The 288,358-nt window shown below is 35.6% G+C and overlaps 1 protein-coding gene, 1 non-coding gene and 3 pseudogenes across 2 annotated transcripts; 2 read left to right on the top strand and 3 right to left on the bottom strand.

Annotated features, from left to right (window-relative positions):
- Positions 1-67,177: 67,177 nt before the first annotated feature.
- Positions 67,178-68,139, bottom strand: LOC143433695 (rho GTPase-activating protein 7 pseudogene; annotated as a pseudogene).
- A 24-nt stretch (positions 68,140-68,163) lies between these two features.
- Positions 68,164-246,849, bottom strand: LOC117694932 (rho GTPase-activating protein 7 pseudogene; annotated as a pseudogene).
- Positions 178,137-178,243, top strand: LOC117695694 (U6 spliceosomal RNA). The gene has a single exon (XR_004604718.1). It is a non-coding gene; the product is annotated as a U6 spliceosomal RNA (small nuclear RNA).
- Positions 246,850-247,283: 434 nt separating the features above from the next.
- On the bottom strand, positions 247,284-248,261 carry LOC117694590 (vesicle-associated membrane protein-associated protein B pseudogene; annotated as a pseudogene).
- Positions 248,262-274,214: 25,953 nt separating this feature from the next.
- LOC117695531 (protein PPP4R3C1-like) lies at positions 274,215-276,791 on the top strand. The gene is given in 2 exon segments (XM_076918824.1): positions 274,215-276,246; positions 276,457-276,791. Coding segments are annotated over 2 exon segments (2,367 nt in total).
- Positions 276,792-288,358: the final 11,567 nt, after the last annotated feature.

Here is a 288,358-nt window from a genome sequence, read left to right as displayed (position 1 = left end):
CAGTAAGTGGTGCCTAACTTAGGGATCAAACCCACAACCCTGAGAATAAGAGTCCCATGTTCTACTGACTGAGCTTGGGGACCCTGGTGGGGGAGCTGGCAGGACTGGAGGAGTGGAGGGGCATTGCAACCCCATAGGAAGAACCATGTCCACCCAGTGCTCCCAGGGAATAGACAACCAACCAAGGAGTGTACAGGGAGGGATCCATGACTCCAGATACATATGTAGCAGAGGATGGCCTTGTCTGACATCAATGCGAAGGGTGGCATTTGGTCCTGCGGAGGTTTGATGCCCCAGCATAGACGGATGCTGGAGTAAAGGCTGAAGAAGGTGGGTGGGTGGGGGAGTACCCTCATAGAGGCAAAGGGGAGGGAGGAGAGGGCAGATGTGGGATGAGGTTGTATGGAGGGGTAACTTAGAAGTGAGATATCATTTTAGATGTAAATGAATGGAATGATTAAAAAATAAAAGGAAGTGTACTAGAGACTGCCCTACCAACGGATCCATCCCATCTGCAGACACAAAACCCAGACACTGTTGCCGATGCCAAGAAGCACTTACTGACAAGAGCCTACTATGGCTGTCCCCTGAGAGGACCTGCCAGCACCTGACCAATACAAATGTAGATACCAATACAGATGCAGCCAACCATAGGACTGAGCCAGGGGACCCCAATGGAAAAGCTAGGAGAAGGACTAAAGGAGTTGAAAGGGATTACAACCCCATAGGAAGAACAATATCAACTAACTGGCCTACCCACAGCACCTTGGGACTAAATTACCAACCAAAGAGTATACATGGAGGCATCTATGGATCCGGGTACATATGTAGCAGAGGATGGCCTTATCTGGCATCAATGGGAATGGAGGCCCTTGGTTCTGTGGAGGATTGATGCCTCAGCATAGTGGGATGCTAGAGCAGTGAGGATGGAGTGGGTGAGTAGATGATGGAGGAGCACCCTCATAGAGGCAAAGGAGACTGGAGGTTGTGGAACAGAATCTGGGAAGGGGGTATCATTTGAAATTTAAATGAATGAAATAATTAATAAAAAAGAAATGTACTAGAGTACCTTGAAAAAGAAATGAAATGAAATGAAAAGAATCTAAGATTCAGACCTTTGCGGCCTGCTCCTTCCACCTGGGCAGATCAGCAGCTTGTCTGCCGCTCTGAAGACCCCACAGTCCAAAGGCCTCCCATTAAACCTGCTGCATGCCAGCAACAGGTAAAGGACCTTCCTAAATAACCACAGCACCTGGATACCTAAAGGAGCCTAGCAGACACAGGACCTATCCACTCACTGTAGCTCCACATTTTTTCTGGCCTGGACCTTCTGTAGGAGCAGATCAGCATCTTGTCTGCTCCTCCGAAGACCCCAAAGTCTGAAGCCCTCCCTGGAGATCAACTAGAGCTAGGGCCACAGGTCTCCAGGAGACTTGCAGCAACCCAAGGACACAGGAATGAGGCTCTGGACAGAGAACCCCAGATCAGCTAACATCAGAGATAACAAGATGGAGAGGGTCAAGGAAATACTATATGAGACAGAAGCCAATATACTTTGACACCATCAGAACCTAGTTTTTCCAACACAACAAGCTTTAGATACACCAGGATGCTGACTCAAACTCAGGGAAGAAATCAACAAAATGGAAACAAAGAGAATGATACAAAGAAACCAAAAGCTTGTTCTTTGAGAAAATCGCCAAGATAGATAAACCCCTAGCCAAACTAACTAGAGAGCAATGAGACAGTATCCAAATTTAGAAAATCAGTAATAAAAAGGGAGACATAACACCAGAAACTGAGGAAATTCAAAACATCATCAGATCCTACTACAAAACCTATATTCAACAAAACTGGAAAATTTGAATAAAATGGATGATTTTCAAGACAGATACCATGTACCAAAGTTAAATCAAGAGCAGAAAAACTATCTAAATAGGCCCATACCCATATCCCCTAATGAAACAGAAGATAGAAGTTATTAAAAACCTCCATACCTCCATAAAAAAAAAAAAAAAAAAAAAAAGCCCAGGGACAGATGGCTTTAGTGAAGAATACTATAAGACCTTCAAAATAAAGGTAATTCCAATATTCCCCAGACTATTCCATAAAATAGAAACAGAAGAAACACTACCTAACTCATTCTATGAAGCCACAATTACTTTGATACCTAAACCACACAAAGATCCATCGACAAAAAGAACTTCAAAATAATTCTTGAAAACTAAATCCAAGAACACATCAAAAACATCATCCACCATCATCAAATAGGCTTCATCCCAGGGATGCAAGGCTGGTTATATATATGAAAATCCTTTAATGTAATCCAGTATATAAACAAACTCAAAGAAAAAAATCACATTATCATCTCATTAAATGCAGAAAACTTATTTGGCAAAATACAACACCTTTTCATGTTAAAAGTATTGGAGATATCAGAAATTCAAGGCCCATAACTAAATATAATAAAAGGAATATACATCAAACCAATAACCAATATCAAATTAAATGGAAAGAAACTCAAAGCAATCCCATTAAAATCAGGGACTAGACATAGATGTCTACTCTCCCCATATCAATTCAATATAATACTCAAATTTCTACCTAGATCAATAAGACAACGGAAAGACATCAAGGGGATACAAATTAGCTGAGAAGAAGCCAATGTATCACTGTTTACAGATGATAAGATAGTATATATAAGGAACCACAAACATTCAACCAGGGAACTTCTACAGCTGATAAACAACTTCAGCAAAGTGGCTGGATATAAAATTAACTCAAATAAATCAGTAGCCTTTCTTTATACAAATGATAAATGTGCTGAGAAAAATATTAAACAACTTTCATAATAGTCGCAAATAATATGAAATATCTTGGGCTAACTCTAGCCAAACAAGTGAAAGATCTGTATAACAAGAGATTCAAGTCTCTCAACAAAGAAATCGAACAAGACCTCCGAAAATGAACAAATTTTCCATGCTCATGGATTGGTAGAATTGACATAGTAAAAATGGTCATTCTACCAAAAGCAATCTACAGATTCAATGCAATCCCCATCAAAATCCAAACACATGGAAAGAGCAATTCTCAATTTCATATGTAAAAACAAAAAATCCAGGATAGTGAAAACAATTCTTAAGAATAAAAGAACTGCTGGAGGAATCATAATCCCTAAACTCAAGCTGTACTACAAAGCAATAGTGATAAAAACTGCATGGTATTGGCAGAGAGATAGACATCTCGATCAACTGAATAGAACTGAAGATCAGAAATAAAACCATACATACACTTATGGACAATTGATCTTTGACAAAGAAGTCAAAAATATATAATAGAAAAAAGAAAGCATCAGTGATAAATGGTGCTGGTCTAACGGGCAGTCAGTATGTAGGAAAGTGAAAATAGATCAGTATTTGTCACCTAGCACAAAGCTCAAGTCCAAGTGGTTCAAGGACCTTACCATAACATAGAGAATCTGATAGAAGAGAAAGTGGGAAACATTCTTGAACTTCTTGTCACAGGGGAAATTTCCTAAACAGAACTCTTCATTAACCCCATATCCAATAGAGGATTAATACCCAAAATATTTATATACCTCCTTGAAGCTCACCTCCAAAAAACTGATCAACCCAATTTAAAAATTGGGATATAGAGCTAAACAGAGAATTCACAGTATAGTAATCTCAAATGGCCTAAAAGCACTTAAGGAATTGTTTAAAGTCCTCAGTGATCAGTGAAATGCAAATCAAAAGGACACTGAGATTCCACCTTAGAACAATCAGAATGGCAAAGATCAAAAACTCAGGTGACAGCATGGAGCAGTATTTTCACTTAATCAATTGATTGGATAATAAAGACAAGAAGCTAATCACTAGGCAAAGAAGAAGCGGGCCTTCTGAGTCCAAGAAAGAGAGGATGCAGGAGGAAGGAATGGCCTTTTTGGTACAGCTAAGAAAAATATGTAGACCAGGAATAGTTGCCACCAGATTCCCAACCTGAACAGTTGATGAGTCCAGGATGATAGATTCTGCACACAGTGGTTGTGTTATCTGTTGACTCTAAACTAATATTGTCTGGTGTTTTACATTCTGGGTGACTCAGGTGGGCTGGAGGAAAATAATTTAGCCAGGGCAGAATTTGGCCAGGCTTTGAAATGGGAAGATTGTGCAAGGACCTATATCCAGGGGAGAGGAAAATGCAGTGGAGGAGAGGAATCTCTTGAGCTACCTACTGGGCTGGGAACAGACCAAGACTGCTCTTTCTAGCTGGCATTAGCATGGATTGCTTTTTAATAATTTCACATTACAATGGCACATATTGGCAAAAAAGTAGAGAAAGAAGAACACTCCTCCATTTCTGGGAGGGGGTGGGGTGGGGAATGCAAACTGGTACAATGACTATGGAAATCAATCTGAAGGTTCCTCAGAAAATTGGAAATAGATGTACCTTAAGACCTGGCTTGGCTTATATATCCAAAAGTTGCCCCACCATACCACTGGAGAACATGCTCCACTGTTTGTAGAGGCCTTATTTGTGATAGCCAGAAGCTGGAAACAACCCAGATGTCCCAGAAAGGAAGAATGGATACAGAAAATGTGTTTCATTCACACAATAGAATACTATTTAGCTATTAAGACCAAGGACATCAAGAGTTTTGCAGGTAAATGGATGGAACTAGAAAATATTCTGAGTGAGGTATTCAGACTCCAAAGACATGCATAGTATGTACTCACTGATATTAGCCAAAAAATGTACTCAATACCCATGGTACATTTCAGAGAACTCACCAAGTTTAACAAACTAAAAGGCCCATGTAAGGATGCTTCCTTCCCACTTGGGATGCATAAGAAATCAGTTGTGGAGCAGAGAGAGGGTAGGGGAAGAGAAAAGGAGAAATATGATCATGAATTAAGGGGGTTGGAACAGTAGAAAGAATGAAAACAGGCAACCTCAGGTGGTAGGAGGTGAGAGAACCCTCTAGAATCTATGGGAAACCTAGAAGGTGAGAGACTCTCAGGACTCAAAGGAAGTGACCTTAGATAAAATGCCCACTAGTGGAGAGAGGGAACTTGTAGAGTCAACCTCCAGTAGAAAGACATTGCATCAAGTGGATGTCATCCCACAGTCAAAAACTCTGACCCAGAATTGTTCCTGACTAAAAGAATGGTAGTGGCAAAAATGGAGAAGAGACTTAGGGAAAGGAGGCCCAGTGACCAGCCCAAATTTTGACCCATCTCAAGGGGAGATGAGCAGTCTGAAACAACCTGGACCCCTGAGATCTCTCAGACACTGAACATACACTAGGCAGCATATGAGAGCTAGTCCAAGGTCCAGGACACATATACAACAGAGGACTTCCTGGATTTTCCTCAGTGAGAGAAGATGCACCTGACCCTGGAGAGACTTGAGGCCCCAAGGAGTAGGGATGCCTGGTGAGGGTGGGAGTGGGAACATCCTCTTGGAGACAGGGAGGAAGATGGAATGGGCATGAGGAACTGTGTGAGAACAGACCAGGAGAAGGGTAATGACTGGACTGTAAAAAATAAAAGTAATAATAATAAATAATAATAAAAGTAAGGATCAGTAAAAGTGACATTTACAAACCTATACATGGCTATATTTTAAAAGTCACCTTCCTACACTTCAACTCTAGTTAACTTTGTCAATATATACAAAGTATGCATTTAAAATATTCATAGTCATTGGATTATTTTGACTTATTTAAAGTGTGACATATAAATATCTATGGAACATACATCCCAAGGGCTCATCATTTTGGTTTGGAAGACCCTTCCCTTTTTCTAGCTTTCCCTATCCATCTCTCTTTCTCTCTTTCTTCCAAACTTCCTATTTCATTATCCATGTCTGTTTCCTTTTATTTTTCCAATTCCTGGGTTATAAAGACATCAAACATATTCTCCAAACCTTCTTGCCATTTCTCTATTTTAAGCCCCTCCAGCACCACCACACCTATTATATATATATATATATATATATATATATATATATATATATATATTATATATATATATAGTATCACCACATCTGGCTCATCTGGTTTTTCTCAGTTGCATCTTATTCCACACATACATACAAATGCTTCCATATTTTTTACACCATATTTGTTATATTTGTGTATGTTTCTAATAATAGGCGCAACTTATTCATGAATAGAATTATATTGTAAAATAATATACAGCTTGTTATTATCTTTCAACAGTTTATGTTTAATATCCATATGATTGAGTTAAGCCATTCTAACTTCTGGGTAGCATTCTGTGATATGATGAGAGCTTACTTACATATTCTATTCATTGAACTTTAATCTTTTTTTTCAACCAATATAATTTTTTGATTATTTAGTGTGTTGCGTAGTTTTTGTCAATTTGAGTCACATGGGAAAGGGAAAACTCAATTGAAGAAATGCCTCCATTAAATTAGGCTGTAGTAAATACAGTGTGTTGGTGTATTTTCTTCATGAATGATTGGTGTCCAGGGGCCAGGCCACTGAGGGCAGTGACACCCTGAGACATGTTGTCCTGAGTTCTGTAAAAAGGCAGGTTCACATGCAATATTGTGGAGGTGAGAAATTACATGCAGGATTAAATACTCTCATTTGAACTTGTATGTCCTGAGGATTGAATTAAGGATGGAACTATTTTTTAAAATTATCCTGTGTGAAGTGGTCAAAATCAGAAAGACATCAAACAGAGAAAGAGAGGTAAGAATGGGTGAAGGAGGAAATATGTAGAGGGACAGCTAAAACTAAGGGGTAGGGAGAGGTTGTATGGGAACCTAATACAGTAGAAAGTGATATAATTGATATTGCCAAATAATAGGGGGGACAAAGTCTCACCTGGACATCTGTCATGATCAAATGAAACTTCTGTGGATTACATATAATCTAGTTGTTGGCCAAAGGAGTCCCACTCATACCCTCAAGCAACCCAAACTGTTGACAAGAATGGTGGTGTCTCTCCACAAACTGAAGGACAGGTCTTATTGCTAAAGGTAATACAACTCATTGAACACAGGGAAGTAAACATGGTATCTACCTAGAACCTTCACTCTTTTGACTAGTATTCCTGGCATTGGAAAGTACTGTGTACACTCCCAATGGAGAAAGGTAAACAGCCTAGCTACAAACCCCTTGATTTACAAGAGTGACATGACTGCAAGATATGCTGGTTCAGTAGTAGCACAAAGCTTGTTGGAGTAACCAACCAATATGTGATTTGACTTACAGACCACTTCATGGGATGAAACCCACACCCAATACTACTTGAGTGGCCAAGAACCTGGGACTAGATAGATCATGCACCTAGAGGAAAAACAAATACTATTTTCTGCTAAAGGAACACAGCAAAAATGACTTCTAATGATATTCTGCTATACTCATAAAATAGTGACTTGGTCAGCCATCTTCTGAGAAGCTTCCTTGTGCAGGAGATGAGAATACAGAGATCCACAGACAGACAATGTGCAGAGACTAAGAGTCCTTGAAACACTCAGCCCTAAATGGGATGTCTCCAACAAATCCTTCTACTCAGGGCTCAAGAAACCTTATAAAAGGAGGCATGAAGAATGTACACCCAGGAAGAATGGAGGACACCCCGGAGTCAAGGACTGGCACACTTAAAAAATTACAGAGACTGTAACAGCATGCACAAGGCCTGAAGGGTCTCCACCAGGTTTGGGTCATAGAGCTGAGAAGAGTATTAGCTACAGTCTCTCATCCCTAACACAGAAGCTATATCCAATTGATAACTACTTGCAATTGAAAAATTAGTTTTTACCAAGGGAGTCTTATTGGAGAAACAACCCACTATTAAGTGTAGGCCCCATTCCCTTCAGTAGATGAACATCAGAAAATGAATTGAATGGCATCTTTGGAGGTTATTTGTTTCATAATATTAAGCCAGGGCTTTGTTTTATTGTTGTTTGTTTGTTGCTGTTTTCAACCTTACAAATACTTTGTGTATATATTATAACTTCTGTCTCTGGGTGTTAGCATTCTGTCTAAGATCTGTCCCACAGTTACCTGGCAACAGCCAGGTAGGCCTGACCTACTATAAAATGGTCTGCTTGACCCTCCTCACCCTCTTGTTTTCTCTGTTACCCTTCCCCTCTCTCTCCCTATTTACTTCCTTCCTCTCTCTCTCCAAGTGCTCATAGCCATACTCTACTTTTCTTCTCGGTCTCTCTCTCTGTCTCTCTCTCTGTGTCTCTCTCTGTGTCTCTCTCTCTGTCTCTCTCGCTCCCATTCCCTCTCCTACTCTTCCCCCTCTCTCTTTCTCTCTCTTTCTCTCTCTTTCTCTCCCTCTACTACCCTCTTAACTCTCCTCTCCATGCCCTGAATAAACTCTGTTCTATACTATACCATCATGTGGCTGGTACCTCAGGGGGAAGGAATACCTTAGCATAGGCCCACTGAGGCACCCCACCTCCTCCATACCTCAACAAACATCCATAGAACATATTCCCAGCTCTCTCTCTTTATCTTTTTACAAACACATCATTGGTTCTGAGACTCGGATTTAGAAACTCTGAAGGTTTGCATACCCCCTGTTACCACAGGGAGATTCACACTAGCTAGCCTAAACTTTGGTGAACCGGTAAGCCCCTCCCCCATCTGGTCAGAATAAATGTCTGCATGGTCCCAGGGGAGAGTTCTTGAACTCAGAGCTACCTCTGTGCTGCCCTTGAGGATGAGAGACATTCAGTCTTTTCACTGACCCTTATTCTAGGACTTTTTCCCTTGGGTGAGATTTTCCTGTCTTCCTTGGAAACAGTTTCTTTCTCACTGCTGAGAAATTCCCTGGCCCTAGTAAACTGCTCTCTGGCTCAGGAGCATCAGCTCTGAGTGTATCCCCAGGCCCCCACATGAAAACTTGCCTGTCTGGCTTGTGCTAGAATCCCTCTGGTTGTTAATGATGTCCTCAGGACGCTGACATGGGCAATTAATAACTCTTTTCTCTCACCCATGGGTTGGTATTCATCCACCTTGTCCCTATTTACTGGGATGTCTTGGTCTAATTCACAGTAAGCAGAAAGCAATATCTCTACATGGCCACTAAACTGGCACTTTCTCGCTAGCGATCTGTAGCACAGGCTTCCCCCTTCCCCCTCCCTCATTTGCTCCCACTGTGGCTGCTGCAGCTTCTGATTTCCCTGGTTCACCACCTGAAAAGTGGGTCTTGCCCTGCCCCTTGCCAGGGCCTCTGCTTACTTCCCTCTCCAGTCTCAAGTTCACTTGTTAGCTCTGCTCACATTTGAGTGAATGTGTGTGTCTCCATATCAGTATTCATTTTTAGTGGTTTTTTTCTTTGTCTCTTTTGGTTGCTTGGTTGTTTTTGTCATATTCTGATTTGCTTCATTTTGATTTACCTCATTTATTGTATTTTATTATTTTTCCTTAGACACTTGTTTGTTTTCTAAAGAGATACAGAAAGGGTATGGTAGGTGATGAATGGAGGAGTTGGAGGAGAGCAAACAATAATCAGACTATATTATATGAAAAAGTCCATTTTCAATAAAAGAAAAAAGTTTTGTTAATATTATTTTATATCATACAATTCAATATAAACTCTTATGTCTATTTAGGATTATTATGTGTATTTTATAAGTTTTTATATTTACTATTCATATGAACTCGACAAATGGAATTCTATTTTCTTGCATATTGCTTTATCACCATCTCTTTGTTTACTTTGTCAGATACATACTACCTTATAACCCAGCTCATTTAAATATCACATGCTATTTAGGACAATGTTTTTTGTAAGACTTACACATCTTATTTTCAAGCATTTAATTATTTTTAAATGCATTCTATCCTTGTGTATGTGGGGTGTGGTGTGGGGTGTGTGTGTATATACATGAATACAGGTTCCCACAAAGGCTAGAAATGAGGAGTAGATTCCTAGTTCTGCAGTTATGGGTAGCTGTGAACTATCCAGTATGTGAACTTGGAACCAAGTCCTCTGTGAGGCCAGCCAGCAAGTGTTGTTAAGTACTAAGCAATCATCTCTCTAGATTATTTTTGGAACATATTACAAGAATGGAGTTGTTGAAAATTGCGAGCACGTGTGAGAATACTTCACAAAAACTAGACAAGTGTCTTGTGACCTCAGTTTTTTCAAAACCTGGAATTGTCCTTGGAGTGTTTTCATGTTCCTCACCTGTATAGGAAATAGGAGTGAACTTACTTCAGCTATTGTTATTCATGTACCTCTATGGAAAAACAATCTTTTGCCATGTGTGTTTTGTCCTCCTGGTTGAGCACCTTACTCATGTGATTCTTCTTAACCCTCAGAATTGAGTATAAATTGCCTAATGCTCCGAATGAAGTTTGCTATTGCAGGAGACTTGAACACACCACATTTTTAGGCTCTGTTCTCCCAGGTGCATGCCTCCAACTAGAGTAGTAAAAAGCCCATCTTATTGCTTTAATAGCTACTAATCAATGAATTTAATCTGTTAATGTTGCTGTGGTAGTTTGAACAAGAGTGTCTCCAGTAGGCTCATTTATTTGAATAATACTGGATTACTTATTCATGGGGACAATTTGGAAAGTATTAGGAGGAGTGTACCTGCTAGTGGAGGTGTGTCATTAGGGAGGTTTGAAGCTTTGGAGTTTCAAAAGACTCCTGAAATCCTCTCTCTCTCTCTCTCTCTCTCTCTCTCTCTCTCTCTCTCTCTCTCCCCCTCCCTCCCTCCCTCCCTCCCTGCTTCATGACTGTGAATTAAAATGTGAGCTCTCACCTGTTCTTCATTTTACTATCATGGACTCTAAACCTCTGAAACTTTAAGCCAAATTAAATATTTTCACATATAAGTACCTGCCAAAGACCAGCCTTGCTTTGGAGAAGGCTTCTGAGACAAGTGCTCTCTGGGAATGGTGAAAAGAAATGACTCAACATCAAATCTTGTCCAAGCTGACAACCTGTGTTCTGCTTGATATGGCTTTTGCAATCTGCTTCTATGTTCTGCTTTCTCTCTGAAGAATTATGTCTATATTCTTCTTGCTATTCTAAGATATGTCTTTGTCCTTGTTCTGCCTGGTATTCTAAGTAATCTCTCTGTCCACGTGCTGCTTGCTTCTGTGCATGTACCTTCTCCAAGCAGTTCTCTCTTTTTACCCTAAAATAATTCTCAGGATAGCTTGCCCCCTGCAGAGCACAGGTATAGTCTTTTATTTTACATATCAATTCAATCATTTAGTCTAGGGTATTCTTTTGATTATCTTATTAATAAGCATCCTTTGACCCCAGCCCTTCAATTCTTAGAAGACGGCAAGCATATATATTTTTCTTTTTTAAAATTTTATTTTATATTTTATTTACATTTCAGATGCCATCCCCTTTCCCCATTTCCCCTCCCTAGAAAACCCCTGTCCCATGCCCCCCTTTCCTTTTTGCTTTTATACAATCTTTTTAAATGTTAATCAAAGGATTTATAAGTTTGGTAATGCTCAATCATAAGCGTAACCCAATACCCAACCTAGATATAAAAACTATCTTTGACTGGTGGAGACATGTGAACATCTGCCTTCATATATATTTTTTTAACATTGCAAGAGAATTATTAAATCAGTTTTCCTTTGTTAAGCATAGACAGTAAGCTAGTTGGGTAGAATCTTGCCCTGAAATTACCATTTCCCCAACACCTGAGCCTAAAGATGCTCTGAACTAGGCTGATCTTGAACTCAGGAATCTATCTGCTTTTATAAGCATAAACAAACAATCAAAATCTTAGCTCTTGTGATCACCACTCCCTAAATCTCTTCATCTCCTTTCTTAGTAATTTTCTGACAAGTTGGCTCACAGTACAGCTGCTTTTGTTCCTTTAGATTCATGAGCCCCTCATATAATTCATATTGCCTTATTTTTTGCGTAGTTGAGAAATTATATATTTTCAAATTCATGTATTTAGAGCTCTTTCCCACAGCCTTAAGGGCTGTCCTGAAGGTCCCAGTGTTTACCATTTTGCTGAGACATAGCAATACCCTTGACTTCTGGATTCCCTAAATATGGAGTCATTAATGTTAACAGGGAGGACATTCCTTAGAAGGAAAGAGTCCTCCATTGCCAGTGGGTCCAGAAAATATGTACATTATTGTAGGAGGAGCTAAGGTGGGAGGAGTAAAGAGAGGAAGAGGAGGAGAAAGGAGAGAAAGAGGAAAAGGAAGAGGAGGAGCTAAGAGGGGAGATGAAGAAGGAAAGAAGTGGACATGGAGGCTGATGTTCACTTGTTTGTAGCAGTCAAAGATAGTTGGTATATCTAGGTTGGGTATTGGGTTACACCTCTAATTGTAAGGGTATCTTGTTATTGATCATTACTAAATATATAAGCATTTGGATAATCTTAGTATTAGAGTCTCATCTGTACGGAGCCTGTGTATTTGGTGGGATGGTCTGGGCACTGCACAGCCTTGCAGAGACAGTGTGAAAGATTGGCAGAGCCATATCCCATGCTTGCGTCTTGTGGGTGGCAGGGCTGGTGTTTCTACCTGGCCATTTCTAGCTTCGGTGCCCTCGTGGCCTCAAGGCCTCCTAAGATGGTGTCTTATCTAGGCAGAGACGCTGCAGCCCAGGCAGTTGGCTTCTCCTGAGGCATTTTTAAATAATTACTATAACACATTATTAAACAAATAAGTCTTATGCCCACAGCAGCCATTGACCCTCATGTAGGCTCACACTGGGACCCTGTCCCAGGGCAGGAACCATTTAACTCTTTCCCCACCAAGGCCACACCAAGCTCAGCAAGTACCTTCATCACGATGTTATATCACAGCAAAATAAAAAAAAAGGAACTAAGACAATTATTCATTCTATTAAATGTGTATATAGAGATTGCTGTATTATAAATTGTCATATTTTGTTTTGTATATTTGTGTTTTGTCATGCATTTCATTATTCTACTTTAAATAAGACTGTTAATTTTGCGGTCCTCTCCACTCCACACTTGGTGGCCACTGTTTCCCGGCCCAAGCTGCTGCTCTGGTCTGCGGGTCAGGGTCTAGCGAGAGAGATAGTGGGGATAAAGGGGAAGAGACACGAAGAATGGAGACAAGACAGAGGTTCTGATCAAGTCTCTCTTATTGAAGGGGAATCTGGGGTATTTATAGGCTTTTGCCACGTGCCTTGTAGGTGTGGATATGACGTAAGCCTTACAGGCGTCTATAGCGTGGATAGCACGTGCACCATACACCTTGCAGGCGATACCACGTGCTCCTTGCAGCTGGGGGCAGTAAACAGCAAAACGAAATATGTGGGATACCAGAGTATGCTTCATCTGTTGTAGGCTGTTGTAAAACAAGTCTCCTGTCAGGGTATATGGCTCAAGATGGCTGCAAAGCTGATAGCCGCTTTCTGCTAAAAGTCGGCTCCCAACATGTTAATATATAATATCCATATTTAATTCTAAGATTAACTTGAAAGTTTTAAGTTAAAACATATTTTATTCCTTATACTTTATAAAGTAAATCTTTTTTATATATGGATCATGGATTATTTGTGAGTTTTAAAGACACGTATTAATAAATAATGCTACTTTAAATAAAAATTATAAAAATGCTTTAAGAATCTTTTATTCATCATTCTTCTATTATCTCTGAGTCATTTCATTAAACTTTATGCATAAATATTTGCAATTTTCACTATACTTTTCAAGACTTTTTTTTTATTTTTAATTAGGTGTTTATGTGGGTGGTACAAGTATCAGTGTATTCTTGCACTGGCATGAAAAGGATGCCATTTCCCATGGGGCTGGATTTGCAAATTTTTGTGGCCACTGGAAACCAAAAATCAAGTCTTCTGAAAGAGGAACATACATTCTTCTTCACTGCTGGGTGATCCTTCCTGCCTTACAACACATTTAGATTTAATCATATTCCCTTATATTAAAGCTGCTTTTATCCAACTTATCATTTTATTTACTTCCTCTTTGTATATGTCCTTTAGTGATGATTTCAAGAAAAATTGTAAAACATTATCTTTCCTATTGCTTTAAATACAATTTTTATTTGTTTCTATTTTTCTTTTATTATTCTTTGTCATTGCTTAGCTTTTGTAATATTTCAGATAAATACAAAGTTTGAAAATAATTATTGTTTGTAAAAATAAATGAATATATTATGGTATTATTTGAGCTGAAAAAAATTAGAGGCAGATTTTTTAATAAAGAGATTTTTATTATATTAGATTATAAGCACATGGGATTTTTTATAATAAGTTTGGTAATATAATAGCTTGAAATATTACTTTTGTTTTTAAGTGGTTGCTAAAACTATTTAAAAGCATTGTATCAAAAGCTAATAAAATTGCCTTTTACTTCCTATAAGCAAATTTTTATGATTTGTGAATAAAAGGTAACAGTGAATCTGTAGAGCTAAATGTTTTATAGTGCCTGGAAAATGTGGAGATAATGCTGCATATTTATAAAATACTTACTCTCAGATTTATTTTCTTATGACAATTTATGGGTTTTCATTTCATGTTAATATTTTCTTTCTATGCAGAAACTATTAAAGATATGTCATTATATATATTCACAGTCCTGGAAATGTATGTTAACTTCTATACATGATTGCTGAATTAAAATTTTCCCAAACTCTTAGAAGAAATATTTGTGCTACAAATACTATTTTTGAAGACATAAATTGTTCAGTAACTTTAAAATGTATAGCAATGTCCTGGATTGATTTTCTACCCACTGGAATTACCCAGCCAAACACAGACAAGAGTGTAAACCCGGCTATTTTATGTTGTAAGTAATAGAAATTCTGCAAAACTTCAATAATAATAAAAAATGAAAATATTTCATCTTTATTTCTATGAACCAGAAACTACTAACTGCAAGACAGTTCCCTGTATCAATTCATTTGAGTAATCTAGGGGATAGATCTGTCTTAACCCCAGAGAGCATGAGGACTACTGGAATATGTACATTACTGTAAGTTTGAGCAATGTGCACTATAATTTTCACAATGCAAAGAAAATGCTCTGATGTCTCTTTCATGTTGAGTTTGAAGTGTTCAATTTTATGAATAACATATATGTACCTTTACATATTCAGAATCCCTCTATCAGTAAAGATTTCAACTGGATCTTTATTGAATAAAATGGTCAAGTCAGGCTCCACCTTGTCAATTAGCTCAAACTCTCATTAACTCAGACATGTGCTCCTTCTAAATGAATGCTTATGAGTGAGAGGAGTATTGACGTCAATATATTATATTATAATTATATTATGCTATGTTATGTTATATATGCTAAAATTGCTTAGGAATGTTAAGTAGGATCAAAGAACATGACAATTTATTGATTATGTAAATTCTCTAATGTTTAAAACAAACCAATTATTAAAAACATTTTTTAATTCTTTTGTAAAGGGCCAGGTTGTTACATTTTAGCCTTTACTGACCACATAATGTGTAACAACTAGTTTAATCTAGTAAAGAAAGAGAAAAGCAATCATAGAGATGTAAAACAATGATTGTGGATGTGCTCCAACTTTTGAAGTTGGTGCTGAAGGGACTGAGGTATCAGAATAAGCTCCATTTTTGTTTTTAAGATTGCATGGCCCCCACATTTGACGTCTGAGAAAATCATAAAATGTCCATAGCAGTTGCAAAATAGATGCAGAAATTTCAGGTAGCTGATAACAACAGAGCAGTTTAAGAAAACATGTCATTCCCACGTCAATATTCTCCTTTTTTTGTATGCTCCCTCCTTAGGGTTTAACAGGGTGCTGTAAAGGTCAACATTCCTTTACCCTCTCTTGTAATACCAAAGCTTCAAAACCCCAGCTTTTAATTCTTTTCCCTTATAAACTGCCTGCCCCTAGGTTTCAGGGTTACTCTCTTATCCTGTTGCATCAGGACAGTTTATGGCACAAACTCGAGCTTGAATAAAGACTCTCGTGCTTGCATCGGAGTTGTGGTTCCTGGTGGCCTCTTTGGGGTTTTTGAGATCTGGGCACTACAGTGCACTGCAGCAAGTGATTCATTGCAGTTTGTTGATCTCTGAATGGGCATCATAAAAATATGTTTTTAATACATGTACACACATACAAACATATATGCTTTCATTTTAAAATAAGTTTCAATGTGTCATTCAGAAAAGGTTTGGACAAAAATTCATATGGTACATAGCCATGCATGGTATTACACACTTTAAGTACAAGAAATTTGGAGGCATAAGCAGGCAATTCTGTGAGGTTGAGAACAGCCTGATCTATGTAGTGAGTTCCAGGATATCCAGAGCTATATAATAGCAAATTTTTGTCTCTTTGCCTCAAAAAGACAAAAAAAAATCCCGTTTGTCCAGCCAAATAAGGGGAAAGATCAGGATTAGCCAAAGATACAAATTTTTTCATCAAAGACAGGGAATTATAGAAATAAAATGAAAAGATTAGATTTATCAGATAAGTTACTTCAGCTGACATTATACTGTCAATGAGGGATTGAAATTTCCTCGATTCAGATAACTCATATTTAAATTCTATTTTTATTTTAGGTTGTACTAAAGATATTAGAATCACTAGTTTTGTTATGATTTAACAACTATTTGTTATTCCTTAAGCTGAACTAAACTAACATGTGTCAAATGAGAAAATCTGGGTTTCATAGTAAATTCCAGGTCAGTATAGGCTACAGAGTGAAATCATAGTTCAAAAAATGAATAAATAAAATGGTTATGTCTTACAAGTTTTCAGGGTGATCCCATAGTGAGCCCAGAGAGGTTAAGCACTGAATAGACCAAACTGCTGCTACTCTGTCTCACCAGGCAAAGGTAATTTAACAGCATTCTTTGTAAGTATAGTTACTAAAAATATATGTTCATATTTAATGCTGTATTCATTATTAGAGATATTAGTTATTTTTATGCATATTATATCAACCTTACTATTCTTCCTAACACTTTTCTACATCTTTATAATACACAATTTGCAGACCAAAATTAAAAAGTATTAATAAACTACACATAAGTTTTCTTAATAAATATAAATATATTTGCTCCTAAATTTTTTAGATTATTTATTCATTTTATTTTATTTTATTTTAAGTGCATGAGTGTTTCGCATGAGTCTATTTAGGTGCATCACATATATGCAGTATCCATGTAGGCAAGAAGAGAGCATCAGATCCCCTGAAACTAGAATTATAGATGGCTGTAAACCACCTCATGATTGCTGGGAATGAAACTTAGGTCCTCTGCAAAAACACCAAGTTTTTAGCCACTGAATCATCTCTCCATCCCTCTGCCTAGCTATTTAGATGGAAAAAGTAAACCCAGGTATGTTGAGTGAGGAGATGACATGATTATTATTATAAGTATGGTAAAAGCTAGAGAGGAGGTACCTTAGTTTAGACTGTTCTAATAAAATGTCCTACACCATGTAGCTTAAACACAGACATATTTGTCATACTTCTGGAAGCTAGGAGTCTAATATCTAATTATCCCCAGGTTTCATGTCTATCTTTTCAGTGTCCTCTTCCTAGTTTACAGGCTTCTATCTTTTATATACTACCACAAGGCTGAAAACTGTGATTTCTTCATATTCTTACAATTGTGTTAATCCCATCATGACAAAATTACCTTCATAAACTTGTGTAAAAATAATTACCTACCAAGTCTCCTATTTTGAAATTTTTTCATGGTGGGAATTTGCTCTTCAATGAACTAATGGATAACGGCACAAATATATAAGTCCATAGCAAGAAAGGATGAAAAAGAAAAAGGGAAGTTATAAGAGGAAAGTTTAATGAGATATTGTATTAATATTCTAGAAATGATAAAAAATGATTGTTTTATATTACACCTAATGTCTATTTCTTGACTACCTCTTAGTTCTCATCCACTTTTTTGCTTGCTTGCTTACAAATCACTGTATTTTAGCTACTGTTTGAAGATGTCAAATACTTCCTCTTAATATGAACTTCATTTTCAGTCCTAGTATCTGTCTCAGGAGTATATAGAGATACATCTCTCACTTCAGTCATATCTAATTATGTTCAATAACCAGCTTTTTGACTATTTTTATCAAAATTAGTAATGATATCTTTCTTTATCATCTTTTTTGCTATATTTAATTGAGACTGCTTATTACATCCTCTACTTATATTCATTGAGCTATAGATGGTGCTTTGAACTTAACATGCATGCTGGTATATTTATCAGTGATTTATCTAAGTGAATTTATAGTGTTTCTGTGACAGGAATTTCCCTGCTCAATCTATTTTAAATATTAGTGCAGCAGGAAGCCTATAATTAGACAGGGGAAAAGGAGGAGGAACTAAGAGTGGCAAAGAGGGAGGGACACAAGAAGAGAGAGAAGAAAGATGGAAGACAAACAGGATGATTTGGGGCAACCTTGGCTTTAAGTAGCCACAGGTGGTTATGATATTAAGGTTAGAATAATTGAGATAACTTGTCTAAATTATATGGGCACCTTGTATCCTCAATTGGCCTTGAAATTATTGTGTGAGCATCTTGACATTTGAGTATTTGCTGATATATAAATTTGATTGGTTAACTATAAGCTTTAAGAGATTTTATTTTACCAGGTTACTGGATATTGTGATAACTAACCATGAAGTTGGTGGCGGGCAGAGGCAGAAACCACTCCAATGTCTCAGGGGGCCCTGGGCAGGTGGAACTGAAATTACCAGCCAGTGCAGGGCTTAGAGTGAGAACTTGGTTGGTAGCAGAGCCAGAAAGCCTGCTGGTCACCTTTTTTAATACCTCCCACTACATGTTTACTTTTTAGAATGCAAATTTGGGAAAGATATATAATTTCAAGTTTTGTCCTTTACTATATTATTTATTCAAAGGCCACCTGATACATACATGGTATTGAGTACATTTACATAAAATAAGGAATAGAAGTATTCTTTTTTTATTTTTTAAAGGTTTTTATTTATTTATTACATGTAAGTACACAGTAGCTGTCTTCAGACATCTCATTACAGATGGTTGTGAACCACCATGTGGTTGCTGGGATTTAAACTCAGGACCTCTGGAAGAACAATCAGTGCTCTTAACTGCTGAGCCATCTCACCAGCCTGAATAGAAGTATTCTTATGTAAGCAATAATGAAAAGAAATGAGTTTGTAAAGGTAAAGTTACATAAGATTGTCTATGGTTTCAAAGTAATTACCTGTTAAGAAAGTCCATTTGAAAACTAACTTATGAGAAAGAGAATGTCTGATGGAAATGGACCAAACAGAAAAGACATGCTTTCAGAAATCAGAGCTAAAGAGCTCTCAGGTTTGAGAAAAATATCTATATTTTGTAACAGTGATAAACTCAAATTCTCTCACATTATAATCCCTATTCATGTTTAACTTTAAAGATTCTATTTTGGATGTCTATGAGTAGTACTGAAAACACAGAATAAAGAGAAATGAAATAGAAAATTATGAATTACTACCTTTTCTCAGTGTCTAAAAAAAGAAAATTAAGCTGAACAAACTAATCAGCACAAAACAAAACTGGTACAGAAAAATTGAGCTTTTCTTTGCTCTTGGTGAGGTAGCTTCATTCATCCCTTATTCTTCATCCACGATCAATTCAAAGAATTTTCAACTTTGTATTTATGGATGGAGCTTTTCCAAAATAATCTTAGACTGAGAAGAAGGAATATTCTGGATTTGGAGATTGTCTCAAGGGAATACGGGGTATAGCAAAAAAGGAAGACACCAGACTCATACTCTTGCCTAGACACACCCCCCCACACACACACAAATGTGCACACATGCATACACCACACAGAAAATACAAAAGTATCACATACAGAGAGAAAGAAAGAGAGACAGAGAAACAGAGATGCAGAGACAGAGAGAAAGACAGAGACAGGTAAATCAGACAATGGAACATTGCCAAGACTTGGTAATTTGCACAGTCATGATCTTGAAACCCAAATTTGCCTACTTTAGAATGCTATAACTTTACAACACAGACTTATAATCTTATTCTGTGACCAGAGCCTTTAACCAAGAATTATTTTGGTCAACCCAGCCTGCCATTACTTCTAAGGCCCTCATTTACATGAGACAGACCCATAACTAGAAATTAGGTGTACCGTGCTAACCTCCTAGAAATGTATGCAAGGCAATCTATAACATCCTGGTCTATATGATATGAATAACTTCCAGGAAACTATAATTAAAGAAAAGCACATTAAACTAAAAAGTCTCCAAAATGGTGACATCTTCACCCTCCTTCAGTGAATTGCTCTACTCTATAGGTAATAATACATTACAGCTTAGCCACTAAAATGTACTCTATAAACCATTCATCATCCTTGTCTAAGGTGTGAATGTTTCCTCCCAAAAGTTCAAGGCCAGTTAATGAAATGGTATGAAAATGAGCTGGAATTATGACATCAGTGATGAATGTTTTGTGTGGTCATGTGACACTTGTATATCCCTGACTTTTTTATAAATTTCTGTTGGGATTGATAATTCTTGTTTAAATCTGTGATCTCTCAATATCATTATTTGTGACTTTTCACAACCAAATTCTGGATGGTTGTTATTCTCATTTCTTCCTGACAAATACAGCTCTGTAAGAAATTATATCCTAACTAAAATTGCCAATCCTTACCCTTAGCTGACACTGGAATACTTAACTCAAATTTCTTTTCAACTCTAACTTGTCCAATTATGTGGCCTCCAGAGCCTTCCCTTAAGATATTTTCCACAGATAATGCCAAAAGTTATTTGCAAATATTCAAAACATTGCAAAAGCTCTAAAAATGTTTAAATTATCTTGATTAAGAAACAAAATAACATCGAAATTTGTCACATATTACCTTCTTTAAAATTTTTTTACTTTATTTTTAAAGATTTATTTTATTTAGAAACTAATTGTTCCAGTCCCACAACACCAGAGGAAGCTCGACTCCCAGGTGCTCTGGAATGCCCATGATTACAGTAACACAGTATCATAGGATCAGAGAGGAAGCTCGATTCCCAGGAGATCAGACACACTCAAGAGCACTGGAACTCTGACACACTCAAGATCACAGCTGAGGCTACAACATCTTTCCCAACATTCAGCATAACTGGGACCCCCATAGGAACCAGGAAACACAAATCCCTGCTCAGCTAGAAGCAAGTGTTCTTTCCAGCAGGCACAACAAACAGAACAAACCCAGGCCTCTGGCTCCCCATCCACCCCTGCAACACCCAGAGAAAGTTTGACTCCCAATAGCTCTGACACAACAGGATCTCAGGAGCTTGGTCACACCAGGATTTTAGGATTCCAGAGGAAACTTGACTCCCAGGAGCTCTAACCTACCCAGGATCTCAGGATCACAAAATTCCAGAATCACAGGATCAAAGAGACAGCAGGTCTCTGAGGAGTTTGGACACAAAGAGGATCACAGAGAGACAGGCTACAGTTAGAGACAGCAAGGGAAGGTAGCATTAGAGATAACTAGATGTCAAGAAGCAAGTACAAGAACATAAACAACAGAAACCAAGGCTACTTGGCATCATCAAAACCCAGTTCTCCCAAAACAGCAAGTCCTGGATACACCATCACACCAGAAAAGCAAGATTAGTATTTAAAATTCCATCTCATGATGATTATAGAGGAAATTAGCTAGGACACAAATAGCTCCCTTAAGCTACCTTAAGGAGAACTCAGGTAAACAGATAGAAGCCATTAAAGGGGGAACACAAAAATCCCTTGAAGAATTACAAGAAAACACAACCAAACAGAAGAAGGAATTGAACAAAACCATTCAGGATCTAAAAATGGAAATAGAAACAATAAAGAAATCACAAAGGGAGACTACCGTAGAGATAGAAAACCTAGAAAAGAGATGAGGAGTCAGATGCAAGCATCATAAACAGAATACAAGAGATAGAAGAGAGAATCTCATATGCAGAAGATACCATGGAAAACATTGACACAACAGTGAAAGAAAATATAAAATGCAAAAAAGCTCCCAACCCAAAACATCCAGTAAATCCAGGACACAAGGAGAAGACCTAACCTATGGATAATAGGTATAGAAGACAGTGAAGATTCCCAAATTAAAGGGCTAGTAAACATCTTCAACAAAACTATAGAAGAAAACTTCCCTAACGTAAAGAAAGAAATGCCCATGAACATACAAGAAGCCTACACAACTCCCAATAGACTAGACTGGAATTCTTTCATCACATAATAATCAAAACACTGAATGCATAAAACAAAGACAGAATATTAAAATCAGTAAGGGAAAAAGGTCAAGTAACATATAAAGGCAAAACTATCAGAATTACACCAGAATTCTCACCAGAGACTATAAAAGCCAGAAGATCCCGGGCAGATGTCATACAGACCCTAAAAGAACACAAATGCCAGCCCAGAAAAATTCTCAAGTAACATAGATGGAGAAACCAAGATATCCTATGTCAAAACCAAATTTACACAATATTTTTTTTAACAAATCCAGCCTTACAAAAGATAATAGATGGAAAACTCAAACACAAGTAGGGAAACTACACCCTAGAAAAAGTAAGAAAGTAATCTTTCAACAAACTCAGAAGAAGGTAGCCACACAAACATAATTTTAACCTCTAACAACAAAAATAACAGGTAAAGCCAATCAATTTTCCTTAATTTTGCTTAACATCAATGTACTCAATTCCCCAATAAAAATACATAGACAAACAGAGGGGATACGTAAATAGGACCAAACATTTTGCTGCATATAGAAAAGTCATTTCAGTGACAAAGACAAATACTACCTCAGAGTAAAAGCCTGGAAAATTTTTTTCCAAGCAAATGATCCCATGAAACAAGCTGAGTAGTCATTCTAATATGGAATAAAATCACCTTTCAACCAAATTAACCAAAAAGATAAGGAAGGACACTTCATACGCATCAAAGGAAAAATCTACCAAGATGAACTCTCAATTTTAAACATCTAAGCTTGAAATGCAAGGGCAACCACATTCATAAAAGAAACTTTACTAAACTTCAAAGCACACATTGGACCTCAAACAATAATAGTGGGAGAATTCAACACCCTACTCTCAGCAATGTACTGATCATGGAAACTGGAATTAAACAGAGATGCAGTAAAACTAACAGAAGTTATGAGCCAAATGGTTTTAACAGATATCTATTGAAAATTTCATCCTAAAACAAAAGAATATATTTTCTTCTCAGCACCTCATGCTACCTTCTAAAAAATTTACCACATAATTGGTTACAAAACCCGCCTCAACAGATACAAGAAGATTGAAATAATTCCATACATGCTATTAGATCACCATGGACAAAGGCTAGTCTTCAATAACAACATAAACAATGGAAAGCCCACATACATGTGGCAACTGAACAATACTCTACTCAATAATAAATTGGTCAAGAAAGAAATAAAGAAGTTAAAGACTTTTTAGAACTTAATGAAAGTAAAGTTATAAGATACACAAACTTATGGAACACAATGAAATCAGTGCTAAGAGAAAAACACATAGCTCTAAGTGGCTCAAAAAAGAAACTGAAGAGAGCATACACTAGCAGCTTGACAGCACACCTGAAAGCTCTAGAACAAAAAGAAGCAAATGCATCCAAGAGAAGAAATAAACTTGGGGCTAAAATCAACCAACTAGAAACAAAAAGAACTATACAAAGAAACAATAAAACCAAGAGCTAGTTCTTTGAGAAAATTAACAAGGTAGATAAACCCTTAGACACACTAACCAGAGGGCACAGAGAGACAGTATCCAAATTAACAAAATCAAAAATAAAAATGGAGACATAACAACAGAAACTGAGGAAATTTTTTTTAAAAATCAGATCATAATACAAAAGTCTATACTTAACAAAACTGGAAAATCTGGATGAAATGGACAATTTTCTAGACAGTTACCAAGTACCAAAGTTAAATTAGGATCAGATAAACCATCTATACAGTAATATAACTGCAAAAGAAATAGAAGCAGTCATTCAAAGTCTCCCAACCAAAAAAGGCCAGGACCAGATGGGTTTACTACAGAATTCTAACAGATCTTCAAAGAAGATCTAATACCAATACTCTTCAAACTATTCCACAAAATAGAAACAGAAAGAACACTACCCAATTTAGTCTATGAAACCACAATTATGCTCTACCTAAAAAACACAAAGATCCAACAAAAAAGAGACCTTCAGACCAATTTCCCTTATGAATATATATGAAAAATACTCAATAAAATTCTCGCAAACAGAATCCAAAAACACATCAAAACAATCATCCATCATGATCAAGTAGGCTTTATTCCAGGAATGCAGGGATGGTTCAATATATGGAAATCCATCAATGTAATCCACTGCATAAATAAACTCAAAGAAAATAATTCGTACGATCATTTTGCTAGATGCTGAGAAAGCATTTGATAAAATCCAATACCCCTTCATGGTAAAAGTCTTCAAAAGATCAGAAATTCAAGGCCCATACCTAAACATAGTAAAAGCAATATTCAGCAAACCAGAAGCTAACTTCAAACTAAATGGAGACAAATATGAAGCAATCACACTAAAATCAGGAACTAGACAGGGCTTCACACTCTCTCCCTACCTATTCATTATAGTACTTGAAGTCTTAGCCAGAGCATTTAGACAACAAAAGGAGTTCAAAGGGATATGAATTGGAAAGAAGAAGAAAAAGTATCACTACTTGCAGATAATATGATAGTATATGTAAGTGACCCTAACACCTCCTCTAGAGAACTTCTAAACCTGATAAACAACTTTTTCAGAGTGGTTGGATATAAAAGTAACTCAAACATAGCAGTAGCCTTCCTCTATTGAAAGGATAAACAGTCTGAGAAAGAAATTAAGGAAACAACACTCCTCACAATAGTCACAAATAATATAAAATATCTTGGTGTGAATATAACTAAGCAAGGCAAAAAATCTATATAACAAGAATTTCAAGTCTCTAAAGAAAGAAATCCAGAAGACCTCAGAAAATGGAAAGATCTCTCTCTCATGCTCATGGATTGGTAGAATTGATATAGTAAAAATGGTCATCCTACCAAAAGCAATCTACAGATTCAATGCAATTCCCATTAAAAATCCAAACCCAATTCTTCAAAGACATGGAAAGAGAAATTTCAATTTCTTATTGAAAAACAAAAAACCCAGGATAGCAATTTTTTTTCTGAACAATAAAAGAATTTCTAGGGGGAAATCACCATACCTGATTTCAAGCTGTATTACAAAGCAATAGTGAAAAAAAAAAAAAAAAAAACCTTCACGGTATTGGTACAGAGACAGGCAGGAAGATCAATAGAATTGACTTGAAGACCCAGAAATGAACCCACACATCTATGGTCACTTGATCTATGACAGAGGAGCTAAAACTGTCCAGTGGGAAAAGGACAGCATTTTCAACAAATGGTGCTGGTTCAATTGGAGGTCAGCATGTAGAAGAATGCAAATTGACCCATTCTTGTCTCCTTGTAGAAAGCTCAAGTCCAGGTAGATCAAGAACCTCCACATAAACCAGATACACTAATAGAAACTAATAGAAGAGAAAGTGAGGAAGAGCCTTGAACACATAGGCACAGGGAAAATATTCCTGAACAGAACATGTTGTTTGAAATATGCTGAGAATTCTACTTATGGATCCATAGGCTATAGGAAAATAGAAAGCCTCTGGGCCTGGCTTGGGCATTTGAAAACTTGTAGCTCACCCCTGGAGTCATACTTCCTCCAACAAAGCCACAATTATTTCAAGAAGTCCACACCCTAAGTGAGCCTATTCAGGTCAGTCTTATTCAAAACACTACAATACATGTAAATATTTAAGAGGGAAATGATTATCATTAGAGAAAGATCACATAAATGAAATCTCTATAGAGGTAAACATTTGGCTCATCTAAAGCAGCAGGATTGTGAAGAGTCTTGGTGTGGTCTTTGAGTCTCACTCTGTCTATTATAGGTGAATATTGAGACATACATTTACTTCTTCAGTGGTTAAACTGATCAGCCATTAAGAAAGATGCTCCATCATCAGAGAATTTTCTCCTGTGGAAAGTCTGAACAGAGATTCTTAACTGGACAATGTGCAGAGAGTGAGATACCTCAGAATACTCAGTCCTAAATCAAATCTTTTCCTTCAGAGCTCATGGAACTCTGCAGAAGATGAGATGGGAGGATTATAAGAGCTAGTATGAATGGAAGACACCAAAGAAACAAGGCCTTCAAGACACCATAGGACAGATGTACGTACGAACTGACAGAGACTGTGACAGTATACACAGGGCCTTCATAGATCTAAACAAGATGGGGTCTCAGTACTGAAATAGTGTAGTAGACACAAACTTTCATTGTCAAGCAGGAAACTTTTTTCAATTGACAACTACTCATGTAGGAAAAGTTAAGTTTCTCCAAGGAAGTCTCACTGGGTCTGAGAATCACATTTCAGGGCATGCACAGTGCCCAGCAACAGGTGATGGCCAACACAAAAGTAACTCAAGGGTATAATCGGATATTTTTTGTTTTATTTTTTTCTAATTGTATTGTTGGGCTTCTTTTTTATTCTTATATCTTTTGGTTATATATTATGGTTTCTAATTTTTTAAATGCTTGTACATTATGGTTCTCGGTTTTTATGGTTATGTGTATATCTATGTCTCTGTGTGTTTATGCATGCAGTTCTCATGCTTAGTATCTTATCTTGTTTGTTACTTTATTCATTTTGTTTTATATGTTTGTTTGTCTTTTGTATTTGCCTGTTTGTTTTCTTAAGAGAGAGGGAGAAGGAAGGTGTGCAGTTGGAAGGATGGAGAAGTGGGGAGGATGTGAGAAAAGATGAAAGAAGAAAACTGATCAGAATGAATTGTATGAACATAATGATGTTTATATTGCAATTCATTTTTACTGCAGTGTTACAATAGCCAAATTATGGATTCAATCTACCTGCAAACATATGAATTGATAATATATCAAAAGAATTTTATTCAGCCATAAAGAATTTAATTTAATTCCATCATCTACAGAAAAATGGATACAACTAAACTTCATCATGTTAAGTAAAACAATTCAAACCTAGAAAGACAAATATCATATTTTTCTCTCAATTGTGAATCCTTGATTTACATAGACATTGAATATCATATATACCTATACCTATACCTATGTGTGTATATAAATCATACATACATATATGATGTGAATATGGAAGTGAGATTTGGGTACTAGTTGGAAGACAGTTAAGAGAAAGGTATGGGTAGGAGAATATCATTGAAATACATGATATATTTGAATAAGAATATTTTTAAAAGATGCTACTCAATTACAAATAGAAATTCGATTAACAACATAAGTTTAAAATATAATAAGCTATTTGCCAGTGCCATGTTGCTAATGGTAGCTGCTTAGGGTCACTGAGATTGGAATGTTGACAGGTTAAGACAAGGCTACACAAAAAGGAGGTATATCAAATGTGTGATAAATGCTTTTAACAAAAATAAAAAGTAGATATTATAAATTTTTATTTATTTTATTAATATGCAGATATCAAAAACTAAAGATTTATCTGAAAGCTTGCAGAAGAAAGCACAAAATTAAAAATAACAATTAATATAAGGGTAAAGAAAGTTATGTATCAGCTATACATGAAAAGCATGCTATATAAGGAAAAGTAAGAAACAGAAATTGAAAATTAAAAACTACATAGCTGAAATAAATAATTCCATTTGACTACAAAACAGTCACTCCTTAAGTTCCAGTAGTTTTAGAGAATGAAAGGATACCAATAGCACTTTGTGTAATTATATGTGGAAAATACAAGAAAAAAGAAAGTAAAAATTGCAATATGTTTAATGATTAATATTATTAACTTATTGAATAAGAAATAGAGGAAAGGGGCATACATAGAAAAGGGAATGATAAATACACACATACACAAAACAGAGAGGTGGTTCAAAGGTGTGGGGTACAATTTGACACCAGACTGCTTAGATGTAAATGTCCTTCATCCACTATTTAAACTCAGATCTCTCTTCGGTAGTACAGGACTAATTTGGATTTCTTTATTCCTCTTTCCAATGAAGGCATGTTAAATAATTCACCATTTTTCTGTTTTCTGATTTTATTATTTTTGATTATTTTTATTTAATGCATGTGGGTGTATTGCTTGCATGTATGTCTGTGTACCATGTGAATGCCTAGTGCCCACAGAGGCTACAATAGGATATTGGACACCCTGGAACAGGAGTTAAAGTCAGTTGTGATTTGTCATGTGGGTTGTGGGGATCAAACTTAGGTTCTCTGGAAGGGCAGCTATTCTTCTTAACCTTTGAGACATCTTTTCAGCCTCTGCTTTCTACTTTTTAAAACTGAACATTGTAGAATGTTATAATTCTTTTTTCAATGAAAATAGATTATTTTCCATACATATATTCTGATTATGGTTATCACTCTCCCAACTTCTCTGAAATCCTTCTCACCTCCCACCCATATGATTCCATACCTTTTCTGTCTCACATTAGTGAACAAAGGCACCTAAGGAACAACAATAAAATAAGATAAAAATAAACAAATCAGAATAGGACAAAACAAAGGGAAAAAAGAGTCAAAGTAAAAGCACATGAAATACATTGCCTTATTGAGGATAGTTGGCTAGAAAATTTGTGACACCCAAGTTTCATGAGAAACTGAGGTGTACTGAAAAGTCTTAACAAACTAACTCAAAATGGGCAAATTCTAATGTAAAACAACTGGTAATATTATAGTGGGGTCACTCATCCTCAATAAGCTAATAAAAGGAGCCAAACTAATGGTAGAAAGCAGAAAAACGAAATTTATTCAGTGGTTCATGGTTCAAAGAGGGCCAGAGAGGTCCATCTACACTGCCAAGTCCATAGGGATTCTGAAGGGGGAGTTATAATTTAAATAAAGAGCCAATACCATAAATATCTAAGCAGTTCCAATCAAGGTGTGTTCCTGCCACATTGTCTAAGTTTCAGTCTCATCCTGCAAGATAGTATTACAAGTTGTTAGAACTATATGAAATCTCTTTGTGTGACATTTTGTTCATGTGGCACAGGGCGGTTTGATGTTTTATAGGGCAGAAAGGGAGAATTTGGGGATGGGAGATTCCATTTGCAGATCAGTTAATTGCCCTGTAGTCTTGAAGTGGTAGATAGCAAAAGAGGTTGGTATGCTAATCCTGGGTCCTAACAGACCACACAGTGTTATCAGCTAAGTCAACTCTACTTTCAGGAGTTTCTCACCCCACCTGAGGCTTTTAGGTAATTAAGCCTTCAAAGTTCAATAAAAGACAAAACTACCAAAGAAAATACAAAGGAAAATGATATCAGAAATGAGAAAAATCAATGAGCTAAGTAAAAATTTCAGCAAAAAGCTTCATTCAATAAAATCAAGCCATGAAAGGACAGAATATCCTTAAGGATAATGTAAAAAGAATTAGATCATTTAATTATAGTCAATGATATTTTTTTAAGTATATGAATGAAACAGAAATAATTTGTGCAGCTTTATGAAAATACCAGATGTGTAAATTGTGAGCAAAGAAGAAGAATCCTAGGCCAGATGTTACAAGAAGCAGCCCACAAGGGAATACCACTCAGATATAGATTATAACCAATTGAAAGTCTTATTTTACCTAGTTCCAACTCAGATGTTTGGGACCCAAATATAGCACTGAGTGTTCCGAGGAAGGAACTTTTAAAGGCAAAAACCACATCCTGTTATCTCACAAGCTGCAGGGTACGCTTTTTAGAAATCGAACAGTTTAACAGAAGCTAAGGAGTTAGCTGGAGGGAGAGGTTTTGCACAAGCAGATAGTTTAACAGAAGCAAAGATAAATTAACTGGGGCATCTTGACCTCAGGTTCCTAGATTAGAGCTGAGTAATTTTCCACAGGGCTTTTTATCAAGGAGATCAAATTCTAGTCAAACCTAAAAAGGCCTCAAGTAAAAGTACAAGATGGAGGAACCTTTGAGCTCTCTTGCCCTGTCTCACAAAGGCATAGATAATATTTTCAATAAAGTCATAGAAGATAATTTCTCAAATATAGAGAAAGGGATACCCATTTCAGTACAGCAAGCCTACAGAACACAAAATAAATAGGAACAGAAAGGAAACATTCTGTATTATATTATGACTAAAACATTATATATACATAACTAATAAAGGGTATTAAAAGAAAAGCTGGAAGGGGGAAGACACAAGTCACATACAAAGTCAAGCTGATCAGAATAATTCTCAGTAGAAATTTTAAAGATATTAAAGCTGGAGTGATATTCTTCCTGTTAACTTTATTCAAAGTAAAACAAAATGTCATGAAGGAACAGAAAACTTACTTAGTCTTTAATGTTTGCAGGTCCTAATAATGTGTTGTGCAAGATAATCACAAGTCACAAGTCAGGTGTTTCTTTATGGAAACTAGTCTGTAGACAGCCTTTAAGAAGGTATAATTTTAATTGTCTTTGGAGAAAGAAATGTCCCTTACTTTGATCAATTAATGAAGGTGGTTTAATAATTATCATCCTAACTGACATTTACTTCAAAAGGTGATTAGCAGTAGTGAGAAGGTGATTTCAAAGTCCTTTCTCCTTAGCCAGACAACAGTAATTTGTAACAAAGCAAAAGCTTTCACTGTCTGAAAACAAAATTACGTTCCTGTTTCCTGTGACTTTAACAATAAAATAGAAACACATTGATTTTGAGTGTTTTTGAAGTAATACAAGTCTAAAAAGGTATTACTAGCATAATGTTCTTCTTTTGTTTAACATTTAATAAATTTATTTATAGACCAGAAGAAGCTAGAAACAGTGATCCATTATAGATTTATGCATCCATGTACCCAAAGAAGGAGGAAAAATTTCATAAGGTAAAGTCAGTAATTGAGCAAGTTGTGTGGTGATAGTGATGGTGGTGTGTATACGATAAATGATTGAGTTCAAGTGTCTTTATAGGAAAACTGCCTTTATAGTAAGCTCTATTGGAGCTTATGGAGACCAAAAATAGATATCAGGTAGCTTCCTGTATTTCTCTCTATCTTATATTTTAAGACAGTATTTCTATGTCATTACTTCTCAGATTTGGGGACACACATCCATGTTCTCAGCACTCATGAGTTTGAATCATAGGGACTTCTACATGTAAGAGGTCAGCTTCACACATTGCAAGTTCCAGACAGGAAGGGCTAGAATGAGACACTAACACACACACACACACACACACATATGCTACCCACATAGTGGCTGCAGTTCCAAGGAATTCTGCAGTCACATGTGTGGTATGCATAAAGGCATGCAGACAAACACATTATTATAATAATACAAAAACACACATATATGTGTGATATATATATATATGTGTGTGTGTGTATGCATGTGTATATATATATGTTACATATATATACATGTACATATATAACATATGATATATAATGTATGATATGTATATAATATAGTATACAGTGTACAATATACAGTATACAAAATACAATATACAATATTAATATATTTTGATAATATTTTATGCGTTATAAAACTATTAAAAATAATTAAGCAAAAGGAGATGACTGTAATCACAGCACAAATGACTCAGAGGCAAGAGTTGAAAGTTGTATTCCACTACATAATGATTTCAAGGCCAGTCTAGGGTATATGATATTCTGTCTCAAAAAGCAAAGAAAATGAAAGGAAAAAAATATTAGTAATCCTTCATATTTTTAAAGGCACATTCAGAATAAATTAGGTAAGTGAATAATAGATGTAAACCAATATTTACTTGAAGGACCTATGCTATGTCTATTTAAATGTATTCAACGTATGTATAATATTCAGTGTATATATAATTCTGATAATTTTTCAGGTAAATGTTTATAGAGTATTTCAATAGTTTCAGCAAATTATAAAGATTGTACAGGCTTTCCATATCTCCTATCTCCTCTTTTATCTATTAACACCTTACACTACTATAGTACATTTGTAACAATAAATCAAACAATATTTTAAACTATTTCTCTCCATGTAGCAATCTCTATATTAATTAAACTAAACACAAATTTGTATAAATGGCTCTTAATTTTTTCCCATTACCATATTCTAGTAACGATAATTTTTCCACTGTAAATGCTGGTTTGTGAATCTTTTTTAACCAGAGACAGAAAGTTACTTTCAACAATAATCATTTATTTACTTAATTTTTCAATTCTAGTACATATAGGTAATAGTACCATAATTATTAATCTAATACTCAATATGTCAACTAGAATAAATTGTTTATGTATTGTGCCATTGCTTTTAGTTTTATACACCTTTCTGATTTCTAAAGTTATCAACTTTCATAATTTATAGCATATCCAAGCATATCCAAGGAGTTTATCAAAACTGGGGGCATAACATGGGCTAGAGGTCAAAGACATAGTGCTTGCCTAGCAAGTCGTAAAGAATACTTACCACTGTTGCAAAGGATACAGTTTGGTTCCTAGAACCCACATGGTGGCTGCAGTTCCAAGGAATTCTACAGTCACATGTGTGGTATGCATAAAGGCATGCAGGCAAACACATTATTATACATAAAACAAAATAAATCTAAAAACATATTGTTAATTCTTGTGTACTCTTAATAAGGATGAAATCACTATTATGATACCTTGCTTTTGTAGAGTGAAAAATTATAAAAAACATTTTGTGAAAAATATGCAGGCTTTTTCTTTGCCCTTAGACCCGAGCAGAAAGAGCCCAAGTTCCAGGACACAGAACTGAAAATAAGATTTCAGGCCTTCACTGCCCCAGGACACATTCCAGGTGGAGGACATTATCCCTGAATCAGAAGACACTTGCTAGATTAACATTCCTCAAGCCTCAGGGAAGAAAAATAGTTAATCTGAAATAGTTGGTAAATGACAGGGTGGGGCACAGTGACATGGGAAAGCTACATTCTTGAGAGGAATGAGTGTGCAGAGTGATTTTCACATGACTCTGGATCGTTTGGGCTGGATTCCTCTGGAATGTTCCACTGTTCTTGGTTACCCCTCCCTCCCTTGGTCTTCCCAGTGTTATGTTCAAAATTTGTAAAACAACCAAACATGTGTAACGTCAGGAAAATGCCTTCCTTTCCCCACCCCATGCTATTAAAAAAACCCTCAGCTTGCGGGCCTTTTGTCAAAATTCTGTTTCTGTGTGGACGAGCAGTTTTGACCGTTGACTAGCCAACTCTCCCCAATAAACCTCTGCTGATTGCATCCAGGTATGGTTTCTTGTGATTTTTGGGTGTTTTGTGATTTCCTGAGACTTGAGGAAGGGTCTCCTGAGTCTGGGGGTCTTCAATTTAATTTCATTTTTATTTGACACAATACCATTTGTGAATCCACATGACTAGAATCTTTCGTTTTTGCTCTTCTAAAGTTTAGTATGACATCTAGGTGTAGTTTCATTTTTAGAGGCAGGACTTTAAGTTTATGCTGCTTACTTACCTGAATATGTGTTTAATGTGCCATTAATTTTGCAATGTTCTGATTTATGATTTCATATAGTCATTCTATTCTGCTCATTTTTCTACACCCAATAATACAACTATGTATGTTGTTTCTTTTGAAACAGCTCCATACTTCTTGTATATTTTTTCAGCTCTCTCTTGTCAATCTTTTTGCTCTGCATGTTTTAGTTTAAACGTTTCTATTTATATATTTTCAAGTTCATTGACTCTTGAATTGATGCTTGGTCATGTCCACCCTGTTATCATGTCTATGATAGTGTATTTTGATTTGTCACAGTTCCTTTTGATTCTATGTTCGTGTTTACATTGCATTTTCTGTGTACCACTCACATGCTGCAACTTTTTACATGGCTCCCTCTTTTTCAATTTTTCTCTCAAATTCATATTACTTTAAATGTCTTCTTTTATTATTCCAAGGGCAGTGTTACATACAAGCCTGATTCTGAGCACTACCCTATCATTTTATACTGTATTTTATATTTGTTGAAACCCAGGCATGATAATGTTAGGTAAAATGACCTGACATAAATAGGCTTGGTGGGATGTTTTGTACTAACCAGTCTAAGAGTTGGAGTGCTTCTAATGTTCTTTATACCTGCATCTGCTAAATGCTTTGAATTCTTCTTATGTCACCTTTTGTATTGGCCCTCCTTAGATTACCACAAGTGCTATTCAGAGGGAATCTGCATCTTCAAGCTCCTTCAGTTGCAATCCATTGTTATTATATTGAAGTCCTGCTGGCAGGATGCAAAGAGAGGAAGTGTTTTATAATCTTATCACAACTCAGAGACTTTTAACAAGCCTTTGTCCCTGGGCTATTCAAAAATGTTTTTAGTTATCTCCACTTAGGCAGGCTAGAGGGAACTGTATGAGAGTCTGGAATGTACTTCTTCCAGCTAGGGTAAGGCTCTGATAAAGTACTTTTTCCTGCTGAGTGGAACTTTATTACAGTGAACACTCTGGACACATTTCTCAATATTAATCTTTCTCTGTCCCTAGGAAAGGAAAAAAGGCACAGCAGGATCTTTCTTGACACTTCAGCATGAGAAATTGTGGAGTTCCAAAAGGTAAAATGCATTAAAATATTGAACCAGGGGAGTTTCACATTTCTTTGCTACTCTATAGTATTATTTACCAAAATCATCATTACTTTGTTCATATCAGTTTTCTCTGTGATCTTAGTTCTATAAAAGATTATAAAAAAGTCCTTGATTTGATAGTTTGGTCAGCTTTTCTACAAGATAGGACTGTTGATCTTCATGCACTTTGTGCCATGATAGTAATTCTCTATCTCAGTCTTTGTGGAGGTTTTCAGATTATTTAAAAATTTTAATTTTGTATAATATGTTACAATCAATTCTAAATATATTTATTTTTTATTGGATATTTTATTTATATTTACATTTTATTTACTCTTTTTAAAGGAATGTTCAAATTACTTGAGGCTCAACAGAAAATATTCTGCTTCCTGAAGAAAAATCTAAACAAAATTTGATTTTATCTTAATCAAGTAAGCACAATAAAGTGCTGTTTATTCAAAAGCCATAATCATGTATAACAAAATAAAATAAAGTAGGCTGGATGAATGCTACCTTCTCTTTGTCAAGCTCAGGATAAGCAATTGATTTAGGAATGAGTTATTGATCTATGTACTATTGAAACCTGAAATTAGGGAAGTATAAGGCCTTGAGTGGTAGATAGTATGAAGAACTGAAATATGGAGATAGGGTCCTTTACAGGAAAGGTCATAGCAAATGTATGTAGAACAATGGAGCAGTTAGAATTTGCTTCTTTAGGTGATGAAGAATATCTGGGGAGATGATTATAGCAAGTCAGAACATATCTAAATTAGAAATTCAGGCAAATGTTCATGAATGTAAACATCTTTTTCAATTGTCTTAGGGTTACCATTTCTGTAAAGAGATAAGATGACAGAGGAAACTTTGATAAAAGACAACATTTAATTGGGGCTGACTTACAGGTTCTGAGGTTCAGTCTATTATCATCATGGCATGACAGCATCCAAGGCAGGCATGGTGCAAGAGGAGCTGAGAGTTCTTCCTCTTATTCAAGAGGCAAGCAGGAGAAGACTATCTTCCAGGCAGTTAGGAGGAGGGTCTCAAGGCCCACCCAGAAAGTGACATGCTTCCTCCACCAAGGCCACATTTTTTAATAATGCTACTCCCTGGGCCAAGCATACTCTTTGAGTTTGTTTATGCAGTAGATTATATTATGGATTTTTGTATATAGAACCATCCTTATATCCCTGAGATAAAGACTACTTGATTTTGGTGAATGATGTGTTTGATGTGTTCGGTTTGTGAGAATTGTATTGACTATTTTTCCATCAATATTCATAAGAGAAATAGGTCTGAAGTACTACTCCTTCATCAGATCTTTCTGTGGTTTAGGTATCAGAGTAACTGTAGCTTCATAGAATGAATTAAGTAGTGCTCCTTCTGTTTTTATTTTGTGGACTAATCTGACAAGTACTGGTATTAGCTCTTCTTTGAAGGTCTGGTAGAATTCTGCACTAAAATCAACTGACCCTGAGATTTTTTTGGTTGAGAGATTTTTAATAACTTCTATTTCCTCACAGATTATGGAACTGTTTATCTAGTTTACCAGATATTGACTTAATTTTGGTACATGGTAACTGTCTAGAAAATTATGCATTTCATCCAGATTTGCCAGTTTTGTTTAGAGTAGGCTTTTGTAGTAAGATCAGTTGATATTTTTAATCTCCTCAGTTTCTGTTGTTATGTTGTTTTTCATTTCTGATTTTGTTAATTTAGATACTGTCTCTGGCCATTTAGTTAGTTTGCCTAAGGGTTTATCTATCTTGTTGATTCTTCTCAAAGAACCAGCTCTTATTTTTGTTGATTCTTTGTATTGTTCTATTTATAATTGGTTGATTTGATCCTTAGTTTAACTATTTCCTCCTCTCTACTTCTCTTGGGTATGTTTACATTTTTGTTTTAGAGCTTTCAGATATGCTGTTAAGTTGCAAATATAGAATCTCTCTGATTTCTTTATGAAGGCACTTAGTGCTATGAACTTTCATTTTAACATGCTTTGGTTGTGTTTCATAAATTTGAGTATGCTGTGCCTTCATTTTCATTGAATTCTAGAAAGTCTTTAATTTCTTTTTGTTTTCCTGACCAAGTTGTCATTCAGTAGAGAGTTATTCAGTTTCTGAGTACTTTCTATTGTTTTCTGTTGTTTTTGAAGTCCAGCCTTAGTCTGTGGTGATCTGCTAGGATGCATGGGATTATTTCAATCTTCTTGTGTCTGTTGTTACTTGTTTTGTGTATGATTAGTTTTGAAGAAGGTTCCATGAGAACCTTCTAACAAGGTATACTCTTTTGTTTGGGAGTGAAATATTCTGCATATATCTATTAAATCCATTTGGTTTACAACTTTTGTTAGTTTCACTATGTCTCTGTTTAGTTTCTGTCTCAATGACCTGTCCATTTGTGAGTGTGGGGTGCTGAAGTTTCCCACTATTGTTGTGTGAGGTTCATTGTATATTTTGAGTTTTAGTAACATTTCTTTTATGACTGTGGGTGCCTTTGCAATTAAGGCATAGATACTCATAACTGATACTTCCACTTGGTGAATTTTTCCTTTGATATGTATGAAGTACCTTCCCTATCTCTTTTGGTTTCTTTTGTATGAAAGCCTATTTTATTGATTATTAGAATGGCTACTCAAGCTTGTTTCTTGGGACAGTTTGCTTGGAAAAGTTTTTTTCCAGCTGTTTCCTCTAAGGTAGTTTCTGTGCTTGCTACCGAGGTGCAATTTGTGTATGTAGCAAAATGGGGGATCCTGTTTGTGTATTAATTATGGTAGGCTTGTATATTTTTATTGGAAAATTGAGTCCACTGATGTTGATAGATGTTAGAGACCAATGATTGATAGTTCCAGTTATTGTTGTTGAGGGTGGTATTGTGTGTGTGCTTCTCTTTTTTTTGGTTTGATATGAGATAATTAATATCTTTTGTTTTCTTGGGTATAGTTACCCTTGTATTGGAGTTTTTCTTCTAGTACCTTTCATAGGTCTGGATTAGTAGAAAGATATTGTTTAATTTAGTTTTGTAATTGAATAACTTGGTTTCTTCATCTATAGTGATTGAGAGTTTTGCTGGGTATAGTAGCCTGGCCTGCCATCTGTAGACTCTTATGGTCTGCATGACACCTGTCCAGGATCTTCTGGCTTTTAGGATTCCTGTTGAGAAGTCTGGTGTAATTCTGGTAGTTCTGCCTTTTTGTGCTAATTGACATTTATCCCTTACAGCTTTTAATATTCTTTCTTTGTTCTGTAAACTTTGTTCTTTGATTACTATGTTGCAGAAAGATTTCCTTTTCTGGTCTAATCTATTTTAGTATTCTGTACACTTCTTATACATTTAAGACCATCTCTTTCTTTAGGTTAGGGAAGTTTTCTTCTATGATTTTGTTGAAGATAGTTTCTGGCCCTTTCAACTGGGAATTTTCTCCCTTCTCTATTCCTATTATTTTTAGCTTTGATCTTTTCATTATGTCCCAAATTTCCTGAATGTTTTGAATTAGGAACTTGTTACACATTGCATTTTTTTTGACTAATGTTTCAGTATCTTCTATTGTATCTTCTAATTCTGAGATTCTCTCTACTATGTCTTATATTCTGTTGTGTTGCTTGCATCTGTAGTTCCTGAACTCTTCCCTAGATTTTCCATCTTTAGGGTTGCCTCTATTTGTGCTTTCTTTATATTTGTCTATTTCTGTTTTCCACATCTTGGACTGTTGTGTTCAATTCTTTCATCTGTTTGTATTTTCCTGTATTTCTTTAAGGGACTTTTTTGTTTCTTTTTAAGGGCTTTTACCTGATTGCCTGTGTTTTCCTGTTATTTATATCCTCCTTAATATCACCTTTATGAAATAGGAGTTTAGGTCATAATCTTGCTTTTCGGGTAGGTTAGGGTACCCAGAACTTGTTGTAGAAAAAAACAAAACAAAACAAAATAGGGTGTCAAATTTTATTGGCTTCTGTTGCTTATGTTCTTGTGTTTGCCTTTTGCCATCTGATAATCTCTGGTATTAATTGGCCTAGGTACCTTGGATTGCATCAGGCCTCTGTGGAGGCAGGTAGAGCTATGTGACCTTGGTTAGAGCAGGCCTCCTGGGAGGCAAGCAGTGCTCTCTGCCTCTGGTTAGATCAGTCCTCCTGTGTCCCTGGTGAGGACAGAATTCCTGGGAGACAAGCCAGCTGTGGGTGGGGGTTGGGGAGGGCAGGCATTCTGATCTGCTGTGGGGGTTAGTGGAGGTACAGACTGATAGGGCAATGGGGCTCAGACAGAGCAGGAAAAATTCCACATTTGCTGGACAATGGGGGGGGGGGGCGGGCAGCTGTTATGTATATTGGGGCAAGGATGTCACCTTTGTCCTTGATTAGGGAAGACCTCCTGGGAGACAGGCAGGCTGTGGGGTCTGGGAGGAGAGCAGGTGCACCAATTTATCAGGGGTGCAGGTGGAGGTGCAGACAGGTACAGTGATAAGGACAAATATATTCAAACCACCACACCAATTCACAACAGATTTGAAGATGAATGCTCAAAAATGGCTTAAAGATTTTTTCAGAGGACTTGGATTCAATTTCTAGCACCCACACAGCAGTTTACTATGGGCTGTAACTCTAGTTCCAGGGCTATCTGACACCCTTTTGTAACCTATACAATCATTGTGCATGCATGTGGTTCATAGATGTACATGTGGACAAAATAACCATAAACAGAAAACAATGTAATTAAAAAAAATTAAAGATCCAAAGAACTCAGAGATAAACAGAAGGCTTACTGAGTTCAAGAAACAAGGAAACTATTAGGTGCTATTTAGACTGCTGGCACCTAGTGAATAGATAAATATGCAAAAGTTACCTTTAGAAAAGAACACTAAAAATAATATGTAAAAAGTTCCTTTTGGGTTCTTGTCCAGTACTTAAATTAAACAGATACACCATAAGTTTTTGAGAGGCTAAGCAAATAAATATATGAAGAAAGTTGAAACACAGAGATGCCATAGGTGATATAATTGTGAGTATATAAGAAAGTTTGAGTTCTATGTGAAAAACATTGAGAAATAAGCCAGATTTGCAGTTGACACACGAAAAAAGCCAAGCCCTAGGCATACTATAGTAAGGCTTAAATCTACTATTTCATAGAACTGAGGTAACCACTCCCTAAGAGAAAAACCTCATAAGAAAAAAGCCCCTAAAACCCTCCCATCTTATCCAAAATTCTATTAAAAATGACTAAACATGTAAAGAAAAAGGAAAAAAAAACAGGTAAAAGGTATGTGGCATAGATGTGGTTTCTATTTTTGTGAAGAGACACCATGAACATGGCCAGACCACCTAATACTACCACTTTCTATGGGCTAAGTATTCTCACACATGAATCTATGTTAGCCAAACCTATTCAAACCACCACAGTATGGATAGAATACACTGCAAATAGGGATGTGGACAATGAAAACTTCAGAGTAACTACAACTAATATGTTATCTTTTAGTCAATGATGTAGAAACGATTAAGTAAAATTATATACAAATAAACGTATAATGCTAAGGTGTTTTCTGTGGTATTATGTGTTTTAATAAGTACACTTCAACCTTGAGTCATCAACAACAAAGCTTTTATGTAGTATAAAATACTAATCTCAGAAATAATTATCCAAAACTGGCAACTAAGACAAATATAGTTTTAATCCATTTGAATTCTTCTACAAATGTGTCATCCTGTCCTATGAATATAACATGGGTGCTTTGATTATTTGGAATTCAAACTTAATTTTCAGTATAGTATGATATACTAAGACTATGTTCTGCGAAAGACATTTAATTTTAATTATAATAAATCAATTCTATTCATTAACTTTTCATGAAATTTGCACACTTATACACATGAGTTCCAGTTAGCTTCCACTTTATAATTAAAATGCTAGACACTGAGAGGACCTTATTGTAGATCACCTCATTTTTAAGCTGAAAGTTCAATATTTCTTATGAATTATAAACCATAGACTAGTTCAAACTTAAAAAATAGAACATTACAAGTGGTAAAATAAAGCAAGCATTAAAAACAACATATGTGCTGAGACAAAATAAGGAGAATGTTATTATATAAGAAATTCCTGTAATGATCATCATCATCAAAAAGCACTTAAGGGCCCACCTGCATCAGGAAAGCCTTCGAAATTTAACAAAGCAAATTAGATGATATGCCTCATTCTGTATAAAAAAATGTATGTTTGTATATTTTGTAAATAAATAATTTAGAATTTACATTTAGAATATTAAAAAATAAGTATTCATACTATCTGAGTTTTTAATGTACCACATAGTCATTACACAGACTTCTGTACTTTGGAAGTTTCAGCAATAACACAGAAGGATAACAGAAGTTTAAACATTAATACAAAAACAGTAATTTAATACATTTTATTTTGGAATAAAGATTTATTATAATCCACTAAAACTGTCATTCTCAACACTTTTTACAGGGTTCTCAGTTTTAGTTAAAAGGTACAAAAGCTCATGATTTGATAAGATATTTTTCTTATTAAAGTAGATTCATAATCACTTAATATTTAACATATTCATATATAGTGTCTTTACTAACTTATTCATTACTCATTTACACATAAATTTCATAATGTTCCAATTACTTGCTTAACATCTATCTATCAGTAAAGCATGAATTTAGAAAATGTGAATAAATATAACAATCATGGATACTGTATTCTAACTGGAGGAGGAACATATTAAGTTATAAAGTAAACACATAAATTTTAGACATGAAAAATTGAGGCTCAAAATTGCAGACTTCTAGTTAAAGTGACCTAACTATTTGTGAGTTTCAGGAAAAGACCAGTACTCCAGGGACCAAAATGATTAAGTAAAGCATTTAGATTTAGAAAAAAAAAATGTTGTCCAAATAGAGAATTGCAGGTAAAAATGTTTAAGAAACTTGCAATTGTCCAATGAGTTAGAGCTTAAAGAATAAGTCAAAAATGAAAATATATTAAGTAATAAACATAAGGACTAAAGATTTAATTGAAAATATAGTTAGAGATTTTTGTAAGCCAGGCCTGGCTTACATCTTTAATCTCAGTAGTTAGGAAAGATATCTGTGATTTGGAGGCTAGCTTGATCTGTATAGTGAAGTCAAGGCCAGCCAGGGTTACATAGTAAGACTCTGCCTTAGAAAACAATAACAAAAACTAGTCATAAGAGAATTTATAAGCAATAGGATGTAATTTTTACCATGTAAACATTTTATGTTTTATAAATCAATATTTACATATGTGTACACATGCCATTTTTTTAAAAAAAAAAAAAAAACCTATGATTTCAAAAATAAATACATCTTAGCAACAAAGGGATCATATGTAAGATACTGCCAACATCCCTGGAAACTACCATACCTCTTGAAAGAAGCTACATTTGTGACTTCTATCACTCTGGCTCTGATTTGTCTGTTTTGGAAAAAAATCAGATTCAGTCTCCCAGTCTTACCATGTAGTGGGCAAGCATCAACCATGTTATCTTCTTTTGCCCATCTCCAGATTGCTAAAGTTATAAGGACACAGTGTAATATAAGGTTCCTTTTTTAAACTTTATTAAATGGAATACTATAATTTGTTTAACTTCTTGCTCAACAGTAATAATGTTCTTGAAAATATTAGTCTATTCACAACTTATGTTTTTATTGTATCAACTCATGAATAAACTGCATTCACTAGAACAATATTACACATTAGACATATAAATATTCTTAGACATATTCACAGATAAACAGAGAGGTTATAATACAGTCCTGGCTTCACCAATATTCTGGGATTTTCAATGCTACATAAGATTCACCTTCACAACTTCATGAAGTGGCTTATTTCAGGCACTCTGCCCCTGCCACATATTGCCTGGCCTCGGCAGTTTTGTGGAACTATTATAAAAGACTGCATGCCCCCATCAATCTTGCATCATCCACAACTCTAAGACCAGTACCACAGAAACAGTGTTATCAAGTTTTGCTAATACTTTAGTTTGGAGAATTGTCCCCTTGAATTACAGTTGCAGAAACCACTGTATACTGACCTTATAGGGAGAGTACTCCAGGAAGTGGCTTTTCAGAAGCTGGAAAATCTATGAAGCATTCTCAGTTTAGATTCTCTCCTTTCAAAGTATTTGCATTTTCACAACTTATTACCTTTAATAGATGGGTTCTTGACTCCAGGGCATCTTTCTTATTCTTTTAATGTAGATGGGGGATTTCTTTTTAACATTATGAACAGATTTTCCACTCATACCTTGCTTGTGACTTTAAATTCTCTTGAGCACTTCTTTTTCATGAAAAACTCTATTTGAATTATTCTTCTTGCCCTCTTTTGCTCTTTTTCACATAGACCTGGACAAGAGTGATGAGAAATAACCATATTACATCTTGAATTATCTCCTACCTTGAAATTTCTTCTACCAATCATATTAAACCATTATGTTTAAAATTAGCATTTTTGTGCTCTCAAGATCAAGAGCAGAATGAAGTTAGGTTTGTGGACAAAATATGAAGAAATGGCATGAAGCATGATTCCCAATAGAAACCTTATTTCCTTCTAAAACATTATGAGCTGGATCTTCAGACTCCATATTTCTTTTGGTATTCTTGTCTTTCAAACACTCATCTGAATGTCCTATTGAACTCTGCTGACAGTGTTTTCTAACTTGAATTTTGATGCATGTCTATATTCTTCCTACAAAACAGTTTCAAAGGCCCAAGAACCACATGGTCAGCTTTATTACAGCAATCCTTCACTCTCTGTAACAATTTTCTATAGTAGTTAATTTTCTCATTGCTGGAAGCAGCAACTAAAGAAAAAGAGGAATATTTTGGCTCACAGTTTGAAAATATAGGCCAACACAGATAGAAAGATAAAGGCCACAAGGGAATGAGGCAGCTAATCTCATTGCATCTAAGTTAAAACAAATGTATTAATAAAAGTGTTCAAGTCACTTTCGTATTCAGTCCATGACTCTTGCTCATGCAATGGTGCCACATATAATTATGGGGGGTCTTTTTTATAGCAACGAGAAAGGTAACTAATACAAAACCCAAGAAGTTTATGAGAAACATTTTATATTAATTATTTGTACATGTGTACAAAGTTCTGTAGTAAATCTCTAATTTCATGAACTAAGACCAAGACTTAACCAAAATTTTCTTAGAAGAAAAGTAAATGTTCATTTATGTGCTAAATAATCAATGTAAATTAAATATTCCTGTTAGTGAATTAAGATCCCAGAACTCTATTTATACTATAAGGTTTATTACCTATCAAATTTTATTTGAAATAGTACATGCTAATACAAAAATCTGCTTTAATGTAGAATACTGTTCAAGTTAAAAAAGCATAACAATATAAAAATAGTTGACTACTCATTGAGATATAATTTATACACAATTACCCTACATATTAAATGTGTTCAACTTGGTGAATTCAGACATAGGTAAACAGTTGGTTTTTATCATCATTATGAATGTGGCAGACACAATCGATACCTTGTATTATTTATTCATGAGATTTGTTTAGTAAGTGACACATTTATGCAGCCTCTGTACATTTCAATTTGGTTTTATCTGGCTTGACTTAATTTTTACCAATAAGTAAGGGCTTAAACAAAGCTCCTAGGTAACAAATACCATAAATCATGGAAAAGGACCTTTGGGATAGATGACCAGATTAATGTAAACTATGTATTTAAGCATACTGAAACAAAGAATTTTATTTAAGTAGATGTATAGATATTAGTTAACAATACAAACCAGTAAAAAACAAGTAATAAGAAATTCTGAATGTGCAGCTGATGAAGGAGTATTCTATAGACAGACAAAATGTATCTATGTGAATGAATACATGTAATTTTTGAGAAGCTGCACAGCAACATATTTTCAGAATGCAATGGGATAAAATAGTATATTGTGTATAAAAATTGATAAAAAGTAGATTAAATTTTTAACTCTTATTACATAACTCATGGGTTTTATAACTTAATGTCATAAAATGAATGACATATTTTAAGCAAGAATGATCTACTATAAGAAACATATGCAAAAGTACATAAGGGACATAGCATGACAAATTTATTTCAACTAAACAAGGATACTTTACCTTCATTTGATATTTCAGAAACTATACTCTTTCTGTCTTGAAGCTTTTTGTTTCATAGTATTTCATTGATAATCAATTATACAACAAAAGTAGCAGACAGTGGATAAACCATAACCAGTTTGTTCTTGAACCTGGGGTCACAACCTTTGCCGCAAGTTAGATCTGGCCACCTGTCCCCATAAGCCAATTAAAAGAGCTAAATTTAAAAGGACAGAATAAAGTGATTTATCCAATTTTGCCATACTGGGAATGGGGACAAAGAGATTCAGAAAATCCTTCTGAGTTTTTTCTTTGGCCTGAAGTGAGATTAAAGTGCACATCTAGGCACCCCTAGTCACAGTGTTTGTCACGCTATTGTCTGGGCTTCAGTATCACACTATAAGGTGGTGTAATGAGTTTTTAAACTCTATGAACTATAGAAACAAGGTTCCCCTCCTGTTGAGATATTTTCCTATTCCCAGCATAGGATTTATAGGGAGACTCCCATTTTGTTGGGGTGCATTGTTTTAATAGTCTGATAGCCAAATTGATAAACACAAATATCTTTAGACTATCTTTATTTCTTCCAGGCAGTTTATAACTTTAGAAACTGTGATTCAAAAATACCTCACATCCTTTTGCTAGGACTCAGTCCTGTGGCCAGAAATAGCTCCAAGGGATTCTGGAAAATATATTTTAATTTGTACACTGTAATTAAGGCAGAAGGTTGTTTTTTGAAGTTGGGAGTTTTTAATCAAAGGTATCTTTTCTTGTTATCTATTACTTAGATAGGTTTTTATATCTTTACACTTAAGAAAGATTAAGATTTAATTTACATATGACATCTGTCCCTATGCTAGTTAGGGATATTAATACTGTGATGAAGCATGATGACTAAAACCAACTTGGGGAGGAAAGGGTTTATTTGGCTTAATCTTCTACACCACTTTTCATCACTGTAGGAAGTCATGGCAGGACCTCAAGTAGAGCAGGAGGCTGAAGTCAGGAACTAATGAATAGGCTTTGGGGAGTGTTGCTTACTGCCTTGCTTCCCATGCCTTGCTTGACTTGCTTTCTTATAAAATCTAGGACTGATAGCCCATGAATGGCATCAGCAAAACAAGGGAACAGGTCCTCCACCATCAATCTCTATTTGAGAAAATGCCATATATCTGGTTCTTATGGAGGCATTTTCTCAGTTGAGGTTCCGTCCTTTCAGATGACTCAATCTTTTGTCAAACTGACATAAAACTAGTCAGTATAACTTCTATTCCAAAGCCCAGAAATCAGAGATGAATTATCTCTGTTAAATTGGGATTGATAGAGGCAACATGAAAATAAAAGAAAGAATATATGTGTGTCTCTTGCAGAAATCCTATAGACATGTTAGATTTGAGATGTAAGGAACTGATTGTTTCCTATTGTGTGCATTCACCCTATATGAAACAGATAGCAAATTCATGGGCAAATCTGAACAGAATTATGTGCCAATACTGGAAAGATTTGGTAACAACAACATTGTTACAATAGTGAAAATGGTGAAAAGAGGGAGCTAGGGACATACAACAAAGAACTAAAGATATTATGTGGGATCACATTCCGACCTGCCACTGGGCATGGTCACTGGGGGAGGTAAAATGTGGGAAGCTTGACTGCACTTATCCCAAGTCATTAGCGTCGGGTGCTGGACTTCAGGAAAGTGTCAAACCCCACTCCAGGAATAGGAAAATGCAGTAATAGGAAAATGTGAGGATGAAGTTGGGGTTAACTGACTTCCAGGCTTCCAGTAGCCACTGGAGAATGGCAAATAGAAGTCAAGAATAAAGTGTTGGAAATCAACGGGTCTGCAAAAAGACCAGGAACATTGGGGACCTATGGGCTGAGGTCCATATCTAGTCCAAGGCCAGGGCTGAGAACTCTGGCTTAGCTCATAGGCAATTATCTAGAAGCACAGAGAGGCCTTCTACAGGAGACTTAGAGAGCAGCTCTGTAGGGGAAGTCCTTCTACATTCTCCCCAAGGTGGTTTTGATGCAAGAGCTAGTCTTTAGTTGTAAACTGTTAATTTGTTGTTCATTGTGGAAAATAGATGCACCCCAACTTCTCAGAGTGGAACAGAGATTAAATACCTTTTGCAGGGAGGAATACCTGGGAAAGAAAATTTTATTGGCTTAAACTCTTAGGGCCTCTACTCTACATAACTCATTAGCATGGAGAACTCTGTTCTGAGCCTACATGATCACAGGTCATACTTCCTTATGTAGGAAGTGTGGCACAGGTTCCAGGCTGGGAATCTGGCAGGGAACAGGGAGCTGCCTAACATTTGAGGTGTGTATGTGAGTTTTCAGAGACTCAGACCTACTCTACCTTACTAAGTTTCCTGGCAAGGTCCACTGTTCCGTTGCTAAGTGAAGGTCAATATGCTGAGTTACAAAGGCAACTTGAATTTGATGATCACAACTTGGAGCTATGTAGTTTATCAACTTTCAATGCCAGGATAAGGTTGAAGAATCAGGAAAGAGATCTGAGCTTTTGTTTAAAATTATATGAGGTGCAAAAGAAGCCTTCAATGATGATTTGTAAAGAATGATTTCATCTTTAACAGAATAATATCATATTCAGAAGTCAGAAAATACTAATTGAATCTTTGGCTTTTGAAAATGCTAATTCAGATTGCAAAGAAGCTGATGAGACCTTTACAGGAAAGACCAAAACCAATATATTAGAAATATGGCTGATATAGAAATTCATGTTTATGATGATATACTGATTGAAGAAGTATTTTCTAAGAAAAATCAAAATGGCAAATGTTTGATTGTGGTAAGCAAGGTCATTAGAAAATGGATTGTTGTCATAGTGTTTCTAGAAAAAATAGTTCTTTCTAGAAATAATCCAAAAGCAAGGCTGCAGCCTTCTGTTATATACAGAAATTAAGGCAAAGGCTGGAATTGGACTAATGAACTCAGATCAACAAAGGATAGGCAAGGTAAACATTTGCCATCAGGAAATGTTCTAGGAGTCCTCCTGCAGGCCCCAATGTCAAATTCAATCATTCCCTGTCAACAATGAAGACACTTATCTAGAGAGGGATTAAAAGATTTAATGTCTGTTGTTTAAAACAACACTGCAAGGGCACAGGAACAACAGAGCAGCTAGGGACAGAAGCCTTCTCATCTCTATCTGCATCCTGGAGCTAAGGTTATCCCACAGTCCTCCACACCCAAATCCTTTCCAGAGAGAGCTGGTCTCCCAGGAGTGCTCTCACTCCTAATCCCAGAGGTTAGATCACCACTTTTACTTCAATAATTGTCCAAAGCAGGACCTGCCAGGAGGGCACAGGGCACAGGAAAAGCAGTGCAGCTGGGGTCAGGATCCTTCTGATCTCCATCTGTGACCCAGGGCTAAGGTTAAGGCTGTCCCACAGCTCTTCCCACCTAAATCACACCCAAAAGAGAGCTGGTCTCCTCAGGAGGGATGGCACACCAAATATCACAGCTCATAGGCCCCACATGTCCTTCAACAGAGGAATGGATACAAAAAATGTAGTACACTTACACAATGGAGTACTACTCAGCTATTAAAAACAATAACTTCATGAAATTTTTAGGTAAATGGATGGAGTTAGCAAATATCATCCTGAGTGAGGTAACCCAATTACAAAAGAATACACATGGTATGCACTCACCGATAAGTTTGTATTAGCTCCAAAGCTCAGAATACCCAAGATATAATTCACAGACCACATGAAGCTCAAGAAGAAGGAAGACCAAAGTATGGATGCTTCAGTCCTTCTTGGAAGGCGGGGGGTGGGGGGTGGGGGGGGGAAGGGGGAGGGCATGGACAAAAAACAAAACATTCAAGGGAAGAAATATGAAGACAAAGTGTGAAGCAGAGACTGAAGGAAAGGCCATCCAAAGACTACCCCACCTAGGGATTTACTCCATATAGACACCAAACCCAGACACTATTGCTGATGCCAAGAAGTGCTTGCTGACAGGAGTCTGATATAGCTGTCTCATGACAGGATTTTCCAAAGCCTGACCAATACAGAGGGAGATGCTAGCAGCCCACCATTTGAGTAAGCTTAGGATCCCCAAAGGAAGAGTTAGAGAAAGAACTGAAAGAGCTGAAGGGGTTTGCAACCCATAGGAATAGCAACAATGTCAACCAGCCAGACCCCCCCCCCCCCAGAGATCTCAGGGACTAAACCACCAAGCAAAGAGTACACATGGAGGGACTCATGGCTCCAGAGGCATATGTAGCAGAGGGTGGCCTTATTGGGCATCAATAGGAAAAGAGGCCCTTTGTCCTGGGAAGACTAGATGTCTCAGTGTAGGGGATTTCCAGGACAGGGAGATAGGAATGGGTATGTGGTTGGGTGAGCACCCTCATAGAAGCAGGGGGAGGGAGGATGAGATAGGGGATTTCCAGATTGGAAACCTGGAAATGGGATAATATTTGAAATGTAAACAAATAAAATATCCTATATAAAACAGCAACAACAACACTGCTCTGGATATAATCAAGGACAAAAGAACACCTACTGTAGATAAAACAAAAAATTCAAGAGGGATCAGAAAACAAGTATTTTTCCAAACTTCTATAAATTATCAGAGACCAAACTTAAAAATACAAATAAATGTCATTGTAGTAAAACGATTAGTAGACACAGAAGCAGTTGCAAGAAAAATCTTATCACAATCTTGTCATCAAGATTGGCTGCTTCAGAAGATAAATATTCAGCTTCTAGTGATTGGAATTTAATCTCAGGTAAAAATAAAGTGCAATGTGAATTCAGGGTATAGGGCCAGAAGAACAAATAGTAAAATTTAATTTATATGTGCCTAATATAACCACAGATTTATGGAGACATGTTTTTTTATAGCACTAGAAAATATATATTAGCATTCTCCAATCTCTGGAATAAAGCATAAAATAAGGTAAGCTTCTGATAAAATGTTAAAAGGTATTATCAAGAATAATAATGGATCATTCAGGTTGTGCATAAGAACAACAGCTGCTGAGAGACATTGAATAGTAGAAAAAAACTGGTGAATTAAATCACCCTGCATATTATAAAGTGAGAGGAGAAGTTGTGAATACCATCAAAATTTATAAAAATTAGATTTGAATAGGAGAGTCTTCCTGAATAAGGAGAGGTGATAGTTCGTCAGATTGCTTGATCATTCAGTCCAAACTAACTTGTAAAAACTATCAAATGCCTTTCATTTGATCAGGCATGAAAAAATTAAAAACTAAAAAAATAATTATAATTTTGAATGATAATTTACCAAAAAAAAATTTGTCTTATTAGTATGAAAGGGAAGATGAGGTTTCTTAAACCACATGTTGCATTTCCATGTTAGAATGTTAAACTGAAGATTGCCACATGGTCCATACCATCTTGGACATAAACTTTTGAGTTTCTTCTTAAATAAAAAGAACAGTTTTGTTGTTTGGTATTAAAAAAAACACAGCTAGAAAATTTTAAATACTTTAAGTAAATTAAAAGGGTTACTACAGTTCAAATTTGTTTTCTAAATCTCTAAAAGTTAGAGTGATTTGGAGCTAAGGTAAAATATTTGAGCAGGATAATTGTAGCCCATGACTTTAAGTCCAGCAGAGACAGGCAGATCTCTACAAACTAGTTATTTTCTAAACTCTAGAGTTACAGTGAACAAAGTAGTAGTGTTGCATACCTTTATATTCTACCACCTGGAACAAAACTCAAAGACAGCTTTTAAGTGGAATGTTTATACACTAGAGAAATCACATAGCATATTTAAGGAATCCATATCTGGCTAGTGATTTTTCATACCTTTCTTCCCTGCACTTGGGAGGCAGAGGCAGGAACAAAAGAACTACAATGATTTACATTTACCAGTCACTTGCAAAAGGCAGGTTTAAATTCAAAGTGAATGTCCTTTGTCATCCAAAAATAAGTGCTTAAACCTTGAATTTGTGTGTAAAGAGAAAGGGGACTATAGGTATATTTATCCATTAAGGTTTATTTAGTTTCAATTTTCAGATTTTTTAAATTTTGATTAATAGATAATACTTTTCTTGGTTGCCAAAGCACATTTTGCCCTAGGAACAGTATAACTTGCCAAAAAAGGACCCCCACCCCCAGAGCTAGGTTTGGGGCAGGGTTTTGTTTTTATCATTCCAAGAGAATTAAAACATCCAACAAAGAAATCTGTAGACAATTGGACAAGTGAAATGTTTGAAGAAAAAGAATGGATCATCAAAAGGATATATTCCAAGAAAAATTACAAATTGACTAAATGTAGCCATTGAAGTCTCCAAGAAGATGATGAGGCCCTGCGGTGACAAATCCACCTAGATTGTGGTAATGCTGCCACTGGAAAAAAAAACTGCCCCATACCTCTTATGCTGCAAGGTTCTATGCAAACAGTGGACACCTTTGGGTTGATTACTGTGTTCTACCTAAACAGGATTGCTACTAAGCCTACAAATACCACTGAAATATCAGCTTCAGACTACAAACTACTCAGGACATTCAAATTGCTGAGTTCATAGGAGAATAACACAAATATTTTACAAAAATACTTAATCCAATGACTCCCAAATACAACCAAGCTGGATATTGTAGAAATCTTGGAAGAAGTAGCTTCATTGTAAATAGTTTTACTGTGTTAGAGTTAAAAAAAACTTTCCTGTTTATTAGAAAAAAGAGTAGAATATAGGAATAATAGAAACAAAGTGTAGATTATTAAATCTACTCTTAAACTACAGAGCTATTACTAACCAAAAATCTTACATTGGTATAGTTATTTGATTACTGATAAAAGAAATTGATGTTATACTGTCTTACAATGGTACAGTTCTTTGTGTATTGATGTAAAATTGGGTTTTGTTTGTTTTCAACATACTATGTATTAACTTTTTAAAAGATATTGTACCTATGTAATTCTCAAAAACTTAATGTTAAGTTGTAATCTTTTTGAAAGCTGCTATTATAAACTGTTTAGTAAAATTAAGCCATGAAAGTTAAAGTTAATAGAAGCAGTCCTTCATATTTCCTGCCTCACAAAAATGTCTATCAGATATTTTGGGACACAGGGATGAAGATGATACTCCTATAGCTCAGAGAAATTTTAGTGGGACTGTCCAGGTAGCCAGATTTCTTTCTTATTTCTGTAGTTTTGGAAGCTATTTGCCTGCACTTCCTGCATAGTCAGGTAATATTTATTCTTTCTCAAGCTTCTGATGGGGTTGGGGACTAGATAGTTATAGTCTTACAATTAAGCTTAAGTTGTTTAGGATTTAAAAAAACACCTTTAGGTATACAAATATGTTTTTAGGTTGATAAATTCAAGTTATGATAGTGGTTTAGGTACAGAACTTTAGACTTACTAAGATAGGATAGACAGTAAAGTACTTTTTTCAAGTTTGCCAAATACAAGTGGACTAGACATTGTAAACAAAATTCTTAGGGTATAGTATATAATGTATTCATGTTATAAAAAGAGTCTTTTATTTACACAAGAGTGTTGCAGGATATTTGGTCATAATTTGAACCCTGAGATTGTGTACTGGAAAACCCTATCTCCAGTTGTGGTATGACTCAGGTCTAGCACATACTATTTATACAAGAGTGTTCTGTTTGCCATAAACAAGAAAAAATAAACCCAACAGTCAACCATATGTCATGAGGCAGAGCAAGTGACCAGTTGTGGTGGAGTGAACATAGGAAAAATAAAACATAGAGAGTGAGAAGTCAAGAAGACAAATAGAGAAATGCACAGGAAGTTAAAAAGTGATATATTCCATTGAAAGGGTTTTTAATATAGTGTGGAGAAGAACTGGCTTTTTCCTTCTGGGATATTGGTTGAAGAGGAAGGTCAACTGGGTGCTTTCTCTGCCTCTCTGAGCTAGTAGACTTTCACATCAGCATCTGGTTCCTGAATCTTCAGTTGCTAAAGTCAAACAATTGGAATTTTGATTAAAAAAAAAAAAACAACACATCTTCAGAAGCAGAACAATGTCTTTAAACAGTACAACGAAGGATGCCAGTCACTACAGAGGAGATGTTTAGGTTCTATAGGGAAAATTGGGAAATGTGGAGGGTGGAAGATTCCATATTCATTTCAGTTCCCCAAGAGTCTCAAATGGGTAGACACCAGAAAGAGGTTGGTTTGCTGATCCTCCTTTACAAAATGTCCTGGATCCTAACAGCTGACAAATGTTATCGGTCAAGTCAACTCTCCTGTTAGGAATTTTTTAGCCCAACTGATGCTTGTAGGTCATTAACCCATCAGTGTTGTCTTTAAGATATAATTATCACTTATTTTGGTCTTTAAATAAAGGAAATCCAGAGATAAACTGTTTTTCATGTTTTTCAAGGACACATTAAAATGGCCGGCAATAAGAAGAAAAAGCATAATAAATTCATACATTAGAAACATAGATGAGAGTGAAATATATAGACTGTAAAGTGAAGTACCAGCATGAAAATAAGGCAAATACTATGAAAAATCTATTCAGTAAAAATCTTGGGTCAGATTTCAAATGTGTACTGCACAGGAAACTTCAACTAGCATTAGATTCTATGTCCATAACATAAGAGCACACTGTGCAGCAAGCTTTGCAATCCACCTCAGCACATAGCAAGTTTGTAGTATAAAGATTAATGATTTTGGAAATTATTGTTTGCCTAAAAAGTTAATTTTTTTATTTGACACAAACAATAAAATTCTAAGTTTTTAAAAATTTTTTGTTTTGTTTTTCATCTCTATGCCTTGAAAATCCCTTTCTGCCTTCCTGTCTGGGCCAGAGCACTGAGCAGATCTTGGGTGGCAGCTCTGCCCCCAACCTCCAAGAACCCAGAGGAAGCAGGGATCCCAGGGGCTCTAACTCAGGCAGTATCTTAGGTAAGCAGACAGCAGGGCCGCCCTAAACAGGGAGTAACTGGGACCCACAAGGACCCAGGAAGTCACTCCCGGCCCGGAACACTGGTTCCTTCCAGTCTGGGCCAGAGCACTGAGCAGCTCTTGGGTGGCAGCTCTGTCCCCAACCTCCAAGAACCCAGAGGAAGCAGCGATCCCAGGCACTCTAACTTGGACAGTGTCTTAGAAACTACTTCTCAGATCTGAGGCCTGGATCAGACCTCTGCCAGGTCTGCTGTTGTGTGGACCCTGGATTCCACCTGAGACATACTGGAAGGTCCACTCAACCCAGAGCCACAGAGGAACAACTGAACTCAGAGCATCAGACAACATATCCTGAGATATTCTAGAGGAGACACTGCACCCAGAACAGCAGACACCTAGCTGGACACCTTGGAGGCACCATATCCTGAGGCATCCTAGAGGTACCACTATAATCAGTGCAGCTGGAAAAGATCACAGAGACATCTGGACCCCTAGGAGATTAGATACAAGCTAGATAACTGGAAAGACAGGCTTCAGTCAGAGACAGCAAGTACAGGCAGCACTAGAGTTAACCAGATGGCAAAAGGCAAGAGTAAGAACTTAAGCAACAGAAACGAAAGTTACATGGCATCATCAGAAACCAGCTCCCCCATCAGAGCAAACCCTGAACACCCCATCACACCAGAAAAAGCAGGAATCAGAATTAAAATCACTTCTCGTGATGATGATAGAGGGCTTTAAGAAAGACATAAATAACACTCTCAAAGAACTTAAGGAGAGCACTGGTAGACAGATAGAAACCCTTAAAGAGGAAACACAAAAATCCCTTAAGGAATTGCAAGAAAATGCAACCAAACGGGAAAAGGAATTAAACAGAGCCATGCAGGACCTAAAAATGGAAGTAGAAACAATAAAGAAATCACAAAGGGACAATACCCTATAGATAGAAAACATAAAAATGATCAGGAGTCATAGACACAAGTATCACCAACAGAATACAAGAGATGGAAGAGAGAATCTCATGTGCAGAAGATACCATGGAAAACATTGACACACTGTCAAAGAAAATGCAAAATACAAAAAGCTACCAACCCAAAATATACAAGAAATCCAAGACACAATGAGAAGGCCAAACCTAAGGATAATAGGTATAGATGAGGGGGAAGACACCCAACTTAAAGGACCAGTAAATATCCTCAACAAAATTATAGAGGAAAACTTCCCTAACCTAAAGAAAGAGATGTCCATAAATATACAAGAAGCCTACAGAACTCCAAATAGTTTAGACCAGAAAAGAAATACTTCCCGCCATATAATAGTCAAAACATCAAATGTACAAAACAAAGAAAAAATACTAAAAGCAGTAAGGGAAAAAGGCAAAGTAACATACAAAGGCAGACCCATAAGAATTACACCAGACTTCTCACCAGAGACCATAAAAGCCAGAAGATCCTGGACCGATATCATACAGACCCTAAGAGAACACAAATGCCAGCCCAGACTACTATACCCAGCAAAACTCTCAATCATTATTGATGGAGAAACCAAAATATTCCATGACAAATCCAAATTTACACAGTATCTCAACACAAATCCAGCACTTCAAAGAATAATTGGTGGAAAACTCCAACACAAGGAGGGAAACTACAACCTAGAAAAAGCAAGAAAGTAATCTTCCAAAAACCCAAAAGAAGATAGTTACACAAACATATCTCTACGAATGTTAGCCCAAAAGCTTGGATTAGCGAAGACTCAACCCACAGACCACATGAAGCTCATGAAGAAGGAAGACCAAGAGGGGATGCCTCAGTTCTACTTAGAACGAGAAACAAAAATGCTCAAGGGAGCAAATAGGGAAACAAAACATGGAACAGAAACTGAAGGAGGGCCCATCAGGAGACCATTCCACCTGGGTATTCACCCCATGTACAGCCACCTAATCTAAACACTGTTGTGGATGGCTGGAAGTGCATAATGTGAGGAACATGATATAGCTGTCTCCTTAGAGGTCTGCCAAAGACTAACACACTCAGAGGATGATGCTCACAGTTAAACACTGATATGATCAGGGGTTTCCCAATGGAGAACTTAGTGAGAGGACTGAAGGAGCAGAAAGGGTTAGTGACCCCAGGTGGAAAGCAACAATACCAAACAACCAGAGCCCCCCAGGGTCTAAACCACCAGCCTGGGAACACATAGGGAGGGACCCAAGACTCCAGAGGTATATGTAGGGGAGGATGGCCTTGTTGGACATAGGTGGGAGAGGAGTTTCTTGGTCCCATAAAAAAAATGAACACACAGTGGGGGGGGAGATGTGAGGGCGGGGAGGGGATAGTGAGGGGGGGTAGGTTCGGTCACTGCCTCATAGAAGCATGAGGAGGGGGATGGGATAGGAGTTTTCTGGGTGGTGGGAGGAAGTAGGGTAAGGGGATAAAATCTGAAACTTAAATACTACAACCAATTTTAACAAGCGGAAAAAAAAAAGTCGTCAGAACCAACATCTTTAAAAAAAAATGTCAGCCCCCTGGGTGTGGGAATTTTTTTTTCGTGATACTAAAACTTGTTCTGAGAATTGTATATTGCAGAATACACAGCCTTGGTGTATCTACTCAAGCTTGGTGTATCAAGCATACTGAGGAGACCTGTCCAAACCTCCGATGTCCTAGAATTCCATCTAGATTCAGTGAAGACACAGCATCAGAGGCTTATCAATTTACTCTTCCCCCCCACCCCTCTTCTAAAATCTCAACGCCCTTAATCAGCTTGAAGAAGTTAAAGAAGAGTCAGCACCCCTATTCCCTGAGCTTGGGGACTAATGTGGTTAATAATGGTCTGTCTTTCTAGGGAAAAGTAGTGGTTTTGTTGCAACAGGGGGGATTAGCTAGGACTTCTTGCATAGCCATAACCTCTTGGTAGAAATCTGTATAATTATTATCAAGATGAAGTTATAATTTCTTAAATGGTACAAAATTTACTTTGATTTCAAATTTAAGGTTTTCATTGCTATGAGCCTCTTATTAATATAAAAATGAGATAAATATTGATACTCTCATGGGCATTGTGCCTGTATAACACATTTAGGAATACAATGCCTAGACCCAGCCCTCTTTTAACTTCTTTAAGTGATTTGGGACAGTTAACCTATGAGTTAAGGGACTATAGCAAATTCATGGTTTTGAGTTTATTGTTTGGGTATTTTCCATATTTTATTTAGAAATAGCTGAGAGGAGTGAACAGACAACAGTCCAGGTTACCTTACATGGATAGTTGGTTTTCAAAACATCAGAAGTCCATAGAACTGATGCTACAAATATTTATATATTAATGTTCATATTGATTAGAGACCTGTCTGCTCCTGACAGCTTCCTGTCATGGATTCTAAGAAGAAATTGAGCATCCTTGGCGTTACTCCAGTTGTGTGGTAACAGCCACTAGGCAAGAATTGCCTCTCTCCATCTACAGACAAATTACTGTCCAGAAAAGGACACACATGCAGAATAGTCGACTGATTATATCTGCCTAGACAGAGTAATCAGTCCTTAATTATCCTGCATCACCAAGGTCTGTCAGATGATTCTGGGCCAGAAGGCTGAAGATTTGATGCTCCAACGTTCGGTAGTATAGGGGCTTTTCAGGTGTTCAGTGGTCTCTATAAATTGGCTAAGTTTTAGAAGCTATGCTTAGTGATTCCCATAACTTCAGTTAACTCAGTCATTCTGGATTTCTGATGGGGTTGAAGACCTATAGTCTCATAACCAATCCTGGCTATTTACTTTGAGAGAAAAGATCTGAGTGGATGGTTTTCAGCTTACATTCATTCTAATGCCAAAAAGCCAGGATCAAAAGTAAGTGTTTTAGTTAGAAGAGATGACAGAGGTTCTGGTTAGTCAACAGAATGATGGACTGGGTATTAGGACTATCTTGTACCTCACTGGTACAATTAGGAATAAGTATGCTCTAATTGTATTTAGAGAGAAAATTTCTACTTTAACAGGAAGAGTGATACGTAGGAGGAGCTAAGTGGGAAGGAGTACTGAGAGGAAGAGATAGAACAAGGAGAGAAGATGAAGAAGAGGAGAAGCTAGGTGATGAGAGAGAGAAAAAGAGAGGGGGCCTGGAGGCAGATGTTCACATGTCTCCACCAGTCAAAGATAGTTTTTATATCTAGGTTGGGTATTAGGTTACAATTCTGATTGAGCATTACAAAACTTATAAATCCTTTGATTAACATTTTTAAAAAATCGTATAAAAGCAAAAAGGAAAGGGGGGGCATGGGACGGGGTGTTCTAGGGAGGGGAAATGTAGAAAGGGGATGGCATCTTAAATGTAAATAAAATATAAAATAAATAAATAAATAAATAAATAAATAAAAGAAAATCCCTTTCTGCAACATTTCCTACAGCTGATGAACTGTAATAATAAAAACAACTTAGGTCCATTCCTGTTTCCTCTTTATGACTAAAACTCTGTTTCTCAATTATTGGTCTATACCTCACCTCTAATATTATTATTATTATTTTGCTTTTATACCATTTTTATTATATGCAAGTATTAAGGTCAGTTCTAGGTTGAGGAACTAATGATACAATAGATGCAAATAGTCAAAGAACAAGCAAGACAATAAACATAAATAAACAAGGATAAGCAAGCCAATAAACAAGGTGCTGTGATCACTGTTTGTTAATGGCTTATCAGTATGACCAAAATATCTCAGCCTACTTTTCTATCCTAGCCCAAATTCATTTTCATGCCTGAAGCCTACATCTTTGTTCTAGCCTAAGATTTAGGTTCCTGCCTGAGATTATTTCTTTGTTCTACCCTAATGTCAGACTCCTGCCTGAAGCCCATTTTCTTGTCCTTTGCCAATATCAGATTTCTGCCAAGCAACCCATTTTCTTATCCTTGGCCCATGTCAGGTTTCTGCCAAGCAGCCCCCAAAGCTCTTCACATATTGCCCGTTTTTATTTCATTAACAAAACTGAGACTGTCTTAGGTCATTCTGGCCTTCTTTACCTGTCATGGAATATGCATTATCAAAAGCAATGTACTTATGTCTTAGGTTAGTAAGGCTCTATGCAGAATGTTACCTGTCCTTGGCTTGTAAGCCTGTTAAATTAATAACTATCTGGGAGTCCATTTTCAGCTTCAAGCCATGTACTTTGGCAGCCACCATGTTGATGTTGTTAAAGAGAAGCTTTCACATGATGGTCAGGAATAAAAGTATTCCAAGAACAAGAAGGGCTAGCAGCATGATCAAGCTACATTCACTAGTCTTGAGGCCTGACCAAAAAAGAAATACTGACCTCAGGCCATGGATAAATTTATCATCAGTATCTGAAGCATCAAATCTCAGCAGAACAGCATTCTTTAAATTCATAAGCTCACTATGCAAAGTTAAAACATCCACAGAGGTTTTAGAAGTAGGCCAAATAATCCTGCAGGTATATTTAAACTTTTTACTAATTATAATGACTATCATTGTAAATTTTAGAAGTAACACAACTCCATTGGTATTTGGCATGATACTTGAGATGGCTCCTTACTTTTAAACTCTGAACCTCCTTCCAATAATTTGAATAGGTAAAGAGTATTAATCTGTTGTTGCAAATGCCTATCTAAATCTTCTTGTATACTCAACACATTAGTACTATTTTTTTGCTAAATGATTAACAAAGTCTTAAGTTCTGTGTCAAAGTAATTGCACAAGCAGTGGTGTTAGCTATTAATGTAATTAATGCTGTCATACCAGCAATAATCAAGCCCACTGCACTCTTGTTTCTGCTTAAAGCCTGACTCACTTCTTCGAGTACTTGTAAGCTTTTTTTTTTTTTCCAGAATACCAAGGTCCTGTAATACTCAAGGCAATAAAACAAAAGCTGGTTGATAGACCATCATAAGAGACATGTAAGGTTTCAACACACGAACACAATTAGAAAGTGTACAATTAATACAACTTACATTAAATTATGTAGAAGAAACAAAAGCAAGTTATTTAACATGACATTTAAAAAAGCCTTAACACATGCACAAACACTTGTTTGAAATTCAGATCCTGTCCCAACTTTATCTCTTGCTAACATAACATCATAGAGAACTGCAGCTAACTTCCAAATATATATCTGAAAATGTCCAGAACCAACATTCCAAATAAAGACTGTTATTTCCAGTATTGGATTGATTTCTAGACCAGTCCATGATTGAGTCCAAATAATTGGTCACATTTAAGAAAAATACAAAAGTCATTATAATCTTGATTCTCTGTCCACAAAGTCTGAAAATTTGAGGAAAGGCAGCTTGTCCCATCTGGGATATAGGCAAGCAAATGTGGTTCAGGTACATATTTCCAAAAACAGCTTTCCAGTCACCATTGTCAGGGCACTCAACAAGCTCACAGTTCAGCATTGTTCTTTGCCCCAGCATCAGCATGTCTCATCAGTTTCTCTGGCAGCCACCATGCTCTTTCAGCATCCTTCAGAAAAATCACATACATGCCCTCTTTCCCATATTAAACCCTGATTGGGATCATGCCATATGCCAGTAAATGGTTCTTTCTGTTTCACCTAGGTATAAGTATGCCTAGTTGTAGGGTACCATAGACACTTAGCAGAGAGTTCCTTGGCATCCTAATTTTTTAATCTTAACTTCAAATGGTTCCATAATGAATGTTCTATGAAACAGCTACCATGCCATTATTTTAAAAGGTTATTATGTCTTCCTTTTTATGATCAACTAGCAGTCATGTCTTTGATTCAGGAAGTTGTATGAGTCAAGACAGAAATTAAGAAAGAAATAAAAAACTATTGAGAATTGAATAAAATAAAACCACAAGATATCTAAGCATATGGGACACAATAAAATTGGTTATAAGAGGCACGTTCATACTACTAAATGCATACATTAAAAAATAATTGGAGAGATACCATATTAGTGACATAATGAAACACTTGAGAGCTCTAGAATAAAAGAGGAAAACTATATTTTTTTATAGGTGTAGCCTTGGAAGTGGCACTATTATGAGGTGTGGCCTTGTTAGAGTAGGTGTGTCATTGTGGATATGGGCTTAAGACCCTCATCATAGCTGCCTGGAAGTCAGTCTTCCATTGGCAGCCTTCAGATAATGTTGTAAAACTCTGTCTATTTCACATCTGCCTAGATGCTACCCTATTTTCACCTTGATGTTAATGGATTGAACCTCTGAACCTTTTAGCCAGCCCAATTAAATGTTGTCCTTTACAAGAGTTGCATTGGTCATGGTGTCCGTTCACAGCATTAAATCACTATGACAGAAACATATCACCAAAAATGTGTAAACGTCAAGAAGCAATCAAGCTTAAGGATGAAATCAATAAAATAGAAACAAATAGCAAAAACTATGAATCAGTGAAGGAAAAAGGTTTTTTTTTTTAAATCAATAGGATCGATTAACCATTAGACTTACTAACTAAAAAGAAAACAGAGAAGATCCAAATTAACAAAATTAGAGATGGAAAGGGGCACAGAAGAACAAATACAGAAGAAATCCAGAGAATCATGAAGATACTTTAAAAATTCATACTCCACCAAATTGGAAAACTAAAAGAAATGGATAATTAAATCCAAATGGCAAAGGACATCATTCCGACAAAGCATCAGTAAGAGAAAAGATTTTTGCTAACTATTCTTAAAATAGAGAGCTAATATCTAAAATATATAAAGAACTAAAAAACTGAACATCAAGAAAACAATTTACCCAATTAAAAATGAAACAATTTACCCAATTAAAAACGTGTACAGATCTAAAGAGAATATTCTCAAGGAAAAAAAATGACTGAAAGGCACTTAAAGAAATGTTGAACATCCTTAGTTATCACAGAAATGCAAATCAAAACTACTATGAGATGTCATCTTATTCTTATCAGATAATAAAAAAATGAAAAAAAGAAATGTTGAACATCCTTAGTTATCACAGAAATGCAAATCAAAACTACTTTGAGATGTCATCTTATTCTTATCAGAACAGTGAAGATCAATAAATGGAAGCTCATGCTGATATGTAAAGTAAATACTTATCCATTGCTGACGTGTGTGAAAACTTTTATAACCATTATGAAAATCAATGTGGAGTTTCCTTGGGAAGATGGGAATTGATCTACCTCAGGATCCAGCTATAGTCATCCAGATATACCCAAATGATACTTCATACTACCACAGAGACATGTGGTCAACCATGTTCATTGTAGCTTTATTCATAATAGACAGAAATTGTAAACAATCTAGATGTCCATCAATGGATGGAGCTAGAAAATCATCCTGAATAAGGTAACCCAAATGAAAAAGACAATTATGGTATGCATTTTTTGCATGTGGATATTGGCTGTTAAGTCTTGATGAACAGGCTAGAATCTAAGTAACCTCAGAGAGTGGGTATATAGTAAGTGATTTAGGGGATCGTTACTTAATTGTATCACTTTAGGAAGAAAAATAGAATTGGTAGTTATGGATGGATGTAGTAAATAGATCAAACAAAGAGGGAGAGCAAAAAGGTGTGGGATGAAGGGATTATGTGGATTATGTGGAGGAACAGCTAAAACTAAGGTCCATTTGAGAGTTTTCATGGAAACCTCATACAGTAGAAACTTCCTATAATATATACATTTATGAAGGTGACATAAATGTTATCACCAAATAATGGGTGAGCTAGATCCTCTACTGGACATCTCTGGTAACTAAATGAAACTTCTAGTGCAGTGAATGAATTACATATAACAGAGTTGTTGGCTAAAGAAGGAGTCCCAAGGGAACCATCAGACAACTCAAGCTGTTGTCAAAGTTATTGGTGACTCTTCACAAACTGACAGTAAGACCCTATTGCAGAAGATAACACCTATAGAATCCATTCAATGTAGAGAAGTCAAGCTGGTGCCTACATAGTGCCTTCACCCATGTGGGCTAGTTTTTATGTTTCCAGAAGGTAATCTGAGCACAATGAAAGGAAAAAAAGTTAAACACCAACACAGATACGATCGTTTTAGTCTGCAATGGTGACCTGTATGTAAAATGTGTGAATGCAATAGTGGCACAAAGCTCAAGGGAGTAAGTAACCAATATCTGATTTTAGGTAAGGCATACTCTATGAGATAAAACTCACCCCTGGCCAGGCAGTGGTGGCACACATCTTTAATCTCAGCACTTGGGAGGCAGAGACAGGGGGATTTCTGAGTTCGAGGCTAGCCAGGTCTACAGAGTTAGTTCCAGGACAGTCAGGACTACACAGAGAAACCCTGTCTCAAAAAAAAAAAAAAAAAAGAAACAAAAAAAAAACCCCACCCCTGACACTATTCAGGTGGTTAAGAATATGAGACTGCATAGGACAGAGATCTGTGGAAAAAACTAAATACTACTGTTCTGCTAAAAGAAAAAGTGACTCCTGATGACATTCTGGTAAACACATATAGATCAGTGTCTTGCACCACCATCATCAGAGAAGCTTCCTCCTTCAGCAGATGGGAAGAAATACAGAGACCCACATCCAGACAATGTACAGAGAGTGAAATACCTTAGAACACTCCATTCTAAAGGATTCTCCCTCAATTCCCTCCACTGAATGCTCGGGCATCCCTGTGGGAAAGAAGTCAGATTTTAAGACACAGAAAGGATGAAGAACACTAAAGAAATTAGGCCTTTTAAGCACAGTAGGATTGATGCATGTATGAATTCACAGAAACTGTGGCAACATGCACAGGGTCTGTACATATGTGGGCCTGATGGGGTCCTGGGGCTGATGCTAGAAGGACACAAGCCCCCAGTACTATCCTAGAAGCTATCTCCAATTTATAACCACTGGCAAATGAAAACTTAGGTTTCTTGAAAAGAACCTCACTGGGGAAACAAACCATGCTTAAGCCCTATGACCAGAATAAATGGCTAGCACAAAAGGGATTCACTGGTATATTTTTATTTAGGAATGATAAATGTATTAGATGTCTACATGTCCAAAGAAGTGATAGCTGCTGTGGAGGACTATAAAGATGTGCAGGAGATGAGCCTGCTCTTGAAGAACTCACAATCTTAACCAGGTATCATAGAAAAATGTGGGGATGTTACAAGATGTTAACCTGAGTTCTTGGAAAGTCCAGTTCTCTGAAGTCTTCTCTAGCCAGACTTAAACAGGAAAGCTAAACATGAGAAAAAGACCTTGACCTTGAAATGACCAAGGTAACTCAATTCTGTCCCAAACTCCTCCATGCCCTCTGCCCTACTTAGCTCATAAACAATTTGTCTCGGGGCTGGTGAGATGGCTCAGAGGTTAAGAGCTCTGATTGCCCTTCTGGAGGTCATGAGTTCAAATCCCAGGAACCACATGGTGTCTCACAACTAACCATAATGAGATCTGATGTCCTCATATGGGTGTCTGAAGACAAGTACAGTGTACTTACATATAAATATAAATATAAATATAAATAAATAAATAAATAAATAAATAAAAAATCAGGGACAAACCCCATACCCTTCCTAGGTAAAATACAAGAGCTAGCTGGGGCCAATCAGTTCTTTTTTGACACAGACACAGCCAATCCCCATAAAGAACAAGTTGCCTCCCCCCACTTTTTTTTTTTTTTTTACTTAAAAGCACCTGGTGTACCTTTGGCTCCAGATTGTGGCCACATCCCTAATCAATTAACCTTAGAAATCCATGGTAAATAAACTGTTCCTGTTTGACTTATATTACATGGTCCTCATCATTTCTGTGACTCTAGACCCAATAACCTTTACTTTTCTTGTAAGCATCATTGCAATGCTGTTGTTCCACTCTTGCAAATTCTCAGCATCATTTCTGTCCTTTGTATGGAGAGAATCTCAAGGATTCCTTAACCTATGCTTTCCTGTTTGTGAATGAGTGGCTCAGTTGCAACTTGGCTTTAGAATGATTTATCATTTAACTTTTCTTTCAGACAATGTATCATGATGTATCTTTGGACTTTAGTTGGCATCGGGCCCCTACACCTTGTAATCTCCACTTCTAAGGAAAGAATAGGTGCAATACAGAGACCAGGCTATACTCTCCCCTATACACACTTAATAGTGCACTTACTGAATATACTCTGTACAGATATGAGAAAAATTATAAACTCCTTCTTTTATTTATTATTTTCCCACTAAAACTGTATTTATAAAAAGTGTATTTACAATGTGGGGAGGGGAGCCTTGAGTTACAACCCCAAAAATATCTGAGGCATAAATACAAATATATCTTAAATAATAATCTTTACCATGATTTATCTATGTCTGAAAGCATAGTAGACAGCTTTGTGCACATGTTTCTCAATAGAATGCTATATACAGCATACAATTTAACAGATCAGGAAACTATAAAAGTCGAATCACACACAAACATCTTCACAAGCATCACTGATAATTCAAAATACTAAAAATTTAAAACTCTACTCCTACACCCCCTCAATTCTTAAAAGAACCTTTGAAATAATACTGACAATGTAACTAAGTTATAATAAAATAAAGGTTTTTCTTCGACTCTCATTCATACATCATCCACTTTTTGGTCCATACAAAATTTTACTTGAACTGTCTTGAGGCAATCTTTATTACATTAAAACTTGTATAAAGACCACCCTTCCAAAAACCTTCACAGTTTGTTTTTCACTGACATTACTGTTCCCCATTATTACTAAAATACAGTTCAATTACTGGCCAAAAGAAAAAAAATGAAATGTATGAAAAAAAAAAACCAAATAGTCAGAAAACCTACTTGTGCATGAGGACAAATCCAATTAAAGTACACACATGGCTGTCAGGAACACCAATAGCACCATCAACCATCAAAAGCCCTTTATGTTTGGGTTAACTAAACCTACTGGAAACATAGTTCCCTCTGTTTCCTTGTGTATCTTACAGTTTATGTCAAATGCAGAAATATACCATGAGTTATAATAGGTAAAATGTTTTGATGAGTTGAGCCTCTTATCCTAGCTATTAGACAAACTTAGAAAGGAACCTGGGGTATATAGTAAGTCACTTGTTCAAGACCAGCCTGGCAACATGGTGAGGCTATGCCTCAAAATAAGAAGTGAAAACAGAGCTGGAGATAGACTTCAGTCTAGAGTGTGTTTCCTTGGTACATAGGGTTCAACACCCATTACTGAAAATCAAAATGTTTTGATGCTTTGCTTATGGGTCTGTGTTAGTGCACAGATGAAGGGATGAGATGCAGAGTCTGGTAAACTGAGATGCTCGGCAAACAATGTTGATATACCTGGTTTAGCTAAACTTGAAATAGCTGACTACCCAGGGATCTACCCAGAAGGGAAACCCAGCTCTCTTTTCCATTTATCAAGCATATTTTTTTCTTTTCTATAATACTTGACTTCCCATAAACTGTTATGGGAACAGTTTGCCATAAACTGTAATTTCTCCATGACTGTAGGAATTTAACCAGTAAAACTAGTTCAGCAATAAGCATCAGTTTCACTGCTTTGACTGGGTCCACAGAAAGGCTTCTATGTAAGTGAGATGAAAATGCTGACATTTACCCTCTTCTATGCAAACCATTCTCTGCTCATCTCAGTAAGAAAACCTGTCCATGAGTACCAACTTATCTTTTCCAGTGGGTATATCAGGCCCTCAACACACTGCAAAAGATATAAATACATATATGCTGATGTCACAAAAAGAATAACAATTTTTTGTTGTTGTAGCCCGAGCTGCCCCATGCTTGGGGGCCAGAAATGTTGAGAACTGCACTACCCCACGTTTGGGGGCCAAAATGTCTCAGACCTTTCTGTCAATGTTGGAACTGCCAAAAGCCTTGGGGGCTAAATTGTTAGAGCCTGCACTGCCCGAAGCTGCTCAGGTTTGTGGATCAGGGTTCAGCAAGAGAGAGAGTGAGGACAGACTCGAAGAATGGAGACGAGACAGAGTGTGATTTAATCCCGTTTATTCTTCAGTCTCTCTTCTCCCCAAGTCCCTAGTTCCAAGTCCAAGTTCCAAGTCTCGAGTTCCTAGTCCCCAGTTCCTAGTCCCTAGTGCCTCCAAGTTCCAAGCTTCTTTCCAAGCTCCCTTCCAAGTGCCTAATACCTAATAATCCTTTTTTCTTCTGTCTGCCTCTAGACTTTTATATTTCACTTCTAAGCCACGCCTTTAAGTCACACCTTTAAGTAATACCCTTAGGCCTTGTCTTTAAATCTGATCTCTAAGTCACGCCCTTAAGTCACACACCTTTAATTCTCGCACACCCAGGGGGAAATCCTGGGTATCTAAAGCAAGATATTATCAGAGCTGTTGTAGGCTATTGTAATCAAGACTCTTGTCAGGGTATATGGCTCAAGATGGCTGCAAGGATGATAGCCACCTTCTGTCGGCTCCCCACACTTTGTTATCTTCCTTTAGGTGCTGAAAGAGTTCTTGCTTCTTAGAAGCAATCTGAATAAAACAAGTACCCAGTGCAAGTAATATATATTCCAGTCAAGGTCTACAGTATAGACCAAAGAAAAACAGGAGGCAGCTTTAAAAATGTGTCAAATCTCTACAGTCAATCAGATCCAGATGAACTCTTCCAAAGACTGGCAAGGCTCTAGCAACAATTACCCAGGTAGTGGATTCAGGTCTACCTCCTCAATAGTTTCACCTCTGTAATCACTTAGATTTGGTATCCTTGCTTTCAGTGTCCTGATTACTGAAGGAATCTTAGATCTTTACCATTTCAGCTGCACACAAATGTTCAAATGTTTTGTGGCTGCCGACATAACTGTAGGAATTGAGTCTCTGCCATTTGGCTCCTTAAATCAACTCTGCACATGTAGGTGAGCTTGGATTTTCCTGACCCACAGAGTTTAATCAAATATCTGAACAGGAGTACATTATCCCTCCTCCTAACCATAGGTGCCAGTCATGTTCCACAGAGGTGAGTGAGTAAGAGGGCTCAGGCTCCCCTGGGTAAGTTAGTCCTCCAGGTCCTCAATAATGTCCCTAGCAAGTTGGAACACCATGCTGTTTTGGACATAATGGTAGATTTCAGTCTAACTGTTCAGGATTTCAATCACCTTTTAGTCTAGTAGGTTCGTATCCTAAAAGTGGTGCTCTTTCAGAGAGAGCTTTATGATCTTCTTGGGCATAGCAGGGACTTCAATGGTTGATTTCCAAAGCCTTAAAGGAGGTCCTTCACTTACCATTTTATAGGTCAGCTCACCTTGTTCAGAGGTGGGGTAGCTGACCCAGCCTTTGAACATCTGTTTTACACCCTAAAACAGGCCATCCACACAGACACATCCTGGAAGAGTGTCTGTAGCCAGCAGGTTAATCAGTGTAAGAGGCTTCAGCTCTTTTTCATTGTAAAGAGTTGTGAGATCAACTCCTTTCCTCAGATACCTGGAAGAGCTTCTTGCATTCATGTGGGACAAGCAATCATGTGGGAAGAGCAATCATGTGAGACAGTCCTTGAGTAATGGCTAGATTTTCATTCAGATCTTTCTGGTCTGTTTGCTCAAACTCTCTTTTCATTGCATTATTCTTAGAGAATTCTCTTGCTTCAGGGTGTAGAGGTGGAAGAGAGAAGGAGCTAAGCACACAGCCAGGTTGGTGGAGAATCATCTGGATTTCTTTCACAGCCACTGTAACGTTGTTCAGTCCTTGTAGTATGAAACCTTGATCCCTTTCGTGAACTTGGACACAGCCTAGCTAAAACCATGCTTGTTGGAAGGTGTGTATATTTCCAGCAGGGCGGTCAACTTCAGGAGTATTTTTGCAGTAGGTTCATCTGGGCCACAGACTAAGAGTCTGCAGAGATACAGAATTCAGAGTGAGGGCTCTGAAAGCTGTGCCACCTTACCCTGTACCTATCACACCTGGTCAGGGAAGACCTTACTCTACAGTTCCTTCTTTAGGGGATATCAATGGGCTCTTCAAGGTTATTGCAGGAGTTGCTTATGCTATTCAGGTCACTGAGTGTCCTTCAGTTATGGGCCACATATGTATCCCCAGATACATCTGTTCTGGGGATGATAAACAAGGAAACACAAAGTTCAGGTCTGAGTTCAAGTCTCTCTCATCTGAATACTTTTTGGTTGACTCTTCTCCACATCTGCTTCACATTTTAAAGAATGTCCTGCAGCTCAAGGAAGATGTCTTCATTCTTCAGGTTGGTTAGGTCTCCCAAGCTGGAGTAGAGAATAGAGCCTGGTACTTTATCAAAGATGTTTAGGTGGGTACTCACATAGCTGGAGGAATTGCATCTCTTCAGCTCCTTAGGACTACCAATGTGGTTTTCTTTCATAGTCTGAGATGTCCAGAGTCATGGAAACTTCCTGGCCTCCATTTCACAGAAATTTCTCCCAAGGGACAGAAATTGGCACTGGAGGGATACCTAGGGAAGGTGCCAGGCTTGTGATCATTTAAAATATAGAACACTATGTTCTTTTGCTGTCATTTTTTTTTACAGTTCTGATCTATTACATTATTAAAGGTAGACAGATAGTAAAGGTTGAAGCTCTCTAGATATATGCCCACCCACTTGTTACAGGTGCTCAGGCTCCATGTCCTGTTGACTGGGTAGGGTACGTGTTGAAAGCACTGCTGTTTTCTGACTGGCTGTTGCTACTGCAGGTCTATATATAGTTCAACATACTCATTTTTTATTCCATGGACACATTGATTTCATTGCCATTGAGGGCTGAGATCTTTAAGCAGTTGAGCTGCTTCAGCTTCTCATCCATTCCTTCCTGCAGTATGAGAACACAGATTGTCAACCCCGGCTTGGAAGTTGGTTTGTGCTTGCTGTGGTGGGAACCCTTGAGCTTCAAGCTCTCCATTCATTTCAGCAGTTGCTGTGTCTTAGACTTGGTGTTCCTCTTATGGACTTTCAGACTAAAGCTAACACTGGACAGTACCTTGAGAGAATGCAGGCTGGAGAAAGTCATCTTTGCTTACAATGAGGCTAGAGGAGCAGACACGGGTGACAGAATTAGTTTGGGGTATCACAGCATCCTCACTTTGGGTCCAGTGAATGTGGACACTGCTGCTGGTGCTACTGAGGCTTCTGAGAGAGGACACCACCTGGTGCTTGGTGAGACCTGTCCACATGCATTCATGCCTTGTTGGCCCTCTGCCAATGGGAGTGCTCTGAGAACCCAGGTATTGGAACTTGTTTTGTGGGAAAGACATGAACTCTTCAAGCCAGATTTGCTATCCCTCTGGAAAACACAGATTTGCTGTCCTGAAAAGTTCACTTGCTGCTTGTTGCATAAGACTTGTTGCACAGGTTTATCTTCATCTAAACCCTCACTTTGATTCTGGTGATCTCCAGCTTCATCACTGCACACTAGTTTTTACTAAGTATTTTCTCACCTGCAGAAGAGCCTCAGTGTCATCTCTGTCCAAGAAACCATGTCCTCTCTTGAACAGAGAAATATCAAGAGGGTACAGGAGATTTTAATAAAACTGTGTATACTTGGGGAAACCAGTTACCCTCAGTCAATCACAGCCTTCCTTGGGTTCAATTTTTAGGGATTTCTACATGTGCCAGTATGTTTCTAGCACTATGTGTATTTCTATGTAGGTTTTGATAGAGTGCTTACACAGCATGTATTAAACCCATGGCTTAATTCCTAGTCCCACAGGAGTCTTTAGTTTTAGTTTTTCATTCTGTTCCTACAAAATGCTTATTTAATAATGGATTTATTTAAATGTCATTTTGTGTTATTACTTTGAATTACTGACCAAATTTCTGTGGAATAAGAAAAAAATTATGTACTTAAATCAAATAGCATTTTTGGGATTTTTATAGATTCATTCAATTGATAAATGCCATTAAATAAGTGAAATTTCAGTTTGAGATATATTATTTTTACTTCTAATACAAAGTTTGAAAACCATGAGTTTTTGCTTAGATATACTGATTTTGATAAGCTAGTGATTTATTTTGTTATGTGAAAGGTCATATATGTATACACATATATATGAATTGTAAATATATTCAATTCACATCTTATAGATCCAGTTTAAGCCATCTTTGAATTATTTTAGTTTATATAGCTAATGTATTGATAGAATGTCAGAACCATTGTTCTCCCTCTTCCCTATCATTTGTGGTTTTTACAATTATAATTACATTGGACATGAAAACATTGTATTAGTTTAAAATTGATTCTTATATATTGTTTGTGCATGTCATATTTATTTAGCAGAAATATCCAGTAAAGGCTTTTTTTGTTTTGCTGTTTTGTTCATGTCTCAAATTTATACTTTCATGATTTTGCATTTGAAAAACAGAATGATGCATTTGTTCTAATTGAAACCTCCAAATGAATCCACATTGATTTGTTGATATTTTTATTAAACTAAATCTTACTAATACTAAATATGTAATCACCTTAGTATTAAAGAAAGAATCTCATGGTGTTTAAAAGTTTTTAAAATCATATCTTCGAAACAATCTGCTATTTAATTACTGTAATAGATAATTTTATTCACCCATTAAACATTTAAACAGCAATGTAAAAAATACTGAGAGCAATTCATTGGAAAATTAAGATCAGAAGCAATTAGTTTGTGCCACTCGTGCAAAACATTTCTTTCCTATCTATAACTCAAGTCCCAAAGAGGAGATATTTATAGTAAGATACTCCAAAATGAGGTTTTTTTTCTACCTGACTGAATAAAGAAGATTCTTGTCAAACACTTTGTGGAAGACAGGTTTTTAGATATTTTTAGGAATCATAGATCACATACTACAAGCTCCAGAAGTGACATTTCTAAACCTTTGTACTATATAAGCAGGTTAACCAACTAAACAACCATGAATCTAAATATGTCATTGGACATGTTAATATAGCCTATAATTTCAGAATTTAGAAGGCTGAGGAAAGAAAATTACGAGTTCAAAGACAGTCTGTGCTTCATGGTGTGAGCATGTCTCCATAAGCCAAAACAAATAAAGGGGGTCATAGAGAGAGGCAAGTGAATAAAACTATTTTGCCTTTAAACAACAATTATAATCAAAATCTGAGATAATATATTCTCAGGTGAAATATTGACAATACCAAATGAACTTGATAACTGAATACATACATGTATTTGTATATTAGGTAGATGTGATTTATGTTCAATTTTATGATATAAGAAATAATTTAGAAATTCATGTTAAAATGTTAATCATTTAATTACATAATTAACATGTAAAAATTATCACTGTTTTCTATGGAGATAAAATTAATGATTATTTTGTGTGGTTGAGTTTAATTTATTAAGGATATTTCCAATATATTTGTTATATATTTTTATCGACTAGACAACCATTTAAAAGAACATTTAAATTTGAATGATTTTTAAAATGTTTATTGCATGTTCTTTGCCTATGAAAACAAGAATGTATTTGTAGAGGATAGTACTTGCTGAACTAGTAAAGAATAAATGTCATGAAAAATATAGGCAGGGCCTAGAGCAATTATTGCTTGGAGAGTAAGAACACTGGCTGCTCTTATCCAGGTTAAGTTCAGGACACTCATAGTATGAATCACAACTATCCGTAACCCAGGGGATCCTACACCCTCTTCTGACCATTCAGAACACCAGGCGCACATGTAGTGCACAGACACACATTTAAACAAAACACTCATATATTTTGAATACAAACAACAATAAGTATTTTTTTTAAAAAAATATAGGCAAGCTACCAATCAAAAATAGAAAATAGATATTAGAACAAAATTAGATAGCTTTACAGAGCTAAAGGATAAAACTAGAAAAAAATAGATATGAATAAGATAGAAAAACTGATACCTATGAGTAAGACTGGCAGTTGTGGCTTCAACAAGCAGAAGTTTGGTTAGGTTAGGACACAGTTGCATCCATACAAAATTGTTTCTCAACTTTCCTTGGAATTTTTGTTATGCAATCAAGTTTGAGACCATCATGTCAAGATACTCTAATTGGCAAACCTATATTATAGCTCAACTAATGGCTTCTTCAAGAATGTTGAGGAACTATTGTCCATAATGACACTCATAATATAAAACAATACTCTCTGTTTATCATGAAATTTACTCACTTGTGAACTTTGACACCCACTCTAAAACCAACCAACCAACCAACCAATCAAAAAATAAGGCAGTACAGATGTTACACAAAAAATAACAGTATTTTCCTCTATACACTCCCTAATATGTCTATTCATTTTTTACTTCAGTGTTCAAAAACAATTGGATACATTTAGCTATTTAAGCAGAAGCAAATTGCAATATTTAACTGATATCTCAGTATTAGATACTGATTATTTTTATAAGAGTTTCAAGTAGCCCGCTGTTATGTGTCTTACTGATAGCAAAAGTATAAGAAATAATAACGTAAAATTACTTAAAATATCTTTCTATATGTAGTACAGTAAATTGGGTAGGGGAATGAATAATTCTTTTCTAGATTAGAAGGCTTTACAGTGTCATTTTCTAGTTTTGATTGAGATAGGGTCTCATCAAGTAAAGTGGAAATTTCTGATTTCTTTGACGACTCAGGTTATAATGATGTTTTGCTGGGGCAGACAGGTAAAAGGATGTTTTGCTATAGTAAACATGTAAAAGAATGCATGATACTTAAATAGAATATAAATATGACTCTATAGAAAGTGGGAGCTCAAGAATTGGTTCACTTTGCTCTGCCCCACTTGTCTTTACTGAAGACATGCATGTATTGGTTTGCTTTACATTGCATTCCGGAGCTTCACTTGTGGTGACTTCATAGTCAGAAACTCACCAAAGAACTTCTCTTGAGATTCCTGTGGATTCTTGCTGTTTCTGCAAACTCTGATGGATTGGTGTACTTCTGAATTGAAGTGTGTAGTATCTGCCAAATGGACTGGACTGCACCTGCTGATTCATGTTTGGTGTTTGCTAGTGAACTGGACTAAGAGTAATGAAGTTTAGAATTGCCCCCAAAGAACCATTTCTAAGTAGGTAGGTACACTTACTTCCCTTGTGTCCTAATATACTTTCTTTTTTAATTACCTTGGATGGGTGTTAGGCTAGGGGAGGTTGAATCCTTATTAAAACAAGTGTGAAAAATAAATGCATACAAGCAAGTATCCTTGTTTGGCCTGGAATTCAATAGACAGACCAGAATGACCTCAAACTTATAGAGATAGACCTGTTCCGCTTCCAAGTGTGAGCATTAAAGACTTGTGTTAACACACCTAGATTACAGTGTCTTTCTTTATCTATTATATGTACCGATTTATTCTAGCCAATTCCTGAGCCAATTTATAGTCTCCCAAGTAATTTGTATTTATTTTTGAGTGGCCTGAGATCCCAATGGTTTTGTTCATAAAATTGCAGTACTGTGTCATTGCCATTTACCTGCAGATAACATACTGAATAAAATTTGAGTATCATAAATAAGACTTTTTGACTTTTTATGCACAGGTAATGTTATTTTTTTCTGCCAGTAATTCAAATTAATTATTTCAATCAACACTGTACCTTCTCTCTTTTTTTGCTACCATTTGCCTGTTTTCTTTGTTTATCTAATGTCATTAACAAAATAAAATTACATGTGTCAGTCACATATAACTCAAGACAAATATATTCCACAGTGGTAACACATATTTTAGAATTCTCAGCTGAGTGCTTAGATGTGTGGAAATCTGAAGTAAAATAGCCTAAAATAGTTGTAATTACAAAAGTTACCATCATCATAACCTCCTGTTTATTACTTATGTCATCACTATGATTAGGGCACCATAAAAATTTATGTTTTAAAGTGATATTCTCATGTACTTCAGGATTCTTTTCTTTCCTCTGTCTGTCTGTCTGTCTGTCTGTCTGTCTGTCTTTCTGTCTGTCTTTTCCTGCTTTCTTGGTTTCTTATTTTATTGTTTTCTGTTTTATTTGATACAGGGTTAATATATGTATCCTGGATGTCCAGGAACTCACTATATAAACCATCTTGGCATCAAACTAACAGGTATTCTTCCACCTGCCTTTGCCTATTGAGTGTTGGGATTAAATATGTGTGCCACCAGGCCCAGCTATGGGCCATCTTTCCTTACAGAAAGATAAAGTATTAAATGCTTGCCCATTGAGACGATTTTACCTTGCTTTGGTGTCCTTTGAGACCATATCTATCAAATGTAACTTTAGTAAGCAACTGTTGTGATGTCAGTATATAATGGATAATTATCTGTAATTAAACTTCAAGCCACTAAGTATAGGAAATTCCCCAAGAATCAGGCATAGTAATGTGTTTCTATAATCTTACTACTGGGCTATCAGAGTTCAGTTTGTCAGCCTAAACAAAATATTGAGCCCCTGTGTGAAAATATTGACAAAATAAACTCCTCCTTAAACCATATGTACACGTGAAGGAAAGCTAGTAATGTATCAGGAATGAGCATGGCCAGTTCTTTAAATCATCCTGTTCATAACTCTATACATTTTAGTGTTCCTGAACACATCTTATCACATAGCTGATTTTGCTGGATCTGAAACATACTATATGTTTTGAGCAGATAAATATAAATGATCATTTGCTATTTCATTGAACTCATATAGAAACCATGAATGTTCACACAGAGAGAGGCCACCATGTTTTATGATTTTATTGTACATATTCATATCATTAACCATGACAAATGTGTGAAATTTCTAGAAAATCTTACATTTTATTTAGAAAGCTTTGTTCTCTCCCCACATATCTTATTTATTTAAGGTAACAGTCTATTTAGATAATTTCCTCAAATGAAAGATTTACTGCTAATGTATCCTGAGTTACATGTTCAGCATTTTCTGGCATTAGATACATGTCCTTTCCATATTTAGTCAAGTTTGACTAGAAGCCACAAACACTGCTAAATTCAAAATAAAAGTCATTTTCTTAATTGTGGCATTATCTTTTAAAATTAGCAGTTAGAATGTGATTTGTTTTGTAAAGAATATTTCATCTAACTTCAGAAAACTTGCATGAATAAGAGTATTACGATGTGCTTGTATTGAGTTCCCCACATTTCTCTGTTTGTGTGTGTGTGTGTGTGTGTGTGTGTGTGTGTGTGTGTGCTTGTGTGTGTGCGTGTCTCATTTTGTTTACCATAGAAAAGCAAGGTTTATGCTCAGTCTGGGTTTTATTAATGAAATAACAATTACTTCAACTGTATAATACTAAACTGTTCAAAATTCAGTTTTGTTTTAAAACCCACGGCAATGAGCAAAACAGATAGATGGTGGCAAACAGCATCTATTTATTTCCCTAGCTTATTGTCAATGTTGTCTATTTGTTTTCAGGTTGATAGTTGTGACCAGATGTAAAGAATAGCACAATTGATCTTTGCAAGACAATTCCATGTGGAGCAGTCACTTACTGAGTGCATTTATGATAACCTATTTTTATTCTCTGAGAAATATCCATTTATTTTGTGATGTGGTCTGAGTTCTTAAATGGAAATATGACATCTGTCTCCATTCTCATTTTTCAATTCTTCAAACTAGTCTTTGTTGTTTTCCAAAGATACTGGATTGCTTTCTGTTTATTGTTCAAGCTCAGGAAATGATTTGTGACATATTCACTTGTTTCCATGCAATAAAAATGCCAATATTCTTCAAGTCAGAAAGCCACAGCAGGAATTGCCATTTTCTGAGAACATTTATAAACCATACAATCAGATAGCAATGAAAGTAGATTACCATGGTTCTATTCTGAGGTGCACTGGAAAATAGCTGAAATTAAATAAGACCTTTACAAGCTTCTGTTTTGATTTAAAGACTGAATGATGTTCTAAGGTAGTATTAGCTTAAAGTTAGATCAAAGAAGGACCTCAAATATCCTGGACATTTTCTTTCACAAATTTAAATTTGTTTCAATAAAGGCCATAGGTCCTAAAGTGGAAGACCAGGAAAACTGACAAAATGTGTTTCATGTTATCATGGGGTTCTCCATCAAGACTTTCTCTTATTAGTAGCAAACCCAGTGACAACTAATGTACCGTATCTGCAAAACAACAATGAGAGAATAATGAAATATGTATCACATAAAAGCACAAAGGGAACAATTTTGAGAAGTTAAGGAGGGCAATGGAGGAGAATTAATAAGAACAAAATATAATTACATATGTATGAAAGTGCCACAAGGAAACCCAATATGTTGTATGCTAAAAACAAAGTAATTTTATAAGAAACTGATAAGACATATTATCAGGAGAGCTTCCAAAAGAAATGGAGGCATTATGAGAAAAAAATATAAATAAACTGAATAAATATGTACATTGGGGGTAATATAAGTTTACTCCAATATATATTCTTTGAATAGTAAATTATATCTCAAAATATCACTACAGATGATAGAGCAGGAGTTTTATATTTTCCTTACTAGTCATAAATAACATACTTCTACTTCTTACATGCTCAGGATAGTTCAACTAGTACAAATTTAGTTCTCAAAATAAAAAAGAAAATTATGCCACCCAGACATAGTCATATACACCTTCAATCCCAGCATTTGTTATTCTGAGGGAAGAGCATTTCCACTTGCCAGAAAGGCTAGGCTACTAGTTGATTTCCCCAGTTGGCTTGAGCTACAGAAAGGGAAGTGAGGGGGAAACACAAAATGTACAAGGAATTTCTATGGAAACTATAAGGTGTGGTCTAAGGGACTAAAAGCAGCCACATGAAAGATCTATGATAGATACTAATGTACTTTTCAATTCAAGGACCATCAGAATACTGAGAGAAGCTACAAAGACTGAAATTCAGAGCCTACTGATAATGACTGTAGTCGGTGTTCTAAATTTAGAGAAATGAAACAAGACTTTAGTCATCAACCTTTATTAGTCTGGATTCTATAAAGAAACTGATCTGATAGAATGACTATGTATTAAAATGAAATTTATTAGATTGGTTTATAGGATGCATTACAGATAGTCCAACAATGGCATTGTTTCATATATGAAGAGACTAAATGAAAGATGGTGTGGTCTCCTGAACTTAAGAATCCCCCTCCTCATTGAGAAAAATACATTTGTCCTTCCAGATAAAGAAGTCCATCCAAAGTTAAACTTTATGATCTCAAATAGCCACAGATATCCAAACCACCCATTCTCAGAAAAAGCACAAAAATCAATTGCACCAATGCCCACTCATCTTCTACAAAATCCTGGCTTCCCCATCCCCACAATACAAGACCTTCAATTCTTCAGGAAGGTTGCTTGCCCCTTTTAGTGATAAAAGTGTTATTTATTTTTCTTGAGGTCAATTTCTGTCTCCTTTATTTTCATGTGAATTCAATGTCTGTCTAACACTGATAACCTGGTTCAGTCCACGAGGATGTATGTCTCAGCAGTCCCTCTACAAAAGAAAATCTTGGCTCAATATTTGATATGATAAGTTTATGTAAGCTAATATTAGTAATAAGTAACAAAATAATTAAAAATTGAACTTGCAGAAAAAATAATTGTATTTTAAAAATAATGTGATGTTGTTTGTTAAGTCAGCTATTTTAGTTAATTAGTAAAGAGCAAACAGTAAATCAAGATTAGTGATATGGGCTGGGGAGATTGCTCAGTGATTAAGAGAATATACTGCTTTTGTAGAGGACATGTGTTTGATTCCACCACCCAAAGGGATGGTTCATAATTGCACATAACTCCATCTCCACAGAATCCAACACTGTATTCTCATTTGCCATGGAAAGCCATAGAGATATGTCAAATCATAAAAATCATACAAACAGGATATTGGATATGGGGCTAGAGAGATGGCTCAGTAGTTAAAAATACAGGCTGCTCTTCCAGAGATCCGGTCTTCAGTTCCCAGAATTCACATGGCAGCTCATAAACATATATTGCTTTTGTTCCAAGGATCAGCCACATCCTTCTGGCCTCTGCAGGAACCAGATATGTATATAGTACAAATGCAAGCATTACTGGCAAGCAAAAAGTACCCATACACATAAAATAATAAACAGTAAAAATATTAAATATGTATATTACTTTCTTTCTGTCTGTTTTGTTGTTCTTGTTGTTGTTTTTCTGAGATAAAGGTCTCATAGTGTCACCTTGGCTGGCCTGGAACTTTGTACCAGGCTGGCCTTGAACTCCTAAGGTGTGTGCTACCATATCTAGTGCATGATTCTTTGATAAACCACTTGATGCCATTACTACTGAATGAAAGTCTTATTTGCTAATCATGCCAGAATAGAAGAAAGCAGTAAGTATAAAAGTATTTAAAGTAAAACTATATAGGAAGGATTAAAGGGCCAGAAGGGGAAAGGAACTCCATAAGAAGACCAAGAGAGTCAATTAACCTAGACCTTTTGGAGCTCTCAGAGACTTGAGCTACCGACCAAAGAGCATACACAGGCTGGAATGAGGCCTTGGCACATATGTGCAGATATTTGCAATTTTGAAGACAGAATTCCTTCTGTGAGCAGAGTGTTTTGTTAATAAAAACAAAATAAAATGGATGTGACTATATAGCAATAATAGCATTTTTGGATAGATTTTCAATGTTTATTCAAGTAAAAATAAACCCTTATATACAACCACAATAATTGTAGTACCAGCAAATTTTAAAATTTATGCGAACACATTTCATAATTTATTAGAATTTTATATTCATATTGTGAAAGAAAATTATGCTTTTATTTATTCAGTTTCATATCTATAGCTATTACACTTCGAATTTTTCCTTTTAAAATGTTTGAGTGGGGAGGAGGTGTGGTATGTGGAAGAGTCGGAGGGTGGACCAGGAGGATAATAAAGACTGGACTGTAAAAAATTATTAAATAACAAAAATTAGTTTTTCTTCATGTATTTTTTTAATTAATGAAATTATTTATTTACATCCCAGACAGGGCTTTCACTCACAATTCCTCCCTCACAGAATCCCTTCCCTCTTCTCCCTCCATTCTCCTCTGAGAGGGTGGCCCCTAGCCCTCGGAGAATCTGGCCACCCTGACACATCAAGTCTCTGCCAGATTAGGTGAATCCTCTTTCATGGAGGCCAGACAAGACTGCCAAAAGGACTGAGCTCCGTGTTTACAACATATGTGTGGGGAGGCCTAGGTCCAACTTGAGTATGTTCTTTAGTTGGTGGCTCAGTCTCTGGACCCTCCAAGGGTCCAGGTTAGTTGACTCTGTTGATCTTCCTGTGAAGGTCCTAACCCCTTCAGGGCCCTCAATCTTTCCCCTACATCTTCTATAAGTTTCCTTACTTCAGTCTAATGTTTGGCTGTGGGTATCTGCATCTGTCTCAAGTCAGTTGCTGGGTACTGCCTCTCAGAAGACAGTTATACTAGAATCCTGTCTGTAAGGATAACAGAGTATTATTAATAATGTCAGGGATTAGTGTTTGCCCATTGGAGGGGTAACAAGTTGGATCAGTCATTGGTTAACCTTTCTTTCATTCTCTTCTCCAGCTCTGTATTTTCTTTAGACAGGAATAATTTTGGATCAAAAGGTTTTTGGGTGGGTTGGTGTCCTTATCCCTGCACTGAGGGTCCTGCCTGGGTACAGGAGGTGGTCTCTTCAGGTTCCATGTCCCCACTGTTAGGCATCTTGGCTAAGGTCAGCCACACTGACTCCTGGGAGCCTCCCCTATCCCAGGTTCTGTGACTTCCTAGAGATCTCCCTTCTGCTATGACAACTGCAGAATTTTATTTATTCCCCTGGCCTTCTGGGCCTCTCTCCTGTCACTCTCCACACAAAATCCTTCCTCCCCATTCTCCTTCCTCTCCTCTCTCCCACCTAGTTCCCTCCCTCCCTCAGCCTCCTATGACTATTTTCCCCCTTCCAGGTGTTATTCAACCATCCTTGCTTTGGCTTACCTTCTTGGTAACTTCTTTGGGTCTGAGGGGTATATCATGGGTATTTTTTTACTTTATGGTTAATATCTCCTTATCAATGAGTACATACCATGTTTGTCTTTTGGGGTCTGGAATATCTCACTCAGCACTATGTTTTCCAGTTCCATCCATTTGCCTGTGAAATTCATGATGTTTTTTGTTTTTAATAGCTGAATAAATAGTATTTTACTGTGTAAATGAACCACACTTTCTGTGTCCACTATTCAGTTGAGAGAGATCAGGATTGTTTGCAGTTTCTGGATATTATGAATAAAGCTGCTTATGAACAAAATGGAGCATGTATCCTTGTTCTTGTGTTATGTTGGAGCATCTTTTGGGTGTATGGTCAAGAGTGTTATAGCTGTCTTCAGGTAGAACTATTTTCAATGTTCTGAGAAATCACCAGACTGATTTCCAGAGTGGTTGTACAAGTTTGCAATTCCATCACAATGGTGGACTGTAGGCTTCGATTTTTCAAAACTTTAATAAGGCTTCTTAAATGCTTCAACCTCCCTTCTAGCCTACAGTCCACCAGAGGAAGAGAAAAGAAAAGGTTATTAAGATACATAAAGGGGGAACCCTTAGTCCTGTGGAGGCTCCCAGGATATGGGAATGCTAGGGCACTGAAGCAGGAATGGGTGGGCAGGTGGGGGAGAACACTCATAGAGGCAGGGGGAGGGAAAAGGAGGTTTGTGGAGGGAAAACTGGGAAGGGAGATAACATTTGAAATGGAGAAAGGGGATAACATCTGAAAGGTAGATATAAAAAACCCAATAATTAAAAAAAAGAAAAAGAAAAACAATCAGATAATGGAACTGGCTATTGCAGTCAAACATTTAAGACTCTTTAGCAGCAATTTAACATTACCCATATTACGGGATACATTATAATTGTCAAGCACAAGAGATTGTGGCATGGGCCCATGGAACTTTAAAATAATATCTTCATAAAATAAAATATGGGGAGATAATCACTGTATACCAAATAAATTTAAAAATGATTTAAATTTATTTAAATCATATTCTTTTTATTTTTAATTTTAACGTTTTTTTTTTTTTTAAATTTGGATGCCAAGGAACTTTCTGCTGAGTGTCTATGGTGCTCTGCAACTAGGCATAGTTATCCATAGGTGAAAGGGAAGAATCCACTTATTGGCATAAGGTATGATCCCAATCAGGTATTAAATATGGGGAAGAGGGCATGTTAATATCTTTTCTTCAGGATGCTGATGGAGCATGGTGGCCGCCAGAGTGATGAGTGAGACATGCTGATGCCAGGACAAAGAATGATGCTGACCTGTGACCTTGCTGAGTGCCCTGACAATTGTGACTGGGAAGCTTTATTGGATATAAGTTGCCGATACACCATTGCTTACATATACTCCTGATGGGAAAAGCTGCCTTGCCTCAAGTTCTTAGAATGTGTGGACAGTGAATCAAAAAGAGAAGTTATAATGCCCCTTGTATTGTTATTAAATGTGACCAATTATTCAGACGCAATCACGAACTGGGTCTAGAAGTCAATCCAATACTGGAAATAACAGTCTTCATTTGGAAGTCTGGTTCTGGACACTTTCAGAGACATATATGAAAATTAGCTGCAGTTCTCTATGATGTTACATTAGCAAGAGATAAAGTTAGGTCAGGATCTGGATTTCAAACAGGTGTTAGCGCATGTGTTAAAGGCTCTTTTAATTGTCAAATTAAAAATACTTTTGTTTCTTCTACATAATTTAATGTAAGTTGCATTGATTGTACACCTTCTAATTATGTTTGTGTTTTGGAACCTGACATGTCAGTTATGGAGGTCTATCAAGTAGCTTTTGTTTTAGTGCCCTGAGTATTAAAGAACCTTGGTATTCTAAAAATATCTTGCAAGTACTGGAGGAAATGAGTCAGGCTTTAAGCAGAAGCAAGAGGGTAGTGGTCTTGATTATAGCTGGTATAACAGCTTTAATTACATTAATTGCTAGCACCACCACTTGTGCAATTGCTGTGACACAAGAAGTTAAGACAGCTACTTTTATTAATCATTTAGCAAAAAATATTACTAATGTGTTGAATATACCAGAGAATTAGATAGGCATTTAGAAGAAAGAATTGATGCTCTTTATCCCATTCAAATTACTGGAAGAAGGTTCAGAATTTAAGGGTAAGGAGCCATCATGAGTGTCATGCAAAACCCATTGGATTCATGTTAGTTCTACAATTTACAGTGGTAGTCATAATTAGGAAGAAGTTTAATGACAAGTGCAATATATTTGGCATAATTTTAACACCTCTCAGAATGTTTTAACAATACATAGGGGGCTTATGAATTTCAAGAATGCTGCTCTCCTGAGAGCTGATGTGGTAGATACTGCAGATAAAATTTCCCATGGCCAGAGGTGAGTATTTCTTTTTTGGTCAAGCTTCAAGAATGGTACCTATATCTAGATTATGCTAGCCCTTTTTGTCCTGGGAATACTTTTATTCCTGCCCATTGTGTTAAAGCTTTTCTTCAACAACATCAACATGTTGGTAGCCACGTACATGGCTTGAAACTAAAAATGGACCGCCAGACAGAGTTATTAATTCAACAGGCTGGCAAGCCAAGGATGGGTAAGATTCTGCACAGAGCCTTACCAACCTAAGACAGAAGTACATTGTTTTTGATAATGCATATTCCATGATGAGTAAGGAAAGCATTCTTGTCAGAATGACCTAAGATAGGCTCAGTCTTGTTAATGAAATAAAAAAGAGGGAGAGGTGGAGAGCCTTTGGGGCTGATTGGCAAGAATCTGACATGTGCCAAGGACAAGGAAATTGGTTGCTTAGAAGGAATATGGCATTGGCCAAGGACAAAGAAGTGAGCTTCAGGCAGGAATCTGACATTAGGGTAGAACAAAGAAGTAATTTCAGGTAGAAATCTAAACCTTAGGCTAGAGCAAAGAAGTAATCTCAGGCAGGAACCCAAATATTGGGCTAGAACAAAAACGTAATTTCAGGTAGAAATCTAAATCTTATGATAGAACAATGAAGTAGGCTTCAGACATGAAAATTACCTTGAACTAGGACAGGGAAGTAGGCTCAGATACTTTGGTCATTCTGATAAGTCCTTAGAAACAGTGATCATGGAAGTGTTCCCATAATTGGGTTTAATGCTTTGATTTTTCTTTGACTATTTGAGTTTATTGTATTGCTTCTTCCTTGACTATTTGCATCTATTGTATTGCTAGACCCTCAACCTAGAACTGGTTTTGATGCATGCATGTAATCAAAATTATATAAAAGCAAAAAGGAGGCGGGGGCATGGGATGGGGGTTCTAGGGAAGGGAAGTGGGGAAAAGGGATGACATGTGTATTGTAAATAAATAAAACATTCAATAAAAATGTAAATAAATAAAATATTCAATAAAACATAAATAAATACAGCAACCAATAAAAAAATGAAGAAATAAAAGATACAGGGGAAGGGCATCTGTTTATAGATAGTTTTCTTTGGGGGGGGTGGTGATTCCAATCTTCATTGTCAGGATATCAGCAGTTCAGTGTATTAGCAAACCACCAAACGGGAATCACCAGTTGTAGTCCGGTCCACTCACTAGAAGCCATGTACATGAATCAGCAGAGGCAACTCAATCCAGAATAAACTGTGAGGCTCCTCCTGATTGGCAAGAGTACATGAAAGGGACAAGAAGCCACATGAATATCAACAAAAGTTCTTTGATAAGGCACTCTCTACAAGTCATGACAAGGGAAGGTAAACAATGCTGTTGAAGGACAACCACAGCCAAAGCAGTCAGCAGGGACTAAATAAGTGGTGTAAGAAAAACTAATTCAGGTGCCTTGGCTCACTGTCTGTGGCTATATTTATGTTTTGTCTAAACATCATGTGTACTTTAATGTGTCTGCTTCAGTTAAACATCCTCTTACCTGTGTCTGCTTCAGCAAAACATTCTTTCACCTGTCTGCCCTAGCAAAAACATCATTATGACCTGAGTTTCTAAACAAACCAGGAATTTCCAGTTCAGAGGAATGTTCCCCTTTCTCCCCATCCTTGCCAACATGTGCTGTCCCTTTAGTTTTTGATCTTAGTCATTTTGATTACTGTAATGTGCAATCTGAGGTCGTTGTGATTTCTATTTCCCTGATGACTAAGGGTGTTGAACATTTCTTTAAGTACTTCTTAGTCATTTGAGATTCCTCTGTTGAGAATTATGTTTAGCTCTGTACCACATTTTTAACTGAGTTATCTGGAGAATTGTTCCTTGACTATTTGCATCTATTGTATTGCTAGACCCTCAACCTAGAACTGACCTTAATACATGCATGCAATAAAAATGGTATAAAAGCATAAAGGAAAAGACAGTATAGGATAGAGGGTTCTAGGGAGGGGAAATGGGGAAAGGGGATGACATCTGTATTGTAAATAAATAAAATATCCAATATATATTACATACTAACTATATTTTAAACAGCCTAAATACAGCCAAAACAAAAATGAGCTAGAAATCACAGAAATGGATGGTGATGGAAAAATGGAAAGCTTTTAAGATGGTTTTGACTCTCTTTACTTTTTTTTCTTTTTCCTTTTATTAAATTCAACTTTATAATGTAGTAAGTAAGTAAATTATTTAAACATGGAATATTGTTTATGCCTTACCTTGTAGTTCATGAGAACTGAATAGTTAATTACATGAAACAGTATTTGGTTAAATTTTAGAAAACTATGCTACAGATCTGACAATTTGGGGAACATAAATATGAAGTATTACAGAAAATAACATTATCACACAGTGAAAAAAAGAAAGAGCAATTCTCAACATCATATGGGAAAAAAAACAGAATTGACACAACAGTCCTGAACAATAAGGTACCTCTAGAGGAATCATTGTCCCTGACTTCAAGCTATCCTCCAGAGCAATATTGATAAAAACTGCATGGTATTGGTATAGAAACCCACAGGTTGATCAATAGAATAGAATCAAAGACCCCAAAATAAACTCACACATCTATGGAAACTTGATATTCAACAAAGAAGCCAAAAAATAAAAAAATAGAGCATCTTCAAAAAATGGTGCTGGCTTAACTGGATGTCTTTATGAAGAATAATGCAAATAGATCCATATCTATCACCCTGCATAAAATTCAAGTCCACGTGGAGCCAGGAGTTCAATATAATACTGAATACACTAAATCTAATAGAAGGGAAAGTGGGAAATAGCCTTAAATTCATTGGTACTGGAGACAATTTCCTGAAGAGAACACCAATAGCTCAGGTCCTAATATCAACAGTTGATAAATGGGGCCTCATGAAACTGAAAATCTTCTTAATATCCAGAATATATAAAGAACTCAAAAAGCTAAACTGCTACACATCATTTTTATTTATTTCAGACAATAAATTGCTATTTTACTAAACAGAAACAGTAGACTCAATATAATTTTTATGTATCTGTTCTAGTCGCTTTTCTTTTTGCTGCCCTAAATACTTGATAAAGGGGTAATAAATTCTACAGTTAAACATCTAAATCTTTAACAAGGATGGCGTCATTTTGACTTACACATTTAGAATATAGTCCTTAATAGTCAGGAAGGCATTGAGATTGGAGCATAAGGCAGCTAGTCACACTGCATCCAAAAACAGACATCAGAGAGCAGTGAATGCTGAGGGTTCAGTTGCTTTCTCCTTTAGTCCACAGAAAGGCACCAAATATGTTTGTGATGAGTCTTCCTATGTCAGTTAGCCAAATCTGGAAACACCTTTCCAGATATATCCACAGCTTTATCTCCTAAGTGATTCTAGATCCTGTGAAGTTAATAATTATATTATTAATTATATTATATTATAATTAATCATAATATCCCTGTCACTGGAACAGGGCAGGCTTAGTTTAGAAACCAACACAAGTGTGAGAACCACGTTCTCATCCACTAAATTCATTAGAATCCCAGTCTTGGCATTTCCATGCAATTAGAGGTACTATTTTCTATGCTCTTCTCTTCTTCCAGAGGGCATTATTTTTCTCAAGCCATATTAGTGGTAGCATTTAGAAATATCTGCAAATATAGCAAGAGAGCATGACTTTGTCTGTGCTTCATTCTTCTGGCCTAAACTATTCTGAATGTAATTTTATAAACTAATCTGACTTATTTCACTGGAACTATCAGATATATTGCTGTGGCCAGTTTTTACCTCAGTATGAGGCTGTACATAGGTTTTCAGCACTGGATACAGTTACCGAGGATCTTTGATTTCAGCCACCTAAAGGAAGCAGATCTCTGTGAATGGCTTATGATTTCCCATCTTCTTATTCATAGCTAATTTAGAGGCCACTTTCATTGCTCTTCATCAATTTTACTCCCTATTTTGCCTGCCATTTTAAAATGAAGAGCTCATATCCTGTTAAGTCAGAAAATTTTATATTAATCTTAGAATTTTCATGTATATATATATATAATTTAAATACTTGAAGGCTGTAGTTTTCCCAAAGAGAATTGTATGGTCATGAAAATAAACAGTTGTCAAAAATCCTGTCTAGGCAGAACAATTTTGTAAAGGGGTGGAATTTGGTGGTTTAAACAGGAAAGGCCCCATAGGCTCATAGAAATGAATGCTTGTTGGCCAGAGAATGGCACTATTTGGTAGCATTAGAAAGTATGGCCTTGTTGGAAGAAATGTGTCACTTGGGGATGTGGTTTAGAGGTTTCAAAAGGCCATGACAAGTCCACAGTCTCTGTCAATCAAGATATCAGGATGTAACTCTTAGTTATTTCTCTAGGACCATTGCTACCTGTATGCAGCCATGCTTCCTGACATAATGATAATGAACTAAACTTCTAAAACTGTAAGCAACTACTCAATTATGTTTACTTTTATAAATGTCATGGTGTATCTTCACAGCAATAGAACACTAAGACAGTCTTCTAATGACACTTTATCCAGCACGCCTGTACCTCCTAAAGGTTCCATAACTTCCTCACACTGCACCACCAACTAGGGACCAAATGTTCCAATATATAAGCTAATTGATTATATTATTCATTGAGAGATTATAGTGCTTTTTCTATAGGTTATTTTGTGTATTGATACTAATTGCAAAATGAGAGCATCGATAAGTAAGGAACACAAAATAAATGAAAAGAATAAAAGGTAAGGAGAAACAAAAATAAGTAAAAAAAATTAATTTTTCAACATATTCTTTGCTAATGTACTATATAAAGTAAAATCCAATAGTTTATAAGCAAAACATCTAACAATGGGAGAAATGGCACAGTATGATTTTTTATAAATGTTATCTCTGTTTTTAAAATATAAATTTATTTTGATGCTCTATATACTGGGATGTTCTAATCAGCCAAAATACGTATTTTCAATATCTGGACATTTTTCCACTTTATTATTGTATTATGGTCATCTGAAAAATTTGAAGTTTTAGCCCACTTTGTAGTCATTAAACAGTATAAGACAGTTAAATACTATAGTCCAAGTGTAGCTTATTTTATGTATCTAACCCTATAGAATGTGATCAATTCTAAAGTTTAAAAATTAAGATTAACTATTGGCTTCTTATACAATTTCAATTAGTTTTTTAGCTATTGACTGTACCTTCCAAATTGTTATTTTTTTCTCACAAGTGTTCTATTGGGAACACTTAAACTGTGGGTTCCAAACAGAGTAACATCTGACAAAGGTCACAACTAATTTATATTTCAAAAGAGAATTTGAACGGGGTCTTACTATATCTCCCAGGCTGACTTTGAACTTGAGATTATCCTGCCTCTGCCTTATAAGTGCTAGGACTTTGGGCTTAGACTAATAGAGCAGGCTAAAGGTACTCTTGAACTTTTTTCACCTCACTAATTGTATCTGTGTTCTTTTAGAATAAATTAACCAGTGACTCAAGGACAAGGAATCTGATTCCAGCAAGGAATCAGAAACTTGCTAATGCCTAAGATTATTATCCTTAGGTGGAATTTAAAGATAACCACTGAAAATGTAAAGACTCTCTGGCTTCATTTATTTACCACAGGAGGGAAGTCACTGCAAAAACCTATAGAGTGCATGTCTCTACTCCTCAGCATCAACTCAATGTGAGTCCTGTCAAAGTAGCATAAAATAGCCTTTTTAGAGATTCACACAACAGTTGTGAGAGAAAAAAATGTATTATGAAACTGATTTATTAAAAACGTCCAAGAATATGTTAAATTTTCCCTCTCATGAATGTGACAATTCATAAACATTAGACTTAATAGAGATAAATCATAGATCTGTTTCAGAACACACTTCATAGTATAAGGAAATGGCAATGTGATGGGTAGATTCTGTTATCTAAAATCTCCTAAAATGCGACTAGGCAAAATAGAGTAGTAGGAGAAATAGCATAAGCATATGGAGCACTTTAGTGAAAATTTATTTAGAAATCTGTATTTCAAATGAACTGATTAAAAAGAGGACACAAAGTTGGGAAGAAGAACATCAGGGGAAGATGGAGGGAGGTATATCTGAATGAATATAAACAAAATACAATGTATGAATATAAGAAAATCTAAGAATAGATAAAAATATTATTTTAAAAATTGTTATTCACAACAGTATATCTATCCACTCATTCCTTAGTGGAGATACAGTTGATACAGCAGGAAACAAAGAAAGGCCAAAGGGAAAGAGGAAAAGGTAATATCTTCTTTTATGCATAATGCTTTATTTCTTATTATTTACAAATGAGAAAATCTATCAGAAATAAACTGCACATGGTATCTGCCTTATAGGTCTGAGAATTTTGTCTAAATTAATATAAAGAGAACACTCAATATCTTGTTGTTTTTCCTCAAGACTATATTTTCCTAATCTAATGTACAAAGATTAATAAATTTGTTTCTCCTCCAACAAGTTAAATCTCTTCTTTATTTGGTCCCATATGTATGTTATCTTTAGTACTTATAGATTCATGTAGTATGTGCTTTATAGTAAGCATGGGATCAAACTCTTAATGTACTCAAACAAATATGCCCTTTAATATTATTTTTGTCACTCTCCAATTCATAGACCACAAAAAAGAAACACACTGAAAAGACAAAATAAGATATAATAAATGGCTGTATGTTGGCAGTGTTTTTATTATCTTGGCCCACATTAGACATTTGACATTTAATCTTAACTCTACTATTTATTAGACCAAAGAATCAATATATTTGCTGTGTTAAATGATGTTTAACAAATCCTTGAGGGAATCACATTTTACAAAACTGCTTCTTGAAATGATGTACCACTATGCTGAACACAATTATGTAAGCTTTGGGTTTTGTGTAGTCACAAATGATATGTCTCATATTTAAGTTTTCAACATTTTTTGAATCAGTTTTTTAATCATGTGGATTCAATGAAAGTGTTTAATAAGGCTTGTTGTATTCTTTAACATGTTTTAAGTGAAATATGACATTTGTTGCTATGTTTTCTACAGTGAATTTTCTTGAATTTCTCTTCTGTTTACACAGGTTTCTTGGTTTGTTTGGCTTTTTTTAAATCTCAACTTGGAGGATGGAACGTTGGCTTGTTTTCAAACCTGACAATTTGAGTTTGTTCTTAAGAATTTATATTTGGCAAGAATTGTGAGTCCCAAATTTGTCCTCTGACCTACACCCACTGATGGTGGTATATTCGTGTGTATGTGTGTGTGTGTATAATACTTTACTTTCGCAGATCTCTAGAAACTCAAGAAATGGAATTCTGAGATTATGTAGTTGTTCAGGCAAGTTATTAAATCTTTGTCATTTTTTTTTCTGTCTTTTCATTATACTGGTCAAGTTATTGTGCAATGCATACAGATAAAGAAATGAGCAGGATAGTCAGGAAGTAGAAAAAAGTGGAGCTTTTCACTCATTTGGTCAAAACCTGCCCCCTTTCTTAAGTTTCCAAGCTTTTGTAAAAAGGCAATTGAGCCTCTTTGTCCATATAAGGAAATGTGAAGAGATCATAGAATTCTTGGAATTCTCTTAAAATTTAATTTCCTTTTTTTCTTGATTTCTACATTTCTGTTGCCCTTTATCGCCTTCATTCTTCTGATTTGATTTGACAGTAGCTACTTTCATGGCTTCTATGCTTTGGCTTTGATTGTGTTTCAGACCTTTTGATTTATTTCTTTCATTATGACTAGTTGGCAATAGTAATGACATCAGTTTGTCATTGCCATCCTTTACCAATGCTTTGGATATACTTTCTAAGAATGGTGACTGCCATAGTTGTTTGCTTTCTGTTGCTGTGATAAAAAACAGTCTCAAAAACTATCTAGGGCTAGAACATGTTTGTTTAGCTCACAAATTACAGTCCATCATTTGGAAGTCAGGGCATGAACTCAAACAGGAATAAATGCAGGAAGGGACCATGCGGAAAAAAACAGTTCTCATTGGCTTGCTTCCTTTGCATTATTCAGCTAACTTTTTTTTATATACAGTCAGGGCCTAGCTGTCTGAATGTACTACTTGCAATGGGTTGGAGCCTCCTACATCAATTAGCAATCAAGAAAATGCCCTCACATGTAGGAAAAAAACTGGCTGGGGAACTGCAGGGTTCCTCACGCCACACTCTGGGTTCCTCCAGCTGGAAGTTAGGCCTGGCTGCTCATTAAAGGCTTTTCCACAGTCCTCAAGAGGAAGTCCTTGAATTTCCAAAACCGGTTTATTGGCATGGTGGATGGTGGATGGATCTGGATGTGTGTGCTCTCCCCCTAAAACCCAGGGGGCACCTGAGTTAAATAGGTAGGGGAAGTGGGGGGAGGAGCTGGGGAGGAATGCTTAATTGGCTCCACCCTCTGGCCTTCAGGTATCTCATTAGTATGTAAATCTCTCTAGGGTCTGGGGCCTGTTCATCATGCCCTCCACCTCTGCACATGACTGAAGGGCACAGGTTGAATGGAGATTAGACCTTGTGACAGGAGCCTGGGTTCTGGGTGCATGGCTGAACCCACAACCCAAGAACCAGGATACCCTTCCATGGCCCAACACTCACAGACATGTCCAGAGACATGTTTGATTGACACACTTACTCAGTTAAGACTCCCTTTTACAAAGATATGTCAAGTTGATATCTGAAGCCAACTATGATAGTGAACTAGCCTGTTAGTGTTTTAGTTTGGCTTTAGACTTTCTGAGAAGTTGAGAAATTGATTGTTTAATTGCAAAGTAAAACTGTAACCAGACAGACAAAGAGTGAGTAAAGTACATAATAGAAAAATAATTGATATTTTGGGTTTTGTTGTATTCAGTAATTTTAAGTTCCAATTCAGTGGCTTTGTTTCAAGTGATTTGGCATCTTGCAAATATTAGGCTTTAATGATCATACCTTCTTGAAATTCCATCCATTACTAACTCTTAAAGCCATTAGATTCTCCTGATTTTATTAATTGCCTTTCCATCTGTAGATTTTTGTTTGGTTTTCTCTTTGTGTTTAGAAAAATAATAATATAAAGCTATTCTGGGACTCTGGTTTTCCTTTCTCAGTATCTCCATGGGATATTGTAATTCTTTTCAGGCTGGCTCAGTACTTGTCAGTGTCGTGTGTGTGTGTGTGTGTGCGTGTGTGTGTGTGTGTGTGTACTTCTCTGAGTTTCTCACCACTTACAGACAGCATCTGTAGAAACTCTAGCATTAAGAAGAGTTCTGGGACATATTGGATCCTAAAGCTCATGGTCCCTAAAGCAATCCGTGTAGAAAGGGCATTGAATTAAGTGGTTGGAAACTCCCATTTGTTTGAAGTGTTCTCCAGAGATTAAGTTAAAAATTACAGCTTGGAAATGGGATTTGGCAGGTAGCTTTTGAGCAACAAGGCCAGTTATCAGCTATGCATAAGCGAAAACTTCTACAAAACTTTTATAAATTATTCCTCCTAGTACTAGTACATAATGTAGTTATCATAAGAACAGAATCTATACTCCAAAAATAGTATTAGCTAGTTAGATCAGCCTGCCTTCACAAGTTACATTTTTATGTTGGAAAAAATACCTCTGTAAAATATTTAGTTTAATTTTTAATTATGTTTATGAGTTTGTGTTTCTGTGTGGGTAAGTGCCCATAAGTAAATTACCAAAAGAGACACTGACACAGAAGAGGGCATTGGATCTTATAGAGCTGAAGTTACCAGTGATTGTGAAAAACCTGGCATAGCACTGGGAAATAGCCTCTGCAACAACAGTGTGGACCTTTGTAATTTAATTTAATTTTGTTTTGTTTTACTTATTCACTTCACATTCCTCTCACTGACTGTCTCCTAGTCATCCAATCCCACAATCCTTCTCCCATCCCTCCCTTCTCCTCTGAGCTGGTAGCAGTCTCTCTAGTATCCTCCTACCCTGACACTTTAAGTTTCTGTGAGACTAGGTGCTTCTTCTCCCATTAAGGCCAGACAAGGCAGCCCAGCAAGAAAAATCCCATGGACAGGCAACAGCTTTTGGGATAGCCCCGACTCTAGTTGTTCAGGACCCACATGAAGACCAAGCCACACATCTGCTACATAGGGAGGCCTAGATCCACCCTGTGTATGTTCTTTGTTTGGTGGTTCAGTTTTTGGGATCCCCAAGAGTCCAGGTTAGCTGACTGTTGGTCTTCCTGTGCAGTTCTTAAACACACAGATCTATGGACACTTGATTTTAAACGAAGCCAAAACCATACTGTATACACTTTTAAACATAGAGTGATATCACTATTCCTTTAAGTACCCAATTGCTTATGTATTCATTCCTTGTACAAAGTATTTGAGTACTGTGTGTTGAAATGAACCGTAAGATAACAACATGAAAATATAGGTTCAGTGGTTCAATATAATTGAATCATTTGAATTATACAGAAATATAGGTGATTGAGGACATGAAATCAATTGATCTTTTTATAATGCCACAGAAAATAGTTTTTTATTTTCAACCTCATAGTGCATTTTAAATGCATACGTATGAGAGTGATTCTAGGTTATAATCATAAATATTACATAACTGAGTATTCTGTCAAACTTTTGATATGTATTTCCACCAATCTGAAACCCAAGTGCCTTTATATGAAATCAGTAGTTTTTCATCCATATAAGAACTAAAAGATAATAATTTGGGGGTCAATGTGTTTTATTTCCTAAGATCCACAAATACTTTTGTTTCATTAGTAATGCTTTGATAGGATCATAACCACTGGCCATACACTATGTTTTTACAGATTTTCTAAAAGCAATGTTTATCATAAAATTGTATAACGTTTACATGACCAATAACAAATAGACAATCCGAAAAGAAAAAGGCAATAGTTTGTCAGAGTTGTTTATAAATCATAGGAACCTACCTTGCTTTTTTTTTTTTTTGTCTCTTTTTAGCTAGCAAGATTCATTTTAGTGCTACATCCTGAGCTGACAAGCTCTAAAGATTACATGCTCCACAGCAAACCAAAGAAGTAACATCCATTGATACTTTAACATAGGAATTGTTTTATTGTTAACTTTTGAAAGGAGATAGCTAGAATGCATAGGATTAAGAGTTTCTAATTATAGTTATTAATTTTATAGTAGCTGCTTATATATTAATATTGGTATGTACTTTTTCCTTTGGGATATTAAGTATAGATACTGTTGAGTAATATTTTGAGTTTTTTAAGAATTTGATTTCTTTTCTTTTTTTGGGGGGGGGGGGATAGTTGATCCTATTACAAGAGAAGGAAATGAAGAAGACAATCTTGGAACCTGTTGTAGCACCAGAAGTACTGTAAGAAAGTGTTTACACATAATCATTCCTATGAAAAGGCTATAGGACTTTTTTTTAATGAACTCAATTAATTGAAGCTGAACATTTTTGAGAAATCTCCTGTTTCTTCAATTGCAAGCCACTTTGCTATGCATGCTATTTCTTGCCATGATGAACTATATCCACAAAACATGAGCCAAAGCAAACTTCCCCTATTTCATCATGTTGTTGTTTTTTTTTTCAGACATGTGATCACATTGAGCAGAAAAGTAACTAATATTAATGTAAAGAGGAAGCAGAAAATGGCTACTCAATGTAGAGGCAGGGACTCTGAATTAAATTATTTCAGAATATCCTTGGTTCTGTTCTCAGGAAAGACAAAATACAGCTGTGATTTTTTATTTTTCTCTAAATAAGTGCTGTAGAGTACTGAAAATTCAGTGGAAACACTTCTTGCTAGTTGAAGCTTTATAATTTGATTCTAGATTTTCAAAGAGAAAACAAACTATTCCTATTCTCCAATTTTAACCCATTACATAAATTGTTTTAGGGATATCTTTTTAGCATGTATAATATTACAGTAGCTACAACTAGGACTATGTTGAATCATCTTAGGGTAAACTTACTTTCTCCTGGTCAAAACAGCTCTATCTCTTAAATCCATTTAGTTCAGAACTTCTGTTAGTTTCAGTGTGTCTCTGCTTTGTTTGTGTTTTCATGATCTGCCCATTGATGAGAGTGAGGTGTTAGGTCTCCCACTACTATTGTATGAGGTTCATTGTGTGCTTTGAGCTTTAATAAAGTTTCTTTTATGAATATGGGTGCCCTTGCATTTGCAGCATAGATATTCTGAATTGAGAGTTTATCTTGTCAGATTTTTTTTTTTTTTTTTTTGGTGAGTATAAAGTGTCCTTCCTTATGCCTTTTGATAACTTTTGGTTGAAAATCAATTTTATTCAGTATTAGAATGGCTATTCCAGCTTGTTTCTTGGAACCATTTGCTTGGAAAATTGTTTTCCAGCTTTTATTCTGAGGTAGTGTCTGCCTTTGACACTGAGGTACATTTCCTGTATGCAGCAAAATGCTGATTCCTATTTGCATATCCAGTGTGTTAGTCTATAATTTTTATTGGGGAATTGAATCCATTGATTTTAAGAGATATTGAGGAATACTGATTGTTGTTTCCTGTTATTTTTATGTTATTTTTATGTTTGTGTAGCTATATTCTGTTGGGTTTGTGGAACGATTATTTTCTTGCTTTTTCTAGGGTGTAGTTTCCTTTCTTATGTTGGAGTTTTCCATCTATTATCCTTTGTAGGCTGGATTTGTGGAAAGATATTCTGTAAATTTGCTTTTGTCATGAAATATCTTGGCTTCTTCATGTATGGTAATTGAGAGGTTTGCTGGGTATAGTACCCTAGGCTGGCATTTGTATTCTCTTAGGTTCTGTATGACATCTGCCCAGGATCTTCTAGCTTTCATAATCTCTGGTGAGAAGTCTGGTGTAATTCTGGTAGGTCTGCCTATCATAGGTTATTTGATGATTTTCCCTTACTGCTTTTAATATTTTTTCTTTGTTTTGTGCATTTGGTGTTTTGGTTATTATGTGACAGGACTTATTTCTTTTCTGGTCTAGTCTATTTTGTGTTCTGTAGGCTTCTTGTATGATTATGGCCATTTCTTTCTTTAGGTTGGAGAAGTTTTCTGCTCTAATTTTGTGGAAGATATTTACTGGCCCTGTAAGTTAGGAATTTTCACTCTCTTCTATACCTATTATCCTTAGGTTTGTTCTTCTCCTTGTATCCTGGATTTCCTGGATGTTTTGGGTTAGGAGCTTTTGGCATTTTGCATTTTCTTTGACAGTTGTGTCAATGTTTTCCATGGTATCTTCTACACCTGAGATTCTCTCTTCTATCTTTTGTATTCTGTTGGTGATGCTTGTATCTATGACTCCTGATCTCTATCCTAGGTTTTCTATCTCCAGGGTAGTCTCCTTTTGTGATTTCTTTATTGTTTCTACTTCCATTTTTAGATCTTGTATGGGTTTGTTTAATTCCTTCACCTGTTTGGTTGTGTTTTCTTGTAATTCTTTAAGGAATTTTTGTTTTTCCTCTTTAAGAGATTCTACCTGTTTACATGTGTTCTCCTGTATTTATTTACGGGACTTATTTATGTCCTTCTTAAAGTCCTCTATCATCATCATGAAAACTGATTTTAGATCTGAATCCTGTTTTTCCAGTGTGATGTGGTATCCAGGACTTGCTATGCTGGGAGAACTGGGTTCTGATGATGCCAAGTAGCCTTGGTTTCTGTTGCTTATGTTCTTGTGCTTCCCCATCTGGTTATCTGTAGTGCTACCTGCACTTACTGTCTCTGCCTGGAGCCTGTCTCTCCTGTTATCTTGGTTGTATCTGAACTCCTCAGTGTCCATCGATCTCTGCAATCTTGTGATCCTGACATCCTGTTGATCTGAGTGCAGTGGATCTTCTAGGATGGGTCAGGATATGGTGTCTTCTCAGGAGCAGGCCAGCTAGGAGTCTGCCCCAGCAAAAAGAACCATGTGGAAGGGGCAGAAGCAGAGGAAGGGGAATGGTATTTGGGAGAGTAGGATTTTGGTGTGTGCTGGGTCCTGAGTGTGCTGGGCTCCCAGCTGCAGCTCTGGGGCTTTGGGTTGTGGGGGAGGGTTCTTACCTGCTGCTCTGAGTGCAAGGTATCCTCTAGGATGGGACAGCATATGGTGTCTTCTTGGGAGCAGCTATTTATGTCTTTCTTAAAGTCTGTCTTAGTCAGGGTTTCTATTCCTGCACCAACATCATGATCAAGAAGCAAGTTGGGGAGAAAAAGGTTTATTCAGCTTACACTTTCCACACTGCTGTTGATCACCAAAGGAAGTCAGGACAGGAACTCAAGCTGGTCAGGAAGCAGGAGCTGATGCAGAGGCCAGGGAGGGGTGCTGCTTACTGGCTTGCTTAACATGCTTTTCATATAGAACCCAAGACTACCAGTGTAGGGATGGCATCATCCACAAGGAGCCCTTCCCCCTTGATTACTAATTGAGAAAATGCCTTACAGCTAGATCTCATGGAGGCATTTCCTCAACTGAAGCTCCTTTCTCTGTGATAACTCCAGCTTGTGTCAAGTTGACACAAAACCAGCCAGTACAATTGACTCCTTGTCAACTTGACACAAAAACACATCACTATTAAGCCTAAACCCTTACTTTCTTATTCATCCTCAAGATCTCAATAACTTTAAAAGTCCCACAGTTTTTGCAAATTTTTACATATTAAAATATCAACCAGCTTAAAATATCCAATCTTTTTAAAATTTAAAGTGTTTTTTTTTTTCTAAAATACTTTCTTCTTTCAAGAGGGAAAAATATCAGGGGTCAGTCACAATTAAAAGCAAAATCAAACTCCAACCGTCCAATGTCTGGGATCCAACTCATGATCTTCTGGGCTCCTCAAGGGCTTGGGTCAATTCTCCAGCCCTCCCCTTTATAGCACACACCTTGTTTTCTAGGCTCTAGCTGCCTGTAGTCTACTGTTGCTGTTGTTCGTAATGGTCATCTCATGGTACTAACATCTCCAAAACACTGCTATCTTCTGCTGTAACTAGGTGTCACCAATAGCCTCTCATATGCTCTCTTCATGGTGCCAAGCCTCAATTCTTTTGCATGACCCCCTCAGTCCTGAACCATCAATTGCAACTGAGGCCACACCTTTACCAATGGCCTTCCATGGCCTCTCACAATGCCAAGCCTCAGCTGCTCTTCATGACCCCTTCATGCATTCAAAACCAGTACCACCTGGGTGACTCTTACACATTACTGTAACCAGACCGGAAGGTACAACCTCGGCTATCTCTGGAACATAGTCTCTGTGCTCTCAGAAAACACTTCCCAAAAGATTTCACCTCAGTGATGCTGGTCTCTTCTTAATCCCCACTAATTTCTTAGCTCCAGCTAACCAGCATCAATAGTCCCAGTAATACAAAGGATTCGCTTTAATAGTTCTGGTATTTTGTTAATCACAGCAGATTCTTCAGCCCCAGCTAACCAAACCAAAGTATTCTCCACACTCAAAACAGCAATGGCCTTGATAAGTGTCTTTAATCTTCCCTCTGAAATTTCACAAGCCAGGCCTCCATTGTCTGCACTGTTCTCAACATTATCTTCTAAGCTTCTACAGAACATTCCACAGAGCTCTTAACATCCTAATGGCTCTTCTAGCTCAAAGTTCCAAAGTCCTTCCATAGTCCTCCCGAAAATATGGTCAGGTTGTCACAGGATTACCCCACTATGCTGGTACCAATCTATTTTAGTCAGGGTTTCTATTCCTGTACCAAAATCATGATCAAGAAGCAAGCTGGGGAGAAAATGATTTATTCAGCTTACACTTTCCACATTGCTATTGTTCACCAAAGGAAGTCAAGACTGGAACTCAAGCAGCTCAGGAAGCAGGAACTGATGCAGAGGCCAGGGAGGGGTGCTGCTTACTGGCTTGCTTCCCCTGCCTTGCTCTCCTTTGCTTTGTATAGAACCCAAGACTATAAGCCCAGGGATTGTACCACCCACAAGTGACCCTCCCCCCATGATCACTAATTGAGAAATTGCCTTACAGCTAGATCTCACAGAGGCATTTTCTCAACTGAAGCCCCTTTCTCTGTGATAACTCCAGCTTGTGTCAAGTTGACACAAAACCAGCCAGTACAAAGTCCTCTTTCATTATCAGGATTTGTGATTTTAAATTATAGTCTTGCTTTTCTGGTATATTAGGGTATCTAGAGCTCACTATGGTGGGAGTACTGGATTCTGATGCTGCCAAGTAGCCTTGGTTTCTGCTGCATAAGTTCTTACCCTTGCCTCATGCCATCTAGTTATCTCTGGTGTTAGCTGGTCTTGTTGTCTCTGACTTTGGATTGTCCCTCCTGCAAGCCTGTGTGTCAGCACTCCTAGGAGACCAATTCTCTCTGGGAGAAAACTGGATATGGAGAGCTGTGGCACAGGGTTAGTTCCAGGTACAGACAGAAACCAGAAGGATCCTGTCCCTGGCTGTTCCTTGGTTCCTGTGTCCTGATGGCTCTGGGCAGATCCCTCTTGGGCTAGGAATTTGAGCAGAAGTGGTGGTCTTATCTGTGCTCATAGGTGTGTAAAAACTCCTGAGAGACCAGCTCTCTCCTTGCAGTATTTGGGTATGTAGTACTGTGGCACAGGATCAGCTCAGGGTGCAGATCTACCTTGCTTTTTCTTAATTAAAGCCAAACCTAACTTAGTCCTAATTTTGGATCCTAAACCACCATGGAAGACTATAAGAAGAATCGTGGGCAGAAACTGAGGAATAATAAGATAATGTAAACTCTAAACCCCAAAATTGTTCTATTAAGGATATGGTACTAGATACTATTGATACTACTACTCAAACTGCCATTATCATCTTTTTACATCTCTATTATAATTTTGATACAGGGAAAATTGGGAGACTGTCAAGCCATATGACTTGTGCTATTGCCTTGAGCCCTAGTAAACTACTGTACTAGGGGTAGAGATTCTTAGATAGGGAGATAGATAATGTTTACCACCATGATTTTTTAAAACGTTTTTGCTTCTTGCTTCATAAAACTACTTATTAAAGTTACTAGTAAGTGAGATGGTGCAGTTAGCATTATGGTAGGGTACATTACTATTAAGGTAGGGTTAGTTAGCATTATGAGCTCATAGAATGTTACACATGTCATCATCTCATCAGCATTCCTAGCATCATCATCAAAGGCTTTGTGATAGAAAGACTTTCTGCTTGGACAGAGAGATAGCAAGAAGATCACTGACTATCCTAAAGCTCTCAAGTTGCTCACAAAAGTCAGGAAGTTACTGTCATAAGATGGACCTTAATAAGGACCAATCTCATGTGACACTCTACCAGACAACTGCTACTGACTCAGAAAAGACCTATGAACCATATGTCATTGGATCTTGGCATTTACGAAATAGAGAACAACTCAAAAAAAGAAAATATGAAGCACAAAAGAAGCAAATGTTACAATGGCAACTTGAAGAACAGAAGACTCACAAGAGGCAGAGATCAGGGAATGTAAAGAAAAAAAGGTTTAAAGAAGCAACAAAGTACAAAACCAAAGGCTGAGCCACCATTACAAGTACAAAAAATACTCAGGAGGCACCCACCCAGAATGAAACTCAGCACTCTGAAACAGAAGTCCTTTCATATTTAGCCTCATCTCCAAAAGACCTGCCTGTAGAATATTGTTTTGAAATACACCAGGAAAGCTTTATAAGTGGGGAAAATTCTTCTAGGTACCAAGATATAGCAGTATGGAACCATTTTTCTGGAACAGATCAATATTTGAATGGACCTGAAGACCTCTATCCTAAACTTTGCCAAGAAATATCTGTACCTGAAGAGCATTCTTCACAAACATGCAGAGATATGGCTGAACCTGAAGCCTTTTCTTCTAAAACATGTGAAGACACAGTGTTTCCTAAAACTCTACCCTATACAATATCTGAAGATACAACTGACAAGCACAAATGTTCAGGATCTCCTAAATCAGATGTGCCTGAAGACTGTCTTCTCAACATATGCCCAAAACCACCTGGATCTGAGAAATTCACTTTTGAGCCACAGCTATGCCTGAAGACTTCTTCTTCTATCTGCAATTAATAGCTATACCTAAAGATGCTTTTCCCCAAACACAAGAAGCAGTTGAACCTGAAGATGAAGAAATCACTGCACCCACAGCTTTTTACAAAATAATAGAAGAAACACCTAAACCTGAAGTAAATTTACTTGAAGCATGTCAAGAAATATGTGAAGATAAGAAATGTTCACCTGAAGCTTACCAGGAAATGCCTGGGATTGAAGACCTTTCTAATAAAAGACACCAGAATATTGATGAGTCTTATGACTGCTTCCTAGAACAAATTCAAGAAACTGATGCATCTGAAGACCAGGATACTAGTACACACCAGAAAGTTAATACTTAGACTTTCAGGAAATGAAGGAAAAAGCAAAAATAGAACCAAAAGTATCAGGAATTCCATTTCTTTCTCAAGGGGTTTTGTCCCTAAAATAAAATAATATCTAGAGTTATTCTTTGCTTTTATAATATTCAATCATAAAATTATATTTCAGCAAATACCTTAATATTTTCATACGTACGATTTTCTCAAGCTTTTGTAGCAATATCTACAATTTGCATTGCATTTTCACTTATTGTTTTTGCCATTTATTGAACTTGTCTGAGATAATTATATTTTAAGTTCCTAATACAGACAATAGTTTTAGTGTTTGTCCATGCATGTGTATATGCTATGCTGTACTCAATTTTGTATATGTGTATATGGTAGAGATGGCAGAGTATTATCTTGAAAAGAGGCAAATAAAACAAGAGAAAATGCTTTATAATTGATTTTTCCCTCTAAGAACTTACATTTATTTGGTTAAGTCCTCTTCTTTTTTTTTCAAAAGCAAAGTGTATTTTATTCTACAGAAGTCCAGCATGTTGGGATCTACAATTTACCAAGATGGAGGCACCCAGGTGAGTTCACAGGCCCAATTTAAGCACAATTTAAGCACATTAGTGGAGTTCCAGGGAGGAGTAGGTGACCATTATCCTAAATGGCTGGATTTCTATGTATGGACATTCCAGAACCATTGCTGGGGTTGTGATGGGGGTGGAAACTGTTGCTAGGGTAGCCTGGAAACTGTTCCTGATGCATTGCCTTTGCCTCAGGCCAGGTAGCAGGGCAATTTCTGATGGTAGGGTAGTTTCTGAATGGCTGCCTGAGGCCTGGGGTTTTTCCAGTAACTGACTTCCCTGGACTTTCCCAGTTCTTGGAAATAAAGATCTAGGCATAATTTCCTGAACTGCCAATTTGAAGCCTGTCATAGATTCAGCCTGTATCAGTCCTCCTATCCCCCCTTTGAGAAATTAGTCATTTTGAATCCTTGAGCTGTTTCTATGGGCTGGTATTGTTTGAGAATTATAACTAAAGCATTGATTATAGAGGGACTGAATATCCTTATCAGTAGGATAAGAGAACTGGTCAGGGCAGAGACAAGGGTGGTTAGCCAAGGAGACCACTTGAAGAGGAACTCATACAAACCCTAAGACTGTTCTTTCTATTTTTCTGTCTTGTAGTCTTTTTCTGACTAAGGCCACATATTCTTTGATCACCCCTGAATGGTTAACATAGCAACAACATTCCTCACCTAAGGCTATACAGAATCCTTCCTGCTGGAGGAACAACAAGTCTAGGCCTCTTCTGATCTGTAAGACTATTTCTGCCAGAGAGGATAGGGAATCCTACAAGGCTGTGATGGACTTTTCCAAATCCTGTCTATCAGCATCTACAGCCATTCATAGGGTCTTGCAATTTTTATATTGAGACAGGAGTATTGGTGCTGAGGCCCCTACACTAGCAGCTCTGGCCAGCCAAGGAAGGAACCTAGTAATACAGGGGAAATGGCCACAATTTTTACCTGAATGTTTGGAGGTACTAGCTGATTGATGACATTATCCCAAGAGTAATAAATCACTCTGGCTACAAGCTGGTATTAGAACACATCGAGAGGAAGCCATAATGCCTCCAACAATGAAAGTATTTCTTCCTTATTTTTGATGTTTTTTTCCTTCAGCAGTCAAAAATCTCCTCTCTTCGCATATAGACCCATGTACATGAGCAGTAGCAAAGGCATATCTGCTGTCAATGTAAATGTTAGCTATGGCTCATTTTTTTTTTCAGTTTTAAACCCTGTGCTAGAGTCCTTAGTTCGGATTTCTGAGCTGAAGTTCCCAGAGGCAAAGCAGTTTCTCAAGTAACAGAGTCTATGCCCACTACTCCTGGCCCTGCATACCCAATTACATTCTGGATGAAGCTGCTTCCACCCATAAAGTAGATACATTCTACATCTTGCCAGGGTATGACAATCAAGTCCAGCTTGATGTTCTGGATATGCCCCAGAACTATAGAACAATCATATTGCACATCTGAGGATTGGTCAGGTAATAGGGTGGCGGGGTTTAGAGCAGATGATGGGTTGTATCTTATCCAACGGGACTCAAAAGTAGAGCCCAAAAGTGCACCAATCTGGCATTGAATAGCCACCAGAATGGAATTCTTGAGGGTTCCCTCAGTAACATAGAAAGTGGTGATAACAAGTTCCTAACCCATGGTACTTTTGTCAACATCCTTGACTAGCAGGGCAGTGGCAGCTATGATGTGGAGGCAGGCCAGGCATCTTTGGGCCACCAAGTCCAGTTCTTTAGATAAATAAGCCACAGGTCTTTTCCATGGTCCCAAAGTTTGAGTGGGCACTCCCTTTGCTATGCCCTTTTTCTCATCCACATATAGGTAAAAAAGTTTGTGAATGTCTGGGAGGGACAGGGATAATACCTTTAATAGGTTTTTATTTAAAAGCCTTTAAAGTCATATCCATCTCAGGGGTTCATTCTATTTTATCTTCTTGGCCCTTGGTAACTCCATGTAATGGTGTGGCTATCTCACTGAACCTCATGTACTCAGTCTATAAAATTTGGAAGATCCCAGAAATTCCTTGTATTTGCCTTTGGGTTTTTGGAACTGGGTTGCTAAGATTAGTTTGCTTCTGGGGACTGGAAAGCACATGTTGTCCAAGCCTTTCATGAATGTTTACCCCAGATAGGTAACATCATGTTGACAAATCTGGGCCTTCTTAGAAGACACTTGGTAGCCAAGTTGACTTTGCTCCTATAGCAGGTTTTTCTGTGGCCTCCTGGTATGTCTCCAAGTCAGGAACTGCAATCAGGATGTCATTTACATACTGGAGCAAAGTTATTTGGGGGTGGGCCTGCCAATACTCACCCAAGTCCTCATGCAGTGCCTCATCAAGTTGGTAGATGAGTTCCTGAATCCTTAATACAGGTAGGTCTAAGTCAGGTTTCTATTGAAGCCTCTCTCTCCAAGTCTTGCTATTCAAAGGCAAATAGAGGCTGGCTTTTGAGTCCCAGAGTCAGGCTTTACCCTTTCCTTAGGCAAGGTTCTTCAGTTCTTTCTATCAGGTCTATCACAGCTCACAGCAGGAAGTAGCCAGTCCTCTGGGTTGTTGATTGTCCTCTTGGAGTCTCTTGATTGTTGAAAACCCCAGTTATGGCTACTAACACAGTCAGTTGCTTACCCATAAAGTTGTCCATGCACTGAATGTCAGGGGCGCTTGGTTTAAAAAAAGTCATGTTTAAAGCTTACTGGTGCTCTCTGGATTCTAAACCAAAAGGATTTTAGATCCTATAGGTTTCAAAAAGTCTTTCTAGATATTCCCTGGGGCTCTCATTCTTTCCCTACATTACCTGGCTCACCTTACATAACCTTCTGGGCTGTGTGGCAGCATATTGGAGGGCCCCATCAGAATCGGATGGTAGACCTGGATGCTCTCCCTGCCTTTAGTAGTGTTAAAATCCCAGTCAGGTTGAGACAAAGGAAAGGGTACATCAATATCAGTCTGGATATGGGTGGGCAGCCCATTTGCTTGTAAAGCCAATTTCCTGACAGCTTCCACAATCTTCTCTCTCTCTCCTCTGTCATGAAAAGGACTTAGAACAATTCCTGGCAGTCATCCCAGATGGGCAGATGAGTCAGGATGATTGAATCTAGAAGAATGTTAGAGCTGATGGTCTTTCTGAAAATTGGGGGTAGCATGCAACTTCCAATTTTAAAAGTCATTACTGGCAAACAGCACATATGTCATAAACTGTCTCCCCTGATCATCTGAGGATCCAGAGGGTTAAGGCCATAGTAGAGTTCACCCTCTGGCCAGTACTGGCCCAAGTGTGAGGTGGACACCAAGTGGAGTCAGGAGAGTCAGTAGCTGCTCCTCGCTCTACCTCTGCTGGCTGGGCAAGGACAGCAGTGTCAGGAGCAAGAACATGAAGGGGCAGAGATCCTTCTTGGGAGCAGAACGGTGAAGCAAGGCAGGAGACTGAGGACAACTCTCCTTTAGGGTAAGAAAGGAATGGAGCAGCAAGGCTGGTAACCAAAAAGGTCTCATCAAAACAGGGGGCTTCTCAACCAGGCATTGCCACATGGTGCAATATAGTACTTTGGGTGACCTCTGGCTTCATAAATTACAGCCTTCACCTCCTCAGACCATCCTACATTATAAGTGGCCCATTATTTCCTAGAAATATGTTTCATTTGCAGGGATGAAAAACAGCTTTTTTGTGACTTGGTGAAAGTCCTTAAAATGGTTCAGGACCAAGCCAAGTGGGGTGCTCTGTGTCTGTCCCATCCTTTGACTCAAAGAAATATTTTTATGAGAGGACAAAAATTACAAATAGAACACACACAGAGACAGAAGGATGTTTCTGAGAAAATGAAAACAAAACTCAAAGGCTGTCTCAGATGGTTTTTATCCCTGTGCATGGGAGGTCCACAAACCCACAGTCAGTTAAGAATCCAGATGAGAACTAGCAAGTTCTCCTGCTTCTGGTAAGAGGTTGTGTTGCTCCTGGCTGGGTGACAAAATATGAGTCTACTTTGTCCCTCTCAGCCTCCAGATTAAACCCAAACAGCAACACAGAGATGGACAAGAGAGATGGCAAATGAACATCTGGACTTACCAAACAGAAAAACACTCCACTATTTGGGTCAATGGGTCAACAACAAATCCCAGATAAGCTCTCAAATATAAGTGTTCATGATTAGCCAAAGAATGGTACCCCATACTCATATAGTATGCAAATGCGAAGAGCATCTTATTCTGCAGAAGTCTAGCATGCTGGGGTCTACCATTTACCAAGATGGAAACTATTTGGTTAATTCTTAAAATAAAATAAATCATTTAATGTGAATACTTAAAAATAATTTAATGTGAATACTTAAAACTTTGAGAGTATACATTAATTCAATTACTCATGTTGTGGTAACATCAGAACTTTATGTAAACTGCATGTGTCTCTTTGAGTTAATTTCAATTCATTATCTAGGACTCTCTGAAAGATATTTTAGAATTGTTAAATGAAGTTCGTCTTTGTGCTTGAATTTCAACTTTCTATTTTACAATATTTTTTATGAAAATTGTACATTAAATAATTGTGACATGCTTTAAATGTTATGGCATATAACCATGAAACAATTCTGTATTGCTTACCCTAAAGTAGCAGGAAATAGCCATTTATTTTTAAATAACTTTACATTTGCCCAAATAATTTTGTGCAATATTATAAAATAAAACAGGATATAGTTGAAACTGTAACTCAGCTCTATCTACAAATATATTATAAATATTTATTAAATGGAAAAAGGGTTGCAGTGTCTTAAAGTTTCAATTGCTATGAAGAGACATCATCACCATTACATCATGGAAACTTTTATAAAGGAAAGCATTTATTTGGGGATTATAGAGGAATTTAATCCAGCAACATTGCGGCTCTAGAAAGTGATCACATCCAAAGGTATAAACACCCTGAAAAGCAGGCATGCCCCAGATTACTGTATGATTCGGCAGGAATAGAAACATACCCTTAGTACACACCTTTAATCCCTAACAATGAAGATAAGGTTAGTTTGTAGAGGGAAGCAGCCAGGTTTGAAAATGATGTCTAATTGAGGGACAAAGTGATGAGTTAGAGTAAGATTTGACAGAATGAATCCGGTATAGGATATGCCCAACTCTCAGAAGAACAGACAAGCAAAGAGAGGCTACTTAAGAGTGGTGTGAGGTAGAGAGAATTGAGTTAATGGTGTTCAATACAATGCAGTTCAGCTGAGAGCACAGCAGTTCATGGATTTCAGAGGTAGTCTTTCTAAGCAGAGCAATTTAATGATAATCTGAGAGATGCCAATTTGAATCAGGCAGCTAGGACAGGAGTTTCAGCCAGAATAAGTGAGTTGAACTAGACAGCTAGAGCTCAGAAAGAGCTAAAGAGAGTGAGTTCAATCATTCATAAGTCTCAGAGCCTGAAAAATTCTAGGCCTAGGTTAGCAGATGGCGGCTGGATGCTGAAGGTTTCAAGGTCCCAGCTTGCAGAAGATTATATTGTAAGGATGATAGAAGCTTCCAGGCCTAGACCTAGGGATAATTAGCTAGAAATGCTCTGGGATCAACCCAAGCCTTGTATTCATAAAGCTTGGGTGTAGTTCTCATCTCATCCCTCCATCTAAGGAAATGAATGGGATGTTTGCGTTTATAGAGGCTGGCTTAAACTTCAAGTTTCTATTTTATACTTTAGATTATCATCATTGTGGGAAGCATAGTGGCACACAGGCAGGCATAGTTCTAGAGAGATAGCTAATAGTTTTATATCTAGATTGGCAGGCAGCAAGAAGACAGAGTGACACTAGGCCCAGTTTGAGCATTTGAAATTTCAAAGCTCACCCCAAACACTCCACCACTGACACAAGTACTTCAAAAAGCCATATCTACTCTAACAAGGTCACACCTCCTTATAGTGTCACTCCCTACGAGCCTACGGAAGCCATTTTCATTCAAACCACCACCACACACACAGCATTTTCCATAAATCACAGCCACAGCATTGACAGTACCACCTTGTTTTAGTTAGTGGAAAATAGAAAGGGAACAAATAAGGAGTATTATATTTTCCTGAAGTGACAATAAAGAGCATATTAAGTATATTTAGTACTTATCTAACTATATATCACCTTCCATATCTGAACCCTATGGTTTCATAAAGGAAATCTACAACACACTTTATTCCTGAGAATATTGACTAAGATGCTAAAATGTACACTGGAAAAGACAGACCACTCATAAAACACACATAATTAACCATTTTCTCACACTGGCCATTCTTTACTCATATTCTACCTTTCAGTGAATCAATCACACCCACAGTTACAGCAAAGATCTCTGTGACTTGCTTTGGACAATTGGTAAAAATGATCCCTTGACATTTGAATCATGGTAATTAGAGGTTAATTGTTTGAAAATGAAAGTGCAAATGCATAAAATAGCCATGAACTAATTGATAAGATATTCAAATTATTGTTGGGAGACTCTCAGCCTGGAGAGAGTAGTGGCAAGGGCACAGAGTAGGACACTGGTGATGACTTCAAAGTCTGGGGGTCTCAGGGCTTTCTAGCTCTCTAAACTGTACTAAAATGCTGATGGTAACTTCTAAAAAGTCCTAATAACTTTCTTGCTCTTTCTGTGGGTAAAAGACTGTTGACTTAGGTGAGTAACACAACAGAGGATTAACAGAGGATTAAGCAATGTGGCCCTTGTTCTATCTCAGCAGGAACTACACAGAAACTCTAACTTCCAGACTGCTTGCTAGTCTGAAATCCAGGAAGAAAAGGAGACACTTAGAGAAGTGGTTATAGAGTTTACTACTAAGTTCTAAAAAGTTTCCTATGAAAGCTATCTAAGGGGAAAATCAGAAATATCCTAAGCAGGGAAAGGGAAAAATTCTAGTAAAAAAAAAATTCTTCTCTACTTAATCTGCCTATCATCTTTGTCCTCAGTACTTAAACATCTTTCAGAATGCGTGATCACAAATAAAAAAAAGTTTATCACAGGTTCACACAATAATCAAATCATAAATTGAAATAGAAGTTTACAGCAGAGAATGTTTACATGCATATACATTAGGAGTAATTATCTGGCTAAACATCCATCACCTGTCTCAGCTTCACAGGTTCACTGAAGGTTTAAAACCATAACTAAGCTATTAGTGAAGTTATGTATAGATAAACTGAGTCAATATTTTATTTTCTGTCCTAGCACCTATAATAAATTGTTAGTTACGTCTTTACGACCTCTGGTTAATTGTTTTGCAACCTCTTGGAATGTGCTCTGAGTAGGAAAAAGTCTGGTTACTATCTAAGAGCAGTTAACTGGTGACAGCTGGGAGACTGGCAGAGTTCTCATTGTAGTTTTGACTACCAGAAAAGAGCCTAATAGCAGTCCTACTATAAAAGAGCTTAATAACCACTGATATAATTTTAAAAATTCCTATAGGATCATCATTTAGACTTAAGAAGTCATTTATTTGACTATATATACAAGACAGTACATCTTCGTGGATCTGCAGAGATCTGCTTCAAAGGAGTTTGATATTACTTAGTAGTTGTTCTATATGTTTAATAATAACAGGAAAAGCATATTAATAACAGTAATCTTTCCTAAAAAGAATCCCTTACAGCCTTGCTTTATAAAAAGAACCTGTCTCAGATTATATAATAATTTGAAGCAGGCCATCTCAGGATGATCACTTGCTAGTTATTAGCTTGTCCTATTATTGCTCCTGACAAATTATATTTTGTAGGACATTTTGCTTAATTTCAAAAGCAACTGCTCTATAAAAATTTAAATGGTATATTCCATTGTTAGTTGAATCTACAAGCAAAAGTCATTGACTGTAGCAGGATCCATCTTAGAACTGAGAACTCTATTTTTAAATATGTCTGCATTGGTGAATGTTTTTAAAAGCTACCTCTAGAGAATATTTTGTTTGCTTATTTTTAAAAAATTTCTCTCACTATGTACATTTCACACTCATTAATAAATGCTAATGTGTATAAAACTCTAAAGATCCATTATCCCCACAAATTATACATAGGTGAAGTTTATATACAGTTTTCTAACATATATTTCAAAAGTACAGTAATCAGTTTATAATTTCATTATTTATCAAAACACTGAAATGAGTATACTTTAAAAGCAAATATAAATCCTTTGCCAGACACTATTGTGCACTGTTGCGTTATGCACATTAAAGTAATACTGTTTTATTTTTTCAATGTGTCATAAGAGTGAATAAATAATTAAAATTTTCTTATATTTTTGTATGGGTTTCTTAGTTCATCTTTTCTTGCTAATAAAAGTACCACAGAGTGGTAAGCTATTTTTAAATACAATTTATTTTGCCACACTATTATCCACTCTAGAGAGGCCCACCCATTTTGAGAGACAAGAGAATGCATGAGAGCATTGAGATTTTCCTCCTTCTCTTATAAAAGCACCAAATAGTAAATCATGTGAATCATACCTTGAATGTTTTATTTAATTCTCATCACCTCCCAGAAACAACTTACTTCACTGAAGAAAAATAACATTTTTACAAAGTATATTCTGATCATGTTTTTTCTGTCTCCCAATTTCTCCTATATTGTCCTTCCACCCATCCAACACCATGTGCTGTCTCACTTTTTTTAAAGCAAACACACAAAAATAAAAACAAACAAGGACAAACACACACCCTTCCCTTGAACCATAGAAGAAAAATATATAAGATATATAAGCAAAATACCAATGAGACCAACAAACAAACAAGCAAATAAAAAACAACAAAACAAAAAACCCCAAACAACACGAAATGAAACCCAAAAATCTACCAAATTATTATTGAGTTTATTTTATGTTGGCTAAGTACTCATTTTGTGTTGGTTAAGGGCATAAGGCCTACACTGACATGTGGTTTGTATACCCTGTAAGATTCCATTACCAAAGGATATCAATTATGAAAGGCTTCATATTTAAGTGTGGGAGGCCATGATACCTTTTCCCCCTCAGTGCTAGGATCTGGTCTGGCTTGAACCTGTACAGTCACTATGTGTAATGCCAGCTCAGAAAAACTGATACACTGATGGAAATCTTATATGATCTGAGGAACAATTATTCCCTTAATAAAATAATGAAGCTATGCACCCCAGGATACCCTCCCTTGATGCAATTGTTTGCAGTTCTTATTGTTAAGCCTGCCTGCTTTTCTGTGCTTTAAAAGTTTCTTCTTTTTCCTCTTTTTTATCTCTTCTTTGGATAACAGTGGAAATACTGAAATTCTGGTCATTCTCAATCTTTCTGAAGACACCTCACCTCCTGAAATATACCTAGACAATTCAGCTGTGTACTGACTGCTATGACTGAGCCTGCCTGCTATCTTGGATGTTAATTCAAAAGGCATGACTTTCCCCACTGTGTGATTCATCTCTTCTCTCTGAGTACCTTCCAAAATTTACAGCTTCTTTGTCCTGTTGTGTTTTCTGTCATAAAATGGTCCTTGAGCATCCTTCTAAGTTCATTTTAAAATTATTTTATCAACAAGACTGAGAACACAAAAGACAGAATCCAGATTCTGGAGTAACAATCATGGGTCCTTTTTTTCATTTTTTTATTGGATATTTTATTTATACTTCAGATGCCATCCCCTTTCCCCATTCCCCCCTTAGAAAACCCCTATTCCAAGCCCCCTTTGCCTTTTTGCACTTATACATTTTTTTAAAATGTTAATCAAAGGCTTTATAAGTTTGGTAATGCTCAATCAGAGGTGTAACCCACTACCCAACCTAGATATATCAACTATCTTTGACTGGTGGACATACGTGAACATCTGCCTCACTGTCTTCCCCCTCTTTCTCTCTCTCATCACCTAGCTTCTCCTAGTTGACTGATTATATTTGCCTAGACAGAGTAATCAGCCCTTAATAATTCTGCAGCACTAAGGTCTGTCAGATGATCCTGGGCCAGAAGACGGAAGAACAGATGCTCCAACATTTTGTAGTACAAGGAGTGTTCAGGTGTTCAGAGGTCTCTATAAATTGGCTAAGGTTTAGAAGCTATGCTTTGTGCTCCCCACAATTTCAGTTAACTTAGTCATTCTGGATTTCTGACGGGGTTGAAAACTTATAGTCTCATAGCCAATCCTGCCTATTTACCTTGAGAGAAAAGATTTGAGTGGATTGTTTTCAGCTGACATTCATTCTAAAGCCAAGAAAAAAGCCAGGTTCAGAACTAAGTGTTTTAGTTAGGATAGATGACAGAGGTTCTGGTTAGTCAACAAAATGATGGACTGGGTATTAGGACTATCTTGTACCCCACTGATACAAATTGGCATAATTATGCTATAATTGTATTTTGAGAGAAAAGTTTTATTTTAACAGGAAGGGTGATATGTAGGAGGAGCTAAGGTAGGAGGAGTACTGAGAGGAAGAGAAGGAGTAAGGAGAGGAGGAGAAAAAGGAGAGGAGAAACTAGGTGTTGATTTATAGGAATTTTAACTAGCAGGAACCAAATTATAGTTTGTAAATTATACAAACATTCGTGTTTTTTTACGTAGTCTTTATATCAAATCAATTTCATAGAAGGTGTATTTATCTATAGTCATATGATATTAAACCTTGTATATCTACTTCTTTCTCTATTTCATTCAATTCCTTCTCTTTTTTTCTCTCTGAAGAAATCGGTATGATATCATCTAAGTCCAGAACTCTAAGATCATTAATTATTTTTTAAAACTACAAATTAGAAATATCTGACTTTAAATATGCAAAGTTAAATTGAATAGAAATCTCTTAATTTTTCTTTGCCCTTCACTTTATTCCCTTGAATTGTAATTTCCATTTATAACCTGTTCCAGTATTGCATTCTTTTCATAGACACCTGTTGGTTTTTAAATATACTTTCAAAGTTGTTTATACAAACCTATTTGCCCCCAAACACAAGCAGAGTTCTGTATATACCTTCATACTTAAATGTATTTCCTCTAAATTCCACATTCTTTGATATTAAGCTAAATTTGTTAACATTTAATAATAGAAAACTAATTGTTCTACATGGCTACCACCTATACTCTGGAGAGCCACACTTTTATAGCACAGTAGGTTGGTAATGAAAATCATTTCCGGTGACTTTTTAAATGCTTCCCTAAATCAGGCTCTTTTATTTGAAAAATAAAACAGTTTTGTTATATAAGGAGCTCAGATATGTGACATTATTTCGTTACAGAGGGGCTTATTTTTTTTTAACAGTGCAGCAATTACATCCTAAAATAACTATTATTCAATCCATTTTGCCAGCTTTGGAAGACTAAGCAGATGTCAGATATTCTAAAATATCTGACTTTAGGTGAGCTTGGAATGTTACTGTGAAAGAAACATTTCAGATCTGTTTTAGAGAAGGATGCCAGTAAATTGTGTACTTATGTAATGATCACAACAGCTCTCAGAAGGTCTCATTGGAAGCACAATTGTTGGGTCTTGAAATAATTCTATTTCACAGCTAAAAGAAGAAAATTTAGAATGTATCACTCTATTTTATTTTTCAGTAGTTGAGGAATCAAAATTATCCAAATAACTAGAAACTTTTAAATCATATGCCTAATTAAGTGTGTACCACAGGAAGACCTCTGGACTTGAAATTAACATTCTATTTCTAAGTATATACATTTGCTTTCTCTCTTTCCCTCTCTCTACACTCTGCCTCCCATATAAACTATAAACTCTATTCAAAGAATTCAGGGGAAATGCATACAGGTAATGTAGAAAAATAGATGGACGTTGCAATAAGGTAAAGTAGAAAAACTATCAAGAATGAGAATAGATATTGACTAACGTGTCCATTGCAGAGAAAAAGCCTGAAGGAGTGATGCAGGATGGTCTCCAAAAGGTATTGTGCCAATATATATTTTGAGGTAGGCATTATACTGTATCTTAAGGTATCTAGAAAATGGTGTATCCTGAGGGGCCATTTTATTTTCCAGGTAATTGATATGTTGGGCAAACTCTTAGGAAAGGGAACAATGGCACTATATATATATTTTTTACTATAAAACCTGTAGCTATGTAGTGATTTCATACCATCCCAACTCAGAAACAAAGATAAATTTCAGTTGTATTTCTGTGAACAAAAACTTGCAGCTTTAGTTCCTCATTATACAAGATACTGATTATAAAAGAAAGGCTATCTTCAGTGGCCTTCAAGCCTGAAATTGTCTATTTACTAATTCCAGTAAATTGATCTTCTTGTATATCTTCCCAATACTATTCCATAGTTACTGCTTTGAAAATGAGAATCTTCACTATTTATTTAAAAAGATGGATTGTCACATGTAAGGAACCTGAATTTGAACATTGCCTAAGCCAAATTTGTCATTAAACACTGTGTATCTTCTGGAATAATTATATTAATTCTTCATCTTCTTTCACACTTGGCTCAAAGATTTTAACCTATTTTTTCACATTTTACTCCAGAGCTATTCCTGTTTCTCTGTACCAAGCATCTGAAGACAATGTTCTAATCCCAACAATCTAGCTCTTTCTTTAAGAATTTTCATCTGTGGTTTAATCCAGAGCAATCGCCTCTTAACTAGTATCTATTATCTACAGCCCACTAAATACAGTTTATCTATAACATTCAGCCAGAATGAAGCTTCTATATATAAAGCTGAATTGTGTCACACTTCTGATTACAACCTTCCAGTGGTTTCATATCTTTACTCCAATTGCAAATACTGGTACCTTCAACACCTTACTGAAATGTGGTTCATTATATCTCCTATCTCATTACTCTTATCCTCACTCCTTACATGACAAAAAATAAACTGAATATAGCTGTAGAATTTCTATTATAAGAACAGAAAAACTCAATGAAGCTGCATGTACTGAACTTTACATTACTGTATGGAGTAAAACCAACTAAGTCACAATTTCAACTGAAGTTGTATAGTTCTCAACCTATGTATATTAGATACCTATAAATGGGAGGGTAGAAATAAAAGCTGACAAATTGATAAAATATGTCACTCTGCGATGCATGTTAATGAGAAACATAGACAGGAAGAGACATAAAATGGGAAACAGAAATTTAAATATGATGGTCCTCCATTCAAAAAGTGATATGTAAATAACTAGAGGGGTTGAGAGAATGAGCCTTGTAGATAACCAGGACAGTGCAGTCAGATGAAGGAATGCCTTCTTAGAGGAAGTATATCTGAGAGTAAAATATCTTTTAAATGTTCTCAACAAAAGGAAAGAAAATATCGAAAAATAGAGGTGGGATAGCTAGATATGTCAGTAAAGAGAATACTTTCTAGAAAATGAGGTAACAGACACAAAGAAAGATATTATAGGATGCTCTGTAAGTAATTTAGATTTACTCTGAACAAGAAGGTAATTAGACATGACAATAATACAAAATACAACTGAAGTTTTAAAAGATCCCTTGGCTCAACCATGTTCATTGCTGCTGTATTCTGATAGTCAGAAACTGGAAACCACTGAGATGTGCTCAATAGAATGGATAAAGAAAATGTAGTGCATCCACACAATGGTAAAGAAAATGAAATCATGAAATTCACAGGCAAAATTATGGAACTAGAAAACAATCATTCTGAGTGAGGTAACTCAGATAAAGAAAGAAAACTATGGTATGTATTCACTTACATGTGGATATTAGCTGTTAAGTTAATGATAACCAAGCTACAGTCCATAGAACTACTCAGAGGTTAGGTTTAGAATAAAAGTATAGACAGAAATGGATCTCCCTAGGAAAAGAAAGTAGACTAGATAGTTATGAATGGGTCAGGGTGGGACTGGAATTGGTGAATCAAATGTAGAGGATGTAGACAAGAGAGGAAATATGGGAAGAGACAGCTAAAGTAATAGCTATTTGAAGGATAGTATGAAAACCTAACAGAGTAGATTCTTTCTAAAATACATACATATATTAAGGTGCTCTAAATGGAATTGCCAAATAATGGGGAAGACAGAAAGCCCAAACTGGACATCCATTGTCACCAAACAAATTTTCTAGTTTATGGATTGGGTTACATCTAATTGAGTTGTTGACCACAGGGGCCCCATAGAAAACTACAAACAACCCAGGCTGTTGCCAAGGCTATAAGTTGCTCTTCACAAACTGACAGCAAGGCACGATTACTGAAGACAACACCTACACAATTAATTGAACACAGACAAGTGAAGCCTTCATCCTTGGAACACCTAGCCCTAAACATGATGTTTCCACTAAATTCCTCCCTTCAAGGCTCTGGAAGACCTCAGAAAATGAGGAAGAAAGAGGATAAGGGGATGGGGAACACCAAACAAACAAGGTGCTCTAAATCAAAATGATCAACACACAAATGAAATCACAAAGACTGAGACAAGAAGCAGAGGGCCTATACAGTTCTGCACCATATAGGAACCTAGAACTTAATGGAGGTGTGGCTATAGACCCCAACCCCAACCCAGAACATAGTTCCAGTTGATAACCACTAGAAAATGAAATTTTAGTTTTCTCCTAGGGAGTCTCACTGGGAGAACATGCTCTCAAGTTGCCTAAATGACAATGACAGCAGTATATGAAAAAAAAAAACAAAAAAAAAAAACAAAAAAAAAAAAAACTAAGTCAGTTGCATCTTTGGAGGATCGTTTTGTTTTATAATGTCATCTATGGACTTCTTATTTTTAAAAATTTTATCTCATTACATTTTATTTATATGTTGTTTTTCTTTACTCTTTTTACCTTTCATGTTATTTGCATGTATATTATGGATTCAAGTTTAATGTTGTTGTAGGATTCTGAGTGTGCAAACAAGTGGATCAGTTTTGTATGCTTTCCCTGGGGCTCTTTCCTTTGCTTTGTTCAATTCCTTTGATTTATCTTATCTTATTATATTATTTTTATTATTATCCATTATAAGCCTACTGTTTTCTAATGAGAGACAGAAATGAAGTGGATCTGAAGGGAGAATATGTTGCGAGGAACTGGAAGGAATAGTGGGAAGAGAAACCATAATAAAGATATATTATCTGAGAAAAAAAAATCTATTTTCAATAAAGGAAAAATTAAATTAATTAATTAAAAGATTTCCTTGGCACATCAATGAGAAGAATAAAACACATTCTTCACATTGATGGGTGGCTGTTGATACCAGGAAATAAAGTCATAATCATAATTTATACAGACTAGAGTGCTAGCATTCAAATAGAGTGAAATGGAAATTGGATTGTTTTAGGTTTACATTTTATCATAATTTTAGGCTAAACATAGGATTCAGTTAGTGTATATGTTATATTTTCTACTGCCATGTAAAAACATAAAATTGTACATTCTAATAGGGTACTGTGTAGGTTTTAAAATGTTTATAATGATATTATTTTAAAATAAAATATTTTATAATGTTAAGCCAGAATAAATATTTATTTCTTTGAATGATGATCACCTTTTTATCTTTTATTTTTAGTTATTTATTTGGTTTTTGAAAAAAATTTCTCTGTCTAGTTCTGGCTATCCTGCAACTCATTAGGTAAAGCATGCTGGCCTTAGACTCATCAAGATACATCTATCTCTATCTCTCAAGTGCTGGGATTAAAGACTTGAGCCACCATACCCAGTTTGATCACTTCATTTTTTATAAGTACATAAACTTCTTTATTGGAATCTTTTTTCTCACATATATAGTAGTCGATAGTTGTTTTTGGGTATATATAGAGTGTATGTAAAAGTCAAAGAAAAACTTTCTGGAGTTCATTGTCTCTTTCCACCTTCATATATGGGTTCCAGGTATTGAACTCAGATAACCATGCTGCATATAGGTAGCGGTGTACATGAATAACAAGTTGTTCAACTTATTGTGTCTGTGGGGAGAGATCTTTGCTGGATTGTACCTACCACCTACCTCACTTTACTACTCTGGAGCTTGCTTGATATTGCTAAACTAAATTATAAGAGCTGTTGAACATTTCAGCAAATATTCATACTATTACTTGTATAGTTCTAGCATTTAGGAGCCTGATAGAAAATAATTGCAACTGCACTAACATAGTATCACTGTATCTGAAAGAAGAAAAAAGCCAACATAGAAACTTGTATGTTTTGCAAATGCAGTTAACCATATATATATATATATATATATATATATATATATATATATATTATAACTTATATACATACCTTTGTGTGGGAGGACTTGTTTCAAGGCAAGATCTTACTGTGTAGCTCTGGCATTCCTAGAATTCATGATATAGACTAGACTGACCGCAAACATACAGAGATTCACCTGCCTTGGCATTAAAAGTAGACTATTTAAAGCAATAACTTTTTAATTCAGAAGTATATATCATGTCTATGCTCTATTTCTGATAAAAGGAGTAGTTTTTTAGGTTGAAATGGGTCCATTTCTACCTAAGAAATTTAAAAGTCGCTGTTAATCTTTTTTCTCAGCAACTTTTATCCAACAAATTAGACATATTTAATGAATTTATTTCTGACTTTGATCTGTTTCTCAGAATTATATTAACACTGTTTTCGAGTTGGAAATTGAATTCCTATCCTTCCATCAATTAGTTTGTGAATAATAATTTTTTTCTTAGATATGTCTACATTTATTTTGGGAATTTTTTGGAAATCCATACATTCCAAGGTTTAATTGGTAATTTTCTATTTGTTATTATTGTTTCTTTAAAGTGAATTTTTCAGAGTTAATTTGATAACTGTAATTAATTTAAAACCTCTCTATATTACTCTTTTCTAAACTTACAAGTTCTTTCAAATTTTAGGCCAGTTTTAAGAAATTTAATATGTAGGCAATGTAAAGGAGTGTTGGGTCCCTACCTGCTTCTCTCTCCTGCTGCAGGGCAGGATCTCATTTTTTATTTCCATCTGGCTTGGATGTTACTACACAGACTCACAGAGTTCAGTCTGCCTTCACCTATAATTCTGGGGTTAAAGGTGTGCTCCACCCACTACACGTGGCCTTGGCTGCTTATTGTTAATCAGATTTTTTAATAAAGATTTCATATACATTTCTTGAAGTAGTATCTTAATATTTTCATTATTTTTTTACATTATAGTTTTCATATGTAGCTTAGTACTTGTAGTTAAAATATGTAAATTCATTCTCTATTTTCTTTCAGTCCTTTATTAATGTAATTATTATAGAGAAAAGGTCCTACGTGAGTTTATGTTATAAATATTAGTTCATTTTGTGGATGATCATATAGTTTGTACTAAAATATTTTTTTCATGGCTTTTGTTTCTGTTTGCATTTTTTTGAGACACGGTCTCTCTACATAGACCTGGTAAAAGGTGCAGTATTGAGTGGCACATATACCTTGGCTGTAACCAACAGCTCTTGAACTGTACCATATTTAAATATTCTCTGAACAACCATATATATATATATATATATATATATATATATATATATATACACCTTCCTTGGATACAATTTATATGAATAGGATTGTTAATTATCTAAAATACAATTTTTATTTTAAGTTATTTTTATTTATTCTTGATTTATAAGAGGGAAAATATTTGGGAGATCATGCATAAATATATCTCTCTTCAATATTTTTAGAGAACATTTTATTTAATGGTTTTTATTAATGAGAAACATCAATATATATTATTATAATAACACATAAATATGGGTCACATTATTTGGCAACATTTGTTTATAGTTATATCATTGACTTATTTTTAATTTAAATTCTACTTTGTCTTATTATATCTGTCCTTTTAATTTTTTCAATGCCTACTTTTAAGGATGGTTCTTAAATGTTTTAACCTCCCTTCTAGTCTACCACCCACCAGAGTTAGTGGGAACAAAAGGATTTATACTCCCTCCAAACTTCTTGTGTCATCCATAGGTCTTACCTCACCAGCTGCCTTGCCTCAGCCCATGAGTTTGTCTCAATAAAACTCCATGTGAGTCTTCCTCAGCTGACATCACTCTGCCAATTGGCCAGAGTCTGTGGAAGTGGCAAAAAAGCCACACAACACCACGAGAATTTTTTTGGTGTGTTTCTTTCTATGGAGTGTAATCAAATGGAGCTTAATTACACAGTGAAATAAAGACACAGCAATACATGTATGTTGTTAGGGAAGACTCCTTTATCATGTGTCCTTTCAAGTGCTTGCTTCAGCAGAACAGGCTTTTGCCTGTCTCTGTTCAGTGAAACATTCCTTCCCAAGTCTACCTTTGCCTTTCACCTATGCCCTCTTCAGCAAAATGTTCCTTCAGGAGTCTGCTTTAGCAAAATGTCCTTTAACTTGTGTCCCATTCAGGAAACCATTCCATCATGTGTTTGCCCCAGCCAAATACCACACAACACAATTAACTTTCAAAAAAACCAAAACTAACAACAAAACATAAAACAAACAACTACAAAAAACCTTAAATTTCCTATCCATATGCCACTGATAACCTCATTATGCTGTTACTCATTTATTCCTAGAATGACTTTTTCCCTTTTCTTTGTGCCTTACAGTGATATTCAATGAATTTTCATCTTTTTAAGAATGGCAGCAAGGTTCCAAGTTTTGATTTAGTTGAATATTAACCACCACAGTTTATTTTTATGATTTATATGATTACACTCTTCTTTTGCCCTTATTTTCTACTTGCTACTTTTTATTGAAATATTTTTTGTTAGTATATTTTGGATTTTTAAAAACTGATAGTTTCCTGGAATTTATAGACTCACTTTTCTTATTTGATGTTTCAAGTTTTTGTTCTTATAGTATTGTTTGCTTCAAAGTAAATTTTACTATATAGGCTGAGCTAACAAGTAATTGAAAATCATTCTGCCTCAGCATTTAGGTGTCACCACCTCTAGCTATATTCTTTCATCTTATGAAATAAAAATGGTATTATTGTTCTTACCTAACATTTTTGGTTCTATCAATCACTATTTCGATAACTTCTAGACAAGAGAATAATTGTTCTCAAGTACCTCGCCACTATTTATTTTTAAACTCAGTATATTTGAAAAAAAAACTAGGCAAATTACTCTACATATATAAATCCTGTAGGCTCTCAGTCAAACATTCAATTAAGAATGATAAAATGCAAGAATATTAAAATAATGGTTATTAGGTTAGACAATGTGAAGTTATTAAGTTTATTGATTTTTGACCTGGGAAATTGGTAACCTCAGAAGTTATATGTAATAACAAGCCAGAATTTAAAGTAAGTGACATCACAGAAGCTTCATCCAGCAATTTATAGGAGCAGATGCAGAGACCAACAAGCAAATATTTGGCAAAACTTGGGCAATCCTGTGGAATAGACAGAGGAATGATTGTAGGAGTCAAAGGCATCAGGGACACCACAAGAATAAGGCTAGTAGAATTAACTAATTAAGGCCCATGGGAGTCACAGATTCTGAAACAACTAGGAAACATGTATAAGTCTTACCCAGGTCCTCTGCTTATATGTTATGGTTGTGTAGCATGCTGTGCTTGTGGGACTTCTAAGAGTGGGAGCAGCAGCTATTTCTAACTCTTGTGGCAGCTTTTGGGTTGCCTCATCCAGCCTTGATGTTAGGGGAGGTGCTAAATTTTACTGTGACTAGTTATGCTATGTTTGATTGATACCTATAGGAGGCCTGCCCTTTTATGAAGGGAAAAGAGATTGAGTGGATCTTGGGAAAAGGGATGGTGTGAGGAAGGGACAAGGAGGATAGGAGAGAGGGAAAACTGCACTCAGGATGTAACATGAGAGAATAATAAAGATAAAATAGAAGAAAAAAGTATTGTAATCTCATTTGAACATTAACAAAGGGAGAGTTACCATAGGATTCTGGCAAAGGGACAAAGGAAATTACAAAATATTTATGGGACAATGGGTGGATTTCTTAAAAATATAAACTGTTGGTATTATTTTATATATGTAACAATTTATTTTATTTATATGTGTGTTTGTGTACTTATGTGCCAGTTGAGTTCCTTGGAACCCAGGAAAGGATTTTGGATGCCTTGAAGCCAAAGTTATAAGAAACAGTGAGTTAACTGACATGGGTGCTGGTAACTAAACTCCAGTCTTATGGAAGAGAAACAAACATTTTTAAGTGCTAAACTATTCATCCAGTTCTGATTATATATATATGTTTCAGGGTTTGTTATAGTTAAGTAACATGAAAACATGAACACAAATTATTTAAAGTTTACTTTTGTGATTTCATTTTAATTGCTTTTTCCATTTTCTGTATTTCATGTCATAAAATTAGAAGTTAAATTTTTCATATATTAAGATATATATGAATCTCATTAAGGTAGATTGCACACCTTATAAAATACCATAACTTTCTTAAATAGTTATGCGTGTAATTCAATAATCCATTATTTCAATAACAGAACTCTATTTTATTTTTGTAATATGCTCTTTATGAACAATTTTATTCATTCATTATAATTTTGCTTTACCTGAAAAGATTTTACATATTTTAGTTTTGGTCTTTGAGTTTTGACTTTATCCAAGAATTCTGTTTTACATGTTAATTTTTACATTATATCCTTTATCATACTTGTTTCCTATTAGCCCACATTATCGTGATTGTTTCCAATATGTTTTTTTCATATTTTTAAGAAATATAATTCTATTTTTTATATACATAAAATTCTGATTATGAGTTTCTGTCCTGTTTGTTTTATATATCATATAACACTTTAGATTATTAAAATCATTCTCAGTAATAACAGTGGTAAATCAGATAAATTTGCAACATTTCCTTAATGACTATTCTTGGTTGTCAGCTTGAATATATCTGGAATGAGCTACAATCCCGAAATGGTGGGCAAAATCATGAGAGAGTATTTTTGCTTGGTTTGAAATGGGTGAATCCACTTCTAGCTCAGATCTTTGAAGTATAAACACATACACGTTTGATCTGGATCTTGAGGCTAGAAGATACATTTTTAATCTGTGCCACACCTACTCTGGAAGTCTATATAAGGACATGGAAGAAAGAAACTTTTGCTAGTTGCCTTGCTAGCATATCCATTTCTTCACTGGCATTACAGCCTAAATCTCTGGAGTATACACATACATATATGTATATGTATATGTATATGTATATGTATATGTGTGTCAGGGAGAGATTCATTCTACAAGCTCTGTTGCTTTAGAGAACACTGACTAATACAATTCCTGATGATTAAATTCCTAAAGGTTTATAATGGTTGGTTAGAAGCATATTTGATCAGCCTGTAGGCTTCTTATTTATTTGAAACTTTAAATGAATACATAATCACAAGCTTTTTAATGAGATGGAGGAGGTTAAAATGTGAAGAAAAGGATGGATATTGATGATTCTGAGTTAAAGGTATAATTATATATGTGATAATGAGGTAGTCTAAAATTTTCAACATTATAATGAATGATAATATGTAACTAACAAAGCTTTTAATGATCTCTCTGTCAGAACAAATATGGATAATAGCAGGACAATTCTTTTTATTTTTCCTTCCCGATAATTATTTTTGTTTTGTGTTTAATATAAGTTTTATGATACATTCTCTAAAAGTAATAATAATTTAGTTACAGTCTTTAAGACTTTATGCTTGACAGAAAATGGTATGGTTGCTATATTCATGTTTTTTTATGTCCCTTACTTTCTTTTCTTTTTTTAATGTATTCCTTTCTCATATATTACATCCTGACTGAAGTTTATCCTCTTTCCTCTTCTCTTAGTTTCTTCCTCTCACTGTCCCTCTTCCCAGATTCCTTTCTTCTTTTTCCTTCAGAAAAGGGCAAGCCTCTTGTGGGTATCAATCAGGCATGGCATAAAAGTTACAATAAGACTTGGCACATCTTCTCATATCAAGTCCAGATTAGGCAACCCAGTTGAGGGGAAAGTGTCCCAAAAGTAGGCAAAAGAGTCAGAGACAACTGTTGCTCAGACTGTTAGGAGATTCATAAGCATACCAAGTTATACAACTATAACATATATGCAGAGAACCTAGGTCAGACCTATACAGACTCCCTTATTGTTGGTTCAGTCTCTGGGAGCCTCTATAAGCCTAGTTAGCTGATTCTGTGGGCTGTGTTCTTGTGGTGTCCTTGACCCAACCCTCTGGCTCCTGCAATCTTTGCTCTCTCTCTTCCACAGGATTCTCCAAGCTCTGCCTAATATTTGGCTGTAAGTCTCTGAATCTGCTCCTATCAGTTGCTGGATGAAGCCTCACTGATGACAATTACTCTAGGATCTGGTCTATAAGTATAACAGATATCATTAGGCACCACTTCATTGCTTTTATTTTACCTTTGGTTTTTGGTTCTCCTCCAAGTGTCTGGGCTATGTTGCCTCTGGTTCCTGACACTTTAGTCAATGTTAGGCATAGACTGCCTCTGGTTGTGTGGCTCTCAATTTGGACCAGAAATTGGTCGGCCTTCTCACAAGTTTTGTGTCACCTTTACTCCAGCACATCCTGCAGGCAGGATATGTGGATAATTAATTTGAGAGGTTTTTTTTCCCTCATCATCAAAGAACAAGATTATATTTCCTTTTTCCAAATTCCAGTACTTATTAATGTGTGTACTTATTGAAAACTGCTTTTAATTTTGCCAGTTTTAGTATTTACTTCTTGCTTCAATGCCTAGATTATGGGCTTTTAAGAGCAAATATTTGGACTATTAAAGTCCCTATAGTAAAGAGCATTTTATATTAACTTACCCATTAAGGAAGTTCAAATTATGTTTTGTTTGATTAATAATATTAGCTCTTTTTACTTCATATTTTTAGAAATTACTTCTCTATAACATAAAAAGTATAAAATTAAACACACTGTATATTTTACTTTGGTTTTATTGTCCAATTTCAAGCATGGTTAAGAAACTCAAACCACAGAAGTTTACATTCATTATTAAAAATAGAAAAGCTTGCACCCAAACTAAACAAAATAAAAACTTGCTAGTTTTAAGAAAAAAACATCATTGACATGTAAGTTTTTATGTATCAAATCACAATATATATGAATTTTTATTTAGTCCTTATAATACATAACTATTGCTGTACTCATCTTGAAGATAAGAGAGTGTCATATGCACATTAAGGAACTTATGCAAGAAAATGGGTAATAAACAATGGAGAACATTACATCAATATTAGCTTCTTCCTAAAAATACAGCCATACACTGACAAACTCAGAATGACACTTAAATTTGTGAATTTAGAAACTAAAACACAGGGTCAATATCATGTTGAGGTCAGATAGATACTAAGTAAAGGATAAAGAAGATAAGCAAGATGAAAATAGGAAGGAAGTTGGTCTTGCATCTGCAAGCCTATAGACAAGTAGGCAGAGGCTAGCATTAATGAGAAGAAACTAATTAAATTTGCTGTAGATCTCTAAATTAGTACAACAATGTTTTTATAGTTCTTTAATGTAAAAGAGAAAAGCTCATTTTACACATATGGACAAATATAAAAGCAAGCTGCTATATTATTTTAAACTGAAAAAGTATTCAATGCAAGGTAAAATGATCTATCTATCTATCTATCTATTTCCTATATGCGCTAAAGCTGTGTGTTTGTTTGTGTTTGTGTGTGTGTGTGTGTGTGTGTGAGTGTGTGTGTATTAAAGTTAAATAGTTATGTTTCTGAAAAGGAATACTGTATTGTTCTAAATACATTGCTTTGTGTCAGGGAATATATCTTCACTTTCCTCATTAACTCCCTGCTTTCTATGTTAGAAACTCATTTGGTATTTATAGGTATTCATAAAAGAATTCAAGCTACTTCCCACTCATACCTGTTCTGATATAACCAAAAACCATTTGGTGACATTATCAACTCATTAAAGTGAGAGATGTAACAGAAAGAACACATGCAATGAGGAATAAATATAAAAGTGTTAACAACTGAAAAGGAAAAAAAAATCCATCTGGAAGATTTCTCATGGTAAAATGAGTTAAATTTCCAGTATGACAGCATATTAATCTCAAAAATAGATAGAAACATTGATTTAATTAATGCCAATATTGATTGAGCATGTACTACATATAACACATATGTTTAACTTGAGAAAAATGTATTCAAGAATAAAAGTTAGTCATTACACTTAAGCATTACACTATGCTTATCTTCTAAAATGAACTGAATAGAATGACTGGAATTAAGCAAACCTCTATGCCAAAAAAAGTCAATATAAATTAGTAACTTCTGAATTTTGGATTTAAAATTAGTTTTATTTCATTGAAGACTCAAAAGGGTTTTCAGAAGAAAACTCTTTTGGGTTTGAAAGAACCAGCCAAATATTTAGTGTATTATTTTGTATCATTATGTTTTTTTTATTACTTACATTTTTTATAGTCCAGTCATTACCCACTGCCTAGTCTGCCCTCCCACAGTTCCACATCATGTTCCTCCTACCTCCTGTTTCCAAGAGGATGCCTCCTGCAACTCCCACCCCAACCAAGCACCCTCACTTCCTGGGGTCTCAAGTCTCTCTAAGGTCAGGTGCATCTTTTCCTTCTGAGGCCAGATCATACAGTCTTCTGCTGTATGTGTCAGGGTCCTCAAAGCAGCTAGTGTATGCTGCCTGGGTGGTGGCTCAGTGACTGAGAGATCTCGGGGGTCCAGGTTAGTTGAGACTGTTGGTCTTCCTATGGGGTCACCCTCCTCCTCAGCTTCTACTAGCCTTTTCATAATTTAACCATAGGTATCCCTGACTTCAGTTGGGATGTAAGTATCTGCATCTGCCTCAGTCAACTACTTGTGGGAATCTCTGAGGACAACAATGTTAAGTTCCTGTCTGTAAACACACCATAGCATTAGCAATAGTGTCAGCCCTTGGAGATACCCCTTGAGTTAGATCCCAAGTTAGGCTGGTCACTGGTCCTTCTTTCTCTCAGTCTCTTCTCCATTTTTGTCCCTGAACTTCTCATAGACAGGAACAAGTCTGGGTCAGTGTTTTTGACTGTGGGATGGCAACCCCCATCCCTCCACTTGATGTCTTGCATCTCTATTGGAGGCAGACTCTACAAATTTTCTCTGTTCAGTGTTAAGCATTTCATCTATGGTCCCTCCATTTGAGTCTTAAGATTCTCTCACCTCCTAGGTCTCTGGTACTTTCTAGAGGGCCCACCACCTCCCACTCGCCAAGATTACATATTTCCATTCATTCTGCTGGCCTTTGGGGGCTTCTCTCCTGTGTCTACCACCAGAAATCTGATAATAATCCCCTTTTCCATTCCCTGTCCTCTCTCCCAATGACATCCCTCCATCCCTCTGTCTCCCATGATTGCTTTCTTCTCCCTCCCAAGTGGAATTGAAGCATCCTCACTTGGACCCTTCTGCTTATTAACCTTCTTGAATTCTATGGTTTGTATTCTAGGTATTCTGGACTTTTTTGGCTAGTATGCATTTATTAGTAAGTATATACCATGCATGTCCTTTTTTGTCTGAGATACCTCAATCAGAATGATATTTCCTATTTCCATCCATTTGCCTGCAAAATCCAATACCTTCATTCTTAATAGCTGAATAGTATTCCATTGTGTAAATGAACCACATTTTCTGTATCCATTATTCACTTGTGGGACATCTGAAAACTAGGATGCTGGCATAAAATCCTATCACATGACAAGAATAGAGCCTTTTATGGAGAATATAAATAACTCACTAAAAGAAATACTGGAAAACACAGGTAAACAAGTAGAAGACTAAAGAGGAAACAAATAAATCTCTTAAAGAAATACAGGAAAACACAATCAACTGCTGAAGCAATTGAACAAAGTGGTCCAAGACCAAAAAAATATACTCAGAAACAATAAAGAAAACACCAATGGTGGTCACCCTGAAAATGGATACCCTAGGAAATAAAGCAGGAGCTACAGATGCAAGCATCAACAACAGAATACAAGAGATAGAAGAGAGAATCTCACACATAGAAGATACCTTAGAAGATATTGACACAATGGTCAAAGAAAATACAAAACATAAAAAATTCCCAACCCAAAACATCCAGAAAATCTAGGACACAATAAAAAGACCAAACCTAAAAATAATAGGAACAAAAGAGAGTGAAGATTCCCAGTTCAAAGGACAAGAAAATGTCTTCGACAAAATCATAAAAGAAAACTTCCCCAACCTAATGAAAGAGAAGGTCATAAATGTACAAGAAGCCTATAGAACATCAAACAAATTAGATAAGAAAAGAAAATACTCTCATCACATAATAATCAAAACACTAAATGCACAGAACAAAGGAAGAATAATAAAAGCTGCAAGGAGAAAAGGCTAAGTAACATATAAAGGCAGACCTATCAGAATTACACCAGACTTCTCAACAGAGACACTAAAAGTCAGAAGAGCCTGGACAGAGGTCATGCAGACCATAGGAGAACACAAATGCCAGCCCAGCCTACTGTATCCTGCAAAACTCTCAATCATCACAGAAAGAGAAAACAAAATATTCCATGACAAATCCAAATTTAAAAAATTTCTATCTACCAATCCATCTAGCTCTACAGAGGAATCTAGAAGAAAAACTCTAACATAAGGAGAATAGCTACAACAAAGGGTGGGCAAGAAATTATTCATTGTGCCGCGCCAACCCTGACCAGCAGGAATTAAGACACTGAACAACCAGTTCCTTCTCACAGCAGTTTACTCAGGATACTTAGCAGTTGGTAGTCAAGATGGCGAGCCCCAGATCCCTTCCCGGGCGCAGCTTATAAACCCTGCCAGGAGCCCATGAACTCATGCCACGTGCACCATACAGCTGAGGTCACGAAACAGCTAAACAAGCTATGTGGGATAAACAATATATTTATCAGAGTGTGCTTCAGCTGTTATAGGCTTTTGAAAACCAAGTCTTTCATCAGGGTATATGGTTCCAGATGGCTGCAAAGTTGATCTAGCCGCTAATATAACAGGAACTAACAATCATCTGTCTTTAATATCTCCTCAATACTCCAAGGAATGGACATAAGGTAACAAATTGGATATGCAAACAGGATCCAGAATTTTACTGCATACAAGAAACATACCTCAGTGATGAAGACAGACACTACCTCAGTGTCAAAGGCTGGAAAAAATTCTTCCAAGCAAATGGTCCCAAGAAAAAATCAGGAGTGACCATTCTAATATCCAATAAAATAGACTTTCAAACAAAAGTTATCAAACTAGATGGAGAATGACACTTCATATTCATCAAAAGAAAAATCTACCAAGAGAAAGTCTCAATTCCAAATATCTATGCCCCAAATGCAAGGGCACCATCATTCATAAAAGAAGCATTACTAAAGCTCCAAGACACATTGATATCCCCCCCCACACACATAATAATAGTGGGAGATTTCAACACCCCACTCTCACCAATAGAGAGGTCATTGAAACAGAATCTAGAGACACAGTGACGCTAATGGAGGTTATGAACCAAATGGCTTTAATAGATATCTACAGAACATTTCAACAAATGTTCAAAACAAAGACTGCATCTTCTCAGCACCTCATGGGACCTTCTTGAAAATTGACCATATAATCAGTCACAAAATGAGCCTCTACAGATACAAGGAAATTGACATAATCCCGTGTATACAATCAGATCACCATGGACTAAGGCTGGTCTTCAACAAAAACAAAAATAACAAAAAACCCACATACCCATGGTAACCAAAAACTCTCTACTCAATGATAGCTTGGTTAGGGAATAAAAAAAGAAAGAAATTAAAGACTTCTTGGAAATCATTTAAAATGATGACACTGCATACCCAAACTTATGGGACACAATGAAAGCAGTGCTAAGACAAAACTTCATAGTACTTAATGCCCTGGTAAAGAAATTGGAGAGATCCTATTAGCAACTTAACAGCACACCCGAGAGCTCTAGAACTAAAAGAAGCAAACACACCTAAGAGGAGTAGATGGCAAGAAATAGTCAAACTCAGGGCCATCAGGAAAAGGATACAAAGAATCAGCAAAACCAAAAGCTGGTTCTTTGAGAAAACCATTATATTTTTTTTCTTAATCATTTTCTTTGGTCTTTAAATGTTTTATGTGGATGTGTTTTTTTCCTGCTTATATGCCTGTGTACTATGTTTGCATAGTAACCACATAGGTCAGAAGAGGGAATTAAATAACCTGGAACTGAAATTAGAGACTGTTGTGAACCACCATATGGCTACTGGAACTAGAACACAGATCCTCTGAAACAGCAGTCAGCACTCTTATCTGTTTTTCCATCTCTCCTACCCCATCAGTGTTTTGAACTTACATATTACATATTTTCACTGCACATTAAAAATGAATTTAATTTATATGCATAAAATTTGGTTGTGATTACAAAATTATTACATGAAATGGATGACTATAATTAATTAGTATTGAAAGTCAACAATCAAAGATTAATGGAGGACTATTTCAAAGTTTGATAGTCTTTCTAAGTAGTCAATACTAAAACATCTTATTAATACCTTTATTAATCAAGGATGAGGCAATTATTTCATACCATGCATAACACTACATTTGGCTTAACATGTAAAATAGTAACATTTTTAACCTTCTGATAAGGAATTCTAAGACTACTTGATAGATTTTAACTAAATTTTGATACTTGATGGCTTAGAAATTTGAATTTCTTCTGAGTATTCTAAATTTTTAGATATTGATACAGTCAATAGTATATATCCCATATTATTTATCATAATTTCTAAGGTATCTATATTTTTTCCCTAAGGAATTACAAGAAGCATTGAGGCATTCTATTATTTAAAGGACCACTAACTGAAAAAAAAATTATGTAGCATTTTGGAAATTTTATTACATTATATTCAATCAATTTAGGCAAAAGGTTTTTTTGACAGTAATTGCTAACTTATATGTATGTAGGTATATGTGTGCATATGCATGTTTGTGTTTATTTGTGTGTGCCTCTTTGTATGTATTTGCCACATTTGTGCATGTGCCCATGGAGGTGAGTGGAGAGTGCTGGATTTCCTGGAGCTAGAGTTATTGACAGTTTGAACTGTTCAACATTGCTGCTGGTGTACAATATCAGATCTGCTGGACTAACTACATGCTCTTAATCACTGAGCCATCTCTCCACATTGGCCAAATTAATTTCATAAATACATTAGTATTACATGCTACCAATAATTTATTCTTATAGAGAGACAGTTCATCTTTAGTAAAAATTTTTGAGGAATATAGGTCTATATTTAAACAAATTCTACAATTTCCCATAATGAGTCATTTGACAATTTGTTCTCAATTTTAAGGTTCTTATCTCCTGTAAATTGAGATCAAAAGGTTTGCTATTATATTCAGAATGAGTATTCAAGTGTCACTATTGCATTTTTAAAGCAGAATCAAACTCCCAATAATAACTGTCCATTTCACAAAGAAACCCATGGAAAGTGATAAAGGCAGGATAATTTACTGAATGAAATGTAGCACGAATTATTCACATTTCTCCTGGGTACCATACACAGTAATGGGAAGGACTTTAACAAGAGATTAAATTATTAAAACAGTTTGTTTTTATTTTCAGAAAGAAAAATGCAACATTTTAATAAACATTTTAGTCATTTTGTTCCATTAATGTAGTAAAAAATGACAAAAATTATTCCATTTGTTTTATATTCATAATAATTATAACATTTCTGTAAGCAAATCAGGAAAGATAGACATCTAGATTCTTATAATTGTCTGATTAGTATTAGCTAGGCAATTATTCAACAATCCTATTGTTTTTATTAATTTGCTCAGCGCAAAATTAATTCCAGACTATCTGAAGCAAAAAGGCAAACAAATCAAAATTAATAATACTGTTTCTAAGCCACTGTCTCTGTCTTGAAAAAGTCACAATGAAGTCACTGCCAAAAAGTCAAAGTGTGGGTCACATAAAAAGAGAAAAGATGATTTGTTTAAATGGAGACTGTCTGGGACCGCTCTGCCAACTGTTGGAACCCGCACTGCCCCAAACTTTGGGTGCTAAATTGTCCTGGATCGTACTGCTGTTCTTGTCCGCAGGTCAGGGTTCAGCAAGAGAGAGAGTGAGGGCAGATGCAAAGAATGGAGACCAGACAGTGTGATTCAGTCCCGTTTAGTCTCAAGTCTCTTTTCTTTTCTTTTTCCAAGTTCCTTATTCCTAGTCCAAGTCCTAAATCTCGAGTTCCTAGTCCCTAATCCCTAGTGCCTCCAAGTTCCAAGTTTCCAGCTCCTTTTTCTGTCTGCCTCTCCCTTTTATAAGTCTGACTTCTCAAGTCACACCTTTAAGTCACACACACCCAAGGGAAAATCCTGGGTATATAAAACAAGATGTTATCAGAGTGTGCTCAGCTGTTGTAGGCTGTTGAAAACAAGTCTCTTGTCATGGTATATGGCTCAACATGGCTGCAAGGATGATAGCCACCTTCTGTTGGCTCCCCACAGAGACTTTGAGTATCCTAATATATCATAATTTTGTAAAGTAAATAAAACTGGTATTTAGGAATATTCTTATGAAAAACACCTCTTTTAATAACACACACACACACACACACACACACACACACACACACACATATATATATATATATATATATATATATATATATATATATGCCCCTGAAGACATGACATTGGATGCAATTATTGAAATGAAATGAAGGTTGTATTACATTATATTATTACTCCTTATAACTATGACTAGACCTCATATGACTTGATATTTCCAAATATGAGATTTCATATTAATATGAAAGTGTGAATAAGATAGTTAGTTGTCCTAGAGTTACTATTGCTGGGATGAAACACTGTGACCAAAGCAACTTGTGGAGGAAAGGATTTATTTACATTACATTTTTATATTACTGGTCACCTTTAAATGAAGTCAGGACAACAGCTCAACTGGGTAGACTTGGTAGGAACCTGAGGCAGGAGTTGATACAGAGGCCATGGAAGGGTGCTGCTTACTGGCTTGCTCATCAAGGTTTGCTCTGCCTGCTACGTTATAGAACCCAGAGCCACCAGCCCAGGATGACACTACTCACAATAGGCTCATATCAATCACAAATGCTCTACAGACTTGTCTACAGCCCATCTAATCTAGGCATTTTCTCAGTTGAGGTTCCCTTCTCTCTAATGACTCGAGTGTGGTGGAACTTTCCCCTAATGAATAAAGATTGCAAGGGACCAATCACTGGGCAAGTAGGCAGGACTTCTGGGTCAAGAAAAGGAAGAGGGAAGGCAGGAGAAAGGAATGGCCCTTTTGTACAACTGGAGGAAGGGAGGCAGAGAGAATGTAGAAAGCTAGAGGCAGTTGGTTCGTGTGGCAGATCCACCACTGGAGGATTTCTAACATAGAATAGTTTGTAAAATTAGGATGCTAGGTTCTGCGCCCAGCAAATGTGTTACCTCTTGATTCTAAACTGAGATTGTGCGGGGGCCTCAACTGGGTTTCAGAGAAAGGCACAGTGGCAGAGCTTGGTGTGCAAATTTCTCCCAGCCAGCGGCAGAAATTTGGGAGCACAGGGCAGCCATGGCAGTGGCCAGCCATGGGAACTTAAAGAGCTGAGAGAAGAGAGCAATTTCAGAGCTCTGAAGAGGCAGAGCCAGCATGGGTAAGACAGGCCCTGGCTAAAAGGAAAGAATGCGGTTTCGGCCTGTCCTCAGGGCTGGAGACATATCGAGGCAGCAGGCCTCACTTCATATGAGGTCTAATAACAGTCATAAGGAGTAATAATACAAGGTAATACAACTTTCATTTCATTTCATCAATTGCATCCCATATCATGTCTTCAGGGGGCATAAGTTTAATATTGTTAAAGGAAGGGTTTTTTTTAAATAAGAATATTCTTAAATACCACTTTTTATTTACTGTACAAAATTATGATATATTAGGACACCTCATTTAACCCTAGCTGATGTTAGTGTGGGTTGCTTCTTAATATTTCATGCAACACTAGCTTCAGTGAGTTGACATAAAACTAGCTAGCACAATATTTGCATACACAAAAGAAGGTAGTATTCCATTTTGGTGTTCTATCTCATTTAGATCAGTATCTTCTTTTCTCTATTTAATATATGAATATTTGAAAAGGTAAAACTGTAAACAATTTTCCTGCTTAATAAAATAGCCCAAATTAGCTACTGAGCACTAGAAATGTGTCTAGTCTGAATTCAGCTGTTATATAATTGTAAAATACCCACTGGATTTCAGAAAAGTAATAAAAAATAAAGTATCTCTTCAATTTTTATGCTAAAAGTATGCTGATATGATAACATTTTAGTTATATTGAGTTAAATATATTATCAAATGTTTTGCTTTTAATTTTAATATACCTACTATACAAATTTAGTGACATGGAATTACCTTGTTTATATGACCCATGTCTTATTTCAACTGACATTTTTAATTTGATGATCATAGGAGAGGTAGTTTTAGAATATTCTCCAATAGAGAGATATTGTTGGCCTCTGCTTCCTAGGTGTCAGAAGCATATTTATTCCTTAAGTACAGACACTATTTGCTGATCCTTAATTTATGCACTAAGAGAAAATTGTTTTCCAGTTTGAAAATCGATAATTTACAGTATCCAAAGTAGCCCCTTATAATCTTAAGGATATTTAAAATGCTGTCTAGTAACTGAGTCAAAGGCATAAAGGTTTTCCATTTGATAGGATTATCAGAATTATTGTTTCTAATATGTTACCTACTAAAGACATATGATTGTTTCATAGTGGGAGAAGAAACTGCATATGAGCATAAGACTGAATCTAAGTACATAGAGCTATGGATTCAAACACATATATCCTTAACTTAAAAATTGGTTCATAACAATACAAATTTTCATTTTAATGTGTAATATTTGTTTTAAAGCTTATGTTATTACCGAGATTTGGTGTCACTTCCATAATGACAAGTCTATGTGTTGAGTAAAAGTCAAATTACTTGTTTTACTAGACATCTATGTAACAACATAAAAATAGCTCACATTCCTAAACATGTATCTAATACTGATTGAATACATTGTTAAATGAATATCTAGAATGCATAGCATAGTCAATAGTCTACAGCAATTTTTATCACAGTCCTGCTGCAGGATTTATTTTTGTAAATGATCATATTTTCTTTAATGTGTGGTATCCCACAAATCAGTAACTGACTGAATTAGAGCTTGTGTATAATATTAATGACTGTGTTAATGCTCAGTGTCGTTTTTAACTGTGAAAGAGCAACAGGAGATCTCATGCCTCATTTGTGTTCTACTTAGAGCAAAGGCAATAATCACATCTTTTTAGCAAGAAAGTAAAATAAAGTTGGATAATAAAACATACCATTTTCTTGTTTCTCATTTTAAGTTAAGAAAATGTGAAACTGAATGCACCATAACTGCTCCCAAGTCACAATGAGTTAATCATGTCAAGTGATTCTTAGAGGTCCTTTAAAAAATGGGGAAGAGGAAAAAAGAGCTGTTTAGTTAATATGGAATCCTAAAGACACAACTAAGTATGGTTGACAGTGTTCATAAGTTGAATTTTTTACTGGGAATACAAAGAACAGAATTTACTAGGATACTGTATACTAGCATGTTGTTATCAAACACAATCAAACATATTGTCCCCTAAGATTAGAAAATACCTACTTTATTTCTCTTCTTTCTTCTTCAGTTTACCTTTATCTTAAGGAGCACTCTGTGCATTTGGTACATTGGTAGACAATGTTGTTATCCTGGGTCATGTAGTAAATGGAAATGAACAGTAAATATGAGATCCAAGGAGATCCAAGGCTATATGTGCAAATAAATCAATAAAATATTACTTTTCTAAGAGTATGGTCTTCCATTTCATGAGATTATACATTCCTATAAATATAACTTGAATATTTAACAATTATGGGATGACTGGATTATTTAATTAATACAGATAGTTGTATCAATCTTTAGATAAAAATTTAATGCCAAATAAGCTAGCTGCTTATTATCTTCTGGTTCAATATTTTTGTTACAAGGTGAGGTAGATTGCCTCATAGTTTGGATTAGTTACTAGTCACACACTTTCAAGGGTCCATGGCATTCTATGATAGTTTGATATATTATGTATGTGTTGATGAGGAAGTTTGTGTCAGCAGCAACTCTGGCAAAGTATTCTACTGAAGAAACTCCTTAAATATCAGTCATAGATAATATGGGATAGGATGAGCCAAAAGAGAAGCACACAGACCCAGAATAGGAAATTTTCATTTCAATTCACTGATTAGAGGTTTCTAAAGCAATGAACAATTAGTAATAAACATAGTTCCTTCTCCTGTCTAATCTCCTTTTCTTTTCCTTCTATTCTTTCTTCTTTTTGCTACTCTGCTTTTATTTTGTTCCTTCTATTATTCCTTTTTTCTATCCTTTTGTCCTCTATTCTCCCCTTCCCTTTTTTCCCTCCCTCTCTTCCTTACTTTTTACATTCATTCTTTCTTGTCCTTGACCCTTGTCAGATTGTGGCCAAGCAGCCCCAAAAGCTCTACACATCTCCCTCATTTTTATTTCATAAGCAAGACTGAGCCTGTCTTAGGTCTTTCTGACAAGAATGTCTTCCTTACCCATCATAAAATATGCATTATCAAAGACGATGCACTTATGTCTTAGGTTGGTAAGGCTCTGTGCAAAATCTTACCCATCCTTGGCTCAGCCTGTTAATTTAATCATTCTGTCTGGGGGTCCATTTTTAGTTTCAAGCTATGTACTTTGGCTGCCAACATGTAGATGTTGTTAAAGACAAGCTTTAACATGATGGGCAGAAATAAAATATTCCCAGGACAAAAAGGACTAGCATGATTCAGCTATATATGTGATTCTTGAAGCTTAACCAAAATAAAAATACTGAGCTCAGGCCATGGATAATTATACACGTAATATCAGCCACATCAATGCTCAGCAGAGCAGCATTCTTGAAATTCATAAACCCACTATTCCATGTTAAAACATCCAGAGAGGTGTTAGAATTATACCATTTGGCATAATATATTTATATTTATAATTATAATATATTTATATTATATATTTATATTGCAACTGTCTTTAAATTTTTTCCTTATTATAATTACTACCACTGTAAATTATAGAACTAACATGAATCCAATGGTATTTGACATGGCACTCGAGATGGCTCCTTACTCTTAAACTCTGAACCTCCTTTTAATAATATGAATAGGATAAAGAGCATCAATCCATTGTTCCAAATGCCTACCTAAATCATCTTGTATATTCAACACATTAGCAATATTTTTTGCTAAATGATTAACAAAAAGTAGCTGTCTTAACTTCTTGTGTCAAAGCAATTGCAGAATCAGTGGTGCTAGCAATTAATGTAATTAAAGCTGTTACACCAGCAATAATCAATCACACTACCCTCTTATTTCTGCTTAAAGCCTGACTTACTTCTTTCAGTACTTGGAAACTTTTTTTCAGATTATCAAGGTTCTGTGATACTCAGGGCAATAAAACATAAACTGGTTGACAGTCCTGCATAACTGACATGCCAGGTTTCACCACACCAACAGAATTAGAAGGTTTACAATAAACACAACTTACATTAAATATTAAAGGAAAAACAAAAGTAGTTTTAATTAGACAATTAAAAGAGCCTTAACACATATACTGATACTTGTTTGAAATCGAGGTCCTGCCCCAGGTTTATCTCTTGATAACATGTCATTTCTCTAATTTCTTTCTCAGCCTGTTTATCCTTCAAGTAGAGGAAGGCTGCTGATTTGTTTGAGTTGATTTTATATCCAACCACTTTGCTGAAGTTGTTTATCAGATTTAGGAGTTCTCTGGTGAAAGTTTTAGGGTCACTTAAGTATACTATCATATCATCTGCAAATAGCGATATTTTGACTTCTCCCTTTTCTATTTTATCACTTTTACTTTTTTTCTTGTCTAATTGCTCTGGCTAAAACTTCCACTACTATACTGAATGGGTAGGGTGAGAGTGGGCAGCCTTTCCTGGTCCCTGATTTTAGTGGAATTGTTTCAAGTTTCTCTCCATTTAGTTTGATGTTGGCTACTGGCTTGCTGTATATTGCTTTTACTATGTTTAGGTATGGGCCTTGAATTCCTGATCTTTCCAAGTGTTTTACCATGAAGGGATGTTGAATTTTGTCAAATGCTTTCTCAGCATCTAGTCAGATGATCATGTGGGTTTTTTTTCTTGAGTTTGTTTATATAGTGGATTGCATTTATGAATTTCCATATAAATGAACCATTCCTGCATTCCCGGGGGATAAAGCCTACCTAATCATGTTGCATTATTGTTTGATGTGTTCTTCAATTTGGTTTGTGAGAATTTTATTGAGTGTTTTTGCATCGATATTGATAAGGGAGATTGATGTGAAGTTTTCTTTGTTGTGTCTTTGTGTGGTTTAGGTATGAGTGTAATTGTGGCTTCATAGAACAAATTGGTTACTGTTCCTTCTGTTTCTATTTTGTGGAATAGTTTGAAGAGAATTGGTATTAGGTCTTCCTTGAAAGTCTGATAGAATTCTGTACTAAAACCATCTGGTCCTGAGCTTTTATTGATGGGGAAACTTTTAATGACTGCTGCTATTTATTTAGGTGTTATAGGACTATTTAGAATGTATATCTACTCCTGATTTAACTTTGGTGCCTGGTGTGTAGAAAATTGTCCATTTCATCCAGATTTTCCAATTTTGTTGAGTAAAGGCTTTTGTAGTAGAATCTGACGATTTTTTAAAATGTCCTCAGTTTCTTTTGTTATGTCTCCCTTCCTACTTTATATTACTTCAACATACTAAATAAACTTAGAGATCTGGTATCTTATAATTCTGGGAATGATATATTCATATTAGCTTGTAAGCATCTGTCATAATAGCCAACAATATTGCCTAGCTGCTTTTCCTATAAAAATTCATTTATTCAGTTAATTTAATGGTGAAAGAAATTATTTTAACTTTACTATTGTTAATTTGAGTTTTGTTAGAACTTCAGTTTTTATGTCTGGCTTATTAGTATTCATCAAATCCTCCTACTGTGTTTTGTTCTTTCAACATCCACAGCTATTGTTTTCTCAGTCTTCTTCCTTTTGACCCTAGACAGTTATAATTCTCATAATCTCATGCCCTTCACACCTTCAAACAAATGCCAGTTTTTCAACGAAGACTTATCTGGGAAACCTATTTCAAAATAGAATCATGCAATCAGCTCCTCTCCAGAAACACCATTCTTATCCTCTTTTTCTGCTTTGATTGAATCTCTTTTATAGTCATCTAAAACATAATACATTTTTATCATTTCATCATATCTATTTTCTGGTTTGTAGTGTAAAGGTCACATTTGAGAGCAGATGTATTTTGCTTAGTATTTTCAAACACTGTATGTGACAGTAGAAGTTTATTTTTTTGCCAAATGGTTCATGTATTGTCTGCAATAAAACAACCATTGTGTGCTTGTGTCTTTCCTATTAAAATCATCACTTAGTTGGCCATGGAAAGAAAATAATGGAAGTTCTTATGTATCTTATGCATCTAATAATTAGAAGTCTAACGAAAAAATAATGGATAATTACAAGTTCCACCAATTAAAAAAAGATGAAATACTGTAGAAATTTAAATTTGATTGACTACTGAAGACACATGTTTTAGATTAACTCTCTGGCATTATTTTGAACTATTGAATTTCATTCTCACTGATGTGAATCCTTAACAGACCTTGGTAAAGAATACTTTTTTTTCTCATTTTGCAGGACCTTGAGGTATGCATTTTGCCACTTTTTGTATTGGCTCCTCATGGGCAATTTGGGTAGTGCTAATGAAGTTTACCCTGTGCTTTTATTCCTCTAAATATTTAGAGCTCCTCCTGAGTATGCATGTTTATTATGGCCCTATTTCTCATAGAACACTAGAAAGAGGTAATTTCTTTCTCTAGTCTCCAAAGTCTGGAAAAGGTTTGTGGGTCTCCCCCATTTCTATCTAGGTCACCTAAAATTCTGTTTTTGGTACTTTCAATATATATATATACACATATATACATATATATATGTATATATATTAGTAAATATATATTTTATATGTATATAAAATATATTTATATATAATAATAAATATATTTTATATTTATATAAAATACATTTATGTATATATAATATATATATATTAAATAAAGGTGATACTGAGCAAATATGCCTCTCACCACTGGGAATTCAGAAATAAATAATACTTTTTTCATAAGAGGGCTTTGCAGAAACTTTAAAAATGAAGGATATATATATATATATATGTGTGTGTTTGTGTAATATATTAATATATGTATGTATATATTATATATGTATGTATGTATGTATATGAATAATATTTGTATATATAATATATACATGGCTTTCTACTCTATGAGGTGATTCTAAAATAAATCTATATGATCAGAGGTAACTAAAATTGTTCTACAGTTTGTGAGAGAATACTGTTCTACTGAAATAGAAGTAATTTTTTTTAAAAATTACACTCTTTTAAACTCAAGTAAATCATATTCAGAATGTGGTTTGCAGTTGAGATGTATCCTGTGTGGGAAAAACATTTGATTTATCCAGTTCGACCTACTCTACATATATTGGGGGAAAGGCATGGTAAGTCCTTGCTGAATTTTATTGATCTAATACTTAAAACAAAATTTCATCTGGAGAAAGTATTAAGAGGAATTAACGTATAGTTATGATATCAGTGAATATATCATTTATTTGTGTAAGAAGTTATAACTGTTATAGATGAAAAGGATTATTAGTACATACTACTTGTATATCTAACAAAGGAGATTTACTTGACTCCTTAATATTATGAGTGTACTTGAGAGAATAGTAGGATAGAGTAATCACTTTAATCCTTAGATAATTAAAAAGAAAAACCTGTTTGCCAGACATCCATTGTTTTATTTGTACCAAAACAAACAACCTCTGCAAATGAAATCTGGCATTAATTTTAATTCATTTAAGTTGAGTTATTCTCTTAGATGTTAATAAAGGAAATTTAATGAAATATGCCACTTAAATTTGAAAAAAAATTTTCATTTTTGCTGTTTTGTGAATATTATAAGCAGAGTAAAGGAGGCTCCTATTTTTCCCCATTTCTGAAATAGATTAAGAGTAAGCTCACTATTAGATCAGTAGTAATTCAAGGCTCAGTGAGGCTAAGAACTTGAACAAGTACCATATTTGCGTTTTTATTCTTCTCTAATATTTTTACAGTGTATTCATTCGTTTGATTACAACGGTGCTACTGAGCAAATATGCCTATTACCACCAGGAATTCATAAATAACAAATAATCCTTTGCTCATAAGAGACCTCTGCAGAAACATTAAAAGTGAAGGCTATCCACATACAGATAAATTTACCAACTTCAAGAAAGCAAGTAAAATGGGGATTTTTCAAAGATTAAATAAGGATTCAACTAAGCCCTCAATGACTTGTTGGATTTAGACATATGAAAAAGAAAGGGATAGAATCATATGAGCATTTTTTAAGAAAATTATTTCAGGCAAATACAAAGGACACATTTGGTTAACTTAACCATTCAGTGTAGTAAAGAAATTCTCAACAGAGTCACTATTGATATATTAGGTCAGATAATTCTTTGCTGCAAGGACATGCATTCCTGCAGATTAAACAATATCAAAAGTTTCTTGGACTGTGCCTTCTCATAACTAGTAGCATCTTGCAGATAATTTAAGATAATTGAAAACATCTTCAAACATTTAAAATGTTTGTTGAGGAGCAAACTACTCCCAGTTAAAATCATTGTTTTGAAAAAATATAATCAACAGTAGACAAATATGTTTTATTTAACTGCATAGTCACCAACTGCACGGCTTGCAAAGTGAAGAATAAAATTTCTTAGTCCTCTTTTTGTCTTGGCACATAGCAGTTTGAACTTAGGTTAGAAAGAAAGAACAGAAGGACAGATGGTTTTCTAGTCTTGAGATAATCCTTATTCAGAGTTGGCCAGTGTCTACTACAGTGCATTAGGCTTTGCCTGTTCAATATATACTCTTTCGTTCAACATTAAGTGCTTTTGTAAGTCATGGAATTCATGATAGAAAAAGTCCCAAATAGATCCAGTACTCTGTTGGGGTCCACACTAGCCCCATGTTGGGGTGGCCAAAAAATGTCGCAGCCCAAGCGAAATGTTGAGGTCCGGACCAACCCACGTTTGGGCGGCCACTGTATCCCGGCCCAAGCTGCCGCTCGGTCCGCGGGTCAGGGTTCAGCAGGAGCAAGAGTGAGGACGGACTCGAAGAATGCAGACCAGACAGAGTGTAATTCAATCCCATTTATTCTTCAATCTAAGTCCTAAGTCTTGAGTTCCTAGTGCCTAGTCCCTAGCTCCTAGTCCCTCCAAGTTCCAAGTTACTTCTTCCAAGTTCTCTTCCAAGTGCCCTGCTACATGTCTTCTCTCTGCTGTGTTTGTCTGTTCTGTTCTGTCTCTGCCTTTTATATGTCTCACTTCTAAGCCATGCCTTTTGGTCACACCTTTAATCATGCTCTTAGGTCTTGTCTCTAAATCTTATCTCTAAATTACACTCTTAAGTCACACACCTTTAATCTCACACACCTTTAATCTCACACACCTTTAATCTCACACACCCAAGGTATCTAAACCAAGATTATCGTAGTGTGCTCAGCTGTTGTAGGCTATTGTAATCCAAGTCACATGTCAGGGTATATGGCTCAAGATGGCTGCAAAGCTGATAGCTGCTTTCTGCTAAAAGTCGGCCCCCAACAGTACTCTTCAGATGATGCAACCTTATCACCTCTCAACATCCTAAAATGTTCACACAAAATCAGAAAAAATAAGCTGAATACTTAAAAGTACTTGATAAAACAGCCTGCCTCTATTTTAGGCTTGAAAAGCATCTTAAAGTAAAGACAAACGAGGCTCATTCCTGTGGATGATTAAACCTCTGCTTCTCAAGGATTGGATTGAGGCCCACCTGTAACCTTAACTACAAATTGTTCTGTATGGCCTGTTCCAAGAAGTAGCAACCATGACTTTATTTCAAAAAGTTATTATAAATATCTTGCAACCCTACCTTTGTTTAAAAAGGTTATCATAGCCACCTGTTGTTATGACAACTTTGTTATGTTCTGCTTCTGTTACCCCATGTATTTGCCTGCCAACTTACCTATTTGTAAACCTCCTACCCCTGACCTATAAAAACCCTATCCCCCCTCTTCCCAGGGGTGACCTCTTGAATGGTGCCTTAGGTGTAAGCAGCCTGTGTACACAATAAAAAAGGGTTTCCTTAATTAATTTGGCCATGGTGATTTTGGTCAGTGGTCTTTCTCCCACTATCTTGGGGATTACTATACCCAAACTTTTCAAAGAAGATTTTAAAAATTTTAGCTGAAATACATTTAGCCAATAGACATGATAACCATTTTAAATAAGAAATAAATAAATTTGGCCTTAGGTAACAGAATCACAAATAAAACATAAATGTATTTATGCATACACACACACACACACACACACACACACACACACACATTTATAGATCTACCCCATGTCTGCAGTTTTCCCAGTGAAAGGCCCTTCCTCTTGACTTTTGCAACATCCTTTGAGCTTTATTACAACTTAGGCCTTATCTTGACACGCTTTATTCATTGTTCACATACATCTCCAGAAGCCCTCTGAAACCATGGAGAAAGATGCTATGACTGTTGGAGCTTGTATTTTCCATACATGCAAAACCAGTACCACATAAGCAGTACTGTCCACTTCTACTGTCAGTGCAGGATAGAAAATAGCTCTATTGGACCATAATTGTATCAGACTTTGCTGAACAAAAGATACACTTCTCTGGGTAACCAATTTTGAAGATCAGGAGCAACCTTCTAGGTATTTGAGTAAATTTGCATTTCCACAAGTTCAAGTCTCTAGTGGGTATGGTTTCACCCTCAGGGAACATGTTCTATTGTCTCAGAGCAGCACCAGAGGACGTCTCTCTTTACAGAATTAATCCCTTTAACATTATGAAAGCTTTCTCATCTGCTCTCTCCTTATTCACAACCTAAGCTTCCTCACACTCCTTTTCTTGTCAAACTTTATTAATTTTCATTTCTTTTTGCTTCATATACAAGAAACTTCATCGGACCTATTCTATAAGAAAGGCTAAAGAAAATTCTTTAACCTAAAAGAAAGAGATATTAATGAGCAAGAAAGAGACATAGAAAAGGTAAACCATACTGGTAAACAATTTGGAATGGTCTATTACATTGCTTTGTTCTGTTTTTGACTAAGCAATCACCCAGTGAGGCAGTACCTGGTAGTTCTTACTGCTGGACAAGTAATGGCACAGTATTTATCATGCTACATATCCTTGTATAACCAAAAGAATATTTTTTTTCCTGGAAATATACGTAATACTTGAAAAGCTGGATTATAAATTACAAATAATTTATAATATCTATCTTTTCTCCAGATTGATTATACAAGATGAAAAGAATATATTGTCAAATTATTCAGGCTTTTATTATGCATATATATGCATATATATACATTATATATATATATGTGTGTGTGTGTGTGTGTGTGTGTGTGTGTGTGTGTGCTTAAACGTGCAGGTTTCTGATCTGAGCAGGTCAGAGGCATTGGATCATCTGGAACAAAAGTTAAAAGTGGTTGTGAGCCACTGAAAATACTTGCAGGAAACTGAACAAGGGTCCCCTTGGAGTATAGCCTGCTCTTTTAACTGCTAAGCTATCTCTCCAGCCCACCAATCTGGCAAAATAAGTCATGAGGTAAGGGATTTCATACACATATTAGTGTAATTTATTTTTTTTATTTCTAAGAAGTTCTGTGCTTTCACTTCTGTGGTTCTTCATTTTATTTTAATATTTTATTTACTTTTTGAAAATTTCATACATTATATTTTGATCATATACTTTCTTAAAACAAAACAACAAAGTAATAATAATTTTGATAGTGTTTACTGACTACTCATTACCATTGGCCTTGGAGTGTAGTTGATACTGTCATTCTATTTTGGAAAAAAAACCCTGGTTTCCATATCCTAGCAGCTATCAGTTAAAAATAATTCCTCATTCATAGGTGGGATTTTGTGATTGAATGAAAAATAAGACATAAAAAAGTAAAAACATGACTCTTCCTAGGTATTGTGAAGGATACAGTTTATAATAGATATGTGGAGAACACAGCTGGAAAAGATGTTTTGGGTAGGGGTTGGGGTATGGGAGCTATAGGGACTTGGTAACTCATAGGGGCTGAGGGTACAGGAAGTACCTGGTGCCAAGTGTTCACGTTAAGCACCTCAGCCATGTTTCTCATGTTTGAAACCTAAGAGTAACCAAATTTCTTTCTCCATGATGGGATTTTTTTCTAGCTTGAACTCTATGCTGGTGCTGTGCAAGATATACCAGTCTCTGTGACTTCTTATGTACATCTGTCCTGTTGTGTCTAGACAACCCTGTTTCTTTGAAGGCATCACCACCTTTCTTCTGTCTTGTCTGTCCTCATAAATTTCTGAGCATTGAGAGGACAGGTATGATATAGATATACCATTTAGGGATTAGCATTACAAAATTTCTTATTCTCTATGTAACCACTCAGCTAAATGGACCAACAAATTGGGAAGATGATAAGGAAACTTGCTGCTAAACTTAACAGTCTATGTCTTACAGACACAGATACACACACACACACACACACACACACACACACACAGACACACACACACATTCATGCACACATGCACAATTTAATAAACTAATACTGACTTATGGAAGGTTTTAATAAACGTCAATATGTATAACTTTAAAGTAGCTCTATAAATGATATATTCTATTTTATTTTCAAATGTCCTACTTCACAAACTGCTCATTTATTTATTAATTTTTTTCTTATTGATTTCTAGCAGTTACTCATATAAATTAGATATAATTTGCTTACAGAACTATACCTTAGAAACTGTGAATATCATCTGTTCACTTCTCAAAAACTATGTTCATATTTGCTATCACCAAACAGTAAACTTTACCAATGATAAAAGAAAAATTATTTAGAAAGTATTGGTTTTTGCATGTTCTTCAGTAAATGAAATAGCTACCCATTAAATGTTAATCTGTAGAGCAGAGATTAAGTCACTTACTTCCCTTTATTTGGAGGTTATTAGTTTACTAGGGGCAATCACAATTTTAATGAAAGTGAGAATTTACCTTAAGAAATGTCAAAGCATTGAAGAATGTGGGGATTCAAGAAAAATCTGTATTAATGAAGATCCACTTGCTTTGTTGAATTCCTATGTTTAGAGAAAAACAAGCCTTCACTTCTTGTGAAAAGTGGCATCTGCCTTTCACCTTTTATCAACTATGCCCTTGAATTATCTAAGTGTATTCTAGTGGAAATGTCAGCTTCTTAATCTTTATTAATAAGTGCATTTATTGAGACAGACATTGTCTTAGAAGCTAGAGATGTGAATATGACTGAGAAACACATCCTGCCATGAGAAGGTTATAGCACAAACACACAGAAAATCTAGATGTCCTTTCTTTTACATATGGATAGGGTGGGCTTGAGGCTTCTCTTTTACAAACTGTTTCACTCTGAAATTCAGGACTGTATTATGCTTATTATTATAGCATTACTACTTCAGACATTAGCAATTGTTCATTGAAAATCTACTTATATTAAGAGTGACATTTAATATAGTCAAACATCATAGAAAAAATTGTGAATATACTTAGTTGAGATTAGGCAGATAATAAAAACAATAGTGAATTGGATGAGTCTGTAGAGAATTTAAAGTAAAGAATTAATATATTTTAATTTTAAGGTAATTATTTATTTACACCAGGGGATAGGAAACAATATTTATTTTATTGTTGGGGTATTATAGGAGATCAATGTAAGAAAATAGACATGAATATATTTTACTGTTGCAAAAGTGGTAAAGGAGGCTTCACTGTAGCAGTATCCATAAGATGAAACAGCATTAGTTCAAAGACTAGTGATTAGAACAATTCACAGACATTTAAAACACTTACAAGCAATCTGTCTGAAATTAGTACAAAATACCACTGATGACTTGAAATTTCTGGCTTTATCAGCCAGAAATTATTATTTGATATGATAAATTATTATTTATCAGCCAGAAATTATTATTTGATATGATAAAGCCAGTATTATTTCATAAATGTGTGTCATCTGCCCTAAGGGTGAAGTGGAACCAGAACAGATGTTTTCCACAGGTCTCGTATAGGTCAAGGAAAGCCAGAAGTGTAACAGTTCTTAGAACAGAAGTGAATAGGTTTGGGCAGCATGCACAGGGCAGGTAGCCTAGGACATTCTACCATGGTAGAGCCAGCACCAGCAGCTGGGGAAGCAGATGTGTGAGCCTGGCCTGACAAGCAGGTCCTAGGTCCAGTGATAAATGCCTCTGGAGAGAGAATTTTTTCCCCAGTAAAACAGCCACTCTCAGATGATTCTTGGTGAAATAACTTGTGCCCATTATATGAACAAGGACTATATAAACATTGAGGAGTAGAGTGGAATTTAGAGATAGGTGTTTCCTATTGGCTCAGTTTGAGATTTTAGTGATGCTCTGTTTGCAAGGGAAAGGACTCCGGGTGTTTTTCTTTTGTGACTGATTGTCATGGTCCTCTTAGTGGGGTATGATGGTTACTTGTTCCAGAACAGATATAAAAATGGATAGAGAGCTGCTTGACTTCTGTCAAACTCATATCTTTGAGACTTCTGGTCTCACTCAACCTTACCAGTGTTTCTGTCTGGTGACAAGGTCCACCTGCCCCACATATAGGTGTGCTCAGCCCTGCCAGTATTAAACAATATTTATTGATGCATTTCACAGTAGTTGACATTGGAAATCCAAGCTCATGGTAGCAAAAAGGTTGGTTGCTCAAGAGGCCAATCTTTGTTTTGTTTGCCACATCATTGTGTCCTCATGTGAGTTTTTATATGTGTACACTGAAGTAAAAGGAAGGAAGATCACTGGTCTTTTCCTTTTAGAAGAACAGCAATTCTGGGTGATTAAAGCACAATACTTGAGGACTCCTTTAATTTTAATTGCTTCTTTAAATCTTATTTCAAACTGTGTTCACATTGAAGATTAATACTTCAACCAAAGAAACAGGGGTAGTGAACAACATTCAAGCTACAACACACAAGGTATAACCAGTTATTTGCATGAATAATAAAAACCAAGTTCAACTGTGGGAAGATGTGGAGAACTAGCAATGAGCAGAAGGAAAACATATGGTAATGGGTATGCACATAATTAAACTACATGTACATATAAAAACAGCACAACAAAACTTATTATTTCATACAATTAGTATGTGCAATTTTGCAAAAATCTCAATAATGTAAAGGATATTGTAAACATTGTCTTCTAGTCTTTTCACTTTTTTTTTCCTTACAGATTCTATGTAGCCCCTGGCTGACCTTGAAATCACTTTGTAGACCATAATACCTTGAATTCAGCAATTTATCTGCCTCCCTCTGTCAAATACTAGGATTAAAAATGTGCACCATCACACCTAGATTTTTTTCCATGTTCTTGATGGGAGTCTTTAAAACAAGTGATTTTAATTTAATCAATTTCAATTCACTTATTTTGTTTTCTCATTTGCACACACACAAAACAGAAGTTACTAACAATATGCTCCAATTGAGTGAGGGAAAACTTTATGACTGATGGAAATAACTCTTACTGGTATTAAGGTAGTATAAAGGCAGTAACAGGAGACCATAATAGAAGAAAAGATAGATTATAAAGGACATTCAGCATCATTTATAGAAAGAGGATTCTAATTTTGGCTAGACTGTTTTATGAAGCAACAGTAGAACAAGTAATAGGGCTCACTTTACTAAAACAAACATGTTTTTAGGAATTCCTACTGTGAGAATTAAATACTATGCATGAGATACCAATGGAGCTAATAAAATTTCCACAAGTCAGGATGAACCAAAGGATTGAATTGCTGAAAGAAAGTAAGTTATCACACTTTGGAGACATATTTGTACTATATTAATAGGGTCATGACTCTAAATTTGAGAAAAATATAAGACTGATGTAACAATGAATGCAGCTTCAGTGAATTCATCTGACATTTGAATATGGCACCCATTTTGATCTGTTTACTTAATATAGCAACAGTAAAACTGGGAAAGGAATTATCTTCACATAAAGCTCCCCAATTAAGGCTGCAGGAAACATAATTCTCAAAAACAAAATGCTTGACAAATTAACAAACAAGGGGAGAGATACTGAGCAGTTAAAGCTAATGTGTCCACTAGAGTCCATGTTTAACTCTGTTTACTAAAAACCAAAGTGCTGAAATTGAATTTAAAAAGTGAGTAATTAACTGAAAAGCCAGCTTTCAAGAGCTCCCATTGCCAAATTATATCATAAAATCAATGACCAAACAGAAAAACATCACAAAATGGTCAAAAAAGTTAATATTCAATATTGGTTTCTGAAAATGAAAAATGTTTTCTAAATATTAAGTGTATTCTAGAAGAAAATTTCAACAAAATACACACACACACACACACACACACACACATATATATAGGCTTTGTTTTTTTCAAACAATGTTTCATAGAATTTAAAAAAATACATTAGACTTTCAATATATTATCTTTAATTACATTATTTTTAAGTATTTTATAAATTTATATATATCTATATACATACATAGAGACAGACAGACAGACAGACAGACAGATGGAGAGACAAAGTAAGAGACAGAGACAGATTTTCAGGATCTAAACAACTTTCACAATATCCTATGCAGTTTCACTTCTTTAATATAGATATATTAAATATATATATATAGTATATAATCACACACATATAAGTTATATATACCTAATATAAATATATATGTACATATAGACACATACATATATGTATACACACACACACACACACACATATATATATATATATATATATATATATATATATTTCAAGCCATATAAAAAAAGTCTAATTCAGTGAAAAGGATTCAAAGTGATGACCTATTTGAACACAAATTGGGAAGTTTGCTGCTCTTCTGGCATTTCTGAAACAAAAAACTAGTATTATTTCAGGAATATAAAAGAGTTCAATTTAAATATGTGGATTAACTCTCATACAATTGTGTGTTAAATGGCAGCCCTAGATGTTCATTTGGTGGCTCTGGGTATGGCTCTCAAGCCAGCAGGGCAAATATTATTTATTCTCTACTTAGAAATGCAGAATCTTCAGGCTAATCCATAAGATACTGAATCAGATATTCTAGAAATGTAGCAGGCTTCAAGAAATCTATATTTTCATAATTCTTCCAGGTTGCCATAATGCATGCTAGAATTTTAGAACCACCAAAATTTCATAGTGGGCAGTGCTTTTACCATGGAGTTTTATGTAATAGGATTTTATTTTGACCACTGACTGGTCTATAAGGCTCCAAAGAAGCTAACATGGCTTCAGAAACAATCACATATACAACTTTCTCCAGTTCCCCCTATATGTGTGATGTGGTTAAGAAGAAATAAACTCTTAATAACAGTAATCACCATAGATATCCTGAAATATCAGAAGCAGGCTATTCTTGGAATGTTTGCGTTATGTTCGAGTTTCATGTCTGTGTGTGTAAAGATTTGCTGTCAGGCTACCTTTGACAGAAGAAACCACTGTATACCTCTGTACTAAACCTGATATAAAGAAAAATGATCTATCCATTATATGATAACTCTCAAAACAGACTTCCCTTCATTTGTTACTTAATCAGTCTTCCTATTTTTTTTAAGAGCCCAGTATACCTTTGTAGATGTGTCAGGAAGTGCCCTGCTAGGGTCTGTGGTTTGTGTTTAGGGGCTGAGGACCTGGCAGGTATGTTTTCACCTTTTAGTGTTTCTGACTTTTCATGAATTCAAAAGTGCATTGTCATTCATAGACAGTTCTGAACCACAGCACATGCACCCACACACTACTAACTAAAAGGCATTATGAAGGTATATTGCCTTTTTTCCTGGGAGGAAGGAGAGTGATCTGAAATAACAACCAGAAATTAATATCTATATAATGTTGTGGTCTGAGGTTCCTGCACAAGAAGACTAAGTCAGATATAAATAAACAAGATTGGCTCTTATATATGACTTACATACTCCAACTCATTTTGCTTAAGGCTATAGGTTTTGGGGTATGAAATCTGTCCTATCTTCAATGTGAGATTTTAGAAATAATTTTATTCTTATCACTATCTTTTCACATGGGGTTAAACATTTGAAAAATTTTTTCCATGAAGTAAAGCTAAAAGGAGAAGGGAAATGCAAACACTCAACATACCTCTACATAAAGATCATAGTTAGTTCTCACTATTAGTTACAATAAGTAAAGTTCAGACACATGCTGAAATGTTCAAAGGACAAAAAGTAGACTAAAGCACTGATTCTCAATGTGGTATCTTCTGGAACTTGCAGTGATATTGGCTTTATGCCTCGTGGAAATGCAAACCCAGAAATTAAATCCACTGCCTGCTAATCCAGAGACATTAACAAAGTCTCAGTAAACTTAAAAAAATCTATTATTAACAAATAACATTAACCTAAAGTATTTTGTGGTTATTTCTAGTCACAATCCAAGTGAGATTCTCTATGGCATACTCAGATCATTCAATAAAGTACATGTTCCCAGTGGTTGTTCCTGATCATCACCTTAGCATTTGTTAGTCATGCAGACATGAAAATTCTTATTCTCAGTGTTCCTACCTATTTGAGCCAACAATTGGTGACAGTGTAAAACCAGCTGGTCAAAATGTGACAAGTTTCTGACAGTACTCAGTGCTCCCAACAATGAGAATGATAATTCTCTTGGAGAAACTGTTCTGCTGATCCTTATAAAACAAAATTGAAATCAATTTCACTCATCAGATTCTGTAAATTTGGCTGTCAATGGAATAGCATATATTTCCAAGATACTTTAGCAGGTCTAGTGTCCCATTTAAGAAATATTTTCTCTGCTCAGTCTGCCCAACAATATCAAATGTACTGGGGAAAGAAATGTTAGCAAAATCAAGTGTCACCTTAAATCTAATCAGTTTCCTCTAGAGAAAACTGATGAATGGAACACATAAGGACTGGTGATAATTGAGGAAGTTTCCTATAATAAAATTTAGTTTAAATATTTTCCCCTAAAACAATAAATTTGGTTTTGAAACTCAGACTGTGAAATAGTGTTCAGAACAACAAAAAGTACAATTAATTAATAATATTTATATGTAAATTATATATATGTTATATACATACTATATAATTATAATATAAATGATACATTTTATGTATTATATATAAATGTTATATATAATTTTTATATGTAATATTTATAAATAATATATAAAACAGAAGATATATAATTTAATATGATTATATACATTTAATATTTATAAATTCATATTATTTTATAACTCATTAAATTAATTACATTAATGTAATTAAATGTGTGATTAATAAACTTACTAATTGTACAGACCATTAATAAATTATTGGGGAAGATTTGTGCTGGCATGTGTCTTACCTTGTTACTATACTATCAGTTGATTGTACATAATTATTATACATTCACTCGTCCTCATAACTGCATTCCTTTTTCATCTTTTGATGGAAGAAAGTGATAAGACTTTTGAAGAAAAAGTACATATTTACATTGCATAAAATTTCCACTCTTTTTCCTGAATTATACATAAGATATTGTGTTGTGCATGCTATATTTTTCATAAAATGTTCTTATATGTATAAATGGGCCAAATATTTTTTTGCATGAAAAAATATTATGACACTGACTTTTTAATTAATTCAAGTAAATTCTTGTAGATACATTCAGATATAATTCATTATAAATGTAGAAAATAATCAATATAATTCTTCAAGTAAATAAAAATATATGTATTTGAAAATAATATATGGAACATGGACTTATTAAATAATTTTTAAAGTCTATGAGGTGACTAATTTACAAACTACTTACAGTGCATTTCTTAAAATATATGATGTGGTTAATATATATTAAAATAAAAGTTTTGAAGCTGTTTTATAAGAACTTCCAATTCAGTAAACCAGGGCTGTTTAAAGGCTGCACCTTTCCATGACTGAAGATTGTCCCTAGGTCCACTCTTGTGGTAAGACAGAATATTGATTTTTATTAGGATGTCTTTGTATACCTGATGTTTGATAGCAATAGACATTTCCTAAACACAATGAGATTTATTATGTCAGTTTTAAACAGGACAATGATCAGTCTGTGTAAATATGACAGCTAGATAGGCTGAAGTATAATCAAAATAAAATCAATCATGTTGGTATTTCATGGTTACACAATAAAAGCTTGTGGTGAGTGGATCATACTTTTCTCAGAGAGCTATGTGTTCACATTTTTTGGAAATATTTTGTCTTCAAAGAGACTAAAATTTTTGAAAGACCTTGCAAACAAGTTAATGATATCCCTTAAGATCATTTAAGAATAGGTATTCCACCTGCTGTTCTACTGTGTACTCTATATTTAACCTAACATTAAAAGAAACATATAACCAATGGTGGTAGTGTATATGAGAATGACCCTGAGTGGCTCACACGTTTGAATATTTTTTCCTAGTTGGTGAAACTGTTTGAGAAATATTAGGAGGTATGTGACCTTTGTGGAGAAGTCTTACAGGGATGAAGGCTTTGAGGTTTCAAAAGATTTATGTCATCCCCACTGTCTCTGCCTCTAGGTTATATATCAAGTTATAAGTTCTCAGCTTCTACTTTAGCATCAGATTGTGTGATGTTATGTTCCCTTTCATGATGGCTATGGATGCTAACCCTCTGAAAATATAATCCCATGTAAGTTCTTTCTTATAGTTGCCTTGGTCATGGTGTTTTATCACAGCGATTGAATAGTAACTAAGACAATAACCTTACCATGTCTTGGATGTCCCTTTTATAACCTAAGCTAAATGCACAACTTTAATCTTAAACTCTGTATTCTGTGCCCTGACAGAATAATTTGTTTGTGTATGTGTGCTGTGGGAATCATTTTTTGAAAACAGCCAACAGGTTAAAAACAACATTAAACAAAAACAAATATTCACCATAAATGTTGGAAGCAACATATGAATACAGGTTGAAAAAATCTGTCTATAGTTTTGAGTACTAGTCTGGGTCAGTTAGAGTCAGTAACTTGCTCCCTTGTAAAGCTCTAATCAAGACGTATGTTCTATGCTGCTCAACATTACAGAGCAAAGCCCTCTGTTAGGGACAGGTATCAGGGATAGATACAGATCAGTCAGGTACAATGAACATGGAATGCAGACAGGTAGAACAAGCAGGGACATCAGACAATAGACAGACTACAAATAGGCCAGTAACCACAAACTAGAGATAGAAACAAGACACAGGGATAAAAGTGGATAATTCAAATTTGGGATCACTTTTAATCAAATTACTCCAAGAAGTTTCCTTGTTTATACTTTAATGCAACATCAACACATTTTGGTGCCCCCGCCCAAGGTTTCTTTAATGGATATTTGATGCAGTCATACATTTGTACTGGGAGAATAAGCCAAGTGGAGTAATCTCAATAAAAAAAGTTACTTGCTAGCTTGATTCTTGTCTTTTTTCAAGATTCCAATGTTCCTTTTCTATGGCTTTATTCACATATGTGTCCTTTTATTGTGATGTATATGTATATGATTTATATGTATTGCAATCATTAGTACAAAAATGTTATGAGTTTTATAGAAGTCCTATATGGCATCAAATAGTGACATATGTTGGTAATATTAACAGTTGGGAAATTAGGAATGGGTATCGTGAGCTGCTGATCAACTTGGATTACATAGTCAGTTCCAGGCTATCATGAGCTATAAAGCAAGATTGTCTTTCAAAAAAATAATTCTCCCCTCAGCCCCTATACACATACCATATACAAAAAACAAGTGTTGCAACAACAAAACTCAGAGGATTACTTTACATTCTGAAAGGAATCTACCATGAAATTCTCGAGTTCATGGTTCTTTTCTTTCTTTCTTTTTTTTTTTTGGATTTAACTTTTTGATTAGACAGTATCCCTTAATTTCCATAGTAAGATAATTTTTTTTTAATTTTTTATTTTTTTATTACATATTTTATTTACACTTCAGATGCCATCCCCTTTCCCCATTCCCCCCCTTAGAAAACCCCTATCCCATGCCCCCTTTTCCTTTTTGCATTTATACATTGTTTTAAAATAATGTTAATCATAAGCGTTATAAGTTTGGAATTGTTCAATCAGAAGTGTAACCCACTGACCAACCTAGATATAACAACTATCTTTGACTGGTGGAGATACATGAATATCTGCCTTCCTGTCTCCCCCCTCTTTCTCTCTTTCATCACCTAGCTTCTCCTCTCCTTCTTCTTCTCCTCCTCTTACTCCTTTTCTTCCTCTCAGTACTCCTCCTACCTTAGCTCCTCCTACACATCACCCTTCCTGTTAAAATGAAACTTTTCTCTCAAAATACAATGAGAGCATAATTATGCCAATTTGTACCAGTGAGGTACAGGATAGTCCTAATACCCAGTCCATCCTTTTGTTGACTAACTAGCACCTCTGTCATCTATCCTAACTAAAACATTTAGTTCTGAACCTGGCTTTAGGATGAATGTCAGCTGATGACCATCCACTCAAATCTTTTCTCTTATGGTAAATAGCTATAAGTTTTCAACCCTGTCAGAAATCCAGAATGACTGAGTTAACTATAATTGTGGGAAGCACAAAGCATAGCTTCTAAAACTTAGCCAATTTATAGAGACCTCTGAACACCTGAAAAGTCCCTATACTACCGAACGTTGGAGCATCAAATCTTCAGCCTTCTGGCCCAGAATCATCTGACAGACCTTGGTGATGCAGGATAATTAAGGACTGATTACTCTGTCTAGGCAGATATAATCAGTCGACTATTCTGCATGTGTGTCCTTTTCTGGACAGTAATTTGTCTGTAGATGGAGAGAGGCAATTCTTGCCTAGTGGCTGTCTCACCACAACTGGAGTAACTCCAAGGATGCTCAATTTCTTCTTAGAATCCACGACAGGAAGCTGTCAGGAGCAGACAGGTCTCTAATCAATATGAACATTAATATATAAATATTTGTAGCGTCAGTTCTATGGACTTCTGATGTTTTGAAAACCAACTATCCATGTAAGGTAACCAGGACTGTTGTCTGTTCACTCCTCTCAGCTATTTCTAAATAAAATATGGGAAACCTCCTAACAATAAACTCAAAGCCATGAATTTGCTATAGTCCCTTAACTCATAGGTTAACCATCCCAAATCAGTTAAAAAAGTTAAAAAAGGGCTGGGTCTAGGCATTGTATTCCTAAATGTTTTATACAGGCACAATGCCCGTAAGCGTATCAATATTCATCTCATTTTTATGTTAATAAGAGGCTCATACCAATGAAAACCTTAAATTTGAGATCAAAGTAAATTTTGTACCATTTAAGAAATTATAACTTCATCTTGATAATAATTATACAGATTTCTACCAATAGGTTATGGCTATGCAAGAAGTCCTAGCTAATCCCCCCTGTTCCAACAAAACCACTACTTGTCCCTAGAAAGACAGACCATTGTTAACCACATTAGTCCCCAAGCTCAGGGAATAGAGGCGCTGACTCTTCTTTAACTTCTTCAAGCTGATTAAGGGCATTGAGATTTTAGAAGAGGGGTTGGGGGAAGAGTAAGTTGATAAGCCTCTGATGCTGTGTCTTCACCGAATCCAGATGGAATTCCAGGGCATCAGAGGTTTGGGCAGGTCTGCTCAGTATGCTTGATGAGTAGATACACCAAGGCTGTGTATTCTGCAATATACAATTCTCAGAAAAATTTTTCCCACCCCCAGGGGGCTGACATTTTTTTTAAAGATGTTGGTTCTGAAGACTTTTTTTCCCACTTGTTAAAATTGGTTGTAGTATTTACATTTCAGATTTTATCCCCTTAGCCTACTTCCTCCCACCACCCAGAAACCTCCTATCCCATCCCCCTCCTCATGCTTCTATGAGGCAGTGACCGCACCTACCCCCCTCACTATCCCCTCCCCGCCCTCACATTCCCCCCCCCCCCTGTGTGTTCATTTTTTTTTATGGGACCAAGAAACTCCTCTCTCACCTATGTCCGACAAGGCCATCCTCGCCTACATATACCTCTGGAGTCTTGGGTCCCTCCCTATGTGTTCCCAGGCTGGTGGTTTAGACCCTGGGGGGGCTCTGGTTGTTTGGTATTGTTGCTTTCCACCTGGGGTCACTAACCCTTTCTGCTCCTTCAGTCCTCTCACTAAGTTCTCCATTGAGAAACCCCTGATCATATCAGTGGTTAATTGTGAACATTGTCCTCTGAGTGTGTGAGTCTTTGGCTGACCTCTAAGGAGACAGCTATATCATGTTCCTCACATTATGCACTTCCAGCCATCCACAACAGTGTTTAGATTAGGTGGCTGTACATGGGATGTACAGGTGGAATGGTCTCCTGATGGGCCCTCCTTCAGTTTCTGTTCCATGTTTTGTTTCCCTATTTGCTCCCTTGAGCATTTTTGTTTCTCGTTCTAAGTAGAACTGAGGCATCCCCTCTTGGTCTTCCTTCTTCATGAGCTTCATGTGGTCTGTGGGTTGAGTCTTCGCTAATCCAAGCTTTTGGGCTAACATCTGTGGAGATATGTTTGTGTAACTATCTTCTTTTGGGGTTTTTGGAAGATTACTTTCTTGCTTTTTCTAGGTTTTAGTTTCCCTCCTTGTGTTGGAGTTTTCCACCAATTATTCTTTGAAGTGCTGGACTTGTGTTGAGATACTGTGTAAATTTGGATTTGTCATGGAATATTTTGGTTTCTCCATCAATAATGATTGACAGTTTTGCTGGGTATAGTAGTCTGGGCTGGCATTTGTGTTCTCTTAGGGTCTGTATGATATTGGTCCAGGATCCTCTGGCTTTTATGGTCTCTGGTGAGAAGTCTGGTGTAATTCTTATAGGTCTGCCTTTATATGTTACTTTGCCTTTTTCCCTTACTGCTTTTAGTATGTTTTCTTTGTTTTGTACATTTGATGTTTTGACTATTATATGGCGGGAAGTATTTCTTTTCTGGTCTAAACTATTTGGAGTTCTGTAAGCTTCTTGTATATTTATAGACATCTTTCTTTAGGTTAGGGAAGTTTTCCTCTATAATTTTGTTGAGGATATTTACTGGTCCTTTTAGTTGGGAGTCTTCCCCCTCATCTATACCTATTATCCTTAGGTTTGGCCTTCTCATTGTGTCTTGGATTTCTTGTATATTTTGGGTTAGTAGCTTTTTGTATTTTGCATTTTCTTTGACAGTGTGTCAATGTTTTCCATGGTATCTTCTGCACATGAGATTCTCTCTTCCATCTCTTGTATTCTGTTGGTGATACTTGTGTCTATGACTCCTGATCTTTTTAGGTTTTCTATCTCCAGGGTATTGTCCCTTTGTGATTTCTTTATTGTTTCTACTTCCATTTTTAGATCCTGCATGGTTCTGTTTAATTCCTTTTCCCGTTTGGTTGCATTTTCTTGCAATCCCTTAAGGGATTTTTGTGTTTCCTCTTTAAGGGTTTCTATCTGTCTACCAGTGCTCTCCTTAAGTTCTTTGAGAGTGTTATTTATGTCTTTCTTAAAGCCCTCTATCATCATCATGAGAAGTGATTTTAATTATGTTTCCTGCTTTTTCTGATGTGATGGGTTGTTCAGGGCTTGCTCTGATGGGGGAGCTGGGTTCTGATGATGCCATGTAATTTTGGTTTCTGTTGCTTACGTTCTTGCTCTTGCCTTTTGCCATCTGGTTAACTCTAGTGCTGCCTGTACTTGCTGTCTCTGACTGAGGCCTGCCTTTCTAGTTATCTAGCTTGTGTCTGATCTCCTAGGGGTCCAGATGTCTCTGTGATCTTTTCCAGCTGCACTGATTATAGTGGTACCTCTAGGATGCCTCAGGATATGGTGCCTCCAAGGTAGTAGTCCAGCTAGGTGTCTGCTGTTCTGGGTGCAGTGTCTCCTCTAGAATATCTCAGGATATGTTGTCTGAAGCTCTGAGTTCATTTTTTCTTCTGTGGCTCTGGATTGAGTGGACCCTCCAGTATGTCTCAGGTGGAATCCGGGGTCCACACAACAGCAGACCTGGCAGAGGTCTGATCCAGGCCTCAGATCTGAGAACTAGTTTCTAAGACACTGTCCAAGTTAGAGCACCTGGGATCCCTGCTTCCTCTGGGTTCTTGGAGGTTGGGGACAGAGCTGTCACCCAAGATCTGCTCAGTGCTCTGGCCCAGACGGGAAGGAACCAGTGTTCCAGGCCAGGAGTGACTTCCTGGGTCCTTTTGGTTCCCAGTTACTCCCTGTTTAGGGCGGGCCCTGCTGTCTGCTTACCTAAGATACTGCCTGAGTTAGAGCGCCTGGGATCCCTGCTTCCTCTGGGTTCTTGGATGTTGGGGACAGAGCTGCCACCCAACATCTGCTCAGTGCTCTGGCCCAGACCGGAAGGCCATGGTTCTTTTCAAATATGCCATTTTACAGCGAAGTACAAACTTTTAGTCTCTATGGAGAAAGCATTCTTGCTTTAGGAAGAAAACGAGACAAGCATATTTTCAAGAGACATTTCTAATATATCAAAAGGTGGATAGATCTTTTAAAAACACAAAATACAACAAATAATATTAATCAGTCTGGGCTTGAGTTGGGCATTTTAATATTTTTTGTTTTATTTGTTGTTTGGTTGGTTTTGGACAGGAGAAGAAGTCTACCTGATATAAATTACCATGGTTCCACATAAACATCAGCAAGGTGTTCATGTATTCAGAAGTCATGAACAGATATCTTTTTCTCACACTCATCCTACTCAACCAGATAGGTTTGTTTTTTTGTTTGTTTGTTTGGTTGGTTTTGGTTTTTGGTTTTTGGTTTTTCAATACAGGGTTTCTCTATGTAGTCCTGGTTGTCTTGGAACTCACTCTGTAGACCTGGCTGGCCTTGAACTCAGAAATCTGCCTGCCTCTGCCTCCCAAGTGAACCAGATAGGTTTTAATTTGACTTTTCTGAGTCTCAGTCTGAACTGTCCTCTGCAACTCTATTTCATTCTGATCACCTTTCCCCCCACAGACAAGACATATACTATTAAGTTCCTCTATGCAATGTAACTGAAAATTAGATGGCAGATGTGAAATGAGGACAAATCTTTGCTTCTCAATGTTACTTTAACCATTAGTCTACTACTACAGTATACATGAGTCAGAATTACACCACGTCTCAAAATGTCCTCATGCAGCAGCAATTCTTTTCTCACTCTGCCATGAGAGGAAATGGTCTGCTTCAATTAAAATGTTATTGATAAAGTATATGGAGAAATAACTGCAAATGGACAATAAGAAATTTGTGGACTAGTATGTATAGAAAGTGAACCATATGTATTAAACTATTCAGTTGTTGGGAAAATATTTTGTTTCAAGTTTTCATAATATTCTCTAGTTTGTCTCTTTTCTGTTGGTAATGTCAAGGACTACCAAAGTCTCTCTAATGGTTCTGTTTGTGAAATCAATGCTTTCATTTTCTTAGAAATTGCCTCTTATTTTAGGTTAATTATAAATACATACATGGGAGTTGCCATTATTTTATAATATCTTAAAATGAAAGAATGTTTTATTCTGGCTTAAATACATTTTTAATTAATATAAAAGATTATTTTGGATGCTGGCTGTCAGTTTAAGTGCAAAAGTATGGAACTTGAGCTTCAGCTTTTAATAGCAGTGTTATCACATTAAGTACCCAAAGCATTTTCCAGTACTTGAAGTCAATTTTAGTACACTGTGGTGGTTTGAAAGGCTTCCATAGGCTTATGTATTTGAATACTTAGTCACCAGGGTGTGAAACTGCTTGAGATATACAATAAGTATTACAAGGTGTTGCCTTCTTGGAGGAAATAAGTTACTGGGGATGGGCTCTGAGGTTTCAAAAACCCATGCTAGGCTTACTGTAGGTCCCTCTGGATCAAGATGTAAAGCTCTCAGCTGCTTCTCCAGCACCATGCCTATCTGCCCACTGCCATACTCTCCACATTATGATAATGACTTTATAATCTGATACTGTCAGCAAAATCACAAGTAAATGCTCTCTTTTGTGTGAAGTTTGTTTGTCTGTAGTGGTTCTTCACAGCAATAAAAGACTAACTAAACATATACAATAAAAATATCACAAAATAGTCAAATGTAACCTTTACAGATGGAATGACTATGAATACAGTTCTAAAGCAAAGACTGGAAATGGGTATTCTTTAATGTTAATCCAAGTATTTTATTTATCTAAGTTAAATATGCATATGCATTTTACTCATTATATATACAGTATGTGTGTGTGTGTGTATGTATGTGTGTGTGTGTAACAAAATTCACAAACCATGTGTTCAAGGATTCTAACTTGGCAGGTTAGAGCTTCTCAAAGTTGGCAGTCCTCAATTGAGGACAAGCCCTCAATCATCACCCAGTGAGGTAAAATCACGTCAATATTTCTTTCTGAGAATAATTTTTTGTACACCTGGAACTTTATTTCATATAAGATAATTCATGTGGCAGTTGTGTTGCATATTTATTTAGTCTCAAAGGCAGGCAGATTCTTGAGTTCAAGCTCATCCTGGGACAAAGAAAATTTAGGCCCAGGTGTAGTGGGATTGGTAATTTCAGGACAGGATCCCATAGAGTTCACTTATTGTATCTGCTTACAAAGGCATGCAAATATCTGAACTTAATTGGCATGTTAAAATGTATTTGCTGTCTTTTCTAAGAATCAAGGAACTAAGGTCATAAAGTGCTGATTAATGAAGATATTCAAAAAGGAACCTGGGGTGGACAATTGAACTGATATGTAAATACAAGACTGGGCTTTGGTCTGTGAGCTGAGTTATCTTAAAGAGCTATCTGGAGAGCCAGCAGGAGCAGAACACAGAGCTGTCAGCTTGCACCTCTTGATTGACTTCCAGTAATTTTTTTCACAGTTCCCAAACACTCTTTCCTCAGAACCCCTTTTCAAGGTGAGGGTGGTTCTGGGCACAAGATCATCCAACATTCCTTACAATATCTAGAAAAAACATTCCTTACAATATCTAGATCCATTCAGAACTGAGGGATAAGTTTGATAAATAGCTTGCATGCTCACATATTTGAGGTATAGGCATTACAAATACATTGTTTCATACAGATGGATGGATCTGAACAGAGACACAAGAGAGTAAAGGCTCCATAGTATTATGGTCTCAGATTCCCACTAAATAAGATCATCTAGCCTAAAAGATATAGACTGAACACATCTACTTGGCTTGAAACTTTCCAGCTCATCCCATCTAAGAACAACAGCTATACTCTGAAGTATTCTCATTCATGTGGCCCACTGTCATTCTTGATAGCATGTTCTATTTGTAGTATTCCTTTGGTATTGACTAAAGTTTATCTGCTACTTTATAGTTTCACTTTCCTCAATTTCTCCTGAGCTTTTACTATCGTTAGCAATCTGGGATCAGAAAACTTATTTAAATCTTATCTTCAGCTTCTATGTTGTAAAAAAAGACGTATTTCTATAGTTTTTCATGGAGTGAACTTTAAAAGAGATAAAGATATGAAGTTATATTCAATAGCTCAATTCCTGGCACATGTTTTGTATTATCATTAGACAAAATAATAAGTGTCAGATGTAACACAAATGTTCAATGCAGAGTGAGGCAATCAGTGTGGTGGTTTAAATAAAAATGACCTTTTAAGCTTATATATTTGAATGCTTAGTCACCAGAGAGTTGTACTATATTTGAAGAATAAGAAGGATTAGGAGGTATGGCCTTATTGGAGGAAGTGTGTCACTGGGCCTGGGCTTGGTTTTCTCAAATATTTCATACCAGGGCAAACATTTCACTCTGCCTGCTGCCTGTGGATCAAGATGCAATGCTCTTCACTACTACTCCATCACCAAGGCTGGCTTTTTGCTTCAATGTCCCCCATCATGATGATAATGAACTTACTTCTGAAATTGTAGTCAAATCCTCAATTACATGCATTGTTTTGTTAAGAGTTGTATTAATCAGAGGGTCATTTTACAACAGTAGAACAGTGACTAGTACAGTGGGCTGCATTTCAAATTAATCTCTAGTTGAGACTAGAAACTAGATTGGAAACTTCTTTAAAAAGCAAATTTTCAGGGTACCCACTTACTATATAGTAAAACGCTTCAAGGTCCTAAGCATGTTACTGTGGTTAAGAGCACTAGGCTTGTCTTTCAGAGGACCTGGGTTAGAATTCCACACCCCCATAGCAGCTCACAACAGTCTGTGACTCTGATCCCAGGAGATCTGACACCATATTCTGCCATCTGAGAACACTAGACATGTACATAATACATAGACATACATGCAGGCAAAACACTCATACACAAAAAATAAAATTAAATAAAAACACTTCTCAGAAATTTTTTTATATGTTTAGGAGCAAAGTGCCTTTGTTGTAGGGAGTGGTTCTGATACTAAGATTTAATCAGGAATCTGCAAATACTGATGCTGAAGGTCCTGTTCCCCAATTGGTTCTTAATCCATCAATAAGGATGTCCAAGGCCAATAGATGGGCAGAAGAGGCCAGACTTCTAGGTACCTGCAGAAGCAGGGAGACATAAGTTCCACCATTCTTGGAGGGAGACAGTACAATCAGTAATATAAGAACTGGGCCTAGAGTAGCAAGGGGAGAATTAGGTATTCACAGTCATTGTTAGCCAAAGCATTTTAAGAATAACTGGTGTGTGTGTGTGTGTGTGTGTGTGTGTGTGTGTGTGTGTGTTTATCTGTGGATATCTCCTGGGCAGGTGCTGGAGTTCAACCCTGGGAACACAAGGCAGGGTAGCAAAAGCTACATGCATCATTTTTTCACTGTTTTTATTAGTGAATATAACCATTTTTTCACTGATTTTATGAGTTGTACTAGAAATCACTACTATGGGTTATGGTTAGGCACAATAAGTAACTGATGTCAGATAGAAATGTTCATCACATAATCAAACAACATAATAATTGCATTCTGGTGGAATAGTTTTCCCTTTAAGTCCTCTTTATGTCATCTGAAGTCCAGAACAGTGATGTATTTATTGTAATATTTCTGACCATATGCTTTTGCTTCAACATATCATCATAATTTGGAAAACAGAATTAACATTTGAACAAATCAGAATAGCAACAAAAGGCTACCTGCTGAGCACTAGCAAAAGTGGAATATTTAGCATAGATGTAAATATACAAACAAGATTAGGATTCAAAATTTTCTATAAACTTTGATAATTTCATATTTGGCAACTCTCACCCCACCATCCCTTATCTTTGTCCTATTCCTATCTATACTCCTGATTCCCCCTACAAGTCCCTTTCTCAAAGTTATACCTGATTGTGTTGTGACCTACTGAACTTAACCAATGCTATCTGCAAAATCATGGCTGTGGAACCATTGATTGAAGTCTGGTGGACTTACTAGTAGGTGTGCAACTGAAGACAATGACTACCCCTGTCCTAACATGCATTTATAAATAACAGCTAAGCAGGGAGAGATAAAAGACCTATATACAACTCTTTAATTCATGGCTGACTGTTGATAGCTATGTGCAGGTCTAGTACAGGTAACTTCAGCTGCTGTGAGTTTATGATTCGAATGACTATGCAATGTCCAGGAAATAGAGTTCATTTTTCTATCATAGTACTTTTACATTCTTTACATCCTCTCTTCCATGATGTCACTGGGCCTTAAAAGGATCTATAGATACATTGTTTAGAACTGAGAATACAGCCATCTTTTATTCTCAACATTTTTGGTCCCATAAATCTCTGTTTTCATTGCAAAGAGAATCTTTTATGATCAATGATAAAAGTTGGACTCATTGCAACTTAAACAAAGAGATCTAAAATGTCAAATATAAGATTCTCATATGAAAGAAAACTTGAGGGATTTGTAATCCCAAGCCTGGTTTACTTCTCTCAGTATCATAGTTTCCAGTTCTGTCCCCTTTCTACAAATTTTATTTTCTTTAATGTTAAATAGAACATATATGAAGTGTTAAGATTCAAAGGAGTTTGAGTTTTATACATTATACATTAAATCTGATACCAATCAATCCATCAGATATTCTTTTAAACCAACTTGGTTGGGCTAGAGAGATAGCTCGGTGATTACAACTACTGGCTGTTCTTCCAACGAAAACGGATTTGATTCCCAGTGCCAATATGAAGGTAACAATCATTTGTAGCTTCAGTTTCCGTGGATCATTGACCTCATCTGGCATTTTAAGGCATTTCATGTACATGATTAACAGACATAAATGAAGAAAACTAACCATACACATAGAATAAAAATAAATTAACCTTAAAAATATTTAAAACAACTCAATTAATGAGGCTCCAGCAGCAAACCTTTCAATTAAGAGTATGTGGAGGGTAATCAGCAAATTAAGCCTACAGCACATTGTAATGTGTGGAGAATAATTCTGGTCAGCAAAATCTAGAGATACCCAATTTCTTTATTCTTTAAAATGAACTGATTGGACTTAAGACCAATATGCTAGAATTTGATTTCCCAGATGAGTATTATAATTCACTTATTGATTACATTGCTAATAAAGCCCATTTTGTCAAAGTAGCAAGTTCCCCAATAACTATAAAACAAACATGATACTATAACACAAATGGTTACATGTTCATTGTTAACATCTTACATTACCTTCTAAAAAGAAATGTTTTTGTTAATTACATATCCTTCACCATGATCATTTTTAGTGTCTTTATAATTACTGCTGTTTTAAACTTTCTATTTTCTACTTTTTTGATATATTAGCTATAAAATGATCAAAATATAGCATCTTTAATGAAATGATTTTTTAATCTTTTTTCAAAATTTCATATGCATAATTAATATATTGGTTTCCAGTTATTAATCATAAAATTCAGTAAGAACCACTGTTATATATTAAACCCCCAGCTCATTCTGAAAACTAAATTATTTCTACAAATTACCATATTACTAATGTGTTTCCATCAATTTTATTTAGAAAAAATTCTACATTTCCTTAGTGAAAGATATTTGCAACTTAATATGGATCTTTTGCATGTTTGATCTATATAATAATTTTATTCATTTAATTGTCATGTAAATGTAGCTAAGTACATATGCATTCAAATCAAGCTTCATTTGAAATTTTACTTCCTTTTGGTTGATTTTCTTTGTGATGTAATTGTTTAAATTTATTTAAATTCAGAAAAGCAGAGCAAGATGGTGCCTTAGTAATGTTCTCTGCTGATTTCTCTACACAGATAAGTTTAGTATCTATCCATGCACCAGATTACCTTTACAGATACTAATGAAGCTTGGGGAGTTACAAATGCTTGGATTTCTATATAGCAAAAGATATGCTGAAAAAATGTTAAGATGGAAAACGATATCATTATCACATAACTTGCTTGGCAAAGGGAGAGAGAATTAATTCTAGGTCTTGGGCTTAAAACTTTGAGACAGTCTTGCTATAGTGAAATCCAGGCTTCCACCAGGCAAGTAAAAGAGACTTTTATCAGGATTTGTGGCAGAGTGCTCTACCAACTTCCCCATCTCCCAACTTCAAACAGCAGACTAAAGAACAGTACTCTACCCTCTGTTCAGTAAGGCAGAAAAAGATAGTATAAGACTTTGCCATAGACTACAGTGTCTGTCCTGATCTTTTGAAAATCAGCACTTGGCAGAAGCCAAAAGCTTTATTTCACAGGCTACAATGTGTAGTTTCAAAACTAGGAGACTAGATACAGGTGAGACAGATTATAGTTTTTTATCTATGTGCTTGCCATTATTGGAGAGGACCTGAGTGCAGCCCCTTTCTATGACTGTACACGTTGTACTGGCTAGACTGTGAGATTTAGTCATAATCTAGCCTGGTGCTTTGTGAATAATGGGTCATTTTGACATCCATAGGAGTTGGAATTGACCAGTAAAGTTCAAAGGTACAGAAGCCCTATGATTTCATGTCTGAGGTTAGAATTTTGCATGTGCTATGCATGCATTGATGCTAATGTGTGTGTGTGTGTGTGTGTGTGTGTCTGTCTGTCTCTGTGTGTGTGCTTTAAACAAAAGATGGTTTAGACAGTATCTTGGAACAAACATTGCTAAAGCTGATTGATAATTAAGTAGTATCTAAGCATGTAATACATGCCCCCTCAACAGAGAAGATATCATGAAAGCTGCCTTTGAGACAGTCTGATTTAATTGTGTTAAGAGAACACTGTGGACATTGCTGTTCTCCATACATGCAATCTTACTGGAACAAATATATCCACTAATGCCAAAGAGAGGTATTGTTTACCTTTGAGGGTGCTTAATAAAAAGTAGGAACTCTACCTGGAAAAAATGGAATTAAGTTTTCTTTGTCAATGTCTAAAAATACTTTTTCCTATCAAGAACACTTCAGTTTTTCAGTGAAGTTTTCATGGCCCCATCTTGCCAGATTGATTACAGTTCTCTTTACTCTGTCTATATTAAACATTACTTGAAATAATTTGATGATAAAATTTCCACATTTCTTGAGTTCAGAAAGAAGTCCATAGTATCTGTATATGCAAAATACATGATGAGCCCTGAGTTACTTTGTCACATCTATTTATCAGTGTGACTTAATGGACTTTTAATTATAAACATATAAAACAAGGGAAATTCCCCAAAGTCCCTAGTGTCTACTTAATTCAGATCTATAACAGTCTATGCATTTGGGATCACAGAGAACAGATTGTTTTTGGAAACTTCTGGGTGCTGAACATATTAAGCACTATCCCTACAATGATACAGGAAAAGGGTAAGTACTAACATGTCTCTTTTCCTGGAAGTCCTTCCTCTGTACATGCTCTCTTTACTGATTCTACTTTGTTTCTGTTGCCTGCAATAAACTGTAATTTTAAGCATAGTAGATTGTCCAATATGTTTAAATATTTTTAAATCCATCTTAACAGTGATCCTTATGATTATCAGCATATTGAGGAATAAACAATGCCTGAATATGCAATGCTTTCTTAATTCAAATAACTCTTCATTACTTAAAATTACCCAAATGATCACCTGAAATCTGTGACAAAGTATATGAACATATTAATTACAGACATAGTATTTTAGCAGAATAACATAATTTCCACCGATCAGGGGGATAGTAGAGGAGAATCAACAGCCCAGTGTATGACAAGACTACAGATTTAGAAAAGATTTTTCCACTAATGGAGTTTACACATAAAGGAAGCCAATGCCAATCAATCTGTTGCATAGTTGAACATGGCACTTTTTTTCATCTGCTTAGTTTATGCAGCCCCAGTGTAGCTGAGGATGGAATTGACTTCAGTTAAAACTCCCAAACTAAGGTCGCAGGAAGTCTAACTCCCTAAAGGAATAATGAATTGCAGTTTTTCTACACAATGTCAAATCTAACCACTGTCACTTTTATGATATCATTTACTTTGGTGCCTCGTCACTCAAGGCTCCTTGACTGATTCATCCAATTCTTGGGCTCCAGGGAAGCTGGGATCATTGTATCATACAATAAAACTCTAAATGTTTTTGCAGAAGAAAACAAACATTTGATCTCTTCTGCTTTGATAAATCCTTGTTTGTACTTTGTGTGTAAGACAAAGTTCAATAAGCATTCTTTAGAGCATGGGAATAAAATGTCCCTCATGCTCTGAATTTACAGTTTCTGTATACATATTAACTTGATTCCAGTTCCACATACATTAGTCACCACTTGTGTTAATTTGAGTGTGCTTCTTACCTTCTCTACATCTGTTTTACTATTTATAGTGTGAAATAATAACATTTAGCTTTTAGAGTGTTTCAACTCTGATTAACTACTCTGTGCCAGAAAAATAATCATTCAATAAATGTTAATTATCTTTATTATATACAAATACTAATCTTAAACTTAAGATTACCTTGAATTATTTTGCACCCTCAGTTTCTGTGGCACTTTCTTTAATTCCCTTTATTCATGTTAATTGTCCTTCATGTGTCTCATTTTCCATCTCAACTTTCCTTACTAAGACAACCTCAATCCTAATGCATCGATTTCTCCTCTTCACATTATAGTTTCTCCCCACCCTCTGTGTGTGTGTGTGTGTGTGTGTGTGTGTGTGTGTGTGTGTGTGTGTGGTATATGAATGTTATATAAGTAGGTGTATGCTCAGGTGTCTGCATCCACATGCAGATATGCAGAGGGAGGTTAGAGGAGGGAGTCTGGCATCCTTTGTAACACTTTTTCACTGTGTTCCTTTGGAGGCAGAGTTCCTCTGTAAGTTAAGAGCTCATATTTGGTGGGGGGTAGAATTGTGGCCAGCAAGTTTTCACATCTCCATGCTACTCAATGCTAGAGTTACAGGCATGTTTAGGAGCATGCAAGGATGGTTACATTGGTTCTGGAACCTAAACTCTGGTCCTCATGTTTACATAGGCAATCATTTTTCAACTGCTGAATTCTGATCCACATGCTTTGTACAGCAAGCACTCTTAACTGCTGAACAATTTCTTCAGCCTTCTTTCAGTCTTTTGAAAATGATTCTGATTTATCCTTATGCTTGCAATCTGTAATTAAAGTAGCACTAACTCAGAAAATGCATCTCCCTGACACAGATCTTTCTTATAAACACATCTGAATATTCAGTGGCATTCCTGCCTTCTCCACTTATTAGTAAAGGAAGTATTTCAAATCATATATAAAGGACCAATTTGAGATTTTGTTTAACACAATTTTTTGTCTATTTTTCTTTCTCTTTTTTTGTCTTATATTCTCTATTATTTCGCTGATTTCCAGACAGTCACTCCACATTGCAACCCAAAATCTAGGGCTCATCTTTATCATGTCTCTTTCACCTATTATATCCAGTGAAATATATCATATACTGTTTGATTCTCATATATTTCCATGTGTTAGTATCTGAAATAAGGGAGCAGTAATGATGAAGTATTGAAACTTTCTAAAGTTTCTGAAGGTGAAATGGTTAAACACTAAACTTTAGAAAGCTGATGTCATCTGGAAAAATACTTTTAAAATCCTTGCAAGCTTTCATTCAGAATTCATATTAATTTCCAAATAAAACATGTAATTGTTACAGAAACTTGAATTTTAGTAAAAGGAAATGTACTTTACTATTGTAATACAGTGAGCTCCCACTCACTAGGAATTAATGTGGCTTACACACTTAAAGCATTGGCAGTGTTCACAACTAAATTTTGCTACTTTGTTAGTTACTTCTTATAATGTGTGAGTTTTCAAGTTAATTATTGAGTTGGCCTCATTTACATTTTAGTGTTTGTCAAAAATGAATGAATATAAATTATGTGTGTCAATCATTCAATGAATAATGCCAATAATACATAAAATTGAGTTCATTTGGCAAGTATGTTTTCTACTTAAACAACACTAATAATCTCAGGTGAAAGACTAAATTCGATAAATATAATTAAATTCATTAATCTTGGGCTGCCAAAGATTTCTTGACTACTGATTTGTAGTTGTATTAAGAAAAATATATGAAGAATTTTTAGCTCAAATTTATGTTCAAATTCCATGTTCTTTCATAATTATTAAATTTTGTACTGGATATATTATATTTACAATGTTTCACATCTCAGTTGTGATTCTAATAATTTAGAAGGTAAAGATTCCATATCTTAGTAGCCTCCTTTCAGAGTGTGTTGAAATATTCACATCATTGTTTAATAAAGACAAGAAATAGTAATTTCACATTTAAACAATGGATTACAAAGGTGGAAATTTGATAGAAGTTGAACTTTTCTGATCCTGGGTTAAGAAAATATTATTGGAGTATTCTGAATATCTTCATTTTAAATAATAAAATCTTAGATTCTCAATTAAACTATGATTGCCCAGCCAAACACTTACAGGAGGCTTGCTGAGGCTAGCAGCACTAACAGGACTAGAGGTTATTAATAGTGAAAACAAGAAAAAATGAAAAAAAGAGCCATGAATTTGAGAGAAAAGTGGGGTGAGATGGGAATTGGAGATAGGTAATGGTGGATAGAGATGATAAATATACATTATACAATTTTATGAAGCATTAAAAGATTAAAAACTTTTATTTAAAAAACGTAATTTGGTTAATTAACCTGGACCCCAGAGATCTCTCAGACACTGGACCACCAACCAGGCAGCATACAGCAGCTGATATGAGGCCCCCAACACATATACAGTGGAGGAGTGTCAGGTGTCTCAGTTTAGTCAGAGAAGATGCATCTAACCCCTAAAAGACTGTATGCCCCAGGGAGTTTAGAGGTCTGGTGGGATGGGGATGGGGGGTGGAGAAATCCTCTCAGAGACAGGGGGCAGGGAAAATGTATGGGATATGGAACAGTCGGAGGGTGGACAGAGAGGGAAATAAAATCTGGAGTGTAAATAAATAAATTAATTAAAAATAAAAACAAACAAAAGTGTAATCTTTTTTGGAACCTTTCTGAACTGTAATATTCTTACAAGTGTCTCTAAAATTATGCATCATGACTCTGAATCTCTAACACACACACACACACATAACCTAATTACCAAAATTTACTGTATTCTGCTATCTGACGTCCAATTCTCTATCCAGAATTATCTTCATTGTTTTATTTTGGCTGTAAAAGATTAAGTGAGGGAAATAAATTACCCAGTTTCGGTGAAGAGGTATGGTCTTCATACCTCAGTGGCTTTTTCTCCACTCTTCAAATAATATCATCTCACCAATCCCAAAAGAAAATCATCTGTCAAGGTGTAGTTAAAAAGCCACAAATTCATATCAGAAGGTTGTGTACATCATCAATTTTTCCTACTACTGCTAGCAAATTTGTTCCACATATATTTCTTTTGAAATATGTACTAGTTTACACAACACAAATACTTTCTAACTAAAATGACTCTCAGGCTCATGGGAAAGAATATGCAAATATAAGAAAAGTCTGGATATTAAGATTGCTAGGAACCTTGGTTAACATAAAATCATTCTCCAAAACAATGTGAAATGGTGGTAATATATAAGATAGTAAGCTAAGAATATGGAAGCGTACACCAAGAAATAAGTTCTAGTGAACATGTATGCATATTTAAAGCAGGTATACACACTAAGTTCAGTGTTTTAATATTTATAAAATAGAAATAATGGATCTATTATAAGCAGAACGGATAAGTAGTTCCATATAGAAAAAAAGTATAGAACATTAACATGATTTGAAAATTGGTAATTTAAAGCCCTAATATAAAACATAAGTATGAAAAATTGTTTGCCTTATTTTTCATTTTTGAACAAAAAACCTAAAATAATATCTGAATGTTCCAAAATAAAATCTATTCTTCAGTAAATTTTGGCTCTTATGCAATTGCACCATATGGTAGTTTGAATAAGAATAGCCTTCATAGGTTCATGGAGTTGAATGCTTAGTAACCACCAGGGCATGGAATTGCTTTAAAAAAGAGTAGAATGAATAGGAAGACTAGTCTTGTTAAAGTAGTTGTGCAATTGGGAATGGGGCTTGAAGTTTCACAAGCTCATGGTCATGGCTCTCTCTCTCTCTCTCTCTCTCTCTCTCTTTCTTTCTCTCTCTCTTTCTGTGTATGTATATTTTTTTCTCTCCCTGTGCTTCTCTGTGCCTCTCTCTCTCTCTCTCTCTCTCTCTCTCTCTCTCTCTCTCTCTCTCTCTCTGTTTACAGGTAAGGATGTAGCTGTCAACTATTGCTACAATGCCATAAGAACTGGGGTGCTCCTGACTTTTTGCTATTAAGGTCATGGACTATAAGCAAGTCCCACTCCACAATTAAATGATTTCTTTTATAAGTGTGGCCTTGGTCATAGTGTTGATTCACAGCAAAAAGAACACTGATTAAGACACAATGTATAAATTACAAAGAGAAGACTTTATTTATAGTACAAAAAATCATAATATAATTTATGGAGAAAGAACCAACCTTATAAAATATTTATTTTTAAAATACAGTATATTTGATTTAATTAACAAATTCAATTCTGGTTAATGTGATTTTCTTATGATGATAAATGCAATGTCTATGTATGAATCAAGACTAATATATAAGGCACATTGTTTGAAATAGTGAAAATAAAGTAAAAGCTAGAAGATGCTAAGATGTCCTAGGAAGTAGAAGTTGATCACTCAGTGTTGGGTAATGAGTTACAATAATCACTCTTTTGAAGTATTTTGTATATTTTTATATTTTCTTAGGTTGATGAGAAACTAATTACACTCATTTTGCCATTTCGCCAATAAAGTTAGCTGAGATTTTAGAAATTTAATTATTCACTCAAGAACTAATTAAGCTTCAATCCAAGCAAAGTTTGGGTCCTTTAAACCATGATTCATTAGCACTGGTCCAACACATCTACATATTAAAGGAAAATAAAACAAGTTTGTAAAATGAAAAGAAAACATGAATAAATTTTAAAATGTTGTACAAATGTTCATAATTGGTCTCCTAATTTATCCAAAACAAACAGAAAAGATCCAGTTCCCAACCGGCATTTCTTTCAGGGAAAAGAGCCAAATCATATCAGATGAACCATATGTCACAGTGGTGCTATCATTTTCCTTTATGGATATACTTCAGGGGTGTCATGTGTATTTGTGGGCATGTAAGTGATGTATGTGTGCATCTACACTGGAAATATGGTTATAAATTGAAGAAGTCAGTGACCAAACAAAAGGGCACTTTACTCCAGAAAAAATTTACATTGAAAAATAGTAAAGCATACTTTGCTAAAAAACTCCTTCCCATTTTGCAACTTAATGAGGTGCAATATGTAAAATTCTGTGGATTAAATGGTAAACTGAAGATATAAGATGGAAGTCATTGCTTACCAATAACCTAGTATGACTACCCATGAAATAATTGTTGACTATTAGAAATAGATACAATTTAAAATGGATAAAATGTAACATTGTTGAAGCTTTAAGCTCATAAAAGAAATACTACTTTATGTATGTACATTCATTATCTCTGAAGCCAAAAGTACATGTGGGTATAGATGCCCAAAGAGACCAGAAGAGGACCACAGATCCTTTGGAGCTATGTTACTAATAGTGGTGAGCATTACACAGGTGTTGAGAACATTGTCAACAGTCTGCATTATAAGCATATTTTAATATTTAATATTTTAATATTTCCAGTAAAATTTTGAAGGTGTGTGTGTGTGTGTGTCTGAGAAAATATGTATGTGAGTATACTTGCTCACAAAGGATACTAGACGGAGAGAGATCCAACAGAACTGAAGTTTCAGGCAGTTGTAATCTAATTTATGTGTGGATGTGGATGCTGGGCAGTAACATTGTTAATATTGTGTGTTAGGGTCTATATGAAAAGCATTCCCAGGGATTATGTTTAATTAGTTACTTTTCTGTTGCTGTGATAAAACACCATGACCAAGGCAAATTATAGAAGAGTTTATTTAGCTTTATGATCTCAGTAAGATAAGAGTTCATCATGGCAGGAAGAGGCCTGGCAGCAGGAGCAGGAATATTTGAAATCTCACATCTTGAATTGCAAACAAGAAGCAGAGAGAGCAAACTGAAAGATGCAAGGCGTTTTGCTCTCAAAGTTGATTCCCAGTCACATGCTTTGTCAGCAACGCTGAACCATTTAAACCTTCCCAGACACCACCCACTAACTGAGGACAAAGTATTCAAGTGTATGAGACTTTTGGAGGCATTCTTATCAAACTGTCATATTCCACTCCCTGCCTTCCATAGTATCATGGGCACATCATAATGTAAAATGCATTTTACTTCTAAATTCCCTATAGATTTTTGCAATCCCAACACTTTAAATGTCCAAAGTCTCTCCTAAGACTCAAGGGAATCTCTTAGTTTTAACCCTCTGTAAAATACAAAAGTAAATCTCATACTTCCAATATATAAATCAAAGAATATATATTACCATTCAAAAAGTAGATGTGGTAGCCTAGTAAGGAAACATTGGATGCAAATAAGATTATAACCCACCTTGTAAATCATCAAATCTTGCATTTCATGTCCAGTGTCAAAGGGCTTAAATAGCTCTGCCCCTCTAGCTTTTTTGTCTGCAATATTCATCTCTCTTGGGCTGATTCCATGCCCTGTATGCAGCTCTCCATGGCAGAAAAATTATGGCTTTATGTCTCATACTGTTCTGTCAATGTTGGAACCTGCACTGCCAGAAGCCTTGGGGACTAACTTGTTAGCCCACACTGCCCCAATAAACTCCGGTCCACAGGTCGGGGTTCAGCAAGAGAGAGAGTGAGATCGGACTTGAAGAATGGAGACCAGACAGAGTGTGATTCAATCCTGTTTATTCTTCAGTCTCTCTTCTTCTCTCCAAGTCCCTAGTTCCTAGTCCCTAGTCCCTAGTTCCTAGTGCCTCCAAGTTTCAAGTTCTTTCTCCAAGTGCCAAGTGCCTAATTCTCTGTTGCAAGTGTCAAACCTAATTCCTAGTTCCAAGTTGTACTCTAAGTTGTTCTCTTCCTAGTGTCTAATGTCTACTCCTACTCCTAATCCTAGTGTCTGAATCTCTGTTACTCCAAATTGTTCTGAACTTTCCTGTCTGCCTCTCGCCTTTTATATGACTAACTTCTAAGCCACATCTCTAAGTCACACCTTTAATCATGTCCTTAGGTCTTGTCTCTAAATCTGATCTCTAAGTCACACCCTTAAGTCACACACCTTTAAGTGTCACACACCCAAGGGAAAATGCTGGGTATCTAAAGCAAGATGTCATCAGAGTGTGCTCAGCTGTTGTAGGCTGAGGTAATCAAGTCTGTTTTCAGGGTATATGGCTCAAGATGCCTACAAGGATGATAGCCACTTTCTGTCGGCTCCCCACAGCTTTAGCATTTCTAACATTTTGGTGTCTCCAACATAATCCATACATCACATTTGTAGCCTCCTGTAGTGGCCACTTAGGAGTCCACTCCTCAATCCTATCTTCCTCTGCAATAATCTTAGCCACAACATTAAATATAGAAGAGTTCTTGTTCTCTTTAAATTGTACATTTTCTATTTCTTTCTGACCTAATTGTTCTTTTTCATTGTAGATATAGTGCTCATCAATCATAACTATACCACAGATTAAATATTATGCTGTCTGAAAATTACTTCTGCAGTAGAATTTATTCCATTTTTTTTTCTAAATTCATAGACAGGATCTCACTTTATAGTGCTCTCTGGACTTGAACACATTATGTAGACCAGGCTGGCATTGAACTCACTGAAATTTGTTTGCCTGATGTATGTCTATGAAGGGAAAATGCCCATGTGAGTGTAGTTTCTCAAAAATGGCAGAAGAGGGCGACAGATTCTTAAGAGCTGGAATTTCAGGAAGTTGTGAGCCAACACTTCTTAGACTCTGGGGGTATTTTCATATAAAAAGTAAGGTACAAAATCAACAAACTTTCCCAAATAATATGCAAAGTGATTTTCTGATACAAATTTATGTATATAAAAATTCATTGGCTGGTGACTTGTGTTAGTAAAATAAATATAATATTTCAAAGCTTATGCTCCCACATAAATACTTATTGAAACAATTATCTACATATAAAACTACTTTCACAAGAGTTACGTAGAAAAATGAGAAATTCTACCATCTAATATATCACAGAGATAAGAAAAGATGCATCCCAAGCAAATAGGAAAGGCCATTGAAAAATCATTAGTATCAACTTTTCCCAAGCCCAGGTGGCATACTCTGAAGAGTTTTTATATATAGAAAGAATAGGGAAATCAGCACAGTTCTTTAGACCTTGCCTGAGACTTTGTTATTGGATAGCCCAAGTATCTTCATTTGCCTTCAGTTGATGTGATACAATATTGGCAAAAAAACAACATGGGGAAGGAAAAGGTTTATTTCATTTCATAGCTTATAGTCTATCATCAAGAGAAGTCAAAGCAGAAACCTGTAGACAGGAAATGAAGTAAAGATCATAAAAGAATTTTGCTTACTGGTCTGCCTACTCTGGCTTTTCAGCTACCTTTCTTATACAACCCTAGGCCACTTGCTTAGGGACTGACACTGCCCACAGTGGGCTGGATTTGCCTACATTAGAGAACAATTACAAAATATTTCACAAAAAATCCCAGAGACCAATCTGATGGAGGCAATTCCTTAGTCAATGTTCGTATTTCCCAGGTGATTCTAATACACTTCAGTTTGACAAAGACTAACTAAATTAGTAAAATTAAATACTAACTAGGTACTGTTTCTAGATTCTAATCTTTGTGGAATAAGTCTCCAGGCCTGTTATAATACCAAAGCCAACTCCTTCATATTCAACTCCAAGTCTGAGGAAGATTCAGTCTCTACATTGTCCATAGCCAGACAAATTCTAGTTTTCAGAGGCTCTGTATGGTCAGGAGCAATGAAAGCCTCAAGTGTGTGAAATACTGAAGGAATATGTGCTGTTGATATGAGCCATCCATGTCAAGGACCTTGGCTTCAGATACAAGGTAAAATGACAATGTCTTCCAACCCTCAGAGGTGAGTTTTAGAAGGATGGTAAAGTTTTCATCTGGTCCACATGCTGATGTTGATAGTCTGTACAGAAAATGTTTATTGTAGCTTTCTACCTGTGGGTATTTATGATCTGAAGACTGTTCTCCTGTAGAGAATGTTCCTCTATATGAAATAACTCCTTCTCTCTCTTCAACCATATATAGTAAATACATGAAGAATCTGAGGTACTGTTCTCCATTATAGAGCCAAGTTCACCCAATTGCCATTTTTCTGTGTATGTGTTTGTTGATTATGTCCATACCACACCAGTCAAATCCATCCCTGGAGCCATACTGTATGGAGCACTGGACCTCTTTCAGCTCCTGTCAGGTTTCACTGGCCCCAGGTTCCAGAATGTGCCAGCACAGCATAACTGCCTTAGTCATCAAGCTGGCTCTAGTGTAGTAAACTATATACTAGCCACTGAAATGTTATATTCTGGACCTGATCAAGACAGAGCTAGCGTTTATAGCCCCAGGCTTCTGACACACCCCATATCCATGTTAGAATCCACAGCATCAAATATCTGACAGACATTTATTGACATAGGTCATAGACTTCCCTGAAGCCAGTCAAATCCTTATGACTTAGTCTTTCATGTTAGTGCCTCATAACTCCATGTTCTCATAAATTGAGGCTACAGGTTTGTCCCACTAGATTATAGAGCTGTAGTATCTCTCTTGAACCCAAATCAAGAAGCAGCCCTGCGTACCTGTCCCAACCTGGTGGCTTAGGACCTAGAACCTATGGATGTATTAGGATCAGCACCTGCACATCTAGCCCCTTGATCAATAATAACACATATATGCTTTAGGTAAGACTCTACATCACAAGGCTATAGTATAGTACTAGCAATTCAAAACATGTGCTAACACCAAAGATACTAGGCAGCAGGCATAGAAACAATTCCATACCACCTCTAGCAGTAGGCAAGTGAAGAAGACCCAAAATCCAACCTTAACTCAGGAGACCTGGAATATATTTAAATCCATCTTTAAAGACTACTAAGTCTTACTAGATTTGGCAGCACATATACTAAGATTGGAATGATACAGAGAAGATTAGCATGGCCCCTGCTCAAGAATGACATGCAAGTTTGTGAAACATTCCATATTTTTAAGTTTTCTTTATAACCCATTTGGAATTGTTCCTAATAAAGTGATTAAAAAAAAACTACACAGTCAGGTTAGCTAGGGCCCAGATCTCAGACCCAATTCAGAGGCTCAGGTTTCATATCTATCCCAGTAGCCTATCTCAATTCTTGGCAAGCCACTGTAGACTCAGTACAAAGGCTGGCCTTAACATTTAGTAGGCCTCATGAAATTGGGTTTTATACTGCAAAATGACTCCATGTTTGCCCTTGTAGAACCCAGACCCAAGTCCAGTCTTGTAAACTAAAAAAAAAAATTATTCGACATAATGAATTCAGTCTTTATGTGCAACCCCACAAATCAGAAACAAGGTCCAATCAATTTTCTTTTCTTTATTAATTTTATTTAATTTTTTTTCACTTCATATTTTATCCCTCTCCTGGTCTACCCCCTGGCTGTTCCCCATCCCATACCTCCTCCTCATTCTCCAGTCTTCATAAGGATGTCCCCACACCCACTACACGCCCCCCTCCTGACCTCTAAACTCCTTGGGGCTTCCAGTCTCTTGAGTGTTAAATGCATCTTCTTTGAATGAACCCAGACCTGGCAGTCCTCTGCTGTATATTGTTGCAGCCCAAGCTGCCCTACGTTTGGGGGCCAAAATGTCATGGGCCGCTCTGTCAGTGTTGGAACCTGTACTGCCAAAGCCTTGGGAGCTAAGTTGTTAGAGCCTGCACTGTCCCAAACTGCTCCAGTCCTTGGGTCGGGGTTCAGCAAGAGAGAGAGAGTGAGGAATGGAGACCAGACAGAGTGTGATTCAATCCTGTTTATTCTTCAGTTTCTCTTCCTAGTCCAAGTCCCAAGTCTTGAGTTCCTAGTCCCTAGTGCCTCCAAGTTCCAAGTGCCTAATACCTAATAATCTTCTTCTGAGTTCTCTAGTCCACGTGTCTTCTTCCTTAATGCCTAATTCTACCTCCAAGTTGTACTCTCTAACCTAATTCCTAGTTTCAAGTTGTACTTCCAAGTGCCTAATAATCTGTTGCTTTCTTCTGTCTGCCTCTTGCCTTTTATATGTCTCACTTCTAAGCCACACCTCTAAGTCATGCCTTTAAGTCATACCCTTAGGCCTTGTCTCTAAATCTGATCTCTAAGTCACATGCTTAAGTCTTGGCTCTAAATCACAGCTTTAAGTCTCACACACCCAAGGGAAGATCCTGGGTATCTAAAGCAAGATGTTATCAGAGTGTGCTCAGCTGTTGTAGGCTGATGTAATCAAGTCGCTTTTCAGGGTATATGGCTCAAGATGGCTGCAGGGATGATAGCCGCCTTCTGTCGGCTCCCCACAGTATATATGTTAGGGAACTTATATCAGCTGGTGTATGCTTCCTGGTAGATTGTCCAGTGTCTGAGAGATTTCAGGGGTCCAGGTTAATTAAAACTGCTGGTACTCTTCCAGGGTCGCCTTCCTCTTCAGCTTCTTTCAGCTTATCCCTAATTCAACCACAGGGGTCAGCTTCTGTCCATTGGTTGGGTGCAAATATTTGCATCTAACTCTTTCAGCTGCTTGTTGGGTCTTTTGGAGGGCAATCATGGTAGGTCTCTTTTTGTGAGAGCTCTATAGCCTCAGTAACAGTGTCAGGCCTTGGGGCTTTTCCATAAGCTGGATCTGACTTTGGGTCTGTTGCTGGACTTCTTTTCCTCAAGATCTTCTATGTCTGTCTCTGTAGTTCCTTCAGACAGGAACAATTATGGGTCACAGTTTTGACTGTGGGATGTGGGGACAAGACAAGGATGCCCACTCTCCCCATATCTATTCAATAGAGTACTTCAAATATTAGCTAGAACAGTAAAACAACAAAAATAGATCAAGGAGATACAAATTGGCAAAGAAGAAATAAAGGGATCACTATTTACAGATGATATGATAGTATACATAAGCAACCCCAAAAATTCTAGCAGAGACGTTTCCAGCTGATAAGCATCAGCAAAATGGTTGGGTATAAAATCAACTCAACTAAATCAGTAACATTTTTATACAAATAATAAATAGGCTGAGAAAGAAATTATGGAAACAACTCCCTTCACAATAATGACAAACAATATAAAATATCTTGGGGTAACTCTAACCAAACAAGTAAAATATCTGTATGACAAGACTTTCAAGTCTCTCAAGAAAGAAATCACAGAAGATCTCAGAAAATGGAGAGATCTCCCATGTTCATGGATTGGCAGAATTAATATAGTAAAAATGGCCATCCTACCAAAGGCAATCTACAGATTCAATTCAATCTTTATTTAAATTCCAACAAAATTATTCCAAGGCATGAAAAGAGAAATTCTCAAATTCATCTGAAAAGGAAAAAGAAAAAAGAAAAAAACACCAAACAGAACAGTGAAAACAGTTCTTAACAATAAAAGAACTGCTGGGAGAATCAAAGTCCCTGACCTCAAACTTTACTACAGATCAATAGTGATAAAACCTGTACGATATTGGTACAGAAACAGACACATTGATCAAGGGAATAGAATTGAAGACCCAGAAATAAAACCACACACTTACAGATACTTGATCTTTGACAAAGAAGTCAAAACTATCCAATGGAAAAAAGAAAAGATCTTCAATAAATGGTGCTGGTCTAACTGGCTGTCTGTATGCAGAAAATGAAAATAGAACCATATTTGTCACCTTGCACAAAGCTCATGTCCAAGTGGATCAAGGACCTCCACATAAAACCAGATACACTGAATCTAATTGAAGAGAAAGTGGGAATGAGCCTTAAACTCATTGGCGCAGGAGGGAATTTTCTAAACAGAACTCCAATTGTTCATGCTCTAAAATCAAGAATTGATAAATGGGATCTCATGAATCTGAAAAGCTTCTGTAAGGCAAAGGACATAGTCATTAGGTCAAATTGGCAATCTACAGTTTGGGAAAAAAATCTTCCTTAACCCCACATCTGATTGACAGCCAATATCCAAAATACATAAAGAACTCAAGAAGCTAACCACCAAAACACCAAACAACCCAATAAAAAAATGGGGTATAGAACTAAACAGAGAATTCACAACAGAGGAATCTTGAGTGGCTGAGAAGCACCTAAAGAAATGTTCAAAGTCCTTAGTCATGAGAAAAATGCAAATCAAAATGACACTGAGATTCTACCTTATACCAATCAGAATGGCTAAGATGAAAACCTCAGGTGACAGCACATGTTGGTGAGAATGTGGAGAAAGAGGAACACTCCTCTATTGCTGGTAGAATTGCAAACTGGTAAAGCTACTCAGCAAATCATTTTGAAGGTTCCTCAGAAAATTGGAGATATCATATATTATATTTATATTCTATATTATCATTACATTATGTTAAACTGTACAGTTTTGCATGTAAATAAAATTATGTACAATGCATATATAATTTTAAAATTGACGTAGAGAAGAACATGCCCATAATTATGTCTTATGAGGTGAATACAGCACGATCAGGTGTTCAATGTCATCCTAAGCTACACAGTGTGTTAAGAGACTAGCCTATGCCATGTGCATCCATGTCAAAAAATAAAAATAAAAAAGAAACCTTAAGACTAAATTGTATGAACCATGGAAAGAATTAGAACTATTAAACAAATGCACCTACACAAATCATTAACTTAAAATATAATACCCCAATATAGATCATAGTATATGTGGATATGATACTTCTATATTTTGTTACTTATTCTTACCATTTAGTTTCTGTTATCTGTTATGCAAACTGCTAAAGGGGTTGTGATCAATAGGTTGAGAACCATTGCTTTAGAATAATTACATAGGCTATGTGGACTACAAGCCAATAAGAGCAATATAAACAATAATAACCAAAAAAAATGTACACTATGTTCTACTAGAAGGAAAATACAAAATTGTAGCATAAAAGAAAACTTGGCATAGAAAAAGTTTTGCATTTGAAAACTCATTTAAAGAACTTTTATATAAATGGTTTACTGAAGAAAACATTTTGCATTTTGATAGCTAGTGCATACATTTTTATAAATCCATTGAGTTATTAATATTTTCAATTTGGATTGAGTAAATAAATTGATTTGAATAAATTTCCTTTTAATTTAGTGCTGAAAGTATTTCAATCTCAATGAAATCAATATTTAAACTGTCATTGCAGTTTAGAGCTAGAAAACACATTTTAATATTTAAATCATTTGCCACTATGAAAGTCACTTACAGGAGGAAAATGATTGAAATAGGCTGTATCTTGTATTGTTGCAGTTATTTCTACTGAACTATTATGGCATTTCTCTAGACAGATGTTGATTTATTTTACTTAAGTTATTCTGTGTAAGAAGATTAGGGATATTATTTTAAACACAATCAGAATATGTTCAAACTCATTTTTCACTAGAATCTAGTTTTGTATGGTGTTTTGAATAAAAAAAATTGATCCCCCAAATAGGGTCATATATTTGATTGGTTCCTAGAGTGTTTAGGAAGGATTAGGAGGTTTGGCTTTGTCAGAGGAGCCATGTCACTGGGAGTAGAATTTGAAGTTAAGAAAGCTTATGCCAGGCTAGTATCTCTCACTCTGCTTCCTGCTTGTGAATCATATGTAAGCTAGCAGTAACTGCTACTTGTTGCCTTGCTTGCTTGCCTGCTGCCATACTCTCAGCCTGATCATCATGGACTTACTCTCTGAAACTGTAAGTAACCCCACATTAAATGCTTTATTTTACAACTTCCATATGTCATGGTGTCTCTTCACAACAATAGAACAGTAACTAAGAGAGTTGGATATATTAAGCTTCCCTTCATTATATAGTAACAGGCCCAAATTGGGATACAGCTTAAGGGGAGACACCAAGACCCGACACTATTACTGATACTATGGTATGCTTACATACAGGAGCCTGGCATGGCTGCCCTCTGAGAGGCCCAACAAGCAGCTAGAAGAGTCAGATGCAGGTACTTACACCCAACCAATGGACAGAAGCCAGGGACCCCTGTAGTTGAATCAAGGAAAAGCTGGAAGAAGCTGAGGAGGAGGGAGACTAATAGGAAGACCAGCAGTTTCAAATAACCTGGACTCCTGAGATCTCTTAAACACTGAGCCACTAACTAGCTGATATGAGGGTCCTGACACATATACAGCAAAGGACTGCCTGGTCTGGCCTCAGTAAGAGACTTGAGGCCCCAGGGAGTGGAGAGGTTCAGTGGGCTGGGGGTTGGGGTGGGGGCTGGGGACATCCTCTTGGAGAAGGGAAAAAAAGGTATGGGATAAGGAAAAGTCAGATGGCAGACTGGGAGGAGGATAATAACTGGATTGTAAAAGAGATTAAATAATAATAAAAATGAGTTGGAGTTGATCTTCTTATATAAGTATATGACCATTAATACCTTAACAATAATGTATTTATCTAATATTTACTCATTGAGAAAATGATACCAAATTTTAACCTGATCTTGACAATAGATTCCTATTTAATTTAATTTAAAATTAAATTCCTATTTAATTTTAAATTAAATTAAAGCTCTAGTTAAATATAGAACTATTTAAGCTTAACTTATTCCAAATAATATTTCTGGATAATCATTTGTATTAATTTAAATAATGATAAAAATTCATTTTTTTCTTTTAGGATAGTAATTATTTTTTCTCTTCAGCTTTCTCTCTCCAAGTTCTTCCATAATTCACTCCCTAATCTTCTGCAAATATATGGACAATTTTTTCACTGTTATGTTCTTATATGTATATACACATATGTTTCTAAATATAACCTGTCCTATTTATATAATGCTACTTGTATATTTGTTTTCAAAGCTAACCATTTGACACTGGACTGCCAAATGGTATGTACTTCCTTGGAGAATACCACCTCTCCCACTTGCTTAAACTAGAGGTTTCAAATAACAGCTTTATCCTTCTTTCAGTAGAATTGTAATAATTATGAACATTTTACCACAAAATAAAATTCATTCCCTTTAGTTATTAAATATATGGAAAGCAATCAAGTGGAGATTTTCATGTGATGCTTCTAAAGAGTCTTATATCTTGTACTTACACCATGAAGGTGGACAGGAGGGAGAAAGGGAGGGAGGGAGAAAGAAAGAGAGAAAGAGAGAGAGAGAGAATATTAGTTGAGGGTAATATATAAAGATCAAACAATATGATATATTTTTGAAAATTACTTGTATGAATGCTCTATGTAAAAAACAATACAAAACAAATAAAACAAAAAACTTATAAATAAATTATTTATAATTAAATATATATTCTACTTATATAAGTTTATGGGCCTTGTGATAAATATTTATTACTTATTGGCATTTCATTAACTTTTTTCTGTAAGTTGCTTTGGTCATGGTGTCTCATAATAGCAATAGAAACTAAACTAACACAGTGGTATCCAGTGTGTTTCTCCACTGTAAAGTTTCAAATATTCTGAATTGCATAAGAATTATTATGTATTTTGATGAAACATAAACTTATGCAAATATCCTCAACAGTAAATTTTCAATGGCACCAATATGCATATGTATTAAGTGTCATTAAACACTATACAGAAAAATTACAGTGAAAAGAATTTTACTATATAAATTCATTTCCTTGAAAACAGAGTATGATTTTGGAAATAGTCTCTTACAAAGTTGATCTACTGTTATTCTAGTAGGATTTTTTTACAGCACACCTATAAACGCAGAAAGAAACTATGATTATACAAATATACTCATTGAGAGTTCTGAATGTATTTGATTCACAATCTACCAATAATAGGAATAATATCAACAGATCTGAAAGTTTTTCATTAAGAAAAAGATACAGCAGTACTTGAACTCCTTTAATATTCTGCATATTATAAGTATCTTACCTTAAATGTTAATCTTTAAATTTTCTAAATATGAATTATCTTTAGTAAAACTATAAACTCAGTGGATGTTGGTTTTGTTTGTCCTTGCACTACTGGAGATTGAACCCTGGATTATACATATACGAGTCAAGCATTCTGTTATTAAGTTACAGTTCCTGATTTGGACTTCAGTGAGCTATATATCCAGACATGAAGAATTCTTAAACAACAAAGCCTATGCAATATTTCCAAAAATGTTCAACTGAAGAAGGAAAATGTAATCTAAATGTCTGTGGCACCATCAAAGGTGCTGGGATCTGGACTAAATACAAACATAAAGGGAGCTAAACACCAACCTAGTATCATTTTGCTTCTTGATTGCTTGCATATCAAGAACAATCTCTTATTAAGTCACCATGTCATTATTTCTATTACAGACTGTATTCATAAACTACAAAAAATCCTTTCATTCTTCAGTTGCTTTTATGACATATTTTGTTACAATGATAAAAGTAACAAACGTAATGCACTTATGTCACTAAATTATAGATTTACATTCATAAAATTTGGGAAGTTTTACTAAACAGAACTCCAATAGCCCAGGCTTTAAGATCAAGAATTAATAAATGGGAGCTCATGAAACTGAAAAGCTTCTGTAAGGCAAAGGACATAGTCAATAGGACAAATCGGCAACTTACAGATTGGGAAAAAAATCTTCACTAACCCCACATCCAATAGAGGGATAGCATCCAAAATATATAAAGAACTCAAGAAAGTAACCTCCACAAAACCAAACATTCCAATCGAAAATTGGGATATAGAACTAAATAGAGAATTCACAACAGAAGAATCTCCAATGGCCAAGAAACACTTAAAGAAATGTTCAAAGTCCTTAGTCATCAGGGAAATGAAAATAAAATTACTGTGAGATTCCACCTTATAACAGTCAAAAAACTCAGGTGATAGCAGATGCTCCTGACGATGTAGAGAAAGGGGGATACTCCTCCATTGCTGGTGGGATTGCATACTGGTACAACCACTCTGGAAATCAATCTGGAGGTTCCTCAGAAAATTGGAAATAGATCTATCTGAAGACTCCAACTATACTACTCTTGGGCATATACCCAAAAGATGCCCTACCATACCACAGAGGCAAGTGTTCCAGTATGTTCATGGTGGCCTTATTTGAGGTATCCAGAAGCTGTAAATGACGCAGATGTTCCATGACAGAAGAATGGATACAGAAAAATGTGGTTCATTTACACAATGTAATACTATTCAGCTATTAAGAACAAAGACATCATGAGATTTGCAGGCATATGGATAGAACTATAAAATATCATCCTGAGTGAGGCAACTCAGACTCAAAAGGACATGCATGGTATGCTCTCACTAATAAGTGAATATGAACCAAAAAAAGACAGACTACACAGGATACAATCCACAGAACTCAAGAAGGTTAACAAGCTGAAGGGCCCAAATGTGGATGCCTTAAACCCACTTGGGAGGGAGAAGAAAGCAATCATGGCGAACAGAGGGAGAGAGAGAGACCTGGGTGGAAAAGGGGGCATGGAGGGATAAAGGGGATCATGATGAGGTAATGGGGGGTGGGAAGGAATGAAGTCCCATGATATTGGTACTGAGACAGTTCGATCAATGAAATAGGATTGAATACCCTGAAATAAACCCACACACCTATGGACACTGGATTTTTTGCAAGGAATGCAAATCATACAATGGAAAAAAAAGAAAGCATCTTCAACAAATGGTGTTGGTCTAACTGACTGTCTGCATGTAGAAGAATGCAAATTAATCCATATCTATCAACTTGCACAATGGTTCAATCCAAGTGGATCAAGGACTTCAACACAAAACAAGATATACTCAATTTAATAGAAAAGGAAGTGGGAAATAGCCTCAAATGCTTTGGTACAAGGGAAAATTTTCTGTAACAGAATGCCAATGGCTCAGTATCTAACATCAATAATTGATAAATGGCTCCTTATGAAAATGAAAAGTTTCTCTAGGTCAAAGGACACTGTCAACAGAACAAAAGAGCAAACTTGATTTTGAAAAACAAAACAAAACAAAACAAAAAAAAACTTCACCAACCATACATCTCATAGAGGGCTCGTACCCAAACTATAAAAAGAACTCAGTAAGTTGTACTCCAGAAAACTAAGTAACCTAATTTAAAAATGGAGTACACAGATAAACAGAATTCTTAACAGAGAAATCTAAAATTGCCAAGAAGCACTTAATAAAATGTTCAGTATCCTTAGTTATCAGGGAAATACAAATTCAAAATACCCTAAGATTCTACCTTACACTAATCAGAATGGCTAAGATCAAAAATTCAAGTGACAGCAGATGTTGGCAAGGATGTGGAGAAAGAGAAATATTCTTCCATTGTTAGTGGGATTGCAAACAGGTACTACCACTCTGGAAATAAATTTGGGAGTTTCTCAGAAAATTATTAATAGTTGTAGTTGGAAAACCAGCTGTACTATTCCTGGGTTTATATCCAAAAGGTGCGCTACTGTAAGGACATGTACTTTACTACATTTATAGCAGCCTTATTTTAATAGGAAGAAACTGGAAGCAATCCAGATGTCCCTCAACCAAAGAATGGATACAGAATATGTGGTTCATTTACACAATGGAATACTATTCGGCTATTAAAACTGAGGACATCATGAATTTTGCAGGCCAACTAGAAAATATCATCCTGAGTAAGGTAACCCAGACACCTATGACATGCATGGTATATATTCACTGATGAGTGGATATTAGTCAAAAAGTACAGAAAACCCATGATACAACCCACAGACCCTAAGAAGTTAAACAAGGCCAGGCAGTGGTGTCACACGCCTTTAATCCCAGCACTTGGGAGGCAGATGGATTTCTGAGTTCGAGGCCAGCCTGGTCTACAGAGTGAGTTCCAGGACAATCAGGGCTACACAGAGAATCTCTGGGAAAAAAAATAAGTTAAACAAGAAGGAAGGCCCAGTGAGGATGCTTCAATAGTACTTAGAAGAGGAAAAAAAATTAATCATGAGAAGCAGAGGGAGAGACCTGGATGGGAGAGGGGCAGGATCAGGTATGAGAGGAGAAAGAAAAGAAGCCCAGAGAGGCAGGAGAAGGAATGATAATATATAGCTGCCAGGAATCGGTGGTGGGGCCAACCTCTAGAAAGTCCCAGAGACCTGGAATGTCAGAGGCTCCCAGAGCTCAATAAATGTGACCTTAGTTAAAATACCCAATAGTAGGGAAATAGGACCTAAAAAGACTACCTCCAGTAGATAGAAATGGCCCCCAGTAGAGGAATGGGGTCCACAACCCACCCTCAAAATTTTTGACCAAGAATTTTTCCTGTCTAAAAGAAATGCAGGGGCAAAAATGGAGCAGAGACTGAAGAAAAGGCCACCCAGTGACTGGCCAAACTTGGGATCTCTCCAGTGGGAAGGCACCAAACCCTGATAATATTATTGATGCGATGTTGTGCTCAGAGACAGGAGCCTAGCATGACTGTCTTCTGAGAGTCTCTACAAGCAGCTGACTTACACAGATGCAGATACATAAAACCAACCATTGGCAGCTGACTTACACAGATGCAGATAGGTAAAACCAACCATTGGACTGACAACTGTGACCTGCATGAAAGAGTTAGCAGAAGGATTGATGAAGCTGAAGGAGCTGGCAATCAGATAAAAAGACCAACAGTGTCAACCAACCTGGACCCCTGACAGCTCCCAGAGACTAAGCCACCACCCAAAGAGCATGCACTGGCCAGTTTGAGGCCCCAGCACTTATGTAACAGAAGACTAAGTTGCCTGGCATTAATTGGGACAAGATGCACCTAATTCTCTAGAGACTTGATGCCCCAGGAAAGGGAGATGCCCAGGAGTAGGGGGAGAACCCTCTTAGAGGTGAAGGGAAGGGGGACTGGAGAACTCTGGGAGGGAGGACAGGAAGATGGTGGCATATGGGATGTAAGTAAATAAAATAATTAATAAAATAAAGAAAAAGAAAAGAGAAACTTTTGTATATTCATAGTAAAGAGTAAGAGTCAGAAAGAATCACAGAGTAATATGGAATATTTTGTGATAAAGATATATATTAAAACTATACCATTTATTAAATGAACTAAGAATTATTGCAGTGACATATAATATAGAAGTCTTAAGTTTTGATGGCTAATTTCATTTGCTCTTAATTAGTGTATATTGTATGCTTATTTATGCTTGCATATGTGTGTGTGTATTGACTTCTAAATGTATTCATTTGTTGGCTTTCTAAAAAAGATTTTGGCCTTAACTTTAATTATATATGTATGCCTATTTGATGAAGGAACCATCAAAAACAAGGTAGAAAGAGATTAAGGATAGACATTCAATGTTGACATCTGACCTCTGTATGTACATACACCTGTATGTATATGTGAACATATCCACATGAACACACACACATATGCATACACACTTCAAAAACACACACAAACACAAATGAGTTACATTAGCTCGTACTGACAACAAAATATAAATATTAATATTTTCTAGAATGCTATTATTTACATGTAATTTCACTGTTACAATGATGAAAAATGTTATCTATAAAAGATGCTACATATAATTTTTAAATTAGTCTCCCTCCCACACATGTACACACACCCACATGAGCTACAATACACATGTGGAACTCATATCAGAGAAGACAACTTGTAGGAGTTGTTTGGGTTTTGTTTGTTTGTTTGTTTGTTTGTTTGTTTTTAAATCAAGAAATAAGGAATTGTTAATGTGATGTCAGACACCTAGAGATGAAGTCATGTGAAAGGATCACATAAACAGGAAGACGATGTGTACAAATTTGATATCACTTCCATAGTTGTCATATCGTGGGTTATTGGTATACAAAATCCAGACAATGCACTGGAATTCTTTGGAGCTTCAATTATAAACAGTTTAGAGACACTCAGTGTGGGTGCTGAGAAGCAAAATTGTGATCCTCTGAAAGAGCAGTATGTTCTAATAAACAATGAAGTAGCTTTTCAGTCCCTTATACTATCTCTATTTTTGAATGTAATACAGCTTCCAGAAGATAAACATGGAGATAAACTGCAAATTATCAAATCATTTTCCATTCTGTCTACTAATGTTCCAGTGAAAATTATAAAGTCATGTTTGTCCCTATTTTGTGTCTAATAGTATTCCCCTTTCAAAATGTGTTCACAGTAAGATAGTTTTTGCTAAGAATGATTAATTTAGTATATCAAAATACTATAAATATACTCATTACTTATAATAGGGGCAGAGTTCCTATCCTCTTTGGGCCTGCAATCCTTCTTCCAATTTCTCCATAAGAGTCCCCAGCTACATCCAGTGTTAGGTTGTGGGTGTCTGCATCTGTCTGAGTCAGATACTGGGTGGAGCCTCTCTGAGAAAAAAATATGCTCCTGTATGCAACATAACAGAGAATCATTAATAGCATCAGGGATTGTTGATGACCCATGGGATGGGTCTAAAAGTAACTCTGTTTGTTTAATATCTGTAGTTTAAATCAGCCATCACCGAAGCAGCTTTACAAAAATCTATTTGTAGTAATATAAACTAAGGAGTAATAAACAACTCCCCTTGATCAATTATAGTTTATTTGGTCAATAAAGCACAAAGGACTGCAGTGAGACATCTCTTCATTCCCCAGAGAAATCAATATCCATGATGAAAAATAAAGTGAAATTGAAAACTTGAATTTTCTGTCTACAAACTTGTGAGAATTGAGGTTATTACTGTTCAGTTCAACAGTAGAAATATATGACAGTATACACCCTTATTCTCTTGCTAGTAATACAGAGAAAGATCAAAGAATTTATATAACCTAAAGTCATATACATTTTCAATAACACTTTTATGAATAAAAAATTAGGTATAAGAATAGACTGCTCTTTTTACGCATATAACCATACTGATTACTATGGTTTTGTTAAATTGAATCTACTGTGGTACTAAACTTTAGGATGTTTCCTTCTTTTTTATATGGAATCTATGTGATAAAATTTTATTCAGCTTTATATACTAGAGATCTAAACAAATGTTAAGATTACACTTCTAATTGTATGGGCATCTTGTTATTGAGCATTATCAAACTTATAAAGCCTCTGATTAACATTTAAAAATAGTATAAAAGCCAAAAGGAGAAGAGGGGATGGAATAGGGGTTTTCTAGGGAGGGGAAATGAGGAAACGGGATGGCATCTGAAATGTAAATAAAATATCCAATAAATAAAAAAGTTAAAAAAAGATATTTGATACATAAACTTTGATAAGTTTCTCTTATATAGCTTAGCAAAGTATCACATTGAGAGGGATGTTTGCTAAACTAAGCATGGTGGTACACTCCTTTAATCCAAGCTAAGATTTTTTTTAACCCATGGGCATGGGTAGATTTTTTACTATTGAGTCTGCTTAGGGTGATAAACTAATAAATAGTATCTAAGTTGTATTTCCTCTGAGCATATAGTAAAGAAGTAGGGACATCCTATAAAAACAGTTGTGGTGGTTTGAAATAAAATGGCCCCCTTAGGTTCATAGGGAGTTACACTATTAAGAGGTATGGATTTTTTGGAGTAGTTGTGTCCAATTGAAGGAAGTGTGTCACTAGGGGACAGCTCTGAGGTTGCATATGCTCAAGCCAGTCCCAGTGTGACGCACTGTCATTGCTGTCTGCTGATCCAGCTTTAGAACTCTCAGCTCCTTCTCTAGTACCATGTCTGCCTGCATACTGCTATGCTTGCCACCATGACAGCAATGGACTTAACCTCTTAACTTTAAGTCAGCCCCAATTAAATCTTTTCCTTTATAAGAGTTGCTGTAGTCATGGTGTCTCTTTCCAGAAATAGAAACCCTGAGGCAATAGTCAATATGAATAAAAAAGATGATAGTATATAAAAATACTCTTTTATCTCACAGGAACAATGAATATTTAAGTTGCTACTTGGGTGTGGAAACAAGAAAAAAAAAACCCAGCAAAAAGGCTTTTCTCAGTTTTCCAAAATTGTGCTGATCTAATACTCAAAATATTTTCGAAGATCACTACCAAACAGAATAAAAGAACAACATAATAACTTGGAAAGTAAAGGTGAGATGCTAGACAGTTGTTATTGAAAGAACCTGAGTTTTTGAAAACTTGTACATCCAACTGTCAGACATCTCACATACAACATGACTCAAATTAAATTCTGAAATATCCCTCAAAAATCTTCACTTAATTCCCTTGTCATTTCAATTAGCAAGTCTTTCCTTCTCAGGCTTAAGTCCTCAATTTGTGTCACATACCACACATCATTTGTTGGAAAATCTTTTTGGTTGTACATAATTGGTGGTGTGACATAATAATCAGAATTCCCAAAAGGCTGAAGGATTTACCATCACCTGCCCTGGCTCAGTTCCCAGAATGGTGCTAATAGACAATCATGTCCTCTTCAATGATTACCTCATGTGAAGTCATTAGGGTATTCAATGTCATTCTCACCAACCAGTTTTAGAAAATAAATCCTGTTTCCATCTTGCCAACTTTAAGTAACTTTATGGCACCAATATCCTACCTTTAGAATACCTTATTTAATGATGTGAGGCTTTTTTGTTACTACAACGTTACAGACTGGTTTCTCCTTTGTCAATTTCTGTTTTGTTACTTTCTTTCCAAATGATGCTGATTCTAAGAACACTTCATGAACTTTTTTTGGCCTAATAAATTTCAAAGTAGAGGCAATCCCTTCCCTCTTGATAGTCAAGAAGCACAGTGAGATGAAATTTTTTATTCCGCTCTCTTTCTTCTTTTCACTGAATACAGGTCCCTGATCCATGTGATGGTTGCAAACATATTTAGTTTGAGTTTTTTCTTCAGTTAATACCTTCCTGGAAATACTACATAATTTTATAGTTCAAGTATTCTTCATTTCTGGATATATAGCTCACTGAATTCCAAGTCTGGGTCTATAGCTTAGTGACAGAATAATTGCCTAACATTGTAAAGAGACATCTGGACCAAGGAGATTTTGGTTGAGAGCTATAAACTGATCCATAGCTTGAGAGCTGATGGGCACCATTTCTATTTAAACCACAACTTTCTACTCCCTGACCCCTATAGGCTTGTAGCCATACCATAAGGCAAAATTGCATTCGGTCTAACTTAAAAAGTCTTCATAGTGTATCACAGTATTTATCACTATTTAAAAGTCCAAAGTTCAATGTTAAAATTCTGTTCCAAGACTGATAGCATTCTCTTAAATGTAATCTCTTATAAAATCAAATTCAAAAAGCAGATCACATACTTCCAAACTACAATGGCACAGAATATGCATTACCATTACAAAGCTGCAAAATTCTTGTGCTTTCTGGAACTGAACCTTGGCCCCATCCTTTAATTACACTTGCATCAGCTTTTTGTTTTCAACACTGCCTAAACATTTCTTTAATTCATTTTTTTCACAAATTTTAAGCTTAGCTGAATAGGCTATTGCCCTGTGGTCACCATTTCATTTATTCTTATTAGCAACAGGCTTCTCTTTAAACATTTTTTATCTAACTTAGCACTAGGTTTGGCTCCATTACATTTCCTGGTGCTCCTTTTTCTTCTCAAACTGTACACAAGAACAATCTTTAGTCAATTAGCAATATTCTTCCACTCAGAAACCACTTTAGCTGGGCAGTCATAATCTACATTGCTCTTAGCATCACTGCCTTCCATGTTGCTACTTATATGGTGTTAAACCCGACCTAAAATGTTCAATTGATTTTTCTGATTCAAAGTCCCAAAGTCTTCCATATTCTTCCCACAAACAATATGGTCAGACCTGTCATAGTAATCTTACTCTCTGGTACCAATACTTCTCTTAGCCACTGCTCTATTGCTATAAAGAAACATCATTACCATGACAAATCTTATAAAAAATAGTTTGAGAGCTTGCTTACAGTTTATCATCATGACAGGAAGCATGGCTGCATACAGGCAAAAGTCGTGCTGGAGAAATAGATGAGAGGTGCATCCTCATCAGTTAGTTTAGTGAGAGACTCTGGGCTTGGCTTGGGCTTTTGAAAACCTAAAAGTGACATACTTCCTTCAATGAGGTCATACTTCTTAATCCTTTCAATCAGTGCCACTCCCTGGTGATTAGGCATGCAAATCTATGAGCACATGGGGTGAGGTGCCTGCATTCTCATTCAAATAATCATAGGAAAGCTTTGGCTCATTATTTTGACTGAGTGTTTTGTCATATTCTGATTTGTTTTATGCTTATCTTATTTTATTATTATGTCTTAGATATCTGTTTGTGTTATAAGGAGAGGCAGAAAGGATGTGAATCTGGATGGAATGGAAGGTGCAGAAGAACTGGAAGTAGAAAGGGTAGGAGAAACAAAATCAGAATATATTTTATGAGAATAATCGATAAAAACTTACATCAAGGTGGTTTGAAGTGGTATTCTAGTCAAAGAAAATAAAGTTGTAGCTGTAATAATATATCAAACATTTGAGGCAAATGAGAGGAAGTATCATATTAAAGATGAATAGCATAAATGATATAAGTCAAAATCAATAGTTGGGTCAAACATTTTAAAAAGCTTTTACATGATTAATAATTATAAGTTAACAACAACAAAAAATACCCAAGAAATTCTCTTACGTAGCTTATAAAAATGTTTCTTTCGTGTAGTCAGGAAGTAGTTAGTCTCAAGAACTACTGCTGAATCTATGAGTTCAAAGGGAGGTATAGTTACTCAATACTATTGTGAATGGACAAAGTGTAGTATGTCCACACACCAGAATATTATTATGGTGAAAAAGAGAAGAGTTTCAGTGAATGTCATAAAATATCACCTGTAATATTTTAAATTGTTATGTTTTTATAAACTGATCTATACTTACAGAAGGTAGGTGTATGGCTGTTTGGGGCTGTGTTTAAGCTGGAACTGAATACAAATGAGAACACTAAACGTTTGAGGTGGGGCTAACCAGAAATAGATTGTTAAAAAGCTGTGTTGGGTAGATAGCTTAATAACTATAAAATTTATTAAAAATCATTGAGAGTAGTATGTATCATGGGTAATTTCAAAGGTAAGTAAATAACATATTGGAAAATAAAATGGCACCCCTCAAAAAGTATGAGTTTTTCTATAGGAGCAAAAAAAGAGAGAAATCAAGATAGATAGATAGATAGATAGATAGATAGATGATAGAGAAAGAGAGATATAGAGATACAGAGTGAGAGTGAGGCAGAGAAAGACAGAGAAACAGAGAAATAGAATATTAATACTGTGTGTTGAACTCACCCTACTTTGTATTAGTCATCTCTCTCTTTCTTAACTTTGTATTTCATATATTAATTCAAATATACTAACTGGGAATAACTAATGCTGTTTAAACCTTATGCTAGTTAATTGGGACACAAAAAAATAAGAATACGTTGGATACAGAACAGTTATTAATAGACTGGTGTAGGAGGCACTCAAGAAAGCAAGTAAGTGTGGGACAGTGAATTCTATTGCTGCTGCTGTACACAAGAACAGAATAAAATACTTGGATGGTTTTAAAACATAAATATCACAGAGTTTACATGCTTAAATAGATATTAACCAAATTGCATATTGAAACTTATTGTAAATTACACACAAATAAAATTATCCTGACCATTTAGATAAAAACAAACATAGATTTATCTAACACATAAAAGAATGTTTTACTTGCTTAAGACCATTTCATGTAGGAGAATGTAAGTTCAGAAGAAAGCATTAGATTTGAGAAATCCTAAGTAAATTACATGTGGACATGCATTTAGGGAAGAGCCATGGCATACAGATACATTATACCCTATTGTTCTTAATGATGACTGACACATTGCTAAGTAAGTTGAAAGTAGCACCAATTTTGTATGATTAAATTATATAAATGCATGCTACATATTAATATCTAAAGTAACCCATTCTAACTTTCATATAAACATAGTATATTTTAAACATTTCAAATTTCTTCTTATGTTGAATCATTCTTCCACTATTGTTAGATAAAGTGCTGTCACTGAAATTTGGATTAGTTATCCATTATAAAAAACACAAAGCAGAAAAAAATTAAAATGTACAACTTAAGAACCTTTAAAAATATTTTATTGCAATAAGCTCAGACATTAAAATACCACAGAGCTAGATTATAGTAGCTACTAAAACAAACACTTGCACATTTCCAAACTTTGTGCAGATCAATGAAAAAAATCGTATTAAATTATTTTTATGTAATTTTACTTCTCTTATTTCAATTTTAGCAGAAAAATCTTTATGGTACATTTATTCTTTCTTCATCTGCCATGTGAAGTTTTCCACAACAGAGCTTCACAAATGTTATACAAATCAATAATTAATTGTCACATTTGAAAGGCAAACACTGATATGCTTTGTGTATCACACATGTGGTTACAGGTCGTAATACAGCACCATAAATCATCACTAAGAAGGACTTAAGATTTATCTGTAAATAAAAATTATAGCACTTCAAATAAAACAAAGTTTATTATCCCATATCTTGCCTTTCTCAGATTTTGAAATCTTTTCCTGTCTTTGTCAGTTACAGATGTAAGAACTTAGTATTTTTAACATAATCTGAGATAAAAATGCACCTATATTTCCTAAAATTAAAATTTGAATTCTTGAAATCGAGATAGTTTTCCTTTTACAAGCCTGAACATTCAACACTCTGCATTTTTCCCCTCAACTGTTAAGCCACTTACCTGGAGATTATTATTTAGTTATGTTTTTCTAACTCCTTCACTTTTTTTCTCCTTTCTTTCTTCTTCCTTCCTCCCTTCCTTCCTTCCTTCCTCCCTCCCTCCCTCCCTCCCTCCCTCCCTCCCTCCCTTCCTTCCTTCCTTCCTTCCTTCCTTCCTTCCTTCCTTCCTTCCTTCCTTCCTTCCTTCCTTCCTTCCCAGCCGCCCATCTGTCTGTCCGTCTGTCCATCTGTCTGTCTATCTTTGTAAAAAATGGGATATGGCAAAAAATGGAGATGTTATGTTCATAAGAATCTCTGTGTTTCCATCCTTTTTTATTTCAGAAAGTATTTAGATAACAAGTGATGAAAATATTTTAACATGACTTTTTTCAGGGGGAGTGTACTTCTTTGAGTGGGAAAATGACTTGCAAATGTCTAGGATGACACTTTGTGTAATTCATATTTGTACAGGATCTTTATTTTCTTTAATAGTTTTTTACAGTCCAGTCCTTATCCCCTTCCAGGTCTGCCCTCTGACTGTTCTTCATCCCACTCTTCCTCTGTCATCTCTAAGAAGATGTAACCACCATGCTCCCACCAGGCCTCCCTACTTACTGGGGCCTCCAGTCTCTTGAGGGTTAGGTGCATCTTCTTTGACTGAACCCAGATCCAGAAGTTCTCTGCTGTATATGTGTTGGGGGCCCCGATAAGTTGGTGTACGCTGCCTGGTTGGTGGCTCAGTGTATGAGAAATGTCTGGGATCCAGGTTAGTTGAGACTGCTAGCATTCCTATGGGGTTCCCTTCATCAGCTTTTTCCAGGTTTTCCCTAATTCAACCACAGGAATCCCTGGTTTCTGTCCATTGGTTGGGTGTATGTATATGCATCTGACTCTTCCAGCTACTTGTTGGGTTCTTTGGAGGGCAGTTGCACTAGGCTGCAGTTTGTAAGTACACCATAGCTTCAGTAATAGTATCAGGCCTTGGGGCCTCCCTTTGAGCTAGATCCCAGTTTGGGCCTGTCACTCACCTCCTTTCTCTCAGGCTCTTCTCCATTTTTGTCCCCGCAGTTCTTTCAGACAGGATCAATGCTAGGTTAGAGTTTTTGACTGCCATGATGGGCAACCGCGTCCCTCCACATGATGACCTCTCTTTCTAGTGGAGGTGGGAAGTACAAGTTCCCTCCCCACACCAAAGATCACTTCATTTAAGGTCCCTCTCTGAATCCTAAGAGTCTCTCACCTCCCATGTCTCTGGTACATTCTAAAGCTTCCCCACCTCCTACCTCTGAAGGATTCCTGTTTTCATTCTTTCTGCTGGCCTTCAGAGCTTTATTCCTGGCTCTTCCCCAAAATACCTAATCATGTTTCCCTTTCCCCTCCCTGTTCCCTTTCCCACATAGCTTCCTTCTTTTGTATGCCCTCAGGACTGCTTTCTTCTCCCTCCCAAGTGGGACTGAGGCATCCTCACTGGGGCACTTAGGCTTGTTAACCTTCTTGAGTTCTGTGGATTGTATCCTGGGAATCCTGTACTTTTTGGCCCATATCCGCTTATTACTGAACACATACCATGCATGCCTTTTTGAGACTGAATTACCTCACTCAAGATATTTTCTAGTTCCATCCATTTGCCTGCAAAACTCATTATGTCCTTGTTCTTAATAGCTGAGTAGTATTCCATTGTGTAAATGAATAATATTTATTGTATCAATTCTTCCATTGTGGAACATCTGGATTGTTTCAAGCTTCTGGCTATCTCAAATAAAGCTGCTATGAACATAGTGGGACACTTGCCATGAGGAATTTTAGAGCATCTTTTGAGCATATGACCAAGAGTGGAATAGCTAGGTCATCAGGTAGATCTATTTCCAGTTTCCTGAGGAACGACAAGATTGATTTCTAGAGTGGTTGTACCAGTTTCCTCTCCCATCATCAATGGAGGAGTGCTCCTCTTTCTCCACAACCTTGCTACCATGTGCTGTCAACTGAGTTTTTGATCTGAGCCATTCTGCTTGGTGTAAGGTAGAATCTCAGGGTTGTTTTGATTTACATTTCCTTAAGGACTTTAGTAATTTCTTTAAGTGCTTCACAGACATTTGAGATTACTTTCTTGTGAATTCTCTGTTTAGTTCTATACCTCATTTTTAACATTGGGTTATTTGGTTTTGTGGTAGTTTCTTGAGTTTTTAATATACTTTGGATATTATCCCTCTCTTGGATGTGGGGTTAGTGATGATTTTTTTTCCTAATCTGTAGATTGCCAGCTTGTCCTATTGACTATGCCCTTTGCCTTACAGAAGCTTTTCAGTTTCATAAGGTACCATTTATCAATTCTTGATCTTAGAACCTGATCCATTGGAGTTCTGTTTAGGAAATTTCTCCCTGTGCCAATGAGATCAAACCTCTTTCCTTGGGCTTCTTTTGGTTTGGAGAATTTTAATGGTTTCCTCTACTTCCTTAGGGTATACAGGGCCTGTTTAGATAGTTTACCTGATCTTGACTTAGCTTTGGTACTTGGTATTCCATCTAGATTTTCTAGGTTTTTTTGAATATAGGCTTTTGTAGTAGGATCCAGTGAGATTTTTTTTTGAGTTCTCTCAGTTTCTGTTGTTATCTCTGCCTATTCATTTCTGATTTTGTTACTATCTCTGGGCTGTTTAGTTAGTTTGGCTAGGGATTTTTGTATCTTGTTGATTTTTTCAAAAAAAAAAAAAAAAAAAAACCCAGTGTTTGGTTTTGTTGTTTTTCTGTATATTTCTCTTTGTTTCTATTTGGATGATTTCAACTCTGAGTTTGACTATTTCTTGCCTTTTACTCCTTCTGAGTAGGTTTGGTTCTTTTTCTTCTATGGTTTTCAGGTGTGTTGTTAAGTTGTTAGTGTAGGGTCTCTCCAATTTCTTCTTAAGGACTCTTAGTGTTATTTTTCTCCCAGGACTGCTTTCATTGTTTCCCATAATTATGGTGTGTCATAATTTTCATTAAATTCCAGTAAGTCTTTAATTTCTTCCCTGACTAAGTTATAACTGAGTAGACAGATGTTCAGTTTCTATGGGTATGTGGGCTTTCCATTGATTTTATCCCCCCCACACCTGTTACCGAAGACCAGTGTTAGTATGTGGTGATCTGATAGGATGCATGTGATTATTTCAATTTTCTTGTATCTGTTGAGGCTTGTTTTGTGACTGATTATATGGTCAATTTTGGAGAAGATACCATGAGGTATTGAGAAGAAAGTGTATCCTTTACTTTTAGGGTTAACTGGTTTTTTTTGTTTTTTTTTTTTAATAAATGTAGTAAAATTGTTTGGTTCATAACCTCTATTCATTTCATTGTGTCCCTGTTCAATTTCTGTTTCAATGACCTGTCCATTAGGGACAGTGTGGTATTGAAGTCTCTAACTATTAGTGTGGGGTTCAATGTGCGTTTTGAGCTTTAGTAAAGTTTCTTTTATGAATGTGGGTGCCCTTTCATTTGGGGAATAGATGTTCAGATTTCAAACTTTCTCTTGGTGGATTTTTCCTTTGATGTATATGAAGATTCTTTCCTCATCTTACTTGATAACTTTTGGTTGAAAGTCTATTAGATATTAGGATAACAACTCCAGCTAGTTTCTTGGAACTGTTTGCTTGGAATACTTTTTTCCAGCCTTTTACTATGAGTTAGCATCTGTTTTTATTATTGAAGTGTTTTTTTTTTTATGCATCAAAAAGTTGGATCCTGCTTGTATATCCAATCTTTTAGTTTATGTCTTTTTTATCGGGAATTGGGTTCATTGATATTGAGAGACATTAAAGAGAGATGATTGTTAGTTCCTGTTTGTTCTTGTAGGTGGCATTATGTGCATGTGATTCTCTCCTGTTGGCATTATTTTAAGATGCTAAGTATCTTCTTTTTTCATTGGTGTAAGTGCCCTCCTTGTGTTGGAGTTTTCCTTCTAGAATCCTCTGTAGGGCTGGATTGGAAGATATTGTTTGAATTTGGTTTCATCCTGGAATATTTTGGTTTCTCTATCTATGTTGATTGAGAGTTTTGCTGGGTATACTAGCCTGAGTTGGCATTTGTGTTCTCTCAGCGTCTGCCTGACTTCTGTCCAGGGTCTTCAGACTTTTATTGTCTTTGTTAAGAAGTTCTGATAGGTTGGCATTTATATGTTATTTGCCCCCTTTCCTTTGCAGCTTGTAACATTCTATCTTTCTTCTGTGCACTTAGTGTTTTGATTATTATGCCATGAGAAGATTCTCTTTACTGGTCCAATCTGTTTGGTGTTCTATAGGCATCTTGTACATTTATGGCCATCTCTTTCTTTAGGTTGGTGGAGTTTTCTATGATTTTGCAAAAGATGTTTTGAGTCTTTTGAGCTAGAAATTTTCACACTTGGTCTATTCATATTATTCTTAGATTTGGTCTTTTCATTGTATCCTGGATTCCTGGATGTTTGGGTTAGGAGTTTTTTTCATGTTTTGAATTTTCTTTGACGGTTGTGTCAATATCTCCTAAGGCATCTTTTACACCTGAGATTCTTTCTTCTATCTCTTGTATTTTGTTGCTGATGCTTATATCTGTAATTCTTGACCTCCTTCCTAGGTTTTCCATTTCCAGGTTTGACTCCATTTGTGTTTTCTTTATTGTTTCTATTTCTACTTTTAGATCTTGGACACTTTTGTTCAATTCCTTCACCTGTTTGATTGTTTTTCCCTGTATTTCTTTAAGGGATTTATTCATTTACTCTTTAAGGGCTTCTACCTGTTTACCTGTGTTTTCCTGTATTTCTTTCAGTGAGTTTTTTTTATATGCTCTTAAAGGACTATATTATCTTTAAGAGATAGGATTTTAGGTCAGCCTTCTGATTTTTAGTTTTGTTGTTGTATCCATGGTTTTCTTTGGTGGAAGAACTGGATTCTGATATTGCCAACGTATATTGGCTTCTGTGGCTTATGAACCTACACTTGCCTCTTGCCATCTGGTTATCCCTCATGTTATCTGGTCTGGGTGTCTCTGTCTGGAGCCTGCCTCTTTTGTCCCTGGGTTGCTTCAGGTCTCCTGGTAGGCCTGCAGCCCTGGCTGTTGCAGACCTCCTGTGGGGCTGCATTTCTACAGTTTTATGTACTCAGTGGCAGAACAAAGACATATGATAGGAACAACTAAAAGCTTCTATCTTGATACACATGTGTAGAAAACATGAAGTCCTTGTGTTCACAGATAACCACCAGGAAATCCAGGAATGTTAAACATGCATGGTTGTCACTTCAAAAAAAGAGACATCTAACCTGTATTTTATACAGAAGACCAGGAATAGATGTGGTTGTAGCCTAATGACCTCTGCAATGTATGGCCAGACCACATCTGGCTACCCCAGAGTCTTATGTTTATCTCAATCAATCTATAGCACTATTTCCCTAACATCCTTATTTTACATATTGTTTATCTGGAGCCTACTTTCCAAGTTAATTTATAGAACCCATCTTTATGGGACATGTCACAAGTATTTTACAAATAGGAATGATGGTGGTATATAGACCTTTGCACTATCTGTATGACTCAGACAATACCATGTCTTCCTTCAGACCCTTAAGGTATCATATAATTTATAGAACTCATCTTTTTGGAGAATATCAGATGTACCTTTTTACAAAAACTTTTGATGCAACCATGTCTTAAGGTTTGTTGTACACACTGGACTGAGTTAATTATTACCAGGAAACTTTTTCCAGATTGTGCTTAATATTGCTAAAATAAACTACCCAGCATCAGAAAAAAATAGGAAAAAAACAATATATATGTAAGTATATAAAATAAAATACAAATAAAAATAAAAAAAGAAAACTTCTAAACAACATAGTATTATAAAAGTTTAATAGAATCATGTAATTATATGCATTTTTGTTTTTCATTTCAGCCCCAATTTTTGTATCTATTGGACCTAGATACTCCAGTGGATCCCAGTAATCTCTTCTCTTGTTATCCATGTCAATATTACATCAGTTTTTTTCTATACTTGTACAACAGAAGTGATCACAAAATTAGATTATAAAACATAAATGTGTTAATTTTCTTAAATAATTTTATATGAAAAATAACTAACTTGTTTAGATCACACCAAGAGAGGTCAAATGAGAGACCAATATGAATTATGTCTTCAGTTATAGGGATATTCTTGGAAGCAGATCTTCTGGTTTCAACATAGCTACAGCCTAGACCAGCTTCATGTGTGAAACCTCAGAGATCCTGATCCAAAGGCACAAATATAAGCCTCTTCTTAGATGACAAGTGACAAAAGGTGCTTCATTATTTTGTTTTATTATTTAGAGTTATAGATTTTAAGATTATAAATTGGCATGGAAGTAACTTGTCTATGTATCTTCAGAAAATATTTTGAGTAAACTCTATAACTAGAGAGAACTATTATTTATCCTGTACTAATTGCTACATATTCAATAGTAGCAAAAAAAGCAGAGACAAATATTAAGTACTATTTATTTACTCACTTGTATGTTGGCCAAGCACTTAATCCTATTTGAATAGGGTAGCTTGTCCATGAAGGGTAAGCTATTAATTAATTAATTTAGGCTAGCTTTTGGCTTGGATGACTAAGTTGGATTGGCTGTAGCCAAATTTCTTCCATTATGACTTACAGGTACAATGAAGTATTGTGACTTGAAACCACCAAATTGTAGGGTATTGTTGCTTTGAAACAATGGATAATAAATATAATACTATAGCTAGAACATTCATTTTCATATATATGTAAAATGTTTTTGATAATACAGCCTTATAATTTTAGGAAGTTTAGTGAAAGCTATCACCAGATACAAATGCATGAAAGGCATACACTTAGATTTTTTCCTAGTCCAATTCAAAGTCACTCGTTCTGCCTGGTTTCTTCCTTTTAAAGGTCAATCGCAGACCGAGACTTATTTGTAAGAAACCCTAGTACTTAAATGTATTCATATTAGCTGTCAATTAGTAAGAGATAAGAAGATAAAAGAACCCAGATCTAGTTGTTATGTGCTTTCATATTATTACTTGTAAAATTTTAAGTACATGGCCTTAGCCAAACTGTAAAGGAACCTAGTAAGTAAAGTCTTTGTATACAGGAAGAGGATATATTTCTTTATATACTTACTTACTAATTTTAGAGATACAGATATACATAGGAGATACTTTTTACCACATTGTTCTATTGTATCAATTTTCCTTCAGAAACTATCTTGAATGAATTCCAATGGTATAGCAGAAGAGAAATTGGAAATAGTAAAGAAACAAGTGGTTGAGGAAAAAGTGTGAGAAGAAAGGGGAATGACATGAGAGTGAATACTGTTCAAATACATGATACAATTTAAAGAAATTGGCTTTATAAAGCCAAACACTATGGGTGATAAATATAAGATAATAAAACAATAGTGTGCCAGTTACCCTTTGCTATGTACTAAATAGCTATAAACCATCATTGATTTGTAGATTGCTAATTGTTTCTCAGCTGCATGTTGGCTAAGAATGTATGCATATTTGGTGAGTCTCTGAAGGAATCACACATATTTTGATTCCATTTTACATAGTAAAATAAATATTACAAAGAAGTATCACAAAAAATGTAGATGGCAGAATTGAGGAGTTTTCATATTGACCATTTTGGTAGTAGCCAGTTCATTCATTATTAATATAAAAGATTAAGCTCTTTACCAAGTTTATATTCCAGTGGACAATAAAAATAATACTTCAATAGTTACTATGTAGTTTAATATACTTCTATATCTGGAAATGTATGGTACTCAGAAAAAAATAAGGAATTTTTGTAATCTGGACATAAGAATTTGTAAGCAAATATGAACAAACACAATGGTGAGTGCCAGCCAAGGCACTCCTCTGAAGAGCAGAGGACAACTTGTGGGAGTTTTATTTTGTTTTGTTTGTTTTCTTCTCACATGTTGGTTCCAGGCACAAAAGTAAGAATATCAGTTTTGGTGACTGTTATCTATCTACTGGCTCTATTTTATGTTTGAATATACAAGATACTTGTTAATTCTACTGGTTTATATGTAGAAAAATTAATGACTCCGAAGGCCAAACAGAATAAATAAAATAAATCAGAATGAGTCGTAACATACTTATAAAATTGATGGTTCTAGTTTACATAATTTCTACTTCATAAATAATATATTAGAAAAACATGGGTATTTGACTAAAATGAAATCATGTTTAACAGGATTAAGGATGTTTAAATGAATTCTCTCATGAGTTATGAATAAATAAATGGTACATATAGTCACTAATATTGATTATTATTCTCTCATGATAACAGCCTAAGCAACTTGACAAGTCAAATGAGCAGGACTTGAGGAAATATTTTTCAGTGAAAATGGTGATTTTTGACCTAGCTGGTCTGCTCCTATCCTGAGACATCCTAGAGGAGCCACTACACTCAGAGCAGTGAACACATAGCTGGTCTGCTACCGTGGAGGCACCATATCCTAAGACTTCCTAGAGGAGACAATGCACTCAGAACAGCTGGAGCTCAGGATCACAGGATCACAGAGACATCTGGACCCTGAAGAGTTCTGACATAAGCAATATAACTGGAAAGACAGGCTGCAGTCAGAGACAGTGAATACAGGTAGTACTAGAGTTAACCAGATGGCTAAAGGCAAGCATAAGAACAGGAGATTCCTGGTCCCATGAAGGCTGAACACCGAGCGGGGAGGAATTTGAGGGTGGGGAGGGGTGGAGTATGTGGGGGCACACCATTGTGGAGGCAGGAAGGGGGATGGGATAGGGCGTTCCTGGGTGGTGGGGGGAATGGGGTGAGGGGATAAAATCTGAAATGTATTTTAAAGAAATGAAATATATACATAACATAAGCAACAGAAACCAAAGTTACTTAGCATCATAAGAACCCCATTCTCCATTCTCCCACCATAGCAAGCCCTGGACACCCCATAACACCAGAAAAGCAGGATTCAGAATTAAAATCATTTCTTATGATGATGATAGAGGACTTTAATAAGGACATAAATGACTCCCTTAAGAAGTACAGGAAAACACAGGTAAACAAGTAGAAGCCCTTAAAGAGGAAACACAAAAATCACTTAAAGAATTGCAAGAAAACACAAACAAACAAGTGAAGGAATTAAGCAAAACCATCTAGGATCAAAAAATGGAAGTAGAAACAATAAAGAAATATCAAAGGGAGACTACCCTAAAGATAGAAAACCTAGGAAAGAGATTAGGAGTTATAGATGCAAGCATCACCAACAGAATACAAGAGATAGAAGAAAGAATCTCATATGCAGAAGATATCATGAAAAACATTGACAAAACTGTCAAAGAAAATGCAAAATGAAAAAAGCTCATAACCCAAAACATCCAGGAAATCCAGGACACAATGAGAAGGCCTAAATCTAAGGATAATAGGTATAGATGAGGATGAAGATTCCCAACTTAAAGTTCCAGTAAATATCTTCAACAAAATTATAGAAGAAAACTTCCCTAACCTAAAGAGATGTCCATGAATATACAAGAAGCCTGTAGAACTCCAAATAGGCTAGACCAGAAAAAAATACCTCCTGTCCCATAATAATCAAAACATCAAATGTACAAAACAAAGAAAAAATACTAAAAACAGTAAGGGAAAAAGGTAAATAACATATAAAGGCAGACCTAAAAGAATTACACCAGACTTTTCACCAGAGACTATAAAAGCCAGAAGATACTGGACTGATATCATACAGACCCTAAGAGAACACAAATGCCAGCACAGACTATTATACCCAGCAAAACATTTAATCACTATTGATGGAGAAACCAAGATATTGCGTGACAAAACCAAATATGCACAATATCTTCCCACAAATCAAGCACATCAAAGGTTAATTGATGGAAAACTCCAACACAAGGAAGGAAACTACAACCTAGAAAAAGCAAGGAAGTTATCTTTGAACAACCCCAAAAGAAGATAGTTACACAAACATAACTCCACCTCCAATAACAAAAATAACAGGAAGCAACAATCATTTTTTCTTAATATCTCTTAATATCAATGGACTCAATTCTCCAATAAAAAGACATAGACTATCAGACTGGATACATAAACAGGAACCAGAATTTTGCCACGTGCAAGAAATGCATCTCAGTGAAAAAGACAGAGTAAAAGGATGGAAAACAACCTTACAAGCAAATGGTCCCAAGAAACAAGCTGAAGTTTCAATTCTAATATCAAATCAAATCAACTTTCAACCAAAGGTAATCAAAAAAGATAAGGAAGGACACTTCATACTCATCAAAGGAAAAATCTACGATGATGACCTCTCAATTCAGAATATCTATGCTCCAAATGCAAGGCACCCACATATAGAAAAGAAACTTTACTAAACCTCATAGCATACATTGCACCTCACACAATAAGAATGAGGATTTCAACACTCCACTCTCAGCAATGGACAGATCATGGAAACAGAAACTAAACAAAGATACATTGAAAAAGAAATTATGAAGCAAATGGATTTAACTGATATTTATAGAACATTTCATCCTAAAACATAAGAATATAACTTCTTCTCAGCACCTCATTATACCTTCTCCAAAATAGACTATATAATTGGTCAAAAAACAGTCCTCAAAAGATACAAAAATATTGAAATAATCCCTTGCACTCTATCAGATAACCATGGTCTACGGTTGGTCTTTAACAATGACAAAAACAATGGAAAGCCCACATATACTTGGAAACTAAAGGACGCTCTACTCAGTGATGACTTGGTCAAGGAAGAAATAAAGAAAGAAATCAAAGATTTTTTAGAATTTAATGAAAATGAGGACACATCATACCAAAACTTGTTGGACTCCATGAAAGCAATGTTAAGAGGAAAATAGCTCTAAGTGCCTACAAAAAGAAACTGGAGAGACCATACACTAAGACCTTGACAGCACATCTGAAAGCTTTAGAACAAAAAGAAGCTAATATACTCAAGAGGAGTCCATGGCAGGAAATAATCAAACTCAAGGCTAAAATCAACCAAGTAGAAACAAAAAGTATCAACAAAACCAGGAGCTGGTTCTTTGAGAAAATCAACAAGCTAAATAAACCGTTAGCCTGATTAACCAAAGGGCACAGAGACAGTATCCAAATTAGTAAATCAGAACTGAAAAATGAGACATAACAGAAACTGAGGAAATTAGAAAAATCATCAGATCCTACTAGAAAGGCCTATATTCAACAAAATTGAAAAATATGGATGAAATGGAGAATTTTCTAGACAGATACCAGGTACCAAAATTAAATCAGGAGCAGATAAACCATCTAAACAGTCCCATAACCTCTAAAGAAATAAAAGCAGTCATTAAAAGTCTCTCCACCAAATAAAGTACAGGACCAGATGGTTTTAGTGAAGAATTCTATCAGACCTTCCAGGAAAACCTAATAACAATTCTCTCCTTACTATTCCACAGAATAGAAACAGAAGGAACACTACCCAATTTGTTCTATGAAGCTACAATCACGTTTATACCTAAACCTCACAAAGACTCAACAAAGAAAGAGAACTTCAGACCAATCTCTCTTATGAATATTGATGCAAAAATACTCAATAAAATTCTCACTAACCGAATCCAAGAACACATCAAAACATTCATCCATCATGATCAAGTAGGCTTTATCCCAGGAATGCAGGGATGGTTCAATATTTGAAAATCCATCAATGTAAGCCACTATATAAACAAACTCAAAGGAAAAAAAATACATGATCATCTCACTAGATGTTGGGAAAGCATTTGATAAAATTCAACATCCCTTCATGGTGAAAGTCTTGGAAAGATCAGGAAATCAAGGCCCATACCTAAACATAGTAAAAGCAATATACTGCAAGACAGTAGCCAACATCAAACTAAATGGAGAGAAACTTGAAGCAATTCCACTAAGATCAGGGACTAAACAAGGCTACCCACTCTCACCCTACCTATTCAATATAGTACTGGAAGTCCTAGCCAAAGCACTTAGACAACAAAAAAGTCAAAGGGATTCAAATAGGAAAGAAAGAAGTCAAAATTTCACTGTTTGAAGATGACAGGATAATATACTTACGTGCCCCTAAAACTTTCACCAGAGAACTCCTAAACCTAAGAAACAACTTCAGCAAAGTGGCTGGATATAACATCAACTCAAACAAATCAGTATCCTTCCTCTACTCAAAAGACAAACAGGCTGAGAAAGAAATTAGGGAAATGACACCTTTCACAATAGTCACAAATAATTTAAAATATCTTGGAGTGAATCTAACTAATGAAGTGAAAGATCTGAATGACAAGAACTTTAAGTCTCTGAAGAAAGAAATAGAAAAAGATCTCAGAAGATGGAAAGTTCTCCCATGCTCCTGGATTGGCAAGATTAATTTAGTAAAAATGTCCATCTTGCTAAAAGCAATCTACAGATAAAATGCAATCCCCATCAAAATTCCAAATCATTTTTTCATAAAGATAGAAAGAGCAATTTTCAAACTCATTTGGAAGAACAAAAACCCAGGATAGGGAGAACTATTCTCAACAATAAAAGAACTTCTGGAGGAATCACCATTCCTGACCTATCAATCTGTACTACAGAGCAATAGTGATAAGAAATGCACAATATTGGTACAGAGACAAGCAGGAAGATCAATGGAATAGAATTGAAGATCCAGAAATGAACCCAGACACCTATGGTCACTTGATCTTTTATAAAGGAGCTAAAACCATCCAGTGGAAAAAGGACAGCATTTTCAACAAATGGTGCTGGCTCAACTGGAGGTTATCATGTAGAAGATTGCAAATCAATCCATCGTTATTCCCTTGTAGAAAGCTCAAGTACAAGTGGATAAAGAACCTTCACATAAAACCAGATACACTGAAACCAATAGAAGAGAAGGTTGGGAAGACTCTTTAATACCTAGGCACAGAGGAAAAGTTCCTGAACATAACACCAATTCTTTTTGTTCAAGGATCAAGAATTGACAAATGGGACATCATAAAATTTAAAAGCTTCTGTAAAACAAAGGACACTGTCAATAGGACAAAATGGCAACCAACAGGTTGGGAAAAGATCTTTACCAACATTACATCTGAAAGAGGGTTAATATCCAATATATATAAAGAACTCAAGAAATTAGACTCCAAACAACCAAATAACCCTATTAAAAATGGGGTATAGAACTAAACAAAGAATTCTCAACTAAGGAAACTTGAATGTCCTAGAAGCACTTTAAGAAATGCTCAACATCCTTAGTCATCAGGGAAATGCAAATCAAAAAAACACTGAGATACCACCTCAAACCAGTCAGAATGGCTAAGATCAAAAACTCAGGTGATAGTAGATGCTGGCAAGGATGTGGAGAAAGAGGAACATTCCTCCATTATTGGTGGGATTGTAAGCTTGTACAATCACTCTGGAAATCAGTCTGGCAGTTCCTCTGAAAATTGGACATAGCATTACCTGAGGACCCAGCTATACCATTCCTGGGCATATATCCAGAATATGCTGCAACACACAACAAGGAAATATTCTCCACTATGTTCATAGCAGCCTTATTTATAATAGCCAGAAGCTAGGAAGAACCCAGATGCCCTTCAACAGAGGAATGGATACAAAAATTGTGATATATTTACTCAATGGAGTATTACTCAGCTATTAAAAATAATGAATTCCAGAAATTCTTAGGTAAATGATTGGAACTAGAAAATATCATCCTGAGTAAGGTAACCCAATCACAAAAGAACACATGTGGTATTTACTCACTGATAAGTGGATAGTAGCCCAAAAGTTAAAATAGTCATGATTCAACTAACAGACCACATGAAGCTTTTGAAGATGGAAGACTAAGTGTGGGTGCCTCGGTCCTACTTAGAAGGAGTAACAAAATACTCAAGGGATCAAATATGGAGACAAAAGGTGGGACAGAAACTGAAGGAGCGGCCATCCCAAGACCATTTCACCTGGGTATCCATCCCATGTGCAGTTATCAAAGGTAGATGCTGATGTGGATGTCAGGAAGTACATGCTGACAGGAGCCTGATATAGCTGTCTCCTTAGAGGTCTGCCAGAGTCTGACATATTTAGAGGTGGATGCTCACAGCTAACCATTGATCTGATCAAGGGGTTCTCAATGAAGGAGTTAGAGAGAAGACTGAAGGAGCTGAAATGGTTTGTAGCCCCATGAGGTGAGCAATAATACCAACCAACCAGAGCTCCCCAGGGTCTAAACCACCAGCTTGGGAGCATATAGGGAGGAACTCATGACTCCAGCTGTACATGTAGGTGAAGATGGCCTTGTAGGGCATAGGTAGGAGAGTAGATCCTTGGTCCCTTGAAGGCTGGACCCCTAGTGGGGGAAAATTAGAGGGTGGGAAGGTGGTAGTTGGGGGTAGGTGGGGACATATAGAAACCAGAGGAGGGGGATGGGATAGGGGTTCCTGTGTGAGGGGGGAATGGGGTAAAGGGATAAAATCTGAAATGTAAATATAATATTTATAAAAAAATAAAATTTCTAAATATTTGGCTAAAAAAATGGTGATTTTTTTTCCTATAGGCCACTATGTAACTTATTAATCTCAACAAAGGAAGCTAGAATGAAACATAAATCTAAAACGGGTCATTTCAAACTTTATCTATAAAGGAAATGTGAACAAAAATAATTTTTCATAGAATGTCATAATATTTGGCCCATGCTCTCTTTCTCCTGGATAAAAAACAGGAAATAAATCAGAAAATAGAAAATCTATGGTTATGAAAATAACTGCAGAATTTCATGGATAAGATATTACTAATGTGTTTGCTTATTCATAAAATAATGCAAAAACAATTTTGTGAATGTCTTGGCTTATTTGAGAATGGCCAGGAAAAAGTACTTGGAAAATTAAGCAAATGAATAAAACTCATGTTATAATCAGAATATAAGATAGTGGTAACATCAGCTCCACACAATTGCCTTTCTGACATATGCCTAACCTTAGCAGTTTTCCTTAGCCACAGAGGGAAATACCACAACCCCTTTCTTCAGCATGGTCAGGCCTGAAGCAGCAATACTCCTGGTACCAACTTCTTTCTCAGTCAGTGTTCTGTTGCTGTGAAGATCTACCATGATCAAGGTAGATCTGTTGGCATCAATGGTTATTCATGACATCAAGACTCAGGGTGCCCGTCAGAAATTTTCCAGCCTTTATATCTCTCAATTTATCATCATGTATAGCCTTGATGGGAAGAAGTGGCTGAGTTATCGAGGAAATTCCACTGGAACCTTAATGGTTTTCTCTGGCCATGTGTATTCATCTGGATTTAAGCACAATAGTTTTAATCCTCCAATTATTTCTCAATACATCCACTTGCACCCCACCCATTCTAGCATCCGTAGTACTCTTCACATGGAGTTGATGGGCTGTGATTTAAACAGTTGCAGCATACCATTGGGAATGAAAAGTAAAGTAATATCAGATACACAAATTACTGCCTCATCATACTTCACCATCAGTTAACTACATTCACTCATTCCTAGTCCCTTTATATTTAGCCTTTCATGTTCTCTTTTCTTCATGTTATCCTGTACACAAATGTACATTTGTTTGCATATATCATACACACATAAACACTATTAGCTAGATTATACATATGAGAGAAAACACAGATTTTTTACTTTCTTAGATAGTATGACCTCATTTATTAAGATATATTCTATCTATGTTCCTGAAAATTTTATCTTCATTTAAACTACAAAACCTGAAAAACTGAAACTTTTAGAAAAAAAAAAAAACAGAGGAGATACCCTTCAAGATATCAGTACAGGCAAGAACTTTTAAAATAGAACTCCAACACTACAGGAACTAACCCCAAGTATCAACATATGGGATTACATGAAAAAATATTTTGTGCAGCAAGAGAAACAACCATCAGTTAACATAGTCCAGAGAATAAGAGACAAATCTTTACCAGCTACACTTCTTAAAAGGGCTAATTAATATTCAGGGACTGGCAAGATAGCTCAGCGGTTAAGAGCACTGGCTGTTCTTCCAGAGGTCCTGAGTTCAATTCCCAGCAACCACATGGTGGCTCACAACCATCTGTAATGGGATCCAATTACTTCTTCTGGTGTGTCTGAAGACAGTGACAGTATACTCACATACATAAAATAAATCTTTAAAAAATCATTAAAAAAATAAATCTGGGGCTGGAGAGATGGCTCAGTGGTTAAAGAGCAGTGACTGCACTTCCAGAGTTCCTGAGTTCAAAACCCAGCAACCACATGGTGGCTCACAACCATCTGTAATGAGATCTGATGCCCTCTTGTGGTGTGTCTGAAGACAGCTACAGTGTACTCGTATATAATAAATAAATAAAATCTTAAAAAAAAAATAAATCTGATAAGAAAAGTTGAAAGTGATGTGGAGAGAAAGCAGCCTTGATCCACTGTTGATAGGGGTATAAATTAATGAACCCATTGTGTAAATCAGTTTGGAATTTTTCAAAAATTAAAAGTAGAACTACCATATGACCCGGCTATTTCACTCCTGGGCATATATCTAGGACATTCCATACCCTAGCATAAAAATATTTGTACCTTTATGTTTATCTTGCTTTATTCACTATAGCAAAGAATTAGAATCAACAGGTGAATGTATAATAAAATTTGGTATATACATATATATTTAAAATGGAATGCTACTTAGCTCTAATAATAGTCTTCTAAAGGAGATATTTTTAATATTTCTGTGGGAAAATATAAACTTTAAAGTTATCTTGAATGACTATACACCAACTTCTGTTTTACTCCTTCCTTCACCTAATTTCCTGCTAAAACAAAAATACAATGGAAAATTTTATACTATGTTTCTGGAATTGAAATATCAAGGAATCATGAAAAAATGCAACTGTTGAACTTTCCAGTATGCATTGCCACATTCTAACCAGAAGTTTGGGACTGTTTCACTGGTCCTTCTATCTCTACACTTTATTATGATTACACAGACACATCATGGAGGCAATGACAGTTAACTAAACAGTCAGAGGATGCATTCAAAATTTGAAGCCCCAGATGATTTGAAAAAATAAGAGAAAATGTATCCCAGTTTCAAAAAAGGAAAAAGAACAGATACATTTGTTTTATGCTAGTGCATTTTCTAGTAATCCTACTTGACCCTTCTGTGACTCCTTTGGGAACTATAACACAACTATCAAAGACCACAACTGGCAAAACTATAGATAGTATGGTTTTATTTCCTATAAAATTCTAACCACTCATATCTAACTTCATAATTTGATTTTAACAGTTTTTTTCATTGATGATGCAGCTCTATTTCTCAGATGCTTTTGGAATCAACTGTTTTGTTTTCAGTTATGAATTAAAATAAAGCATTGATGCATACAAAAAAAGAGATAGTGGTGGCATAAGAACTTGCTCTTAGAGACCACTGGGATGAAAGACCAAAATATGGAATTGATGGAGATCATAGTGAAATCAAACAATGATTTATTTTGAAACACAATTTGTTGGTTATTATACTGTAAGGGTAATTTTTATCAAGTCTGGCATTCGCCTCAAATGTTTGGTGGCATTCAGAGATATACCTGCATGCTAGTCAATGTTCCTCTTGCTAGCTTTTTGCAATTATTGATAGTTCTTGATCCAATTAACAGCATGACCAGTAAGGGACTTGGAATAAAATCACAGCTCCTCTGCCAGGTTCCTAGGTTTCAGAGGTGTTTTCTATGCACTTGTGGGAAGGACTGGAGGTGTGAGTTATACCCATTTATATAGATATATCCAAAAACTATTATTTATTTATTGTGAATTAATGTGAGATTATTTGGCGGTTGAATTTAAATGCTAACTCCTGGTACCGTGTAACTAGTGCCTGTGCAGGCAGGGAGAAAACATTGTACTACCTTGGTTTCTATTGTTGTGATAAATAACATGACCAAAAGCAACTTAGGGAGGAAAAAATATATTTGGCTTACATGTCCCAGTAATAGTCCATCATGGAGGAAAGTTGGAGCAGCAATGTGGAGACAGGAACTGAAGCAGAATGGAGGAGTACTGCTTACTAGCTTGTTTCCAACAGCTTCCTCAGCCTGCTTTTTGTTAGAGTTTAATACAGTGGGAAGGGTCTGCCCACATAATCAGCCATTAATCAAGAAAATTCCCCATATATTTGCTTACAGACAATCTGATAGAAGCATTTTCTCATTTGAAATTCCTCTTCTCAGTTGGCCAAAACAAACAAACAAAATCCTGACTATCACAAGCATGTGTCTTTATCTTTCTAACCATCTCAGTTTACACTTTTGGGTGGTTTAGATCTTATTTTAACCTTGATATTCCTCAGTAAATCAGAGTTCAGTGTGTAAATATCATGGCCTAAGCAGCAAAATAGTAGTGATTTTAAAAAATAAAATTCACAAATATACGATAGGTACTAATTGCTTTTTATGTGTCTTTTCCTTTCCTAAATTCATAGTGTAATGGTAAAAACGGCAACATCTGGCAATTCTAGCAACAACATTTCTACCAAAGAGATTTGTCACAATCTAAGAGTCTCTTTGTGAAGACCCATCACTATTAGTTCCTTGATATATATATATATATATATATATATATATATATATATATATATATATATATATTTCAATTTCACTTGTGTGTATGTGTTTATGAATATAGTGAGTGTATATGTGTGTGTGTGTGTGTGTGTGTGTGTGTGTGTGTGAGAGAGAGAGAGAGAGAGAGAGAGAGAGAGTCAGACAGAGACAGAGATCTAGGATGTTGGGGTCCATTTGTGTCTGTGGGACTGCTTAAATTAGTGTATGGGAGAGCATGTGGAGGCCAGTGCTTTTTACCTTAATTGCTTTCTACCTTACATTTTGAGACAGAGCATTACCAAACCTAGAGTCCACTTATTCACTAGACTGGCTGACCAGTCAGTTAAGTCTTTGTATTACTCCTTTCTTCATGCCCCTGTAACTGTGGTAATAGAAAGACAGTCCCACACGGTTCTTATGTAGATGTTAAGAATCTAAACTCAGGTCTTCATGTTGATATGGCAAGGGCTTCATGTACTAAGCAATTTACCCAGCCCCTATTTCTTTTAAAGAATTTAACAATCTTTCTTGTGGAAATTTTTAGGTTATATATGTTGTCATTGAATTTATACAACTTGTTGTACAGGTAAGAAATTGTCCTAGAAGTTTTACTATTAAACCAGAGAAAAATACATTTCAGGAGTTCATGTGCTATGTAATATTTGCTTCTATGACAATGGTGGTGCCTTCTAGGGGTTCAATGGACAATATAAAAGTACCATGTTTTCAAAGAGATCCTTGATTTGAACCGTTCAAAATCTCAGAGTGGGATGCCCAAAACTGAGAGAGAACCAATCAGATTGCAGGCCCAAGGTCACAGGTCACAGTAGTTCACTGTAATCTAAGCCTTTTAGACTGTGAAATAAGCAATGGATTTGAGATGATGACTATTTCTCTATTCAAAGCTATATATTATTTACACAATGACAACAATATTCTATTCATAGTGAGTTCCTATGTAAGATCTGCATCCTTGAGTTTGAGGACTAAAAATCCTCCTAGATAATGTTAAGACCATATATGAAAATGAAATTCTGAAATTAAACCCGGTGCATCCAGAATAGAAAACCAGCACATTAAACACTAGCCAGAGTATTATCTTTCAATCAGACTTGTAAATTGTCCAACTATTCTTTCTAGTAAAATCCAGGAAACTACATAATATCAGTAACATATGTCCAAGAAATGACTAATAACTGAAAATGTCTACATTTATTTAACTTTCTGAGGATGAAATAAGTTCAAATGTGTACCCCTAATCAGTAACTTAGGCTACCCCCCCCAGACAGCCTATCTTCAGCTTTCCAATGACAATTGAATGCTACACCTAACACCATTATTTTATTTCATTACTTACTCTACTTCCCTTTGAAATTTAAAATTTTAATTAAAGAAAATTGAGTAGAGCTGCTTGGTTGTTTTGCTGTATCCACATCTAAGTTCTCTTTAACCATTCCTTTTTAGTGGTTACTATTCCTGAAATCTCCTCAAGCACAAGGTTTACAAGTACCTGCATATCTAGGCCTTCTCATAGACATGATTAGAGAAATTTCTTGAACTACTATGAGAAATCACTACAGTTCACCTACTACAAGATTATTATGTTAAATCTATATAACTTTAGACAACAATTAGAGTATTTTTAGGGCCTATACTTGGAAGCTTATTGGATTTTAGACAGTTCAAGTATAACCATCAAAAGTGAGCTGTCTGTTAGGATTAAAAAACTTCCTTGCCACCATAATATCTAATAACAGAACATTAACTTTTAGGCAAAACTTCTAATTATTCTCATGAAAATAAAAAAGTAAATATCATGCTTCACTTTTATTTAGGTTTATTTTTCCTGAGCAGCAATACTTGTTCTTAATATATTAGAATTGGCAGGATCTTTGCTAGGTTACAGTTTAGGAACTATTTGTTTTGAAAAAATTAAAGCATTAGGACCAATCTACCACTTACATAATTTTTATAATTTTTATAATTTTCAAAAAGAAAACCCAGCTTGGAGTGAATTTCAATTAGAGTTTAAAATAAAACAAAATTATTTCAAACTCATTAATATAGTAATGAGCTATGGATTGCAAATATATCCATTTTCACTACTAGCAAAATATCATAAAAATAAATTTAGAAATTAATGGGACTTTTGAAATGTTATTTGGGCATTTGAAAACTGAATTTTGGGAACTAGAAAGATGGCTCTGTAATTGAGAGTACTTACTGCTCTTGCAGAATCAAATACAGACATTTGATTCCCATCACCTACATCAGATAGCTTTTTATCACTTTTAAATCTAGCTCCATGGAAACTATCCTGAAGATATAAAACCGAGGAAAGAGATCAGGAGTCATAGACACAAGCATCACCAACAGAATATAAGAAATAGAAGAGAGGATCTCAGGTGCAGAAGATACCATTGAAAATATTGACACAACTGTCAAAGAAAATGCAAAATGCAAAAACTGTCCATGAATACCAGCAGATACTTGTAGCCATATCTTCCTGGATTGATCTCCATAAAATCAACTTACCAATAGACCACCAAGTCTCTTAGTTCACAGTCAGGAACCTGGATATTTTAAATTGCTGGAAATATTGGTCAGTTGGCAAGCTTGAACTCATAAATTATCACTGTTTGGTCTTTGCCTCCTTATTTATTTCTATATTGTGTATCTGTATTACCTACCTTGTCAACACAGTCATCCATACAGGCAATAATGTTGTCCTTTTGCACAATTTCTAGAACATTTACAAAATAGCAATATTTTATTTATAATTTATTTAAATACTAAAACATTGAAGTGTAAATCTGGTCTTATTGACCACCTGTACAACATTATTCATAGATTTCTGTGAAGCCAAATCTAGTAAATATATAGCAAAGTGCTATATTACTCGGTAAATGTATACACATATAAACATTGTTGTTTCTTCCTTCCCTATTCACAGATTTGAAAATTATTTTCCCATTTTATTTATTCCACAATGTTAAATCATTTTTTCATCACCATTTCTTTTAATGAACTCTCTTGTCTTCTCCGTTGAGCTCAGTAACTACTAGCATTCTTTCTAACATATAAAATTTGACATATTTCGTACTTTGAGACTATCAAACATTTGTAATACATTGATCTAATTAATCCAGGCTGTTATTTCCTGGTAGAGTCGTAAGAAAATTAGAATTTGTTATCTCAAAATTTGTCTTTTTGCTGTAAATTTATTTTAAGCTGGAAAGTTAAGAGGCAAGTGATGCAAGAAATCAGTCTATCATTTTTTTTTTTTACCAAAACCAGAACATTAGTTGTTATTTACTTAAAAGGATTACAGACTTTTATGTACTTAGACAGTACTGGAAGAATCTGTAAGCAATCCTCACTTTACTCAGTCCATACTAACATTCACTCATTTCTGCTTCTGGAGTTCTACAACTCTTTGTTTTGTTTTGTCATTTCTCTACAAATTTATTGGTTCTTTTCAAAGATGGAGACCAAACATCTTACTTTTGTTCTAAAATTGTCTTAGAATTTGCTGGCATGCTGAGTGGAGATAGTCATCAGGGAAATGAAACAAGGTAGTTGAATATCTTAATAACACCCAAGTAAGCATTTCATATTATCTTGTTAAATAAGACTTTATTTTCTCAATAAATACTTCAATGAAAAGACAAAAAAATACAGAAGCATAAAAAATCTTGGCAATCAATTATTTTAACTATAGTAATCTAAAAATTATAATAATATTTTGTAAAATCTTATTCACAAATCTTAAACCTGATTAACTTTAAATAGTCATGGGTATCATGCTGTCAATTAGCAGAACTCAAGTCGTTGAGGTTTTGTTTCTGAGGGAATATCTGGAAATATATAGAGATGGTTACTTTTGCCATTATAAGTAGTAATTTTACTCAGTGTATAAAGGCCATTTGTATTCAGAAATATACCCCTTAAACAAAAAAGCTTATATCTCCAAATATGTGTTTATGAAAATAAAGAAATCCTGTTCCAGAGCTGATAACTGAATTATTTTATGGGGAAATTTGAGGAATCAAGATACTTGTGCCTAATATACACTATTATTTACTTAAAAAACGCAGAGCTTCTTTTGGCAGGTCCTGACAATTCATACTCCATTTCAAGCTGTCAAGAAGTTTTGATCACAAACTTCTGTAAAATCTTCAATAAACACAGGGTTTCATAGAGCAAAGTTCACTTTGTTTTAAATAAAATTTCTGAGATACATCACAAAGTTAGGCAGGTTTTTCTTAAAGAACTTAAATGAGAGTTTGGCTGTAAAAAGCATTTCAAAAGTGAAAATATTTAAGTTCAGAATACTAATCTGAGGAAAAAAAGTAGTCTTCTTTGAAATTGTTAATTTGTAAGAGCCAAATACTGTTTTAGTCTACCTTTTATCAACCAAATATACAAATATAAACAAATACTTTTAAATAAACTAGTGTGATAATAAATCTAGTAACAAAAATTAACATATATTTACGTAAAGAAACTTGTGGTAATTCACATAATTGTTATTTAAAGTATTTTCTCTTCTTGTTTCCCCATAAACATTAGCTACAATGACTCAGTAGTAATCTCAGCAAAGAAACCAGATGTGGTGTTAAATAACAACAACAAAAAAAGATGTGATGTTAAAATACACATGGTTATAAACAAAATTTAGTGAAAATAATAAACAGCATTAGATTCTGGTAGATATCTGGTATTGTACTAAAAGCAGCTAGCTATATACAGTGCAGTATCCTAATCTAACAGGAAGACACACCATAAACTTTAATGGAGTAATTTGATGGTTGCACATTCGATCTCCCTAAAATTTTAAGTGCATCATATATGTCATCATTAACTTTAATGGAAGAAACCACAATAGTCTGGGGTGTAAACATGGATAAATGTTTGTATATAACAGAAAGAACATTTGCAAGTGGGATATCTTGTTAAGTTTTATAATATAATTTTATAATTAATAGCAAAAATAAATATCCTTTGAGTTTAAAACCACAGAGAAAATCATTTTAATGCATACACATATATAAATTTATAATGGACTTAGTAAAGCATATGTGAATCTTTGTATAAACTATATTTTGCCATATATTAGATTATCTACAATTTTGAATGCCAGTTCTTCCTAAATTGATCTGTTTATCCATTATATTTACAATTAAATTCTCAGTAGTTTTATTTTTCTTTTTGACATGTACAAATTAACTCATTTATATGAAAGATAAAATCCAATTAATCCTAGAACAAGCAAGGAGAATTAATTTTACATCATATTAAAGACTTTGTATGGAGCTAAAATATTTATGGCAGTGTTACGGTTAGTATTTTCAATTTGAGATAATCTTGACTTACTGAGAAAGAGAGTGTCAGTGATGGATTTTCTAGATTAGGCTAATCAGTGATCATGTCTATGGGAGATTATTTTGTTATAGTAATTGGAATGGGAAGACACACTTACTGTAGGTGGCAACATTCCCTAAGCAAGGAATTCTGGATGTAGTAGGCAAGATGAGCACCAGTAAGCAAGCATAAATTCATTATTTTCTGCTTTTGATAGTAGATTCAATAGGACTCATTTCTTCAAGATCTTGCCATGTTGAGTCTTCCATAATAATGGACTATAACCTGAGCTGTGAATCAAATGAATCCTTCCAATCTTAAGTTTCTTTTTTTTCAGTTTATCACAAAGAAGGGATAAAACTAAGATAGGCACCATAGTTTTGGAGAATTATTATACTAATACATTTTTATACTAATTCAAGAAAAAGTCACAATGAATATGAGAAAATTTTTAATTCCTATGCCAGCAAGGAAGGCTCTCTATTAACATAAGGATATTGTTTCAAGAAAACAGAAGTTACATTTTAATGGATGTTCTTTACAATTATTCTTAAAGGAACTGAGATAACAGCACCATAATGAGATGGTTGAAATCATCTTCCTCTGGCATTTTTTTTACATTTTTACATACTATTTTAATATATATTGGGTTACAAAGTAAGTGGAAAGTGCTATACCAACAACAATTTATATATGTGAAAATGTATTTAAAAGATGAATACCAAACAATTCATTACATGCATGTCAAATTTCAAAGTAAGAAAAAATGGTGTATGTCATGTTATATAATGATCTTTGTTAACTTTATAAGGATATAGTTAAAAGTGTTTAAGATACAACATAAGAGATGTAGGCTAATAAAGTTTAATTACAATTTTGCCTTTTATAATATAGAAAGGTATCAAAATAAGACCAGTTTGTGACATTTCAATAAGATTTATGTTCAAGAATTATAAATGTTTTTAAAGAGTTTTAACTTAAAAAAATAAAAAAACAACTTGTATTAGCATATAGGGAATAATTTATATGAAACAAATCAATCAATTATAAATAAAATGAATGAATTAGTGATATTCTAAAATTTACTGACCGTTGAGTGCTAAAAGGGTATTATTTCATCACTTCAAAATTGATTTATTTACCTAGCAATACATTATTATTAAAAATAACCTTTGTATTCTATGAGATAGGAGCTTTTGTTGGACCTTACATCCTAAATGATCAATACACCATGAGGTCACCTGAGACTCAAGACTGATATCCTACTGTATATTCAGCTTTTTTGTTTCAACCTGTTTTTAAGAGAACAGTATAACAACCCACACACATTATGTCCTCTGTAATTTCCCATGTAATCAATTTTATAGCCTAAGCTAGTGCATAGCTCTGACCTTCAGTTATATAGTCCATGTTTCTGACCCATAAGTAATGCACATGTGTATAAAATTTATGAAATTATGTTGCCAAAACAACAAATATAGGTAGAAGGAATCCTTATAAAATGAATATACACCATTAACGTTGGAAGCAATTTATAGATACTTTTTAATACAGAATAATGTTTGTAATACTGTTCATTAGGTTTGTCAGTTGGGGTCAGATGGAGTCAGTGATTTTATTTCTTGTGAAGCTCTGAAAGATTTCTATAAACTATTATTGATTCTTTTCCCATGCAATGATTTTCAAGAAAACAGTGTGTGTGTGCTCACACACACACACACACATACACATGCAGATATCCACATGTGTACACATATACAAGTCCTCAAGAAAGATTCAGGCAGGCACAGAATCATACTAATACAACAGAAGTACACAAGGTCATGGAAAAAACACAGAGAGAGAAATACAGAAATCAAAACTTTTCTCACTCTAGAATAAATGACACCAAACAAAAGTGCTTTGATTTTTTTAATTTAATGTGACAATGAGCATTATTGGTTTATTATTAATTCATTTAAATGGACACAATTCAAGATTACTCTATTTTCTACTATGAACATAACTATGTCAAAGTAATCATATAGTTAGGGTATATCCTTAGTTGTAAAATAATTTATTAGATGAACAGCAAATGATAGTGTTTAATACTGTATTCCTATTCCCATTTCACCCCAAAAAACATAGTTATGCCAGATTTACCAAATAATAGGTGACAGATACAATTAGTTTACAAATTTATGATCATGTGTTTTTTTTTCTTTGAGTTTTGTTTATATAGTGGATTACGTTGATGGATTTTCATATTTTGGATCATCCCCACATTCCTGAGATGCACCTACATGATCATGGTGAATGATTGTTTTGATGTGTATAACAGAGCAATAGTGATAAAAACACGTGGTATTGGTACAGAGATAGAAAGGTAGATCAGTGGAATAGAAGTGTAGACCCAAAAATATACCCACACACCTATGGTCACCTGATCTTTGACAAAGAAACCAAAACCATCCAGTGGAAAAAAGACAGCATATTCAACAAATGGTGATAGTTCAAATGGCAGTTGACATGTAGAAGAATGCAAATTGATCTATTCTTATCTCCTTGTACAAAGCTCAAGTCCAAGTGGATCAAGGACTTCCACATAAAACCAGATACACTGAATCTAATTGAAGAGAAAGTGGGAAAGAGTCTCAAACACAGAGAATAATTTCCTTAACAGAAAACCAATAGCTCAGGTTCTAATATCAACCATTGACAAATGGGATCTCATAAATTTCAAAAGGTTCTGTAAGGGAAAGGACAAAAGAGCAACCTATATATTGGGAAAAGATTTTTACCAACCCTCCATCAAATTGAGATTAGACTCCAGAGAAGCAAATAAACCTATTAAATGGAATACAGAGCTAACCAAAGAATTCTCAACTGAGGAATCTTCAATGACTGAGAAGCACCTAAAGAAATGTTCAACATCCTTAGTTATCAGAGAAATGCAAATCAAAATGACCCCGAGATTCCACCTCACATCAGTCATAATGGCTAAGGTTAAAAACTCAGGTAACAGCAGATCCTGGGGAGTATATGGCAATAGAGGAACACGCCTCCATTGTTGGTGGGATTGCAAGCTGGTACAACCACTCTGGAAATCATTCTGGAGGATCCTCAGAAAATTGAAAATATTTCCACCTGGGGACCCATCTATACCACTTCTAGGCATATAACCAAACGATGCTCCAACATATAACAAGGATACATGCTCCACTATGTTTATAGCAGCCTTATTTATAATGGACAGAAGTTGGAAACAACCCAGATGTCTCTCATCAGAGGAATGGGTGCAGAAAATGTGATATGTAGTACACTATGGGGTACTACTCAGGTATTAAAAAAAACCAATGACTTCATGAAATTCACAGGCAAATGGATGGAACTAGAAAATATCATTATGAGTGTGGTAACCCAGTTACAAAAGAACACACATGCTATTTACTAACTGATAAGTCGATATTAGTCCAAAAGCTCAGAATACCCACAATACAACTCACAGAACATATGAAGCTTAGGAATAATGAAGACCGAAGTGTGGATGCTTCAGTTTTACCTGAAGGTAGAGGTATAAGGGAGTGAGGAACCTGGGAGGGAGAGGAGGGATGGAAAGGGGGGGGGGGCAGGATCAGATGATGGGTGAGACAGGAGAAATACAGAGGATCAGGAAATTGAACAAGAGGTGAGTAGCAGTGGGAGATGGGGACCCTGGGGGTAACTATTAGAAAGTCCCAGATGCCAGGGAATCAAGAGGGTCCCTAGGACCCAAGGGGAATGACATTAGCTGAAATAACTAACAAAGGGGATATGAAATTCTCCAGACCATACTCAGTGGTTAGGCACGGCCCCTGGTTGAGGCATGTGGCTACCCACCCATCTCAAAAATATTAACCCAGAATTTCTCCTGTCTAAAGGAAATGCAAGGGCAAAGACTGGAGCAAAGACTGAAGGAAAGACCATCCAGAGACTGCCCCACCTAGGGATCCATCCCGTCTACAGACACGAAACCCAGACACTATTGCTCATGCTACAAAGTACTAGCAAATAGGAACCTAGTATGAGTGTTTACTGAGAGGCTCCACTAGCATCTAATTAAGACAAATGCACATATAGCAAACTATTGGACTGAGCCTGGGGACCCCAATGGAAGAATTATGGGAAGGACTGAAGAAGCTGAAGGGGAATGCAATCCTATAAGAATAACAACGTCAACTAACCAGAACTCCCAGAGCTCCCAGGACTAAATCACCAACTAAAGAGTACATATGAAGGGACCCATGGCTCTAGCTCCATATGTAGCAAAGGATTGCCTTTTCTGGATTCAGTGGGAGAGGAGGCCCTTGGTCTTACCGGTGGCTTGATAACCCAGTGTAAGGTAATGCTAGGGTGATGAGAAGGGAGTGGGTGAGTGGGTGAGGGAGCACCCTCATAGAGGCAGGATGGAGTAGGAATGGGATGGGTTGTTTGTAGAGTGGAATCCAGGACGGGAGACAACATTTAAATTGTAAATAAATAAGTAACCAATAAAAATTTATAAATTCATAAAATAAATTTATAACAAATAATAGTATTTATCATTGTTTTACATCTAATAAAATAATGGGAACAATAAAACATTGGTTAATAGCCTTCACTGAAAGGTTACTTCTGTAAGTAAAATTAAGATGGACAAATTCATAATGTGGGTATACAACTAATAGAAGAAATTCAGTGATTGATCTTATGTTGCTTGTCTAATAAGTGCCTCTTTAACAGGAAGTATGTTGCTCCAGCTATAATAATATGTCTTGTTAAGGAATGGTTTCTTAATATAGTAAAATCTATAAACCTCGCTGGTATTTAATGAAAATAAAAATGGTATGATGACAAAAAGTAAAGGTATATCATGAAGAAAAAAAATCAAATCTAGGATATAGGTCATTTTCCAGAAAAAAATAAGCTAATTTACCTAAGAAATTCATGACAATCATAAAGGACTATAGATACTGTTATAGAATAAAAGACACACAGACTCAATAAATAAATATAACCTCTTTAGGGTCTTAACTTTGCACAAAATAATACTTAACAAACCAGTTAAAATACTCAATGAAACTAGAATATAGATCAGGTAATAGTTAATTTTAAGGAATATTATTAATTATAGTAAATATGATAATGACATTGTGGTTGTGATATTTAGAATTCCCTGTTCATTTAACTATGTTTTAAGCTGAAAATTTTATAGGGAAATGATGTCCTAGCTTTGATTTTCTTTGAAGTTCTTCAGAAAATGTTTTCTGTATATGTAGATATATATTAAACCATATATATTTATCTTCAGAATGGTAGCAAACAACTACTTCATAGGACAACACTAAATGTGTTCAAAATTATCTCAGCAAAAGGAAACACAATCTTCATAGACTGGATGGAGTGTCTAAGGTACTGGCAAGGGACATAAATGAGAAGGGGCATTCATTCTGGACCAGTGAATACATTAAAGCAGCAAGGGTCTTCATTTGAAAATTTCCATGAAAAGGAACATTGAAAAGTTATAATTTTGTGGTAAATCTAGTTTACAAACTTTAAGGAAGTTTGTTAGCAGATGAGCATTTGAAAACTAAAGAAAATGTAGGTTCCAATGAACTGTACAAGAAAGATACTCAGTTATTACAAAGAAAGTAGAAACAACTTGAAGAGATGGCTAGGAAAAAATAGGTAATTGATTCTTAAAAATTAAAATAACTGTAAAGTTGTCATTTTAGCTAGTTTTTAAACAGTTAATATAACAGATGTTTTGTAAAACACCTCATATACTATTTTATTTTCATAAAAAAATCTATGAGATGATATTTACTATATCAACAATTGCTAGTTGCCCTTATGAAGATTTAGTAAGCAGGCTTCAGTTAAATGTCCCAGGGCATTAAGCTGAAGATAGGTAATTATGATTCATATACAACCTCCTACAATTCTAAAACCCTGCTGTTACATGGTGTCAGTAAACTGGATTACTCTCAGAAAATTAAGTGCAGTTATTGCCCTTGAAACTTTATCTTTTCTTTGTAAGACCTAGAAACCTCGTGGTTCGCATAGAATGTAGCCAATAGGATTTTGAACAATATATGACCCCTAGACACATCTAAAGAGAAAATAAATAATCCTGGATAAGTGATGTTAATATTTAAGTGCTCAAGTTGAAGAGATACATTGCAGTTCAATTTCCATTAAAGTCTTCATAAATAGACAGGGTACCCTGAAGTCAGCATTAGTTAGAAGCATGTAGTCATTGTCAACATTATACTTTGATTTTAGAAACACAAGAAATAAGCTTAGTCACTGAAATTATTGCATATTAGTACATACTATGTCATAATAAACAAGTATTTATGGAGTACTCATATGTAAGTTACTTTCAGAAATTGCATGAATTTTTATAGTACAAAGAAACCATCCTGTTATTCTTCTCTTAAGTTGTATGTGAAGTGTCTTTTCACTCTGGGTTTAACAATATATTTTGTCCAGGAGAAACAGAAGAATTTTAGAAAACTAAAATATGAATTCTGGATAATCGATAATTATGATTTTTTTGGAATAAGTATGTAGGATTTATACATATATATATTAAAAACATATATATATGTATATATATGTATACATGTATACATATATACATATATACACACACATATATATACATATATACATATATGTATGTATGTATATAGTTTAAAATCTGGCATAGTATCATGACTCTTTAGTTGCAGCACTAGAGAAGCAGAAGTAGGTGGATCTTAGTTAGTGTAAAGCCAGCCTAATATTGAGTTCTAAGGCTAGGTAGAGTTATACTGAGTTTGCAAGGCTATCTTGGGAAATAGAGTGAGGACCTTTCACAAAAAATTAATATGGTTGAAAAGAATGACCAACCATGTGCTACACTGGAGTTTTCAGCACATTTTGAATTGAGGGAAAGTACAAAGGAATAAGAGATGTTTCCACAATGATATTGTCTCTTTTAAAATATCAGTTTGAATATAAATCAAAATGAGAAAACCTGATTGTATTCCCTAAGGTCACTAAAACTGCAAGTGTTTCCCAAAGAAGATTTAAGTTATATTTTCTACAGTTTATATTTCCTGGTCTTATTCATAAAACACATATTATGTTTATATGTTATGAAACATATAAACAAATAGGCATATATTGTTTATACTTTCAGGTTTATAAATACATAGATATACACTTTATTTCTTTACATTGTTGGTGGTGGCATGAATATACATATTTGATTATGAAACTTGGTTCAAAATGACTCCATAGTTGACTAAACAAAAAGATTTACCTTTTGTTACTGTTAACCCAAATTAATCATACATGTTGCATTACATATTTGAAGTAGAAACGTGTGGAGCATTTGCTTCAAATATGTTGCTTTGTCACTTTCTGCTCTTTTTGAAAGTCATAAATATCAGTAATAGAGTAAAACACAGAAATAGCATCTCAGTGCAGTTTTAACTTACAAACATTTCATATATGTGAAGGTAAGTATCTATCCTTCTTCAGAATCAATGTAAAATTTAAGAAAGTTTAAGAGATTAACAGTTTAATTTCTGGGTATTTAGGAGATCACAGCTTAATGTTCAGATTTTAATTTCAATCATCATCCCATAAGACTGACAACTAGGAACCACAAGATGCTAAAGACACTTTATGCTAAGACTGATGGCCTGAGTTTAATCCCTGGTTCTCACAAGGTGGAAGGAGAAAACTTATTCCTGCAACTTGTCTTCTAAATTCCACTTGAACACCATGCTCTGTGCATGACCCTCTCACACCATATACACAAAGAAGAATAAATAAATATATAAATAAACAATTACAAAATCACTCACATTGACTAGGACACTGATCCTGAAATAAACAAGATATATATATATATATATATATATATATATATATATCTCCCATTTCAATATTTTAAATCTTAACTAATGTCAAAGGTTAAAATGAAACTATGCATTTACTGTTTGTTTTCCAGTGCTCTTTTGGTTGATAGTAAAGTAGAATAAAAGTAAGCTACACCTGCAGAGTAAAATTAGTAATAGCAGCTAGCATTAATCAAATTTTAACACATGCCAGATTTTGTTTTAAATGCCTTCAAATTATTCTATGATTTAATTTTAACATAATAGGAAATAGACTGTTTTTCTGCCTAATGGGAAGAGAAAAATCTGATTTCAAATGATAGTAAATGAGGTGGCAGAAAATAGGAAGGAACACATTTCAGAGACTGTATTCTGTCTTATGTACCAACAAATCACAGGACAACAAAAGCACACCATGCTAAATGTAAAAGGCAAAACAACATGTATAAACCTTCTGATAATCATAAGTTTAACTAATATTTTTCAGAGTTTATCATGAAATTTCAATCACGAAAATAGAATGACACATGACACATACAAGCACACACACACACACACACACACACACACACACACACATATATATATATATATATATATATATATATATATATTTTGGATTCCACAAAGAATATATCTCTTTCTTTGTTTTATCATGTCCCCATTTACCCACTAGCCCAACAATGGTCTTTTTAATAACTTTAGACTAAATTCAGGCATTTGAATTTTACTAGTATAGTAATGAAAAAGAATGCAATGTTATTTGTATAGCATTGAAAATCCAATATTTGTTTTTATCTTTTAGATACATGTTACATGAAACCTAAATATACAATTTGCCTAAAAATGTAATTGTGGGGATTAAATGAGGAAAAAAGACATGCAAAACTTAACTACTTTGCCTCATGCAGAGTAAGCAAATTACAAATAATGAAACTATTGAGGAAATGCAAAAGAAACCAAGCCAATGTTTTAGTACTGGGAGCTTAAGACAGTGACCTCATGTTATTTTGCAACAGCATGCAGGCATTTTGAAAGATGCAAAAGCATATCCCATTTAATTAAGTTAAAAGGGGTTCAAATAAACATTTGAAGCTACATAGTATATGGAGAATAAAGGTACCAAAGAATAATAAAACAGTTAACTAAATATATTTCTCCAGTTCTTTATGAAAACAAATGCATTTCCTCAAGGCAATGAATACAGTATATGTATGCAGTTTGAGCAAGTCCTAAAGAATATCAGCTAGAATTTATTCATTTGATTGAAATGCAGATAAACATTTATTTACTGTAAATGCTACAGCGTCTTAGAGATATAGGTAATAAATATAACTATCTCTTATGGAATGAAGGACTAAGCATGCTTTCTTCACTTGAAAATTTACTATATGTTCAACAGGGAAATATAACAAATATGATTATATGAGTCAAACCCAACAAAATTCTTAAAAGTCAGATCAAATTTCAAGTCACATAGCTGTAATCAACTATGATTTTCATAGCATAAGACAGAAAGAAATACAAGATATAATTTAATACAAATAACTTAAAAATGAATAAAAAGTTCACTTGTTGGTAATAATATACCAGAGGATCAAGCACATATAATTTACAGGATACTGGAAAAAAAGATTACTGTGTTATGGTGTGATCAAAAGAATGAACTAGATGCAAACTGTCTCCCTAAACATCATTTCAATGCATAAGAAACCTGGACCAATGTTTTGGCATTAATGTAAGCATACCTGTTTTGAAGATATTAGTTTGTATTTTGTGTTGGAAAAGTATATTGGAGGTAATCTAATTTTTGAGGCATAACTGATTTTGCATATTAAAGGCAATACAAATAAATAAGATATAGTGAATTCGCTAAAAATTATAGACCTGAAGGCTGTATGTAATAGGTAAATTTATAGATAAATGGTTTATATACTCAAGGCATAACAGTTAAAAAATTACCTATGTGTAGGAAAGTATAATCATAAGTTATATTTTCTGTAGTTACATTTAAAGATATTTGGGGGCAGAAGGAGTAGTGAGTACAAAGTTTAAGGAACTCAATGTAATAAAACCATATACCATAAATGAAAACAAAAATTATTCTTTCATGAAGTCATCCACCATCACTTAGAAGACAAATCAAGAGACCTAGGGATCAGAGACTTCATCAAGCTATGGGAAACATACTGTGAGATGTTTCTGGCAGTTGTTAATAAGTGCTTGGATTAACAATTGTGGTGTTAGGGGAATTTACCAGTAGGCAGTAGGCAGAAAGATAAGCGAGCAGGCAGCCTGCCCATGTAATAAGCAATGTCCACTGGAGGGCAGCCAGTGGATGTTCTGGCAGGAAAATAGTGTTAGGGAAATCTGTTGACTGGCAATCAATGCAACTACTAAAAGGCAGTGCTCTCAGTGTGATGGAAACGTGGCTTAACATAGAACCAAAACAGTTAAGGGGACCAAATACTAACAGATCAGATCAGAAATTGAAAAACATCAGTGATGTAGTCAATTAATGTAAGTAATAAAGAAAAGCTTTTGCCACTTATCTAATCAAGAGATAAGGGGCAGAGTTTGCATTAATGGTGACTTGCTACCCATAGACAAAACTGTCAAATTTGACATTAAACAAAACTCTACTAGAAAACAGTGCGTTCTAGAGAATATCACCTTGAGAATTTTAAAAAGATGAAGCTCCAAAATAGGAGTTCTGATGAAAAACCAAGGAGTAAGACTATTTATAACGGTCATTTGTGAAATAAAGGTTAAGTATGTACTGAAAATGTGGTATCATTATGTGTATTGTACACAAAAGTATATTCCTATTGAATTCTCTGATGTTTTTTCTTAGGTATAATAAAGAAATATTCCATTATTCAGCACATAAATACTCATTTTGATCAAGTTTTGTTTGTTGTTATTTTTGTTTTGTTTGTTTTTTCTGTTTAAGGGCAACTGAAGCTGACTCCAAGCAACATGAGAAGAATGTAAATTTATTAAAATTATTTATTGAAAGCTGAAGTTTAAGAAGGATCCATATGAACCCTTAAGGACCAAATTCTGATGAGTAAAACACAAAAGGATCCTGGACAAGGTGGAAACAACTAATGTCACATGACAGGATATGATATCATGTTGTTGGACATGTATGCTGCTAGTATGTCATCAAAACAGCTGAATTATTAGCTGCCACATCTTTTTTGACTCAAAATTGCTAGAAGTATGACTATGTGAGCTTAAAACTCGGGCTTTAGCCTGAAAATCTAGAGGGCTTAAAACAGCATAGTTTCCATTTTTTTTATAGCCTAGATTAACCACTGTTTGCTCATGCTTATTACAAATTATTTTGGTGTTTTATAACCTCTCATTTAGTGTAATTATAGCATATATATTTGTTGACTTTTGTCTACAGATCTTGTCTGCTGGACCTGGGATCTAAGGACCTGAAAGAATGGGTTGGACTATAGTCAAATATCAGTGAGAAACTTACTTCAGTTTCAATGTAATTTTATATATGAATGTAAAAAAAGAAAGCAATGGTTTAAGGAAGATTGTTTGAGTTCAGAGAATCATGGTCAGAAAAACATGGCCAGAAAAAAATGTAAATGAATACCAGTAAGTACATACTAAATATTTCAACAGAGCAGCCCTTTCTCAGAATTTTCTTAGGACAGATCAATTATAACACAATTGCCTGGCATTTACTATAGATTATATGTGAAAAAACATTAAAGCAAGGCAGATGGGCATATCCAGATTCAGGGTTCATTGACCAGTTTGGGTTCTATAGCTACATTCAGACATCCAACAAGAATAAATGTGTCTTATAAATTGAATATAAATGTCACAGAAGGTACAAAATCATGCCCAAGAACGATCCAAGGAACAAAACGTACCTTAATTAAAAGGTACTTTAACTCTTCTCCTAGACTCTCTCTTACAGGTCCTCAAGACATTGTCTACCAGGCATCATTCTCTTGACTGTGTCTTGACATATAGCATTTTTCAAACTGGCTCCTTTTGTTCAGCATTTTTTTTTTTTTACATTTTCAATGATGCTTTATGTAGTACTAATGTTTTCACTTTTATCACTAATTAAAAACAAATGGATACACTTCTGGTTCACAACTGTGCTCTAGAGCAGAACATGTGCTCTAGTCCCACCCCACCCTGCTCACACACAGACACAGCTTGACTCCCAGGAGTTCTGACAACACCAGATCACCGGTGATTCTGCCCCTCCTGTCCTAACTGGGACAACAGAAAGTTAACATGCTTCTGGAGGCTGAACAACTCTCTACTCAGTGATTACTTGGTTAGGGAACAAATAAAGAACAAAATTAAAGACTGTCTAGAATTTAATGAAAATGAAGTCAGAGAATTACCAAACTTATGGGACACAATGAAAACAGTGCTAAGAGGAAAACTCATAGCTCTGACTGTTTAATAAATAAATTGGAGAGATTTTCATAAAGAAATTAGTGAGATCCTATACTAGCAGCATAACAACACATATGAAAGCTCTAGAACAAAAAGAAGCAAATATACCCAAGAGGAGTAGATGGAAGAGAATAATACTACAAAAACCTATGCTCAAAAAAAAATCTAGAGGAAATAGATAATTTTCTAGACATATACAAGGTACCAAATTTAAATCAGAAAGGGATAAACCTTCTAAATGGTCCCATAATCCCTAATGAAGTAGAAATACCATTCAAAGTCTCCCAACCAAAAGGGCGAGGACAAGATTGTTTTTAGTGTAGAAATCTATCAGACCTTCAAAGAAGATCTAATACCACTACTTCTCCAACTATTCCATAAATTAGAAACAGACGGAAAACTACCTAATTCATTCTATGAAGCCACAGTTACACTGATATTTAAACCACACAAAGACCCAACAAAGAAAGAGAGCTTCAGACCAATTTCACTCATGAATATTGATGCAAAAATACTCAATAAAATTCTGGCACACTGAATCCAAGAACACATCAAAATGATCATTTACCATGATTAATTAGGCTTCATCCCAGGGATGTTGGGATGGTTCAATATATGGAAATCCACCAATATAATCCACTATATAAATGAGCTGAAAGAAACAATACCATATAATCATCTCATTAAAAGCTGAAAAAGCCTCTCACAAAATACAACACCTCTTCATGTTAAAAGTCTTGGAACAATCAGGAATTCCAGGCACATACCTAAATGTAATAAAAGCAATATACAGCAAACCAATAGCCAACATCAAATTAAATGGAGAGAAACTAGCAGCAATCCTGATAAAACCAGGGACAAGACAAGGCTGACCCCTCTCTTCTTATTTATTAAATATAATATTTGAAGTTCTAGCTAGAGCAATTAGGCAACAAAAGGAGGCAAAAGGGACACAAATTGGAAAGGAAGAAATCAAGGTATTTATGGATTATGACATGATAGTATATATAAGTGACCGCCAAAACTTCTACCAGAGGAATCCTACTGCAGATAAACAACTTCAGCTAAGTGGGTGGTAATAAAATTAATTGAAATAGATCAGTATCCTTCCTCTATACAAAGGATAAAAGAGCTGAGAAAGAAATTATGGAAACACCACCCTTTACAATAATCACAAATAATATAAAATACCTTGGTGTCACTCTAACCAAGCAAGTGAAAGATCTGTATGACAAGAACTTCAAGTCTCTGAAGAAAGAAATTGAAGAAGACCTCAGAAGATGGACAGATCTTCCATGCTCATTCATTGGCAGGATTAATATGGTAAAAATAGCCATCTTGCCGAGAACAATCTACAGATTCAATGCAATCCTCATCAGTATTCCCACTCAATTCCTCACAGAGTTAGAAAGAGCAATTCTCAACTTCACCTGGAATAACAAAAACCCAAGATAGAGAAAACAATTCTCAACAATACAAGAAAAACTTCTGGGGGAATCATCATCCCTGACCTCACATTATACTACAGAGAAATTGGGATAAAAACATATAATTTTGATACAGAGATAGACAAATAGATCAATAAAACAGACTTGAAGACTCAGAATTAAACCCACATACTTATGATCACTTGATTTTTGGCAAAGATGCCAAAGCCTTAATGTGGAATAAAAGGCACCAATTTCAATAAATGTTGCTGGTCTAACTGGCGGTCTGCATGTAGAAGAATGCAAATTGATCCATTCTCATCTCCTTGTACAAAGCTCAAGTCCAAGTGGATCAAGATGGACCTCCACATAAAGCCAGATAAGCCAGATCTAATAGAAGAGAAAGTCTGAAAGAGCCCTGAACAAATTTGCACAGGGGGAATTTTCCTGAACCAATGACTCAGGCTCTAAGATCAACAATCAACAAATGGGACCTCATAAAATTGAAAAGCTTCTGTAAGGCAAAGGACACTGTAAATAGGACGAAACAGCAACTTACATATTGGGAAAAGATCTTTATCAACATTACATCTGATAGAGGACTAATATTCAATAAATAACTCAAGAAGTTAGACCCCAGATAACCAAATAACTCTATTAAAAAAAGGATACAGAGCTAAACAAAGAATTCTCAGCAAGGAATCTCAAAAGGCCAAGAAGCACCTAAAGAAACATTCAGGCCAAAAACCCTGCTCTTAGAGCTAAAGAGCTTGTCGTTTTTGACCGCCGGCTCCTCCCCTAATAAACCTCTGCTGATTGCATCCAGGTATGGTTTCTTGTGATTTTTGGGTGGTTGCGATTCCGGAGGCTTGAGGAAGGGTCTCCCGAGTATGGGGGTCTTCATTTGGGGCTCGTCCTGGATATGCAACCACCTTAATCCAAGAACCACGCTGGGAGGTAAAGGGACACCGCGGTTTTTTCTGTCTGGTTGTTGTGTGACCTTTTGTCTAAATCGTCTGATTTCTCGTGTGCTAGGGTTGCCTAAATCGTGTGCTGTTTTGTCTAGGTTTGTTTAAGTTATTTGGTTTCTAAGTTGTTTGTGCCCGTCTGTCTGAATTATTTGGTTCCTGAAAAGTGCACTTCGGTTTGGACTGGCAGCTGTTTCTGTCTCGTGAGGGGCAGTAAACCATTTTGTTTCCAGAGGAGACAAATGAGTGATTAGCAGACGTGCTGGAGAGTCACAAGCTGCTGCATCCCCAGAGACGTTTGGGGGTTCATCTAGGTGCCGGGGAGGACGTGGAATCCCTCTAGGCTGGCACAGGTTTGCATCTAGGTGCCAGAGAGGACGTGGAATCCCTCTCTGATTGAGACGGGTTATTTGTTAGTCTTTTTGTGTGTTAACAATGAAACTAGAGAGAAAAGGTCAGAAATGGCCACCGTGGTTGTTATGCTCTCATGGCAGTGTGTCTATTTTTGGGTTGTTCATTGCTGGCGTGTTAGAAATCTGGTAGACTTGGTCCAGCATAGGCTGACCAAGTTGTCTGAATCTGTTAAATCTGAATCTGTGAAGACTGACCGTGTTGTTTGGTTATTGGAGTCTTACTTGGAAGGCAAGAGGCTTTCCAGAAGGTCAGGGGATCTGACCGTTGGATTTCAGGGGGAAGGCGAGAGGCCTTCCAGAAGGTCAGGGGATCTGACCGTCTCAAGGTTTCAAGAGCCTGAGCACTCCTACTTGGGGAGAAGACGCGGAATCCTTCTCCATCTGGGGTCGTAACCAAATGTGGTTAAGTGTTATTTGTGCCACCCGTGGCAGGGGTGAGCTATGTGTGTTTTAGGTACCACCCGTGAGAGGGGTGAGCTATTTGTGTTGTTTTTTTATATGTGTGTGTCTTTTCTTGGCAAATCATCTGTGTGTTAGCTGTTAATCTACTGTGTTAAACATCTTGAGTTAAAAATAGGTAACATGATTGCCGGCAGAGAGAGAAATGAAGCCGGTACAAGAATACAGCTGCAGAAAGGCGGGCAGGTCCTTTAATAAGGGGCAGCTCCCTCGGTTCGTGCTCGCGGTTCGTGTTCCTACAGCCCGCCTACCGCATGTAGGGTATGCTTCAGGTAACAGCACATGGAGGGTGCCCTCACCCAGCCCGCACTTGGCGGGCGACAACTCCTGGTTCCCCAGCACAGCAACAGCGTGCAACAGCTACCTAGTTTGGTATTCCTGGCTGTACTGGGTACCTTGAGGTCACTAGTGAAACAAATGGTGGTTTTTCCACCTGCCGCCTATGAAGATAGATGAGAACCCAGGTGATAAAAGAAAGTTGATAATGATTTTTCCCAGTTTAATAAGTAAAAGAGAGCTTTTTTTTTTCTAAAATTACAGCTTAAAAGTTAAAGGCTGCCCTGAGTCAGAAATATATATATATATATATATATATATATATATATATATATGGCATTCAGTTTTGATAAATTTTCTAGCCATTACTGTTTGAGTCAATTTCATTATTTATATGAGATTTTCATTAAGATTTGGTTCAAAGATGAGAGTTTTCACAAGATAAAATTGAAGAAGTGGTGAAGACTTTGTTGTTCTTGTTGTATATCACTTCTACCAAAGTTTCTATTTTGTTAAAAGTTAAATTCAAATAAGTGTCAAATGTAACTCAAGTTGCCTTTTAAAAATTGTTAATAACTGTGTGAACCTTCAACATCTTAATAATCCTTGCTGTGAAATGCTATAGATAAGGCTATTCATTCTGATTTGGTTTCTTTCTTAGAGCTTCAGTGGTGAGCTCACATTACACCTGTGGACAAGGTACTGTTTGCAGACTGAATTAGGTTATGGTCTCTATGTGATGTGAACAGCAGTCATGCAGCCTCACAAATGCATCAGTCTACACAGAGTTCAAAGCAATAAATAAGGTAAAAGCCTTGCTTTCACAAAACCTTTGCAGGTTCTGGTCTTCAGATTGGGGACCCTGTCAATTGATCAGGCCGTGGTCAGCAGCAGGTCAATTTGGAGCAGATGTGACTGAGACCTTCATGTGACAGAAGGTAAGGGACACCCAAAGGCCCACGCCAGATTCCACTGATAGATCTTGAGAGAGAGGGTTACATGAGACCCCACTAAGTTTGATCAGGACACATGAGGTTAAGCAGAGATCAGATAAGTTACCCACAGCCTTTCTAGACTAGCTCATAGAGACATTCTGTCAGTGTAGACAAGGCTCCATAGGCTACAGAGACTACAAGATAAGTCATTGAAAGATTTAGGAAGTATACTACATATTAAAATTATTGATGGTAATAACAAGTGAGAGAAGATTTAAAAGAAAGGAATAGAGAAGATGAATAGAGAAGGTTTAGTATAAGTCTAGAAGAAAAGAGTAGAGAAGAAGAATAGAGATAAGTTGCTGTGAGTCCAGAGGAATCGAGAGGAATAGAGGAGACTAGAGAGAGGTGAAGAAAGAGAAAGGTGACAGGAAAGAATTTACAGAAAGCAGAAAAAAGGGACTCCAATCAAAGAGAGATAAAACTCTTTGAAAAAGACCAGTGTGTGCATTGCAAGTAAAGGAGCCAGCTTCAGGGTCCAAGAGGGCCCTAACAAATAGAAGCCAGGGCCAGAAAATCCCAGGCCTCGGAAAAACACCCCAAGTGGTGAAGATAACAGCTCTGTGTGAAGACGGCTATTGAGATAGACGGGGCAGCTTGGAGCCACCCAACTTTTGATAGACACAGGGGCTTCCTCCAGGCCAATGGGTCAAAACGCATTCATGGACTACCCGAAAATGGTGGACTAAGAGATGGGCTGGGTATCCCATTCATTTATGGTCATCCTAGGCTGCTCCTATCCCCTGTCTGGTTTAGGGGATACTCCCTAGGATGGACATCCAGATACAACACTTCCTGGGCTGCAACTAGCTGACAAGAATTCAATGGATAAAAGACTGACTTCAGCCAGGAGCCAAGGTAACCTGCTTTACAGACGGGAGCAGTTTTATCCATGCTGGTCAGAGACAAGCCAGCGCTACTGTGGTGGACACATGCCATCTGAACTGACTCCCCACCCCTGAGATCATCGGTGCAGAGAACAATCTTGGAACTTGGGGCTGACAAGAAAGCCAACATCTGCATGGACAACAGGTATGCTTTTGCCACAGTCCATGCCTGCAAGGCTATATGCCAAGAGAGGAAACCCTGATGAAACCGGAAGCTGTAAATATTTGTTGCCCAGGATACCAAAAAGGGAGGAGACTCCAGCCTGAGGCAATAACCGGACAGATCAAGTGGCTTGATACAGGAGCCCTCCCAGGTTTGGGGCCTAAAATAGACAATGGCGCACACAAGAAGGGAGAACTATACTCCCCAGAAAGCAAAGGATTTTACCAGGCTAAATACACAGATGGACTCTTAAGATATGAGTGCAACCAAGCAGCCAAGAGACTTAAAGCGTATAAGGGAGCTTAGGTTCTGAGCCAGAGAAATAATAAGACTTAGAGTAGATAAGAAATACCTAGGAGAAAACAGCCTAGAATAGGGACCTTCTCGAGGTTTCAAGTGTCCTAGGTAATTAGATCAGATAGCAGTTTTAAGGTAAGTCAGGAATTGTCAGAGATATTAGAAGCTCCACTGTTTATACTGTCTCCAAAGCTCAGGACAGGTAGAGAGAATATACAGAACCCTAAAATTAAACTACCTTTGGGAACTGGCACTGGCTAGAGTGTCCTTTGTCCCTGCTCCATACCCAGAATGTCCCTTTTGTGTGAGAAATGATTTTTCAGGCTACTAAGAGACTTCCTGGTGCTGCTGACCATCTGACCTCCTTGAAATCCACCAACACGTGCCTGAACATCCAGACGCCAGAGCAACCTCCTGCTGTTTAGCTCAAGGTCGTCTGCTATTCTACAAGGCCAAAGAGCAGGCCCTGACTCCTGAGACATCCCACCCTAGAGGCATGGGGGCAATGCTGCCTTAGAGGATGGGACTTAGTGTGTATACACCCAAGGTTAAATGACAGCTTGTGATTACAAGATTGAAGTTGAAATGTGAATCTAGAGTTATATAGATTTGTTCCTTTTGCAATTTCTCTTTATTATATATGTGATTTTATGTGTATGTAGACAGCTATGTGCCACAAAATGTGTAAAAGTCAGAAGACAACTTTGAAAGTAGTTTTCAAAGAAAAAAAATGTTTTGAAACCCCTAGTCAATAGAATAGGGCCCAAGAAGCCCTGCTAACAGATACTTAGTTCCTAAGATTGATAAATGGTGAGCTTGCAGTCAAAGATTATTGTGTACTTGTCCAGCTAGTTCCCGCAGGTACTCTTGAACTGAGTTTGAGATACACCCTAGACGCTTTTGCAGAGAGCCTATTTTCCTTGACCCTAGCTGTTACATTGAGACTAAGAATGGCTATAGAGACAGGTGCTGCTAAGAGGACTAGACTTGCTGTTTCTTAAAGAAGTGTGTTGCTCTAAGAGAAGAATGTTAAGGTTAGACCAGAGACAGAAAGATAGAGAGGAACAGCAGAACTGGTTTGAAAGTTGGTTCAATAAGTCCCCTTTGTTGAGAAACCTGTTATCCTCCCTTGCTGGACCTCTTGTGATTTTACTTTTGCTTTTAACCATAGGCCCTTGCATTTTAAATAGATTAGTAACTTTTGTTAGAGAGAGAATAAGTGCTGTTCAGCTTTTTGTGTTGCGCCACCAATGTAGGACTTTGGGTCAAGAAATGGTAATTATGACACTGGAGTTTAAACTTTTCTAAAGATCCTAATAAGAAGAAGTGGGGTGAGAATAGACTTATTAATAATTGAGTTTTTATGATTAAAAACATAACCAAATTGGAAGAAGTGGGGATGTAGAGTGAAAAATTATAAAGGCCATTTTATGAAATATGTGTAGATTTTTCCGCCTTACAGAACTCGGAACTGAAAATAAGATTTCAGGCCTTCACATTCCAGGTGAAGGACACTTGCTGGATTACATTCCTCAAGCCTCGCCCAAGGCAGGAAGGCATTCCTAACTACAGATAAAGATGCTACCACCTAGGTGGGGCCATAGCCCTATAGCCGGAAAAAGTAAAGATAGTAATCTGAAATGGCAGAACAGGACACAATAGCATGGTGAAAACCACATTTTGAGAAGAATGAGTGTGCAGAGTGATCTCACATGACTCTAGATCATTTGGGCTAGATTCTCTGAAATGTTCCATTGTTCTTGGTTACCCCTCCCTTGGTCTTCCCAGTGCTATGTCCAAAATTTGTAAAACAACCAATCATGTGTAAGCGCGCGAAAATGCCTTCCTCCCCCCACCCATGCTATAAAAGACCCTTTAACCCACCACACGGGGCCAAAAACCCTGCTCTTGGAGCTAAAGAGCTTGTCGTTTTGATCGCCGGCTCCTCCCCTAATAAACCTCTGCTGATTGCAAAAAAAAAAAAAAAAAAGAAAGAAACATTCAACATCCTTAGTCATCAGGAAAATGTAAATCAAAAAAATGACCTCAAGATTCAGCCTCATATCCATCTGAATGGTTAAGATAAAAAATTCAGTCAACAGCAGATGCTGAAGAGGATGTGGAGAAAGAGGAACACTTAGCCATTGCTGGTGTGATTGCAAGCTGGTACAACCACTTCAGAAATCAATCTGTTGGTTCCTCAGAAAATTGGAATTAGTGCTTCCTGAACACTCAGCTATACCTCTCCTAGGCATATACCCAAATATGCTCCAACACATAACAATGGCACATGCTCCACTATGTTCATGACTGCCTTATTTATAATATACAGAACCTAGAAATAACCCAGATATCCCTCAACAGATCTATGGATACAGAAAATGTGGTACATTTACACAATGGAGTATTAATCAGCTATTAAGAATGAGGACATCATGAATCTTACAGACAAAAAGAAGGAACTAGAAATACTCTGAGTGAGGTAACAGTCACAGAAGTACACACATGGTATGTACTCACTGATAAGTGGGTATTAGCTGAAAAGTTCAAAATACCCACCATACCACTCATAGACCAAATAAAGCTTAATAAAAAGAAAGACCAAAGTGTTGATGCTTCAATCATTCTTAGAAGGGAGATCAAATTAATCATGAGAGGTAGAAGTTGGGAGGAAACTGGGAGGGAGAGAACAGGGTGAGGGAAAACAGGATGGGGCAGGGCAGGATCATGTATGGTAAGAGACAGGAGAAGAGTTCAGATGGTCAGGAAAATGAATAGAAATATGTACCCGTGGGAGTTGGAGAATGAGGGAACCCCTAGAAATTACCAGAGGCCAAGGAAACAAGAGGTGTCCAGAACCCAATGGGAAGATATTAGATGAAATATCCAACAGAGGGGAGATAGCTACATATGTATCAGAGGACTGTCTTATCTGGCCTCAGAGGGAGGGGCAGCCCTTTATTTTGTGGAGGCTTGTTGCCCCAGCATAGGAGGTTACTAGAGAGGGAAGGTAGGAGTGGGTGGATGGGGTTGAGTGCTTACCTTCTTAGAGGCAAAAAGGAGGGGGGATTGGAGGGAAGGTTGAAGGGAAGACCAGGAAGGGAGACAGCATTTGAAATGTAAATAAATGAAATAACCGATTAATAAAAATAAGTAGATATATTAATTAAAAGTGGTTTGTTTACCTACTGATGTTCTTTGGTTTGCTTTCAGCATTTTCTTTGCATAATGCTTAAGCATGGATAAATAGTTATTGTGTAAAACTGGGAAGATTGCTTTGACTATCAATATGCAAATATTTATGTAGAAATATGTCTTTAATTTTTTTTCCATGAAACTCTAAATGTAATTGTTAAGCAGTAAGAAGAAGTTAATAAGTTTTCAGGAAACAATAAGTTTAGATAATAGATTGTACCTCATAGTCAGGTTTGGATACTGTCTTTGATGTCCCTGGTAACACAGTAATTTTGAAGAAATAGGGAGCATAATAATTGGCCCTTATTGGAATTTGAAATGCATGGCTAATCATCAGTGACTTCTCTTTTAAATGACTTAGTGACTGATACTACACTGTGGGAAAGACAACAGAGGCTACCTTGCCCAGATAAGGAGATGCTTTTAAAATAAATGGTTCAAATATTAACAAAATGTACATTGTGTTTTTAATTAGCCATTTTAGTTTGCTTGTTGTGATATTTCATTGCAGTTTTCTTTTGCATTTATTGTGTAATTATGCTGATAATTTTCATTTACTTTTGCTCCATTTATATATCTTCTATGGTATGCACTAAGTCTGCCTGTACAAGGTAGCAATTTTCCCAAATTAGTCCCAATATCTCCTGTCCTTTTTGACATTGTGATTTTAACATACCGATCATTGTGTAGCATTTGATCATTGCTTACTAAAGGTCATAAATAGTTGATAAAGTTTCCAGTTCATCCTATTGTGATGCTTGCTTCTTGAGTTAAGCTATGAGGAAATACAGGTTGCACAATAAAACCACATTTATCTCCCAATATTCCAGGCAAAAGACAATAAGAGTCACCAGCCTTGTGAAAGAATAAATTTAAAGGCACTCTAGATTCCAGTTGTAGATTTAGCATATACTTTTATCATATAAAAGGATATGCTGAACTTGGTGTTTCCTTTCTAAATTCTTGTACCACAGAATTCATGGACACAGTTAAATACTTGCCTACATATATCAGTTTGTTTATAATGTTTAGCTACTTGGAAATGCATAACTAAAACATAGACTTTAATATACAATCAGGTATTTAATAGTCATTGAATAAAAACAAAACATTGATTGATTTATTTACTTCTGTAACTTTGTTTTATTTATACAAAGTTTTAGCAAGAAACTGAAATTTCTTCTGAATCTTGACAATAAGCACAGTTTCAAATGAAATTCTCACTTCAAGGGTTATTGTTCTTTTTTTTTTCAATTTTAGAATCTAAAATCATTTAAGCAAGCATTTATTACAAAATGATGAAGCTGTAAATCATCCTAGTATATACTGATTTTTCAATAAGCTTTTCACAACTTTATATAAAAGTTTTCTATGGTTATATTTTCAAATGCCCAAGAACAAGACATGAAGAGAAAACAGAAAATAAGCTGTCATTAGCTCATAACATAAAATAAGAAAATGTACACTCCAAACTTATATTAATGTAGTCCTTTCAGCATGAACCATCATTGTGCAAGTAATTTATGGTTGAAAGTTGTTTGCACTCAAATTATCTAGAGCAAATTAAAGTTGTACGTTTTTATAAAATAACTTTTATATAATTCCACTAAAATTAGGAACAAGACATGGTTCTTTACTCTCCCCATAACAATTCAACATAGTGCTTGAAGCTTTAGTCAGAGAATAATGTGACAAATGAAGGAGGTGAAAAAGATGCAAAATAGAGATGAAGAAGTCTAAGAAACTTAATTTGCAGGTGAAATGATAGTATACATAAGTGATCCAAAAATTTCCACTGGGAAACTCCTATAGCTGATAAATGTTTTCAGCAAAATAGCTAGATACAAAATTAGTTCACAAAAATCAATAACCTTCTTATATATAATTGGCAAGTGGACCGAAAAAGAAATTGAGGGAACAATACCTTTCATAATAGCCTCAAATAATATAAAAATATCTTAGAGTAACTCTACCCAAACAAGTAAAAGACTCATAAGATGAAAACTTCAATTCTTTCAAGAAAACAATTGAAGAAGATATCAGAAGATAAAAAAGTCTCCAATGTTCACAGTAAGATTAACATAGTAAAAATGGCCATCCTATCAAAAATTCAATGTAATCTCCATCAAAATTATAAATCAATTCTTAACAAATCTTGAAAGGACAATACTCAACTTTATCTGGAAAAACAAAAACCCGGGATAGCAAAAAGAATCATGAACAATAAGAGAACTGCTGAACGCCCCATCATTCCTGATTTCAAGTTATCCTATAGAATTATAGTAATAAAAACCACATGATTGTGGCTCTCTCTCTCTCTCTCTCTCTCTCTCTCTCTCTTTCTCTCTCTCTCTCTCTCACACACACACACACACACACACACACACGCACACACACACATTGATCATTGGAACTGAATTGAGGAGTCAGACATAAATCCACACACATATGGATATTGATTTTTGATTCAAACAAAACCCAAAAATATATACTGGAAAAATACAACATCTTCAGCAAATGCTACTAGGCAAACTGATGATGGTATGTAGAATACATACATATATATATATATACCCTTAGTTTTTATTAGGTATTTATCAAGAATGTTAGAAAGCAAACGTAGTCCAGGCTCTAATGTACTGACTCTATATTTTTCCTCCTTCAAGATATTAGTAGATAAAATACAACTTTGCAAAATTAAAATTTAGACAGCATTCATCAAAGTAGATATGCCAATTTTGAATATAAATAACAAATGAATCTTAATTTAGTTTGAATACAATAACACCCTGAAAGTTCTATTAAATACTGTACAAGATGTATATTGTTAAATTTTACTTTGTAATTTTGCTAATTAATATTTCTCAAAGTCTATAACAAAATCAGCCTAATATGAATTATTTTTACAAGAATAGATATTCTACTTTTATCTTTTGGGGGCCTTTTTATATAATCTTCCTTAGAACAGAAATCTGCATAAAAGGAGGTTAATACCTCCATTGCAAAATGTGCACAAGTGAGAAAGATCTAGAGAAATATCAATGAACAATTAACTTGAGACTTTATGAAATATAGTTTTCAGGTTTCCAGGTCCTGTTATACACAGAATAGACAATCCACAACACTAGACATAATCTCTCACAGTAAGAAGGTTAAAAACAGTTGCTAACTCTAAAATTTTCCATAGTGGCTTAGGTAAAATGGACTTATGATCACCATTTTATAAACATGTATGCAATCATAAATTATTTGTGTGATTTTCAATGAAATGATACCTGCTGTTATACCTACATTTAAATGCTTTTAGACAAGTCATTGAAATGAACAGTGGAATGATAATCATATCCACTTCTGAAAGTGTATATGCATTTGTGTTCTTTTCCATTTATTTACAGACAAGAGAACATAATAAATGTGCATGTTTCTGATTATATTTTTAATCCTTTTAATTGATAGAATAACATTGCTTTCTGCCTTTCTCCTTCCAGTGCTTCCTATGGTACTGCTTTCAAATTGATACCTCTTTTATTTATTGTTTTACACACACACCTACACAAGAACACAGACACACACACAAACACATACACACAGACACACACACACACACACACACACACACACACACATATACACACACATGTCCAAGTCCAAACATAGTAATACAACTTGCTCAGTCTTTTATTGGTTTTTTTTTTTTTGTGTGTGTGTGTATCTATAGATTTGGGGCCAATGACTTTTTGTTAGACAACTAATATAGAGGCTCATCCCTGGGAGAGGTTAACTTTACACACAGCAGTCAATATTTGCATATACTTCTTAGTCTAGGGATGGTACCCTGTGCATTTTCTCTACTACCATGTTAGCCTGCCTATTACAATTACCATTGTTCTAGTCTTTTTAATGCAGACAATTCTGAGAAAGACTGTTTCACAGCCATTTTCTTGATATTCTTAAAATCTTTCTGTTCTCTCTACTACAATATTCTCTGTGCCATGATACAGATCAATTTTGGCTGGGTTCTCCATAATCCACTGATCTCTCTATTGTGTCCAGTTATGAATTTCTGTGATGTTCTCATTTGTGTACGCAGAAGATTCTTTGATGAGGATGGTATCTACGCTTATCTTTGTGGTTTTTTTTTTTTTTAATTTGGCTTTATTTTAATCTCTTCCTTTAAGATGCTACATAGCTGAGCAGAACTGGATCGGTCTTTTATGGCATGAAATTAATTCACAGTCAAGACTCTTTATCACCAGCAGATGGATTTGCTGAGGGGCTCCCCCACCCTCACCCCACCCCTCTGTGCCCTTCACCCTCTGCAACCTAACTCATTCATCCTAAGAAGGGCAGGTCAGCCCTGCCCTGTGTTCTAGAAGGATGAGTGTTAAGGGAGGGTGGGAAGAACAATCTAGAAGACTGGGTAATCCAGAGCTGACTGTCAATACAAAGAGCATCCTTCCTCTGGACAGCTGTTATTGACCTACAACAAAACACTTCCTGACTCAGACCCTCCCCATCCCTCCTCAGACCTCCAGAGCCAAGAGCCACAGAGCCCACAGCAGCAGCTCCTCACTGGTGGTCTGTAGCACAGGTGACTCGCAGGCTGCAGCACTCACTGCCTGTGCTCTGGTGGCAGCAGGAACACATGAGATGAAATACATGAAATAGGTTAAATATGCATCAACCATCTCCGATAAAAACTCAGTTTCACTAGTCCACCCAATGGCAATTTAGCTTGGTCCCTTCAAGAGAACAGAGCACAGACTTTGATTTCCCCATGCTGGATCCATCGGTCCACTCATGTCTCTCCCACGCAACCTACAGGTACACAAGATGGGGCCACTGCACAATGCACTTTGGCTCCTGCAGTTCTGTAGGCCTGAGGAGACAATGCCTGGACTGAACAACAGGCCTTGGGAAGCCACCTGGGTAAGAAGACAGCACACCCCACCTCGTAGGACTCCCTCTCCCGTGGGCCAGCCCCAACCTGTGAGGAAGAGCTTCTTGCTTTAAGAGAGGTGATCTAGCAGCATGTGCCAAGGCCAACCGGAGTTTACCAGGACAGCTACAAGATGCCACTGTGGGTAATCACGGCATCCTTCAACCACAGACCATTCTTTCCCCATCCATTCCCTATACATTTTTAACTTTCTAAAAGATCATTATATTATGCTATATTTGTGTGTGCATTTGTGTGTGCATGGGGAGGGGTATTTAAAGGCAAGACCTGTGAGATGCCGTCATACATTAATTTCTTTTTACGCATGGTTATGATAAATTTAAATCCCATAGTGTGGTAGATCCATCAATCCAATCTGCCATCCTTTGCATGCGGCCTCTACAAAGCAATCTTCCCGATAATGACACCAACGATAAAGAACAAAAACCACCAGAGCTAGCAGCCTGGCACTGAGGCCTTCCTCCTTCCCGGTGGCAGCCAGAGCCGCCATGGGGCTGTTGCTCTGCAGTGCCTTCCTCATTCGAAGCCCATCTTCTTCCTTGAGCTGCCTGCTCTCCTCCCGAAGCCTCTTCACCTCCCCCTGCAGCTGCCTGCACTCTTCCATCACCTTCTTTACTTCCGTGTCATCGAGGGGTGATATCAGGGACTTAGCAGCCACCGGTGCTTCTGTCTTGGATGCACTTGTACGTATAATTTTATTTATTTCTACATCGTGTGGTTTAGCGTTTTCTGCTGGCAATTCAAACACACATCTAAGTTTTGAATCCATAAGGTCTTCCGGTTTTGCCTCCTTCCATACTGCCTCCATATCACAAGTGTCAGGCGGAGCAAACATAGACTGAACCATAAACTTGTGTTTACTTTTCTCATTGGGATCATAATCGAAAGGCTGTAACATCACAGACACATTGAGAGAGGCCCTGGCATCAATGACCCCACTGTTGGGCCGCACGCAGTACCTGCGTGGTGCCGTGGTCTTCACTTTAAAACACACATTTTGGTCTGTTGGGTTGCCGAGTTTTAGGTTGGTGGTGACGACATCAGTGAAGGGATCTCGGAACTTGAGCTCGTGCTGTGGCTCGAGGCTCAGGACCTGCTCCACTTTCGCCATGATCCTCCCCGTCGGGGGCGGCAGCGCGGGCGGGGTCGGCGGCCTGGGTGGCGGGGCACAGGGGCGGAGGGCAAGGCCGCGGTGCCAGGGGAGCTCAGGGCACTATGCTTATCTTTGAATATAAAATTAAGACTGGAAATGTAGTAAAGTATAATGACTGTATAGAAAAGTGGCAATAATAGCTACTTTTCTAAGGTCTGTTACTTCACTTGCCCTAGGAAGTTGATTTCTTCTAATAGTCATGATTTCCTTCCTGTAGAATGGGCTTTAAGTTCAATTTGACAGTTGTTGACCAAAATGTGTCTCTTACTATACCTTACAGACATATTCCATGCTGATCATTACTGTAGTTGGAAAGTTCATAAGTTATAGAACTATTAATTGCTTTCCCCCGCCTCTTCTCCCCTTGGCAGCCTGCATAACATTTTTCTAGTGAGGTGACATCAATAGTCTACATTGTTTGAAGAGTCATTTGGAATACCTTTGTCAACCATACAAAAGAAGTTATTTCATTTCTTGTACTGGAGTGTTGTTTTGTTTATAGATTTTGTGGAGAATATTGTCAGCTTAAGTGAGTGAACTTCTTTTAAGATACACATACAGAAATGCACACAGAAACACATGCACACACTTGCATGTACACATGCCGTGTATAATTTTGGTAATTATAAAATAATATAATGATACTGATTATGCACATTAGACATTGTGACTAATAGCAAATAAAAATGCAGGTGTATTTTTGATATACTGATTTAATTTTGGGGGTGTAAATTCATTGGTGGGATTAGTGTTTATACACTATTTCTGTTTGTAATTCTTTTGAGGAATTACATGATTTTCTATGATAGCTATACTAATTTATCTCCCCACCAACAATGTTAAAGAGTTGTCTTTTTCTCATGTATTTGTCAATATTGGTAGCCTTTTGTATTTCTGAAGCTGGAAAATAATTATTATTTCAGTAATATTTTAAGTGTTTTACATATGTTTTCTTAGTTATTTAATGTACAAAACAGTGAATTTTTCTATGTTGGACTCTATCTTTAGACTTCACTGATTTCTTTTATTTGTTCTGACAGATTTTGTCTTCAGGATTTTCTCTATATAAGATCAAACCACCTGCCAACAATATTAAATTTTTCTAGCCTAATTTAAATGTCTATTCTTTAAAAAATCAAAGTAGTTCGTTATGAACCTCTAAGTGGGGGTGGGAGGGGAGGCTTTTAAGGTTGGTGGTGACGACATCAGTGAAGGGACCTCGGAACTGACACTCTGTTGCTGACACTCTGTCCACCTTCATTCAGGAGTATGTTGAGTTGCTATTACTTGGTATTTAAAGTTGAGCATAACTTTGCAACTACTATTAAAATAAAATAAGCTACTATCAAATAAAATAAGCAAAGAATATATGCTTCTAATTTAAGTGGAATGTTTTAGCCACTTAAATATTTCCTACTGTTCTTCATTTTGTTAGATCAAGAAAACAGTTTGAATGGAGCTCTTCTACATCTTTTGTAAGTGACTATGACAACCAAATTCTCTGCTAGACAGAATTTCACTCATTCAATAATTAAATGCTCATGTGGGTTATGTTGACCATGGAAATGAGCACTGTGTGTTTGGATAATATAGCAGACAAATATGATGTGTTGTTCTCCTCATAAACTGTGGGGCATTTTAAAAATGTAATTTCCTAAGGAGTTTAACTTGTCTTGTGTGCTTATACACTTAGCAACTCCTACAAGATTTCTCAAATATACAGCCTTATTTTTGGTTGAATGAAAGAATAAGAAACACATTTGAAGGCATCATACCAAACTTATATTTATCCCTTCTATACAATAAACTTTAGTCATTACTTTGGAAGTAAGATATATTATTTCCTATTTTTCATGTAATTTCATAAAAATAAATAAAAATTTTATTTATTTTACATATGTTGGTGTTTACACTGCACATATGTCACTCATGTAAGAAATGCTTTAAATCCAAACCAGTTTCATATATTTAGAAACATAGTTTCTATGAGGCAAATGCAGCTTTTATAACTTGAATATTAGAAGAGATTCTCAATGGTTAAGAACTTTTGTTGTTTTTCTAGAGGACCTACATTCAGCTCCTGGTACCCATATGAGAAGAGATAGCAACTACCTATAAATCCTGCTGCAAGAGACCTCATGATCTCTCTTTTGGCCTCTGTTGGCACCTCCATATACAATTAACTCAAAAATGAAATAAAATATAAATTCAATGTTAAGTAAAATCTAATTACTGTCACTCAAAATAAATTGTCAAATAGAAGAGATTACTTAATGACATATTGAGATATTCTTGAAAGAAATTATATTTGTGAATTAGGTTTCTTGTATTGGATTAATTTAGACAGGAAAACATTTGAAAAATACTGACATCATGCTCATTTATGGGAAATAAATTGAGAATGTGTCATTTTTGAAACTTAATAATTGAAGAATATGAATTATAATGAACTTCAGATTTTTACTATATTGGCAATTTTTAAAATTATTACTGTCAATTTAATTGAGTTTATTTTGAATGGGTTCAGATATTTAGGCAAATTTTTAAAAATGACCTTTGATCTTCATTGTTGTCTTCAAAGGCTGAAATATTCCATCTAATGTCTTTAATCTGATGATCCACTTTCAAATCCCTAAAGAAATATATTTTAAAATCACATTATATATGTTTTCCTTGTACAATGTACATCCTTCCTCACCTCATCTCATACTGTAAAAGAACACTAGGAAATCAGCAACAGCTTCTTGCCATCCAAAGGCCACAGTTTCTTGTATACAGACTCAATCCAGGCATTACTTATGTGAGCATATGATGATTGCTCGATATATTTTCAGAATGTTCAGAAATTATATGTGAAAATGTAATACATTATCCTTGTTGTATTGAGACCAGTTACACAAATACTTCTTAAACAGAAAACAAAAGTAAATGTAATAGAAATATCCTCTAAACAGATTCAGAGTTTTATTTCCAAAATACAGTACATCTATGACCTTAATAACTTTGGGGGCTGGAGAGATGCCTCTGTAGTTAAGAGCATTTCTGGCTCTTATGGTAGACCAAGGATCAATTACCAGTACCCAAATGGTGACTCAGAATCATCTCTAATTTCAGTGACAGATAATAAAACACCTTTTTTAGCCTCTGTGGATATCATGTATATATTTGTTACATAGAATACATGGAGGCAAAATACTCACACACCTAAAAGATTAAAATAAATGACCTTGATTTTCTTCCCTCTATTACTACATTCCCTTTACTAGAACATACTAGGAAGAAATGTGCAGCTATTATAGGACTCCCCTTGTTCTTTTCCTTCTCTTAGGGATTCTACATTACTAGATTTTCACATCTCAAAAACTGTCTCCCATATTTTCTTGATTATTGCAATTATACATGAGGTGGCTTAATTTTGTTATCAGTTATTCTGCCATGTCATATTAATCACTAATTATTATAATTTTCTAAGATGTATTAAGGTACATCTCAGAGAATTAAGGTGTATTTTAAAGTTGAACAAATATTTTCGAGTTAAAATTTATTGGTTACAAAGGAGATGTTCAAAAGACATTATTTTATTTTTTCATGTTTATAGGAGCTTTATTTGTTTAAATTTATTTATTTCTTCACTTTACAACCTAATGAAGAATTCAATCAACTGATACAAAGTAGATTTGAATCAATTTGAATTATATGTAATATTATATATGCATTTCTCTGTTTGAACACAAATTATTCTTTAATCTCTTATGTTCTGGCTTTATGTTTTTTATTTTGTATACAGATAAACTAGCTGATATGTATTAGAATATTATTAAATACTAGTTATATACATATAAATTAGAAATTCAATTGAATAACCCAAAAATAATTATGACAGAATATGTAATGCCAATTTCATTTTTTTAGAAATACAAATGTGAGTATAAACACTTTCTAAAGTGTGGGTTGATAATCATAGCAAAAAAGTACGTTATACTTCAGTTTTGACACACACACACGTATATGTATATGTGTATATGTATACATATATCTTTTTCAGAATAGAAGCATGTTGTTAGACTTACATATGACTGCCTTGGGAATTCAGAGACAATATGATCTCTAAAGTTTACATATTTTATATAGCCCATTATAAAAGCATTAAGCTCCATTTATACTTATATCTTGAATACAGTTTTTAATTAATAGATTATAACCAAATCCCACTCTGAATTAATATCATTTAAAACACTGAGATCATAGTTAACATAGGGTATATTATTGATCTAGTTTCTTTTGATTGACAAAGTTTTAAAGAAGAACTTGGGCTTCAAAATATGAAAGGAGATAAAAGTGAAAAGAAACCCATTAAGATGTTAGGAACAATCATTCAAGTTTTCTTAGTAGTCCTCTTATAAACTACTTCTGTATCTTTGGGGTTTAGTTAATATTTACAAGTTTAAAATTATTATTTGTACATATTCAACAAGTTATATAAATCATGTCACCATATATTTATAAATATTGCTTTTAAATTATTATAAAATTAAGCATAATAATTGTACTATTAATGGGAAAGATAATCAAAACAAAATGATATGCTATCCAATTATTGTTACTATTAGCTGGAAGTATAATCTGATGCGAAGATAAAAGAACTTCTGCAATTTATAAATGGTAGAAAATGCTGACTAGAAATAACACTTACACATTGTAAGCAATACTACAGATACAAAAGACAGTAATTGCCTACAAGATGCATATTGTGTTAGCAAACTACTTTTTCATTTTTACTGTTACAGTGGATGAGCATGAGCTATGTGAAAAAAATAAAACTAAGAAAATAAGTTTTAATGGAAATGAGTTTAAAATAAATCCACAGTATATACATCTTTTAACACTTTCTAATAAGTTTGTTTTCTTATTGCTAACATTAAAAATACATTTTTGTCTTCAGTAGCATTTGAAAATATAACTGACTAATAGCAAAATTAATTATATACTTAAGAGGCATTCACATACCCTATTGCTAATAAACCTTAACTAAACAATCAGGCCATTCCTACAAATAGACAATTCTAATTCAGAGTAGAAAACTACAAACGGGGGCTGGAGATATTGCTCAGTGGTTATGAGCACTTGCTCCTCATTCTAGTTTGGTTCCAAGCACCAAAGTATAGCAGCTTAAAACTGCCTGCAACTCTAGCTCCAGGGGATTCTCATGGCCTTCTTACCTCCCTGGGCAACTGCACGAGAATGTTGCAAACATTTTAATTCTACATCTGCTACTGACCCAACAAAATTATATGGAGTATTAGAATACAATTTTGTAGTAATTGTTATATCAAATAACCAAGAGAGGCATTAATAAGCTTTAAGGACTATCCATCTCAATAAAAAAATATAAAATATTTTTAAGTTTAAAACTGGAAGGAAAATTTATTTGGACATAGAATATAAGTTTAAAGGAAATAACTGTTGGCTTTGCAAATCTGGTATACTAAATTATCTCTTTATCCATCCACATGAAAGAGTGATAGAAAATTCATTCATTTAAACATATTCTGCATCAATAAATGCTACCAATTGCTTTCATTTATATTTAATATATGTGAATGAAAATTTGTTTATTTTTACATCTATTAATTAAATTATAAAATGTGCTGTTGGAGCCTGAAATGGTCACCTCTGCAATGAGAAAGGCTTCACGTGGAGGGATTAGTATACCAACTCAGCCACAAAATCTTCCACCTACAGTTTGCCCTGCCAAGAGAGCATTCTGGGACTGGAGACTAGCAGAATCATCATCAGAAAAAACAGAGACCTCATCTAGCCACTGATAGGAGAAGATGCACAGTACCACAGCCAAATAGTAAATGCAGCTTGAGGAGTCCTGTGGAGGAAGGGGGAGGAAGAATTGGAGGAACTAGAGGGGTCAGGGACACCACAAGACAACAGTCCACAGAATTAACTGACCAGTATTCATGGGCTCTCAAAATATCAGAAAAGGCTCTGATCTAGGTCCTCTGTATATATGTTATGGCTGAGTAGCTCAGTGTTCTTTGTGGGATTTCTAACAGTTGGAACCAGGGCTTTCTCTTACTCTTCTACCTGCTTGTAGGATCCTTCTCCTTCTAGTCTCTTCCAGCCTAGTGGTATATGTCTTTTCTTATTGTAGCTTGTTATGGTATGTTTGATTGATGTCTCTCAGAGGCTGCTCTTTTTTCAGGGAGGCAAAAGGGTGTCAGTCTGTGAGGAGAAAGAAGGTGGGAGGAAAGATTCCAGGGGGAAGGGAGGGGAAACTGTAGTTGGGATGTAATATGTAAAAGAATGGAAAAATCTAAAAGAAAAAAATGTGTTGAAATCTTTTCATTAAGTGAATAAATGTCACAGTTCTGCAAACAAACGAGAACTAAAAGATAACAAATGGCTTATGTATTCATTATATAACTATATTTTGAATATTATTATTCTATTCCTGTTATTTTAATTGATCCATTTCAATGTGCCAAGCATTTCAGTATTGGAGGAACTGTATTATAAAATTAGTCTCATGTTTATTTTCTTTTTCATGCCCTTAAATGAGAGGTTTCAAAAATTTGGGGGCCCCTAAAGAAAGTGATTATGACAACAATAAGATAACCCATACAAGTTATACATACAATACCAACTTACAAAGTGACTAACAGTAACAACAAGAATGAGACTTTCCTCTTATGTTTTGATCAGATGATGAGGAAATAGATTTACATTGAGATATTGGTCATTTTAGCTATACAACTAGCCCATACTGTAACATGGAAAAACTCTGGAAGTAGCAACACATGTTTAATCTTTACTCAAAAATCAGTAGTTAGCCTGTAGTCATCCAGAGTACATTAACCAGATGCTACAGGTCAATGACAATGACTGCCATGAAAAGAAGAAACTTCCAGATTCAAACAGGCTAAGCACATTTAGGATATTGAAATGAGGCTACGTTGCTACTACATAGCTTACATATTATGATTTTGCTTATATTGGCAAATGAATAAGGATGACATCTCAGTACAATATCAGATGTCAGGAGTAATTAAATTTAATCATGGAACCAGTATACTTAGAATGACAAGTTCCAAAGATGTCTACCAGAGGCATTTTTTCTCTCCACTCAGATTGGAAAAGAGAAAATATATGTCAGAACTGAATGCAGGCAAGAACGAACTTTAATTCCAAAGGTAGAGAATTCCTTGACATCCAGGTATGGCCCTCAGCAACTGAAACACAGTAAAGGCCTTAGAGGGAAAGTTTACCTTAGAGGGAGAAGGATAACTGGTCTGTTTGCTCACTAATACCAACTGCTGGGAGGACATTCCAAGGATCAAGCTAGCAAAGCAAGTATAATCACTTGTACCAAAGAAAGGAATTGCATAAGCAATCCTATCTTCAACAATAGGCTATCTGGGTGTTGCTGCGGCTAAAGCTCCAGCTCACTGTTTGTTCATGCAGGCCAGCCAGGACAAGTACATTCCAATAAACTCAGCTTCATGTGCCCTGTCAGGAAACAGGTTTCTAAGCCTCCAGTAGACCTCTGAGGACTCAATGGAGAAAGGTCTATCAGCTGATTCCAATTTCATTGTGACCCCTGGTAAAGCATATCACCAGAGATGCTTATCAAAATATATCTGAGTACTAGTACAACAAAGCTAGGAATTTATTGTAAAAGTTTTACCTCCTATGTTAATTACCTAACTGATGATACTTTACCACTTTCAAATTTGTCAACAACAAATTATTGCCTACACTAAATCTTGCCCATATTTTATATTGTAAAGTATAATTTATTCTCTTTCAAAATTTCAATATGTGGTATCCTCAGTAAGATTTTAAGGACAATTTTTATGTAAGAGTTTAAAACGCATTTCTCAGATTAACAGTGTGTATGATATTATATTACATAAAATAAGCATTTCATTTGCGATCATTTTAAGAACTTGGTCATACTACCTTAGAATGTCAATTATTATATATTAATATAAATGATAAAAGAATACAACATTATTTGAAATATCTAAGAGAAATTTATATTCATTTCAGCACCTTTAATGCAATTTAATATTTATATTACAGATATTAGTCAGTACTTGAGTAGTAATATTATTTATATGAAACTCAATATTTGAACAGACCCACTTTTAATCATGTTACAAATACTTCCTAATAATTGGTCATTATTTGTAGAGTATTTAAATTTTTTTATGATACCTTTACCCTATAGATATAATACACATTAATTAAAGCATATGCAAAATATTTTTGTATTGAAGAAAGGGAAGATAAATGCAATATAACTTGAAAAATGACATTTAGAAATTAAACAAGTAATTCATATGACAGACCCTAAACCAGTTGTTAAGCATGTCATAAAGTAGTATGGTTCTCATCTAGTTACTAGGGCTAATAACAAATCTTCAGAACCCTACTACTCTTACATATTCATCATCTACTTGATTGCTTCTCTTTAACTAACAGTGTTACCTGTACTACATTATTTTTAAATTGCTCATTTGTGCAATGAATGTATCTTTTAATAGATACAACTGATAATCATAGCTCTGTATCTTTTAAAGATTGCTGCTACAAAATATACATAGTAATATATCTACTCTGTGAAAGTGTCTACACCCATTAATTCACAAACAGAGAATTTAAATCTGACAACCATAACATGAAAAAGAAAGAAAAATTAAACATAGACATTAAGAAAAACAATTAAAACTTTAATTACATATGTAATTTGAAAACAATACAAACTCCAGGACACACGCATTTCAAGAGACTGAATCTCAGTGGTTGAGTGTTAAGTTCTATAAATGTGTTACTCTTTTCACTCAGTGAAATCTAAAAGGAAATTGAGAAACTAATATTCTTAGAAGAATGGATAAAACTATAAAAATCTTACAAGGATTTCCAGGACTTTCACCAGAACAACAGATATAGATCAAATCCCGGGTCCACCATTACACAAGGATTTTAGAAGTCAACCCATTTGTAGGCACAATTCAGTATTCCTTGTGCTCTATGCATTTTATGTTGATACAAGCTAGAAAAAGAAAGTTGTTCACAAACTTTTAAATCTTGCTTCAAAGACACTCAGTTACTTATTTTTGATCAGATGAGCTATTATTATTCAGCTTCCAAAGCATACACAATGCAAACAATAAAAATTACAGTTGTTTCATGGATTATTTTATAGAGAAAATCAAGAAAACAGTAAGAAACATGTAAATTTTAAAAGAGAAAAGTATTAGCTTAAGGATTGTGATCCATTGAAATCATCTATAGACTGTCTGGGTCAGAAAAATCTCTGATTTAGTTATACCCATGAAGTTTAGAGTTAAAATAAAATTGTGTATTGGTTAGAAAGATAAAATTAAAAATGCTAGTCACAATGAAGAATGATAACCCTGTAAAGTAACTGCAACTCATAGATCTGGTTGGCTATAATACAATCAAATCAAGAAAGCTTCTAAATGTTCAAGAGAAACTTTAGTAGATAATTGTCACATGATACACTCATCTTTTTCTGATATTTTCTACAATGTTAATGAACCAATGTAATAGGACAAAAATAACCTGCTATGCATTTATATATGAATAATTGAAAGACTAAGGTAGAACAGAGATAAAAAATAAAACAAAGAAATATGTTAAAGGGAATATGATGTTTACGTTAGTCAGACTATGATGCCAATTCCATATATGTGTGTATGTATATATATATATATACATATATATACACATATTTATATACACATATATACATACATATATATGTTTATGTTTGCTCCAAGATTATAATGTTTTTAAATGCAGCACACTTGAGTGAATTTATCAAAACTATGTCAGTATATCCATGCATAAAATTATAATCTAGGCATGGCACTGCATGCCTGTAATACCAGTACTCAGTAGGCTGAGGCAGGATGATTGTAACAAGATTAATTTTAGTCTAGGACAAATTAAATTTAAAATAAAACTAGAGAAGTCCCAAAACCTAATTCAAAAACATGTGTAACCTTAATTAAGATAATTCCAAATTACTGCAATTTTCTCTACACATATAAGTCAAGGAAAAAGTGAGAACTTAACCATGCCATAAGAACAACTGACTTTTGCACAGTAACAAGAACGACATTATTTATTAGGCAGGATCTTTTCAATGAATACCTGCTGGAACTGTTATATTTCTAGGAGAAACTATGAAAATTTTAGCCTAAATTTCAAAACTTATGCAAACAATTAACTCACAAGCAGTCATAAAGTTAAATGAAAAACATTTAGAAATACTACATGGAAATAGTTGTATTTTGTCACTGGCCTTGACAGTGAAGTGTAATCCTTAAAGAAAATTTTTGTGAAACTTGATTCTATATAACACAACATTTATTATATTTAAAAAGTTTAATCATGAGTTAAGAAAAATGACAAAGAGAAAGTAAAATTTCAAAACTCTATGTCCAAAAAAATCCCAACCAACCAAAACAAACAAACAAACAAAATATGTCTATAGATGTGATAATTTGAATGAAAAGGGCCTCCATAGGAAGTCATACTATTAAAAGGTGTGGTTGTGTTAGAGTAGGTGAAGCCTTATTGGAATGTGTCACTGAGGGTGAGCTTGATGATTCATTGGCTCGGGCTAGGTTCAGTGTTGATCTCTCTTCCTGCTAGCTTCTGATCCAGATTTAGAACTCTGAACTACCTCTCCAGCATCATGTTTGCCTTGTGTGGCAAAATACTTTCTGCCATGATGGTAATGGAGTGAACCTCTAAAATGCAAACCAGTCCCAAATAAATGTTTTCTTTTTAAGAGTTGCCATGGTCATAGAATTTATTTACAGCAATAAAACCCTAAAGATGACACTAGAATTAAAAACAATGCTAAAAGCTTGACAGAATAAAATAATCCAATTTGAAAACAAAGAGAATAACACATTCAGAGAAAACCCACTAAAGAGGACTGATGACAAGTAAAAACAGAAATACCTTCTGCCTACAAGTTATGAGGCAAATATGAAATAAAAATCACAAAAGAATTCAAGATAATCTTCTCAGCTATTCATCCAACATAAGATTAATACTGATTATGTAAAAAACTTAAAAATATATAAAAGTAGTGAATAATCAGATAAATAAATTGATCAGATACCTTACAAAGAAATAACATATATCACAAATACGTATAGGAAAAATGGAGACCGTGAAGTTGCATGGATAGAACAATTGAAGGATTTAGGAGTTAGGGCAGGAGAAAATTATAATCAAAATATATTGTATTAAAAATTAAATACAAAAAGAAAATACAAACCAAAACTACTCAAGAGGCCATCTGATTTCAGTAAGAATGATTAACCCCTAAAACACAAAAAGATGTGTAAGAATGTTGGAGGAAAAAGAATCTTTACATTCTTAATAGGGTTTTAAATTATTTCAGGCCCTTTGAAAGCATAAGTTCCATACAAACTAGAGATATAATTATCATATGTTATAGGTATACAATTGCTGGGTACAATCTCATAAAATTATATGTCAGCATACCACAGAAGTACTTATTCATTCTATTCATCATTTCATTGCTAACAATAGTCAAGCTATGATATCAACCTTAATGCCTATCAGTAAATAGATTGAAAAGCTGTAGAGTGTATGTGTATGCATGTGTGTGTTCATGTGTGTGTGTTTGTGTGTGTCTGTAAAGAAATGTGTTTTTAGGTAATTAGAACTAAAATTGGTAAAATTGTTTATTTTTAATATAAATATGTATATATTTGAGTGTTTATATGTATTTATGTATGCATGTATGTATGTGTGTATGTGGATCATGTGCTTGCATGATCCTTATGAAGGCCAGAAAGGGGTGTCTAATCCCCCAGAAGTGGTGTGACTATATCTGTGTGCCATCTAATGTGTGTTTTAGGAACCAATCCCAGGATCTCCAAAAGAGCAACTAATGTTCTTATGTCTCTGTGCAATTTCCCCAACACACAATGGATGTAAATTAATGGCCATCACTGTATTAAGTGAAATAAGCCAGATTCAAAAGACTAATATATTTCATCTCAAATATGGATTCTATTATATAAAATCCACAAAGGTAAACAGGATAAGTTTTGAGGGCAGAAGGACAGTGGGAGTTACCAATGCTATGGAGCATGAAATTTTGGGTATATGATCAAAGTACATCTATGAAATTATTATAATGTGCCCATTATGGGGAATAACCTATGTTAATAAAAATATTTTTAAAATTTATTTATTTTTATTCTTTGATATTTTTTTTACAATACAGACTTCATCCCTCTCCAGGTCTGCCCTCTGAACCCTCCCCATCCCATACCTCCTACCTGCCCTCCCTGTCATCTCCAAGAGGATGTCCCCACCCTGCAACCCCACCCCACCAGGCCTCCCCACTCCCTGGGGCCTCAAGTCTCTCAAGGGTTAGGTGCATCTTCTCTGACTGAGTCCAGACCAGAAAGTTCTCTGCTGTATATGTGTAAGGGGTCCTCATATCAGCTTGTGAATGCTGCCTGGTTGGTGGTTTAGTGTATGAGGAATCTCAGGGGTCCAGGTTATTTGAAACTGCTGGTCTTTCTATAGGGTCGCCCTCTTCCTCAGCTTCTTCCAGCTTTTCCATAATTCAACCACAGTGGTCACCAGCTTTTGTCCATTGGTTGGGTGTAGGTATCTGCATATGACTCTTTCAGGTTCTTGTTAGGCCTCTCAGAGGGCAGCCAAGCTAGGCTCCTTTTGCAAGCAAATCAGTAATATTGTCAGGGTTCAAGTCCTCCCCTTGAGGTGGATCCCTGTTTGGGACACTCACTGACCCTAATAAAGCATTTGACAAAATATAGCACCCCTTCATGTTAAAAGTATTGGAAAGATCAGAAATTTAAGGCCCATATCTAAACATAATAAAAGCAATATATAGCAAACCAACAGACAATATCAAATTAAATGGAGAGATACTTGAAGCGATCCCACTAAAATCAGAGACAAGACAAGGATGTCCCCTCTCCCCATATCCATTAAGTATACTACTCAAACTTCTAGCTAGAACAATGAGACAACAAAAGGAGATCAAGGGAATAAAAATTGGCAAAGATGAAGTCAAGTTATCACTATTTGCAGATGATAAGATAGTATACATACGCAACCCCCAAAACTCTATCAGAGAACTCCTACAGCTGGCAAACAATTTTAGCAAAGTGACCAGATATAAAATCAACTCAAATAAATCAGTAGTCTTCCTCTATACAAATGATAAATGTGCTGAAATAGAAATTAGAGAAATAGTCATAAACCATACAAAATACCTTGGGGTAACTCTAACAAAACAAGTGAAAGAACTGTATGACAAGAACTTCAAGTCTCTCAAGAAATTGAAGAAGACCTCAGAAAATGGAAAGATCTGCCATGTTCATGGATTGGTATAATTAACATAGTAAAAAATGGCCACCCTACCAAAAACTAATCAAAATATTAAGGATATAAATATTATACATATCTTATATTGACTAACAAAAATTTATGATGACATCACCAAAAAATTGCAAGTGTACAATCAGTCATAATTCTCTTACATTGTTTATAAGAAGGTAATTGTTATATCTTTATGGACAGCAGGAAAGTTCAATGCAACAAAAAACTTTAAATATAATCATATAGATATTAATTTTCCAGGCACTTATACCAGAAAATAAAGAAATTTGCTCTCATGCAAATTTGAACAGCATGGTACATAGTTTGTATTAGGGAAAATTAAAATAAGAAATAAAAGCAAAGAATAAGTATGAAAGTAACTCTAAATCAGTAAACCATTACATATTTAAAATAAGGTTCCATATCCTAAGGTAAACTGAAGTAGAGAAAAAAGACATTAATAATATACAGGAAAATATGTTCACATCTTTATTAAACAATGCAGGGTGAAAAAGAAATGAAAAAAAATCATATACTATTTCACTGAAAATATTCCTGAAACAAATATATATTCATATATATAAAACTGATATATGACAGGGGGCAGGGTAGGTAGGTATGATTTGCTGCTGGATTCCTTTAATGACAATGACTGCATGCAAACTCAAAAACAAGGATTCTTGTAATGATTGGTTTGTAATTTCATTGATTGGATCAATGCCAATATCTGGGCTGAAATACTGCCCTGTGTATAACTATAATACAATTACATTGGCTAAAAATTGGCAAAGTGTGTGCCAGATGTCTCTGTATGATTTCATAATTTTCACATTAATACAAAATTGTCAGAATTCTTAATTTAAAATGGAATAACTTGGCCAAAGAGATAGTTTAAGGCAGAAGTTCCCAACCTATGGGTCACCACCTTTTAAGTTGCTAAATGACTCTTTCACAGGGGTCACATATCAGTTATTTATATTACAATTTATAGCAGTAGCAAAACTACAGTTATGAAATAGCAATGAAGTTAATTTTATGGTTGAGGGTCACTACAACATGAGGAATTATATTGAAAGTTCATACCATTAGGAAATGTGAGAACCACTGGGCATAAAAGGCACTTTCCATCAATACTGATGACTGAAGTTCATTCCTTGGTATCAAAGGGAAAGAAAACAGCAAAAGATCTACTCCACATATTTTCCAACAACATTCACATGCATATACATGACAAATATAATTACCAAGTGAAAGGGCTTCTGATATCTTCTTCAATTTCTTTCTTCAAATACTTGAAGGTTTTATCATGAAGACTTTCACTTGCTTGGTTAGAGTTACCTCAAGATATTTTATATTATTTGAGACTATTGTAAGAGGTGTTTTCAAAACCCTGATTTCTTTCTCAGTCTGATAGAAGCCCAATATCCAAAATATATAAAGACTTTGAGAAAGTAGATATCAAAAACTCACATAGTATGATTAAAAATGGGGTACATATCTAAACAAAGAATTGTCAACAGAGGAACTTCAAATAACTGAAAAACATTTAAAGATACGTTCAATATCTTTAGCCATCAAGAAAATGCAAACCAGAACAACTTTGAGATTCCATCTTATACATGTCAGAATAGCTAAGATCAAAAACACAGGTGACCACTCATGCTGGCAAGAATATAGATCAAGGGGAACTATTACTCCATGGTTGGTGGGACAGCAAGCTTGTACAGCCAGTATGGAGATGGGAGTTCCTGAGAAAACTGGAAATGGATCTACCTCAAGTGCCAAAGAATGCTCCATCTTACCACAAGGACACTCCTCAAATGTATTTACTGTGGCTTAATAAATAATCAGAAATTCGAAACAGGCTATATGTTCCTCACTCAAAAAATTAGAGAAAGAAATGTGATACATTTACACAATGGAGCATATTAATTAGCTGTTAAAAAATCACATCATGAAATTTGCAGGCATATGGAAACAACTAGAAAAAAAAAACTCCCTGAGTGAGGTAACCTGGACCCCAAAAGATAAATATGGTATGTATTCACTTATATGTGGATATTACCTATTAAGTAAATGGTAATCAAACTACAATCTACAGACTCAGATAGGTTAGGTAAAGAGGCGGGCTGGGGGTGGTGCTGGGGGGGCAGTTTGTACTTATATGTAAATAAACCTAGATAAGGGCTTAATTTTCAGTCTAGAGGTGAGCTGCTGGCAAATGCTTTACTCATAAACCAGATAATTTATCATTATTTTATATTCTAGTTTTGTAAATTTCTATATATTTTTCATATGTTGTAAGAATATGTGAAATGTATATTTTAGTTGATTTTATTTTCATTATCTTTGTTATGCATTTAATAATTACTTAAAAGGTATGTTTTTGAGAAGATTATATAGTAATCATCACATATGTTATAAAAATATAGTTTTCATTTTTATATCTATTTTTTCTAAAACTTTTTTATAAAATCAGTCATGTGCTATCATAAAACAAGTATAATTTAGCAAAATTTTCTTTCAAATTTTCTAAAATAAAATAATATTAATTTCATACACATAGGATATACCATATTATCTTTTCTGCTCAAGCTCTTTACAAATAAAATATGATGATGCTTTTAATTATTTAATAGTATAATTGTATTAATTCCTAATTCATACCATTTTACTTATATTGTGTGTACAGTTGGCTCCTTTTAATGGTGGTTTTGTTAAGAGTTTATCATTTATGTTTGCGTGATGAAATGTAAATAAATAAAATAACCAATAAAAGTAAAAATGGAAAACAAATACAAGACATAGAATATTTTACAAGGATAGGGCTACAGCTTGTAACCCATAGCATGTGTTGTTGTGAATATATCTTCAATTTATTTACTAAAGTTTTCTGTCATTTAGAAAAACAATTTATGAATTGGAGTTTTAACCATTTACTTCTAGTACATTACAAACACAATTTGAAAGCCCTATCCAGTGTCTAGTTTTGTTTTTGTTGTTGTTTTGTTTTCTGAGACAGGGTCACTCTATGTAGCCTTAGTTTACCTAGATCTCATTATGCACATCAGTCTAGTATTTAAATCACAGAAATCTCCTTGTACCTGTGCCCAAGCCTCAGATAAGGTGTGAGAAAGGAAGTATTCAAGACACCAATTAGTTTCATATAAAAGCAATTACTCAGTAAGTAATAATGTGGACAAATTTTACATATTTTAAAATACTAAGTTAATTTCAAGAACTATTATTAACATAATGTCTCTGGAATGTTAAACAATAGCTGAAGTAATTTTTCTTCTATCACTTGGTTTACATTAAATGGCATGGATTTTTAATACTGATTATATGTTAATCTATTTTGTATATCACATATAACCTTTTTTTTTTACTTTTTATAAATTATTTTTGAGTTTCACATCATGCATCTCAGTCCCACTCATGTCCCTGTCCCCTCATATTTGCCCTTTGATTTTAAAACCTTTCATCCCCCATAAATCATATACGCATGTGGGAAGCGGCTCCACTCTCACCATTACAAAGTGGCGCTTGGCATAGGCATTGCTTGAGAGAAAAGACAACTCCATATATGGAGTTGTATGCATTGAGAGGTATGGTTACCCGATCACCCCACCTCGCATCATTGAGAATGGCCAATCACCAGTGACTCTGTGGCAGTTGCTGATAGGATGAAGGCAATGCTTATAAGGGGCTGCAGGAGCTGGGGAAGAGAGACAAGAGAAGGAGAGAGAGAGAAGAAACTTGCTGTACAGGGATAGCTGAATAAACCACTTGAAGAAGAGCACGGTTGCCATTGCCTTATTCCGTGGGTCGGACTTGGGTAGCGACAAGTGGTGCAGAAACCCAGGATCCACCGAAACCTCTCGGGATGTGTTCAGAACTTCTTGCGGCTTCAGGACAGTTGACTGGGTAAGTTCCCAGGTAGTGGGACAAGTTAGGTTCTCGGGTAGGAGACAAGATAAGTTCCCAGGTAAGTGGGACAAGTTAGGTTCTCAGGTAGGAGATAAGATAAGTTCCCCGTATTGGGACGAGTTGAAAGTGACAGTTGAAAGTGAGAGTTGAAAATGAAAGTTAAAAGTGAGAGTTGAAAGAGAGAGCCGAAAGTGACAGTTGAAAGTAACAGTTGAAAGTGGAAGTAGGTTCCCTGTTAGTGGGACAAGTCAGGCTCTCGGAAGAGACTATAAAGTTCCCAGGTAAGTGGGACAAGGATAAGTTCTCGGTTTAGAGACTATAAAGTTCCTGGTTTTGGGACAAGTTAAGCAGAAAAATCGAAAGGCGTAGAGCTTAAGAAGGCTACTTTGGAAAAGTTCTTACAGGCCATGGATGAGGTTTCAGTTTCGGGGAAGGATCTTAATATGGCCAAGGAACGAAGGGTCCAAGAATGATAATGTTAATTGATTTAACTTTTAAAATGGGTGTGATTTTGAGTTGTGTACTTATATTTTTCCTCTGGACAAAAGGTCAATGTATAAGTTTTTCTGGTTACTGGCTTAAGAAAAGGCTAATTTGGGAAAAAAGGTTTTTCTATGGGTTTTCGATGAGTCATTAAGGTAGTAGTTATATCTTCCAGAATTATATAGATCAGATATGACAGAGGTAGGCCTCCAGAAGACTAGATTCCAGAGAATCAAACAAAATAATTATCTTGATACTAAAATTTGTTTTGAGATTTGTATATTACAGAATACACAGCTTTGGTGAATGACACTTATCACCTGCATGTTCACTGATGCCCTGTACTTCCAGCTGGATGCAGTTAACACAGGCATCAGAGGCTTATCAATTTACCATTTCCCTCATCCCTCTTCTAATATCTCAATGCCTATGTTCAGCTTGAAGAAGTTAATGAAGAGATGTGCCCCAGTTCCCTGAACCTGGCGACTGAGGTGGTTAATATTAGACTGTCTTTCTAGGGAAAATAATGGTTTTATTGGAACAGGAAAGAAGAGGTAAAATTGATTACACAGCTATAATCTATTGGTAGAAATCTGTATAATTGTTACTAAGCTGATGCAAATTCAAGGATTTCATTGGTATAATTTCTTCTATTGAAAATTTGTGGGTACAAGGCTTGCACAGGCCTGCTTAACACCTGGACAATATGTAGATTGGAAAGCCTGTTTCATAGAATATTCAGCTGAATATGTGGCTCAAAATCAGGCAGCTGGACAGCAACAATGGGATCAGGACATGCTTTTAGGACAAGGTAGATGGAGCATCTTGAATATCAGAGAGAAAAGGGGTTTTGAAAAGCAGTTATTCTCTCTCTGTGTTGTGTCAGCAAAAAAGAAGAATGAAAAGGCTGTTTCAGAGCTCTCCTAGGAACAAGAGAAAATTCAGGCGATGTCTTGAGTTTCTCTCTTCCACAGGAGAAATCCTTAGTTCTGCTTTCTTTGTTTATTGTCTTGTCCTTGGTGCACCAATGTCCATGTGTGTCAATTGTTGTTTGAATGATTGGTGGTCTACGTTTTATGGTGTTCTATGTTTCAGGTTCAAAAGAAAAGATCGTTAAAACTGCTTGATCCAGCCTTTGATCTAGTTTACCTTGGTTTGAAAGGCAGTCTTAATATGCACAGCAGAGGTTGATAAGTTACCCTACACCTGTAGCTAAGAGTCTAAGAGTTGAGCTGAGCTGAAAAAACCTTTCCAGGAACTGATTGTCAGCATAAGCTGCTTTTAAAAGGCCAGCAGCCTTTTGGCTTATGAAAATTTGTAGGGTAATAGAAGGACCTTATAGTACGGCTAGCCGCTGCTGTGATGCAAATGACTCGAGGTACAGGTGCAGCAAATAATAATGTGTGCTTTAAGTGCCCGCAACCAGGACACCTGAAGAGTCAATGCCCACAGCTGCAGGGTAATCAAGATCAAAGAAGCTGAACTCCAGGTTTATACCTGAAGTGCAAAAAGGGAAATCATTTGGAGGCACCATCAGCTATGACCCTGTTTAGGACACGCAGGGATTTTGGTATCACTGCCGCCATAGTGACACCTATTTCAGTGTCAGCTACTGCTGCTACTGCAGCAGGCCAATGCGGCTATGGCCCTGGATACACAGAGGGAGATTAATTCTCAATTGAGAGCTGGCATTATGCTGGTGAATCAAAGAGTGGATATAGTCCAGGAGCAAGTAGATGTGCTCATGGAATTAACTCAGTTGGGCTGTCAGTGGAAGTATACAGGTCTTTGTGTGACATCTGTAAGATATGAAAATGCAAGTCAAGCAGCTCATTTGTCTAGAAATTTGTCTCAGTATTTTACAGGAAATTGGACGGAAGATTTTGATGGCTTGATGCAGAAGCTGCTGCTAGCCATAGTGCACGTAATTCCTCCCGTGTTGACCTGTCTGTTGCTGAGGGCCTGGCCTCCTGGATCTGATCTACAATGAACCACCTAAAAGAATGGGTGGGAATTGCAGCCCTTAGCTTTTGCCTTGTTCTTGTCAGTTGCCTAGCACTATGGTCCATTCTGAAGATGCGAATGCAACAGCGCAATGCTAATGCCATGATTGTTCAAGCATTTACTGCTCTTAAAGGAGGCCAGTCCCCGCAAATCTGGCTAAGCTATTTGAAGAGCTCTGAGTTGTAATATGCAGCAGGATGTAGGGCATAGCACTGCAGAGGGTGCTGTACGCCCTCGGACATATGTCTGACTGCATACAGGTTTTGCCATAGTTCCTGTCCCCTGGAAAACAGCATCAGGTTGGGTCACCCATGGTAACCATACTGTAGACGGCAGGTGGTGAAAATGGGGTTGACAATCTCCCTTCAAATACAGGGGGTCAGACCCCTATGTCCTTCTGCTCACATAAAACAAAAAAGGAGGAGCTGTGGGAAACAGCTCCACTCTCACCATTACAAAGTGGCACTTGGCATAGGCATTGCTTGAGCAAAAAGAAAACTCCATATATAGAGTTGTATGCACTGAGAAGTGTGGCTACCCGATAACCCCACCTCGCATCATTGAGAATGGCCAATCACCAGTGACTTCGTGGCAGTTGCTGATAGGATGAAGGCAATGCTTATAAGGGGCTGCGGGAGCTGGGGAAGAGAGACAAGAGAAGGAGAGAGAGAGAAGAAACTCGCTGTACAGGGATAGCTGAATAAACCTCTTGAAGAAGAACATGGTTGCCATTGCCTTATTCCGCGGGTTGGACATGGGTAATGACACACACACACGAACACAAAACAACAACAAAAGCATGTAAATGTTTAAGTTGTCATTTTTATTAAAGATTATGTCCCAAAGTATTGAATTAATGTGTATGTATAGATATATACATGGATATGTATCATTTCTTCTTAGTTTTACTCATATTCTGTTACTTGTTATTGAATTGACTGTAATGTATGTTAACTTTATATTATTTCAAATCTATGGCATGAGGCAGGAGTGGATGGGAAGGTGGAGGAGCACCCTCAGAGAAGCAGGGTAATGGGGAATGAGGTAGGGGGATTGCAGAGGGGAAAGTGGGAAAGGGGATAACATTTAAAATGTAAATAAATGAAATATTCAATTAAAATTATACTAGTGCTAAACATGGTTAAATAAATTTATCTAAAACATAAAAAAGAGTAGACTGTCTATTTAGTTTTCATAGAATGGGCACAGTTTGTTTTGTTGTTGTTTGTTTTAGGTTTTTTTCAATAATAAAAATATTTTGGCATGTTATCATCTGTAGTGAAACATTTGATAAAATATCTGAGTTACATTTACTTTCCATAAATGCCAACATTTCCATGTATAATGAAGTCATTAACATTTTAAACAGTATTAGTAATACGTATTTTGTTTTTAAATTAAAATGGCCATTAATACCAATTACAGATATTTAAGAAATAACTATGTATTACAAGGTCTGAGAAACAGAAGTAGTGCATTATTGCATTACAAATACCAGTCTAATGAAGATGTCTCATCTATTTATAAATGATTGATCTCATTGAGAAAAAATATTTGTATATGATGACAGTATATTTCCTTAAAATAGCTGTTTGAACATTCTATATAAAAAATTTAAATACATATTATACAAGTTTTATCACATATGACAATTAGTAACAAACTGTACAAACAATTTTCTTGTTCTTATTATGAACTAGTACTCTGAATGATAGATTTTATATTTCTATTGCTATTTTTCCATTAATACTATGCATTAATTTAAGTTGATTGCATATTACCATGTTAATTTGAGAATATTATTTATTTATGTTATATATGTAAGTAAATCATTTATTTACTAATGAATTTTAAGCAATATAGTTCTTATGCACATTATTTATTTTAAATATATTGAACCTATTTTCACCTGACACCCAGCAACTTGATAAACTGTATCAAGACTTTAATATCTCCTGGCATATATTCTGAAAATTCATTATTCACAAAAAATCATAACATAATTCTGGTGTTCTTCTTGTAATACATAATAAATATTATTTAATATATAATATGTATAATTATGTTTACAGTAATGAGAAAGTTTTGGTGCATTATTTTCTATAATGCAAACTGTATTAGTAAGAAAACTAATAATTTGATTTTATATTTAAGTTGCTTAAATATAAGAAATAAGTATTGTAGCTCAATTATGTAATCAAATAGCATGTACCAGGCTTTTGAAGTATGTATTATGTTCTAAAGATTTAACTGATTTGCAAAAATAGTCTATGTGTAAGAATTTAGATTATTGTATAAACATGGACCTTTGTTTGTATGTAGCATGTTACAAACAAATTTTAAAGTTCTATCAGTGTCATATAGGGGGAATTAGTAAAAATAGTATCGGCATTTTAAAATTCTAGTTAAAGTTCTAAATTAATTTCAAGAAATAATATAAAAGTCTGAGCTATAAACACTGTATATTCAGAGAAAATACTCTATTAAAATGTATTTTTAACTTTTGCTTCTCAAGATATATAGACTTACCTTATTAATTTTATCAATGTCACATGAAGACAAAATACTTAAGAATAGTATAAGCAATTTTGAAATATTGCTTCAAAGCAGTGAGTTATTTTCCAAAACTATTGAATATTACCTCATATTTAATATGTACAATGAAAAATGCAGTTCAAAAAAGTATTGGTATTTTATTTTTCTAAAATAAACTATTTTTCCAAGAATCTAATGATTAATTTACTTAAGTGAAAAAAATTTTACGTTAAAAGTTATTAAATTTTAAATTATATTAGAAATATATATGTTCTATTTGATTTATAAAGAACTTCAATTCGCAAACATATGCCAACTCTTAAAATACAAGAATATATCATAAGATCTGGCATGTACATCTACAGTGCAAATATAGCATAATGTATATGACCAGGCATGTGAGCAAGCTTTTTCCATCTACTAAACATCTACCTGGTTTGAAAAATAACCATTTATATGGTGTGAAAATATTGTTACAAAACAGTTGTTTAACCATTTACATGTAGCACTTTACAAACATTAAAGTTTTATCAGTGTCATATAAAGGCATGTATAAAGAAATAAATGCAAAATTGAAATAATATTTAAAAGTTCAAAATTAATTTCCAAACTATTATCCCTAAAATCTGCAACAATAGATACAATAATTTGTATTATGTAATTGGATTTAGAGTAAATGTTATATTTGATTCTAATTTTACACTAATATTTATGTTCATATTATATAAACTTCAGTGATTGATTGTATGTATAAAAGTACACTATAGCTGTCTTCAGACACACCAGAAGAGGGCATCAGATCCTATTACTGATGGTTGTGAGCCACCATGTGGTTGCTGGGAATTAAACTCAGAACCTCTAGAAGAAGAGTCAGTACTCTTAATTGCTGAGCCATCTTTCTAGACATTATATAAGCTTTTAATTAACATATTTAATGGACCATATCACATTGTCCTTTAAATATTCGAACTAGTTCTACTAAATATATTCATATAAATGCTCCAAGTCCCTTATTAGTTTTAATTACAATCTATTGTTTTTTAATTAGGATCAAGGTACAGTAACCGTTATTATTTCACCATTAGGTCATTATTTCTAAATATTGTACTGTACTAATGGTTATAGCATAAAGCTGTACATAATATAGCATGTAATAAACAATATACAATGTTATATAAAAAGTACTACTTCAAAGAGCAAATATTTTCATAATTTAAATAGATATCACTTCATTATTATTTAGCAAGTGTTCTAACTTTTAATTTTTTTCATCTAATTGAACATTAGTTTCAGATTAACAAGTTACATAGGCCAATTCTGACATTGTGCTTATGAATGGTACATTCCTTTAAAGATATTACACCTATGTGCCTTTAAAGGATACGATGATTTTTATTTGCATTGATATTTTTATACTTGTTGCTACCACTAATCAAATTCACCACCATTCTATTTAAACAAATGCCTCCTTGGTTTTGCTCTGCCACAATGATAAATGTTAAACCCATGGACTTCAGCATGGAATAGAGCTTCCAATTTACGACACATATATTACAGAAATAAAAAGGATCTATAACACCATATAAATGTGCCTGAGCCCAGCACTGACCACACAGAATGACAGGCCCAATCAAAATAGCCATTTAGTTTCACCAATAATTTTTGGCAATGCTGTAAAGAAATGGAAGTCAGATCTTGCACATACCAATTAAAAACATCACCAGAATGTCACATCAAAAGGAAATAAATGGGAATACATAACAATATTTATTTAAATATTACAAAATGACCTTCATTTTCTTTTGGTAGCACAGCACTGTGGATGCAACCAAGCACTCTCTGCACTCCCGAGAAGCTTTCTAACCATTAACAACATCTGCCTTGGTCATGCTTGCAATCACCTCATCACTTAATCCTCATGTCCTAATATTTTAAAATATCCTATTAATTAGTTATTTGTGATAATGTGAGATATCAAGAACATCAGTGTGATATGTCCTAAATGAAAATGATCATTGGAGATACATTACCATCCCAAGACCATTTGTAAAATGGCCACCACCTTCTTAGAATCTGGGAAGAAGAACCATTAGTGACCTTGTCAGGTATTTTCAATGCTGGAATAAAAACTTAAGCAGTAGGGAACAATCTGTAATCTGACAAAAGTTTTCTCCCAAAGGAGTACTAAAATGGTTCTTAGGAATCCAGAACAACCTGAGAACGAGTTGCCAGACAATCACAGACAATCAGTACACTTTTTCTTTTAAACCTTTTAGAAGTTCTAACTTGTCTTGGGAATATTTGGTAGAAATGAGAACTTCTGAAATGTCAAATGAGATGTGCACATACATGAAGTTTGATAGCAAACAATACACCCTTTTCATGATGTTTTTTCAGTCAAAGTGGATGGAATTTAAAAGAATACATTTACAAAGCATCTTAACAGCTTTATGTATTCTGTCATCTACAAGAAAGTTGTTAGTTCAGGATAGAAACAGTGCCTCACATTAACTCCTCTTGACAGCATTGTTAACAAAAGATGCTGCTATATAAACAGCTACAGATAAAAGTAACAAAACATAAATTATAAATATATGAAAAAATTGCAATGAACATATAAGGAGGCATCATATGGTAACAATCAAATGATGTGAAAAGTAAAAAGCAATATATTAAACTCTAAAAAACTATATTAATATGTAATTCACATGTAAGCCTCCCAGTCACTGATTATACTAAATATGAAAAGCTTAATATTAACAAATATGTTAATTTTTATAAAACTTATAATTTATAAAAATTAATATTGTATTCCATATTTTAAAGTTAGCTATGATTTCATCAAAAACATTTTCTTGGCCTTTGAGCTAGAAAACTTCTTTTATTTAGATTATTATTAGCCTTGGTGTTTTCATAATATCCCAGATTTCTTCGATGTTTTCTGTCAGGAATATTTTAGATGTACTTTTCCCTATTGCCCTCAGCTTTTCATTGACATATAGTGTAAAGGGTAGCCTTGGCCAAAACATTTGTAATTAAATTCTCTTTTGCTTAAGTGCATAAGCACCATACTTCTGATGAGTAAAAATACGGCTGAGAAACAAACTAAGTGATAGAAAGCATATATAGTATTTCTAGGGTTCTATACTGATGGTAGGGAGGCAGGTCCCTTTAACAGTATCAGTTATGTAAGCACATTCTTTTTAGGAAGAATCTTGGGTCAATCACAAGATTCTGCTATAACCAAGGCAGGCTCAGGGACTCAAGTGCTCCTGAGAGAGGTTTGTTGGTGACAATTCAGAAAGGGTAGGATTGAGAAGTATCAGGGCCTTCTCCTCCAGTTCTCGTAATGAGGTAGGGCCCTCTCTTAGCCTCTGTCATTCATTTAACCCCCAGTAATCTGCTCTCTTATGACTTTTCAGAATTGTGACTGCGGCAACGTTTCTGGCTAAAGTAGCAAGGGATAGCAACTTCTGGACAGAATACAAAAAGCCAAGGTCTGCACAAGCACGTGGCCTAGCAAGGCAACGCCAGATATCAACATGGACTACAGACTTCATAGTGTAAAAGTCTATGTCATGGTGGAAGACAAGCGGTGGAAAGACATCGGCACAGGACAAATTTCATCCAAATACATCGAACGGCTCCAGGGAGTGTGCCTGCTTGTTCACTCAGAATCAGATGGCTCGCCAATTATGGAGTGTAAGATACATCCTAATGTGCCCTATCAGAAACACCAAGAGGAGCTAATCATTTGGTCTGAAGCTAAGAACCACGGTATGGCAATACATTTCCAGACACCAAGCAGTTGTCAAGAGATCTGGGAAGTTATCTGCGAAGTTCAAGGTAAAGATCCAAGTGTAGAAGTCACACAAGAACTTACTGATGATCTAGAAAATATTGAAGATCTGCCTTCAAGCTGGAATCAGGATGAGATGTCAAGCTGTGATGTCAATACACTTGAAAACATTGCAGAGTTATTTCCTTTTGTCTTTGAAATGCCAAGCCAGAAGCAAAGGCTGGCACTGGTCTTAGAAAATGAAGGTTACATTAAAAAATTGCTAAAGCTGTTCAACACTTGTGAAAAACTGCAGAACATGGAAGGCTTATACTATTTGCATAATATTGTTAAAGGAATTCTGTTTCTAAATGATACACGTTTGTTTACCATCATGTTTTCTGATGAATTTTTCATGGATGTGGTAGGATGCCTTGAATATGACCCTGCTTTGGATCAGCCAAAGCAGTACAGGGAATTCTTGACTCAAAATGCCAAATTCAAGGAAGTCATGCCAATAACACATTCCAAACTTAGGCAAAAAATACAACAGACCTACAGAATGCAATATATTCATGATATTGTATTGCCCACACCATCCATATTTGAAGTAAATCTTCTTTCTGATATTACCACTATGATTTTTTTCAACAAAATTGAAATAATTACCATGCTTCAGGAAGATGAAATTTTTTTCCTCGAAGTTTTTGCTCAGTTAAAAGATAACACTGTAGGTGATGAGAGACGGCATGAATTATTATTATTCTTCAAAGAATTCTGTGCATTTGCTAAGATATTACACTCTCAAAAGAAAAATGCGTTAGTGAAAACATTGATAAAACTAGGAATCATGAGTTCTCTGAAAGTTGTTGTGAACATGCATGATTACCAAATACAAGTAGCTTCTCTAGAACTATTTGCTTATCTAGTAGAATATAGTCCAGGCCTAGTCAGAGCATATGCAATGGAAGAAGCTCAGGACAGTGAAGATAATGATGACCTTATCCTTAATATAATGATCAAACGAATGATCTGTGATTCTGATCCTGAATTTTCACGAGGCATCATTTTGACAACAGTTCTGTATGCTCTTCTTGATCCAGAAAATATGCACGACACAGCTAAGGGATGTGAGAGAAAGAGATTTCTGAATTTTTTCTATAAACGTTGCATGAGTAACCTCATAGCACCAATTTTGTCCACCACAGTAGAAAATGTCAGCAATGATAATAGGGCTAACATCTGTCCTGATAGTTATCAAAATGCACAATTACTTGGAGCAGTTTTAGAAATACTTACATTTTGTGTGCAATACCACTCAATGTACATAAAACATTATATTTTGAGCAAGAACTTGCTCAGCAGTATCTTGGTACTGATGAGTTCCAAGCACATATTTTTGATTTTGTGTGCTATCCGTTTTATGAGAAAGATGATTGGCCTTAAAGACAAGATTTACATTCTTTACATAATTAAGGAAAATCTGTTTGAACCAGTTGTAAATGCTTTTGTGCATAATGGACATCGTTACAATATGTTAAATTCAGCTATTATTGAGCTATTTGAATTTATAAGAAAAGAAAACATCAAGTCTCTCATTGCAAACATTGTGGAAAATTTTTTTGTTAGTTTTGAATCAATTGAGTATGTCCAGACCTTTAAAGGTTTGAAAACTAAATATGAAGAAGAGAAGAGAAAAAGTCAAATAAAAAGGAATTTACATAATATAATATACCCACAAATATATTGCAGTCATATCAGTGTTACAGAGGGAAAAGTCAAGGCTGACATATGTTGTAGAGAAATCACAGAAGAAGGAGGAGGAGGAGGAGGAAGAGGAGGAGGAGGAGGAGGAGGAGGAGGAGAAGGAGAAGGAGAAGGAGAAGGAGAAGGAGAAGGAGAAGGAGAAGGAGAAGGAGGAGAAGAAGGAGAAGAAGAAGAAGAAGAAGAAGAAGAAGAAGAAGAAGAAGAAGAAGAAGAAGAAGAAGAAGAAGAAGAAGAAGAAGAAGAAGAAGAAGAAGAAGAAGAAGTTGTTATTCAACCAATGGGAAGTGACTTTCCAAGTCATTATGATATATTTATGAAAAATAAAGACACAAATGAAAGTGAAAATAAAATAGAACGCCGAAAAAGAAAATCATCTGAAGGTTTTGAATGTTCTCCATCTCATGGTGATGCTTCTGCTAACAGAATGGGTAGGTCACACTGTAGCAGTCTTGTTCCCTTAGTGGATTACCCATATGATACTGATGGAGAGAGTGATGATGATCCTTACAGTAATGATAAAGAAGAAGATGGAGATGATGAACCCCTGAAAAAAAGACCTAATCTTAGTACATGAAATTCTATGAGGCCCTCAACTCCAAGTTTAAATAAAATTCTATAAATATCACAAACTGAAAAATAGAATTTAAAATATCTTTCTCGTATGGAATTTACATAAATATACTGAGCAAAGGAAATGAATAAGAGGCTTCAAGTTCGTATAAAGAAAACTTCTCATAATATAGACACATAGTTTTAAATAAATAGTAACTAAGTGATAACTTTTAATCAAGAACATCTTACTTCAGCAGCATGGTTTGGAAGGAGGAAATTGTTTGAAGTAATAAAATTTTTACTAAAGTATTTATATTAGAAGTAACTTCAAAGGTTTTATTGAAAAGCCTACCTTCAAAAGGGGGTCTATCAATGGCATTCTTTACATAAGTTGAAGTTTGTTTAAAGTATGTTTTGTTAGTATGAAAAATAAAGTCATATTAAAGTAAAAATAAAGTGAGACTTCTTAGCATTTCTATGATGATTTATCAAAATTCAGTGTTATTATTAATAATAGGGAAACAACATTCAGTACAATTCAGTACATATTTCCATAAATAAAATGCTAAGCTTGATCTTTAATGAGATGTTGTTAATGTACTTATTTTTAGATAAGAAATATCAGGTATAAGTTTCAATATAGTCCTATTTGTAATATGATTCCAGTAGGGTATTCAAGGGATAAAACAGGATTCATCAAATATACAGTTAGTGAAAGTTAATGAAGCTTTGTCTTTTGTCTTAGAGTTGTAGGTACATACTAGCATACACACATATTCACACCAATACATATTCACATAGACACATACATTTTGAATTGTTAAAACAAACTAACAGAAAGATTTTAACAAAGAAAAATTTGACTCTCTCTTAGAGTGTGAGGGAATATATTCCATTCTGTTCAGTTCTTAGATGAATCTAAAGCATCCTGTCACATTGCACCCATAATCAACAAGCAACTAAATAGTTTCTGAAGCTCAATTCATTTTCTCTTTTTATTTAGTGTAGGACATCAGCCAGTGGAACAGTGTCACATATATTCAAGATGAGTCTTCCAATCTTGACTATCCCAGTCAATAAAGTGCCACATTAATTTGCCTAGAAGTTTGTGTCCTAAGTGTAGATTTTTTAAATTATTAACTATCACTCAGTATCCCATTGCCTACATAACACCAAAACATATAACTATTTAGGCATAAGCTTCCATAATCTCATACAGAATTACAAAATGTATTTAGTCTAACTCTAAAACACCATAGTATTTATCAGTTTCAACATTGCTAAAAAGTGTAAGTGCAGATTATCTTCTGAGACTCAGATTCTTTTTTTTTGTTTGTTTGTTTGTTTTTTGAGACAGAGTTTCTCTGTGTTGCCCTGGCTGTCCTGATACTCACTCTGTAGACCAGGCTGGCCCCGAAGAGACTCAGATTCTTAACTGTGAGGTCTCATACCCTAAAAGAGAACACATTTACAACTTTTTGGTGGTGATAAACTCAGAACAAAAATCAATATATGGAGGCCAGAGAGATGGTTCAGCAGATAGGAAAACTTCTATAATACTGAATTTGATTCCTAGTATCCACATGGTAGTTAAGAAACATATATAAGTCCAGTTCCCTGAGGCAGTGCTGCCATCTTTTAGACTGCACTTGAAATCATTTATGTGGTACTCATACATACAGGTAAAACAACCATGTATAGATCTATCTATCTATCTATCTATCTATCTATCTATCTATCTATCTATCTATAAATCTTCATTTCTTTCTATCTATCTGCTAATAAATTTACAGTTACTTTTGGCTTATGGCTTTAAAAGGAGGAGCACAGAAATGGTGGCGGAGTCACGGCAGCAGATGGCCAAGCAGAAAGGTGGTAATCATATTTTATCCATATAAAGAAGGAGAGAGGAGAGATGGGGGAAGGACAGAAGGAGGAAGGGAGAGAGAAGGGAAAGGGAGGGAGAAAGGGAGGGAAGGAGGGAGGGAAAAAGAGAGAGAGAATTCTGTAAGTATACTCTATACACTCTCAAAGCCAACCCTCAGTGACTTAGTTTCCAATGTCTCCATACTCTTCACAAACAGTGCCACCAACCATGGGACAAGGTGGGGACAATTTTATGGATATGACAATTTTTTGTCCTCTGTCCCCATAGGCTACAAGCTATGTCATGATGATGTTGTGTGACAAAACTTTTCCTGGGGAGATGATATATACACATTTAGTCATCCCAGATATGGAACCTACAACAGACCAAAGTACAGATACCACCAAAGTCCAACTTGGTGAACCAATGAGTTTTATTGGGGTTATTTACAGAAATATGGGTAAGCAGAAATAACACAAAGGAAGCTGTATCACCAAAGCCCATCCCAGCAAGGTGGAAACATGGGGTAGATGCACAGCCTTCAGGTAGCACAACAGATTGAGGAGTGTCATTTTCATGCAAATCAGTTGGTTTGAATCTCTTTCAGACAACTTGGTTGGTTTTTGCTTTTTTTTTTTTTTTTTTTTTTTTTTTTTTTTTTTTTTTTTTTGGTTTTTTGAGACAGGGTTTCTCTGTGTAGCCCTGGCTGTCCTGGAACTCACTCTGTAGACCAGGCTGGCCTCGAACTCAGAAATCCGCCTGCCTCTGCCTCTGCCTCTGCCAAGTGCTGGGATTAAAGCATGTGCCACCACCGCCCCGCTGGTTTTTGCTTCTTGAAAGCAGCTGACCTAGTGTCAGAGAATTGGTAGAAGCTTGAGACTGACTCTTAAAAGCATCTTATTATTCATCATTTTTTTTTTTTACAAACATTACATTCTGACTATAATTACTCCTACCTCCACTCCTCCCAGCACACTTCTTCACCTATCCTCTAACCTAAATCCATTCCTCCTGTTTTTCTTCAAAACAAAAGCAGATCTCACTGGGATAACAGCTGAACGTGACAGAACAAATTATAATAAAACAAGGCATACACCCTCATACCAAGGTTGTATAAAGCAACCCAGTAGGAAGAAAAGGGTCCCAAACACAGGCAAAGATGTCAAAGATATGTAAACCTTCTTCTGTGTAGTTACATATGGGTGTACATCAACATAACCCCTAGAAGAAACAAAGACCAAGGACATCCAAACAACTACCAGGTCCAGCATAGTCCAGCAAAATCAAGATTGATTTAGGTGTCAGCACAAACCACTGAAATTTCCATAGTCTCTAGTGATAACATGGACCACAGACATCAACACAACCATCAGGCACAAAACAGACCATGGACACTCACTGAGGTGGTCTGTGATGCCACCTCAGGCCATGTTCATATCCTGTGGTCCATTCTTCAACTAAGGACCATGTTGGAGTCCTTTATCCTGCTGTAGCTGGAGGCCATATAGATGTCTGTGGCCCATGTTAATTCTGAAGGCCAGGTGGATAGCTATTGTCTATGTTGCTACCACTAGACATGTTAAGCTCATAGGATCAAGATGCCATCAGGAGTCATGATGATGTGTATGGTCTGGGATGCTTCTTGAGTTTCTGTTGATATCTGAGGTCTGTGTTGCTTCAAGTGTCGATGTTAGTGTCCATGGCCTTGCTACATGGGGTGTTGATATCAATGACCCACCACCAAAGTTTACAGGGTTATCCATTGTCTATGGTACCACCTGAAGACTTTTTGATGTCCATGGACTCTGCAGTCACCAGAAACCATGTGGAAGTCTATGACCCATGCTAACACTGTACATAAATGGCAAAGAAGCTTCTTTAGCAGTGGTATCAGTCACTGTAGATTCACAGTTGAAAATGAGAGACTTAGAAGGCTTCTGTATCAACATCTCTTCCACATCCCAACCCTCAAATAAAACAGTCTAGACAGGTAGCTGTTGTAGTAATTATTTTAAAAGCAATCACCAGTCAATCCACCTCTCTCCTAATCTAAGCTGCAGCGGCTCTGCCTAGCTCAAGAGCCATGTTGTATGGCCAGAGGCCACGTGGGAGCTGCAGCTAGAAATGGCCAGCCAGAAACACCAGCCCTGCCACCCATGAGATGCCAGCCTGGGAGATGTCTCTGCAAGGCTGAGCATTGCCCAGACTATCTTGCCAATCACACAGGATCGGTACAGATGAGACTCTAATGCTTAGATTATCCAAAGGCTTATATATTTGGTAATGATCAATAACAAGATGCCTATACAATCAGAAGTGTAACCCAATACCAACCTAGATATACCAACTACCTGTGACTGCTACAGTCAAGTGAACATCAGCCTCCATGTCCACCTCTCTCCTTCTCTGTCTCTCCTAGATCCTCCTCTTCCTTTACTCCTCTTCCTCTCTTTACTCCCCCACCTTAACTCCTCCTACAGGTGGCTATTAAAGTAACTCTTAAAATAGTAATGGGAATGATGAAGTATAGCTCTTCACGGTTGACAGATTCAGGGAAGAACTCAGTTTTCTATAAGGGGCTGAACATTGGGAGTGAGACCATACTCCACTGAGTATATGAGCAAAACAACTTTTAACTTGGTATTGTTTTTCTTTTCTCTTCTTTTTTCCTTCTTCTATTGTTTGGGGGAGGTTACAAGGGTTAGGGTAGACCTGGGAGGACTTGGGAAGTGAATACAATTGGGGAGCATTAAGTTACATTTCAAAATATTCAATAAAATATTATATAAAAAAGACTCAGAGATACCTCACACTTCTGATATTTAGTATGCTGTAAGAACACCAACCACAACATATATGTAGATGACCTTATTCAGAGCATTTCAGGGTTCAAGATTGGTGCTTTAGTCTCTGCAATCTCCTCTGAGTCCTCTTTATTTGCTTTTGTTGTCTGTCTTCTTGTGGTTTCTTTGACTCCTCTGGTTCCTAGAATCGTTTTTACCCACATTTTTTAGGAATCCATGGGCTTTGCCTAGTGTTTGGCTGCTTGATGATGATTCTCTGATGAAAATTGAGCAAGGTACTTATCTATGAATATAGCATACTACCACTAGAAGTCATTTCAGCAACCTCCATGTCCACTTCTCTCATTCTTCATTCTCTCCTAGATCCTCCTCTTCCCTTTCCTCCCCTTCTTCCTCCTCTTCCTCTCTTCACTCCTCCCAACTTAACTCCTCCTACAGGAGTAAGAGAAGGATTTTTTGTTTTGTTTTATTTTTTGGCAATCATACTTGGTTCTACCACCATTCAGTGTTTTTTTTTTTCTAGTTCTAGCTATTTGCCTGTACATTTTATAATAGATTTAAACAGCTGAGTAATGCCCCATTGTGTAGATGTAACACATTTTTAATCTGTTCTTTGATTGATAGGCATCTAAGTTGTTTCCAGGTTCTGTATATCATGAATAAAGCTGCTATGAACACAGATGAACAGGATTCTTTGTGGTAGGATGGAGTATATGGCAAAGTGTGCTATAGCTGGGTCTTGAGGTAGACCAATTTTCTATTTTCTGAGGATTTGCCATATTGCTTTTGAAAGTGGCTGTACAAATTTGTATTCCAACTAGCAATGAAGGAGTGTTCCCTTGCTCCAAATCATAGCAAGCAAGAGCACTCATTTGAGTTTCTGATCTTAGCCATTTTGATGGGTGTAATATAGAATCTCAACATCCTTTGATTTTCACTTCTCGGACAACTAAGGGTGTTGAACATTTCTATAAATGCTTCTAAGCTCTTGGAGGTTCCTCTGTCAAGTATTTCTCTGTTTAGCTCTATACCCCATTTTTTAATTGGGTTACATGGTTTGTTGTTATGTAAATTCTTATGTTCTCTGTGTACTTTGGCTATTAGTCCTCTGTCAGGTATATGGTTAGTGAGCATCTTTTCCCATTCTGTACATGGTCAATTTGTTCTTTTGCCAGTGTCCTTCACCTTAAGGAAGCTTTTCAGTTTCATGAGGTCCCATTTATTAGTTATTTATCTTAGTAATTTACTGTTGGAGTTCTGCTCAGGAAGTTGTCTCATGTTCCAATGTATACAATGTTTCCCTAATTTCTCCTCTATTAGATTTTATGTATCTGTTTTTATGTTGAGGTCCTTGATCCACTTGGACTTGAGTTTTGTGCAGGGTGAAAAATGTGGATCTATTAGCACTCTTCTACATTCTGACAACCAGTTAGACTACCACCATTCATTGAAGCTGCTTTCTCTTTCTCATTGTGTATTTCTGTCTTCTTTATCAAAAATCAGTTGTCCATAAATATTTGAATGTTTGGTAATTTTATTCAATTCCATTGATTATTCTGTTTTGGGTTTTTTTGCTTTTTGTTTTTTTTCTTTTTTCTTTTCTTTTTGCCAGTACCATGTGATTTTTATTACTATAGCCCAGTACTACAATTTGACCTAGAGGATGGTAGTATCTCCAAAGGTACTTTTATTGTAGAGGATTGTTTTGACTATCCTGGGTATTTTTTTTTTAAGTTGACTATTTTCCTTTCAAGTTTTTTAAAGTACTGTACTGGAATTTTGATGATGACTGCATTGAATCTGTAGATTGATTTTGCTAGATGGACATTTTTAGTTTGTTAATCCTATTTATCTATGAGCACAGAAAATATTTCTGTCTTCTGATATCTCCTTCAATTTCTTTCTTCAGGCACTCGAAGTTTTTGTCATATTTTTACTGTTTCATTACAGTTACCTCAACATTTTATCATTTCTTTGTATTGTGAAGGTATTTGTTTCTCTGTTTTCTTTTTCAGTTTATTTGACATATGTAAATAAGAGGGCTACTAATAAGTGTGTGTGTGAATCTTGTATCTAGCCAGTTCCTTAAAGGTATTTACCAGCATGAGTGTCTTGGTAGAATTTTGGGGTTATTCTATCATATCATCTGCAATGATGATACTTTAACTTTTCCTTTCCAAGTTTAATTGCCTTGATCTTTCTCACTTGTCTTATTGTTCTAGCTAAAACTTCAATTATGATTATATATATATATATATATATATATATATATATATATAGAGAGAGAGAGAGAGAGAGAGAGAGAGAGAGAGAAAGAGAGAGAGAGGACAGCCTTTTCTTTTCCCTAATTTCAGTGGACTAGCTTAGAGTTTCTATCAATTTAATTTGATGTTATTCATTTGTTTGTTGTAAATTCCCTTTATTTTCTTTAAGTATGCCCCTTGTATTGCTAATCTCCCTGAGAAATTTATCAACAAGGAATGTTGAAATTTTCAAAGGCCTTTTCATCATCTAATGGGATGGTCATGGTTTATTTTTCTTTCAGTTTTTTTTTTATAGTTGCTCAGATTGACAGGTTTTGATATGTTGAATTTTCCTTGGAGCTCTGGGATTAAACCTACTTGATCATGGTGGATAATATTTCTGATGTGTTTTTTGATTCAATTTGCAAGTATTTTTCATTATTATTATTATTATTAATTTTCATTATTATTATTATTTAGTCTTTCTTTTACAGTTCAGTCATTATCTCCTACCTGGTCTGTCCTCTGACAGTTCCTCATTTACTTCCTCCTCCCCCATTTTCAAGAGGATGTCCCCACCACCCCACCCTACATATTTCTCCATTCCCTGGGGTCTCAAGTCTCTTGAGGATTAAATGCTTCCTCTCTCATTGAGGCCAGACTAGGCAGTACTCTGCTGTATTTGTGTCAGGGGCCTTGGACCAGTGAGCCTAGGGTGCCTGGTTAGTGGCTCATTGTGAGATCTCACAGATTCAAGTTCATTGAGGATCTCACAGATCCAAGTTTGTTGAGACTGCTAGTCTTCCTATGGGGTAACCCTTCTCCACAACTTCTTCCACCCTAGCCCTAATTCAACCACAGGGGTTCCTGGCTTCTGCCCACTGGTTGGGTGTAAGTATCTGTGTCTAACTCAGCTGCTTGTTGGGCTCTCTTGGAGGGTGACCATGCTAGGCTCCTGTCTGTAACCATACCAAAGCATCAGTAATAATTTCAGGCCTTCAGCCTCCCCTTGAGCCTGTCACTGGACCTCCTTTCCCTCAGTCCCTTCTCCATTTTTGTTCCTGTAGTTCTTTTAGAAAGGAAGTGTTTTTGCATCTATGTTAATGAAGAAAATTGATCTGTAATCCACTTTCTTTGTTGAAATTTTGTGTGGTTTTAGGGTATGAGGGTGAATGTGGCCACATAAAAATAAGTTTGGTAATGTTCCTTCAGTTTCTACTTTCTGGAAAAACTTCAGAGTTAGTCCTTCTTTGAAAATCTGGTAGAATTTTGCACTAAATCTGCAACCCTTGTTTTGTTTAGTTTAGTTGGATTGATAGACATTTATAGACTGCTTTCTCTTTTCTTAGGGATTAAAGGTTTATTTAAGTTGTTTATCAGATTTTGTGGCATCTGTTGAGAAAATTATACATTTATTTGTTTTTTCTTAATTTAATTTAATTTTTACTTATTTACCTTACATTCTGTTGACTGGTCTCCTCCAAATCACCTCCTCCAAGAATCTTTCTGCTATCCCCCTGCCCTTCTCCTCTGAGGATGTAGGTTCCCCACTGAGTATTATGTAAACCTGGCATTTCAATCTCTGTGAGGCTAGGCACTTCCTCTCACACTGAGTCCACAAAAGGCAGCCCAGCTAGAAGAACACATTCCACCTGGAGACAACAGCTTTTGGGATAACCCCATTCCAGTTGTTTGGGACCCATATGAAGACTAAGCAGCCCATCTTCTCCATATGTGTGGGAATGCCTGGGTCCATCCTGTATATGTTCTTTGGCTGGTTATTCAGATTCTGAGAGCCCCAGTGGTCCAGGTTAGTTGACTTTGTTGGTTTTTCTGTGGATTCCAGTCCTGCAATCCTTTCTCCTATTCTTCAATAAGAGTCCTCAAGCTCCATCCACTGTTTGGCATTCAGTGTCTATATCTGTCTGAGTCAGCTGTTCGATGGACCCTCTCAGAGAGCAGCCATGCTAGGATCCTGTATGCAAGCATAACAGAATACCATTAATAATGTTAAGGATTGGTGCTTTTCCATTGGGAAAAAAATGGCCTTGTTTGGCCTCTTATTGGTTGGCCATTCCCTCAGGCTTTGATCTATCCCCTGTGCCTGTATTTCTTGTTGACAGGATAAATTTAGGGTTGAAAGTTTAATGGGTAGGTTGGTGTCCCTATTGGTCCACTGTGGATCCTGCCTGGCTATAGAAGGTAGCCTCTTCAGGTGCTGTATTGCTGATCCTGTGAGTCAGAGATAAGGTTATCCCCACTGATTCTTGGGTGCCTACCTTATCCCAGGTCTCTCTCACCTTGGAGATGCCTCCTACCTCCTTATCCATCAGTTTCAGATTTCCATTTATTTTTATAACCATCTAGATATTTCTCCTGTCCTTCTCCACACCCAATCCTAAACTCTCCCATTCCCCTCCACAATTATACTTCTGGTAGATGGCAATTTTTTAAAATATATGAAGAACTCAAAAAATAAAACTGGACATCAAGAAAAAATAATTAAAATGAGATATAGATACAGACAGAATTCGCAATAGAGGAATCACAAATGACTAGGAAACACTTAAAACATGTTCAACATCTTAGTCTTCAGAGAAATTTAAATTAAAATTACTTTAATACTCCATCATACACCAGTCAGAAATAGCCAAGTTCAATAACACAAATGACAGTTCATATTGCTAAGGATGTGGAGTAAGAAACATTTTCATCCACTGCTGGTGGGAGTGGAATATTTCATAGCTATTATAGAAATCAATATGGAAGTTCTTTAGAAAGATAAGAATGGACTGGACTTGCTTCAAAATTGAGCTATACCTCTCTTAGGCACATACCTAGAGGATGTTTTTTCCTACCACAAAATCATGTGCTCAAACATATTCACCGCTGCTCTATTCATAATAGCCAGTAATTGGAAGTAATCCAGATATCTGTAAATGTGTTAGTGGATAAAAAAAATATGGTACATTTGTACAGTGGAATACTATATATCGGTTTAAATACTCTTTCCCATTCTGTAATCTACTGCTTTGTCCAAATGTCCTTTGTCATACAGAAGCTTTCAGTTTCATGAGGTCATATTTTTTAAATTATTGATCTTAGTCCCTGTGCTAATGTTGTTCTGTTCAGAATGATATTTCTTCACTTTTTCTTGTATCAGGTACAATGAAGTCAATCTGGTGCCTATCTAGAATCTTTACCTATACTGACTAGTGTTCATGGTATACACTAAAAGAAGTCGATACTTTGGGAAAATATATGTTGTAAAGATTATTTAATGAAGAAATAAAAAGATGTGTCTCAGTAGTAAACCTTTGCCTAACATATTTAGATAGAGGGGGAGAAGGAAAGGGAGAGGAAGAGGAAGAGAAAGAGGAAGAGGAAGATGAAAAAAGAGATAATAATAGATAATATATAACACATTGATAAATTTTTGATTGTGGTATTGAAGTCAAAATTTTGATTGTGGTATTAAAGGAAAATTATGACTAAATTTTTTACTCCTGGAAAGTTTTGTTACCTTAAAAGATAACTTAATTCTAGTGACATTAACAATAAATTGATTACATGATAAAATTACTAAAGCAAAAACATATTTCAAAATTTATTTTGTATAGAATTATTTGCTACAAATAATAATAGAACTGATTTCAGCAGCAGCATAAATGAAATGGACAAGTGTATTCTAACAGCAGTTAGAAGGTCTGCTGTCAAATCAATAGGATCCTTGAATCAGCTTCATTCTTTATAATAACAAACATCAACACAGAAAAGGTGAAGACAACACAGTAAGACTTGCATAAAATACAAACCACAGGATCAGAGTAAATTGAAAAAAATCATAAAGAAGTCCTGCATCCTCACAGAGGTACAAAATACAACAATGAATCAACCAGTATGATACCTCTAGAAGGTCAGAATTCTTCTTGAAAATGAAAATAAATGAGATAACTGAATACCAGAAAAAATGATTTTAGAGTCCTACTTTTTGAAGGATTTTTTAATTTATTTTTTATTGGATATTTTATTTACATTTCAGATGCCATCCCCTTTCCCCATTTGGCCTCCCTAGAAAACCCCTATCCCATAACCCCTTCTCCTTTTTGCTTTTATACAATTTTTTAAAATGTCAACCAAAGGCTTTATAAGTTTGGTAATGCTCAATATCAATCAGAAGTGTAACCTAATACCCAATCTAGATATATCAACTATCTTTGACTGGCAGAGACATGTGTATATCCGCCTCCATGTCTGGCCTCCCTTTCTCTTTCTCTCTCATCACCTAGCTCCTCCTCTCCTTCTCCTCCTCCTCTCCTGACTCCTCCTCTCTGTACTCCTCCCAACCTAGCTTTTCCTACATATCACCCTTCCTGTTAAAATAAAACTTTTCTCTCAAAATACAGTTAGAGCATAACTATACTAATTTATGTCAGTAAAGTGCAAAATAGAACTAATACCCAGTCCATCATTTTGTTGACTAACCAGAACCTCTGTCATCTCTCCTAAATAAAAGACTTAGTTCTGAGCCTGGCTTCTTTTTTTCCCCTTGGCTTTAGAATGAATGTCAGCTGAAAACAATCCTCTCAAAGCTTTTCTCTCAAAGTAAATAGCAAGGATTGGCTATGAGACTATAAGTTTTCAACCCCATCAGAAATCCAGAATGACTGAGTTA

This window comes from Arvicanthis niloticus, chromosome X (genome assembly GCF_011762505.2).
Source record: "Arvicanthis niloticus isolate mArvNil1 chromosome X, mArvNil1.pat.X, whole genome shotgun sequence".
Lineage (NCBI taxonomy): Eukaryota > Metazoa > Chordata > Mammalia > Rodentia > Muridae > Arvicanthis > Arvicanthis niloticus.
This window is presented reverse-complemented; position numbering and strand designations above follow the sequence as displayed.